General features: G+C 40.5%; 3 protein-coding genes and 2 long non-coding RNA genes across 37 annotated transcripts; 2 read left to right on the top strand and 3 right to left on the bottom strand.

Moving 5' to 3' along the window:
* The first annotated feature begins 80,721 nt into the window (after positions 1-80,721).
* LOC144377090 (uncharacterized) lies at positions 80,722-84,741 on the top strand. The gene is made up of 3 exons (XR_013437747.1): positions 80,722-81,193; positions 82,259-82,398; positions 82,729-84,741. It is a non-coding gene; the product is annotated as an uncharacterized LOC144377090 (long non-coding RNA).
* An 11,933-nt stretch (positions 84,742-96,674) lies between these two features.
* LOC144377089 (uncharacterized) lies at positions 96,675-98,172 on the bottom strand. Its single transcript, XR_013437746.1, has 2 exons — positions 97,977-98,172; positions 96,675-97,163 (listed from the first exon to the last, which is right to left on the bottom strand). It is a non-coding gene; the product is annotated as an uncharacterized LOC144377089 (long non-coding RNA).
* On the top strand, positions 97,882-196,700 carry Bmal1 (basic helix-loop-helix ARNT like 1). Of its 22 annotated transcripts, XM_078046446.1 has the most exons (23): positions 97,882-98,037; positions 125,066-125,138; positions 152,360-152,497; positions 155,792-155,958; positions 161,556-161,684; positions 164,923-165,047; positions 165,660-165,807; positions 166,338-166,358; positions 168,010-168,048; positions 168,351-168,392; positions 169,723-169,880; positions 171,495-171,574; positions 175,994-176,086; positions 177,041-177,158; positions 179,589-179,738; positions 182,586-182,832; positions 183,873-183,979; positions 185,349-185,499; positions 186,331-186,419; positions 188,254-188,377; positions 191,208-191,301; positions 195,223-195,325; positions 196,030-196,700. In XM_078046446.1, exons 7-23 carry the CDS (start codon positions 165,668-165,670, stop codon positions 196,188-196,190), a joined length of 1,917 nt encoding a protein of 638 aa, XP_077902572.1. In that variant the 5' UTR covers positions 97,882-98,037; positions 125,066-125,138; positions 152,360-152,497; positions 155,792-155,958; positions 161,556-161,684; positions 164,923-165,047; positions 165,660-165,667; the 3' UTR covers positions 196,191-196,700. The 22 variants fall into 22 exon arrangements, with proteins under 22 accessions (XP_077902572.1, XP_077902571.1, XP_077902573.1 ...); XM_078046445.1 differs by lacking the exon at positions 152,360-152,497; XM_078046447.1 differs by lacking the exon at positions 155,792-155,958.
* Positions 178,849-256,383, bottom strand: Btbd10 (BTB domain containing 10). 12 transcript variants are annotated; one of them, XR_013437745.1, is made up of 10 exons: positions 232,087-232,491; positions 217,943-218,139; positions 215,407-215,692; positions 212,911-213,013; positions 211,307-211,427; positions 206,618-206,815; positions 203,648-203,758; positions 190,859-190,946; positions 181,177-181,298; positions 178,849-179,721 (listed from the first exon to the last, which is right to left on the bottom strand). XR_013437745.1 is itself a non-coding variant. In XM_040284727.2 (10 exons), the coding sequence occupies exons 3-10, from the start codon at positions 237,459-237,461 to the stop codon at positions 198,179-198,181; spliced, it is 1,371 nt and encodes a 456-aa protein (XP_040140661.1). In that variant the 5' UTR covers positions 237,462-237,518; positions 255,793-255,880; positions 256,188-256,383; the 3' UTR covers positions 197,405-198,178. The 12 variants fall into 12 exon arrangements, 11 of the variants coding, with proteins under 11 accessions (XP_021583019.1, XP_077902588.1, XP_077902590.1 ...); XM_040284727.2 differs by lacking the exons at positions 178,849-179,721; positions 181,177-181,298; positions 190,859-190,946; positions 232,087-232,491 and adding exons at positions 197,405-198,432; positions 237,361-237,518; positions 255,793-255,880; positions 256,188-256,383; XM_078046461.1 differs by lacking the exons at positions 178,849-179,721; positions 181,177-181,298; positions 190,859-190,946; positions 232,087-232,491 and adding exons at positions 197,405-198,432; positions 237,361-237,518; positions 244,089-244,158; positions 256,188-256,383.
* A 22,900-nt stretch (positions 256,384-279,283) lies between these two features.
* Positions 279,284-280,100, bottom strand: Pth (parathyroid hormone). Its single transcript, XM_005326782.4, has 2 exons — positions 279,838-280,100; positions 279,284-279,750 (listed from the first exon to the last, which is right to left on the bottom strand). The coding sequence occupies exons 1-2, from the start codon at positions 280,017-280,019 to the stop codon at positions 279,489-279,491; spliced, it is 444 nt and encodes a 147-aa protein (XP_005326839.2). The 5' UTR covers positions 280,020-280,100; the 3' UTR covers positions 279,284-279,488.
* Between the last annotated feature and the right edge of the window lie 8,258 nt (positions 280,101-288,358).

Below are 288,358 nucleotides of genomic sequence, written 5' to 3'. Positions count from 1 at the left end.
ATTAAACCATTAACAGTGAGGGTAAAAGAATATAAAGTAAAATAAAGTAACTACATTTACTTGAACTGACAAAATCATGAGATAATATGCAGTTATAAGTTTATATATAATATAGTAGCTCAAGTAACAACTAAAAAAGCAAAACAAATAAGCACACTCAAAACCAGAATAGATAAACTAAAATGGCACTCTGAAAAATGTTCAGGAAAAGCAGAGGAAACAAAGCAGAAAAAAGAAAAAGGAAACAAAATGGCAAACTTAGGTTCTGACATATCAGTGATGTTAAATATAATAGTCTAAATACACTGACAAAAAGACAAAGATTAGCAGGGTAGATTAAAAGGCATGACTCGAGGACATACTACCTGGAAGAAACTCACTTCAAAAAGAGCAACATAGGCAGGTTGAAAGCAAAAGGATGGAGAAGATTAGAATTGGTTTTCTCCTGCTACTGTATCAAATAACTACAAATTCAGTGGCTTTGGACAACACGGATTTATTACCTTATATTTCTGTAGATCGGAAATCTGATACAGTTCTTACTAGGCTAACATTTAGGTATTAGAAGGATGCACATTTATTCCTGGAAACTAGACAGAATTTATTTTCTTGTTTTTTTTTTTTGTTGTTGTTTGTTTGTTTGTTTTCACCTTTCCAGCTTCTAGAAGTCACCCTCATTCTTTGTATGAAGACTCCCTTCTTCCATCTGCAAAAAGTCAAGTCTTTTTAATAATGCACCACTCTGACCTCCTTCTGCCTCTCCTTTTGACTTTTAAGATACTTGTGATTACATTGAGTCCACCTAGATAATCCAGAACAATCCATTTATCTCAAAGTTCTTAACTTAATCACATCTGCAAAATCTCTTTTGCTGTGTAAGGTCACACGAAAATTAGGACATGAACATCTTTGCCTACAACAAAGATATATCATGTAAACATTAATTAAAGAAAGCAGATGTGATCATATTAATATCAGATAAACTTCAGAGTAATGATTATTAGAGATAGGTTTTTGCATAAGGACAAAGGATCAATCCACCAAAAGCACATAGAAACCATGAGTGTCTATGTAATAAACCATAAAATATATGTCTTAGTCCATGTTTGTTGCTATAACAGAATACCTGAGGCTGAATATTTTATAAAGAGGTTCATTTAGCTCACAATTCTGGTGTTTAGAAAATCAAACAGCATGGCACTGATACCTGACTGATGACCCCCTCCCCCCACTGCATCACAGTATGTGTATATGCTTATGAAGCATATAGCAAGATATATCATATTCTGGGTCATAAAATAAACTAATAAATACTAATAAATAATAAAATAAACTAATAAATACTCTGTGGATAGTAGATTCAACATAGTTCAAGATTCAATCCTCCCTAAAGTAACAGACAGATTTAATTCACTTCCTACCAAAATATCAGCAAAGATGTTTTGTATACAAGATTATTCTAGAATGTATGGGGCAAAGGAATTAGAATAAATAAAGTAATTTTGAAAAAGTGGGAGGAAGCAGTCTACCTGATTTTAAGACTTATGATACAGTTAAATAATCAAGACTGCATAGTATCGACAGAGGGGTAAACACAGATCAATGTAATAGAATAATAATTTTTAAAAAAACAAACAGAAATTGACCCAACAATAATTCCAACTAGTTCTGAGGAAGGTGAAAAAGCAATTTAATAGAGGAGAAGTTGCCCTCCCAGAAACTGATGCCCTGGAGAAACTGGACACCCACAGGCAAACAGACAATAAGAACATCAGGACACACAGGGATCACGCGGTGCGATAATGATAGAAACAGAGATGGGAGCTATGCCATTGCAAGCCCAGGAATGCCAGGGGTTTCCAGTGACACAGAAGCCAGAGAGAGGCATGCCTAGAGTCTACCCCTGCTGACCCCTTGATTCTGGACTTTGGCCTCCAGAACTGTGAGAGAATCCATTTCTAGTGAGCAAAGCCACCCACTTTGTGGTAATCTGTCATGTCATCCCTAGGAAATTAGTTTGCCAGACTTCACTATTTCCTAAAAACCCTGAACTCACACTTGGCATCTTCACAGAGAAGCGCTATCCAACCACAGGGAGAAGTCAAAACTCAAACTTTCTGGGTCAAACGCAGCTTCGAGGACCTTCAACTGCCTGGGCAGGTCATCCTCATGAGCCATGCTGCTTCCAGGACTGGACACGCTCCACGAGACCCTGCTGCCTCCACAGACACACAGAGGGCACTCTTAAGTGACTGACCAGGAAAGAAGTAGCCGCCTTGTTACCCACTGAACCCCATTCACATCTGGCACACTAAAAATTGTAATGAAAGTAGTGATTGTGACATGCTGTAGATGTCACAACAAATAAATCTGAGTCCAGTTTCCCATCTGCCTTTCGTGGAGAGGCTACTGGTGGGGTAAGAAGGAAGTTTCTCATCCTACCTTTGGGTGAAGTTGCTACCTCCTCCTGTCACTAACTGCAGTGACAGGTTAAAATGAAAGTCAGAACATTGCTCATAAAGAAAGAATGCAAATCAGAGCAAAAACGAATTGCCATTGTTCATCTAGGAAATGGAAAAGTTAAATTGAAGTGTTGCTGGGGACAGAGGAGACAGGTGGCATTGGTAGTCAGTCTCATTATTAATGTTGGTGGGAGTGGAAATGTTTGCAACTGCTTTGGAGGATAATTTGGTAACGTCTATCAAAATATTTAATGTACATACATGTTGACAAAAGAGTTACCCTGCTAATAGTTTATCCTGTGGTTATGCTTGCAAACTTTGCTAATGATGTACAATAATATTAATGTAAGAATTTTAATTTAACTTATAATTCCTAATTTAATAATTTGCTAATAATGTGAAATAGTAATAATGATACATTTGCTGATAATGTGCAGCACTATTTTAAAAAGTAAAGTACAAAAATTGTAAAATTCCAAAAACCAAAACGTTTTTCAGTAGAAGACTTGATAATTTCATGATGTACGTCTATAGGGTAGATACTAAAACAGATTGTGATGTGTATTCAAGGATAGTTTTATTTTGGTTGGATTATAAGTCAATAAGTCACTTTGTAAAACTAAATCTGAATAAATGCATATCCTATACTTTCACATGTCTACTCCTGTATGTACCCATACCAAAATGCATGCATACGATTACCAAAAGCCGTCAAAAGAATTTCCCTATATTAGATGGAACTTTGAACTACCAAAATTTGCAAACATTGAATTGGATCAATAAATTGTGAAATGGGTATACTATTGGAATATCACCCACCAAAGAAAATAACAAACTACTGCTTCCTACAGCAATGTAGATGAATCTTATAAACATAACATTGAGAAAAAGAAGACAGAGAGAGAACATAATAATACATACTGTATGATTCCAAGTGTCTAAATCCCCAAAGCAGGCAAAACTAAATGAGAATGACTGTAGTCAGGGCAAGGTGACCTTTGTTGAGGTAAGTAATGACTGGGACAGGATATGAAGGAACCTATGGGGGTGGTGAGTAATGCTGCATCTCTTAATATGGGTGGTGATTATTTGAAAGTATTCACTGTGAAAATTCATCAAGTTTAAATGTTTATTGTTTCAATTGAAAATTTACTTAAAATAAATATATATAACTAAAAAAAATCAAAAACTGAAAAATGATGGAATATTAAAATTTAAATGTCCTTGAGAATTATAGTGCTGTATTAACTCAAAGTGAATCACAGACTTAAATGTAACACATTAAACTATAAAACTTATAAGAAAAAAATCTATAGGACTTATGGCTAGACAAGGAGTTCTTAGAATTGACACCAAAAACATAAAAAGCTATACAGGAAAAACTGATAAATTCAACATCATTAAAATTAAGGACTTTCACTGCCTATAATACCAGTTACTCAGGAGGCTGAGGCAGAAGGATCTCATATTCCAAGCCAGTCTCAGTAATTTAGCGAAATTCTGTTTCAGAAATAATAATAATAATAAAAAAAGGGCTTGGGGGTGATGTGGTTCAATAGTAGAACACCTTTTAACAATAACAAAATTAAGAATTTTTGTTCTGTGAAAGATCCTGAGAAGAAGATGAAAAAGACAAACTACATACATTTGCAAATCATTTATCTGACAAAGTAGTAGTATCTGGTATGTGCTGTTAAAACCAGCAAAAGTATCAGTACCCACAATAGCTTAGATGAATTCCCAAAGTTTATAATGAGTGGACAAGACAATCTAAGATAATCTCAGAACCTATACAGATTGTATAATTCTATTTATCCACAATTTTGGACCTAACAAAATTACAGAAATAGAGAATATATTAGTGGTTGATTAGGAGGGTGTAGGAGCAGGTAGCAACAGACATGACCCTGGTAGTGACAGAAACGATCTTTATTCTAACTCTATCTTGATAGTATCATGACTGTGCTATTTATTATACTGTAATCCTGCAAAATTCTGCCCCTGGGAGAAACTCAGTACATATGGAATCCCTTTATATTATTTCTTACAATGGCATGCAAATCTATAATTAGCCCAAAATAAAATGTTTAATAATTGGTAAATATTTTAAATTTTGAACATCATGGTCAAGTAAATAATAAGCCTTTATAACTGTATAATCTTTACATTTTAAGGGTGGCTTCACATCTACCGTTGTCTTGTTCACTCATGCATGCGTACGGTCATTGGAAACTTCTCTGTCAAGCATTGTGCTTGAGCTCAGATTATAGTTATAAACCCACAGCTCCTTCTCTCTAGGAGCTCTCAGGGGCTGAGGTTGCAGCTCAGTGACAGAGCGCTTGCCTAGCATGTGTGAGGCACTGGGTTTGAATTTCAGCACCACATACAAATAAATAAATAAAGATCCATTGACAACTAATATATATGTACATATATTTATATGTTTGTGTGTGTGCGTATATATATATATATATATATATATATATATATAGTGTGTGTGTGTGTGTGTGTGTGTGTGTGTGTGTGTATGTGTTTAAAGGAAGCTTCAGTTCAACCACCTGAGGTCAGCAGGGCAAATTTCATTATCCCCGTTTCATAAATAGGAAAACTGAGAACCATGGGTTCATTCGACTTGTGCAAAGTCACATAGTAGGTTCACCATGGGGTTGGCAGTGGGACTGGAGTCTTCTTATTGTCTCTGTTTTTTCACCCACAATAAAGCCCTCTGGGGTTGAGATGGGCTCACTTCCACCATTTATTAGATGTGTGCCTTTGGAGGTACCCCTTCATGGTTCTATGCCTTAGTTTCTTCCTCTGTGGAATAGATATGCTAATAGTCGACATCTTATGAACTCTGTAAGATTTCAAAGAGTTAATACATATATCACACTTACAATAATAGTTTACAACACATAATAACAGCTCAATCAAATGTTATTGACTTTAAATATTGTCCTTGCCCTAAATAATATGACATAGTGGTAATAACTCAAACAATTTCTTTCATAAGTCTCCCAGCTATCATCAAATATCAATTAATATTCATGCATTGCTATAAGGCAAACGGGTAGAAACATTTAAGATTTCTGTTGGAGGGAATGGAGAATTAGTATGAATGAGTATGCTGGGCTAGCTCAACAAGTCTCAAAGACAGAACTGAGAATAAAGTTAAAAGATCTTTTTCTTCATGAATGCCTTTAAGAAATTTTTAAAATAAGGCTCATTTCAGACCCTCTCATATTGACCCCAAAGGGCAACTGTAGTGTCTGCTCATCATCATTCACACCTTGCAATTCTCTCTCCTCTCCCCAGCCAGTGGCCATATGTCAGGATGTGCGAATGTTTTCCTGTAGCCAGTTGGGCAAGGTGTAAAGACCATAATCAGTTCCCTTCTGTAACAATACCCCATTTTTTCATCTGTCCAACAATCATGAATTAATTATAAGCCTGTCTCACCAACAGGTGGCACCTGTGATCACATGACCATATGAGACCCACCTTCAAAATCAGGCAGACAAGCAGTCCATCCAGAAGGTGTAATGTAAATGCTCATCAGCTGTGTGTACAGTGGAGTAGGGCAGGAATATTCTTTTATTTATCAGACTGTTCTTTTGAAAAGAGTGTTGACGAAGCAGCTCTAAATAGCCCCATTGTGGAATGTCAGTTTAAATCAGGCCAGAGTATGTCTTACATTCAAAGATTTGCCTGTTGGAAGTGGAAAACCAGCAGAGTCACATCAGTCCCTGATACCTTCCAGAAGCATATGGCCCTCACCAAATTTCCTGGTGGATACATCAGGGATTTTAAAGATGGTTCCAATTTCAAATGATCTCTTGTTCAACCACAAACTATCAAAGCCATTGAAACATCTCTTTCACCTGTACCTCAAAATGACACAGAAAACCTTTTTCAATCTCTGTGTTCTGATTTGAGATTCAGAAAATAAAGTCCCCATTATTTAAGGTCCAAAGGCTAGGAATGGTTGCAGTGAGATGGAAGGGAAAGCAAACTGTTTTCAGCCACGACCCTGCCAAAAGGCCAGTAGAAGGCTGCATGCTCAGGACAAGCTCACCCACATGAAAGGTGTGCCTCCATGGCTCAGCTCCCCGCTTTCTTCCGGGAGAACCACTCTCAATTGAAAAACATAGTGTGGCCATTCAGAGTTGGGTATTTGGCACACCTTTTCTTGAAAACGAATGAACCTGTCACTTCCACGAAAACAAATGACTAATTGATTTTTGTTTGTCAATATCCAAATTTGAGCTGTTAAACCAAAGAGAGTTTTAGACATAACTGTATTCCACAGTTATGTGATTTACATCAAGGCGAGAGAGGAACATTGGGATCTGAGTGTTTGTATGAGATCCCCAAGGGGATGGAAGAGAATTGGGGATGGTGGGGGAGGCAGAGAGCAAAGGAGATTCCAGATAAGCAATCAGAGAAGCAGGAGAAGAACCAGGAGGAGGTCATGGAAGGCAAGAGAGGAGAAATGGGGAATGTCAAAGACCACAGTCAGCGAGCAATTTGTCCACACAGAGGACTCAGCCGCAGCCTTGCAGTGGGAGGGTGCATCCCAAGGTGGGTAGAGACCAAAGGGAGCCTGAGAAGAAGGGAGTGAGTGTCACACACTGTATTTGAGAAGTCAGAAAGGGTCTTGGGCTGGCGGCCTGGAGAAAAAGCAGGACCCAGAGAAGAGATATGTTGCTTGTTCGCCTTTGTTGGTTAAACCTCAGGCAAGACCCAGTGCTCAGATGGGTCTTGAGGTCTTCTCATTCCCAGCCTAGGACTTCATTCTGGTTGGGTATTAGAGTTGTGCCTCTTGCTTCTAATAGTTTCCAATAAATTATGGGTAACTTCTTATTTCCAGCTTGGAAGTAAGTTAATATATTAACCATCCACTTCTTGGATGCATTTTGAGGAAAAACTACTAAATGTGATACAAAGTTGGAGCATGATGTAAACCTGGTCCTACTTCCTCCAGCAAAGGGTCACATGGAAATAAAAGACATAACTGCCTCCCAAACACCTTGATGGCTAACCCAGGCTCTACTGAAAATATTTTCTTCACTCTTGGGAAGGACCTTAGAGGGTAGTTTCACAGGTACATCTCATACCATATGGGTTGAAGGGCCAAGACTTTTACATCTCCAATCCATCATGGACTGAATATTTGTAAAATACAATAAAAAGTGAATAATTAAGGACTGTGAATGAAGCTGAGACGTAGAGTGCTTGTCTAACATGTGCAAGGCCCTGGGTTACATCCTCAATACTGCACGTGCAAGCACATGGGTATGTGCACATACACATACATACAGAGAGAAGAGTTAATAATTAAAGAAATTTAAATACTTATAATACGTCATGTTTTTATGATTAAATTCAACAAACAAAATTGAATTCCAATGATGTAATCAGAACTAAACATACAAATAAGAAAAAAAAACAGAAACTACACATGGTGGTTGACATTGTGTGGATGTGATTCATAAATAAAATGAATATTGCACTTGTAATTTTTGTCATTCAGTAATTGTAATTCTTAAATGACCAAGCAGGAATAAAATAACAATCATCCCTATAGACTCCTATATTCACAATTGAACTTTTTAGTGTAAAAAATGAGTTTGCTTCTTCCATAGTAACTTATTTAATCTAGATCAACTTGATGACACATTATTCATAAGGGATAATTTATACTTAAACTCTTCCCATATTTTATTTTAATATCATTCATAATAGAGGCATCAGTTTTCCAGAGGTATGTTGGCAGGATGGAAGATAAGATTTAAAGACATTTCAGGAAACACAGGATGATCGTTCTTTAACTTTTATACAAATGAAACTAGTGATGCTGTATTTTCAACTTTCACCTTCAATCCTTCAAAAGTTGTCCATTCCTACAAAATATCCAGGGGAGCTGTACTTAAATTATCTTTTCATTAAAAAAGAGAAAGATTCTACATGGATTGATTTCCTTTGCATGGGTCTTCACTCAGTGGAGAATAAAAATTTTAAATGTACTTTCAAATTTGATAAGTATTCAGTAATAACATTTCACATACGTGCACTAACAAGGTCCTGGCTTTGTTGATGATCACTGTTTACATTATGGGATGTGTCATAACAATCTGTAGACACTTGGTTCTTCCAAACTTCATTTTTTATGTCCTTAGATCTTATCTGCTATTGAAAAAATCCACTTCATACCCTTCTTGCATGGAAGTATCATGATATTTTAAATTATCAAAATATCAGACAAATAAGCTAGTCTGGCTATCCACTTCACATCTTTTAAAAGTTATCCCAAGCTTGTCTTGCAGAAAACAGAAAGAGCCCAAATATGTTGACAGAGTTTTTCTCCTTAAAAATCCTTTTACTTCTGCATGCAGCACAGGTTGTTTCATATAACGAGGGGAACATATTGGTCCTTACATAATTCACAATTTCTACTCCAAAACAGAGTAGAATGCTCAGTTCACCTGACTTTTTCAATAGCAAAATTTTGTCAGTGAAGGAAGTATTTTGATTTACATTCTGACACAAATCTCCTTAATCTGAGTAACTATGTCATAGTGACATTGCAAGAAACATACTTCTAACCAAAACTCAAGCTCTAAATTATATCTGTTTATAATGGGATCCTTCATAATTCTATGCAGCTCAGGGCTAGTTGTATTTTTTGAAAGATGAAGAAAAAGAATGATTCCTTCATATCATCATCACATTCTTCAGATTACTGTCCTAAACACTAAAATAATTTTCTAAGTTAGTAATGTCTGTGTATTTGTCAAACTTCAGCTAAATATGCTTTGCAAACTTTTGTGTTCAATGAGTTGGATTACCCTATCATTAGTTTCTGCACACATTGAGCAATGGTATCATTTTAAAATGTCACTTGCATCATATTCTTTGCTACAAATTGACCCAGCATTTACAAGTCTACTTCTTTGGCTCTATCTCCTAGTCATGTCTCAAAAATTGTCCAGTGAGCTAAGCATGGTAGCACATGCCTGTAAACCCAATGTCTCAGGAGGCTGAGGCAGGAAGATCAAAATTTCAAGTCCAACCTCAGAAACATAGAGAGGCCCTAAGCAACTTGGCAAGACCCTGTCTCAAAATAAAAAAGAAAAAGGACTGGGGATGTAGCTCAGTGGTAAAACACTGAGTATCCCCAGTACCAAAAGTAAATAAAATAAAAATTGTATAGGGTTTTTTAGATTTAAGAGATCTGAAATGCCATTTAATCAAAAGCCTATAAAGTACTAATGATAACATGTGAAATATTGAGCATCGCTTTTGTTGGCTTTTTAATAATCATATTTTTACATTTGTTATTTCAGCATTCTTTCAAATAATTCTTTTTTTTTTTTGCTTTGTATGTAAGACCACATAAGTTTTGATGAGTTTATTTCTTTATTAGGTGATTTCTACAAATGAAAACTCTGTTTTTAAACACTTCACCATCAATGAAGACTACAGATGTGTACTTGGTCTATGAGATATCATATTCCCAGGTCAAATGAGTATGTATGGTTTTGATCATCAGTTTTTCAGAGTAACTTCCATTATCATCATTTGGCTGACTACTGTCATATTCACAGAAGTTGTGTCTTTTCTTGATCAAGCGGCCTTGTTGGCTTGTCCTTCCATCTTGAATTACAGTTAATAAGAAGGAGTACAAATTTTACCTCTTTAACTTCACTAAAATGTAAATCTTAAGACAGACTTAAAATGTAGCATGATTATAAAATAACCATATTAATAGCTTACATTTTCTCTGATTTCTCTGATCTTTGGGGTTGCGATTGATGGACCTTAAATATTGCATGTTGTCATGTGGTCCTATGCACTAGTCTTGAGCTTACCCACACACACCCTGTTCTTCAAGTCCATGGATTGTGCAGTTGTTGGGTGTTGCAGCAATGTCAAATGGCTATAAAAGTTTCCAAATGCTTGCTTTCAGTTCTAACACGTAAGAATAGCACCCGTTTCTATATTGCTAATGTCTGGATCCTGGTTTTTCCCAAAGGCCCATGTGGTAAAGTCTTGGTTGGCACCACTGGGAGGTGGGGGAAGCTTTAGGAGGTGGGACCTAGTGGGAGGTCCTTAGGTCATGGGAGTCATGCCCTTAAAGGGAATTAGAGGAACCTGGTCTCTTCTCATTCCTTCCTCCCTCTCTCCCCATCCTTTGTCTGTCTGTCTGTCTGTCTGTCTGTCTGTCTGTCTGTCTCTCTCTCTCTCTCTCTCTCTCTCTCTCTCTCTTTCTCTCTTTCCCACCCCCTGTGCCCCCTCTTTTTCCTCTCTCCCTTCCTTCCTCCCTCCCTTCCTTCCTTCCTTCCTTTTTTTCTCTTTCCTTCTTTTTTTCTGATGCTGGGCACTGAACCCAGCGTCACTCTACTACTGAACAACATTTTTGTTTTTCATTTTGAAACAAGTTCTCCTTAAGTTGCTGAGCCTAAACTCAAACCTGACCCTCGTGCTGCCTCAATTTTCAGTACCTAGATTATAGGCATGTGTCAACTGTGCCCAATATCCTCCCCTTTCTTTCTTTTGCTCCCTGGCTATGAGATAAATTATTCTATGACGCCAAGGGCTCCCACAATATAGTGTTACCTTGCCAAGGCCCAAAGCAATGGGGCCAATCAATCATGTGCTGAAATTTCTGAAACTGTGAGCCAAAATAAATCTTTTCTCTTTATAAGTTGATTATCTCAGTATTTTGTTATAGTAAATGAAAGCTGACTAACACATCAAAACTTTATTAAGACCTTCTTGTCACTGAATCCCATTTTTTTTTCCTTCTTGAAGGGCAACTCTTTCATCTTCTTTATCTCACAACTTATTTCTCTAATATCCCTGAGCAAATCAAACTGCCTTCTTTATGAAGTAAACTGTTCCCCATATCTTCTGCCATTTATAGCGTCTTGTACTCCCCCTAGCTCAGCAAAGTAAAAGTGCCTTCTGTGGACCTACTGTCCTCAGAGAGACTAAGTGTGTGTAGAAGAGAGGAAGAGTGAGGTGATGATTATATGGCTTGGAAATTGGAATACAATTGTAAATACACATATTTATAATTTGGATTTCTGTCCTAGAGCAAAATAAAAATAAAATAACCGAGGAAGCATTAGAAAACAGGCAAATGAAAATATACCTTGATGGAACAGTTCATTTATTTAAATAAATAATTTACTTAATTAATATATTAATGAGCTTTCTTTGTTTACATATTTAATTTTTAAAATAACAAGTATCTATTTCCTTTATATTTTAAAAGCTCTATTTTTAAATATGAGATGGTTTAACAAATTATAATTTAATTAACATTTTTGATGGCTGACCGTATACTATGTGCTATGCTAAGAAACTCAGCTGATAAAACTCAGTTGTGCTCCCTCCTTCCCCATTTGGGATTTAACCCAGGGCTTCACACCTGACAAAGCAAGTACTGGGCTACATCCCAGCTGTTTTTATTTATTTTGAGATAGGGTCTTGCTAAATTGCCCAGACTTGCCTTGAACATGTGATCCCTCCAGCTTCATCCTCCTGAGTATTATAGGCTTGTGCCACCAAACCTGGCTATCACTTATGCAAACATAAGGAGGATACCAGTGATTTATTTAAAAAAAAAAAAAACCTTATCAGAGGTTAAGTAAAACATTATCAGGGTTTAAATAGAAAAATGAGCCAGAGATAGGATCCAACTATCCATAAAGAAAACAGAAAAATATTAAGGTTCACAAGAGAAAAATATTCACCTTCAGTAGCCATTAGATGCCAGTTAAGCCACTGGGGGCACCAATTTTTCATCTCTAAATTGTTGAAGGTGCCAAGCAGTGGGCACCCCGAGTGCTCCAGAGACTGGGTGAGGCTGGCTCCCCAGAGATTGCAGGTGGCAGTGTCAACTGGAAGGAACGTTTGCATTTCAGAAGCTCTTCAGAGTTCCACAAATGTTTATGAAATACCCACTTATTCTTTGGTAATGGAATGGAATTTGCCCCTACCCTTAGTTCCAGTCAGTAATTCAGATGTAACATGAGCTCCTGTCAGAGCAAGTGGATTGTTCTGGATTCCACAATGCTTCTAGTTGCTAACTTCATACTGTTCTGAAATGATACAATTAGAAATCATGTCAGGAAAATTTGGCATCTTTCATTTTCTTTACTTATCATCAAATCCATGACAGGCATAAACATGGTCAGAGAAATGTTCCATTAAGCCCCTTGTGTGGTGCTGAAAAAAAACAGTTAAACATTGCCCCATATCCTTCTTTGGAATTCTTGCCTAACAGGAAACCCTAGTTTCTATAAAGAAACAAAAACTAGTGATATAGGCATATTTTAGCCAAAGCATTTAAGAAAGTCATTTCTGAAATTCCTGTTTTCCTCTCCAGAGCCAATTTGAAAGACATTATTTCATGCATAACTTTGTAAAGTCTGCCCTCTACTGTTCTTCATAGTCAACGCAGCCAATATATGCTGAGCACCTTCAATTTGTCCTGCAATGAGTGACACAATGTGACAATATGTCAAGCATAACAAATAAAACATGCTTGACTCATACTTAATACTTACTAGAATCCCATAAGGCTAGTAAAGTGCTATTATTCCTATTTTACATTTGAGAAAACCTGTTCAGAGACATTAAGTAACCAAGGAAAATACAGAGTTGATTAAGGTCCTGGATTGTAACCCTGGTCTGTGTAATGCTAAAGCTCTGTCTTTCCTCTTGGTCACATTGTCTCCAACCTCTGCTTACATCCTGACAATTTAACAAATAGTCGTATGCATATTTTCATCAATGTCTATTATTGCAGAAGACCACACAGATGCACGCACAAATACAAAATTGGCCACGACAAACATTGAAGAAGAAACAACCATTCAAATGCAACTTGAAGACACATTCAGAGTTTTTAAACATTCTTTTAGTTGCATGTAATGCTTCCTTGTCAAATGGACATGAAGGTCATGATAGCATCTCAGGACACTGATGAGATGTGCCCGGGCTGCACCATTTCTAAATATCATCTGGCTCCACACAGTGTGAATATCTGAATACTGGGTACTGGCTTTGCTGTAGGAATTCAGCAGAGTTGTACTGAAATCTTCAGTTGGACAATGAGAACAAAGCAATCTCACCTCTAGGCAATGTGTTTCCGGAAACTACCAGGTTGTCAAAGGAAAACCAGAGCAGTCTGACAAAAAAATGTCCAGAGTCATTGGACATTTTCTATGTCCAGAGTCATCTGGACATTTCCAGAGTTACTGGCATGTCTCTGTGCTGCTGAGAAACCCATGGGTCACTTAAATCAGTCACTTCCAACCATCCTGGGCTACCAAAGAGAGCAGCTCTGGTCTCCTTAGAAGGAAGAGAGAAAGAAGGGCAGGAGCAACTTCTATGAGATGACAGATGACAAGGATCCCCCTCTGCTCCCTGAAAATTATGAGGACATATACTACCATTACTATACCCCTTTGCCCAATCAATGAGGACATTTGGTTTTCTGTGGTCTGGGTGGCTGTGTTTTTGAAACATTTCGCTGTAGAAACAGTGTTGGGTTATGGTGGGTGTTTCGGTCAGTGTTTTCACTGCTGCCCCTAAAAGACCTGATCAGAGCAGCTGTAGAGGAGGAAAAGTTTATTTGAGGGCTCACGGTTTCACAGGTATCAGTCCATAGACAGCAGGCTCCGTTCCTCGGGGCTTGAGGTGAGGCAGAACATCATGGTAGAAGAGAATGGGAGAGGGAAGCGGCCCACATGATGATCAGGGGAGAGAGAGAGAGAGAGAGAGAGAGAGAGAGAGAGAGAGAATATGAATGAATCCACTCTCTAAATACAAAGTATACACCCCAAAGCCAGGCGCCCACCTCCTCCAGCCACACCCTACCACCTTCAGTTTCCACTCAGTGAATCCCTATCAGGGGATTAATTCACTGATCAGGTTAAGACTCTCACAACCCAATCATTTCTCCTCTGAACCTTCTTGTATTATCTCAATTTACGCTTCTGGGAGACACCTCACATCCAAACCATGTTAGTGGGTGAAAAAAAAAAGGCATTTATCATTGAATGCTGTTCTTCACTCCATGTTTCTGAAATATCCAAAGGGTGATGGCAGTCAATTATAAGCAAAAATATTTCTGGGAAAAAAATCCCACTCAGGATTCCACACTCAGACCTCAGTAGGGCAGAGCCCATCCTGAGAAGAAACCAGGAGACCCCGGTGAGCTTTCCTCTTCCTGTGTCTGTTGACCAAGACAGCAGGGACTCTCCCAGCTCCAAGCCACAAGTCAGGGGCTCCCTCTGCAGGGGGAAAGGATTGCCACAATGTAGGAACAAGAGGATGAGGAAAGGGAACAGGTGCACTGAGAACAAGAACCAAGGAGCTTTGGTTTGGGGCTGCCGAAGTCTGGCTTGGCACAAATCAGGAGCCACTTGTCAAAAAGAAACTAACTTTATTTTTAGAACTACAAACGCCAAACAAAACAGCTCCAGGGAAAAACCCTCAGAGCCCAACTGCCACCACCGGCTTCCACAAGCCTCTCTCCCCCACACCAGCCTCTCAACCTCCCACAATCCTCCTCCTCTTGAGGCCGATTGGCTGGGTTGCGTGGGCAGAGCCAAAGAAGTCACCCAATGAGCAGCTCCGTGGAGGAGCCAATCAGCTAGATGTTGCTGGGGCAGCTGTGAGCCAATCATCAGCTGGCAGTCTGAAGGGCAGGGAAACAGCCCAATGAACATCACCGCAGAGGAGCCAATCAGCTAGATGTTGCTGGGGCAGTCTGAAGCTTGCTGGCAGCTGGAAGTTTGCTGGGGCCCCTTTGGCTGTGGCTCTCAACATCTCCCCCTCTCTGTTTAAACAACAAGCATGTGGCTTATGGACCGTGCCTGCCTTAGGTTGTCCAATACATATGGTCCTTACCCGTCTTCGGATGAGCTGACCTCAGGGCGTCAGCCTCCTGTCTTAGGTTGGTACCATTGTAATTGGATCTTACCCGTCATTGACTACCGGTCCAGTACAGCCACACCTGTGGAGAGGTCTCAGCGGGGGGGGGGGGGTGAGGTTCTTTGCCTCACCTCTGTTGACCCCCAAATTTTAGCTGAATGATCATGACAAGCAGAAGGGAGGAAGATATACCAAGTCAATTGACGGCTCCTTTTGGGAAAATTGTACCACCGATGATATCATCAGCAAAAATACCCCAACACTACCACAAGTCGCTGCACCAACAGATAGTTCACAATGCATACAAATGACACATAGTTCTGTAAGCAGTTCAGTGCAAGTTCTGTAAGCAGTTCAGTGATGGCTATTGCAGAAACTGTAGATTAGTTTTATCTTTGTCTTCACCGGCACAGGGATGAAGATAGGAATTCTGGCAATAATGACTAAAGAAAAAATTAGGTAACATTCCAGAAGACACTAAAAGAAAACAATTTTCTTAACAATTTATATTATCTTCATCGGCACTGGGATGAAGATAGAAATTCTGGCAATAATGGCTAAAGAAAAAATTAGGTAACATTCCAGAAGGCACTAAAAGAAAACAATTTTCTTAAAAGAAAACAATTTTCTTAACAATTTATATTATAGTGAAGAGAATTATTAAATATAATGAAAACTAAAGGTGAGAGTAAACAAACAGATCTGTTAACCTCCTTTTTGTTTACATATTAAAACAATTCTTAACAGTTATTTACCCAATTTAAATTAAACCATTTAAATCACGTGAATAAAAAAAAAATATTTGGATCCATCTTTTCATGAGCGCTCATCATATATGATATATAGAAATATGTACATTGGACATACGTACATTCAAACATATAACACAAAACACAAGTGTGCACACATAATATAATACATACAACACATAACACAATAGTAAAGGCCTTATAACTTTTTACAGGTAAAATCTCTATTGCAATGTTTAAAAACTCTATAGTCAAAAAAAAATAGAACTGATCAGCAAAACATTAACCTAGGTCTGTATGAGCTCAAAAAAATAAAATAGAACTTCATGATATGGGAAAGGGCAATAATAAAATAGATATTGAAAAAAGCATCCTGGTTCTGTCGCAGATGTAAGGATAGCCAAATTGGAGTTTTGGATATCAGCTATTATGGATTTGAGCTAAATCATCTTCTTTTTGGTCTGTAGAAATCACTTTAGTTAATCTCTCTGGAATCCAAATCAGCTGCTGTTCTCCCTGTGGAAACACAAAAACAGACCCCCGACTCCAGACAATCACTGGGTCAGGATTTTAGTTAATCTCTCTGAAATCCAAATCGGCTGCTGTTCTGGGTCAGAACCTTGGTTAATCTCTCTGGAATCCAAATCGGCTGCTGTTCTTCCTGTGGAAACACACAAACAGACCCCCGATTCCAGACAATTACTGGGTCAGGACCTTTCCATTGTCCTGTTAGAATATCTTTCCAAAGTACCTTAGGCTTATGTACATTTTTTGGACACATATGCCTTTCTGCAGCACTAAGTCCTAATGAATCCAAATTTAAAAAGTTTAGAGTAAAAAGGGTTATTTTAAGTTTATCTTTGGGGAATATATACCCCTTCCCAATTCCATCTTTTTGCTTTAATAAGTACATTTTAATAGTTTGATGAGCTCTTTCAACTATGCCTTGACCCTGTGGATTGTATGGGATTCCTGTTATATGAGTAATGCCAAATGATGAGCAAAATTGTTTAAAAGAAGTAGACGTATAACCAGGGGCATTATCTGTTTTTAACTGTTTTGGAATGCCCACAGTGGCAAAATTTTGTAAGCAATGAGCTATAACATCTTTAGTTTTTTCACCGGCATGAAGGGAGCCCATCAAAAATCCAGAAGAAGTATCAACTGTAACATGCAAATATTTTAATTTTCCAAATTCTGGCAAGTGTGTGACGTCCATCTGCCAAATATGGTTAGGCATCAATCCTCTAGGATTGACTCCAAGATTAACTTGTGGTAAAAAGGTCACACAATTTTGACATTGTTTTATTATTTGTCTAGCTTGTTCCTTAGTTATTTTAAAACGCTTTTGTAAAGTATTAGCATTGACATGGAATCTTTCATGAAAATTTATAGCTTCTTCTAGTATAGAGAAAATATGTATGTCACGTGTAGTTTTATCTGCTAAATCATTGCCCAAACTAAGGGCTCCAGGCAATCCTGTATGTGCCCTGATATGTCCTATAAAGAATGGATCTTTTCTGTCCCAGATTAAACTTTGTATAGTGGAAAACAAAGAGAAAACAGTAGAAGAAGGGGAAATTCTACCAGCATCTTCAAGGGATACTATAGCATTAACTATATACTGGCTATCAGAAAATAAATTAAATACAGAATCTTTAAACATCACAAAAGTTTGTAATACTGCATTAAGCTCTACCTTTTGAGCTGATTGTTTGGGTACTAAAAATGTAAAAGCTTGATCAGGTGTAACTATTGCTGCTGTACCATTATTTGACCCATCAGTGAATATATTTGGAGCATTCATGATAGGTGTTTTTCTTGTCATTTTTGGAAAAATTACAGGATGCAATGACCAAAAAGACAATAAAGGATTAGATGGTAAGTGGTTATCAAATGAAACATTAGATTTGCACATTATTATTGCCCAAGTATTTAACTCATTAGCTAATTCATCAATTTGATTCATAGTATATGGAGTAATAATTTTATGGGGAGAAATTCCAAACACTGCCTTTGCTGTTTTTATTCCTTTGAGTATTAATTGTCCTACAGCCTCAGGATACCTAGTAAGAATAGTGTTAGGAGAATAAGATAAATGTATCCATAATAATGGACCTTCTTGCCAAAATACTCCTGTAGGAATATATTTTGTTGGTAGTACAATAAATAATAAAGGCAAACTTATATCAATTCTATCCAAATGCATATTTTCCATATATGTTTCAATGATTTTTAATGCCTTTCTTGCTTCAGGCGTTAACATTCGGGGTGAATTTGGATCTGATGGACCTTTTAGGATATCAAATAAAGGTCCCAATTCTCCTGTTGGAATACCTAGATAAGGCCTTATCCAATTTATGTCTCCTAATAACTTTTGAAAGTCATTAAGTGATTTGAGTTGATCTACTCGTATTTGAATTTTTGGTGGACGGACCATGGTTGAGGATAATAGAACTCCTAAATAATTAATTGGAAAATTTAATTGCACTTTATCTATTGCTATCTCTAGATTATAATTTTTTAATAAGTTTGTAAGTGTGGCATAACATTCTAGCAATGTGTTTTTAGCTTTGTGTGCCAATAACACATCATCCATATAGTGAAATATTTGTAGTTCAGGATTTTGATTTCTAAGTGGCTGGATTACTTTGTTAACATAAATTTGACACATAGTTGGGCTGTTAGCCATCCCTTGAGGGAGTACTTTCCATTCATATCTCTGATCAGGACCTTCATGATTTAGTGCAGGGATAGTAAATGCAAAACGTGGACTATCCTCAGGATGAATTGGAATTGAAAAAAAACAATCTTTAATATCTATAACTAAAACATACCAAGTTTTTGGCAAAGCAGACAATTGAGGAATCCCCGATTGAGCAGGTCCCATAATGACCATTTCATTGTTAATGGCTCTTAAATCTTGCAGTAATCTCCATTTACCAGATTTCTTTTTGATGACAAAAATGGGAGTATTATGGGGAGATACAGAAGGTTGTATATGTCCTTCCGCTAATTGTTGTTTGACCAGATCATGGGCTACTTGTGTCTTTTCTTTAGTCAAGGGCCACTGAGGAACCCATACTGGTCTTTCTGATTTCCATGTAATTTTTATTGTCTCAGTGGCCCTTTGTGAAAATCCAACCCATGTCTGTCTGTTCCTTGATCTATTTGTATTGGTGCTGCTATACATTGTTCTTGTCTTTCTAATCTTTTTCCTTTCCTAAAACCTTGTCTAGCCATAATAGTGGGTGCATTTTGATTGATATTATTTGTTAATGTCAAACCTAATTGATCTAAGACATCTCGTCCCCATAAATTTACGGGAAGATAATCCAATACATATGGCTGTATAGTTCCTTCACATCCTTCAGGATCCTTCCAATCTAATAGCATTGCACTTCTATCGGGATTAGTCGCCACTCCTAGGCCTCGAAGCGATTGAGTGGCTTGTTGTAATGGCCAATGTTTTGGCCATTCTTGACGAGAGATGATGCTAAGATCTGCACCTGTATCCAGTAGCCCATTAAATTCATGTCCTTGAATATTTAGTTTTAGCATGGGTCGAGAATCTAAATTTAAAGAAAGCATAGCCCAATCTACACCTGTGGAGCCTAATCTCTTGGAACCTCTTTCTACAACATGACTGGAAAATTTATCATGTAGGCTTGGTATTATTAGTAACTGTGCTATTCTATCTCCTGGTGAAATTACTGATATACCCTTTGGAGAACTGGCTATAATTTTTATTTCACCTTCATAATTGGAATCAATTACCCCAGGACTTATCAAAAGTCCTTTTAGAGTAGAAGAGCTGCGTCCCAATAATAAGCCTACTGTTCCTTTGGGAAGAGGTCCTTTTACCCCTGTGGGAATGATTTGAACTCCCATCTCTGGAGTTAGTACTGATTTGGTGGAGGCGCAGATGTCCAACCCTGCGCTCCCTCTGGTTTGTCTGATGAGGGATCTGATGTGCTGGGCACTACCCTGATGGGGTTGCTGGGGTTGCTGGGTTCCTCCAGTGCTCCGTATATTTGTGGTTTGGGGCCCCGGAGCATTGGGGCCCCCTGTCCATTTTTTGGCAACGGAGCCCGATGCCTTTGTCCACGATATTGTGGATAAACACCTTGTCCTTGTTCGTTTTTTGATAATGGAGTACCCTCTATGGTGGTTTGAGGACGGTATTCATTAGCCCAATATAATGGAGTACCCTCTATGGTGGTTTGAGAACGGCATTCATTAGCCCAATGTCTCCCTCTACGGCATCGTGGGCAAATACCCGGTATTCTACTTGTTTGATACCTAGTTTTGTTAAACCCTCCTCCTATGGGGCAATTCCTTTTAAAATGTCCTGTTTGTTGACAATTGTAGCATGTTCTTGGCCTGGCATCTAAAGCCTGTTTTACTGCAGCTGCCACAATTTGCCCTTGTTCATTAATGTCTCTGGCATCTAAAACCTGTTTTACTGCAGCTGCCACAATTTGCCCTTGTTCATTAATGTCTCTGGCATCTAAAGCCTGTTTTACTGCAGCTGCCACAATTTGCCCTTGTTCATTAATGTCTCTGGCATCTAAAGCTTGTTTTACTGCAGCTGCCACAATTTGCCCTTGTTCATTAATGTCTCTACATAATTTAATATATGTGTTTAAATCTTCCTGTTTCCATGGTCTAATGATATCTCTACACCAACGATTCGCTTGGTCATAAGCCAGTTGTTTTATAAATGGCATTGCTTGTTCTGTATTCCCAAAAACTCTGGTAGCTGTTTGAATAAGCCTATCTACAAATTCAGCGTAAGGTTCATTAGCTCCTTGTATTATCTTAGATAATTGACCTTGTAAACCTCCAGGTTCTTGTAAAGACTTCCATGCCCTAACTGCATCTACAGCAATTTGTAAATATACACCAGGATCATATGCAAGTTGTTGCTGCCGATCCTCATAAGGTCCCTTTCCTAACAACATATCTAGATTTCTCTGAGGATAACCAGCTGCTGCATTTCGACTAGCCGTCTCCTTGCAAAATTCCTCATTGGCAACCTTCCATAACAGGTATTGTCCTCCATTTAGCACAGCTTTACACAAACTAGCCCAATCTGCTGGCGTCATGCTTAAGTTGGTAATGGATTCGACCAAGCTTACAGTGAAGGGTGCTTGAGGACCATAGGTTGCTACAGCCTCTTTTAGCTCCTTCACTGATTTGAAATTTAAACCCTGGTAAGTTCGCTGCCCTCCTACCTCAAATACAGGGCATACTTGAGATCCTGTCTCAGGATCCAAACTATCAACTGCGGGGGTTGGGAGTCTCTTAGCATATGGAGGTGGTGCTGTTGATTGGACACTTATGCCCTCTGGTGATAGAGTGCTGTTAGTAGCAGTCTCCTGTAGAGGTGGCGCTGTTGGTTGAACACTTATGCCCTCTGGTGATAGAATGCTATTAGTAGCAGTCTCCTGTAGAGGCGGTGCTGTTGGTTGGACACTTACGCTCTCTAATAAAAGGGTCTTATTAGCAGTCTCCTGTTTTAAATTTTCCCCTGATAGATTTTTCTGCTCTAAACTTTCTTCCTCTGTCTCACTATCTCGAAAGACCTTCTCTTTCACTTGAATCTTTTCCTCTTTCTGACTAACTTGAGAGACTTCCTCTTCTACTTGAATCAATATGTCTTCTTCTTCCTCTACCTCTGTCTGAACTGAAGGCTTTGGACTAAGCAAACTAGATACCAACGTCCACAATGACAATGTGCCAACTGGCAGAGTCCCTGGGTTGTTCTTTTCTATTCTTTTTAAATCTTCACCATGATGGTTCCATTGTGATATATCTAACAGCTCCTCCTTAAAAAGCCATGGGCTATATTCTTGTATTACATCAACGTATGCCTTGACTGCTCTTGATTTTACTGGGAAGCTTCCTTCCTCTAACAATTTACTTAACACTCTTTCGGTTTGTTTTTTACTAATTGCTGATCCCGTATTTCTACTATAATACAACCCAACAAGATGACGCCAAACAAAACCGAGACAGAATCCAATAAAAAGGGAACCACACAAAATCATTATAACAGCCTTTCTATCCTCCTGACATATGCATCCGTCCTTTCTCCCTATCTGTTCCTCAAACGCAAATAGTTTTTCCTCAGATGTGAGTGGTTTTTCTTCCCTCTTACTCATCTCCAGGGACAGGAAAGTTAAAACAAAAACGAAGCAAAACAAAAGAGGAGACTTAGAATGGCTCCCCATCCTCTCGCCCTGCCCTCAGGGGCGAGCAGTTTACTTACCCTCAGTTGCTCCCCGTGCGAGCCACCAAATGCCGAAGTCTGGCTTGGCACAAATCAGGAGCCACTTGTCAAAAAGAAACTAACTTTATTTTTAGAACTACAAACGCCAAACAAAACAGCTCCAGGGAAAAACCCTCAGAGCCCAACTGCCACCACCGGCTTCCACAAGCCTCTCTCCCCCACACCAGCCTCTCAACCTCCCACAATCCTCCTCCTCTTGAGGCCGATTGGCTGGGTTGCGTGGGCAGAGCCAAAGAAGTCACCCAATGAGCAGCTCCGTGGAGGAGCCAATCAGCTAGATGTTGCTGGGGCAGCTGTGAGCCAATCATCAGCTGGCAGTCTGAAGGGCAGGGAAACAGCCCAATGAACATCACCGCAGAGGAGCCAATCAGCTAGATGTTGCTGGGGCAGTCTGAAGCTTGCTGGCAGCTGGAAGTTTGCTGGGGCCCCTTTGGCTGTGGCTCTCAACATGGGGCTTTGGGCACTATGGCCCCAGTGGGTTTAATTCTCTGTCCTGGACCAGTGTCTAAGCTCTTCCTTTATTTCTTACTCTGGTTTTAAATCTGGCCCACCCCAAGCCAGTCAAACCTAATAAGCAAAGAGGCTCTAGGTTACGTTGTTCAGGGCATCAGCAAAGAACAGATGTTATGCTCCATCCAACAGGTTAAATAAAGAAAATGTAAGAACCAGGTTATTTATAAGGGTTCAGGGAAGCCAGAAGGTGAAGACTCTGAGACTTACAAAAGAAAGAAGCCATTACTACCCCCTGGGCCTATAGAAACAAAGGAAGGGAGAGGTTGCAGAACCCAAAGAGAATAGCTGCAAGAATGGGACAATGGGACCTTGGGATGGAGCTATGGCCATTCATTGAAGGGTACCCTGATCCATCCTTTGGCAGAGATTTAGAAGAACAAACACCCTGACACCCCACCGTCCCTTCTAATGTCTTACGAATGCCTCTTGCTGGCCCAACCCAGCTAGAAGCCAGAGGGCAGAGTAGCAGAGGTCCACACAGGTCAGCCTCAGATAGCACAGAGTAGGGAGAGAATGGGCTTAACCAAATCTGCTGGATCATGTGAAAAAGTCAGAGCATGGGGCTTTCTCCACCTGCACCAATAACACATGAGCTGGGACAGTGGATTGGCTAGAGATGCAGGGTTTGCACTGAAAGCAACTATTATCCAAATACTGGCTCTATCACTTTCTGTCTCTGTGACTTTGAACCAATCACATAAGCTCTGTAGGCCTCAATTTTCTCATCTATGTAATAGGTATATGGTCTCTTACTGTCTGATTTCACCCAGGTGTGTGTGCTGGGTTTTTATTTTGCAGTATCATCACTCTGCAGTTTGTCCAGAAACCCACCCTCTATCCTAAAGGGACCACAAGTATCCTGGGGGTATCCACATGGGACCCTTCAGAGAGAGTTCCATGAGGTCACCTGACAGAAACAGGCATCCCTCTCTTGGTCATTCTAAATGTGACATTCAAGAAGGTCCTTTCCTGCCTACATGAAGAACATCTGCCACAGCTTCAGCCCCTGGTGGTGATAAAAACTCATGTCAATGGCAAGGGATACAGAAGCATCTGGAAGGATTGGCTTGACTTCTACCCAACTCCCTGATGCTGGTCACAGACTCAGGCTTGGCTATTTTTTCAATGAAGAAGCCACAGTTCCCTTCCCAGCTCTGCATCTAGTCTTCTTTGTGTCTTCAACCCCACCCCTTCCAAGACATTTTTCTCTCTGCAGATCCCTGGGGGCCCGTGTGAGTGCAGGAGGAGGAATTTATTTTGTTCTCCCCTATTATTTTTATATTCTATTGCCATAAAGCAAATGAACTTTTAGATACCTGCATCTATAAGGATAGGGACAGATGCATGTTAGAAGGACTGGTTCACCATGCTACCCAATGTTTTATTTAAGGATGGATATACATAGGTCACTAGCCTCCCTCCAGAAATCACTCCTGGCTACCAGAGGAAGGAGCTAATGTCTAATACACTCCTCATCCAGCCCAATCCACAGCCTCTGGGATACCTCATGTTCCTAAGTGTTTATCCTCAGCTCAATCTCTTCACTTTGAAAGTGGTTGCTTGAGAGAGTCTCCTTTATTCTTTCATTCCCCAGAGTGCCACCAACTGAAGGCTGTGTTTGTGTATGAGGGTCTTTTCCTAGAATTGGGAGTAACAGAGTCACTTCAGGTGGGTATAAAAAACTGGGTGTCAGGAGTCACGATGCCTCAGAAGTCCTCACAGGTTTTGGGGAATCCGAGAATAGCTTTGTCCAAAGTTCAAAATCAATGGAGAGTTAGATCCAGTTGTTAGACTGACAGCTTATTAAGAAACTCCCCTTTAAAAAATGCGAATAAAGATTTGGTGCATAAACCTTTGGTGTATTAGCTAAGAGGGTCTTCAAAGCCCTTCATCCGTAGGTTGGGTATACCTACCTTGACAGTGTTGGGAAACCATGGGCCTCCATTAGAGGCTGGAGGCAGGAGACAGTCCATGAAATTAGATCATGGAGAAGCAAATAGAATATGAGCTTGTTTTTAAGGAAGCTATATCTCTGAATAGTAGAGAAAATAGATTTAGAAAATTTGCTGGGCTGCACATGACCTTTCCTTCTCCCTAACTCTCCAACAGATAATCTGCACCCTCTCTCCTCTGAGGAGGACACAGTTCAAGGCTTAGAAGATCCAAGCACGGGTTTCCTAGACCATGCCTCCCATGTGGAAACTCGAAGCCAGGAGAGACAAGTTCTGGTCTCCAATGCCCATTCAAGGTGCTTTTCACTGTGAGTCAGCTTCTCTTTGTAGTGTTGAAGCTGCTGTCCCAAGGCCAAGGTTCACAAACTCAAATTCATATACTTTTAAATTTAATGAATATTACTCAGAGCTAATTATTCAGAGGTTCTAAAAGCTAGGGGTACAACAAGGATCAAAGCAAAGTTCCTGCCTTCCTGGAACATTCCATGAGGAATACAGACATATTTACGATATAATGTCAGCTGGCTACAAATACTACAAAGAAAAATAAGTCAGGGTAAAGACGAGGCCAGGGACACAACTGAGTGAAGTCAAAGAGGAATAAGACAAAGAGATTGGCAGGGATGTGGCAAAGGGCAAGCCTCATGCTGTCTAATGGAAAGAGCTTCTCTTTGGTCCCAGCCCATTGTGAAAGTGTGGAGCCAAAGTTCCTGGCCCTCTTGTTATAGAAGAGAAGCAAGCAAGTAGATTTTATGTAAAATATTTCAGCTTTTAAATATTAGAAAATAGTTTTAAAACACTTTTTAAACATTCTACAGATTGATTATCTTGACTGAGAAAATATTTGATCATAGCTACTAGTTTATAATTTTTTTCCAAACCAATGAGAATCATTGAGGAACTTTTTTTTTTTTTTAAGTACCAATGTTTGGGCTCCTCTCTAGACTAGTCCAGACCATAGGACGCAAGGCCTAGACATTTTTTTTTAATTTAATCTCTATGTTACTTCTGTTTCTGATTAGGGGACACCAACTTGAATCAGACCAATCGTATTTCCCAAAACAACTTAAGAACTCTTTCCCCTCCCTCGTTCCCATTCCTTCTTTCAAAATGTATTTAAAGGCATCAGAGAACCAAGCCAGCAAAGCAACCAGGACTTTAGAAATCTAAACATCTAAGTTAAGCGCTTCTACAGTGAGATTGATGTTTTCCACTTGATCATTTGCTTATGTGTAAGCGGTGACTGGTCAGGATGTTGAATACATGAAGTAATCAGGGATAAATGTCAGAGAAGCTCAGAGGAGATTTCAGAGATCTTAGTATTATGAAGAGAGAAATATTGGAGTTCAAAATCAGCAAGAAGAAAGACATCAAGTTCTCAGCCGAGATACCAAGTTATCTCAGCACAGAAGTTATGGCTAATGAAAAATACACAATCCTCATGAAGACTGAAATCCAGTCTCTAGATTAAAGGTCCTCTACCTCTACTCTAATTGCCTGCCATAAGTGAAATTTTAATTTTCTTTGAAAAATAAAGCGGGATCTGGGGCCCAGAATTATCTCCAAAGCTTTTAAAACCTAATGTCTACCACAGAGTCAAAATTTCTAGGCATGTTAGAAAATAATTTTTTTAAAAAAACAAAAACTTTAAATCAAGAGAAGAAATATTCCCACAATGAGGACACATAAGTTATTAGACACATATTTTAAAATGACTGTGATTAATAAGTTAAAGGAAATAAATGACAATATGGAAAATTTTACCGAGGAATTTGAATCTATTAAAAAAAATCAAATGAAGATTCTTTAACAGAAAGATAATGCAAAATCTCAGTGTTTTAACACCATATTAGACACCACATAATGGAGACTACTCAGTGGAAAATATCTAAACTGGAGGAAATATGAGGAGAAGAGAAGGATGGAAACACAGAAAAGAGCATAAAAGACACATGAAATACAGTCAACAAGTATATCGATTAGGTATACTTGGAGTTTTAGAAGTGAGAAGAGAGTGAAGCAGAAGCAATATCTGAAGATATAATTGCCAAGAATTTTCAAAAGTTAATGAAAGAACCAATCTACAGATTTAAGCATTGCAAAGACAATGGCATATTAAAACTGCTAAAGAAAAAAAATATTTTTATGCCTGCTAGAGACATAAAAACCTATGATCTTTAGAGCAACAAGATTGACACCAGAACAAAAACAATTATGGAAGCTAAAGAGTCAATGAATAGAATAATTCCTTTAAAGCCTAGAAAGAAAAGAACTTCTCACTCTGAATTCCATACCCAGCAAAGATATCCTTTGAAAAACATTATCCAAAATAAAAGAAAAAGACATTTTCAGAATTCATCACCAGAAGCCTATAACAAAAGAAATTTTAAAGAGACTATTGAGATGGGTAAAATAACAGTTCCAGTTGAAACCCGAAAATACAGGAAGAAATAAGGAACAAGATACAGGACAAGTGGGCGATGAACCTCAGTGCATATTGACAACACGAAAAACAATAATTTCTTGTAGAGTTTGGAAATTTTGTAGAATTGCCTTGAAGGGGTAGAATAGTTTCTGGGAGGGGACATGAAAGTGGTGTTCTGAACTAGCAATATTTACTTTCTTCAGGTATGTTACTTTGTGGAATTACATCAAACTGTGCATAGACTGTGACTGGTATGATTTTCTTTATGTATGCTAGATTGCCATCTTCAAACTTTATTTATTTGTTTCTGTGATGCTGGGGATCAAACTCAGGGCCTTGTATGTGTGAGATGGATACTCTACCACTCAGTCATATCTAGCCCCCAATTTTTTTTAAGTCTTAAAAATTAGGGGCTAGGGATGTGGCTCAAGTGGTAGCGTGCTCGCCTGGCATGTGCAGGGCACTGGGTTCAATCCTCAGCACCACATAAAAATAAAATAAAGATGTTGTGTCCACCGAAAATTTAAAAATAAATATTAAAAAAATTCTCTCTCTCTTTAAAAAAAATTAATGTTTCCATGCAATTTTGATGAATAAACAAGGACTGAAGAAACATTTACTGCCTTCTCCATATCACCCATATTTTCTTGAGGATCCTGCAGAAGACAACACCAATTCCAAAAGTGTTTTCTTTTCATTCTATCATAAATTATCTCCCCCCACTCTGCATTTACAATTAGTATTAACAGCATTTACTAAACATCTTCCTGTTTGATTATGCACAGGGAAACCTCGACTTTAATAGCCAAGCAAGTCCATTAAGGGGTGTTCCTAAGAAAAGAACTGGTGCCCCCATTCTGGGAGGTCCACCAACCACTAAGCAGAAAATAAACTTATGTAACCATCTAGGGATGCTGGGTTCATTGTCTTCATTCAGCAAAGAATTGAAGGTCAGGACACAGAGATAGCAAACTAGCCCCAGGTTTATCATCGCAAAGGTGACAGAATCAAAATTCTCCAAAGAGGAGGGTCAATGGAAATCCAATGGGGGACTTTTGGCCTGTTCTTTTTATGGTCTCTGGAATTTCCTCCTTTCCTTATCTCCTCCCTGTCCATTCTCTCCTCACTATTATTGATTGGTTCCCCCTCTGTTCACACATCTGTTTTAGTTTTTCTATTGGATCTCCTGCTTAGAAGCACAAGTATGGAAGTGTCTGTCTGATTGGGGTCCCCACTTGCTCGTTAGTTGACCTCCTTAGAAGACCTTCTCCATGCTCCTTTGTCCTGGTCTGGACACCGGACCTTCTCACTTGCCATCTTGCCCTGGCTGCCTAGGCCCTTCTACATCTCTCTCACTTACTCATGTATTTAAAGGTTGATGTTGCTCTAGTTAACCCCTCCTGACTAATTAAGAGAAACGTTGTCTCTATTGCTGATCTTAGTCTCTCTCCCTGAACTCTCAGTGCCTTGTCCCCTCACAATGTCTGGTGACCCAAATCTTGTACATCTCAGTCGGCCTGACTTGAGGAGTATACCCGGATCTCTGATTACTATTCCTCTCTTACTTCTATCCCATTAAAGTAACTGCTCAAGCATAAAACTGGAGGGATTAGGTGAGACAAGAGTAGAAATCCATTCTGGAAGTGTTTATTAGGACTACTGTACTAGAAACTCCATTCATGGGAATTCATCCTGAGGAGATTAATCAACAGAAGCAAGAAGATATTCACTGAAGCATTAATCAGACTAACAAAATAATTAGAATCTGCCTGAATATTCAGCCATAGGGGATAAGGTTTGTAAATTATGATCAATTCACTCAACTAAATATTATGAAGTAGTTAACTGTGACAGTTAGAAAGTCTGTATAATAAGATAGAAAATTTATTAATGCAAAACTCAGAATAAAAAATAGAAAGTTGTGATATATAAAATTACACATGTATGTAGATAAGACAAATAAGAAACAAAAAGACACATCAAAACAACTTAATTTACTAAGATGTTTAAAATGTGGTATGCTGGGGCTGGGGATGTGGCTCAAGCGGTAGCACACTCGCCTGGCATGCATGCGGCCTGGGTCAATCCTCAGCACCACATACAAACAAAGATGTTGTGTCTGCCGAAAACTAAAAAATAAATATTAAAATTCTCTCTCTCTCTCTCTCTCTCTCTCTCTCTCTCTCTCTCTCTCTCTCTCTCTCTCTTTAAAAAAATAAAATAAAATATGGTATGCTTTTTCTTTTGTTTTGGTAACTAGTGGTGCATTTATAATATTCTTTATGTATAAAATAAAACTTTTCCCCAAAACAATATTAGTTATAGACTAGGGAGATTATCAAATTGAAGTAATTCATTGGGTATTAGTTTCCCAGTACATGTTTACATTTCAAAAGAGGAGTTTGGGGATTCAGAAGTTTCAAGTCCTTAGCATAGGTATATACCCTTGGACAGGGAGATCTGCCCTTTCTCTTTCTACTAAAGGATAATTTTGAGACATTGGGGCCAAAATAAGACTTAAGGTTTCTCAATTGCCAGGATCAGTTCAGTTAGCATTCTGTAATGCAGACGCATGGCAAAGTTCTAAGTCCTCACTTTTACCAGTAAGAGTTTTCAAGGCCAGCTATTCTTTTACTGATCAGGAAAACAGAAATAACCATTCTAGGTATTTTAAGCAGGAAGAGAGTCGATCCAGGGAATCTGATGCTTAATAAACAAGGGGCTGAAGGAATAAAAATTGGGAAAATCTCTGAGCCAGCCTTAGCAACTTAGTGAGGCCCTAAGCAACTTAACAAGACCCTGTCTCAAAATAAAAACATTAAAAAAAAAAAAAACTGCTGAGGGTATGGCTTAGGGGTTAAGTGCACCTGGGTTCAACCCCTGGTACTTCCCCCCCCCCAAAAAAAAACCAAACTCAACTATCCTGGCAATAGGCAGAACTGATCTCTACTTCTCCAACCCATGAGTAATCCAAAATAAGTTTTCTTGACACTCAGAACTCCAAATTAAAAGTCAATTGCTTTGATACAGTTCTCAGACAGGAAATGTGATGAATTCCTCCCGCTCTCTTTCCCGCCCATTAATGCAAGGGTGAATTGATTGTTAGGACTTCCGTAGGCTCTTGGGTCTTCTCATGCAAAAAAGAATGGATGTGACTGCAGTCATTCTTCTCTGGACCCACTGGCAGGCTAGCTGGTCATGTTGTGATCTCTTTTATCATCTCAGGACTTGAATGAAAAAGCAGGGTTTGGTCTAACCATTGTCTCTCAGAGACAGTACCCACAATGACCCCACTCTTGGCTTGACCCAGGAAAACTGGCTATTCTTTTGAACCTCCACTTTTTAAAATTCGAGATGGGGCAGGGGCCCATGTCAATCTAGTTGGTACATAATCTGGGTCGTGTTCAGAGATGAGTGTCACAGCCCCATATTGTCTTTGATCCCTTATTAGAAATTCTCAGAAACTATTAACAAAAGAAATCATACCATCCATCATAGCTAATATTCCTGAGAGCCTACTTTGTACCAAACATATTGCTAAGTTCTCTCTCTGTGTTTTATTTCATTCATTTTGGAAACTAGCTTGAGGTAGATCCTATCATTATACCTGTTTGATAAAACCAAGGATTTACCATTGGACCAAGGTGCTACAGCAAGTAGTGGCAAAACCACTGTCTTATTCATCCAATATGACTTTGGTTCTTTTTCCATTTCTCCACAGCTCTTTGCCTGCAGGGGACTTTCCAAAGCATAATACAAAGGGAGCTTAATGTTCACTAATGCAGTAGTACACTTGTCAAAAACATTAATGACATGATACCAATATAGACTGTTGCAGTGAGATGGATCCGTGTGTGCTGTGGGAGAGAGGTGGTTCCTAAGATCATTTTTATCCTATTCTAAACAAGGAGCTCCAAGAAATAGGAAAGACCTGGGCCTCCAGCCAGCCAATGTTAAATACGAGTTGGAGAATGATAAACTTCATGTCCTTGACTCTACCCACACTCAACAGAATTTGAGAGGGTTTCCTAGCAGAATAGAAATAGAGGTGCTGGATCATTGAGGCTGATCATTGCAGTTCTTGAGGGTAGTTCTTGAGGTACTGCCAGGAGTGTGTATATGGTGGAGAGTGTTCTTCTGTTCCCCTCCTTACTCTGCTCCCCAACACACACAAAGTAGACCTCCCAGCCCCGAAGGTGGACTGCCCCAGAGCTTGGAGTAGAGGGCCCCCCCGTTGCACAACCCCAGGAGGTGACATCCACATCCAAGTTTGTGTTCATGGTTGTTATGGTTTAGATGTGAAGTGTCCCCAAAAAGCTTGCATGCAAGACAATGCAAGAAGGTTTAGAGAAGTGATTGGGTTATGAGATCCTTAACCCAATCAGTGATTTAATCCCTTTATAGGATTAATTGAGTGAAAACTGAAAGCTAGTAGCTAGTAGGGTGGGCCTGGAGGAACTAGTGGGGTGTTAGGGGTGTGGCTTTGGGTATATATTTTGCATCTGGCAAATGGATTTTCTCTCTTTCTATCTTTCTGATCATCATATGAGCCACTTCTCACCACCACACTCTTCTGCCATGATGTTCAGCCTCACTCAAGCCCTGACAAATGGAGCCTGCTGTCTAGGGATTGAGATTTCTGAAACCAGGAGCCTGAAAATAAACTTCACTGCTCTACAATTGTTCTGGTCAAGTCTTTTAGTCACAGCAGGAAAAGAAAAAAGAAAAGTGACTAAAACAATGGTTTCCCCATGAGCTTTGCAGTCTGCGGCATGGCCCTGTTAGGATGAGGCATCCGATGGCCAGCCAGACCAGCAATCACACACAAGCATCTGTCCTCTGTTGTCTGGGACCATTCAGGAACTGCACCTACACAATGGACAACTCCAGACCAAGGAAGAACCTGAGCTGGCAAGAAGAATGCTTTGCAGTAGCAGCTGGATAAGTCTATGTTCCAGGAGAAACAATGAAAGACAACTTGGCATTCTCCTACTCATGGGTCAGGAGGGACAAAAAGGCACATCTCCACCTTCAGGCTTAGCTGCAGCCCCTTGAAATTTGCACCTGTGAGATGGCCTTTGCCTTACCTCCCAGGTCAAAGGGCGCACCTGCTCTTCCTTACCTGAGAATGAAGAGGCCTTTTCTACAACAGAAGTCCAAGTGTTGAGCTATGTCCCAAGGACACAGCCTTGGAAGGGGAACCAGTGTTATCAACACCCTTCCTGGCTACCCTGGGGGTGAGATTGATGTTCTGATGGGGACAAAATCAGAATTAGTTTCTATGACTGCTCAGTGCTGCACCTAACACCAGACCAACTGGAAATTTTAGCCCTAGAATCCAGTGGCACTGGAACATCTTTGCAAGAAGAAGATAAGGTTTGAGTACCCAGCATGCTGGAGGAAGCCAGAGAATGTAGTATAGGGTAAGAAGGCAGGGGGTGAGCAAGGTAGGGAACAGAGACAGGGAACCCTGAGGTACAGTCGTGAGCACTGTGGGGAGGGGAGGTAGTGGGGGCGCTCCTGGGAGGTGAGAGTTGTGTGGTGCAGGGCCAGGCTCCTGGGCATAGCCACTTGCCCCTTCAGCCTCTCTCCACCATTCCTGCCTGCAGCCTATACCCCAGCCTGAGGCACCTGCTTCCTCCTGCTTCCTCATCTTTCCCTGCCCACATGCCTTCTTTCCTTATCTCCCTTTTAAGACTTAGCCGATACCAGCTCTGAGAAATGATTCTTGCTAATCCCCTCTCCTCCCACCCCAGCCTGGATAAGGGCTTCCTATTCCAGGTTCCCACAACACCAGCCACAGACCTCAGCTCAGCAGCTATCACACTGCGTCATTATTTTAAATGCTTTTCCCCCCTTCTAATCTGTGAGCTTCCTGGGGCAAGGAACATGTTCTATTCATCTTTTCACCCCTTGCATGGGGCCTGACATATAAGATGCGTTCAAAAAGTCAAGTGAATGAATTAAAAAAAAAAAAAAAGAACACATTTCTTTGGATTCGGCTGAAAAGGCAACTGCAGTCATTTGAGTTGTGCAATCTCCATTGTGTCCTCTTTGAAAAACAGTTTCACTTTTCCTCCTCCTCCTGATGACTCATTTCTGGGGCGGATAACACATTTCTGAGGTGTAGAACTTCACCTCGGCAAAGCCATTGAAAATCTGTTTTTGAATGTTCCTGTCTAAAGACAAAAACATGAAGGGCGTTTGGAATCTCTCAACTGGGTGTTGAGTGATAGAATACTAAAGATGTTTTGGAACCCCTTGGTTATTGCAAAGCATCCAAAGAAGAAATGTGTGGGTGAATAATAAAAACAAAACATTCCCATTGGCTACCTGAACAGATGCTTAATAAATGATAGTCCATGCTGAGTATTTGGTTAAGTGATCGCAATCATTTTCTCACTCAATAAAAATAGCCCCTTATTGTCTCCACTCGAATGAAGATGCTGAGAATCAAAAGACAGAGATAAATTGCTGGTAAGGTGGTAGATGCATGATTTGAACCCAGGTCTGTCTGTTTCCAGAATGGTGCTGTCTTCTAGACTGAAGGCATTCATGAAGCTGGATTAATTTTTGACAAGGTAGTGTGTGGGCAAGGACACTCAGGCATTCCTGGGTACACATGGTGAACAAATGAAGAACATCTGCCCCAGATGAAACTTATATCCTCACTAGCTGCCGCTCTAGTGGACTTCTCCTGCCCCCACCTACCACCGACACCCCCACCCCCCACCCCACAAGGGCATAAAAGCTTTTCTCTACCAGGAGCAAAGATTCTAGCTCACTGCTTAATTACAACTTACTGCTCCTTGTCCCAGCAGTACCATGGCAACAAGTAGCATTGGCACAAGAATCAAAAGGGAGAAATGTTGCCTAGCAACACAGTAGTAGGAAGCACTTTAGGATTCTGCAGACCTGAGTTCTAGTTCTGATGCCAACCACCCGGAGCTCAGTGCATAAGACCCAGCTCCTCTGTGCCTCCTTTTTTTTTTTTTTTTTTTTGTTATCTGTAAAATGGAAACAATAATAACCGCCTTAGAGAACTGTGGCAAAGACTGTGTAAAAAGTAACTCATTCCATACATGTGGGATTACTCTCCAGATCATTATTTTAGGGAAAGAAAAATTACAGGGCTTAGCCAGAAGAGAAAAAGGTAAAAGATTTACTAGGATGTGACCTAGATACTCTGAGGAGTGTAAATTGATAAGGCTTCAGAGGGTCATTAAGTGTCATCAGTCAAAATCCAAATATAGATACCATTTGGTTCAGCAGTTTCATCTCTAGGAAACCGTGCTTCAGAAATACCTGCTCATATCCACAGATATACATGCAAGGTAAAAAAAACTGGAAACCACCTAAAATGTCCATCAAAGAGGGACTACAAGAGATGAGCTCACTGGAAACTGGAGAAGCTGAAAAGAATGAGGTAGCTCCTATTCACCACATGAAGAGGTTTCTAAAATTTGATGTTGAGTGAAAGAAAGCAAATCCCAGACACACACTCATTGCAAGTATACACATCAAATGCATCTCAAAAGCCGGAGAGAATCTGTAAGAGAAAATTAGTTGTTCCCAAGTTACTTCTTACTGCTCCTGGAAGAGGCTGCAAATGTTTGGCGTCTCTACTATTTTGCATATGCCATTCCACCTGCCAATCCTCTCTTCCACCTTGTGAACCCCTGCTCATCCCCTGGAGGGTCTCTTCTCTCTGAACACTCCCTATTCTCTCACCAGTGGATTTCATATCCCCTCCACATTTTGTCTTGACCATAACCTTGGTGATTTGGCCATTTGTTTATGGGTCTAACACGCCCCCTTCCCACTAGACTTCGAGTTCCTTGGGTAGCAGAATCACACCTCACTCACGTCTTTAAGCCTGGGCCCATCAAGCTCCACAGTGCACTCGTAGAAACAAGAAGTTATGACCCTGGTAGAAATAAGAACAGGTGTAAGCTCGGAGCCCCAGTTCTCCAAAAGTCACTCTGCCCAGCCATGGCTTTGTGTTTATTCAGACCTGAGAAGGGGTATTCTAAGGGGGAAAGGAGAAAAAGTCAGAAAGCCATGGATAGGGAGGGACATGGGTAGAAATCCCTCAAAACAAAATCCCCACGGAGGTTAAGGATGTCGGGAAGCCATTCACAATCTGGGCAGCAGGTGGCGGAAGTGACCTAAAGTTTTTAGGCCATCCCTGAGGGAAGCCACACAGAGATGAGAGAACCAAGAAGATGGGGGTACTGTCCTATGCCGTCTTCCATCTCCTCTGTCATGGCACAAGACAGAATGGAGGGCAGAGGTGGAGTTCTCTCTGGGATTCTCCCTGTGGCTAGTTTTGTTTTTTGAGAATCCGCCTTCCTCCAGCATTCCCACTCCAGACCAGTGGCAGTGGTGATCAGTAAAACCTCTCTGAGGGGCAACTTGGCAGTACTTCTGGAAAGAAGAACACAGAAACCGAGGAGACAAGCGACAGATTAAAAGTCAGCTAAAAGAGAGAGCTACAATCCCAGATTGGATGGTTATCATTATTTAATTTTCCTCTTCTGGGAATGATTGGTTAGTAAGTTGTTTTAAGGATAGAGAAGTAAACAGATTACTCTGTTTTTATAGTAATAGTTCAATTTATATGGAGGTAGTTATTGGGGTAGTTATTTTGGTAAGTTTAGTAGTTGCAGTTACAACTTTATATAACAGTATTTATTGTCATACTTTATGTAACAGATTTATTTATGGTGAAGACAGGCATGAAGTACATAATAGCTAAATGGGCTAATTAGATACCATCCTGTTGCTGGGGAGGTTTGTTGTTGTTATTATTGTGCAAAATATATTTATTCTTTCAAGAATTATTTATTAAACACTATTTATGTTTTTTTTTTAAACTTATGAAATGACTACCAACTGCCAGGTACTGTTTTGGGTGCTGGGAATAAAACATCAGTAACGAATTCCCTGTGCTTATGGAACTTTCAATATAATGAGGGAGATACATAAATGGCAAGTGGTTATAACTGCTGTGAGAAAAAAAAACAGAACTATAAAAATACAAAGGAGTGATGGAGGCTTTTATGTTTAATTGGGTGCTCAAGTCATTAGATGATTACTTCAAAAAGAGGCGGCAGATGTTCTGTGGGGACTGGACCGGGCAGGACTTGGAGTCGATATTGAATAGCTCAGTTAAGAAACCGTTGTAATCATCCTTGCAAATGAGAGTGTTGACTTGACCAGGGCTTCTACTAGTTGGAGTTCTAGAGAGATCAAGAGAAGTCGATAAACTTGAGAAGCTTTAAGGAGGGAAAAGCAGCAGCCCTTGGTGATGAATTGGAGATCGGATGTGCAAGATAAGGAGCTCCAAGAATGGCTCTTGAATTTCTGGCGTGGGTACCTGGATGGATGCCACCCTCTAAAAGAGAACACTGAAAGAGGAGCAAGTGGGTGGAGGAAGACTGTGGGTTTGGTTTGGAGCCTGTTGAATTGGAGCTGCTTTTGAGATTTCCCAATGGAAATCGCAAGTCAAGAGCTAGATGTAAGGGCCTGGAAATTCAGAAAAGAGGTCAGGTCTGCAGATAAAAATTTCCGAGGTCTCTATAGAATCTGTGGAGAACTGAAGCTGTGGGTGAGGCAAGAAGCACCTAGGGAAAGATATAGAATAAGAAGAGGAGAGGAACACAGTACTTGATAGTGAGAACAAGAAGGATAAGCCTGCCAAGGATACAGAAAAAAAAAAATCGAGGAAGAAACTAGGAGAATGTTTTATTTTTAAAGCCAAGGGAAGAAGGTTTCCAGAAGGAGTAAGTGGTCAATACTGTCAGTCTCTGTGAGAAGGCCAGGAAGATGAGGCCAGAACAACAGCTTGGATCCGATGAGGTCACTGGTAACAGCTGGGAGCCATTTTGGTGGCATGTGGTGGCATCTATGGCATCCTGCATATAAAGTGAGGGGAGAGCAAGGGAGGAAGGAAAATGGAATAAGCTGAGATGACTCTATGGAAGAGCTTTACCAGAAAGGAAGAGAAAGAAATGGGTGAGTCCACAATGTCGGATGAGCCATTTGTGCAGGGCCTGGAGTCCATCAGGTGGAAAGTCCATCCCTGGAGTCCATCAGGGACCATGTGTAAAGGAAGACCTTCAACCAGGGGCTCCCCTCTTCAGCGGTGCTGAGATGGAAGAGGATGCAACATGGAGGCAAGAGAGTGCAGCTGAAGAGCTTCACCCTCGAAGGGCACAGAAGCAACATGGTAGAGACAGCCCTGGGAACAAGGAGGTCAGCAACGCCTTCCAGCCCTAAGACTGCAGGTGCAGAAAGTCATCAGCCAGGCTGGGGAGGGCTGTGGGCTGCATGGGGTCCCCAAGGCCAGCCGGCCTTCCATGCCAGAAAGGAGTGGAAAGGAGCACTTGGGAGGAGAGTGGTTTGGTAGTCGGGGAACAGCAATTCCAGAGGGTTCAGTTGCAAGGTTTGGGTGGTCACAGGTCAGGTCCAAGGCACAGAGGTAGCCAAGGGCACCATGTGAAGGATGGAACATCAGGAAAGCGAAGGCCGGGAGCACTGGCACTTTGGTTCTTAACTGATTAACACAGGGATGACCAGCACGGAGGATTTTGTGTCTTGCTCTTTGAAGAGGGTGGGCACCAGGTCTGGTGGCTGCAGATGGTACTCTGTCACGCCCTGAAGCTCCAGGGACATCAAGTGAGAGGTGGATTGAAAACATCCTTGGAACTCTGACCACACGCCGTCCAGCCCCAGGATGGCAGACCCAGGGGACTGTGTCCATGACACAGAGACACTGCAGAAACCATTCAATTTTTTTAAAAGTCATCCAATCTCGAATCTCCTAAATCAGAGCTGTTCTGTCTCTTAGCTTGCCTTCCTTCCAGATTCGCAGTGACTTTTATGTACTTACATTGATCACATGGTTTGAGATTCTGCCTTTTTTTCCCTCTGAATATTACATAAAGTATTTTCCACATTGTTTCATCTTATTCATAGTTAATCTTCAATATGGTATGAATAATTGCTGCTCTCACTAGGGGTGTTTTTTGTAACATGAATATCTAAAGCACTCCCTGCCTGCCTCCTATATGTATGTGTGCACGCGTGCATGCGCGCACACACACACACACACACACACACACACAAGTAAATGCTTAATGTAGGTGTGTACCACTGCCATTAAGGATTATCTACAGCCCGCTAAGGTGTCTCAAGATCTGTGATCCCGTCTTAATCTCTTTTAACACTTTAAATAATTATCAGAAAGCCTGTTTCAACCCTTCCTCTTTCTCGCCCACTCAGGAAAACATGCAAGTGAACGAAAATGACATCATTAGAAGAATAACCTTGAATCCACCCCCAATTTAAAACACAAGCAGCTCCTTTGAAAACTTTGGGACATTTACTACTGATGGTGCAAATCACTTGCTATGCAATTGGGGCCCGAGTGGATCTTTGCCAATGCTGTGGAGGGCCCTGGCTGCTGGGGAAGACACGGTACAGGTGTGGCACGGGAGTGTGGCTGGCCCCACGGTGGGCCATGGGGCTTGCACATCCACTCAGTGGAGGTGATGTTTGACTTGCCTTCCATGGAGGAGAGAAAGCTATTTCCTGGAGAAGGAAAGGCACCTACAAAGTCTCAGTGCTGCCCAGCTGGGGACAGGTGAAGCTTTAGCAATGACTTCAACTTGATGTACCGAGGAAAGAACTGCACATTCTGCTGGCCGAGGACTCATTGAAAGACTTGACTTCTCCCAGGCAGAAATGGGAGCAGTGGAAGGTTTTGAAATTGATGATGTTATATGAATAGATCTTGGTTTGAAAATTCCAGTAGGAGTGTATAAGAGCAGAGAGCGGGGAACCGGGAGGCCAGGCTAGAAGGGCTGAGCAAGGAGGTGGGACAGTGGGGGCTGGAGGACCTACCTGATCAGTGGCTGTTCTCTGAACTTAAGGACTGGAAGAGAAGGCCATGGCCTGATCTACAGAGTTCCTTGGGGTCTCCGTTATCGGCTGCTACGCATCTTGGTGCAGCAGGTGAACACATCCCGCCTATAGCTCATAGCACTGTGTCATCACGTTGCCAAATATCATTCCTTGACAGATTAGGGTCACAGAATCTATAAGAAGCTTTCCTAAAATGAAGGACTTCTGGGAGGATTTTTTTTTCCTTTTTGGAAAAATAAATAAAAACAAGGAAGCTGTGGGTGTGGCTCAGGGGTGGATCCACTTGCGTAGCCCTGAAATCAATCCCCAGGACTGCTCAATAAATAAATAAATATAAGCAAAAACAATAGGGAGAGAGAGTCCTCCAAAGAACTCCCCTCCCAATTTGCTGGTTAACAGAATTAGGAGAGTTTAAGGAGTCATGTGGACCCCAACTTGAATCTTTAATTCACTTTGACCTGAAGCAAGTGACCTAATATGTCTGACCCTCAGTTTCTTCATCTGGAAAATGGGACAATATTTCCCACCTTGGAGGTCTATGGTGAAGACTCAACAGATAGAACCTACACACGCCCCTGATGTGGTATTTTAGGAACCTCTGTGCAGATTCTCTTCTTCCCACTCCTCCAATGTGGTCCGGTAAGAGTTAACTCACAGATCTTAGAACCACCAACCAGAGCTGAAAAAAACAAAGGGTTTGAAAGGAGTATCTAGTGGGTGTACTTCCAGGCAGAAAAGGAAGGGAGATGAGATGCTACCCATTAAAGCTGACTAATTCCACTGGAATTATGTGCAGGACAAAAGAGTTTAATTCACTGAAATCTCTGGAGTGTTTCAAAGAAACACTGTGAGTGCCTGTGAGTCCCCTTCCAAAGCTCCACACGCCTCCTTTGGCAGAGGCGGATCCCTGTGGGTGTGAAAAGGGGCTTCTTGACAAAGAAAGCCCTGAATTCTAGTCACTGGGAGCTGCTTAGCTGCCAGGCACAGAGGGGAGGGAAGCTAGGAGAAGTTGGGTTGGGACCGGCAAGCTTCCCTGTGACACCCCAGCTTAGTGCTGCAGGGCTGGGTTTGGGGAGGCACCCAAGGCTTTGTGGCCGGCTGGATTCAGGGCCGGCCAAGGCTGACTCACTGCCTAAGAGGCTGGCAGCTTGTAGCAGACCTGCCGGCGGCCCAGGCGGCCCAGGGGTGAGCTCATTAACCACAGGGATCCTAAGCAATGTTGTGTCACCAAGTTGAGCTCTGTCTGTGGGGCAGAGAAACCCCATGCCTGAGACTGGACTCCCCATCCTTAAAGATGGCTCTCTCCAGAGAGAGGGATCCAAGTGTCACTTGCCACTGTGTATCCCTGGTGGTTCTAACATCCTGCCACTTTTCCTTCCATAAGGCAATTCACAAAATGGCTAATGACAGATGATGTCATTCCTGTGCCTTGGTGAGAAGTTCACATGACTACATTCATAAAACAGAACTCAGTCCTTGGTCAGACACCGTGCCCTTATTTGGAGTTTGGAAAGTGTGGGTACCGTCAATATACTAACCAGAGACCTCCCCGTCTGTGGCAGGAAAATTCACAAGGCAAGGCTCGATTAAACTTAGGGAAAGTACTTCCAGCAGGGCTGCCTACCTGGCAAAAATTCTGCCCATTTCCAAGGCAGAAGCAATAGAGAAACACAGAAAACACTCATGCATGCACACACTCACATGCACATGCACACAATGTACATGTGCACACACATGATACCTATAATATCAAAAAACATTTCCCTGGAAGAAAAAGGAAACATTTGAGTTTTCATTCATCCTGACAACCAGTTTGAGTCACAGAATAATAGAGGAGATTAATGGTATCCTTTCCGGACAATCAAACAACAATAACAATAGCAAATGCTCTAAAGAAGGTGCCTCTTAGGTGTGGGTGATTTTGAAGCAGCAAATGTTCATTTTATAATTGGCTTCTGCAGGAAAGTGAGAGTGAGTCCGCTCCTGGCTGACTCACCTGGCTGCAAAGCACTCCCCATCAGCCAGGGTGCTCTGACATGTCCCATCAGTGAGGCTTCCCTTGATCTAAAGGTTTGAACTCAGAGTCCTCTTTCAAAATTTTTCCATAACATAACATTTACATTGTCAGCACTGACTGGGCTTAAGAGGGAGCTGGGGGCAGAGTCCTGTTGGGTTTCTTTTCCATCCTTCCTCCATTCCTCCTTTCTTTTTCCTCCCTTATTTTTGCTTGACCCCTTCTCTCCTCCCTCTGTTCCATTCATTTCTTTCTTCCACAAGTATCTAGTGAACACATGCCATACGCTGCAGGGGAGGCTGGAACAATCTTGAAGAGACTGAGGTCACAACGGATCCAGGACCTCTCTTTTATTTTTCTCCATGATTTGGGCATGACTTAAGACTGGGTTTCCTTACAAGAAAAAAAAAATGGGGACCATAAGGAGATCTACCTCCTAAGGTTATGGAAGGATTAGACGACATGGAGAACAATCTCTCCAGTTCCTGTTAACCCCAAAATGTCCTTCCTGCATCATCATTGTCATTACAACAATGTGGCTGGAGACTCAGTTTGCAGATTCTAGTTGGACAGCTCATATTCCAGTCCTGGCCCCTGCCTACTAACAATATGACTCTGGACAAGCAATTTCTCTGTGACTTAGTTTCCCCATCTATAAAATGGGGCTTATAATGATATCTACTTCACAGGGTTATTGACAGAATTTAATGAGATAATATTTATAAGGTACAGTGCCTGGCACATGATAATAAGAACTCAATAAAGAGCTGTTATTATTATGGCTGTTGTTATTGTTGTGCCAGAAATGTGAACAGAAAAAAAAATGAGAAAGACACTCCAGTGGGAAAGCCAGGCACATTATTGCCAACACGGTAGAATAAGCAGAAGACAGAAATATTCCATGCACAAGGGGAAGGCTTAACTTTTGAAAAGGGTAAAAAAGATGTCTCCAAGATGTCGAAAGGGGAAGTGAATAGCTCACCTGATGGACAGGTGATGGTAAAACCTCATCAGGAGTCACTTTCTTATTTTCCTCTTCCCAAATGGATTCATGAGTCTCATCTTAAATCCAGACATCTCTGGCATGTGCTCAAAGCTGTCTCTATCTGGTCCAACCTCTATTTGCTTGTACTCTGATAGAACCATCGTCCCCTTTGTTATCCCTCAGTCCGACCTTCTTACCTTTGACCCCCCCACCACCATTTCCATGTGCTTATATCCACCCATGGCCAGATCCTACTTGACCTTCAAAACCCAGATCTCCATCCACCTGCTCTTTGGAAACCCAATTCTGCATTGGCATGGCCTCCTCCGCCTCCTTGGCACTTCCTGGAATGCTACAACTGGCATTACAGCACCCCTCCATCTTGCTTTTCAGCCAGGATTACCATTTCCCTCCCATGACAGACTCTCCACTCACGGGGTCCCCATTTCTAGTATTTTGTACCTCCCTGCCCCTGATCTTCAACCCCCCAAGTCCTGCCCATTCCTCTTCCACAGTGACACAGTCCTACTAGCTTCCTGCCCATCTTCCCACCCTGTCCTCCCAGGCTCCTTCACCAGCCCGGGCTACTGAGTACCTGGCTCCAGGCTCTTCTTCCAAACCTCCCCCAATGTTGGTTGTATAGTTTGTCTCTCCAAAGCTCCTGTGTTCATGCAGGAATGTTCAGAGGTGAAGTGTTTAGGTGATGAGAGCTGTGACCTCATCAGTGGATTAATCCATTTGATGGAGTAATAATTTGAAAGGGCTATTGTACTGGGTGGTAACTATAGGCAGATGGGGTGTGGCCGGAGGTAGATCACCCGGGGTGTGTATTTGCAGATTATGACTTGTTACCCTAGTGTGCAATTATGTTCGTGTTCTCTCTCTCTCTCTCTCTCTCTCTCTCTCTCTCTCTCTCTCTCTCTCTCTCTCTCTCTCTCTCCATCCCTCCTTCTGTTTCCTGACTTGTGGCTAACAAGTTTTCCTCTTCAGTGTCGTCCTTCCACCATGATATTCTGCTTCATTTCAGGCCCAGACCAATGGAGTTGGCCATCTGTGGACTGAACCTCTGAAACCATCAGCCCAAAATCAACGTTTCCTCCCCTCCGTTGTTCTCGTCAGGAATCTCAGTCACAGTGACAAAGCTGACCAACACACTGGTGCAGCCGTAGAGATCCATCAGGGCTGAGAATTGGGGTTGAAACCTGCTTTCCACTCTCTACTCTTTGGGACCTTTCAAGTGTTAAACCTCATGTATGGACTTTTCACTCAAAAAAATTTAAAATAAATGAAAAACTGAGATATATTCAATATTCCTTATTTATTTGGTCCCCTCTGAGTTGGTGACTTGGGAATCTCTCCACCCTGGGGCCCAGGACTTCTTGGCTCTGCCATCTAGTGCTTCTGACCTTGTAGGGAACAGACATTGTGGCTCCTTGGCCTTCTTATAGGTCTGTGTGTTCTTCCTGGAAAGTGGCTACAGATAGCCTTGGGAGAATAGAACCAGTCATGACAACAAATCTTCTGATTGAAATCCCTTTTTGTTTAGAAATCCTGTTTGCTTAACTTTTAAGTTCTTGAGAAATAGGAAGAAACTTTCATCCTTACCTAGATAAGTAAGACAAAAGAACTTTGTGTCATTCTGAGTTTGTGATTTCAGCTCCCAAGACCAGGAAACCCTGCCAAAGACCCAGGTCCAAGACAGTGCGGGCAGCAACATGGGTAAGGCTGAGTGGCTGTTGGCATTGCCTTTGAGAGGAAATAAAGGGGGAGCAAACCCCTCTGACCCATTTGCCCCTTGGCAGTCACAATTCCTGTTTCTTTGTGATTCCAAAAGATGCCTAAGTGTCTGGACACAGCCACAGCTTTTCACAGACTTCAACTTGGTGAAAAAGTCATGTGATGGCCAGATCTTCATAAATCCTGCACAAAATTAAACACAAAGTCATTAGCAGTGCATGTCACCTCTGCTAAGCACTAATGTTGATCAGTATCCCACCAGCAGTGCCCGGTGCTGGTGTGGGGCTAAGGGGTCCCTTCCTGGTCTTAACAAGGCCCAGGTCTTCCCAGACCCCATTCCCCACCCCAGCCATGGCAGATCCCCAGGGCCACCTCTATCCCTGGAAACTGAGAGGTGCTACCACTGAACTAGAGCCAAGTGGTGGGGAGGGCACAGCATCTGATAAGTGGAGACAACAGAAACAGGGCAGAGGTGGGAGGTAGGTCTGGGGAAAAAACCCTGAGATTCAGAAGGGAGGAATCTGAACTTAATCAGCAAGAAAATGTGCTTCTAGCCACAGTCCTTCCTTCTGCCTGCCAATTTTTTTGCAGCTGCCAGTTATCTCCTATCTTTTCCCTGAGTTGCCATCTGACATTTGTCAATCCAATTCCAGGTCACGAAACTTCAGCCAATTAAAAGCAATTATCCCTGCATGGAGGGAAGCTTACACCCAATTAATGGGTCATTTGAAAGGGCTCTTTGGCTTCTAAACAAGATTTTCTTTCTCATTGTTGAATGCCCCAAATAACTTTTTTTTTTTTTTAGTAAGTGAAAGTGACATCCCCCTTAGAAATGCCAGCTGACTCAAGGCAGTGCAGGCAGTGATGGTCTTGAGCCTTTGGGAACTGTGGGTTCAAAGGCAGGAGCAGGGCTCCTTGAAGGCTTCTACCCACATATTTTTTTCCTAAGGCAAGAAATTTCAAATTAGTGTTTGTTTTCTTTCACAATCAAGGGCTTTGCATTTTCCAGCGAAGTGCCTTCTACCAGGAGGAATGTTATAATCCAATTCAAGGGGATTTTAGCTCATGAAAGAGGATTAGGAGCCATTGGGTAGATGACAAGTGGCAGCATATTTCCTATCAAGAGCCTCTTAAGATTTTTTTTCCCCTCTGACTGGGAGTTCTGCTCTCTTCACTGTAAGAAGCTCAGGAGAAACACATTAGAAACTCCGGTAGCTTCTCTGCAGAGTGCTTCTGCCACCTTGCCTTGCTATTTTGATGAACATCATTAAAAAAAAAAAAAAAAAGTCCACACTGCCTTTTCATACTTTGAGGCAAAACAAAAACCTCTGGAAAATGAAAAACAAAATTTTAACCAGCCCGCATGCTCTTGGGCATAGGTGGTAAAAGGAATAAGATCTGAATCTAATCCGTCTCCATTGCTGTATCTCCATTGAGCCAGCCACCTTGTCCCCAGAAAAGGGTAAGACAAAGGACATTCTCTGTCCCCAAACCTCAGTGATGCCCCAGACTGACTTCTCAAGCAGGAACTGTCACGTAAGAGACAGAGACAGCAGAACCCAGGCAGCCTGAGCCCAGTTCCCTGGCAGCCGTCCGCCCAAGACTGGCTCTTCCCCAGGGCTGGGGCTCCGGCGCATTCTTCTGTGGGATGCGTAACCTGGGAGGAAGGGTGAGTAGACAGCCTTTCCCAAACACCCTCTGACTCACAGGACAAAAGAGGGCTAATTGTTTTTCTCTTGGCTGCCTAGTGAATGAGAGCACAGGCTGCAGTCAGCCCCTGCTGGGTCCCAGTCCTGCTCTGCCACTTTGCAGTAGTGATGCTTCTCCAAACCTCAAATCAAAGGGAAGAGGAGTAATGCCCGCCTAAAGGTCATTGTCAAGAGTAAAGCAAATACGGTATAGGGTAGGGCGAGGCCCAGGAGATGTCTGCTAAATTTGAATTATCCACTGTATTAAATGAGCCAAAAAACACTGATTTGCACAGTTCAGAGCTGCATTCCCCCACCCCACCCCCGCCTTTTAAGGAAAAAATTATAAAGTGCTCCAAAGCACTTTATGCATTCACAATGCAATGTACTCATTCCTCTGAATTTGGCTTTGGCTGTAGCAAAATATATAGTGTTTAACTATTTGTTATTCTGCCATATGAGTTTTTATTTTGCTTTTAACCAAGAGTTACGAGATCTTACTTAACTCTAGTTCTCTTAAATTTCTAGCTTTTAAACAAAATTTATATTTTTTTCTGTTATCAATATGCAAATAGCACAAGTGGCCAGAGAACATACACACCACCTAATAAGAGGAACATCAGTGGGGGAACCTGGTGGGAATAGAAGCAGAAGCCGGGCTGCAAAGGGCCCCTTGCCCTATGCATTCCAGGGCACACACAGGGATTTAGAAGGGCAGGACTTCACAGTGAAGTGAAGTGACCACAACCCTTGACTCTGGAGCTTTTAAGCTTCATGATTAGGGAGGCATTGGCCTTCCCCTACTGTGACAAGAGCCTAGGACACATTAAGAGCTGCTTTTCTTTTCTTTTTTTTTAATCAGGGATTGAACCCAGGGAGGGTTGACCATGAGCCACATCCCCAGCCCTTTTTATTTTTTATTTTGAGACAAGGTCTCATGAGGTTGCTGACCACCTCACTAAACTGCTGAGTCTGGCTTCAAACCTGCAATCCTCCTGCCTCAGCCTCCTGTGCTGCTGGTATTACAGGCGTGCCTGGCCTCTTTTACTTTGTTTTAATGGTTTCTAGCTCTCTTCTTAAAAGGAGTTAAAAGGAGATGGACACTTCTTTCTGGTTTTCTTCACCTTCTAAATAAGGCTCCTCTTTCGTTCTCAAGGAGAAAGGCCATTGTCTAGACTATAGGCTCTTATTACCCTGGAAAAAGCTACTTTTTGCTTATGATCAATTTGTCCTCACAAGTAGATTGATTTTCTGGATCCTGAGAGGCAAGGGGATCATTTCAAACTGTCCCACTTCAGGGTTCTGGTGAATGGGTTTTTGTCTGGGTCCTTGGTCCCACTGAGCCTTTCTCTGCTGGTTCCCTGGCCCCACTCTGCACCTGAGCTCTGAGTTTAGATGCTCAGGGTGAACCACTCCTCCCCTCCAGGCACCTGCCCTGAGGTCCTGCTATCAGCAGGACCCTGAGTCTCCCTCTCCTGGTGCAGATATTCTGAAACCAGCCAGCCCCTCTGCCTGCCACTCAGGTGGAGATGGTCCCAAGGTTTCCAGCAGAATGATTACATTTCTGCTCGCATGTTTTCCTCCCTCGTGTATTTCTGCCAGCTCATTTTGAAAGGAACATTTAAAAAAAAAAAGTGCTTTTTCTCTGTAAAACCCTTACCTCATTTTTTCCCTTCTCTCTTTCAGGTTTTTGGTGTATTGATTTGATTGATTGTTACACAGCCGTGTTAACCCCAGTTACTAGTGAGGGTGTTCATGGGACATCTTTCTTGTTGCCAGGGCCAATAAAGAGTTAAAATAAAGACGCGGTTGTTTTTCACTCAAATTCCCCAAGGCATTCAGAATTTAAGAAAAAATGGGGTCAGGAGGCAGGAGTGGTCCAGAAGGAGATATCAACATGTGAAGCAAATCATTGAGAGGCAGTTTCTTGCGGTCATCCTTGACTGATTGATAGTGTCTCTTTTTTCCCACATCCAATCTGTCAGGAAGTCCTAGTGGCTTTCCCTTGAAAATGTATCATGCCTTCATCCCGGGCTCACCACCCCCACTGCCCCACCCTGCTCCACGTCACCATCTCTGCCCGAGCAACAGGCCACCTGTCACTGCACGATCCTCTCAACCCCACAGAAACCAGCCTGAGGTTTTTAAAGAACAAAGCAGATCACTTTACTCTTCTACTCAAAATGCCCCAAATGCTCTCCTGCTCAGGCAGAACAAACCCCCAAAGGCCTTATTATATTCCCGAGGCCCCACCTCCGCTGCTCCTGACCTTGCCTCTCACTCTCCCTTCTCCAGCCACATTCTCCTACATCCTGGTAATTGCCTCAGGACCATTTCCTCTGCCGACAACTCTTGCCCAGATGTCAGCTTGGCTGGTTCCCCACTCCATTCAAATCTCTGGTCAACTATCACTTGACTAAAAAATGTCTTTCAGTGGGATGTGGTGGCCCATGCCTGTAACCCCAATGACTCAGGAGGTTGAGGCAGAAGGATTGCAAGTTCAAAGGTAGCTTCAGCAACTTAACAAGACCCTAAGTAACTTAGCAAAGTCCTCTCTCAAAATTTAAAAAATTAAAAGGACTGGGGATGTGGCTCAGTGGTAAGCCACCCCCTGGGTTCAATCCTTATGTGTGTTTATAAAAACACACATTTATACAAACACACACAAAACGGAATTTCCTTGAGAGCAGGGACTTTGGCTCATTGCTTTATCCACAACACCCCTAGAATGATGCCTGACATAGCAGTTGCTCATTAAACATTTGGTAAATGAATAAGTGAATGCCTAAGTGCAAATCCAATAAGGTTAGCAATAATAGCTCTAATTACAAAACACTGCAGAAGCACTTGGAAAAAGAAGCCACCAGCAATGCTTTGGGAAAACGAAGGAGAGGAGCTGGCTAGGCAGAGGAAGCTTGCATAGGAGGTGATGTTCAAGGATACAGCCAAGCCAGGGCTGCGAGAAGGGTACACCAGAGAGTGGAAACTGCATGGAGGGCATGGAAAAGCACAGCCTGTTGGGAACCACGAGTGGCTCAATGTTCTAGAACACTTACTTACACAGGAGAAAGTCAGAGAGCAACTGGAAATGAGATGGAGCCAGGGACGGGGACCAGGTATCAAGAATGAAATATGTCTTGCTGAAGACTCTAGAGTTTATCCTGTGATAAGGGACGGAGGAAAGATTCAGCAATGTGGGGCGATGCTAAGAAAAATTGCTTTGCAGCCATGGGCAAGATGGATTAAATCTGAGATCCCTAGGCAGGAAGCTAAGTTAGCTTATTAAGGAGACCAGAACTCAGGAGAACAACAGAGATGGAGGAAAGGTGTAAGAACTAAAGAAACAAGACCCTGGAACCATGGCAGGTGAATGGTGCAAGGAAAGAGAGCTCAGGTAACACCGAGATTCAGCTAACAAACATATGGCCCTAGGGTCAACAGCCCCTTCCCATGACCATCACTAACCATTGCACACCCTTCCTCTGAGGCATGACTTGGCCTCAGAATCCTCCTCAACACATGGTTCCAGGCAGCTATTACTAAGGTGGGGTGAGAAGTCTCTCTTTCTCTGTCTCTCTTTTTGTTGTGGTGGTTGCAGTGCTGGGGATGGAACGAACCCAGGGTCTCACACTTGCTAGGGAAGTGCTCTACCTCGAGCCACACCCCCAGCCCTAACTAATTGGTTTTGTTATTCAAGTATAAATCTACTTGTCATTCCTGATATTAGATTTCTAGTTGGAGTGACAGTGTGGGACTATTGTGAGTTGAAATGACAGTATAGTAAAAGGGGATTTCTGTAGGGAGGATGTCAATTAAAATTGACCTTGGGGAATGGCGGGAATCTGTGTGGCTTGGAGAGGGACAGGGGAGGGAACAGAGGAACAGCTCCCACACACGCTATAGCCCAGCGCTCCTCAGGAACCCCTGCTGTATCTTTCACCTTCCCACCTAAGGACCAGGAGCACAGATTTACCAGCCTCCCATAGTCCTCACCCCTCTAGCCTCAGCCATTCGTGTCTGGGGTCTGCCATGGTTTGAAACTCACGGTGGAGTTCAGTCCCCCCATGAGGTGATCAGAGGATATAAAGAACCTGACTGTGGTATTTACAGTGAGGTCTCTGGGAAGCCATTAGGATTAGATAAGGTCACCGATGGAGCCTATCTTCATGGTTCTTTAAGACGAGGGAGAGAGACTCGCCTGCGTCGCCTGCTTCCATGGGATGCCCTGAGCAGCCTCGAGTCTCTGCCAGCGAGAGAGTCATCGCCAGATGCCGCCCCTCGACTTTGGACCAGAACCATGAGCCAGTTTTCTTGACAACTTATCCAGTCTGTGGTGTTATGTTATAAGCAACAGAAAACAGACTAAGGCAGGATCCTTCTCTCCTCCCAGCTCCATCAGATGTCCCCTCAAGCCTCGCTGTCATTGTTCCAGATCTGTTCTCTGTCCCTCCCGCCCCTGTCATGATGTCTACCCCTCTTCTCTGCTCCTGGCCTGGTCAGTGCCTCTTCATCTGCTGATGGATGCTAGCTCCTCCAGAAACCCCTCCCTGAGGCCCTTCAAACACTAGGCTTCCTCCTCACAGCACGGCTCTGTCCCCCGGTGCTGCGATTGCCTGACTTTGTCTATCTCCTCCCACAGCCTGTGAGCCCATGAAGGTGGAGGCCATGCATCTAGACAGGGCAGCTCTCCACACCTGTCATGTCCTTCTTTACATTCCTGGATATCACCTCCGCATGCAGCCCCAGACCTGCCAGCATCAATCTGCCTGCCTCCCACGGGCACCCTCACCTCCCCGTATCATAGCTTGATGGAGGAGGAAGGAGGTAAGGGTGGGAAATGAGAGACCTCAGGGGTCCAAAGCAGCTTCTGATTCATCAGAATTAAAGAGGGTGACACTTGGAGCTGCCTCTCCACCCCCAAAGGAAATAAAAATGTACCTGTGACTGTCCAATCCCTCAGGTTTTATTTTCATAAATTGAGTTGATACTTCACTCATCCAAGAAGCAGAATTCCAAGGGTCTAAGGGATGAATCAGAGTTTGTGATCTGATTGGTTCCTTGGGAGAGGTTTGTTTCTGCAGGGGGACTTCTCCAGACCTGAGATGATGGCTCAGGTGAGTGCAGAATAAAGATGCCTATTGGAAGACCAGATGACCAAGAAGCAGTTTCTAGAAACTGCCTAGCACCCCCCCCACCCCTCTAATTTCTGCAAGAAGGCATTTCTCTGAACAAAGCTTATTGGGAAAAAGACACCAGGGACCTCCGGGTGCCAACAACAGAGAACAGAGAAACACAGAAGGATGCAGAACAGAGAAACACAGAAGGATGCTGCTTTGGACTGGGGAGGGCATTAGGGGAGGAACTGGGGAGAGTGGAGTAGAGAAATGCCATGGAAACTAAAAACAGAAAAACTGGGTGGGGGCTAATGAGTCACTGAAATTAATGGGGGTCCTAAGCGTCTGTCCAGTAGGCCACTTTTGTATGCCTACCTTGTGTCACACACTCACTCAACAAACATTACCTGAACAACTACAATGTGCTCCACACTGATCTGGTTGGAGAGGCTTAACGTTCAGACTGAGCACAGTGTTTACTGTTTAGGGCTCAGGTTAAAGAACACAGATGATGCAATCTGACAGATGAGAGTTCAGATCCTGACTCTGCCACTTACTAGCTCTGTGGTCTTGAGCCAGTTAGTAATCCCAGGTTCAAGTTCATAAAATAGATGCGATAATACCTCAAACATTGCTGTGAAGAATAACAAGAGATAGCACATAGTAGGCCTTCTCTCTGCGCTTGCTTTTGTTATTCATTTATGTATTCATTCAGCAAATATTAATTGAGGACTCTATTTATTATCACTACTCTAGCCCACTCTCTTTCTTGTTCCCTAAACACATTTGACATCTTTGTCTTGTTTTTTTTCCAACATCTATGTGAAGACAGAATGGGACAGAAGAGTCTTCACCAATTTAGAATAACAGCTTTTACTGACTTGACTAAATAGGCATTCTACCTGCCAAATACTTTTTTTTTTCCATCAAAAAGAGAAAAATTATTTATCATTAAATCAGTGGGCAAAATGCCTTCTTCCTCAACAGACAGCAGATGCCGCTGGCGGTACTTCTGTGTGAGCGCCTGGCAGGTGACCGCTGATGGCAACCACAGAGTTGGTTGGTGCAGCCCTGAAATGCACCACAAGACAGACCTGGCCAGTACCACCTGCTTGGAATGTCCCCAGTGCTAACTGAGGTCACCAGCCCAGCCGGAATCGCACGTCTCGACAAGACTCAGGTCTGTTCCATTGTCACCCAAGGCCCAGGAAGCCAGGATACTGATCTGGCCTCAGTGAGGAAGAATGCTCAGGTGACATCCTAATACACACTTCAGGTATGTGCATGTGTGCACGCACGCACGTACACACACACACACACACACACAGAATCAGAGCCAGGATGGTTGTTTCTAAGCAATGAGCCTAGAGAAGATCCTGGCTAAAAAGTAAATAAGCTAAAAAATGATTCTTGGCAAAAGTGGAACATTTGAATACAGGTGGAAAGTAAGATGACATTACAGGATCAAGATCAGTTTTTGTAAGTATGAAAAGTATCCCAGGTGGGAGATGGGCTTAGCTGGGAGAGGTATACTGAAGTCCTAAGGGGTGAAGTATAGCCTCATGGTGTCCAGACATTAACTTTAGACACTATAATGACATAAAGCAACAGATAAGGCAAATATGCCAAAATGTTCACAATTGTTGAATCCATGTCAAGCCTTTCAACATGTCCTTATGTTTGAATTTTTCATAAGAAATAGAGACAGAAGAATTATGAAGAAGAAACTAGCCACCAACATATTTAAAAAGCTGAAGTTTTCATAACAATGTTAACTTACCTAAGATGTACGCAGATTATTAGTATGAATAAGAACAGTGAAGAAGAATGGGGGAGGAGATTCTTTCTACAGACAAAGGGAAGGGGCAGAGCCACACAAGGCAACCTGATGAGCCTCTCTGGAGGAATTCATCCTGTTCAGCTCCTCCTTTTACATATTCTCACCCAAGCTTTACAGACAGCCCCAGGAATGAGATCATGCTCTGGTTTGTGTAAATAAGGGCAGTGTAACTAGAGAGATCAGAGAAGGTTATCTAAAGGTATGTAAGTGTCAAAGCCAGGACCAAACCCAGGTCTTCTAGTCCGAAATCTTGTGCTCTTTTCTTGCATCGTGTGTCTTCCCATGAGTTCTAGAAGCAGATCTTGAGACAGGGATGCAAGTGCAATGAGTATATTTGGGAGATTCAGGGATCAGTACTAGAGGAGCAGGAAACTGACAGAGGGAGACAGCCCAGCAAGGGTGTGTAGAGAGCCACCCACCGCAGTGGGCAACCAGAGCACGATCCCCTGGGGAAAATCCAGGAACAGAATAAAACGCATGCCTCATAATTATCCCACCCAAGGGGCGAGAGAGTTGGGATATTTATGCTCCAATTACCAAGAACCATTGATGGCAGGCTGCTCCCAGGAGTGTTAATTCCCTGGCACTTGCATGTTACAGCAGTTCTGAAAAATACTGTCTTCAGACACAGAGACTCAGAGAAAAGGTTGACCCAGGCCCCCTGGGTCAGTAACGTTCAAGGGATGTGACGGGCACACTGACAGTGTCTGCCACTCCAGGCTCTAGAGACTGCTGCTTTCCTCTCCTCACCAGCCAAGCACAGGCAGGGATCATCTTGGCAGACGCAACACTGTCCAGGAAGTCTGGCCCCTGGGGAGGTGAGGTAAGACTGGAAAGCCCATTTTTGAGGTATGCAGCCTTCTATGCAGGGGGAACCATGTGAGTGAATGGTGCCCTCAGAGCGGTGGCAGCAGATCCTGCAGGGCAAACACATGCAGATACTTCAATGTGCACACGGCACTGCTGTTCCTGAAGTGGCTTTGGGCCCTACAAGGCTGAGAATAAACCAACCAGAGGAAGAAGTTCAGCAGCTGTTTACTGGCATGTAAAATCATGAATGGGAGCTCATCACACCTCCAGACACCACATCCAGCCCCTCATTAGGCTCACTTGGGGGCTGCAGACAATCCAGAGATGGGCAGCAGGCCGGAATGAGGATGGGACCCAGTGGCATGATCCGGCAGCCCTTTCACATCTCATTACTCAGTCTGACTACAGTGCTCTGCATAACCAGACGCGTCCAGCAGAAAATAGCTTACAAATGGGAAAATACTGGGCAGCGATGATTCTTTAAAATCTGTTTTTAAAATTTTACGGCCATTATAGCTCCAGTGACAGCACTGAAATGATTTCACCCACAAGACTGCAACCACCCATAAATCAGGCTGCTGTCGTTTCACCACGTTTTCTTCCAGGGAGAAAGAAGACTCTTGGGAACCAAATGGTAAAGAATGCACATGGCAGAATGGGACAGAGTGAGGCAAGTCACCCAAAGAACATGCTAGGTTCGAATGCCCTGAAGAAGGAGGGGGTCAGCCTTGGAGCTGCTGGTGAAGGAAAGTCGTGAAAGCAAATGTCAGCTGCACTGCCCTGGACCATCTCAGCCTTAGCCAGTGGGTTTTGAGTGTCTCCAGTTCTGGCAAGACAATCCCCACAATAAAATCAACTGTATTAGACACACAGTTTTCCTAGCTGCTCTATTCTGGTTCCACGTTTGCGCCCTTAGGACTCCAGGACATCTGCCTACACAGATGTTGCTTGCTCCTGTCTCCCTGACTGAGTATTTCGATTCCCCGTGTAACAAGTTTTCAAGAAAAAACAAGGAAGTAATTTTTTTTTCTTGCCAGAATGACATAGGACTTTTTATGAGCTGGATACCATTGTAAGCCTGAGTGCTTTACATAGATAGACTCATTTTCATCCTCACGATGACAAAGGAGTTAGGTACCAGCGCAGCATCCATTTCATAGGTGAGTAACTCGAGGGGAAGTAGTTTTTCCACATCTAGCTAGCAAAGCGGCAGAGGCAGAATGGGAACCCGAAAGTCCAGCTTGGAAGCCTGTGCTCTCTACCACCAGGCTACACTGCCTCCCTCGTTAGAGTTGTTTAGTTTGGGGGTAAAATGCATATGACACAAAGTTAGCACCTTCACCCTTTTTGTAGTAGATCGGTCACACCAGGGACATTCACATTGTTGTGCAACTATCTCCACCAGCTATCTCCTGAACTTCGCCATCATTCAAACTGAAACTCTATACCTATCAAGCAATATCTCCTTCTTCTCCCCTACCCCCCAGAAATATCTTTTACTTTCTTCCTCTTATTTGCCTATTCTTAAAAGTGGACCCATACAATATGTGTCCTGTCATGTCTAGATTTTCACGTTTAACATCATGTTTTCAAGGTTCACCCACATTGTAGTGTGTATCAGAATGGCATTCTTTTGTAAGACTGAAGAGGGTTTGGGTGTTTGCAGATCCACTGATGGACATCTGGCTTGTTTCTCTTCATTCATTCTGGGGCCCCCTCATCATTTTATCATAGGCCAGGGCTTCTGCTGCTGCTGCTTTGGCTCCCTCTGGTTAAGTAATTCCTCCAAGATACACAGCTGATAAGTATCAGATGGCTTCATGCTATTCCATCATGTAATCATACCATGATTTCCTTAGTTATCAATGGTGTTTACTGAGTAACAGTCTTTGATTCTTTAAGTAACATCATAAGGAACATATTTGTGTGCATAGCTTTATCTTTCTTTGGTGTTAGTTCCTTAGGTTTTCTTTTCAGCGTGCCATTACTGAATCCAATAGTATGAGTATTTTTTTTTTTTTTTGGTTCTTGGTTGCTAAAATATTTCTGAAATGCCAATAAAGAAGGCCATTTGAAGGTTTTATGCCAAGGATCTGGTGTTGGTGAGATTGTAAATCAGGAAGACTTCCCATTTTTACTCTGAATTTAGTTGGTTGGTTTTGGTTGGTTTTGGTGTTAATTCAACATTCTCAGTCTGACCCAAGAATGCCCAATGGCATGTAGTCCCATGGCATCAGGTCCTACGTTTCCCTGGTGATGTCTCCTGTCCCCCAGATATTCTGTCTCTTGTCCCACTCTTCTTCCATGTTCACTCACTCTCATACCCAACGAACCTCATTATTGTCATAAAGGAATGAGGAAGCGGTTACACTAAGCTATCTAGGAGTGATTTGTGATTTGTTTTAAGATAGGTTCCTGGGAATTTGCCCTAAGGAATTTGCTCAGAGTGGTATGTGTGAGGACATTCATTGAGGTGGTGTTGGCAACAGTAGTGGTTAGACAGCCTACAGATCCAACAACACTGGATGGCTCAGTAAATTATGATAAACCATACAATGGAATGCCATAGAACTAGCATGATAATGTAAATATATGTTTATTGATTTGAAATGGCAGTATTCAATTGGGGAAGCACATTACAGACCACTTAGTATAATTAAAATTTGGTAAATAAAGTATATATGCACACATATATGTATATATTGTGCATATAAATACACACACAAGTAGGGTGGGTGGTGTGGTGTGTAAAATATCAACAACAAAAAAGCCAGAAGGACACTGTTTTAGTCAGCTCTTTGGTGGCTGTGACTAAAATACCTGACAAGAACAACTTAGGGGATGAAAAGTTTATTCTGGCATCTGGTTTCAGAGGTTCAGTCCATGGTCAGCCATCTCCATAGATCTGGGCCTGAGGTGAGGCAGTACATCATGGCAGAGGGACATGGTGGAGGAAAGCAGTTCAGAACTTGGTCACCAGGAAGCAGACAGCTCTGCTCACCAGGAAATCCCAAAGTCACAATTCCAGTGACCTGTTTCCTCCAGCCATGTCCTACCTGGCTACAATTACAACCCAGTTAAAAAATCCATATCAGTGGATTAATCCGCTAGTTAGGTTTCAACTCTCATAATGGAATCATTTCACCTTGAACATTCTTGCCTTGTCTCACACATGAGCTTTTGGAATCTAACAAATAGATACCAAAAGTTTTCCCTTAGGATAATGAGAGTAAGGAAGATTTTTTTCCCCTTAAATCTATTTTCTAATGATCATACATTACATATGTCATCTTTTTTAAAAAAAAAATTAGGTGCATAGAGTTGGTGCTGCCTTGGAGAGAATGAGCATGTGAGTGCTTATTTCAAACAATGTGGCTGGTGGGTGGGACAGAGTGTGAGGCTGGGAGCTTGCCAGGGACCCTCCAATCCACAAGCACTGATACGGGCTACTCCACCTGCTCCTCATCCTGGCCCCCCGTCAATGTGCAATAAAGAAATAAGGGGCTCACACTGGTCTATCCCTCTGCAAATGACTATAAAAAGCAAGTTGATTTAGGATTCCATGATTCCCTACCTACTCTAACATATGCTGAACATTTCTTTTGTGTGCTTTCGTTAAAAATGCTTCTTAAATGAGCTGGTGCCCATATGCCCCAGGAACCAAAAATGTGGCTAGGTAGGCTGGCATAGCCAGGTTTCTATAATTCACTTCCGTGGGTTTCTAATGAGCTCAGTCAACTACAGCAGGAATTTCCCAGTCCAAGAAGAAAACAGACTCAGAGAAGTTAATTCATTTGCCCAAAATCACACAGTTAGTAAGTGGTGACATCACACTGCCCAAGTATAAAGAGACCCTACGTGTCTCAATATTAAGTATATGACTGCTGCATCCTGTCAGTGGTGGCCCTGCTCATTAATCTTTGATTAACAAACACAGACAGGGTTAGCCTTGGAGGGCACAAGATATGGCTGCCATCTTTAGGGAGCCCATGGAGTCCTCCCATGGACTGACAAAGAAGAAATTTTTTTTTTTTTAAAGAGAGAGTGAGAGAGAAGAGAGAGAGAGAGAGAGAGAGAGAGAGAGAGAGAGAGAGAGAGAGAGAGAGAGAGAGAGAATTTTTAATATTTATTTTTAGTTCTCGGCAGACACAACATCTTTGTTGGTATGTGGTGCTGAGGATCGAACCCAGGCCGCAGGCATGCCAGGCGAGCGCGCTACCGCTTGAGCCACATCCCCAGCCCCAGAAGAAAATTTTTTTAAAAACCCTGTTACCACACAGACTCTGGAAAATAATAAATAGAAATGCAGGAGCCCCTCACTGACCTCAAGTCTCCATGGACTTCAGGCTGAAACCTTCTGAGGGAGAGGGAAGATGTGGGTAGATGGGGAGTGGGCAGAAGGGGCAGCCTCTGTCGGTTGAAGGGTCAGGAAAAGACACGGAGTTGGTGTGATCTGGACACAGAGGCTCCCGTGTCACAAGTGGAGTGGGGATGAGATGAACAGAGTGAAAGAAGAGGCTAGAAATACAGAGCAGGGCCAGGCCAGGCCATGGGACCTCCTTCAGGAACCTGTAGGAGCCACATTAAACACTGTTGAGGAGCCAGGCACAGTGGTGCACACCTGTAATCCCAGCATCCCCGGAGGCTGAGGAAGGAGGATCACAAGTTCAAAGCCAGCGTCAGCAACTTAGCGAGGTCCTAAGCAACTCAGGGAGACCCTGTCTCTAAATAGAATACAAAAAAGGTAGGGGATGTGGCTCAGTGGTCGAGTGCCCCTGAGTTCAATCCCTGGTACCCCCTCGGAAAAAAAAAAAAAAACTGTTGAGGAAATGAGAGTCCTGATTGGTTCTCTCTGTCAGGAAGGCCAAAAAACAGAGGGCTTCAGCTCATGAATGGAATGTGGTAGAAAAGATAGTACTGAGGCACCGTGGTTAGGACATGGAATTAAAGATGGCTATGAGAGAGGAAGAGCTGAAGGAAGTTGGAGCCTCAGTAGCATCATCTGAACTTATGTGTGGTCCAGGGTGGGTGCTCAACAGCTGTAGGAGACTCTGCTCTGGATGCCAGGCAAGAGCAGCCAGGCTCAGAACGAGCAGGCGAACAGGAAGAAAGCTGCAGTGCCCTCCTGCCACCTATCTAATTCCCTGTGCTGGGTCCTGTCATCTCAGCTCCTTTTCACGCCTCACTGTGCTTAGTGCTTGTGGAACAGGGATCAGGTGGAAAGTGATTCATAATTACTATTTTCTGCCCCAGGAGCTGTTACTCCCTTTGTATTCCAAGACATATGGCAACTTTCCAGTAAATACTTTTTAATGGTTGATTAATTGATTGGTTGATGGAAGAGCTAGCAAGCAACTTAGTAAAATCCTATGAATTTTGGAGGTTCCTTACCAATTCACCCACTAATATCCTACCATGAAAACAAGTTTCCCTGATCATTGTTACAGTGGCACAGGAACAATCACACAGCATGCTGTCCTTTCCCAGGCCAACACCACCTGCTAAGGAGGAAGTTTTAATGATGCGGCCAAGACCATCAAGAGAATAAATGGACAAACCTGAAATTAAAATTCCTGTTCCCCATGCCTTGTTCCATATCCAGGGCTGCACTCCATACACTGATACCAGACAAGAAGGAAAACCCTAATTCATCCTCCAAACTGTGGTCTCCAAGATCCAAGATTCCCAGCAGAGAAGAAAATCTCATTAACCCCTTTCCTTAAAAGCCTATGAAAATATCCTTGAAACAGAATCACCTGCTCTTCTTCCACTCATTTGTTAGGTTACTGGGTCATTCTTCTGTTTTGGTTTTACATAACAGGCACCCAGAGAAGTTTCAAAACTTTCATTTCTTGACTAATTCTAACAATAGCCATCACTTCAATTCTTGAAACTGTAGTGTTTGGACCCACAGAGAGGTAGCTGACTACCTTCCTGATTTTGTTTCATGTTTGGGCCAGAGGGACAAAGCTGGATGTATGAGAAGCTTGTTAAGAAGCATGTTCTGGTTCGAAGGTCTGGGATGGTACCTGCGGGTCTCCATTTCTAACCAGCTCTCAGGTGGTGCTGATGCTGATGGTCCATAGATCACTCTTGGAGCAGCAAGGATGTAGAAGACACAGAGCAAACAATGCATTAATTTCATTCTCCTTGGAGCCCCGGGGGGAGACCCAGAGTTGGCTCCATCTGTGTGTTGGGGGAGATATGAATTTTAGAGTTGGACAGATGCAGTCTCAAATCTGTTTCTTTATTCACCAACCTCTCTAAGCCTCGACTTTAAGTGTTTGGAATTCGACAATGTATATGAAGAATGTAGTGTGATGACTTGTCAGTCATAGAAACTGCCCAATTAATGGTTGCTAGCAATATTGCTTTTAGAAATAATAGCATCAGGAAGATGTTTTAACTTTCCCATTGACTGCACTACAGATTTGGGGGGCGGGGGAATATTTGTGGTCAGAGTCCCCCAACCACCATTTTGAGTGCCTACTGTAGGCATTCTGGAATTCTCATTGATTTCTTTACCTTCACTTCCCTGAAAAATTTCTTGCTTCATGCCTTTTCTGCTCCACAGTCTACGTCCCCTTACTCTAGAGTAGCAATGTTTGTGGTCAAACACCTGTACCTCCAAACAACTTAATTATTACAGGAGAAAAATAAAAAGAGATCTGGCAGGAATTGTCACAGCCTAGGGCACCATCACTCTTTTCAAACTTGTTCAAACACCTGCTCTGGAGATGAGTACTGGTGTGATCTGAAGAGGAACAGAAACCCTGCTCCTAGCTGCCGCAGTCTTCTTCCTCCTCCCCCTACATCCATCCCACCCAATGAAGATGAATTTTTCACCAAGTGCAGAATTGGTCTGTGTGTGTGTCCACTAGAATGTAAGCTACTTAAAGGCAAATGGGGTTTTTTGCTTATTTTTCCCTCTGCTAGATCACCAGAGCCTAGCATAGTGCTGGTACATCACAGATGCACAGCAAAAAATGATTTTTAAAATGAGAGAATGTGTGTTGTTCTACAGAGAGAGCTGTGATAAAATGACAGGAACATTGAATATGAAATTAGAATGGCTTCCCTCCCCACCCCACCCTTCTCAACTGGTGTCACTTGAGTGCGGGTGTGACTTTGAGCAAGACGATCATCTTCTTGGGCCTTGGTTTCCCCTTCGGTGAACTGAGAATAATGCAAACCCATCCTGTCATCAACTAAAATATTGTTTATAAAAATGCCTGACACATGATCAGAGGCTGGAAGCTGAATATTGGGCCCTCCACTCTGTCGTTTGATATCACCATACTTTTAAATCACAAAAACATTTAAAAATAGATGAAATGCAAAGATCTCCTGGAACATCTCCAAGTTAGAAAAAAAATAGCCTTTGTTCGCCAGAGATTGAAATTATGCCTATATATGTATAGAGACCTAAGAACGTATATGAATCTGACACTGACAAATGTGGAGCGTGTGGAAATGCCAACCACTCTGCTATGAATCTGCTCTGGGGGAGGAGAGCAACGTTGCCAGGAGATTTTTATCCATTTGAAAATGTTACCATTCACCCAGGGAAAGCCGGAGAACGGCAATGGGACAGTTGGATCCAAGTGCTCTGACATTTTATCGTCGACAGACACCGTCAATGAATTTAGAAGCCGGGCTGCTTTATTCGGCGGTGAATTAAGAAAATGGCATATTACAAAGAGAAGTGGAGAAGGCTGTCAAAGCCTAGGTTTCTGATGGATTTCTTTTTTGTCACAGATTGTTCCCAAATAAAGCTTCTGTATGAAAGTGTCAGGGGGGTTAGCCATGAAGAAGTTATGGCCCACTTCTTGATCATAGATTAATATTCATTGAGTTTTATGTGTCAAGCAGTAAGCTAAGCACCCCGCTTGGAAAACTTTATTGAATCCCCATAAAATCCCTCTGAGAAATGTTTGCCAGATGAGCAAGCCAAGTTGCAAGAGGCAAAGTGACGTACCCCCATCACCCAACCTGGGAGTGGCAGAGCAAGGGCTCAATCCAACCCATGTCCATCCCCACCACATCACTGGAAGGCTGAGAGGTGTCTGAAGGGCGGGTGGAAGGAGGGTGGAAGACTGTGCTTGACTTTTCCAGCAACAAGGGACATCTACCACTTACTAACACCATGTTTTTAAGCATGTTACTTAATTTTCCTCATCAGAAACTTGAGGGATTTAATAATAATAAAAGTGGCCACTTGCTGTTCAAAAATTTTATGCACAGCATCTCTTAACGTGCTCACAAAACCTATTATAAATGAGGTTTTATTATTATTATTCCCGTTTTCCAGAGACAGAAACCAATGGTGAGGCGCAGGGCTTCCTAAGTGCTCTATAAAGGAGGGCTGTCACCACCACCTTCTCGCTTGCTCTTTGCCAGCGCTCCCCAGCAGGACCACTGCTCCACGCCTTCCTGAGAGCTGCCCAGCCCTTTCCTGAACGCCCACCTCCTCCTTCTCTTCCTCCCCATCCCTCTCCCATTGCCTGCCCAAGTGTCTAAGATAAAACTTCGCCAATACGCCCTCTAGTGGCCGTTACGACGTTTCTTTCCCAAACCTGGAACATTTTTCTATGAAGTAACAAAACTGAATCCTTAGAATGTAAGCTCTAGAGGAACAGCAAAGATGATCATAAGAATTTATCTGGAGGTACCAAAAGCATCCTCATAAAGTTTCATGGATGGCTACTGGTTATAATAGGCAACAGTTACTGGGAGGTTGCAATGTGTTGGGTGTGGAACAATTTTGACCTTTTAAACCCCATAACCAATCTGGAATTAGGCAAACTTATTGTCATCCCTTTACAGATGTGAAAATTGAGGCAAAGAGTATAAGTGACTTGCTCAAGGTCGTCATGTCAGAAGCTGCCTATCGGTTACATTTACTAGGCATTCAAAATGCAGAGCTTAGCTCTGGGACTTTGTGCTCTGAGAACTCAGTTCAGGAAGACATCTGGGATCTAGGCCTGTTTTTGCCACTCTGGACCTATATCCTTCATCTATAAAACAAGGGGTTATGTTTAATGACTTCAGAGAACCACGGCTCTTTGGAGGTGTAGACCCTCATTTATTCCTCCAGTTTCACAGATATGGAAGCCAAGGTGCAGCCCCCTAAGGTAGTAGCAGGCAGAGCCAGAACCATTTTATCTGACCCCAAGCCCATGCCCTCTCTTCTGAAGATGCCTTTCCAAGTTCAGGATCATGGCCACTGGTGACTCTAGTTATCCTTCTTTAACTTATCCATTTCTCTGCTTCTCTAGTTCTCAGATATATAAATGAAAACTGGAATCAACATTGCTATTTTTCTGAAGCATCTAGGATTCCATTCAAAAGTCTCTAAATCTCTAGAAATCCACAGAACAATTGGATAGCTTTGGATCTGCTTTCAGTATAACTGACAAGAAAAGAAAAATATGTGTATAAAAATATATATAAATATATATTTCAAAGAAAGATATTTCTTGGCAAGTGATAACATTATATCCTATTTCTTTTTCCTTCTCTATGGTTTGAGGTCAGTTAATTTGTTTAGCTGAGGCTGGGTATTGCTAAACTTTTAGATTTTGACACAGCAGAGGATGAAAGAGGAACTCTCCCATTTAGGGTGCACGGGGGGTGTAGGGAGCAGTCCTAGGGTGCTATGGCGACAGCCTTTGAAGCAATAGGATCCTGTGGAAACAGGACTGTTGGATTCTGCAGTCACCTGGATTTGGCCTAAGCCCTGGCTGCCTGGGGAAGCGCCTGCAGCCCAAACCAGGTGATGCTGGATTCCAGCCCTTGCTCTGCGACTAACTAGCTGTGAGATTGGAGGCAAATCACCTGATTCTCTGGGAGCCTTGTTTTGTTCTACTGGAGATAAAATGCATATGAAGGTGTTTAGCATAGAGCTGCCAAATAGCAAAGTCAACTTTTCAGTTTATTATGTCAGTACAGTAGTCAAAATTATCTTATTTTCTTAGTGAGTCAGGAAAGGAAGTGGTTATATATTAAACTTTTTCTTGTTAATAATATTTGGGTACATGTACCAGAAGTTAGGTAGCCCATAAAAGAGGCCCAGAAAGACCTGATGTCTGTTTAGACAAATAAAGGGATAGCTTTTGTCTTATTGCCTTGTATTGGGTTTTCACATCTAGTTGTCCTTTCATAAAGCAAACTTTTAGGGAAAACAAAGCCATTTATTCTTTCCTCTTCTTGTAAACGAAAAGTGGGGTTAAGGAAAGTGTAGTGACTTGCCCAGTGTCATACAGCAAAGCCTCAGACAACATAAGAGTAGACTCCTAGTCTGTAGTTGCAAGTTGCTTCCTTTAGATATACAGTTGCTTGAACTGGATACTCTCTGGTTCCTTCCAAATCTGGTAACATGGTTATTAAAATCTCAGACTCTGGTGTCCAAGAGACAGGGCTATGTTCAAGTTCATTTCCAGTCCTTGTAAGTTCTGTGAATCTTTATCAGTCAATGAACCTTTCTCAGCCCTCTTTTCTCATCTGTAACACAAAGCAAACAATTTTACTCAAAGTATTGGCTTTCAGCGAGGATGAAAAGAAATGGTACAAGCAAAGCACATACAGCACAGCAGCAGGCAGATGGTAAGTGCTCAAAGCCAGTCAGTCAAAACTGGACAAACTGAATAGCAACTCACAAGAGTTGGGCTTAGTGCTCTGAACTTGAATTGGAGCTAAGGAACCCAAGTTTTCCATCCATTAAGAAATACATCCAGGGGCTGGGGATGTGGCTCAAGCGGTGGCGCGCTCGCCTGGCATGTGTGCGGCCCGGGTTCGATCGTCAGCACCACATACCAACAAAGATGTTGTGTCTGCCGAAAACTTAAATAAATAAATAAATAAATATTTAAGAAATTCTCTCTCTCTCTCTCTAAAAAAAAAAAAAAGAAGAAGAAGAAGTACATCCATTTTGAGTTGAGTTTTGTGCATGGTGAGAGATAGGCATTTAATTTCATTTTGTTGCATATGGATTTCCAGTTTCCCCTGCATCATTTGTTGAAGAGGCTATCTTTTTTCCAATGCATGTTCTTGGCACCTTTGCTAATATAAGATAATTGAATTTTGTGGGTTAATCTCTGTATCCTCTATTCTGTACCATTGGTCTACCAGTCTGTTTTGGTGCCAATACCATGCTGTTTTTGTTACTATTGCTCTGAAGTTTAAGGTCTGGTATAGTGATGCCACTTGCTTCACTCTTCCTGCTAAAGATTGCTTTAGCTATTCTGGTTCTCTTATTTTTCCAGATAAATTTCATGATTGCTTTTTCTATTTCTATGAGGAATGTCTATTCCTTCCATGTTCCTTTCCCTATCCCACTATGAATCAGCCTCCTTGTATATCAAAGAAAACATTCGGCATTTGGTTATTGGGGATTGGCTAACTTCACTTAGCATTATCTTCTCTAACTCCATCCATTTACCTGCAAATGCCATAATTTTATTCTCTTTTATTGCTGAGTAATATTCCATTGTGTATATATGTCACATTTTTTTTTTACCCATTCATCTATTGAAGGGCATCTAGGTTGGCTCTACAGTTTAGCTATTGTGAATTGTGCTGCTATAAACATTGATGTGGCTGTGTCCCTGTAATATGCTGTTTTTAAGTCCTTTGGGTATAGACTGAGGAGAGGGATAGCTGGGTCAATGGTGGTTCCATTCCCAGTTTTCCAAGAAATCTCCATACTGCTTTCCATATTGGCTGCACCAGTTTGCAGTACCACCAGCAGTGTATGAGTATAGCTTTTTCCCCCATATCCTCGCCAGCACTTACTCTTGTTTGTCTTCATAAAAGCTGCCATTCTGGTTGGAGTAAGATGAAATCTTAGAGTGCTTTTGATTTGCATTTCTCTAATTGCTAGTGATGATCGAACTCTAGATAGGGCAGAGGGGTTGAAGGGAAGGGAGGGGGCATGGGGTTATAAATGATGGTGGAATGTGATGATCATTATTATCCAAAGTACATGTATGAAGACACGAATTGGTGTGAATATGCTTTATTTACAATCAGAGATATGAAAAATTGTGCTCTATATGTGTAACAAGCATTCCACTGTCATATATAAATAAAAAAAAATAAAAAGAAGTGCATCAGATCATGGAAGCTTCTGGAAGTTTTTCAGGGCTCCGTCCTTTGGTCCTCTTTGGTGCTCAGACACAAAGGGCCATTCATGCCAACTCTGAGGACTCTGAGGGCAGGGACCATATTTCTTACCTGTTTCAGCTGGAAACAGCATCATTGGCTATAACATGAGAGATACGGAAACTTTCCAGGGATGTGGAAGGTTTGGAATTTGAAAGCTTATCCAGTGCTGGCACACAGAATAGGCAGCTGCGATACCATAGAACGTCACCCTGTTGTCCTGCTCATCTCTACATTTAGCAATGACAACACACTAACCTCTCCAGCCGCTCTCACAGGTGCATTTGCCTATTTTGCCTCAGTGTACCCCTAGTGCCTTTCTCATAGAACCTGTCCCTCTGGGCTGCAATTATCTGTAGCCCAGATGTGGCTGGGGACATCACTGCTCTCACCAACTACCTTGAACCCAGACCCCATATTCCCAAAGAAAGCAGAACAACCTCAGCAACAAAGAGAGAGAAGAGATTCTACAGAGGGACTCACGGGAGAGCACAAAATAGAGGCCGGTAGCATTTTAAAAAGTTGATCAAAAGCTGTGCTTTAAAATCCCAGCTCCTTCACCAAAGCCTGTTCCCCAGGTGCTAGTTGTGCTATCCCCCCTCCTTCCTTTCCCTCAGGCTACCCATTTGTGTGTGTGTGTGTGTGTGTGTGTGTGTGTGTTCCCAACAATTTGGTTCTAGCCACAAAAACTAGAGGGCTTGCTGGTCCCAGCCCTTTAGAAAGCATTTCAGCCACCACATCTGTTCTCCGCCAATCATGCCTCTGGCATCCAAGCCTCATCCTTGAACTTCCCCTCCAGCTCTAGATTCCTGGCAAAGGCATGTGTGCAGAATTTTTAAGAAAACTGCTTTTTTCATAAGGACTCTCTCGAGCCTCACCTAATTTCAGGCTAACTTGACCATGAACTCTTCAGTAATAGCAGACATATATCACCTGCTCGCTGTGCCGGGCGCTGCCCTAAGTGCTAGACCTAGATCAATCACTAGCTCTCAAGACAACACTTTATGATGAAGGGCCATTGTGTCCCTGGCTTACAGATGAAAACCCGAGGCATGGTCAAGTAGCTTGTCCCTGGTCACCCATTGAGAGGTAGATCTGGGATCCCAACCCTGGCTGGTTGGGTGTCAAGCTCACATTCTTAGCAATATAAGGACAATGTCTGGATGGGTCCCAATACCAGCCCCTCGTACAAAACATCCCCTCACAGTAAAGAGATGCCATTTGCTGAAAAAGCCAAAATTGCTGGACCTTCTTTTCTAGTGACTATTTCAGAGACCTATTTCCCTCCTGCCTATTGCACCATTCCTTTAAAAAAAAAAAAAGAAAGAAAGAAAGAAAGAAAGAAAGAAAGAAAGAAAGAAAGAAAGAAAGAAAGAAAGAAAGAAAGAAAATAAATCACCTGTGGAGTTGCCTCTTAAGTATCAGGCACCGTCCATGGCAATGGAGCAATGGGACATATCCAGCAGAGTCCTTGACCTTGTGTGTAGAGGTCATGGCCAGTGAGGATGACTTGGGAGCCAGCTAAGCAGCACAGAATTGCAAGTTCAGGGGCGGACGTATTCTAATACAGAGGCGACCCGCGAAACAGCAAGTGGCAGGCCTCGGAGAGGGAGTCAGGGGAACGGTGGAGGGAGAAGCCATAACCTGGCAAGATTTTGAAGGAAAAAAGGATGGAAAATAATAGCTCTCCTTTTAGACCTCAACACCATTTCCCAGTTCAGTCCTACTGGATAATTCAGAGAGAGAAGACGGAGCTCAGGAGGGGCCAGCCTGGCACAGCCCTGGCTCCCAGCAAGGAGCAGGGCATTTCCCTGAGGGGTGCAGGGGTCAGAGAAGGACCGGAGCAGAGACGAGCCAGGTCCTCCTCTTCTTCTAGGAGCTGCCTGAGGACTCAGGCCTGGGAAGGTGAGGTTGCCAAACTGGCCGGCCCACTAGGAGGCTGTCAGAATGATCCATGCCTGGAAAGACGAGGGCAGAGGAGTGCTGCAGAGTATCTTGAGGAGATGGGAATCTGCACTCACAGACCCCGCTTTCTGTGTTGGTCATGGTGTGATGGTTTAACCTCACCAGTGCAGTTCTTATTATTTTTCTTGGTTCTTCTCTAGATTCCCTTGACTTGAGGTAAGGTTCTCTAACTGATGGAATAGTGGGATCCACTTTGCTCTCTGGTTGTATTTCCTGAACTCTGGTTCATGCCCATAAAACCAGAATGACAAGCATGACTCTCCCTGAGTTGTTAGAACTACATTCCTCACAGTGCAGAGGGACCTAGATCAGAGAAGCCAGAATTGCCTTCTTTAATGGGCTTATTTCTTTTCTTCTATCCTCAGGGAGATTCAAGTTCAAGGTCTCTGACCCCAGATTCAAAATGCTGTGCTGAAATTTCTTTTACAAGAGGGAGCTTGCTGACGTGTGGCACGGGTCAGTGATTTTCCGGCAGGACTCTCTTCCCAGGCCAGGTTTTCCGTTCTGTTATCCTCCCTGAGGGTCAGGGATGCATCACCCCATCGAGGTGGGCATCATGTCCCCATGTCATAGACATAGACATGGATGCCAAGAGACCAAGAGGTAAAGTAACTGTCCTCAATCCCACAACTAATGAGTAACAGGAACTCAGATTCAAAGTCAGGTTCAACTCTGTCCATGCTGCTGGGTCCTTTCTCTCACACCACGCTACTAGACATTCTCCCTAGTCTGCCACACTGTCCAGAAGCCTTCGTGGGACTCAAGCCCTTCACGAGCTGACTCCAGTCCACACTGCAGCCTCGGCTTCCTCACTCTGTGCTTCTCTCTTTCTGGGCTCCCATCATAACCAACCACAAAGCATTTCAGGAGCGCCATTTTCTCCCAGGCCGTAGAAATTTTGTAGTGCTCTCTTGTCGTTCTCTCTCATCTATATACCTTCTCCCTTTCTCCACCTGGAGAACTCTTATTTAACCTTTAAGATCCCACTCAAATATCCCCCTTCTAGCGATGAGGCAGTTACTGCCCTTAATACCTACCTTCATCACATACAATCCAAGCAGTTCTCTGGTCTCCTCTGTCTGATATTCCTTTTGGACATGATTCTATAATTTTTGCTTTGCTTTTGTTTTGGGGGATGGGGCCTTGCTCTGTTTCCCAGGCTGACCTTCAACTCCTGGGCCCAAGGGACATGCCACCATGCCTGGTTATGATTCCATATTTAAGAATCCACTGCAGGCAGATTCTGTGTGCTGCCAGCCTTTATAATTGCTAGGCAGATGCCACCCCCTCTCTGTAGAAAACACTCACAGTGTTCCTACGATGGAATCAGGCAATTGTTTTAAGACGAAATCCTTCCTGGGTAGAATTAATCATCAGGTGAGCTGTGGTTCTGTTCACAGTGCAGTACGCCGAGAGTGTGGTGGCTTTCCTCGTTTTGCACAAGGCACTACATCTCATTTTTAAAATTATGACTAAGTGGAATCTATGCAATGTATGGGCTGTGGAACCTTGACATTAAATTAGCCTCACACTGTCCCTGCTCCTCCTACTCCCTGTCTATGAATAGTAGGTTGTGCAGACAGCAGGACAAATGAATCAAAAGTGACAACACTTCACCCGGGAGGCTGAAGCTCAGGACTAGGAACAGCTGGCTGAGGGCTTGTGAGCCACTGCAGCCTCATTTTCTTCTGATCTTGTTCCTTTGGGTGGAATATTGTGTCGCTCTCTGCACACCTGATTGAGCTGGTCATGAAGGTAATTACTAGGAATGCAAATATAAAAATGAACAGTTATTATTAATTGATTACTATGTTCCAGGCAGTTTATATACTTTATCATGCTATCTTCACCATGAACTTGCAAAGTAATAGCTTTGAGGTTAAACACTGATTCTGTAACCAGACAGATGTGGCCTTATATTCTGACTCTCCACTCCCTAGCTCTGTGGCCCTGGGTCATTCAATCTCTCTGAGTCATGTACTCCTTGTGTGTAGAACTCAAGGATAATAATTACCTCTCTCCTTGAGTCGTTTTGAGAACTACATTTGTCACAATGCCAAAGAACCCTGTAAATGCTTATCACCTTACTGTCTGTCATACACCCTATCATGCAGGATGAGGAAACTAGCTCAGAGAGGTTAGATGGTATGCCCACAGCCACACAGCTATTAAGTGGTGGAGCTGAAATTGGAGCCCCATCATTCTCTTCACAATGCCCCCTTTCTCACACAGCAGGGCCGTGTTGCTGAACAGTTAAGAGCACGGTTAAAAGAAAGAAAGAAGAAACAAGAAAAGGAAAGAAAACAGAGCACAACTGCCTGGGCTCAAATCCTGGCTCTGACACTCACTGAACTTTGTGATCTTAGGCAAATTATTTACCTGTTTCTTCATCTTTCCATCTAAGAATTTTAAAAATAGGTACAATAGGTCTGTTGTGAGCACATGTTGGTGAATGTCTAGCTCTGAGAACTGTGCCTGATTTGCTACTAACACTGACTTGCCTAGTTTTCCAAACACTGGGCCTGGTTAGGTCCCTATCACAGTGGGCAAGGTGAAGAGTAGCGATACCTTGGGCAGTTGTTCCCAACAGCTCAGTTCCTGCTTTTCTAAGATTTTCTCAGGCCCCAAACATTTCCATTTTTTTTTTCCAGTTGCTCCTCATGTCGATGCTCGAGTGGCTTTATTCACTGGGGGGGCTCTCAGCTTGGAGCTTTTGACATTTGGCCTAGATAACTTCCTTGGCAAGGGGTGCGGTCACATACATTACAAGCTGGATTCTACCCCCTACATGCCACTACATCCCCACCCAGTAGTGACAACTGGAAATGTCTCTAGACGTTGCCAAAAGTCCTTGGGGATCAGAATTGCTCCCAGGTATGACTTGCAGGTCTGGAATGTCACTCTCCACACTGACAAGTTCTCAAAGTGTCGTTTGGATACTGAATGTCTTGCAAGGCAGCTGAAGCTCCTTTGACACTCAAGTGGCTCCTTTAGGTCCTTGAACTTGCTGAGTGCTTGACCCTTGGGTCTTTTTTTCACATGAACTGCTTCCTGTGCAGATGATTTGGGGCCTAAAGAGCATCTCTCACCCAGAAACCTCAGTGTGCTAGAGATGGTTCAAAGCCCCAGCCCAGGCATGATTTCAGGGGTAGTCCTCTCTCAGCAACACCTCTCACACACCCTGAGGTGGCCTTCACCCACTTCTGTTCTTTTGCTCCACCCCTTTAAGGCCTGGATTCAAATGTTACAGGCTGCAGGAAGTTCTCCACTAAAACTTTTGTCCCTCAGTTCTATTGCCACTGGGCTTTGTTGGCAACCTATCTGCTGTTTATCCCAAAAGCATGTTAGCTGTTAGAGAGAAAGAGCCTCCTTGGGGACTCCTACAGCTCCATTCATCTGCTTAGTGCAAAGCCTTTCCAAGCAGATACTCTTTGAATGGAGTTTTATTCTAACCCTGCCCATAAACCCTTTGATCTCTTCTCAAGTCCTAGAACATCTACACTCGGCAATTCTCCTTGGCATTCAATGACCTCCCCACAGGCTCCATTTATCTGGGCAACTAGTCCTTCCCCAACAACCCACTCTGACACACTGCACTTTGCTCAGCTCACTTGGCTTCCTCCAGGAGGAGGTCTCCTTGCAACCCACCCACAGCTGCCTTCTGAACCTGGAACACCAGCCTTGGCTCCGAGTCCTAGTCATCCCCAGCGTGGCTCAGCTCCTGGTTGGCTGCTTTGAATCCGTTTTGGAATGAAACAGAAATAAAACAAATCCTATGGAGCTTTCCATTTGTTCTAAAAGGCAGAAGAGTGGAGTGATTGGCAGAGGCTGATCGACCACCTAGGCGCGGGCCAAATCCCACCTCTATAGATTTGACAGCACCGTGACTTTCAGGTAGTTCCTTCCCCTTCCTACCTCAGTGTCCACATAAGTGCTGGTAGCATAGGGTAGTTGGGAAGAGTCAGAGAGTATCTGTGAAGAGTTCAGCCTGGGGCCTGGAACGGGATGAATACTGCAGGTCCATCAGCTGCTGTTAGCTCTTCCCTGACCAATCGGCTGATCTCCCTTCTGAATCCTTACAGCCTTTGGACTATGAACCATGGAATGTGTTCTTCCATTCTTTACTGTCTGACATCAGTCACTTGCAGGCTTGGGGCTTGGTTGTCCCTGTGGAGCCAGCTATTCATCCTTATTCAAAGCCTATCTGTTGCGTTCTCACTATGAGCATCGGGCTAGGCACTGTGGACAGCAGTGCACAGATATGCACAGCTTGGACCCTGACCTCTAGGAATTTACAATTTAATGAGGAAGATAAGACATGAACAATAAAGAGCGATAACTTAGGTCAAGAAAGATTGGTGTCACTGGAAAGGTATGAGTCCAAGGACAAGAAGAATCCTTCTTGCCTCGGGTGAGTAGGAAAGGAAATGTGTGCTGTACAGAGATGGAGGGTGGCAAGGCTTGATGGGAAGACATTAAGCTTGGGCGGACATGAGTTTGGTGGGAAGGCAAGAGTTTGTGTGAGAAACTGGGTCTAGTGTGACAGTGGCTTGAGGTTTGTGAAAATTGGAGGCAAGGTTAGAAGGCAAGAGGGGGACCTAAATATAGGGCTGAAGAAGTTGTGCTTCATTCACGTGGGAAGCGAGCAACCGAAGGCTTGGGCTTTGTCCCTGCTCATGAGAGCTTAAATTTGTGCAACTAGCAGATGAATCCAGTAGGAGCAGAAAGATCATTTTTGAGATCCCAATGACAATTCAGGAATGAGGAGGATGGGGTGGGTTTCAGGTAGCCACTAGGAAGATAGGAAGGGTAGATGGAGGTAGGAAAGACCTATGAATGTGAAGGACATGGATGGCTGTGCTGTGTTCATGTTATCATCTAGTCACACAGCAACCAAAGGGACCCTTTGAACTGTCTAAGAGTTCATGCCTCTTCTCTCATCAAAACCTTCCAATGAGCCAGGTATGGTGGTGCATGCCTATAATCCCAGCTACCTGGGAGGCTAATGCAAGAGGATTGCAAGTTTGAGGCCAGCCTCAGCAAAAACTAGGACCTTGTCTCAAAGTGAAATAGAGAAAAAAAGTTCTGGGGATATGGCTGAAGGACAGAGCACTTGCCTAACACAGTGAGGCTCTAGGTTCAATCCCCAGCACCACCACCCCCACCACCAAGAAAAAAAGAGGGAGAATGAAAAAGAAAACCATCAATGATTTCTCATCGCACTTAGAATTAAATTCCAAACCCCTTTCTGCTTCTGACAGCACAGTCTGTGTGTGCATCTCTGGCCTCCGCTCTTTGCTGTCAACTGTTACTCTATGCATTCTAGCTACTAACCTCTTTGCTGTTCTTCAAGCACCCTCCCACCTCTGAGTCTTGCCATCTGCTATTCCCCACCTGGTGCACTCTCCCCAAATCTCCACGCACAGCTCAGACTTTTAAAAAATTATTTATTTATTTTTTTGTACTGGGGACTGAACCCGATAGTACTTAACCACTGAGTCACATCCCCAGCCCCCTTTTATATTATTATTATTATTATTATTATTATTATTATTATTATTTTGAGACATGGTCTTACTTAATTGCTTAGGGCCTCGCTAAGTTGAGGTCACTGGCTTTGAACTTGTGATCCTCCTGCCTCAGCCTCCCAAGTTGCTGGGATTACAGGAGTGTGCCACTGTGCCAGGCATGGCTTCTTCTTAAATGTACTTCCTCAAAGACACCTTCCTGGTAAAAATAAGCAGCAGCTCCACCCCGTCACCTCCTATCTGCTTCGTCTTTATTTATAGAACTTGTAAATTGCTAACTGCCAATAAGTCATCCCTGCTAGGATGCAGGTTCTATCAGATTGGGTCCCTGCTGTATTCTCAGAATGAATGAATGAGTAAGTAAATGGGGGAGTCAAGGAGACACCAGCATCTCTAATCTGGTTAAGTGGGAGGACAGTGGAGCTGTCATGAACCAAGATGAGAAACATAAAAAGGAAGAATTTGGGGAAAAAAAAAAAAAGATTAAGTCAATTTCCAACATTTGCACTTGGGGTGCCAGCCTGATATCTCAAGACATAATCCTAGAAGGTAACCAGATCCAGGACTAAAATTCAGGGCGTTAGGATTCAGGAATCCACCATAGAGGGGTGATTACTCAGCCGTGATGCTGGATGGCCAAAAGGAGGAAGGATCAAAGGCCTATGTAGGAGATGCATCAAATAAGAAACCAGGAAGAGAAAAGAAGCTTTCAATAACTGTCCATGGCTTTGGGGAGTAAATCCCAAAGACTCTCCACATCCCCACGAGACCCTGCATGATCTGGCCCTTTCTCCGTGGTTCTGGCCACATCGCCATCTGCTCTTCCCCACCGCTATTCCCTGCCCTTCCACTTCCCTGACCCTCTCTCTGCTTCTTGAAATTGCCATGATCCTTCTCACTTCAGAAGCTTCTCCGTTTTTCTCCCTGTTCCTGGAAGCCACCTCTCCAAACTCTGCCACTCCTCACCCAGCTAACACTTATTTACCGTGCGGATCTCAGCTTAAATATCACTTCCTCAAGCTGTCCTTCCTTGACCTGACTTGCCCTCCCCTTCTTCTTCTCTCTTTGCATGTTTATCAACCCGCACGGTAGGTAGCTGATAAAATAGACATGACCGCTTGATGCGTGTCCTATGAGATCTGAAGTTGAAGGTTCCAGCGGACCAGTGACAAGGCCAGTGTTGTTCACCACTGTACCCACAGTACCCCGCGCGGTTGTGCAGACACTCAGTGAACACTTAGTGAATGGAAGACCTGAAACACTTGCAGGAGAAGTAGGAGAACAGAAAACATAGAGTGACGTGAAGTCCAAGCAGACTTTTCAAGCAGGACCAAGGCACTGGGCCCTGTCCAAAACTGCAGGTAAGGAATGGCAGGCTGAAGACCAAGGACAGCCAGGGAATTCCGGGCTCCAAGAAGCCAGTGTGAACAGGGAGAGGAAAGAGGGGCTGAGCCCTGAAGACAGCCAGTGACAGAGAGTGTGGGTGGGGGAGAAACAGAATCAGCTAATGTAGACTGCCATTTTAAGGAATTTGGCAGTAAAATTAAGAAAGGAAGGGGAAGGTTTATTCCTCCGAGATGGGGAAAAACAAGGAATGTGGTGGAGGCTCAAGAGAGTTGGCTGGTCCTCCACAGTTAAGAAGGAGACAAAGAGAGCTTCGGAAAGTGGGGTTCAGTTCTAGGAGGTAGAAAGGTTCATAAGAGATGGTGCAGGCTGTGGACAGGAAGCCAGTTAGAGGTGATGAGAGGGTGGCCGACCGCAGAATCTTCCTGAAACAAGTGACTGAAACAGAGCCAAACACCCTGGCTTCCTGAACTTGGAGGAGCAGGGAAACAGAAGGTGATTGTCCAGGACTAGAAACTGGCTGGAGGGGGCGTGGTCCTGCCTCAGCAGGAGGCAGAGAGCAGGGCTGGGAAAGAGCACCTGCGCCCAGGCTGGGCTGCTGTTGGAACGTTAAGAAGAGGAAGGACATGGGACTGTGAAAACTGAGGCATTGAGGACAGACCTTGGGATAGGTCAACAACACCTCACCACACAGGGGATCCGCAAAGGTCTCAAGAGCCAAGGAGACCTCTACCCAAAACTTCCAGGTTCTTTTTATTTGTTTGGTACTGGTGATTGGACCCCGGGGGCATTTAACCCCTGAGCCACATCCCCAGCCCTTTTTGTTTTTTATTTTGAGAAAGGGTCTCACTAAGTTGCTTAGGGCCTCTCTAAGTGGCTGAGACTGGCTTTGAACTTGCAATCCTCCTGCCTCAGCCTCCTGAGTCGCTGGGATTACAGGCACGTGCCACTGCACCTCACCCTTCCAAGTTCTTGATCACATCAAGAAAATAACTTAAGGATGCATCAGAAATGAGTGGCAGAGTGAGAGACTTATTATAAAGGGACAGTGGATGATCTCAGGGTGAGTTGCATTGTCTTGGTCTGGAGTTTTAACGGTTATAGAGGAACAGCAGCCAGGAGCCTGAATTAGAGGTGGAGTCAGGGTGAGTTATGCAATTTCTTGCCAGTTTTCCTTGGCTTGTGCTTAGCCCTCGAATGTTCTAGTCACACTACTTCCTACATAACATGTCTCATTAGCATTTTAAGTCTTCAGCCAGGAGTGTGTATCTCAGGATCATAATGAGGACAGGGTCATTTCTCAGTCACCCAAGTCTTTACTGTGCATGTTCCCTAAAGGAACATTTCCTCCAGATGTCTGAGGTTATCTTGCAGTGTTGTTGCCACTGGCAAGCCACAGACAAGGACGTGAGCACAAAGACACAGGCAGGTTGCCTACAAGTTATTTGTTTTAAGGGTTTATGGGTACCTTTTTATTTTATTTTATTTTTTTTTTTGAGACTGACTATATTCTTAAGTTCCTACTTCAATATGAGCTTGGAGACCACAAATGGGAGCTGGAGATGTGAGGGCTGTGAGCCTTGAGGAAAGAGCCTAGAAGTCAGTAGTACATCATGGCATAGAGACACTACTGCCTGGGTGGAGGGGACTCCAGCAGAGAAAGTCAATCGCAGCACAATGGCAGAGTTTGTGGTCTGTGAGAGAGAATCTGAGGCTTAAGGCTCCTCCAAGAGGGGAGAGGACAGAGGAGTGGAGGACCAGTGGCTCCACTGGAGAACTCCATGGTGAGAGCCATGTCCCCATAGGCAGTACTTACCTTGGCAGTGATGCTTGAGAAGACCCTGGCCACCACAGGTGTTCGTTCCCATTGAAAAAGCAGCAGCTCTCTGGGACTTAGAGGAAAGGTCGAGACTGAATCCATAGAAGATGGAGAATGAGGTAGGAACACTCTGCCCACATTGGCGTTGTAGAATATGAAGTTTAAGTCATAGGAATCAATTCACTCCATAGATAATTGTTGGGAACGTATTCACTAGAGTAATATAGATGAGACAGAGTCACAACCTTATGGAGCACAGAGAAAGCTGCTTGTCGTTAGTGGTTTGGACTCAAACCACAGCTTTGCCCCTCGAAGTAGACAAGTTACTTACACTCTTATCTCAATGTTGCCGTTATAAAATGGGAATGATAAAAAAAAAATAAATACAATGGGAATAATAAGAGGATCCCCCTCATGGACTTGGAATGTAGATAAATGATACAATACACAAAGATAACTTGGCATTACATCTGGCCTGAGGGTTATTACTATTAATTACGATTCAGAAGAAGTGCTGGAGTACAAGGAGGACCAGAGGACCTCTATTATGAGAAGAGACCAGGGGAACTCTTTTATTGCTTTAGGGTAAGGATGTCTTTCAAAGAAAAACATAAAACTCAAAAGCCATAAAACAATCAGTGTTCATTGATACTGATAAAAAAGAAAACGGGAAGCTTCACAGAATGTGCCCCTTCTATCTGACAAGAGACATTATTAAATAAAAAGTCAAGCTGGAAGTTTGGAAAAATATGTTCAACCTTTTTAATGGACAAGAGTTTATGTGCACACTATTTTAAAAGCCATCATAATAGTCAAATTCATAGAGATGAAAAGGGTAAGAGTAGTTACCAGGGGTGGGGAGGCGGGGAATGGGGAGTTTTTATTATTTAATGGGGACACAGTTTCCGTTTTGCAAGATGAAAAGTATTCTGGAGATGGATGGTGGTGACAGTTGCTTGACATTGCCGACGTACTTCATGCCAGAGAACAGTACACTTAAAAAATGATTAAGACTGCAAATATTATGTGTATTTTATCACAATGAAAAAAAAATTCATTACAAATGAGTAAAAATGATACTGAACATTCCGATGGAAAGTGGAAAAGTGGACATAAACAATGGTTTACAGACACGAGTGGTGATTAAATATAGAAAATTATTCAGTCTCAGTGCTTGCGAACAGGAAAGCATCTGACCAATTAGATGACGAAGATGAAATGCAATGCTAACACCCTGTCATGGCTGGGCAGCTCCAGACACTCTTAAGCGCTGTGGGTGGGAGTGTAAATGAGCACGGCTTTTTTAGAAGACAATCAGGCTGCAGCTATCAAAATACAAAATGGCATGTCATTTGATCCAGTGACTCTGCACTTAGGAATATCTCCCGGAGAAATAGCCACTCACACGTACAAGGGTCTTTATTCCAGCATTGTTTCAAGTTTTTGAAAAACTAAAAGTTACCCAAAGAGACATCAAGTTTTTTTAAATGATGGCCCAAGCACACATTGGATCAACAATCAGTCATTGAAAAATCAAAGTTGCTCTCCCTATTCTAATGGGAAAAGAAGAGAAAGTAATTGGAAAACAAGTCACTAGGCAGCAGTATTGTATGATATACATATAGGACTTTCCAAAAATAGCAACAGTTTCTTTTTCAGTTTTAAAGTGAAGACTTGGTGTATGTTTGTACATGCAGAGAAAAGAGCCCATTTGGGTTCGTGTATATTCTCATGGTCACCTGGAGCCCTGCGAATGGGAAGGGAGGATTTTACCCTTTCCTTACCCACTTTTGGAATGTTTGCTTGTGATTTTTCCTAGGGGCACTTTCTAATCTTTATCATAAAAGAAACAAACATGGGGAAATGTGGAAGAAAACTGAAGAGCTTTAGGAGCCCCAAAACTAATAACCATAGAAGGAAACAGGTGAGAGGGGATTGCAAGGTGGATGGGATTGTGTTAAGTGGAGATGAGGATGGTAACATACCCAGGTGAGGGAGGTGGGCAACTGGGAAGCAAGTCCAGGACACTTGTCAGTGGTGTGAATGGGAGTGGGACCCAGAAGCTGAGGGGGGGGCAGGGAAAAATGTCACTGAGTTGATAAAATCGACTCCCCCAAGTTCTAAGTGGAATGTTGACTTACAAGAGTAAGTATATTTACTCATTCAAAAGTATTATTGAGCATCTACTACATGATATAAAATAAACCCGAATGGATTCTTTTTCTTTCACATTGTTTTAAATCTAATGGAAGAGGCAGGGGAAAAAAATGCTGGATTTAAATGAAATAATTGGCAAGGGCTTTGGAGAAAATGCTGCAAGTAACAAAATGGAGTCTTTTCTAGGCAAGCCCCCTCTAGGGCAGTATGTCCAAGCTGAGGCCTGAAGGATAATAAGGCTCCAGCTTAATGAAAGGGTTGGTGGAAGGGCAGAGGCTTTCTTTCTTTCTTTTTTTTATAGACACAATACCTTTATTTATTTTTATGTGGTGCTGAGGATTGAACCCAGTGCCTCACACATGCTAGGCCAGCGCTCTGCCACTGAGCCACAACCCCAGCCCACAGGCAGAGGCTTTCTAAGCAAACAGAAGAACATGCACAAACACTGAGGAGAGGAAAACCTTGTTGGAGACAGAAGGGAAGTCAGTGTGACCATTTTCCAAATAATACCACAGGTTTGCCTTTTAGGTCTTGCATTAGAGCACTAGCCCTGCTGAGGACCCAGTGTGCCTTCCTGTCAGTCTTGCTGACTAATGGGCTGGCTGGATCATGCAGCACTTATAATTATTATGTACTTAATCCAGTACCCTAAGCCCCCTTCCTGTATCATTAGGACTTTGCGGGGGTGGTGGTGGGGGGAGTGACAGATGGAGGGCAATACAAATATGCTTTCTTACTCTGTCTTTAAAAAGTTGAACACAGAAATCAGTGCATTCTGAAATCATTACCCTTTTGAAACCAAATACCTTATCTCTGAATATTACTAAAACTGACACTGAAAGGCAAAAGGCTCCAAGAAAGAAGGGCAGAGAGGCTAACATTATCTGAACACCAAAGAGCACAGTGGCAGACTGTCAGCTTTCCCTGATTCAGCTCAGCACTGTAGAGTTTCCAAGAGACTAAGATGGAGTAGCCACAGCACCTGTCCTGAGGGAGCTCCCAGTCTTAAGCAGGGAAGGCTGGCGGATGCCTGGGACCAATTCCATACAAGACAAGAACTGCTGAAGGCCCAGGGAGCCAGGAACTCAGCTCCTACCAAGGAGGTCAGGCCTGGGGACCTGGCTGGAGGGAGTCCAAAGGGATGGCACTCCAGATCCAGAGAGCAGCATAACTGAGAGAGAGTGCTGTGTTCTCAGGTCATAATTACAGGCAAGTGTGGTCAAGAGCCAGGGAGTGGCTGCTGAGGAGGCAGAAAGCTAGGCAGAGTCAAGGAGTGAGGGCCTTGAATGGCATGAAGAACTGTGGAATTCCTGTAGGTGTGTGTGAGAGGAGCATCCCTCAAAGGATTTTAGGATCAGCGAGGTGACTAGAGCTATGTTTAGGAGGATCTCTCTGTTGCTGTGGGCAGAAGGAAGTCTGAGAGCAAACAAATGAGACCGAATTCATGCTTGGGATCCTCTGTGCCCCCTGCATTGTAGATGGCAGCACACCCAATAGGTGTCACACTGTCTTCTCTAGGGAAGGCAAAAGTTGTGTCTTCCCTGAGGGCCAAGCACATCCCTGAACCCCAGCCTAGGAGACGCCTGTGGGTCCTCAGCAGTCAAAGCTGACACTGGGCTTGGGGCGCCTTCCCAGAAGGAGTAAAGAGGAAGCTGATCCTTCACCAAGCCAGGAGAGAACCAGCTTGGTGCTGGGTTATTTCCTAAGCTGAACTTTCTCGATGACTTTATGTTTCAGTTTGGGAAAGCCTCTGTCATCCAGGAGCTATTTTTCTGGCTACAGATCAACAGTGGCAAACACAAACCCCCGGGAACAGGCCCAGAGTCCCCAAATGATTAATGTCCTGTATGGTGAGATGTCAAAACGCATGGCTAGCCAGAGCTTTCGGAGAGCCCGGGAGCGCCGTGTGATGGCAGTCAAGTCCCTCCGGTCACTGGAGATGGAGGGAAGGATGATAGAATTCCAGCTTCTGAGTCAAAGAAATTGATCAGAGGCTCTCAGAACTAATCTCCACTGGACATTTACTTTCGGGGAATGTTCCGAGCTCGGGGTATATCCGTGGACTCTGCCGGGAAGCCCCATCCACCCAGGTTTACTGTCCCACTTTGCTAGACCCACTCCTGGCCGTGGCCAATTGCAGCCCAGCCACTCAAACTGTCACATATCAATTGCTTTGTTTGTCTTATTGTCGGCCTGTTTTGGAAACACTGTCCTAGTCTCCTGTGTGACTCATAGGTTAAGGAGTGTGAGTAATTCCTCTGGAACTCACTTGGAACAGGAGGGAACCCTTCCCATTTGATTTCCGGTCCTAAAAAAAGACAAGATAGTTCACCCAGGAGGTTAATGAGTTTTCCTCTTCAACAGTTAGGGTGGCCTAGCCATGCTTGGAAAACCGCCTTTAGGGCCGTAGGGTTTGGAAATCTGAACACCTCTAGCTTTAATTCAGAATCACAAATTCTGACACCAGAATAACATTTTGTGGTGATTCGTTTTATGGCTGAAGCCATGGTTTTGGGGACACAGGAAACCCAAATGACATCTCTCAAGGAACCAGGGAAGTTGGGAGGAATGAGCAGCCAAGCGTCTCTTCTCTTCCTGGGTTGTTGGAGAGTGAAGGTGACCTGCCCTTGTCCTCTTCCTGCTGATTTTGGCTGTCCTTCTAAGCAGTGACGTGGGCTCAACAAAGCGTTCACCCCCGAAGGGTGTGGCTCCCTTTGTAGCCAGAACAGTTTGGCGTCCACTTCCTGTCGCAGAGATGGTAAATGGCTCCATCCCCCTTTGTTCCTAAATAGCTTCAGAGAGGACGAGCCCCTTCCTCGGACTTGGGTACCTCGCAGCTTTTCAGCATTGTTGGTATGAAGTGTCCAAGCATTGCTGAGAGGGAACCCAGTGAAAAGTCCAGTCACATCTTAGGACCACAGTTACGGGAAGTTTTGATTTTCTGCTTCACATAGTTTTGTACAGTTTTAACTTTCCACCAAGAAGTATAGTATAGAGAGAAAACGAAGTCAAAGGCTGATCATGTTTATTTGGAAATAGTTTCTTTATTTTTTTCCCCTTCATTCCTAGCAGCTGTGTGACTTTGAGCAAGTTCATTAACCTGTGAAATAAAGAGAATAGCAGACGCCCTGTAAGATTTTTGACCACTAAAACATATATGTGAATATTCAGAATGCAGGCACCTAGTCAAGCTTTGTAAGCCTTCTCGTTACTGCTGTCTGTTGACTCTGTTGATTGCCAGTGCCCAAGACCCTCTCTCTGAAACATGGCTGCCAGGTTAACTCTCACCCTTTGTTTTGTTTTTTTTTTGAGAAGTGATCTCACTATGCTGCCTATACAGGTCTCAAATTCATGAGCTCAAGGGATCCTCCTACCTCAGCCTTCCAAGCACTGAGACTGTAGGCCCACGCCACTATGCCTGGTGACTGCCTTTTGAGTACAAGAAAGACTGTCAGCCCTAATGAGGAGGCCATTCTCTCAGGAAGATGCTGGAAGATAGAGACAAGCATACGGGTTTCACCACTTTGTCTCCAATCTTTTCTCCAGAAAGAAATTGAAAGATCACTGTCCACTCCATACTTCCTCCAAGTACAAGTCAGACTGGGCCATTCCCTACTTGGATGCCTCCAAAGTCAGATTCCTTACCTGCCCTCATTATGAACCACCCTTGCTCACCTCTATCTTGGCCCTTGCACTCTCCCACGGGCTCATTCAACTCTGGCCTCCCACAAGCCCCCTCCCACATCCATGGGTATCACGGGTCTCAGCTTAAATGTGGCCGCCTCCATTATTCCTAATACAGCCCTGTTTCTTTATTTCACAGGACTTGACATATAACTAGTTTATCTGCTTGCCTGTGGCAAACTCTCCCTTACCAGTTTATAGGCTTCAGGAAGGCAAAGGGTGTATACGTGAGCTGTACAGAGGAGCGCTCAGTGGATACCACCTGGGAAGGGAGTGCAGGTGGGTAGAGAGAGGGAGACAAGGAGAGAAAGGGAAAGAGGAAGGAAAGGGAGGACAAGGGAGAGGGATGCAGGAGGGAAAGAAGAAAAGATGGATTGAGGGTCAGCAAAACACAGATGGGGTGGGGTCATGGAGAATGGAGAGGAGGAAAAGAGGTTCCAAAGCTGAGACTGACAGCGGCATAAAATGCCTCAGAAGGAATAACCTGCAGGTCACCGGGACCACTTGGCACAGTGTCCCACCAATTAAAATTAATGAACCAATGTGTAGAGTTGATGGGAAAATGACAGGAAAAACTGTGAAGTTAATGGAGTTTTTCTTTCCCTCCAGGGCTCTCTGTTTCCATCTGCCCCTTCCTAGTGGTGCTCCTTGGAGGTATGTGGTGTGAAGAGCTGACAGGCACCAGAGAGGGAGGGCCTGTAACACCAGTCACCAGCTGGGTGACTCTAGGAGCATTTCTTTTCTGAGCCTGGGATAACAATGCCTTCTTCCTGGGTCATTGTGACAATACTGAAAAGTTTTGAAAAGCCCCTAACACATAGTCAGCACTAAAAAAAAAAAAAAAAAATGTTCATTCTTTTTTCTTCCCATGACTGCTCATATTCACTCTCTCCCCATTCTGATAAAAAAAAAAAAAAATTCAATGGAATGGCATTAGCTCTCCTGGGGTTATTGGGATGTGCACCTTTCTATATCTTCATGGAGTTTTAAAAATTGTTTAAATTTTTAAATTTTTTTATTTAACAAATTCATTTCAAAATAATTAATTCACTTTAAAATAATATTTATTATTCATTCCTTCTTTCTACAAATATGTCTTGAGCTCCCACAGTGTGTCAAATATCAGGTTTGATGCTGATAGGATGAGAGAGTAGGAAATAGATGCACCACACTCAGGAGCTCATCAGGGGAACTGGCTAGTCTGTTCTGAGGCACAGGGAGGAGGGTACAGGGTAGCTTTCAAACTCCAGCTGCAACACAATCACTCAAAGGGCTCATTTAAAACAGATGTCTGTAAATCTGGAGTGGAGTCTAGGGATTTGCATTTCCCAGGTGCCGCTACTGTTTGTAGGTCAAGACCACACAGAGAATTAATTGTTGGAATTGAGTTTCAGAGGGGAAGGGGAATAGAGGATCAATAGAGGAAGTTTCTGGAGAATCTGTTTATCCTTCTCTCCAAGATATGATGTTTTTCTTAATAAGGATGAATTAGGGTTATTCTAGGTAAGTGCACAAACTTCAGAGATTTTGAAGAGACAGGAGGATCTGAAGGCTTTGTGACCACAGTTGCTGGGGCCCAGTTGCCTTGGACCGCTCCATTTCTTCTCCCTGTCCTTCAAATCTTTATTGAAATCAAAGCAATTTCCTGGCAACTTTCCTCACTTCCTGAGGCAGATTTGGCCATTCCTTTCTCTCCTAGCATATGATACACTCTTCATCGTAAGAACTCTATCACTGGACTATAAATTTACTTATTGACCTATATTCTTCATTAGACCATGAATGTTTCAGTGAGAAATGAAGAGTTGTGTCATCCCTCCCAAGATCTCATTTAAGACTTAAATGTTTATTGACTGCCAAACTAACTGGTTGGATAAATAGATGTGTGTTTAATGAGTATTAAAATATGTGGTGCCAGGAACAACTATCAAAATGGGTACTATGTGTGGATTCTGAGAGTCAGGAGCAGCAACTTTCTTGTCTAACAAAGGTGGGTTCAGCTTTTTGTTTTCCATTAGCCATATAATCTTGGATAAATTACTCATCATTCTGAGCTTCCCTCTCATTATTAGTACAATAATGATATTAATCTTTGAATGTTTGTGAGGATTAAGTGAAATAGTAAGTAAAAAGTGTTTAGCATGGTTCTTAGCATATAGAAAATATTAAATGAGATGAAATTCAGCCTTTCATAAAATAAAGCAAAAAGGCTGGGAGGTAACACGGTCAATTAAAGCTGTTTATAATGTTTGCTTAATATTTATGTCCAGTAACTAGGCAGTAAAATTTGCAGATTACTTCATATATATCATATTAATTTTGGTAATTATTTTTTCAATATTAAACTCTGTGTCAAGTCAAGGAGATAGAAGGAAAAGCTGTTTGAGTTGATGTTTAGGATATCATTGTTGATTTTTAAAAACTCTTACTCAGGAAAATGAGTAGAGCAGGATAAGGAAGGATTTCAGAGGCCACAAACAAGAACAACTTTTATTGAGAAATGTGCCCAAAGAATAATACGTCAGAAAGACAAAAGCAACTCTTTTTTGAACAACCTATGTACATTATATATAATAAAATATATTTTATATTAAATAAATAAATATATTTCCACTGATGTTAGCAACATAACTAGATTTTAAATGATTTTAATGTATAGTATCAGGTATTCTTAAAGCTGAAGTCCTATATTTTTTTCTCTACATTCCGTGAAGGAAATATTCAAATACACACACAGGTCATTTTAATGTTTCATTCCACAGGTGGTTCCATTATTGATCAATTCCCAAGTGTGCTCTTTTAAAGAGCACTTAAAATGTTTCTATTTTTAAGTGAAGCTGTTTTAAAAACAGATATTTAATATTGGGCAACACCCTTGGAGAGGAAGAGTGTTGTTAGTAAATCAAGTTCTAATGACCCGGGCAGGACAGAGCAAGCAGGACTCTGTCGTTGCTGAATTGGTCTCAAAAACAGGAATGCACAGGAAACTGGAGGACAGCAAATTTCAAAGCACAGCAAAATCCTCATTAATGCTGAACATGGCAGTCACACTTCAGCTTAAAATGTGCTGAAACAGAAATAAAAAACAAACACGAGGCCCTTTGGGTCTTCAGCTATACACGAAGATGTGAGTGATGTGTTCTTCTGTGGAGTTCCATGATGATCTCTGACAACTGTTTTTCCAAGAGCTTTTATCTTCAGTTTCATTCCAGAGACAGCTCCTCCTGAGCACCATCCTCAGTGTGTTCAAGCATGCACCAGAGACCATCCTGCAAACAGAGTCTTGGAGAGGGAAGCTGTTCAATTGAAAAGACAAAAAGAAGCAGCAGCAGCAGTTTCTGCATTGCAGTTAATGGCTTCTTACTACTTGCTTTGCAGAGGATAAGTGCAAGTTTTAGTAGCATGGTTAGTAACTCATCAAGGAAAAGATTAAAGTGGGATTTGCATTTGTTTTGTTTTTCTATTTTTTGGGGGGCGGTCATTTTATTTTAGAGAAAATGCATTTTTCTAGCATAGAATAAGAAGCCAAATGGAATGTTCATTTACTTTTTCAAAAGAATATGGTACTTAATATTTTAGAATCAAGACCCTATTTTCTAATCGTGATTAATCCATAACATTCAAATGTGATGAATTGCAAACAATTATTTATAATATATCCCTTTGGAAATTTGGAAGCACTTTTTAATGGGGGAAAATGGATATTTTCCATGACTGTATTTTCACACTAATCCAAATCTAGTTAACCCATTTATGTACCATAAAAGGAGAGTAGGAATAAAAGCCACTATATTTTCATTTCTCCTAATAAAAGTCCTTATTAGGTAGTACTATTTCAGGGACAGAAAGAGCACAAACATTAGCTTCAAAGCACCTGAAACCTGAGTTGAACCCTGGGTCAGCTTTGTGGTATTGGGCAAATAACTTTACTTATCTGAATCTCAGTGGCATCATCCATAAAATGGGGACAATGCTTACATTCCAGGAGTGTGGCTGTGAGGATGATACATGGATTGAGTACAAACTTGTGTCAGAAGTGTGGGTTTGGATTCAAGCTTTGCCATTTACTTGCTGGGATCCTTGGGCAAGTGATTTACCTTCTATATGCATTAGTTAAGCATCCAAGGTAGTTATTGTTATTATTATAATTATGAAATATGCTTCCTAACAGTCTCTCTTTTCAGAACTGGGAATTAAACCCGAGACCTCACATATGCCAGGAAAGCACTTTCTTGCTGAGTTACATCTTTGGATCCCCTGCTTCTTCTTAATAACAGTAACAAATTGTTCTAAGTTTAAAAATTAGACAGACAGACTGATAGATACTAGAATTACTTGCCTAATAAATTGATTTGGTCCATGGTAATTTACCCCTATACATGGAAAAGAAATTTCGTCCCTAGATTGGATAAATGAAGGCATGAAGAAGAAAGGGAGGTTTGTGTCTAGCCAAAACCACAATTTCAGACTCACATTTGTTTGGTTTAAAAGGAATGTCAAATGTTACCTATTTTTCACCAGAAGGCAAACAAGCAACAAGTCTCTGCAGCCAGACATAGGAAGTATTGTTTTGAAGAAATGGAAAGGCGATCTCAACATGCTTGGGCAAGATTATTATCCCACTGCCTTTTAATTGCAATTACCATACTAAAAATAGTTGCATTGTACTTCATTCATTTATCATTGTTCAATAGCCCCATTTGTGGAATATGAAAATATTTGATGCTTTGCAAATGAAGACAGCTGGAGGCTTAAAACCCTTCTGAAGTATTCAATAGAGTGAGGGCCTTAATGTATTCTTTTCCCCTGGTACAATGAAAGACTTTGTCAGCTATAACTTTAATTCCTAGAATTAGGCAGGGGTGCAGGAGGAAATTATATTTTAGTAGGGAGACTGCCAACTATTTTAGCTTCACCTTCTTGGAAAGGTTAACTCCTAAACATTGTAATAAACCAGGAGTCATGGTGACTTTCCAAGATGCCAGAATGCCTCTGTGTTAGGAGAAAGAGAAGGGGAGTGAATGAGGTGGGCATCATAGGAAGAACCAATACATCCTTATCTTCTAAAACCTGCTGTACCTTGGAAAGCATGGAGTCACCAAGACAAAGACCTCAGGGGGAAAAAATATATATACCTTATATGTAACTTTCCTCATTTGGGACTAGATTGGGTCCAAACGATGGGGTTTGGGTATGAAGTTGTGGTGTTCTAGTGTGGACGGTGCTCAGTTTCAAGATGGCACTTTTGTCTGAAGTCTGGGTTTGGATTAAAGTTCTGCCATTTATTTGCTGGAATAAGTTATTTACCTTCCTCATGCATCAATTTCCTCATCTGCAAAATAAAAATAAGATAGAAACTTGCCCTAGGGTTGTGTCAATTATACTGGGTTCAGTCAACATGTATAACATATTTAGAATAATACTTGTCATAAGGTAAGCACCATGAAAGGGTTAGTTATTTCATCTTGGAACTGTAAATTCACAATACAACTCTTGGTAATCCTCAAGTAGTCTATTGAGATAAAAACGAACTCCAAGGCCTAAAAGCAGATCACCTTGGAATTTTCCAGGGATCCCAGCCCAACCAGGGCAAGTCATCTCAAAGGCTGTCCAATTTGAGGGTGGATAACTGATGACTTTAAGGAGAGAAAACCAGAATAACATTAAATGGTGCCAGGAAACACATGAAGTGTTCTGAGACACTTGGCTCTCTTAGTTTCCTTTTAAAATTGTTTTTATTATTATGAACAACTTTGCAGAAAGTTTATCCCATAACCTATTCAGTAAAATGTAATTATTGAGTTATCTCTATGAATGCTTACAACCCTGTCCATATGTACATGTCTTATTCACAAAATTTTAGTCACTCTATATAAGACAAGGATCTTGATTTTCATGAAATATAACATTATTTTACTTGACATTCTTCTATATATTTATGGCCTAACTTTATATTTAACATTTTAAAAGACAGTATAGTGTTTTATCCAGTTGACACCACTTATTTTCTCAAACAATCAACTTGTTTTTCCTTATTGTTAAACTCCCTGATTGCTGCACTCCCAAAGAAAAAAGAAAGAAAAGAAAAAGGGAAAAAAATCAAAATACTTTAACTTGTGTAAGTTTTTGTTTCTTTTTAGGCCCTGTGAGATAATTTATTTGAACATTTTTTCAATTCACTATTGGGCCATTAAACATACAAATTTTGATAGTGACTACTCTAAAACTTGACCAACAAATGATAGAAACAATGGAATTAATGAAGAAAATAACCAGAAAACTTTTATTTATTCTTTTGTCTCCTTACACTATAGAATGTGGTAATTTTTGCTGAAAGCAAAACTATTCAGATAGCCAAAATAGTCAAATTGTGCTACCAGCTGGAATCTCATTCATTCATTTTTTTAATGCAGCTAATATTTATTGCTCACCTATTATTTGCTAGAGATTATTCTAGGTGCCCCTTCTCTTATGGACTTTTTTGGGGGAAGCATTCAATAAATAAATAAATAACATAACATAACAAAATGTCAGGAGCCTCTTTTTAAAATTTTATTTTGAGATGAGGCCTTGCTAAGTTGCTGAGGTTGGCCTTGAACTTGTGATCCTCCTGCCTCTGTCTCCCAAGGAGCTGGGATTGAAGGCCTGCACCACCACACCTAGTCTTGGGAAGTTCTTTCTGATGAATGAGTAATGAAAATGAGTGCTTGAATCCTCTGTGTCTCTGGAGGAAGATACTTTGTGTGCATCCATAGAAGAACAGCAGTTCGTTCTTAGGTTTCTTCATTGGTTTTTACTCATAGTTTCAAATATTCATTTTTGTGAATGTGTTCATGCCTTGACAGCTAGGGGAGATACAAGAGTGGACCATGTGGACATGGGGGATATCCCCCTCACAAAGTGTATGAGAAGACAAGAAATCACAAGTGTGACAAGTGCTTTGAAAGAGGAAGTGTGGGGTGCTGTTGCAGCAGATCTTTACAGCTAGGAGGTCAGGGAAGACTTCCCTGAGGAAGTGACCTTTAAGTGGTGAAGCAGGCAGGAGCCATATCAATGTGGACAAAAGGCAGCAGGACTAAAGGAAATCCATAGGCAGACAAGGTCAATGTATAACCTTGATTTTGTTGATGACTTTCAACTTTGTCACCTATCCAGTCTACCAAGAGTTAAGAAGTCACATCATTTGATAACATTTTCTTGCCACTCTCTGGCAATGCATGATTCATATGAATAAAGGAAAAGGCAGAGTGCAGGGGTTAATAATAACACAATTCAAACTAAGTGACTCTGTCCATATTCAAGATTTGCGTATCTTTATTTGCAGTAAGTTTTATTGTCAATCGATCTTTTTGATAGCTGGAGTGCCCTTTGAAACACAGAACTTGGATCATAAATTTCCCAAAGACCACTTATCAAGCTAAAGTCTTTCTGGTTTTGTATTTAACTCAAATGCATATACATTTTCTATGATTTTAAAACATAATTTATAGCAAAAGGAGAACTGGCAGCAGGATGAGAAAATATCAAAAGCTTTCAAGAAAAATATAAGTCTCATTTCCTGTCTACACTAACTGATTCTTTAAAACCCAGTAATGATGTAGAGTGGGAAAGCTGTGGTCTACTCCCATAAGCCTGTACCATAGAAAACACTCCGAGGTTCAAAAGTCCCCCAAAATGTTCTTCTCAAAACCATTTTAGTAGGGCTAGGGATGTGGCTCAAGCGGTAGCGCACTCGCCTGGCATGCGTGCGGCCCGGGTTCCATCCTTAGCATCACATACAAACAAAGATGTTGTGTCTGCCGAAAACTAAAAAATAAATATTAAAAAATTCTCTCTCTCTTAAAAGAAAACCATTTTAGTAAAGAAAAATTAGAAAAAATGTGAATTTTCAACCAGAGGGGTTTGCATAATGGTTTATAGTTCTTCATATTAGTAGAATATGTTGTAACCATTAGAAATCATGTTGTAGAAGAAGGTTTAATGGCATGAAAGAATATTCACAACAGATTAATTTTTAAAAATCAGGATGCCAAATGAAATCTCAGTGTGATAAAAATTAGATCAAAATACAATGCAATTATAAAGGAAACTTGGCGATGAACATACATCAATTTTAATGTGTTTTCCAAATTTTCTGTCACAAATATGTATTGGTTTTTCAATCTGAAAAAAATGCAATGGATATTATTGGGAGTTTTTAATTGCAATGAGAAAGCAGAGATTTATGTAGCAATTATTTTTATAATATGACAGACGTGCATGCAAAATGGGAGTTTATCAGGCTGGGGCTGGGGCTCAGTGGTAGAGTACTTGCCTAGCATGTGTGAGGCACTGGGTTGGGTTCTCAGTACCACATCTATATAAATAAAAAATAAGGGCTGGGGATATAGATCAGTTGGTAGGGTGCTTGCCTTGCATGCATAAGGCCCTAGGTTCAATCCCCCGTGCTGCAAATAAATAAATAAGTAAATAAATAAATAAATAAATATAAAGGTCTTTTGACAACTAAAAAATATTTTTTAAAAAATGGGGACAATAATGTAGATGAACCTAGAAGACATGCCAAGTAAACTAAGCTAGTCACTGAAGAATAAATACTGCATAATTCTACTTATATGAGGTATCTAAACTAAATACACAGAAGCAGGGACTAGAAGGAGGGGAAAATGGATAAAAGTTATCTACAAGATGAATAAGTTCTAGACATCTGTACAACATACAGTAGGGCCTATAGTTAAGAAAACTATATTGTGCGCTTTAAAATATGTCAAGAACCAGACACCGTGGAGCACACCTAAAATCCTAGTGACTCAGGAGGTTAAGGAAAGAAGATGGAAAGTTGAAGGCCAGCCTCAGCAACTTAGCAAGACCTTGTCTCAAAAGTAAAATTTTAAAAAGGGCTGGAGAGTGACTCAGTAGTTAAGCACTCCTGGATTCAATTCCCAGTACCACAAAATATGTTTAAATATATTATGATAGACCTCATGCTAAGTTGATTACAAAAATTTAAAAAAACACCTCACAGAAAAATACAAGGAAATTTTGGGAGGTGATGGATATGTTTACTGCCTTGTTTGTAATGATGGTATCATGAGTATGAAAACACTAAATATGTGTTACTTTTTGTACTGATATACTTTTTGTACTTATTTTATACCTCAATAATCCTTTTAAAAAGTCCAATATGAAGTACACTTACCATACATATTTCTTTTATTTCAACAATAATAATAATTCATGATCAATAAACATATTTTTCATAATATAAAAAATGGGAGTTTATCTTAGGTAGGTCTTGAATTCATGGCTTTTGTGAGTTAAATAAAGGAACCAGAATTCATTGTAGTGAATCCAAACAGGCCTTCTTGCTTGGATAGCATGTGGAGCCAATCAACTTTTATTTTACAAACACTAAAAAAGAAAGAGAGGGCCAATGAAATAAGACAACTTTATGAAGAGTAACTCTTTATAAGGAGCAGTGCTAGGAATGATGGTTTAAGTACTGCCCCATTACACCACTTAATATCCACCACCCCAATTGCAGATCTGTTCACAGGAGCATGCAAGGGGCATTCTGGATAGTGTGTTGGGGACCCTGCATGCTGGTCACCCCTTTATTTTGTTTTTATGGAGGACATGGAATGTATGTGTGCATAAAATATGCCATTGTTTTTATGGTCTCTTGATTTTGTGTTATGCTTAGAAGGGCTTTCAAGATTATAAAAATTTTACCCATATTTCTTCCATATTTTTCATAAATTCTAAATTCCTGTGGGTTATATCTGAGTGTAAGGATAGGGTTGGAAGCAGTTTTTATGCATTTCTATATAGCTAGCTAGTCGTTTCATTAGCATTTATTGATAAGTTCTTTTTCTCTCAATATTTTAAAATTTACTTTATAACTCAACTTTTGTATAATTTGGGTCTGTTTCTGGATGATACATCTTTTCATCCATCTACTGGTCTGTTTCTATACTGATACAAGATTATTACCACTGTTTTATATTTAGCTTAGATAGTGTGTTAGGTCAAATTGTCCCAGTTGATCTTGATCCCCTTTTTTCTTTTTCAAAAGCATGCTGTAATTTTGTTTGCATTGCTGCATTTCTTAAATGACTTAACACTTTGTTTTGCAATATTAATTAGAATGGATTCTTCCCTTCTTTTACATTCTCCAGAGAGAGAATTTTAGTGCACTCATGTTATCAAAATAGATCAAAATCTCTGTTGTATTTTCAAAGACAGTATCTACCTGTTCTGCAGGGCTTCTGTTGAGAAGTGATATAGCCACAGGTACTTCAGCTCCCTCTAGCCAGATGGAAAAGCCCCCTTCACACTGGAGTACCAAGATCTCTGGAGCCTTGGCCAGTTCTGTTAGATCTAATCTAAAGCCTAATTACATGATCTAGGAAACATTCCAAATGAGATGATGCTGTTCTCCCATTTTGAGGTGCTGTGGCCAACCCATTCAAGAAAGAACACCTTTTGAAAACCATCTGAAAGAGCAATTAATACTGGTTAACCAATTAATGACTGGTTTTATATTTTTAAAAAATCCTGCTTTTGTAAACCCAGATGTCAACTTAGGCTTAAGCAGCAAACCATTTATATACATATACACACTTTCAGCTGGGTCAGCTACTAAGAGATAGCTGATTCTTTTTCTAATTTCCCCTTAAATATTAGAGATCTTCCAGAGGAGATGTCTATTCCCTGGCACCATGTTGTGTTCACTTGTTTCTGGCTCTGATTCCCCCAACATCCTGTAGTAAATCTGTCTCCAGATTTTCCTACGGTCAAACCCCTTAGTTTCTCTAGCTGAAGAATTCTCCAGGGTATGTAGAAATCTGTCTCCAGATTTTCCTACGGTCAAACCCCTTAGTTTCTCTAGCTGAAGAATTCTCCAGGGTATTTTCCTTATCTTGCTTATAAAACTGTCTGTTGAATCTTTCTAAACTGGGTCCTTTCCCTTTCTTGTGTCTCCTTCTTTTGCTCTTCTGTCTTTATTTTCTCTTCTGATTCTCCTTTCACTCTTTGCAGCTTGGAAAGCTGTCTCTCTCCAGGTGGTCAAGGACATTCATGAAGGACCATATACAATGGGGTGGAGGGAAATGAGCTAGAGAAGCAATCATAAGGCAGAAAGGCAGAAAGAAGTTGAGTCCAGTGGTCACATGATGCCAGAGAGAGGAGAAAATAGGAGCTCCCTTCCTAATGGCACCTTAGTTCCAGTCCTTCATGAGGACTTGCTGTGCTTCTTACTGTAGGGTTTCACAAGATCCCCCTTGTCCCTTCACCAGGCATCTCCTGCTTTGGGCTTAAGCTAATTAAAGAGGTTTCTATTTCTTGCAGGCCCTGAGTGTGAGATGCCATGAGATCCCTGAGGCAAGGTCCTGGGTATTCTTTTCGCTACGTAAGACCCCAATAGGTTGGAGATGCTATTTTTTAATAATATCACCTGTAAAATGATGACTCCTTAATCTATACAATATCTGTTAAATATCATGTTTCTTTGTTTGCCAAACTAATTGTGAAAGAAGTAATTTAGCAAAGTAGCCAAGTGTGAACTTTGGGATCAGATTGTCCAAGGCGCCTGGGATCTCAGGACTTCTCTGTGCATCTGTAATAATAGAAGTGCCTGTGAATAACAGAAGTGCCTGCATGTATGGGGCTTGAGAATGAATGAGGTAATGCATATAAAATTCTTAGGATAGTACTTGACACACTGTGAAACTACAACAAATTTTGTTATTTGTAACAACACAATTCTACTTGGTTTTCCATAAATCTTTAACATGTTCACCTCAGGATTCCCCAACTTCCATGTAAAAAGAGGAAGTTATGACTTCATAACTTCCTTGTCCTGTCATTGGCTTCTCCATTCAATCCATCAGACAAGGAATTTGACCTTTGGTGTTGAACTTCAGACCTATGCTTACTCACTGAAATCAGCAATTCCCAAAGCCAATTGCATCTCAGATCCCAAAGATATTGAATCAGAATCTTCCATATTGGAGCTCAATGCTTTATATTTAAAAACAAAACAAAACTTCCCAGGTGATTCTATGGGATCTGGCCCTTGCATCAGGGGCCACTGCAGATTATACTACTTTACCCCTCGATATCCCTATAAAATGGGAACAATGAGTCAGTAAGTATCTATTTCATAGAATTGTTCGAAGTGATACCTAATATGTATTGAACCTTTACTGTATGCCATGTGGGCTGGAGATATAGCTCAGTTGGTAGAGCGCTTGCCTCACATTCACATGGCCCTGGGTTCAATCCCCAGCACCACCAAAATAATAATAATAATAACAACAACAACAACAAAATAACAATAATAACAACTGTATGCCAGGCACTGTACTCAGGGCTTTCCATGTATTTCTCAGTAAACTCTCACAATAAGTCTCTAAAGTACATATGTGGTTATTCTCATTTTACAGATGCAGAAACTAGGGTACAAAGATGTTAAACAATTTAATAAAGGTGACCCAGCTAGCAAGTATAGACAGTGATCATATGAACTGCAAGGGTTAATGTAATGATTATGTTAAATGTATTTAAGGCATTTGCTACATGGTAGATGCTCAATAAACATTTTATTTTCCTTTCCTTGTATTCATATGATTCTATTCATGCCCAGTGAATTTTAGATTGAGAACCATACTTTAAAAATGCTCTAGAATTGACTATTTAGTATTCTGGAAAGTAAAACAAAAAAGAGGGGCTTAGGTACCTAGAAAATGGAGGTGTTTGGGATCTCCAATAGAGAGAAATACTAAAGAACAACATAATTACAAATGGAAGAACAGGTACATATGAAAAGAAAGACAGTTTGCTACTAAGGGTAGGAAAAGACAGGGTAATAAACATTAAAAGGGAAAAAAACAATATATAAGAATCACCTTCTCAGAAGAACAGAATCCTAACGATAACTTTCCTAGCCTTCCCTCCTCAATTTGACCATCAAATTCATGCTTGGACAATTTTTTTTATGGAAAGAATTTCAATTTATCAAGCCAGAAGGGGCTCTAGTTGTTAGAAAATTCTTCATATTGATTCTTCTAGAGTTTCCACTTGCAGGTACCCCTTCCATTCCTTAAGGCCCCAAAGGAGAATAAGTCTAATTTGTCTTCTATTTGACAGCTCTCCAAATATATGAACACAGGTACCTTGTATCCCCTGAAGCTAAATCTTCTGCTTCCTTTAATCTTTCCTCATATGACATAGTTTCTAGTCTTTTTACATCCTGGTCCCTCTCCTGGTGCATGTAGATAGTTTTTCTTTGCCAAGTATTAATTGCAGATAATAGTCCATGTGGGTCTTAACCAACACCAGGCAGTACAATCACACCCATCTTGCTTTATATTAGATTTGTATTGATGCAGCCTGAGACAGTGTTCTTTTATTTGGCAGCCACAATTCACTGGGGTTTCAGATTGAGTTGTTTATCACTTAAGACCCTTATCTTGCTCTTAAATGCATCTGTTAAGACACCTCTGAGCTGGGCATGTAAAGGGGCCTGAAATCCCAACTACTCAGGAGGTTGAGGCAGCAGGACCATAAGTTCAAATCTGGCCTGGCCAAAGTAGCAAGACCACATCTCAAAAACAAAAGCAAAAATAAAACAAAACAAAACAAACAAGCCCTGTCTCTGTCCCTATCCTGCCTTTGAGCAGTTGATTTCCCAGAGTGTAGAACACCATATTTATCCCTGTTAGAGGCATATTGGATTTAGCTAATATTATATAATGGCATCTTTTCCCTTCTGGCTTTGTATCTTCTGGAAATGTGATGCAAGTCTCCTGGGTTTTCATTCAGGACACTGCTAAAATTCCTGAGGTCCAGACCTTGGAGAGTTCTGCCATCCTGATGTGAAATAGAGGCTTCATAATAATAATAATTTAAAAAATCTGGTTTGAATCATCACTCTGCCACTGACAGAGGTCAGCTAGTTAAACTCTGAGTTTCCATTTTATCATCTGTAAAATGGAATAATAATAGCTTCCTCACAAACTGGTTAGGAAGATTCAGAGAAAAATGCCAGGAAAGCACTTGGCACAGGGCCTGGCACATAGTAAATGCTGCCCAAAGGTTGGTTCTCTCCACTCTTTCTTCTGATCAACAGTAACTCATTAATCAGAATCTTTAGGTTATGGTTATTTAGCTAGTTACTTACTAGTCCAATTAATTATACCAGCATCCAGCCCATAGTTGTTTTTTTTTCTAAATCTTGTCCATAATGTATTTTCAAGTGCTTTGCTCAAGTCTCACTTACATACAGTGTCTATGATATGGGGGCAGAGACAAAGTAAACAGCAGTAAGATTACACCTACATGTAAATTTAGGAAAAATAGAAAGCTACCAGTGAAGTTGGTTGACCTTGAAAATAGTCTGCATTTAGTCTACAAGCAGGCAATAGATAAACATTGCGTGCCTGGCAATGAGCTGGGGATGGGCAATGGTTTTGCAACGATTTAAACTCAGTGTCGAGATTCCAGGAACTCATGAGTCTAGAATTCTAGAGTCACAGAGGCTAGTCCGGGTCACAGAATTGGGCTAAATGATTTAATCCCATTTGTTCGTGTTTTTCAGCCAACAATCATTCATGGAGTACTTGCTAGGTGTCGCCCCGCCTTCATCCCATTAGATGCTCAAAGGGAAGGGTCACGGATAAAAGAAGCCAATTGTTTTCAGGTAGTTTTAACATTTAGAGGGGTGGGGAGTTCTTTGTGCAAGAAGTCCTCTGCTAAGTGTTTGAGATACAAAAATAAGACAGATTCTCCGTGCTCTCAGCACTCAAGTCACATGTTGTCATGGAATTTTTTATTTTCTGTAACTCTCCTTCTGTCTAGTTCCTTAGATCTTGTTTTTGTTTTTCCTTTTCTTTTCAGTAGAGATCGCGGTCGCCGGGATGGTGTCTGCCACACAGTAAACACACAGTAGATCAGAACCTTGCTACTGGAAAGAACTGTAAAGGAATCCTTCTGCGCTTGAGTTTTCTCTTTTGAACAACGACAATGACAGCTCCGCGGGACGCCTGGAGGTCAAGAATAACGGAGGGAACGAGAGAACACTTGCAGCTCTGGGGTGGAAAAGCTTCCTAGAAAAACTAAGTATTCGATCTCTCTTTTGGACTTTGGCGAACCAGCGGTTTTTAGGACAAGTCTGACACTCTGTGTTCCTAAAATTTGGTTTCCTAGATGGAGTAGGAGCGAGGGAAGTGAGGAAAGGCTACGTTTGGGCAGGGTGTTCCGAGTAAAGAGCGCGAAGGAGAAGAGGTCAAATCCGGGAGTCGGATGCCAACCAAAGACCCAGTGAAGAGGGACGCGCCGGGCGAATGCGAGAGCGAAGCGTCCGCACCCGCAGCGGCCCCGGCCAGTGGGAGACCTGAAGGAAAAGGGAGAGGGCAGGGGCGAAGAAATCGAGAGAGAGTGTGTTGATTGGTCCCCTCTTCGGGGCGTGCGCTCTTGTGCGCCAAATGATTGGTGGCGGGAAAGTAGCAGGTAAACCGGCTCCCTGCCGCCCTACCATTGGTCAGCGGTCTCTAGAGCCGCCACGCAACTGGCCCGTGGGCCGCAGAGCCGCGCACGGATTGGCCAGAAACGGCCTCCGAGACCAGCTCCCTTCGCGCATCCGGATTGGCTGGCGGGAAGAGGCAGGTATCCGGGCTCCGCGGCTCCCCCATTGGTGGGCGGGGAAGGGGGGTTGGGCAAAGCGATTGGTGGGCGGGGGGCCGGGCCTGGGCCGGCGGGGAGCGGATTGGTCGGAAAGTAGGTTAGTGGTGCGACATTTAGGGAAGGCAGAAAGTAGGTCAGGGACGGAGGTGCCTGTTTACCCGCGCCGGACTCACCGCCGCCGCCGCCGCGGGATCCGAGTGCGGGCGCGGGCGCGGGCGCTCCGGGCGAGCCACGGTGAGTGTCGGGCCGCCTGAGGCTAGCGGCGCGGCCGGGGCACCCCGTCGGAGGCCGTTAGCACCCTGGCAGGCGCGGCGCCCCCGCCGCCGCCCGGGGCGCAGCCCGGCCGCCGGGGAACCCTGCCCGACGTGCCCGCTGCCGGCCTTAAAGGGCCCGTACTCGCTCCCTGCCCCCACCCAAGCCGCGAGGAGGCTGCGCCCCTTAAAGGCGCCGCGCCCGCCCGCCCCCATCCTCCTAGCAGGGGCCGGCGCTGCCGGCCAGGGCGGGCAGAGGTGCCGCAGGCGCCCTAAAAGGCACGAGGAAAGTGTCCACGGGAGTACCCACCTTCCCTTCGCGGACATCGCTACCTGGCGGGAGGAGGGAGCAGCCAGCTGCCACTTAAAGAGATAGCTCTGCCCTTTGGGAGTAATGATCCGGCCGAGGGCGAGTCCTAGGATGTATAGTCGGGAGCAGCAGGGACCCCCGAGGGAACCATTTTTGGCGGCTGTCTCCCGAGAGCGTTGGGGGAACGATGCCTTGCCTGCCCTTCCTCCCCTTCTTCACTTCCCTTTCGGGAGCCCGCGAGGCTGGGTGGGGGCGGGGAGGGCGTCTCCGTCGGAATGGGGAGTCCGAGTCTGCCCGCCCCTTCGGCCCTGTAACTGGGGCTGCTGCTGCACCCGGGAATCCCCGACCCGGCGTGGAGCCGACCCCAGCCTGGGAACTTTCGCCTGGCGAGCTCCGACCAGGTCCTAGGCGTCCCGGGAAGATCCCCCCGTGGGTCGACAAGGGCTACCCGACGGCGTGGGGATGTCGCCCGGCGCTCAGGTGTGGCCTGAGCTCTGGAGCTCTGGAGCCCCGCGGAGGACGCCGCGAGACTGGCTTCTGTTCGGGGGTTTGACAGATGTCGGGGAAGAAAAAGATTTCCGCTAGCGATTGCTCGGCGTTGACTGTCAAGAGAGCTCAGGTTTGCCCGGAGGAAGAAGTGAAAGGTAGAAATTAACGCCGACCTTGTGGGGCGCGTGTCAGCCACCCCGAGGGGTCGCGAGAGCAGGGAGAGCACAGGTGCTAGATGATGGGCGCAGGAAAAGGAAGGGCTGCACTGGACACTGTTGTCAAATTTGTGCTGGCCGGTGGGAGACCCGCTGAACCTCCCGCCACCCCAAGCCTTATTCCTATTTTCCTCCCGCCTTGGTCCTTTTGCGGTCACCTATCCTTGTTTGGGCACTTTAGTGCTTGCGGTCTCTTCCTGTCTTTACATCGCTGCTCAGCAAGAAATTATTAGCCAAGTTTTCTCACTCAGCTTCCAGAAATCAGATTCAGTATTTATGGAGAACTTTTTTTTTTTTTTTGACAGTATTTCCAGGATCTTCGTTTGTTTTGTCGTTGTTGTTTAATCCATAAAAGCTATCTATTAGATGAATATCATTTCCGCAACATTTGCTTGTCATTTATCCTTTTGACATGTGCTTTTCCCCCATTAATCTATTTTTATATAACAACTATTATTTTAATTCTTCAGGTCTCATTGATATCAAGATCTGTCAATTTGGGTTGGTGGAGTTTTTAATTAATGTACCCGTTGAATCATGAGCTTAAAATAATCATTGCTTCTCCTGAGCAGTTTTGAATAATCGTATGCTCTCCATGCTTGCAAGACTTAAAAAAAAAATCAGTGCTTTTAAATTTGATTTCCATATAATGAAATTCCAAAATATTTTTTGACAGTATTTAAATATTAACATACCAAATATAATCATCAGGTTAAGCATTATTGCTGAGATCACTTTATTGATCATTTTTAAAGCAATTTGTTGAGCATATTTAGAAGACTTGGAAATTTCCTAGGCAGGATTTGAAAATGGATTTGTAGAGGTATTTTGATTTTGATTGTAGACCTAGACGGAGAATAGTAAGAATATTAAAATGGTACTTAAATTTGTATCTTATTCCAAACCCTACAATTTAAAGAGAGAGCAAATGTGGTGGAAACACTAACCTGGAAGTTAGGAGCTTCTAGCCCAGATTGGGGCTCTTTGGGCTGTGCCTCTTGGGACAAGTTACTAAATCTTTCTGGGTTCTTTTTGCCTCAGATGGAAAGTAAGACAATTGATCTAGGTTATGTCAAAGGTTCCTTCTGCTCTAAAGTCCTGTGAGTCTTTAAATATTTAATACATTTGAATTCAGGTTGATATTTACCTCCTGGAATCTCCATAACATATGAGCTGAAATCCTATTTTCATAGGAAAGCTAAGCAAATCAACAGAGGGTGTTTTAAAGGATCCATTTCAAATGGTTTATAAAATGAGGACTACTGAAGAGCTTGCTATTTGCAGGAGAGAATTGCAATGCCACAGGTCAGGAAAAGGTAGTGGACATGTCAGATTTATCCATTTATACCAACAATCTTAATAGAATATATATACTAAAAGATGGACAAGCACTACTGAAAGAGTTGGTATATTAACAAAACTACATAAAGAATATGTAAAAAAAACTAAACTAAATATTTAATCTCTCTCTTTAGTATAAAGGTTGCCTTCATCTATGATCTTTATCTACTTGTAATTAAATCAACTCTCACTGTGTAGAAGAATGTCAACATTAAAGAAAGAGTTTCTGCCCCTTACAATGTTACAATTACAGACAATAATTTTAGTTAGTACTATGCCAGTTACACTAGGCACTTGCAGGGAAATAAAGTTCTTTGTAGACCTTGAGGTTTAGTTAGGAGCTCAGGGATATAAGCATGTTATCCTTTTCCACATCTTTCTTCCTTGTTACTTTTTCATAAGACTCCGACTTACCCCAAATATCCACCCTGTCTTTTCTTCTCTATCTCACAAAACAAGACCTATTCCGACTTAAGCTCCTCATTTTCTTTTTCTTCATATTAAAAAAAAATCCTTTTCCTGTTGTCTTTTCCTTCCTGTTCAAAATATCCTTTCCCTGTTGTCCCCTTCTTTCCTTCCAGTGCAGAGAAAGCAAGTGGATCCCTCCTCTGTTTCCTCTGATTGAGCCCTCAAAATGGACAGGAGCCTAAGACCTGGGACTTGGGTTCAAGCTGTGTGGCCTTGGACAAGTGCTTGATTTCTCTGACCTTAGCCTCCTCTTCTGTAGTGTAATGACAGTGCCTGCCTCTTGGAGTCTATATAAGGATCAAGGGAAATGTGCCTGTAAAATGTCTAGCAAACAGGAAGCTTTTCTTTGGTGCCAGCTACCAATCTCTCCCATCTCTGCCAGGGTCATGTCACTAGAATCATTTAGGCTATTTGTCCTCAGCCTCCCCACCAAGAGAAACCTTTGTCTTTTTTTAAAAAAGAAAGAGAGAGAGAAAGAGAGAAAATTTTTAATATTTATTTCTTAGTTTTTGGTGAACCGAACCCGGGCCACACGCATGCTACCGCTTGAGCCACATCCCCAGCCCGAAACCTTTGTCTTGATATAGAACATGAAGTACAGAAGAGGAAGATGCATACCTGCTATGAGGTTGTTGTACACCAAGCAATTTACATATATCTATACTTGGTCACCTGAGTCTCTGTCTCCCTTTCTACCAGTCTCTCACAGAACGGTGGTTATTACCTCCTCCACTGTCATCTCCTGCCCTATGGCTTCTCTCCCTACCACCCTTCTTTATTTCTTCCCAAAGTTTCCTCCAAGCCAGGTGCAATGATGCACACCTGTAATACTAGCTACTCACAAGGCTCAAGCAGGAGAATTGCAAGGGCTAGGATATAGCTCTGTAGTAGAATACCCCTGAGTTCATTCTCTGCTACTGAAAAAAAATAATTCCTCCAAAAACTTTAAACCTCCAATTCCAGGGGCCTTATCTCACTCTTAAATGATTGTTCTTGGCCCCTTTGCAGCTTTTATTTCACCTGTCTTTACCCCTTCTGAAGACCCCTCCTCATTTCCACCTTGGGTCGTGCTGCTTTCTTGAATCTCTTCCTGCACACACTGAAGGTAGGTATCTGTCCTAGCCTCTGCTATTCATACCGCCCTTCTCTTCCTATGGCTCTTCTCTAGTTCTGCCCTATCCCTCTGGCTTTAGCTGCTAGACATTATTGGCTCATAGCTAGTCTTTATGGCCTTGAAGTTGCAGGTTTGTAGACTATTTGCAAGCACTTTCCTCCAGAATCCTTATAACACTATATCCCTCCACCCGCAAAGTTGTCTTTTGAGGTAGTTTGGATGGCTTATTTTGAACACAGGTGCCAGAATTCATACCCCAACTCTTCCTTTCTTGTTTTATGATCTGTGTCATGTTGCTTTTATTCGGTATGTCTCGGTGTCCTATAAAATTGGGATCAGTCTCCACCTCTAAGAATTGTGGTATAGATTGAATGAATTCAAATACTGGAAAAGCATGTCAAGTTATTCACGACACACAGCAAATGCTCAGTGGGTGTTGGCTTTCAGTATTGCTGCTCGTCATTGCTTTGCCCAGCCTCCTTGACCAGGTGTGTAGGGTTCTCCATATCCAGCTCACCTGTCTGCCAGACTTTGCTGTGTCCAGACAAGCTGGAGGTCTATTAATCCCCTGCACCAGCCCTTGGCCCAGGTCTTCCTCACCTCCCCCAGTCTTCCCATGCCCAAATCTTCTTCTGCTTTCAAGTCTAAGCTCAGGAGCTTGATCCTGCAAGAACTGTTTCTTCATTTTGTTTTTCTCCTCACACCTGGCAGCAGTGTCCCCAGCCCTTGACCCATCTCTGACTTCCTTAGATTCTGCTATATATCATATTAGATTGTCTCTGGGAATCTCTCTCCTGCTCCCCTATGTTGACCACTTTGGAAGGAGTTATGGTTTTCCCAAAATGATAGGCAAAGGGAGCCTTCAGGACATTCATGACCAGTGCATATCCCAGTTAAAGATCTTGAGGAAGAGACAGAATAGGACGGGCATTTAGGGATGAGCAGGGGGAGGAGGGATGCATACCATAGAGAGCAGGGATATGAGATGACAGATGCAGCAGGGGCATGAGTGGATATGGCTGCAAGTGATTAGTTCTCATGGAAGGAGAGTTTGAGGTGGAGACTTAGCTTCAAGGGCAGATGAGATTGGATAAGCTTTAGTCATCTTTGCTTCTGGGGAACGTTGAGTGCTGGCATATAATGGAAAATGATTTTTACTTGAGTACATGTTGTTCTTTTAAATAGTATAAACTCATGTTTGTCCAGCTTGGGTTAAGAAGGGGATGGATGGTCTGCCTAATTTAATATTCTAGTTAATACTGTATCCACCAGCTTTTGCACATATATGAGGTAAAACATTTACATGTATTTATTCCTTCAGCTAGTGTTTGAAATGTGCAATGTGGCAAATTAGGGAGCTTCTTTGAGTCTGATTTACCTCACTTGCAAAATGAGAATAATACTAATTATGGTAATAGAAGTTAACATTTATTGAGCACTTTCTATGTGCTAGCAAATGTGTTGGTTATCTTAGATGTCTTTGGAACTACCCAATGAAATTGGCAACATTATTATCCTTATTTTACAAGTGAGAAAATTTTATAAATTGCTCAAGGTCACTCTGTTGATAGGGTTGGAGCAAGATTTGTGTCTGGTGGACTCCACAATCTATTCCAGACCACTGTAGCAGATGTCTTCTAGGAGGGGCACTGTGTTAGATCCTGTGTGGCACGTATCCAGCACTGTGCAAGAGCCCGCCAGGCCTCTGGTGATTGCAAATCATTGTTATTGTTGATAAGTGTGTGTTTACCTCCTTATAGCAGGGATGAAGGCCTCTACCATGGGATATGAGGGACACACGTTCAGCTGTTACCCCAATAGCAGTTATAAGGGCTTTTGGGTATCTTCTCACATCCCGTTGTGCATGTTGGCCTCTTGCTTTTCTGAGACATTTCTCTGATTCAGGCTCTATATGGCTCAGCCACCTCCTTCCCAGGCTGCTTTGTATGAGATGAACCTCCAGACCTAACATATTGCCTCTGAGGAGCCCTCCACAGAGCTCTTCATGCGAAGGAATCCTTTTCAGAAGTCTCTCACCTTCATCCTCCTCTCCCTAGCTCCTTACCCCTAAGACCAGCACCCTCACCTTTGGTGTATCTGCCGTTTTAGTGTATACATATTATTGTATCTTTTAAATGCCAGTTGTTCCCCGAATACATTCAGAAGTAAGGGAAACATTGTTTTATGTCAAGTACCTGTTACATAAAATGTGTTATATAATGTTCAAATATATACTGCACAGCAAAGTCAGATATCACTTTGTTTTTTCAAAGAATAAAAGGATAATAATCACCGGCTACACTGAATATAATTAATCTCTAATCAGAAAGTAGGGAAAGACATGCTCTGCCCTCAGAGTTACCGCTTTGAACCCAGCTGTCCTTCTTGGGTGTTCTGAGACTAGGATGCATGGGAGTTGTCCTGTATCTGCTAAAGGGTGCTGCAGTGAGATTCCCTGGAAGTTGCCTTTGTGGGGAGGAAGTTCCTTGACATCTTGCTCATTTCTACCCCAGCCCCTCATCTAGGCAGAGGGAAGTATCTTCTTTTGTCCCCTATACTTAGATTACCATGGTCGACCTCCTAACAGGTTTTTCCCCCACAGGATGTGATCAGCTGTGTCTTCTAAGAATATCCTGTGTCCAGTCTTCTAGGCCTCCCAAGGCCAACCCTGCTTTTCCTTGCCAGCCTGCCCCCAACCTCTATCTTGAGATCCAGCCCAGTCCTGAAGTTCCATCCTGCTTGTCATTCCCCAGCCCTCCCTTGGCCACCCAGTTTATACTCTTTTCTGCTGTACTCTTCACTCCATTGTTCCTTTTACCAGAAAGACCTCTCATCCTTGACTGCTTGCCTTGAATCTCACTTCTTCATGAAACCTCGTCTGAGGACATTTACTCCCATTATACACTAGCTCTCTTTACTTTGATTGCCAGCAATATATGCAGAAGGAATGATACTTCATAATTAGCAAATTGCCATAGCATGCCTAATTAGGAAGGCCAGTTCTCTCATTTTTTAATTGTTTCATGATGAATTACCTTGTCCTCACTTCCCACTCTCCAGCTCTCCTCATTCTTTCACTGGGTGGAATTCACTGGATCCCAACCATGTGCCTGGCACTGCTCTGGGCACTGAGGGTACAGGGGTGAACAAAACAGAGGCCAGTAGGAGAAGCAGACAATAAACAATAGGATACGTTAGCCACTGGTGGTACTGGGAAATAAATCAAGTAGAGTAAAACAGTAGTAATAATCAATGGTGGCAAGAAGGTTGCTTTAGCTATGTCATCAGAGAAGGGTTCCCTGAGGAGGTGACACTTAGCTCAGCTTCAGAAAGATCTGGGGGAAAGTATCTCAGGAAGAGGTGATAGCAAGTACCAAAGCCCTGAGATTGGAAGTAGTTTGATGTTTCTGAGTACAGTGAAGCCAGCATAACTAGATTAGGAGTTCCTTGTGTGCAGATGTTTTCTCCCTCCTCCTTCCTCCTCATAACTCCAAACCCAGTGTTAGAAGGGCCCTACAAATATTTGTATATTGAATTAGAGCAGTTGCCTTTGGTGATGTTATAACCAGCAGTTTAACTGTACCCTGCTCAGCAAGTCTTTTAATAAAACATAATGCATTGTTTGTATGCATTGTTGCATATAAACAAATTAAGGGTCTGAAGGGTTTCCTCATAAGTGTACTTGAAGCATATGTCACCAACTATTACTGTTTTAATTACGTTGAGTACAGAGCTTCAGACCTTAGAATTCTGTTTTACATGCACAACCATCTTAAAAACAGGTTTTTCTCTTAAAGTTTATTTGTAAGGTAGTTGATGGAAACTTGATATAAATTATTCTATATAAAAAAAACCCAGAACTATATTGTGGTTTAGTTTCCAGGCAAGCCCACAAAAGCTGTTTAGTGGCAACTATGGCTGAAATCATACTATTTAGTACTAAAGCATTATTATAGCATTGATTTAGCCTTCTTTGGCTTGGCCCCCTCATCCATATTGATTATAGTTATTTAATATTAGCATTAACCATTTACATTAGTCACTTCTACTGTTTTTCTGGTCTGTCAGAAAGTTTTATAAAAGGAATTTTTACCTTTGTGCCATTAAGATTTGGTCTTATGTTTTATAAATGAGAGAGTATATAGTAGGGAACAGCTGGACTGGTTAGTGGGAGAGGTCCAGTCACCAACTTGCTGAGTAACTTTTGAGTAAGTTGTCCTCATGGAACATTGATTTTTCAGGTCCTTCTCAGCTATGAAATCCTGTGTTTTCTTACCATAACAGAAAGACGTACATATACTTCATTGTTCAAATCCGCCCTCAAATGTCCACCTCTGCTTTATATGGTATGCAAATAATGAGAAACTCAAGAAGCTCCCGTGTATAATACTCAGCAGTTCAGCTTTCAATATGAACCTTGATTTCGATCTGCTATCTTTCTTGATGAGTTGAAATAAATTTTATCCTAGAACTTTTGGTCCAGATAAGATTCCTGTGTTCTTGGCCAACTTATCTTCTATATAATTATGTAAATCTTTTTTTTTCTTTTAACTCTTGGGGATAAAAATGGTGACTATGGTTTGTTTGCTTACGAAATACACTTACAAGTGCCCTTAGGGAAATGGAATGAATTTGCCGGAGAGAACAGAGCTGAAAGAGTGTGGGATTAAAAACAATTTTAAATGTTAAATGCAAAGCTATTTTCAGTATCCTGCTGGAAGAAAAGAATTTTTTCCCCCAAGGCTTTAGAAGAGATTTCTGCTTCAAAGGAGAAAGGAACCTAAGGTTTGGCAGTGGAAGAAACCACTGATCCTTTAACCAACTGCTGCCCCCTCTTCCCCACCTCTGAGTTTTGTTTTTGGCCTCATGGGCCACTTTGCCATTTGAGAGGTTTGATATTTAAATGACGCTAGTGGCAGAGCTCAACTGGCTGTGTTGAAATGATTGAAGTGCAGAGTGCTATGGTGTGGATGTCCTCAGAGGATTCTAGAGTGAGGGATGCCTCCTTGGGAGTGACAGAGCACTTTTAGCACTGCCCAGTTGGTCAGTTTTGAGTGGTATGTTCCTTTTTCTGTGTGTCTTACTTGAAAACAGCAAGGAGTTGGGCCCAGAAGTTATTGCTTCGTGGACTTCACATTGGAGCTAGAGGGTGGTATTGTACCTGGCTTTCCTCCTTAGATGCTGAAATATGAGCAGGAATTTCATCTATTTTTTGTTCCTACAATATCCCCAGCAACTAAGTGTACAGAATACTCACTCAATGGATACTTGCTTATTCATTCAGTGAGTGAATTTGGTTTGGAGAAACCTCAAATTTCCTTCACTCTCTAACAGAATAGGTTCATGAACTTGGGGTTGTGTGGGTTTCTTTTTTTTCCCCAAGTCTGAACCCAAAATCTGCGTTTCCTGTGGACCTGAATTACCATTTCCTTTGGACATTTGTGTTTTTTCTTATTCTCTGTTAGCCAGATATCAGTGCTTTTTACTGATGATGAAGAGTTAACTGGCCATGGTTGTCCTTGCCCTGTTCATGTTCATCCTTATTTTAATTTTAATTGGCTCCAAAGTGCAGCAAATCAGTAACTGAACCACATCAACTAGAAGGAAACATATTGCATGTTCATTTGGGCATAGTATTATATGTTTATTTATTCAGTCAACATATATCTAAAAGGAAATATGGCAGGCACCATGCTAGGCCCCGAGGAAGAGCAGAAATAGTTGTTAGGACCAAGGAGTCTAAAGCTTCTTTGGAAAGATCATCCAAGGCCACATGTAATGCTGATGACATAGTCTAGAGTATAAATGCTGCAGGAATTTAGAGACTAGAGAGTTCTCTTTGAGTGTTGTAGAAGGGAAATGACTTTATGAAAGTTGTCAAGTTTAATTTAGACCTTTAATCTTATCTAGGATTTAGATTCACAGACAAGGTGAAGACAGATCCTTTTGGGGTTGGATAGGTGGGACCACAACAGAATTAAAAAGCACAGGATGGGGATGACCAGTTTGCATTCAGGGACCCAGTGTTTCCTTGGAATGGAAGGTTCTCAAATAACAGTGGGAATTTAAGTTTGGAAGACATTCAGGGCCCAAACACAAATTCTACCTTTAAGATGATTATAATTACCAATGTCTATGGAGTCTTTATAATGTTCTTAGCATTTCACAATTATTAACAAAATCTTGATGAAGTAGATACTATTGTCATCATTATTTTAGAGTTGAAGAATTTGAGGCACAGGGCAATCTTAAGTTCACGTAGCTTGAAAACAAGCCATGAAGGTTATTGAACACTGGACTCTGCCACCTCCCAGAAACTTCCAGGTGCAAAATTTGGGCTTGAGGGCTTGCTTTAGAATCAGAAGCCAGAGTGGACATTTAGCCTGCATCACCATTTTGTAGAAGAGGAAATGGTGAAGTTAAGTGACAAGTCAAAGTTTACCTAGTGAGGTAGAGACTAGTGGGCAGTGGAGAACCACTGGAGTTTTTAAAAAAATTTTTTATGATATGAAATAATTCTCCCTAAAGCATGAATGTATTAATGTTCTAGTTGTATTAGAGCAGAGAGAGGGACTAACTGCAGCAGAGGTTGAACAGGAGGTTAGGAGGTGAATTCAGGCAAAGAGGGACAGAAAACCAGAACTCTGAATTAATTGACAATTATGTTAATCGGCATGGCTCTTATCAGTCTCCCTTTAGGTTTCTGGAGTGTGGTGAACATCTGCCTCTGTGAGTGGCTTTTAAGTGTGTGAATCTGCACTGTACTGTGACTTCGATGCCTAAATTAATTAATTCTTCAGAAGCAAAGCACCATTATGGAAGACAGATGTTTAAAAACAAATACCCATATTTTCTGGAAAGAACACCAGGTTAGGAGTCCAACAATCTGTACACTAGGCTGCTTCTGCTACCTAATCACCGTATACCTAAGCCAAATCACTTAGTGTCTCAAACTGAGCCTGATTTCTTGTCTGTGGAACAGATATAACAGTTCTTGTCCATCCCTTTACAGTGTGGATCTGATGCTGGAGTGAAATGAGGAAAGAATGTGGGGTTTAAAGTGGTAATGTTGATTTTGGGCTCTGGGGAGCAGTCCTGCAGTTTTGATAGTGAAGGTGTATTGTCTAGGAGGGTCCCAGGGAAATTCCCCTACCTCCAGGGCTTCTTGAGGGATGTGGCGCTGTCCGCCACATGGGTGCTGACAGGCTCCTCTCTGCTGGGTAGGGCCATGTTTTACAGACAGTTATGCATTTCCCCCCCCCAAAGAGGGAGAGCCACAAGCCTAGGCTTGGATGGAAAATAAGGCCCAGATATCCATGTGAATCTGTTCTTCTCTGGGAATACCTTTCAAGAGAGTGATGGGCAGCTATGAACCAGAAAATCAAGTGTCAGAATCTAGCCAGCTGGCTAGTCGGGCCTTCTTGGATGTTTCCCCTATCCTGAGGCATTAGGCAAAAATCCAGAAGAACCTTGATTAGCCTGAGGACTTAATGGATGAGCCAGCATGCTGTCCAGGTAATAACTGGTTATAAAGCCTGTAGCAAAGCCATGACTGGAGATCTGCCAAATCTTAATTTTTGTCAGCAATACATATGTATTTACGATTGTTAATAGTAGTACCTAACCTTTGACTGTTGACCATATGCCAAGAACATGTCTTTTCTCATTTATTCCTCACGGCAGCTTTGTGGGGTGGGTGACATAAGTTCCATTTTCTAGTTAGGGAGACTGAGAGTCGGAGGTGCCACAGATAATGCACGCTAAGTAGAAAAGCTGCAATTCAAACTCAAGATAGGCTGGCTCCAGAGCCTGCACTCTTAACAGCTGCCATTTTCCTCTTATCTTTTCCTGCACTCCAAAGTGCAGAAAAATCCCCGCTCCATTTTGAGGTTTCTGACAGTGCTGTGGGTCTTTGGAATGCGGTGTCGGTTGATAGACGTGTTGCCATGCAGTGGCCTCAGCTCACTGCAGCTCTCTTTTCTTTACAGCCCATGACTGACGTCCTGCCAGCTGCTCTGAGGCTGGTGAGCAAATGGATGCCAGTGATGAATGCAGCAGAGAGACTTAACTCTTGCCAGCTAATGCATGTGGAGGAATTTTAAAGACAGTAAAAGAGATTGCTCTTGGTTTGCTTTTCAAAGAGTGGCTGGGTAGCTTGTAGTCGGGTCTAGGATTCAGAGTGATGCTCATCGGAATCTTGCTGCTAAAGCTTTTCTAAACAATGCCATTTTACATTCCCGTGGAATATATAGTCATTTTTATATATGATGTCATATTTAATCTTCACCGCATCTCTCTGGACTAGGAAATAGCCTTGAGAGTTTATTGGCAGCTGGTTGGTGGCAGAGCTAGGACTTCCGTATTGCTTTTTTGACTATAACTTCCACACTCGACTCAAGTTTTCTCTTTGCTTTTCTGCTGAAGATGCTCTTAAATGTTCTGATTCACCATATTTAGAAGTCAGCAGGAATTATTAATGTGAACTACTTTGTGCTGTACACTGTTACTGAATCAGAGTAAATAAAAGTCATGTGATTGTTGTGTTGTGTTTAATTGATTTGCACCTCTCTCTATGGTTCAGAACACACATATATCTTTTTTGATATATTACTTGGAACAGCTACCTTTTTACCTATAAAAGTCCCAAGGATTTAAAGATAATAAAACATGGAGTTTATATAACTTCTTTTAAAAGTTGACCATCAAGTTCTTGCTCAGGAGCACAAGCTCCTATTATGACAGTTTCCATGGAGATGTTACCTTGCCTCACATTGGTTCAACTTTCAGTGCCTTTTCTAGCAGTAGAGTGAGCTGCTGAAAGAGAAGACTGGTCGCAGTTGTCACCTCAAGTTCTCTCCCCTACTGTTTCTGTAGGAGGCTGATTTGCTTTTCTGGGTCCTCTTAGTTTTTCCTGTGACCCAAGCATAGATCACCTTTGAGGTTCAGGTGATTTCATTTTTTAAAAGTTTCCTACAAAATAAAATTGAATGGAATGCTTTTTACATACATGTGAACATTCCTTTAAAGCATTTAATGAAGGGCAAGGGGCTTTGCTAGGAGAAAGTGGTCTCATTTAAGCTTCTTGGGCAAGTTCCTCTGTTAAGGAGACCTATAGTGGCTAAAACCAGGTGGAAGTTGATTTCTGTCTCCTTTGCCAGTCCAGAGTGGAGGGGGTCTTGGTATCTTGAACATTCTGTTCCTTTAAGGGGAAGACCTGGAAGTGGCCCATTCTCTTTTCCAGTGGCGGGAACATAGTCATGTGGCTGCAAAGACGCTGGGAGATATCTTTAGTTAGGATGCCACGAGTCTAGCAAAGTGTCCGTTTTTTAAGAATGGAAAGGAGGACAGCACTGGGGAAGGCTAGCAGTCTACCATTGTGGTGGCAGTGACAGGAGGTGAGTAGAGTTGGAAGCTGGTGCTAATCAGCTGGGAAGATACTTGAGTGCAAGGTCAGAATCTAGGCAGCCACATTGAAGCCAGGTGAGTGCAGTCATCTAGAGGTCAGGGTAGCTCATCGCTGAGAAATGGCCCAGCCAGGTCACACCCAGAAGCAAATCTGAACAATCCAAAAGATGTTAGATTGTCAGTAAGAGGAGAGTCACCAATGTGAGTGGTACTTTAGAAAGAACACTGGATGAGATGTCAGAGACCTAGGTTTGAGGCCAGCCCTCTCACCTCATAATCTGGGATAAAATACTCCAACGAATGTTTGTTTTATCATCTAGAAAAGGGAAATAACTGTGATGGCCACCCCCAAGGCTTAGTGTAATGCTGCTAATGAATGGGGAAGCTCTGCAAACTACAGGTCCTGGAAACATGCATAGCATCTGGTTTATTCACCCTTGTAGTCCCAGCACCCAGCCTGGTGCTTGACATGGACACATTATTGAATGACAATGTGAAATATTACAAGGAGTGAAAAAATGCATGCGCTGAAGGACGTCTTGCCTAAATAGTCTTCTCTTCCAGGCAGAAAGATTCTTGTGCTGTCTTCCATCCAAGCTCTTGGGCCCACATGTAAAAACCAGGTGTTCACCAAGGACAAGGGCAGACAACAGGGCAGCACAGGACACATATATCCTTGGCTCACTCCACTCTGTGGGTGACAGGATACAATGAAAACTGAATGAACATGAATTAATCATTAATCATTTCCACTTGCAGATTGGAAGATGAAACCTTTCCAAAGTCACTGAGACTTGATTTCTTGCTTCAAAATACTAAGATGCAATTATAAAATTCTTCTGTTGATTTGAAAAAAAAATGTCATTTGTTCAAAACAATACATATTTAGTAAAAGGGAGATACAGACAAAAGAATATAAAAATTAGCTTAATACTATAATGGGACATTTCTGTCCAAATAATGGTAACTTTTTCCTTTTGGTGGGTAATTGGGAGCTTAATTGAATAATTAGTTTTGTTGTGATTTCTTAAACTTCATGAAAGGCTTCTATTATTCATTTTGTTGTTTAATTTATTCACTAAGAGTGAACTTCTTTCCTGGAACTCTATGGAATATTTTTAGATGGACTTTACTGGGAAAAAGCAGTTACTGAAATTATATTCACAATATTCTCAGTTTTTAAAAAAAATCTCATTCATAGAAGGAAAGTGCACCAAATATTAACAGTGGTTCTCACCTGGTAGAATTTTATTCTCATCCCTTTCTCTGTAGTCAACATTGCATATATCACTTTTGTAATCATAAAAGAGTAGTAAAAAATTAATCTTATAAATTAATACTCTTAAGCCAAATCGAGAATTTCTGTTTTTTGTGACCTGGCCCTGGGCTATACACTCTTAAGTGGACTCAGACCTATGGAGACTGCTTCCTGAATGAGGCATTAAGGAGCCTGTGATGAGGAAGCTTCCCTTCCACACAGCAACTAGCAAGCTAGAGGCTTATAAGGTGTTAGAAAAGTATTCAAGTTAACAATCCTCCCATAACCTGGCCAGCCTTTAGTACAGTTATTTAAAGAAATGAATTCTTCAGGGTCCCTGTCCACTATGTGACTTTTTCTCTTTTATCATGTGCTTATGTGTATCACAGGCAGCCTGACTGCATTATACTGGCACTGGATGCCCCTGCCCCTGCTTCTCTCAGGCCCCTTTTATTTCTGATGTTCTTGTTCACAATCATGACTTTGTTCATGTAGCTTCTTCCTTCTAGCATCGTTATTGACTGAAGAGAACTCCCTGATATCCTTGTCCTTCTCCCTGTGAAGCTTCCCTCCCTCTTTGTCATTGCTCAGGTGAGTGACCTGAGAAAGTGTTCATGAGATGGTGCAAATAGAAGGGGTTAGGACTGCAGAGAAAGCCGGGAGCACTGGTTGGCTGCAGAACTTTGAGGAGGACCCTGGGCTGTCCATTCAGCGCTTGACCCACACTTGGCAGGGCCGGCTATGGTGTGGCTCTTGAAGACAACTCCTTGGTGTTTGAAGCCAGATAGCTCCCAGCTGTGCCTTCATCTCTTGAGGTCTCTTCAGTATGGTAGCTGCTGCTCTAGATGCTGGCTCTGGGGACAGTGATGAGCAGGCAGACCTAGTCTTGGCTGACTGGAGCTTTCACTGTAGTGGGAGAGAGAGAAGCAGGTAACAAGGAAAACCAATGAGAATAATTATAGGTTGTAAGAATGGCCTCAGACGAGGTGACAAGTGGAGTAGAAGGGCCAGAGTTGGGATAGGAACCCAGGTCTCCGATTCCAAAGCCTGGCTCTTTCTTAGATCCTCTAGGTTTATTGATGGGAAGGAATGAGATTGAGAAGACTTCTAGGGAGGACTGAGCTTCTCCTATTCAGACAACCTGGGCCAGACCAAGGTCTTCAGAGGGAGATTCAAAAACTGAGGGCATGAGCAGGAGATGGCTCTCTTGGTCACTCTAGTTGTTCATCCCTGAACTGTACCAGGTAAGTAGTCATCTTTCTGAAGAGTCATGGGCCAGTTTATACACAGAAGCCTAAATTTCATGCTGCAGTTTTGTCTGAAGGCACACTTTTATTTTCTCTCCTATTATTTTCAGCTCTTTTTAAAAAATTCATATAGATTTTTTATTGTGCCAAGTAGAGCCTTTAAAGACAATTGTCTTATACAATCATCTTTATTTCAAAAAAAGACAAATTAAAACTTAAAAATTGAAAGACATATTCTCAAATCAAGAGTAGATTCTGAAATTGAATGATTAAATATATTCTGCTTTACGACAATCTCTTTCTCCTTTTATTTCCAACTCTTAATGATTATTTTTTTGTACTGAGAATTGAATCTGGGATGTCTTATCACTAAGCTACATCCCCAGCCCCTTAAAAATATGTATATTTTTAAAATTTTGAGATAGAATCTCCTTAAATTGCTGGGGCTAGCTTGAAAATTATGGTCCTCCTGCCTCAGCCTCCCAAGTGTCTGGGATTACCGGCATGCACCACCATGCCTAGTGAAAGAATATTTTTATTGGTGCAATATAATTTTACATAATGGTGGAATTTATTATTATGTATTTGTACATGCATACAATATAACAGTGTAATTTTCCTCCTCCCTCCCTGGGCCCCCTTCCTTTACTGGTCCCCCTCTGTTTTCATGAGATTCCCCCCTCCTTTTTTAACTCCCATCAGGGAACTATTTTTAATTGACTCCCCCTTCCCCCTTACCCAGCCCCCCAAAGTCCCTTTCCTGATGGCTCAGACTATTGCTGTCACACATATGGAGAATATTTTGCCTTTGCTACCCTTTCTGAAGCTCTGATAAGATCAGCAACACTCACAGACCCTTCTTCATCTCTGTCTGCTAGGCTTTAGACAGTGCAGAAAAGCTGGTGGCTGACAAACCCAAGTTATTTCACTGAGCATCCTGACTGAGTCTTCTTTTGACTTCCCTGTCAGATGTTGAGGCTGGCCATTTGTCCAGCACTTCACGTTTCCCATCTCTGGAAGCCCTCAGGACCTTCAGATCTGTGGAGTCTCAGAAGCTTTCCTCCTGCAAACATGAATGATGGTGCTTTTCTGGCCCCTTTCCTCCCAGTTTCCTTCGCAAAGAGCAGAACCTTTGGAACTTGTCCGTATTTGATGCATTTGCCAAAAAATTTCCAGTTATTCATCTCCTGAAGGGGGTCTGAGGAATCATTTGGTTTTCAGAGCTTCCTCAATCTTCTCCCACCCACGAACTGGGACTTTGTACCAGAGAATAAGTCATTCATCCAGTGATCATTTAATGCTCCTCCCAGGGCCAGGAAGACTCTTTGTTCCCAAATCAAATTTCCTTGCAGGGAGGGACCTTGTTACTACTCTTCGTTTGGTTGTTGTACCTTCCTTTACAAGCATATCTGCATCCATGATATGAAGAAAGGGTGGCCTGCAGAGGGCCTGGATTCAAACCCGGGGTGGGAATGTTCCTTTGGAGAATGTACTCTTTTGTCCCCAAATATTTGCTGGCTCAGAATTGTAAAGTTTCGTTTCAGCCTTAGTCTTATGGTTTCTCCCAATTCATACAAGGGCCTTGGGGTTCACTGTATTTAGCACATGGTTGTTGAGTCTGCCCCTCATGTTCACGGTCATCCTTGGTAAAGAGGCCTTTCACTTCTTGTCTCCTGCTTATGGTTCTGTAGCCTTAAACAGCTCTGACCCCCATCTTGATCCCTATGAAAATGTTGTCAGGAGCTTTGGGGACACAGGGCTATTTGGCCTCAAGGTGTCATTGCTCCCATTTGGAACATGCCTGTCATAATCTTTATACCTCAGACACATCTGCAGACCTCCTTTTATGTGGCCACATATAAAGAGTAAAGTACATTCAGTTTTCTCTGGAGTAAGCAACTTTATTTTTAAGCTTTTATTTAACAAAAATAAATTTGTGCAATTTTATTTTATTTTTTTTTTAAGTGTAACCCATAAGTTTCTTCTTAGTGCATTGAATGATTTCCTCCCTTCACATGGCCTTGGTCTGATGGAACCTCACCTGCCTGGCAGGTATTCCCACTCCACACCCCTCAGCATGGAGGCCTCCCCTTGTGAAGGAGGAATTGCAGAAATGGTGCCTTCCCCTGTTTTGAGACAAGACAAACCTGGAGATGGTGGGAGGGTTGAGGGGTCATCCTCTGGCTCAACATCAGTTGCAATCTACTCAGCACCTGGCATAATGGGAAGGCACTAGAGCGTGAAGAGCAAGAAAATATCTGACGTGTGTCCACTGGCTGCCTATGGACTGATGTGGGGAGGACAAGAGTGAGTAGGGCCTGGGTTAGGAAGCAGTTGCCTAGTGTCCAAGCTGGCACTGCTGGTGGCTGTGGGTGTGAGAGAGGGCAAGACATAGACTGGCCTTCACTGGGTGCCCTTGCTGTTTGTCCCCAGGCCTCAGCCCTCTGATCCATGATCCTTCCCTTCCCCAAGTGGGCCAGGCCCCGCCAAGCTCCTGCTTCAGGGCAGATACTCTTCATTCCCCCTGGAGTGCTCTTCTCTCTGCTTCCCAGTCCAGCAGCCCTGCTACTGCCTTGCTCAATGACCTTGAGCAGGTTATCAGATCCCTCTTGAACCTCAGTCTAGTCTTCTGTGAAAGAGCAATTACTGAACCTACCTCTTGGAATTGTGAGGGTAACATGACATGTTGAGTGTGGTTATTGGAGTAGCCTCCAAAGCAGTCTCCTTCCAACGTTGTCCTGCTACTGAGTACTCTCTGCACAGCAATCCTGAGTTGTGGGGGTCAGATCAGGTCAGGCCTCTGCTCAGAACCCTTTCAATAGTAGCTTCCTATCTCACTCAGAGGGAAGGCCAAATTTAAGCATGGCCCACAGAGTGTCCCAGTAGTTCTCTGACCACTTCTCCAACCCCTACTCCACAAGGCCACACTACCTGTTCATCAGGCTGGGTTCTGCACAGTTCAGTGTGGTGCAGATGAGTGGTGCCACACCCCTGACGAACGAAGTCTACAACTTGTGTGACTGTCCCTTCTGGTCCTGCCTGCCCTTCTCTTGCTTCACTCCAGCCACACTGGAATCCTTCTGTCCTTCAAACATGCTAGGTGTGCTTCCTGTTCAGGCTTTACCTGCTGGCTGCTCTCCCTGGAACGTTATTCCCCAGGATGCTGGTATGGTTCCTTTACCCTCCTTCTTCAGGTCTTTTCTTAAATGTCACCCTATTGTAAATTACATCGCCTAGCCCACTGCCCCCTGGATGTTCTCTTTGTTTTTTTTCCTCTTAGCAGCTGTCATCATCTAATGTATTATATATTTTACTACTTATTTGGTTTATTGTCTGTTGCCAATAGAGTGTTAACACTGTGAGGACAGTCCCTGGTGTTTATGTTACTCACTGCTCCATTGTCAGTACCTAGAGCAGTGTCTTCAGTAGAGACTCAGGAAGTAAGTAAATGGGTTTGTGCTAAAGCAGGTGGAATGTTGGGTGCAGAGCTTAGCACGTGGGAAACACCCCGTAAATATTGGCTGGCCATTGTTTTTATTGTTGTTAATTATCCTTCAGGGATAAGTTCAAATGTGGCTTTCTCTGAGCCCTTCCCAGCCCCTCCTCAGTTAGCCACTGTTCTTGGGTCCTCTGCCCTCTGTGCTCCTCTTTCTGTTTGGCATTCATCATGCAGCATTAGTGGGACTTGTCTCACATGTTTTTCTTTTTGAATCTAAATTCTTCCAGGCAAAGGCTGGGCTCATTAGATTTGTATCTAAGGCACCTGCATCCACCTATCAGCACACAGTAGGAGCTTCATAAGCTTTTGTTACTGACAGCTGTGGCAAGTGGAATGAGCTTCTGATCTGTCTGCTTGTCTCCAGTGTCACTACCTAATGGTGTACCTCCTCACAAGGAATTTGATAAACCCTTAAAACACTTAATGACAACAATGTAAGTAATTTTGGAGAGAAGAGTACCTTGGATGATGTCTGGGTGGCCTACTTGTTGCACATGGAGAGAGTCTGGCCTTTTGGTTACTTGGGCTTTGAGGAGTTAGAGTCATTCAAAGGAGATAGGTGAGTAAGATCAGCATGCTTGGAAGAGGCTGGGGGTGGGGGGAGAGAAAAAAGCCCAATCTGTTCTGAAAGGGATTTGGAGGTGGAGAACATTGCTGCTCAGGGTGGTATCAGTAGGAGAGAGGCTCCTGCCCAGTCTGGGGAGGTGCTGAGAGCCTTGGGAAGGATGTGAGAAGTTAGGAATTTGGGGTCCTTTGAAGGGAGGACCTTAAATGCCAGGGTAATAGCTTTGCTTCTGGTATTTGGCAGGAGGGTTTCGTTGTGGATGTTTCGAGGGTATGGGGTTTGGTGCCAAGAGGAACAGGGGACATAGGAAGGAGGTCTGGAGTCATTTATTTTCTTCTAGAGTGGAGCTCTCTTGTGGGTCCTGCAAGTGGCATACAGAGGGCTTGCACTCAGAGATTAGCCTTGGCACTCTGAGGGGCAGCAGAGTTTTCAGCTGAACCAGCACAGTACAGGGGTAATTAGAGTAGATAGAGTACTGAGTAATTAGAGGTCTTGGCTAAGAAACTCAGCCTCTTGGGGTTTCACTTTCTTTATCTGACAGGTGAGCAGTAAGCAAGTCACATCCCTCATGTCTTGGGTCAGGATTAGCCTGAAACTTGGAAAAGGTTGAGCTGTCCCACAGGAGGCAAGTGGCTAAGGACAAGGCTTGACAATGCATGTCTGGAGGGTTTGAGCATTGTTCTCTCATCCAGAGAGATTCATTCTGTAAACTCTGAGAGAGTTCCCTTGCCATTCTTCTTGCCTGCTTTGGGTTGGAATTCTAGAAATGACCTTGACTCCTGGAACCTTTACTGTCTTCTGAAATGGGGTCCCTGGTTTGGATCCAGCATTCTCGTTACCTGTAGCTCTGGCCCAATTTGCTGAGAGGTCCTCTTAGCTTTCCCCTGATGTTCCTTGCATCTGACCTCAAAGCCCAGGCCTAACCTGCCCCAGTTGAGGCAGCCCTGATGGCATGAGGGCATGGATCCTGCAGTTTCCATCCTGTTCACTCTGTTTACCCTCAGCCTTTTCCCACGAGGCCCCCTAGTTTTCCCCAGCTCATTTGAGATGACTGCCTAGTATTCAGTCAAGGAAATGTCTTCAATAAGCCATGAACTTGTTATGGAGCTTTTACATGGCTTCTAATTTTTGCTCTTCCAGCTAATGCTACATTAAGCCATCTCTGTGTATTATGGAATCATTTTATTAAGTCGGCATTTATCTAGCTAATGGCAATGGCCCAAGATTCAATAGAGAATCAGATGATTTTCTTTTTGCAAGAGGAATGTTGTGAAGATGCACTAAATTTATTTCAAATGCTGGAGACCATCTTTGTTGTATTTTTCATGAATGAAGAAGCAGGGTAACAGTAATGTGAAATTGGGAATAAGTGAAAAGCTGGGTATATACAAGAAATTCATGATGTATTTGTTAAGTGGGGAAGCAAATCAATAAATCCTCTGCAGGAGCAATCTACCTGTGAAAATTGAGGAATTCGGTAATAATGAAATAATGAAATTTTTTTTAAAAAGTGATTGCTTCTTAAGGATGTTTTAAGAAATGCCCTAAAACAGTGCATAATAAATAGCATTTCTGAGGAGAAATCATATCTCCTTCAGCAAGAATGAGCTTGTCAGGTGCCATTAGTGGTGGAGGCAGTCCATAGGCTCGCTGAAAGGATTTGGCTCTTGTGACCATTAGGAAATGACTGGAGCAAAACTGACAAACAGTCGTCACTGACTAAGCCCCCAGAACTGTTTTGAGCCCGAGATCCGTGTAGGCTCTGGGATGTAGGAAACTCTCTTCTGACCTGCTCATTTGCTGTTTTTGTTGTTTCTGTTGTTTTAATCTCTGGTTATTTATGAAGTGGCTCTAGGCTTTGCATTTCAGTTTAATCTAGTAAATGTTGACTGAGTCTTTATGCCACATAAGGTTACAGGGCATAAAGATTTGGGGAGAAAGAACACAATGCCCCCTTGTTCCTGCGGTGCTCATGATCTGGGAGTGGGAAGGGCAAAACAAGTTTACAGCTGATGATTATTTAAGGAAGATTAAGAAAGGGGCCCTAGCAGACACCAGGCCCATCCTGTTAGGAAAGGGAGAAATTCTGTCTCATTTTGGGCAAGGGAATTGAGAAGAGTTTTATGGAAGTGGTTGGTTTTATTGACACCTTGAAGGACAGACTGAAATGGAGGCTGGACATTCCCTGCAAAGGTGAAAGTTCTGAGTAGAGGATATGGAGTAGGAAGGACATGGGGCTGTTGGGATTTGGTGGAAACGTTGGGCATGTGTACTAATGGCCATTGGGGTGCAACGGGTGTCGGGCATGGTTCTAAATCCTTATATGTATTAATTCATTTAATCCACATAATGACCCAAGTGAAGCACTATCATTATCTCCATTTTATAAACAGAAGCTAAGACTTGTAGAGATTAATCAACAGTCAAGATCACACTGTTAGAACCAAGATTAGACCCCATTTATGTGGCTCCAGAATCTGTGCTGTTAACCACGAAACTCTCCTGCCTCTGATGTGAGGAAGAATAGGCACTAGACCAGAAAAGTGGACATATAACCATGTTTCTAGGCTTAGAATGTCAGCATTTACGGTGTAGAGCTGAAAGAGGGGGCAGAAATGGCCATGAGAGGGATTGGAGAGGTGGGACGGGGAGGTTAGTAAGAGCCATGAGGGGGCCTGTCAGCAAGGCCCAGGCTGCGGAGTTGCAGCAGGTGAGCCCAGAGAGTTTGGGGCCAAGGAGAGAAGGGCAGGGGGCCTCTCCTGACATGGGTGCTGTTTACTCAGGGAGAAGAACAGCCATTGGGCATCACTGTCCTGTCCTCTTATCTGTGGAAAGAGGCAAGTGTGACAGAGGGGGCAGGTGAGAGCTAGCACTGCTAATTTGGCAGACCCGGTGGCTTTTCTGCAGCCTAATGACTTTTGAAAGCTGTTTTCTGTGCTGAGACACAAGTGTGACTTCCCCCATCTGAGTGCTGTGGCAATCGCTATTTTTCCTGGAAAATTGGGCCCATGTGGGCTCTGCGTGTGGTTTATTTGAGTTCCATTTTTATAGCCTTATTACCTTGTCCTCATGATGTAAGAAGCCTCTCTCTCTTCTCGAGCTTCACTGTGAAAATTGTTTCTTAAAAGGCACAAAGTGTATCTCGTCATTTGGGAGGTGCTCTCTGAGCAGCGGTGCTTTTCTGCAGACTGCACACACACTTCTCCTCGCCCCTGCTAGCACTCCTCGTTGTGTTTCTCTGATTGTTGGCAATTTACAGAGAACGTTGAGGCAGCTCTTGAATCTCACCACCTAAGTGTTGGCCAATTTTCTTCTGGAAATAGTTTATGCACGTAAATATCCATTCAACTCCTTTCTTTGAAATGTCACCCTACGGATGACCCTGCCAGGGCCTGAAACCTGGTCTGGTCCTCTGGCCTTCAGTTAATAACAATAGCCATTAGCATCCAGGGAGTCTGGGCTGTTACTAGGCACTGTGTGAAGGGATTTATGTTCATGACCTTAATTATTTCCAATCCCTATGAGGTAGCTACTATTATTTATCCAGTTTTACAGATAAAGAAAACAAGTCCTAAAGGAATAGAGAGAGACTATGCAGCAAGTAAATTCCAAAGCTGGGTCTCAACCAGGTCTTTCTGACCTTGGAGCCCATGGGCTTGTTTTATTCATTCATTTATTCAACAACAAATGATTGTCTACAATATACTGAGAACTGTTCTAGACTTAGAGCATTCAGCAAAGAAAAAAAAAGGCAAAAATTCCTGCCTTCTAGCCAAGGTATAAGTGTGTAGTTACTGGTTCCATCACTGGGAAGGATGCTACAGGATGCTACAGAAGCAGGACTTTGGAAATGGGAAATGACACTGCTAGCTGTCTTTGGGGCTTTTGCCCTTTATTCTTTGTGTGTTGGTACCAGTGAGACATGGCTGCCTATAGGCTCAGTTAGAATCCCAGTGAAGGGGAGCTCCTTTCTGTGCATCTAGCTATTAGTTTTAGAGGAAGGCTATGATTGGCCCACTTGGATGATGTGCCTATCCTTTGGGTCAGTGACTGCTGCCAGGGAGGGAAGTATTTTAATGTGGGCTGGATTGTAGGCCCATCTGTTGGGGCAAGAAATCTTTTTAGGAAAAAGGCAGAAGATATATATATTTGGGGAAGATTAAGAAGACTTTACCTTGGCTTACTGTAATAGGTTTTGAGGAATTTATCCTATAGCAATGCAGGAACTCTTTGTAGCATTTTAAATAGGGAACTTGATCAACGTTGTTGGTTTTTTTGTTTGTTTGTTTGGTTTTTAATCACTCCAGACACTATATGGGGTTTTGGTTGGAAATAAGTGACTGGAGGTAGGCAGGCTGGTTAGGAGACTGCCAGTGGGGCTCCAAGGAGAGCTTCTGAGATGTAAGCTTATAGTCCTGAGTATTTCTATTTGCATTTTACCTCTAGCTACAGCATCGGTGGTGGGGACTTGACGGGGTGAGGGTGGGGGTCTAGAGACAATTTGGAAAACATGACTTGGTTACCAGTCAGAGGCTGGAAGGAGATGGCCTTAAGAAAGGTTCTCACCTCCACCAAGAGGGTAAATAAATATTCTCTGGAAGGCTGGCCTTATCATTGAAAACTAGTTATTAGTGGTGGCAGATTCCGCATACCTTCTTTGCTGTGATTCCCTAACTGGAAAGGGAGGCTGAATGCTTGCATGTTCCTCCCTTTTAAGTTTTCATTGGTGGGGAGTGCTGGGGTTGTGGCTCAGTGGTAGTGTGCTTGCCTTGCATGTGTGAGGCACTGGGTTCCATCCTCAGCACCACATAAAAAAATAAACAAATAAAATAAAAGGTATTGTGTCCATTAAAAATTTATTTAAAAAAAAGTTTTCATTCTTTGAGAAATCAGAAAAAGGAGGTACTGTCAGGACTGCCGTGGAGAAGTGGATGGATGAGTGAAGGATACTGCCCTGGAGACCTACAGTCCCACAGCTTCTCCAGGATATAGCTCTACTTTAGGCTTTTAAGGAATTTAAGCAAAGAATGACATGATGTGACTCAGGTTTTAACAGATTTCCTCCTCTAGTAAGAATAGACTGTGGGTAGAGGTAGGAACAACACCGAGGATAGAAGCAGGGTCCTAAGTTAGGAGGCGATTGCAAAAATCTAAGCTGGTAATGGTGGAGATGGTGAGGAATGTTCATATTTTGAATGTAAAAATCAGTTTGGGTGATGATTGGATATGGACTGAGAAAGAGAGGAAACAGGAGCAATTTCTAACCTATGTCCTGGGGGATGAAAGGTATTTCAAACTGAAAAGGTATTTCAAACTAGATGCTGTGAGGAACAGGTCTGGAGGGAGGTCAGGGATCTGGGTCAAGCATGTCAAGTTTGAGGTCCCTAATGTGGTCTCAGAGTGTTCCTATTTTGTTGACTTCTGTCATTGGCACTGGCTGCTGAGTGTACAAATCAGGAGTTCAGAGAGGTCCAGATTGAGGAGAAATCTGAGTGAGCATGATCATCAGCAAGGAAGTGATATTTGAATTCATGAGCCTACGTGAGATTACTAAAGGAGTGACAGTGAGGGATGCAACCAAAACAGGAGGTGAGATGAGGAGGAACAGCCAGAGAGGTGGGTGTAAAACCAAGAGAGAAAGCTATTCTTGAAATCAAGAGAAGAGAGTGGCCAAGCAAGAGGGAACAATTAACTGGTGTCAATACCTGCAAGGTGAGGAGGATTAAGGCATGACCAATGGATCCAGCAGGCCAAGTGCATGCTTTTGGACCTAAGCTTATTATTAAAGTCATAGGTCCTGCCCTGAAGAAGAATATAATTGTGAAAAAAAAAACACATTTAGAATTCATCAAAATAAATCCAAGATGTGAAATGTGAAGATTGTACCATGGGAATTGTGCAGAAGAAGATAATACTTCTGTGGAGAGGATTGAGTCAGATTCATTTATGTATTCATTTATTCATTTATTTTACTAAAACTTATTGGGTGCCAGGGACTTATTTGGGAAAGAGTTATTATTTAATGGATATAGAGTTTCTATTTTGTAGATGAAGAATTCTGGAGGTAGATGGTGGTAGTAATGGTATAATAATACAAATTGTACTTAATGTTTCCAAACTGACCCTTAAAATGGTTATGATTATAAATTTTATGTTATGTGTATTTTGCCACAATAAAAAATTGGCAAGGAAAAATGCACTTTTCTTCCCTCCCTGCAACCACGAACTTGATTTGGGATATGATGTTTGAAATGAATGGCATCGGTAGATGGAGATAGTGTGGAGGAAAGTGGAGAAGACATCCAACTAGAGGGAATGCTGAGAGGGGACTGTGTGTTTGGAGACTGACTACCAGTTCTACCTGTCTGGTGGTAGGGTCCTCTGGGGAACCCAGGCCAGGTGAGGCTGCAAAGTCAGGGCAGGCCAGTTGGTGCAGGCCTGGTATTCCAGCTATGGAGTTGGGCTGACCTTAGATTCTGGGAGCCTCTGAAGGTTTCTGCCCAGGGGAATGTCATTAAAAAGGTGTGTGTTTAGAGTGATCTCTTTAATCCTTCCTGGTAAACTGTTGCCTATTCAAAGCAACAGGATTGAGACCTGCATGCATTTCTGTGGTGAAAATTGTGGCCTAACAGAAGCTTAGCTACCCAAGCATGTGTTAATAATGAATTGAGTAGGTTATTTTTCCACTCTTTTTTTTTTAAACAAATACTTATTGAGGACCATTTAAATGCCTTTGGTATTCTGGACAGTAGGGATAAGGGGTTGGGTGAATTAAACAGGCCTCTTGTCTTGGAAAGTCTATAATCTAGAGACCCCCATTTCTAAACAAGAAATTATGCCATGTGTTTTACCATGTGTGTTACCAAAGTTCAATGGGAATTGAGAGGAGGGGCTACTTGGCCTGCCTGGGACACTCAGGAGGCTTCCATGGAACAACTATATAATAAATTTGAAGAATAAGTAGGGATTTTCTAGGCAAAGAAACAAACATGGGCACCCTAGGAGAATGGTCATTCAAAACTTAATGCACATTGTGAATGTAAAGAAAATGTCTAAATATTTTCTTTAAAAGCTAAACTTTCTATTTCATTGGCTTTTAGGTGGTGCAGGCTAAAGTGTATGCTTTTGGATCCAACCTCGACTACTCAAATGTGGAATCCTAGGCCTTCATTGGTAAGTTTGTTGGATGCCTTCTTATCAAATTATGCTATTGAGAATTGCAATTTGGCATGAAAGGCAAGGCAGGTATCATTAGCAGGTAGGTGCTCTACAGAAGTTCCCAAGCCTGAACCCTAGAGAAACCTACAGAATAGGTGAAAAGTATACATAGGAGAAGTGGAATTTTTCTGTAGGTTTCTGTGGTAGATGCAGAGAGGGAGACTGGAGGTAAGGATAATCCAGGGTTACAAGGGACAAATACAGTTGTCATCATAGAGAGGCAGAGCTTTGGTTTTGTTTTGAAAATAAAAGTAGTTTGGAAAATTTCCAGGGAAGAGTGGGTTAAAATTTTCAGAGCTTGAGAACATGTGTGTAGGACATGAAGAAAGTGAGCTCAGCCATGGACCCAAAGGAGCAAAAGCTTCATTCAAAGGAGTCTTGGGCAAGAACTTTTTGGCAGGATCTACTGGCATATGATTACTCTAGCCCACAGTTTGTCTATCTGTCTGTCTATCTGTTTCTCTCTCTCTCTCTCTCTCTCTCTCTCTCTCTCTCTCTCTCTCTCATATATATATATATATATATATATATATATATATTTTTTTTTTTTGTAAAGAACCATATGCTAAATATTTCTGGCTTCCTGTTATAGCTATTCAGCTCTGCTTTAGTGGAATGAAAGCAGCCATAGATGATATGTAAATGAATGGGTATGAGTTCATTCCAGCAAAACTTTAGAGAATCAGATGGTGGTCTGGGTTTGGCCTGCATGCTGTAGTTTGTCAACTCCTTTCTAGACCCTGAGTGCCAGGCTAAGGCACTTAGACTTTATCCTGAAGGCAGTAGGAACCCATCTAAGTTATTTTGAGCAAAGAAGTAAAACAACTGAGGTGATGTCTTAGAAATATTCACTTGGTAGCTGGGCAAGAGGCATGGGGCTCTGTTCGAAAGCAATAGCAGCAATCCCTACATGAGGACATATGGCTAATAGTAATGAGATTAAATGAAGTATAGAAGAGATGTTGTCAAGGAGCAACCAATCGCATTTTCAATCTTTTTAAAGACAGGAGTCAAAGAAGATGAAAATTTAAATTTAGTTGGGTTCACATTGGTATCATTGACAGAAGTGTGGATGTTGGGGTTGGAAAGGGATGGTAGATGCATCTGGCTTTAGATGTGTTGAATTCAGGATATCAGGATTCATCCATAGGGAATGTCCAGTAGATAACCACAAATGCAGGATTGAAGCCTAGACTGAGAAGGTGAAGTCTGGATGTTCAGATGGAAGCCATAGTTTTAAATAAGTTGTCTCCAAGATGAGCAGAAGGCTGACTCTGGGGAAATGTGCATAACTTCAGGATGGGAGGAAGAGGGTGGAAGAGACCCAGAGGCCCTGGAGGAGAGAGTCCAAAGAATGGAAGAGATTGGGACAACACAGACCAGACAGAAGGGATCTGAAGGAAAAGTACTGAATTTGTGGCAAGGTGGCCTTGAGGACTGTCATGTCATGAGAGGGGAAGAAGCCAGCTTGCATGGGGTCAGACATCACTGAGAGATAAAGAATGGAGATATTTCTAAAATATACCACTCATGGAGATTGGGGAAGTCAAAGAAGGTAGACATGTAAGATTTAAGTGTTTGCAGGTCAGAGTGACATTTCTTCCCTTTGGAGGCAGGCAGAACATGCTGTGACCAGTTCTTATTGCCTTCTTTGGAGCCAAGCTATGTTTGGAGTTTGTGTGTACACTGGGCTTGTGATTGTGTTCTTAAGGCTCCCTTTGAGGTGTGGTGTTCATAACTCTGCAACAACTTGCACCATGGAATTTGGCCCATGTTTGGACTTTTGCCATGAGACAAGATGTGATCTGTTGGGTAAATAGTTGCATTTACACAAACTGGAGGAAACAATGGAGTGGACCAAAAATTGATATAAATCTTCTTACTGTAGAGTCCTTAAAAGTACGGGGGATTTGAGACAATTCATCAAGTCATTCAATGACGTATCAATTTGTGCTGAGTTTTTCAAGGGTACATTCTGTGGTTTGAATTCTGAGTAGTTTTTTAATTCAGCAGTTGGATACCTAACAGTAAAAGCAATGTGTTAACTGTTGGTATAGTAGGTTAACTGTTGCAGCACTGTTGATGAAACACTCATTGTGTACCAAGTACAGTGCTAAGTGCTCTGTGTGTGTCATTTTATTTCATCTTTACAATGACCTATGATGGGAGATTTAGTGTTCCCATTTCAGCAGTAAGGAAATCAAGTCATTAAGAGGTTGAATAACTGGCCCCAAGGTCACAAGGATTTGAACATAGTTCTATATGACCCCTGGTTTATGCCATTCCCTGTTTTATGTCACCTAAGTCTGGAATATCTCCTCCCACTTACGTAGAGGTAGATTGAGCTCTTCAGGTTAAAAATTGAGAGGCCATAGTGGGTGTTTCCACATCCTAAGAGTCTTTTAAAAGGGTGAAAGAAGCCAAATTGTCCTTCAGTTTGGTGAAAATGGCAGATGGGCTTGGACAGGAAATGTCATCAGAAGGCTTGAGAGGCAGATTCCAACCCTAACTCTATGGCAATTGCAATGTGGTTTTTTGTTTGTTTGTTTGTTTAAATACTTGGTGTTTTTCTAAGCTCTTCTCCAACTTCAAGCCTCAGAGGCAAGGTCTTGTTAGGTCTTCTCACTGCATCCCTCGTGCCTAGAGCAGAATTGGACATGGAGTGTGTATGTTCACTAATTTATCTGTTGCTTCTAATGAACCAGGTAACTTAGGACTCGGTGCTCAGCCTTTGTGTGCCAGGCACTGCTCTCAGTTCCGCAGTTGCAGAGGTGACACAGGACCAGGTCTGTTGTCAGGAGGCAGACACCCTAGGTAGATGAGATGTGTAATGTGACCTCGAGCCCAACCCATGGGGGCCAGAGGAGTTTGGTGTGGGGTGGAGAGCAATGAGACCTATGGAGCTGGGAGGTGGTCAGGAAAGGCCTCTCTGACCAGTGGAGCCAGACAGCAGCAAGCCTGTTGGGGGAAACAGGAAACCTCTGGAGTGACTACAGCTTTCTCAGCTGAGCCCTCAACTTTTCCTTTTTTCCCACTGTTCCCTCCAAACAGGGCTCCCCCTGAGGCCTCATCTCTGGCCTTCCTGTGTGGCTTGATCTGCTGTCTTCTGCTTCTCCTCCAGCCTCACAGACCCTGGCCTCTGAGGCTTGCTTGGCCTGTTCTGTCCTTAGCTGTGGGTTTTGCTTGGTCCCTCTTAGGTCCTCCCTGGTGTTTCCTGGGTGAACTCATCAACTGCTCTCTCTGCCCTGCAGCCTCACTGGCCTGCCTCAGAGTCGGAACCTCACCCAGGACCCGTACCTCAGACTCCTCCCTGCCCTACCCCAAGTGCCCCCTCTGCCTTGCTCCCCAAGGTGCTGGCCTTGGTCTGTGCCCCTTCAGTTGACTCTACTTCAGGAGTCATCCATGACTTGTCCTTCCCCCCGTCTGTCATATTCCACTGAGAACTATGTCCTGAAAAGTCCATCTTCTGATTTTTTTGAGTCATTTTTCTTTTCTTCCCCAACTCCTTTGTTTAGGATTCATTATTTGAAGACATATAGATATATACACACACACATACATATATATATTCATGTATTATATATATTTTTGTTGTTGTTGTTTGTTTTTTACAGTAGCTCCTCCATTGGTCATCCTGCCCCTCTTTATCCTCCTTCATTTCACCACATGCTCTTGTCAACATGTTGTTTCTAACTCACCTACCTCATCATGGTTTTCTTCTATTTAAGACTCTCCAAGGCTCCGGTACTTACAGAATAAAAGCCAAATCCCCTTCCGTGAGCTTTTTTATAACCTGGCTTTTGGCCACCTTCCTCATTCCACTTTTTCCCTAACCCACATTTCCAGCTTCAGCCCAGCCACCAACAGCCATCAGCTCTGGTGGCTTTGCCAGTGCTAGGTCCTCTCCTGGGAACCACCTGACCCCTGCTTCTCATCTAGGTGACTGAGTTCCATTTTCCTCCAGCTCTCCTGTATACTCCTCCCACAACCTGGAGATGACCTTCCTCTTGCCTCCCAGAACACCCTGCAGGGCTGTTACAAAGCACTTATCAGTGTAGTTGTTGACTTTCTTATCTGTAATGCTCAGTAAACTGAACTCCTTAAGAATGGAGAAAACACACACACACACACACACACACACACACACACACACACACAATCTCTCTGTTCCCAGTGCCAGCCTAGTGCACCTGGCTCAGGAAGTATTTGTTGAAAGAGTGAAGATAGCAAAGTCTGTTTGTACAGCCAAACAACAGATTTAAAATGAGATCAGATACACTTGGAATTGGAAGTTCAGTGGCCATTGAGTTTGATGGGGCTAAACCTCTTCTCATCTTTGAGGGCAGGGCAGGTCATTCTACATTTGTGCTTGTGAGACCTCTGGAATGTCACTTCCCTATGACTTCTTAAAATTTTATTTATTTATTTATTGCTCCTATGTTGATAGAATAATAATTGCAATTCAAAATGAAAAATAATCCATCAAGGAATTCTCAGGAATGAGATCCACCTGCCTTGGTTTTAGGCAAATACAAGATTTCTTAAAATAGCTAAAATATTAATTCTTGTCAAACTCTGACAGACCTCCCCCTCCCTGCCCCCAACATAGAATGCAGTTTGGGCTGGAGGATCAGGTTTCCTAGTTGTCCTCTGAGGTGGGGGACACCCAGGGCATCTTTTTCTTTGTTTGGAACCTTATAAAGTCCATAGTGAATGTGCACTGAGGAGCAGCATGAGTAGGAAGGAGTTCTGACCCAGGGATCCCTGGTCAGTGTCCTTATTTCCCATGGGAGCTAGCACATACACCAAGATTGTGGAAAATAAATTCACATTTTCATTGGAAGCATTCATCTTGGTTGTCTTCTTCACTTCCTGTTCTGCAACAGAACTTGTGCCAAGATCACGGCTTTTATTCAGGGGTTTATAGTAAGCTGGGAAGGCCTTCCAAAAGACTCATCTCGTATGGAGGGTCCTGCTGACCAAGAGCCCAGCTTTTCTTGCCTGGAAATTCTTCTGATGCTGCCTTCCCTTGCAAGGGACTTCCCACAGCTGTTTCCTCTGCATGGAAAGCTTTTTCCTCCTGGTTTGCCTGGCTCATGCCTGATTACCCCTCAGATGTCAGCTGATTTGGTGGGAGCCTCCCTTGACTTCCCTGATAGGAAGGCCGGGTCTCAGCCTCACCTTCCCAGCTGCTGGTGGACTACTTACTGTTAAAGTGCTTGGTGGTTAACTACTTCATATTAGGGGTTTGGTAGATGATGGTGGGTGGAGGAGTGTTGTTGTTATCACAAAGACGCCATATGAGAAGACCAGGGCCCCACCTGATGAAATCTCTGGCAAATCAGGGGCTGGTCCCAGGTGCCAGCCTACAGGTGCATGATCTTCACTCATACCCTAAAGACCCTCTGCCACACATCCCAGCAGCCTGTCCTCCTGCACATCCCTAGCGCTCATCACAAAGGTCATCTTATATTTGCATTTATTTGTGTTGTTATTAAAGAATGTTTGTTCCCTGCTGGCAGCCCTGTAAGTCCTGGGATGATAAGAGTACCCATGACTCTAAGTAGGTGCCCCACACAGGGTTGACTGACAGCCTGAGGGAACCACCCACTCACCCATGCTCTTTTACCATGGGAGTCTAGGCAATGGCCATAAAAGAGCCACTGCAGACCCCCACTTCTTGGACTCTCCTGAATGTGTGCCTGGGGATTAACCCTCAGCCTCACTTGGTTCCTGCAACAGGGCTCGCAATGGTAAGGAAACATCTGGGCCACTCTTTTCTTCTCACTCCCTTTGCCCTTTCACTACCCTGCAAGCCCCTTGTTGTCCATCTATAAGGAAATGGACCCTTTTGCCTCCCAGGACAGAGCCAGCTGCTCCTTCTCTGGTGTCTGGACCTTCACACACTCTGAGGATGACTGACAGTAGCGGGTCATAATGACCTTTGTACCTGCCATCCTTGTCCTTCCAGAGCCTGTCAAGATCAGACCAGCCCTGGCCTGTGGTCTCTGTGGCAGGGCAGTTTTCTGGACATCCAGGGCTCAGGTCTCTACAGAAGGGGTAAGGGAGAACCAGAAGTAATTTCCTTAGGAGCAGTTGCTCCATGATGCAGTGTGTAGGTGTGTGTGTGTGTTTATCTTGCATGATGTTTTTACTTGCATCATTTATCACCTTGCTGTATTTCCTTCTCTAATGTGCCACTAGGGATAATAGAAATATAATAGCTCTTGGCTAAATAAATATTTTCTCCTCTCCCAATCCAAGGACACCTTTCCCCACCCCACCCCTGACTTTGGTATCTCAGTGACCTCTTCACCAGTTTTTTGTGCCTGTCAGATCCCTGTGACTGTTTAGATCACAATGATGTGAAAACCCTCTCTAGACTCCAGACAGCTGGGCAGGGACTGGGCAGCAGGGGGAGCCAGGTTTCCCAGGGCACCTCACCAGGCCACCAGGGCCCTCTAAGGGCAGCCTGGCTGAGCTCCAAATGACTCACCCTGTTTTTGAGTGGGAAAAATAAAAACTTAAAAATGGCTTCTGACCAAGTGGGGAAAGTGGACAATGGGGGAAGGAATGTTAGCTAGGCCCTAAGGACATTTGCCAGCAACAAACTGAGATGGGCTTAAAGCACAGATGCCCCCGAGACATCTCCTTCAAAGGGCACTTGGTTGTGGAGGCAGATCCACTTCAGAACATCAGCTACATACACCAGCACAGGGCCCAAGGCACATCACGGGGCTCTCTAAGCCCTTGGGGTCCTCATCTGCAAATGAGATAGGAGGAATGACCTTTATTAAGTTTTTGTTTGAAGGAAATTAAAATGTGCTTAGCACCGTGCCTGACATGTAGAAAATACCAAATACCTAGTATCTGCTATTGTTTTTAAAAGTATTATTGTTGGTAATAATGTAAGACTGGACAAGAGATAAAGCTTAAGATGCACAGTTAAAAGGCCTGATGAGTAAGTGAGATGGCAGAAAAGGGAAGAGCTTTGTGAATCACAGATTATGTCCAGATATTATTAGCACAAATATATATCTGTTGTTGTTTTGGCTTTGGAAAAAATGCATAATCCCAATTTTATGATGTTGAGTCTAAGTTCTCTGTTGTTTTTCTTTTTTGTTGCTGAGGGAGGTTTGTCAGACAGGCCTTTGTTGGAATCTTTCCCAGTGGCTGTGTGACCCACATTGGTGATCCAGGGTGCCAAATGCCTGGACAGCACCTGGCAGAGAGGAGCACTGCAGTGGTTGATGCTATTATTTAAAGATTTTTATGATAAACATTTAATGGGTAATAGAAAGTTCTTATAGGTTCATTGTCAACAAGTTGGGAGCAGTGGCCTGAGTTACTCTTTACTCTGGAACTAAAAATCTCTGCTGTCACAGTAGGGTGCCATTTGCGTATACTTTCACCTGCTGTTGGACATTTGAATTGATTCCAGTTTTTGCCTATTACAAATAAAAATACTATGACCATCCCCACCCCCATACACACACACACACACACACACACACACACACACACACACACACTAAATACACTAAGTTGTTTTCTTCCAAATGTAACATAGATTGCTACAATTGTTTTCACAAGTATCTTTGAAATATTTTCTTAAGAACAATTGCTTGACTTTCTTCTTTTTTCTTTCCATGTAAGACTGGACATTTCCCTGCCCTACTCCATCTTTCTAAGAGTAAACTGAAACAAAATTAGTTATTTAAGAAAAAGTAGATACCCTCAGGCTCAGGTTGAGAAGGCCCCATTGATGGGATGCATCTGGCCTGCCGATGTATTTTGTTCAGTGTTCATGTGTTCTACAACCTCTGAATTAGCAGCTAACATTTAAAAAATTGGTAGGTTTTGTGTAAAAATCCAGGTTCATAGCTCTTCCTGGGAGATTGATCAGTCTGATATCTCTGGGTCTATCTTTCTGTGGCCACGTTGAAGAGTGGTTCCCTCTGCCCTTGCCTTGCACAGTCTCTTTGTGCCTTGCATGGTGGCATGGCCTGTGGGTAATTGAGTTTATAGCCCCTAAGCTACTGTGCGTAATACGTTTCACATTATTTTCATTAGCAACTTTGATCACAGATAGGAAAGTTATTTTACATGTTAAGTTATCATTCATATGATAACCCAAGTTGCCACAGTATTTTAGGCTTTCTTGGATATAGTAGGGTTACCTTTCTCCTCCATGTGGAATTTCATCATTAGGAATTCTTTAATCTTTATTAAGGCTTTTATGTCAACACAAAATGTTGTATAATGCAGAATATAAATGTTGATAGCCACTGTTTAAGGGAGGTTGTAAACAAAGTGAATTGCTTTAATCCAATGTGATTTTGAAAAATATTAGACAGTTATTTTTTTACATTCTCATTAAATTAGTTATAATTTGGCAAAATGGAAGTAGGTGAGGGGTGTGAGATTCTCTTTTCCTTCTGTAGTGTTTCCTTAGACAGACTGGAACCGCTTCCAGCCAGAGAGCAGCCTGCTGTCATGCTCAGAGGGTAGAGCAGCTTCCAACAGGCTGACTCCAGGGGAAGTTTTTTAAAATTGTCATTTTTCCATGAGCTCTTAAGAACTGATTTTTATATTTCTCATCATGACAAGCATATATGCTGTAACAATTCAAACAACTCTGAAATGTGTTAACTAAACAAGGAAGCCTTCTGTGACCCCCATTTTCAAATATTCCCCAAAGCTAACCACTTTCAAGACTTTGTTGTTTATATATTTCTGGACATGCTTCTGTTCCCCAACCTACACTCTGCCCTCATCCCTAACATACATGGTTTTACTTTTTTATAAAAATGGAATCTATGCATACTATTCTGTAATTTTCTTTTTACAACTTTAAATTTTTATATTGATATTTCCAAATTGATATGTAAATGTGTATTTTTTTTACAGTTGTACTCCAGTTATAGATGTATTTTAAGTTTATTTAATCATCCCAGTATTGGTAGACACTTAAGTTGTTTCTGATCTTTTGCCATCGCAGCCATGTCTGTTGTAGAAATTTTTGCACATACCTGTGAACTTTTTTTGCACAAGATTTTCTATGATATAGATCCTAGAAGAGGGGCTTTTGGCTTAAGCCACCTACCATTTAAAATTTGAATCAATATTGCCAAATCACCCTCCAGAAAGACTGTGCCAATTCCCAGGACTATTGTGGCTTCAACACATACACAAAAAGAAAGTTTTAAAACTCACAAATATGCCATAAAATGACATTATTTGTCTTAGAAAACCATTCAAAATATATGAATTGGTGGATTTAACTAAATGATTTCATATCTTGACATTAGTGATGGTTATCATCCTGCAAGGTGACAAAAATGTTTCATAAATGTTGTAATCAATTATTACCTAAGGATACCATTTGTGCCAAGTAGACTTTGGAAGAATAATAGCCAAATCATGGCTTCCATTTTCCTACCATCACGGATCTGACTGATCCTTCCCAACAAGGCCTGAGCCATCAGCACCTCAGCAGAGTCAGCATTGGAAGGGACCAGGGAGGGCCAGATGTTAGGCACAAGAGACCTGGAGAGCAGGGACTCACAAGCAGTGCTGTGTGGCTGGGACAAAGTCTCCTTTACTGAGCTGGTGATGGGGAAAGGAAAGGGAAGTGATGTGGCCACTTTTGTTTGCAGCTTTCTCCTAGAAAATGCTAACATTTACGTTCATGTTTTCAAAGCTTTCAGGAAGGATCTGAAAATTCTTGGTCAGAGGCCCTTACTGATCTCACATGACTGAGAGCTCCTGGCCTAGGCTTTCTGCTTTTCCACAGAAAGGACAGATATGGGAGATGGTTCCTTCATCACTAACTGCATGTGACATTTTGAATTCCATCTTCTCTGGAGACCTTCTGTCTGCTTCTCTGAGATGGTGTTTGCCCTTTGTTTAGCCACAGCTCCTCAGAACTAACCTTCTTTATGAGGCTGCAGTAGATTTGATGCCTAGATCTTCTGGGTGTTATCAGCTTTGTTCGAACCACACTGGGCATTCTGGTCTAGAGGAAAGGGATTTGGAGTCAGACCCTGGTTCAAATCCTGACTTCATCATTTTCACTAGCAGTGTGACCCTTCAGTTGGTAACCTCACCTCTCTGAGCCTCAGTGCTCCCTTCTACAAAATGGGGACGGTATTTCTACCACAGGAACAACTGGAGGAATTTTTATATTTGAAAAGGTGTGTTTCAGATGTTCACCACAGAATTAACACTCTATAGTGTGAGTCCTGTCTCATCTTCCTGAAGTACAGAGAAGGTTCTTTCTTCTCTGGGGATTCTCTAAACTGGTGGCTACTGGCGAGGTCTCTTGGAGTGAGAGGAAGGTTATCCCTTGAGTACTCAATTCATATTCTCAGGAGCTCAGTATTTCACAGAGAAAACTCAAAAGGCAGAGACAGTGTAGAGTGCACAATAATAGGAACTGATTAATAGAAAAACATTAATCCTCCAGATAGAGTAGGGTGGAAAAGATTATCAAGCAAAGAGGGGATGCTGGGCAGAGAAAATAAACCATAAATAACTAAGAGGTGGTTCTATCCATCAGTGATAAAGTAACATTGTTTTTGTTTTGTTCTTTCTGTTTTTTGTTTTGTTTTGTTTTTGTTGTTTTTTTTGTTTTGTTTTGTTTTACTGGGGATTGAAGCCAGGGGTGCTTAACCTCAGAGCCACATCTCCAGCTATTTTTTATATTTTATTTAGAGACTGGGTCTTGCTGAGTTGCTTAGGGCATTGCTAAATTGCTGAGACTGACCTTGAACTCACAATTCTCCTGCCTCAGCCTCCTGCACCACCAGCAGTAACATTGTTTTTTATATACATGTTAACTTCTTTTGACTCTTGCCAACACACTGATACATTCAAATTCAGCTCTTCTCTTTTCACTTTCCTTTTTCTCTCACTCTGCTTTTCCCTTCTCCTACCCCGCCTTAAAATACTCAGCAACTAAAAATTTCTTAAAGAATTTCTTTATGCTTCAGTAAGTCCTCAGAGGATGCTATTTTCTCCTACTAAGACTTTACAAGAGCTTGGATATAGCTCTTTTTTTCCATTCCTTTTTCTACAGTATACATAAGTTCTTTGCTTTTTCAGTGATGATTAGATGTTTGCTGCATGCCAAGCATATATGTCATCCCACTTAGTCCTCAGGACATCAGAACAGCTTTGTGAAATGGGCCGTGCGTTCTTTTGGATAGATGAGGAAACTGAGGCTTAGGTTAATATACTATTACACAGTCGTGAGTCAGGGAGCCACAGTTCAATCCAGGACTCTTTTCCTTATCCTTTGCTGCCTTGCTGAGTGTCCTGCACACAATAGGTAGGCAACAAACCTTTGGGTAAGTGCATGAGAGAACTGCCATCCACCGGTCAGTGTGATCCATGCTGTTGGTTTTGTAATCCACTAGGTGCAGTGACGGCTGCCTAGTTACCTGAATCACACAGCATCATAGTTAAAAAACAAACAAACAAACAAACCACTATTTCCCTTTCCTCTCACTTTTATTTGTAAGATATTTGTTAGCAGAAAGGTCAGACTGTTAAAATGGTATGCTTTGCTTTGTCTCTGCCCATTAAAAGAATGCAGCCAGTGTTCCAAGCATCTGTTCTTCTGGTGACATCTCAGTAACCATGGGCAAATCACAGCCCCTCACCAGAACCATGTTTCTATGGTGCAGTCTGGGACCTCATGGTCCACAGGATCTTGCATGCTAGAGGACCCTGTGTCATGGAGTGAGGCTTTGGAATGTGCTGAACGAATGCAGATGTTGGTGACTGGTGGACCTGGCTGTGAATCTGTATTTCCCAACTCTGTGACCTTGGGTGAATCACCTTCCTCTCTGGTACTCCTTGTCCTCATCTGTGAAGGAGGGCTGATAGGCCCTGCTTCCTAGATTGCTCTCCAGATTAAATGAGAAAGGATGCCGGCTTCCTTCCCTCTGCCTCTGACTCCTGGCGTGTTGGTTTTGCACTCAGTGGGTGTTTCTGTAGTTCAAACCTGAAACACCTCCATCAGGTGCAGAGCTCATGATGTCCTATCATGCCCTGAGCTATCTGTTCAACTCTTAGATTCTAAGTTCTTTTTTATTGTTAAGCAGCTCCTCCAGGGAAGATGTCATTCTACCCCATTGAGCTTCATTAGTGCCTCAGTGGGGACGGCGCCTTATTTTTTTTTTCACCTTTTTTCCCTTGCAGACAGCAGCTGCAGTGTGAGTCAGTTTGCACATATGTCATTTCTTTCGTTCCTCTTTGCAGAGAGGACGACTCCATTCATTTAGTTAACGTTGGCCTAACATGCGCAGGCTTCATGTTAGGTGACATAGGCTAGGCTTACAGCCACTGCCCTAGGCAGGAAAGGGGTAAGTGGCTCAGGTGGCACGTGGGCTGCACCATCACAGAGATATGCACTAGGCTGCTATGAGAGAAGAGAGGGGGACACTGGCTCTGTCTTGGGGAGTCAGAGAGAGCCTTATAGAGAAAAGATGATTTCTGAGTGAGTGTTAAAAGATGAGGAGCATTCTGCTAGCTGTAGAAGTCCAAGAAGAGCACTCCAAGCAGAAGGGACCATAGGACAAAGGCCAGAGTCCTGGTAAAAGGTGACAACTTGGTACATGTCTGCAGTGGGGGCCAAGCGGTGGAGCACCCAAGTTGCCACTATGGTGGTCACCCATTCACTGACAAGCCCCAGCCTGAGCCTTCTTCTTCTTGAGCCCTCAACTCACAAACCCACTGCCCACTCCACAGCTATACTAAGAGGTGTCACAGGAACGCAGACCCAACATACCTAAGCAGAACTCTTAATTTGATCTTAAAAAGAAAAAACAACCTTTCTGCTCCACAGTTTTCCCCATCTTATGTGACACCACCCAGGCCCGAAAGGAAAGCCTCATCAGTGATACTGCTCTTCCTTCATTCCCCCACGCTGCCTGAGTGCAGTTCTTGACGACACTCCCTTCACCGAACACCCCAGAAGCCACCGCTCCTCTCCACCTCATATCAACCTCTTGCTCTCGGTGGGTCTCTCCACTTCTCCCTGGCCTCATTCCCCAAAAGGCAAAGCCAGCTTTTCCAAAGAAGAGAAGTGCTTATCACTTTCTTCCTCAGAACTCTAGTGGCTTCCTGGCATCCTTGGAGTAGATTCTGAACTTCTGGCTATGGCTGCCAGCCCCCTTCACGTCTCTGTTCTCTGTCAGCACTCGCTGCTTTGCTTACACACTTCAGCCACTCTGCCTTTCTTGCTGCTTCTCTTTCTTGCCCTGGGCCTTTGCGCTTGCTCTCCTCAGCCTGCATTGCTCTTTCCCGAACATCTTTGCCTGGCTTACCCCCACTCCACTCTGGTCTGCTTAAGTGCTGTCTCTCACCTGTCTACCAGAAGCACCCCTCTGTCGCCAACCTCAGCAAACACTCCGTTCTTTTGCCGTGCTTTATTTTTCTTCACTAGCACCCATCACTACCTGACTTTATATTATATACCTGTCTTATATTATTCACTGTTTAGCTTCACTTGGATGTAAATCCACGAGGAGGGGCCTGGTCTTATCCATTGCACACACCACTCCAGAGCCTGAAACTGAGCCTGGCACATAGATGGTGATCATGAAACATTAGATGGGTGATGAACAAATGAAAGAGTTAGCGCATGGCTGCGTGCAAGCTCAGACTTTGGGATTTATTCCATAGGCTTTGCAAATCTAGTAGACATCTCTCAGGAGGTGAGTGACGTGGTCAGCACTTTTAATTTAGAAAGCCAGCTGGTGGCAGTGCGGGGGCTGGTCTGTGGGAGCGAGGCAGCAGAACTACTTGAGAGGCTGTTAAAATGGTCTAGGAAATTGATGCAGAGCCTGTGCTACAGGAGAGAAGAGGGGGAAGATGATAGGACCTGAAGACCTCTTAGTGTAACTTGGTGTAGTGATTCCTTTATAAAAACGGCAGGAGGGCTAAGCTGGCCCTACTTGGGACGCTTTTCTCACAAGCAAACATAAGCCCTGGGGTGCATGTCTGTGCAGTGCTATTGGTGCTCCAAGGAGCACTGGGAGCTGCCCTGCAGCCTCCCCCACTTGATCTTTCAAGAAGAGTGGGGTCAAGGTGGTGGAATCAATGAGTGTGGCTCTTCCTCCTGCAGATAGGCCCCTTGATCTTCACACATTACAATCCCATGAAGGAGTTCTTTGTTGTAGCGGCTACATTTCTCCTATTTGACTCCAGAGCTGACTTGCTGTAACAAATTATCCCTGTTTTCTTTTCCTCCTTTCTTTTTTTTTTTTTTTAGTCTCTGCCCAGGTTCCAGGCCAGGCTCACTGATAACCAGGGATTCAACATCTGCTTCTCTAAAACATGCCCAGAAGCAAGGCCTTGACCCCTGCAGTCCCAGGCAGTCAGGCCATGGGTGCGCACACACTCCTGGTCTGGGCGTGGCCATGCTGTCAGGTGCTGCTTTTTGAGACTTACTTTCTGGACTTGAATTATTTCTCCTTCTTATAATTTAATCCTTTCCAAGTTTTGATGAAAATCCTTTTGCCTCTAAGTAAATACATTCTTACCCACCTTGCTGAAGTGTTCCTCTGTGTGTCTAATGGGGGGTTTATCATCACAGTCTCTTAAGCCTTGGTCCAGATGCCAGTGATGTTTCCTGACTCCTGTGAAGTGAAACACTGTACCTTCTGTGTATCAGATGCTCACCTCCCACCTCTCCTCTCCCTTCCAGAGGTCCCTGTGATAGAGGGAAGACAGGAGCAGCTGTATTGGAGAGCTTCCTGTGTGCTGGGCACCCTTCACATGTGTTTTGTGTAGTTGCTACAAGTCTGCAGCAGTGAGGATTACTTTCTTTCTTTCCTTCCTTCCTCCTTCCTTCCTTCCTTCCTTCCTTCCTTCCTTCCTTCCTTCCTTCCTTCCTTCCTTCCTTCCTTCCTTCCTTCCTTCCTTCCTTCCTTCCTTCCTTCCTTCCTTCCTTCCTTCCTTCCTTCCTTCCTTCCTTCCTTCCTTCCTTCCTTCCTTCCTTCCTTCCTTCCTTCCTTCCTTCCTTCCTTCCTTCCTTCCTTCCTTCCTTCCTTCCTTCCTTCCTTCCTTCCTTCCTTCCTTCCTTCCTTCCTTCCTTCCTTCCTTCCTTCCTTCCTTCCTTCCTTCCTTCCTTCCTTCCTTCCTTCCTTCCTTCCTTCCTTCCTTCCTTCCTTCCTTCCTTCCTTCCTTCCTTCCTTCCTTCCTTCCTTCCTTCCTTCCTTCCTTCCTTCCTTCCTTCCTTCCTTCCTTCCTTCCTTCCTTCCTTCCTTCCTTCCTTCCTTCCTTCCTTCCTTCCTTCCTTCCTTCCTTCCTTCCTTCCTTCCTTCCTTCCTTCCTTCCTTCCTTCCTTCCTTCCTTCCTTCCTTCCTTCCTTCCTTCCTTCCTTCCTTCCTTCCTTCCTTCCTTCCTTCCTTCCTTCCTTCCTTCCTTCCTTCCTTCCTTCCTTCCTTCCTTCCTTCCTTCCTTCCTTCCTTCCTTCCTTCCTTCCTTCCTTCCTTCCTTCCTTCCTTCCTTCCTTCCTTCCTTCCTTCCTTCCTTCCTTCCTTCCTTCCTTCCTTCCTTCCTTCCTTCCTTCCTTCCTTCCTTCCTTCCTTCCTTCCTTCCTTCCTTCCTTCCTTCCTTCCTTCCTTCCTTCCTTCCTTCCTTCCTTCCTTCCTTCCTTCCTTCCTTCCTTCCTTCCTTGACAGACGAGGAAGCTGAAGCTGGGCAATGCAGTAGAGCTGAGTAGTTAACAGTATGGACTTGGAGCTGAGCAGACCCAGGTTGAGTCCCAACTAGCTGTGGCCCTTGGGAATGCCACTTAATCTCTTTAACTTTCTTTTTCCAGATCTAGAAAGTGGAGATAATATATAGAGAGTTTATAGAGCTGCTGTGAAAATTAAATGAAATAGCATATGCTATTTTGTAAGTACCTAAGTGCTTGATTACTGTGTGTTCGACATCATGCTGTCAGTAAATAACGGCATATTGCAGATACAGTTGTCATTGTCATTGTCGTTATCATCACCATCACTGTCTCTGGGCCACATGGCTAGGATTTAGGTGGAGCCCTGCCTGGTTCCAAAGCCTGTATGTATTCTTTTTCCTGTCTCATACTGTTGCTCACAAGTTCCTCTTGCCTAAGATTCTCTAGTCCCCAAGTTGGCTCCCTGTTCTTTTCTGATCAAGCTATTTTTCCCTCTCAAGGCTACTGGCTCAAGCTAAAGCCCAGCAGTTTCTCCGTTCCCTTTAGCTAAATGCCTCTTTTCATTCTCTGGCTGAGCAGTTTCCAGTTGCTGACTATCTGCGCAAGAGCTTTGACCATTTTCTCTGTCAACACCAACTTGTTTACAGTCAAAGCCAGGGGTCTTCCTGTGAAGCTGTGTAGCTGACACCCTAAATAAAACAGGAACAGCAGCAGAAAGGGTTGGGGTAGATGCTTCTAGTCTTTGGGGGTCACAGATCTCTGTGAGTCTGGAGAAATTTATAGACCCTCTCCCCAGGAAAAATGCACATGTCAAATACTCACAAGTCCAACCCTTGTCATGAAATATTTACCCTGAAATTCCCCCCAGGGATCACAGATGAAAATTTCTGATCCTGAAGGTTAGGTTATGTGCCCTTTTGTCCTCATGCTGCTTCTCATTCGCAATCATGCAGCACTTCACATTTCTGCAGGATGCTGGTAGCTGGCATGCTGTCGGGTATCCCAGTAGCATTTAGAAATACCCGTTTGATTGATAATATTTTCAATTTGCATTTATTTCTCATATTTGAGAAATGTATTCACACAGTAGAAGTTTCCTGGCCATTTGGATGAGATGCACCTGCTGACTCGCACATAAACTTAAGCCATAGCCTGCATCTACCAGAGAGATGGAATAGAGTTTTTTGGCCCCAAACGTCAGACTGAAAGGACTGTTATTTGGATTTATAGATTATAAAGGGGGATTAACTTAGCTTCCACAGAATTTAATGTTCTCAATTCAGGTAAATATAAATATCTGCTTTCTAATTTATACATTTTTGAAATATTAATTTTAAAAAAAGTATGCTGTTTCTTCCTCTCTCTCTCTCTCCTCTCTCTCTCTTTTGTACCAGGGATTGAACCCTGGGGGGTGCTTAACCATATTCCCAGTCCTTTTTTGTTTGTTGGTTATTTTGAGACAGTATCTTGCTAAATTGCTTAAGGCATTGCTAAGTTGCTGAAGCTGCCTTTGAACTTGCAATCCTCCTGCCTCAGCCTCCCAAGCTGCTGGGATTACAGGTGTGCTGAGAATACAGATTCCAAGCACCTTAATTCCTCAATCTCAAACTTGTTCATAGGTCTCTCCTTAGAACCTTTCCATTGAACCATGGAATACGCCTGCTTTTTCTAACAGTGACAGCAATAACAAATGTTATTGCCCCATAAAAGAAGGCCCCAGAATCCTTTCTCCTGCTCTGCTAGGGTGCCAGTGCTTTCCATAGGAGATGGGGCTGGATTTTTATTGTAGAAACTGAATATATTATATAAAATAGATCATTTGATACAAAGCTCTTTATTTCTTTATTATTATTTATTTGGTGCTGGGGGTTGAACCCAGGGATGCTTTACCACTGAGTCACCTCCTCAGCCCTTTCTATTTTTTATTTTGAAACAGGGTCTCGCTAAGTCGTTTAGGGCCTCACTAAGTTACTGAGGCTAGCCTTACTATCCTCCTGCCTCAGCCTTCTGAATTGCTGGGATTACAGACGTGTGCTACTGTATCTGACTACAAAGCTCTTCATGATGAACAAATTTTCCTCCAAAGGTTTTCTTCTTTGCCTTTTCTGAATTATAAGAGCAATGGATGCTCATTACAAAGCCAGGATTAATACTCTTAATGTCTAGTTTAAATTCCAGCTTCATCGGTTATTAGATGCCCAATGCTGGGTAAAATACACACCCTTTCCAAGCCCTGATTTTTCTCATAAGGTGGGAGTTCCAATGGTTTCACCTCATAGCACTGCAGTGAGGTGGAGGGAGCATGTCTGTACATTGCTCCAGAGGTCTGGCATGGATGAGTTTCTTCATGGGCACCTCCTGAGCACCTGCTAAGAGCCAGAGACTGTTTCAGTGGCTCTGGAAATAAGTTAAGAACAAGACAGAATTTCTGTTCTTCTGATGCTCACATTCTAATCAGAGCAGACCCAAGTGCTCGAGATCATGTCAGTAATCAAGGAATTAAAGTCCAGGGTAATATAGGAGTCATAGGAAACACCACTTTAGATTGGTAAGCCAGGAGGGACCTCTCTGAAGAGGATCAATGCTTTGTCCCCCTCCCCATTTCAAGTATTCCAGGTCTCCTGCTTTTAAAAATGCTGCCCAAGTATCTTGGTCCCAGTTTTGATTTTGGAAGATCTGACTCCACAATACACATCAGTTCTCTTTTGGGGGGGTATTTATTCACTAAGGGGCTTCCCATTCAGAGTTGAGTTCTTGAAGTGTGTTACGTCTCAGGGCCTGTGAAGATCTTGAGTGCTCCTCTTGGACTACTCATCCAGCAAGCCAACAGTGAATGAAGAGCCTCCTGTTGGGAGGGAGAGTGATTTGTTTCTAGCCAAGGCCCATTTTGCTCAATGCTGCTTTGAGCATTCTGGTTACTAAGGAGCTGGAAGTGATTTCTCTCTCAGTTCGAATGTAGCATGCTGCAATCTCCTGATTATCTGCTTGCAGTTCTTTAAGGGTTTGTTGAGGCCACACAAAAGCTGGGTGGATGGGCAGTCTCAACTTGTGCACTGGTATTTGATCCTAAGAGCTATAAACCCAACACCCAATGCCAACCACATTTCCCCTATTGAGGTGTGGTAAGGACTTTTAAACAGCCGTTTCAGCCTGCTGCTTTGAGCAGCAGTAACCCAAGCTGTTTTGTGCAGAAGCTATTTAGAAGGGCAGGCTGCATCCAACTCACCTATCATGTCGATAGTTGACCTACTTTTGTTTGACCTTGATTTGTGCAACACAATTAGAGAAGCTGGTCATAAATGCACTTCTACCAGATTTTAGTTCAACATGTGACAGCCCGAGATCTTAAACACACACATGACCCAGACAGATGGACAAGGTGGTTAGTTTTTCACTAACCTCTGAATTGTAATTCTATCACAAGGAAAAGCCTTAATTTCAAGAACGTGGGACAATTATTTGAGACTAGATACGATGCCAAAGCAGCAGGCCTTGGTTCCTTGCTACAGGGCAGCTTAATCAGGAAGTGGCCTAGATGGCTGCCTTTCAAGTAGGTCCTTGCAGTAGCTTGGCAACAGGCACAGGGTCATAATTGGAAGAATTTGGCTCTGAGTGTCTGTGGGTGTTTACAGTGCACTATAGGGCAGGGCTTCTCTTATTTATAGAATATTTTGAGCAACAAGCGGCAGAAGGCTGAAAAGCCACTAAATCTCGATTTATTTTTAACAAATTCCATTTTTCCCCTCATCCCAGAAGGAGGACTGAGTTATTAAAAAACAGTAAAAAATACATCATTGCAGAGCATGCCATATCTAATTATGGGGTTGCCAACGTCGGCCTGTAGCCACATTTTAAGGGCTTTGTAAATCAGCCATCCATTCAATCTGCGAACTTATATGACTCCTATTCTTCATTTAGATGTAGAACAAAATCATTGGCAAGTAAGGGCTGATCAGAAAAAGTTCTTCCCGTCTAAATTAGGAGATGGAAGGTATAAATATAGAATAGTGTACTTATGTTCTCAAAGGGAGATAAAATCATTCTTCATTGTCCATTATGCTTAGCTGCACAAACATGCATCCTGGAGCACTGAATACCCACTTTAGGATTCTCACTCATCGCAATGGCGGATCTGTGCCACCCACAGGAGCAGTGTTGTGCTGTCTCGCTGAGCCCAGCCCTGAGTTATTACTCCCGTAGTCAGGAAAAGGCATGAATTTGTGCATTATGCCTGTGTTCTTGTGGTGCATTAGAGCTAGATTAGACTACCGAGGCCTATGGTTCAACTCTACCTTACTAAAAGTGGGAAGCTGAGTTTCAGAGATGGGAATATTGCCCAGGGTCTCACGGGGAGTCACTGTGAGGTTGTTTTGGAACAGTGGTCTGTGTTTTCCCTGTGTCCTTGGGAAACAGTGGATTAAACAGATCTTATTTCTACACTTTAGGGGTCCATGGACTCAGAAGACACAGACACTGAGATGGTCCAATAGTGGCCATACCAAAAGTAAACCAAGTCTCATGTGTTCAACAGGTTCCTTAAGTGGTAGAGAGGGTGGGAATGGGGAGTTTTGTCATCTGTGTGTTGGATACCAAGGCAAAGGTGACATTGGTTGATCTCTGGTCCACTTGGAGAAGTTTTACAGTTGCTATTAAGGTCCCTGGTGGGAAAAGGTGCAAAATGTTTGCTGAGTTGGAGGAGGAAGGGAAGTATGGTACGGCAAGTGGTGGGTGGCAGTGAAAATGAGCTGTGGGACTGGATTGTTGAGGGGATTTCCTAGGAAATCAGAAGGGAGGAAAGAACTGGGGCTCAGGCCAGGGGCTGGCAGCCTGAGTTCTGTGGAATGCACTGCCCCTTACTGGGATAGTATGGAGGTGGCCTGAGTGATCCTGGTGGCCTTGTTTCTGACTCTGGCAGCCAGTGCTACATGTTAGAGCCGGCATATGAGGTAGAACCTATGTCCCTTTTTTGCCCTGGGCTATATGTGGTCAAGTTCCTTGGGCCAGAGGGGCTTTGGGTTCTCATTCTCCTCCTGGGGTATGGAGGGGCAGACTGATCTCAGGAAACCTTCATGGGGGAGGATGGACTGTGGAATCACCGCCTGGTGGTGCTGGAGACCAGTGGTTTTGGAGGATGTGAGTAGGCCAGGCAGGGGCAGATCTGGGCCTAAACTAAGGCTATAGCAGTCAGCCGGGAGAGGAGTCAGTGGGAGAGGAGTCAGTGGGAGAGGAATGCTTGCAGGAGAGGAAGAAACAGTGGGATTTGGCTATAGACAGCCAGACAAACCGAGTGAAGGACAGTGACATGCTGGGACATGAATTGCCACTGCAGAGTAGGTAGGAGGTGGGGATGGAGGAACTGGCACAGTGGCCGATCCAGCAGCTTGGATCCAAAGCTGGGCTTTTGGATTATTGAGTCCATTCTCTCTGAGAAGAGGTGTACTTCTTCCTCAGTGAGATCCTAGCCAGTCTGGGCAGTTGTTCTCAAACCTGTCACCAGACATTTCCAGATGGCAAATAATTAAATGAGTACACAGAATATCCCCAAGGCCATCTCCATGCATGTTTTCCTTCTAATCTTTTGATACTCACAGGCACTTTTGAATTCTCAGAGTTGAGACTGTATAATTAACAGGGAAGTATATAGGAAATAGTTGGAAAATAGCTTATGAGCTGTAGTTTGGGAATTAAAGTTTTTTCTTGGTTTCAACAAATGTTTTTCGTTGGTAAAAGAGTTTCTATTTTCAAATCTATTTTTGTTTTTTTCAGTTTATAAAAGTAACACAATTTCATGATGGAAAATGCCTGCTTGTTGTCCCACCTCTGAACCAATTTTTAGGGAGCAAATTCTCTTTCTCTCTCCCTGCCCCCTACTCCTGGCCTTTTCTCTATGCCCCACTGTCATTTCCTGTGTGCAGCTCAGCCCTAGAGACTTATGTTGGCAAGACCTAGGTCGGGGGTTGTGTCTGTGGTCTGGTGGTAAAGAGGTGGTAAAAGGCCAGAACCCTGATGCTTTGCTGGAGAGGGGTTGGGTTGCCTGTGAACTGGAATGACCCACTGGCTTCCAGCCTGGTCATTTTACACTTGGATTACTGCCATGGCACCCAGCAGGTGCTTGAGAAATGCTTTTGGTTCCTGGAGCCACCACTGCCATCAACAAATGGTATTCTGAGAACATCAAGTAAAAGTCCTGAAGGTTGTGAAGGCTAAGACTTGTCCAAAGTCCATCTTCCTCCTTCAGACTGAGCAGCCACACCCTGGCTATCAGCACTTTTTTTCTCTCTTTATCAGATCAATAGAATGGTCCACTTGGAAGGGGTATCGGGGTTACCTCTTTTGGCCAACCTCCAGTGCAAAAAAGGCCATCTGCTTGGTTCACCACAGCAGCCTCCTAACACTAGCTGGGTACCTGCACACCAGGCATCCTGCTCCCCCTTTATGGACATCTCTGACTCTTAGAAAATCTTTCTTTGTTCTAACCGTATACCTGCCTCTTGGCATATTTCCTCATTGACCTAGTTCTACCCTTTGTGGCCACACAGAGCAAAGGTCTGTAGGCATGGCCCAATTCTACTTCCAAAGTTTGAAAATTGTGCTTCTGGACCCATGTCTCTTTCTCTTCTCTACTTGCTTTATCTCCTCCACAGGGCTTATGTTCCCTAGTCCTGCCAATAATTCCTTTTTTTAAAAAAAAATTTTTTTAAGATGTTGATGGATCTTTATTTTATTCACTTATTTATATGTGGTGCTGAGAATCGAACCCAGTGCCTCACACATGCTACCAAGTGCTCTACCACTGAGCCACAATCCCAGGCCCTGCCAATCATTCATTATATGACATGGAATCAATATAATCTTAATAACAGGGGACATTTGCTGTGTGTTTGCCCTGTGCTAGGTACTATGGTAAGAAGCTCCCTACATGGATTGTCTTCTTTGCTACTCTCAGCCTCCCTATGAGGTGGCTACTGTCATGGTCCTCACTTTATGAGTCAGAACATCAAGACAGGAGCAAGAGGTCAGAGCTCATCAGGAAACACACAGGCAAGAGCAGAGACTTGGGCCCAGGCAGTGGAACCCAGAGCTTGTGCTCTTCACTCTGGTGCTTGAATATGTCACAACCTTTTCTGTGTAGTGCTAAAAATAAGCCCATGCTGCACCAGGCTTGAGCTGGCCCTGCTTTAACTCATTTTGCAAGAAATCATTTGACAGGAGCCTGAGTTGAACCATTTTCCATGAAACCTCTTCAGAGTTTATTTTGACAGAATGGACTACAGGGCAGAGGCCTCTGCACTATAACCAGCAAATGGGCTAATTCTGGCTCTGCCAGGCCCCTCGGGGCTCCTGAAGTGGTGGGATTAGATCAAGGTGACAAATGGCAGGCTATTAATATTTTCTTTTCCTGAACAAGATGCCTGATGCAATAGATTTCTTAAAGTTTCTAGTCGTGGCTTTAGGGCCTGAAAGTAGAGGGAGAGAGGTGCCTACAAATTGCAGAACTAGATTGCTTCTTCAAATACTGAATGCAGAATTCAGTCTCACAGAACCACCCCAACCATAATGGGCAGAAGGATGTGATGAACATCTGCCCTCCAAAGCTGGGATGTAGATGCCAAATGTGTTGGCTCGGGCCAGCCCCACTGAGAATAGGGAAAGATGATTCCTGACTTCTTCCAAACCAGGGATGCGTGGGCCAGAGGACTGAGAAACTGGGATTAAACCATCTTTCTCTTTGTGAATTGCTTTTCAGATATATACCCCAGTCACTATTTTCTAGAAATTTAAGTGGTAAAGTGAGGGACCTGGTCCCTGAGGTATGGAGAAAAATCACCTTGAAGTAATAGCAAAAGCCCTGGATAAAATCTGCCTCTGTCATTACTGAAATGGGGCCCTGAGCAATGACCTAACCTCCCTGAAATGTTGTGTCTTTATCTGAGAAAAAAATGGGGGTGATAATAACGCCAACCCACAAGGTCGATAGAAAGATTAGGTGAGACCCTGCATGGGTGTAAGAGAAAGCACCTGGCACAATGCCTAGTGGTGATAAACATCAATATTAATATAGCAATTTCCTTCTTCCTCCACTATTCCTTCTCCTTTCCTATTCCTGCCTGCCACTGATATACTATAAAGCTTTGGGTAAATATCTTAACCTCTCTGCCTTTTTTGCCTGTAGAAGGCTGACTAAGGCTACTGGTTCTGAGTATATAGCGCCCTCTACAGGACATCTTTAAAATGTTTGTGGGTAATTGTCACAGTGACCCAGACAGGACTTCTGTACAGGAAAGGATAAGGATGCTAGTAGATGTAATGCTTGGGGAACAAAGAACTTTCTATCTACATAATTGCCTAATGTTCAGTTGACATTCATGTTCGTAAAACCCTGTTTGTTGTGATCACAGCCTGAAATCTGACTCTATTTTACACATAAACAGTTTTTGCATGTTTTGTTGTATACTTAATTTTCCAGGTATACAACTACCAAGTATATGAGAACCTATTTGTTATAAAAAGGTACAGTATTTCACTGTATCATGAATAATGCCTTCTGGTGGACAGTGCCCCAACATTTACATATAATCTTATTTTAACCAAGTTTAATTCGTTTCCTCTTTGTATAGTTAGGACATTATATTGTTTGGTTTTGAAGTTATAAGTGTGGGCAAATTATGTTATTGACCAATTTCATTTTAAGAGAGTGAAAGGCATGTTAAAAATATTCATATGGCATCTTTTGAAAGTATGGGGGAGGGTGTGTGTGTGTGTGTGTGTGTGTGTGTGTGTGTGTGCGCGCATGTGTGTTAGTTTATAAATTAGCTGGAGGAACCTTAAATCAGACTTGAAATAAAGATAAGTGGTTTTATTTTCCTTAGAGAAATGTTCTTTTACATAAGGATATGTAGTAGATGTCAGAAATTTTAACTGCATCTATTGATTGTCAGAAAAATAAGGTATTCCCTGTCCCTTTTAAAAAACACAAACCTAGAGTCTAAAACAGTTTCATCTTCAGCTTTTTCATCTTTGCCCTCTGTTCTTTTCATCACTCTGCCTGTACATACATATATTTTAAAAACATCCATGTGTAAATTTTTTTCAGAGAGGTTACTAAACCAGATGAGTTCCCTGCTCTTTCCTAAGTTTGCTTTGGTTGTTTTGCCTGACACTTGGCCTGAGTCAGCTTGGCTCTGAAAGCTGTAAGCAAGCCTGAAAACCAGGCTGCAGTGGGCTTCTCAGGGACCCCCACACCAACTCAAAGGCCAAACCTGGGGGCTAAAGTGGGCCTCCCATAGGCTTTCTGCTCCATGCCTGGGCTTCCACCTGTCCACAAGACCCCAAGGACTCTCCAGGAAAACCAGGGGGTCTGGCTTCCAGAAGGATCCCCAGGAGGGAGCAGCTGTCACTAGGGAGCTTGTTGCCAGCATGCCTGCACCAAGCAGCAGTGCTTGGCTCCCCTTGCATGGGCATCTTGTGTAGCCAATCATCCAGAACCAATCATAGCACCTAAGGACCAACACATGTTTTGAATAGACATGAGGGTGATGGCACCAGTTGTGAAATGTGGCTTTGGTGGTAATGTGTGTGCAGTCAGTATGAAGTCCCTCAATGCTTCTTTTTTTAATATCTATTTTTTAGGTGTAGATGGACACAACACAATGCCTTTATTTTTATATGGTGCTGAGAATCGAACCCGGGTCCTGCCTGTGCTAGGCGAGCGCTCTACTGCTGAGCCACAATCCCAGCCCTCAATGCTTCTTTTATTATAAATTTGTCAAGGACTTGGTCTAGAATAGCTGGTGTTTGAAGATTTCCCTGTTCTTTGTTATTCATGTCTTTTAAACTGGTTGTCTTTTGTATGATGTTGATATGGTTACAACAAATTTCAATACTTAATAGAGAGGCTTACAGTACTGCTGAGTCCAAAAGTGATACATGCTCATTAGGAAAAGTTTGAAATGAATAGTAAAACCAAAAGATGAAAATCAATACTCATTGTCTCAGCCCTAAAGATAGCTACTGTTAACATTTTGGTTTACTTCCTTATAATCCTTTTTGTTTTTGTTAAATTTTATTACATAAAAAACTCATGTTCACTTTAGAAAAAAGATGGAAAATTGAGGCATGGTAATAAAACAACAGTGACCCATTGCACCAATTGGAGACAGTAGTCTTATTCTGGTGAATTTTCTCTTTATCTTTTTTTCCTATAGGAATATTGTTAACATAATCATGTGTCCTTTTTCACCTAACATTTTTTTTCAAGAATATCTCCCATCTTGTCATATATTCTTAAGTATAATTTGAGTGGTCATATAGTATTTCATCTTAATATACCCATAATTTATTTGTAAATCCTTTCTAGGGGAACATTTAGATGTTTTTGATTATCCCCTATTACAGCGTTATAAGAAAATTCCTGTATATTCATTGATAAGTATTTGTCAATATAGGTTAATATAGATAGATAGCTATTAAATAAATACCGTGTAACAGGTGGTAACTTTCACATAATATTTAGCTTAATTTTACCCATGAAATTACACTGACAAAAAGGATAAACATTTTTAAAGCTTTTAATAAATAATGCCAAATTTCTTTCAGGAAATTTGTATCAGTTTATGTTCTGATTTACAGTGATTGACCTACACATTTACTAGACCTTCACTAATATTGATTTTAATCTTTAAAATGTAATCTTTGCTAATATGAGCAGTGAAAGTTGCATCTCATTACTTTTTTTTTAGGGTATTAGACTCAGGGGCACTTGACCACTGAGTCACATCCCCAGCCCTATTTTGTATGTTATTTAGAGACAGGGTCTCATTGAGTTCCTTAGAGCATTACTTTTGCTGAAGCTGGCTTTGAGCTCGTGATCCTCCTGCCTCAGCCTCTTGAGCCCCTGGGATTACAGGTGTGTGCCACCACCCCTCGCTTCATTATTACATTTTGATCATGGTGAGGTTGATCCTGTTGTCGTATACTTCTTTGTCTTTGTGTTTCATCTTTTGGTGATTTCCTGTTCAAATTCTCTGCTTGTGTTCCACTGAGCATCTGCCTTGTATTGCTTCATGAGAGGTTTGGTCTGGATTTGGTTGGAGCTTGTTTTCTTGCAGAAAGGATGTCTCTCCTTCCCCTGTACAGAGCTCTGGAGTCCATCAGACCTGGGTTTCAACCCTGTCTCTCCCCATCATGGGCTGAACAATCGCATGTGGTTCCCTGATCTCTCAGAATTAATTCTTCGAGAACTAAATGAAACATCCCTCACCTGCACAAAATAAAAGCCGGATGTGTGATTTCTGCTGCTACAGTTTTGGCGTTATTTTTGTTGTGACCCTGCACTGAATATTTTTTCAGAAAAAGATTATCTCACACTGTACAACTAAGGTTTGTTCAGATCCTAAAGCCTGAAAACTTGCCTGCAGTAACCAAAGCTCAGAAAAACGAAGCGAAATCACTTAAGTTTTTATTATTATTATTTCTCATGTAGGAAAAAGATACATGAAAGGAAAACAAGCCATTTCCCTTTTATTTAAGAGGAATCTGTAGGACTGTTCCTGGAGTCAGGACACACTCAGACCAGCATCTTCGACCTGGGGCACAGGAAGACCCTGAGACACATCACAAGGTGAATCATCTTGCTCACACTGTGCTTGCCGGGGCAGGCCAGTGGACAAGTCCATTTGAGAAAGGGTTTCAGTAGTTCAGGGTGGAAACAGAAAGCATCATCTGGTTAATCTTTAAGTTATTTCCTTAAACACATCTGCCATATCACCAGTGCTCTGGATCATTCATGTGGTTTTTGCTGGTTTTGGCAGCCTGGCACTGTGGGCAGGAGGGATGGGTGTGAGCCTGCCCTGCCCTCTTTGTCCCACTGGGACAATTTTTCTTTTATTTGCTGAGTCACTGAAGCAACAAAGCATGTGTAGAGACACTCGGCTCTGGAGTTGGGCCTACCAGAGTTCCAAACCCTGTTCTGCCCCCTCCCAGCTGTGCCATCTTGGACAAGTTGCTTCACCTCCCTGACTCATGTCGTTTTCTACACAGAGTTAATAACAGTGCATTTCCCAGAAGGCCATTTAAGGATGTAATGAGATATGTCTCGGCTAGCACTGTCCTGGGCACCTGTTTGTTGCCCAGTAAGAGGGAAGTGGTCCAAGTTCTACAACTGCAAAGGGCCAAGTGTCTCCTGTCCACCTCCACTTGGCAGCAGCACAGTCTGCAGGGTGACCCAGACTTCTCACAGCCGTCTCCACCTAGCACATCCCAAACCAGGGGCTCCTGCTTGGATGGTGGAGGACAAAAAGGCCCCTCTTCCTCCAGGCATCACGTGGGCTTGCTCCCAGTGAGTGGGTGGATTTTTCACTCCCAGAGGCTGTGCAGTTCACAGACTGGGTGTCACCCCCAGGTCTAGACAGTCAGGAAATCCCCATGGTGGTTCTCTCAGCCCACCAGGGCTGCTCAGCCTGACTCCTTACCCCCACATCCCTCCATCAGCACAGCCCCTGCAGGTACATCTGGGATTCAGCACCTCTCCGCTGGTGCTGAGGCTGAGCTGCATCTCCTCATTCTTGACTGTGACAGTTGTCTCCTAACTCATCTGCCCCACCTTCATACACACACACACACACACTCTCTCTCACTGTCTCCTCTCACCACAGCAGCAGTCAGACTGAAAACCTGAGTGGGACCAGGTACTCCGCTCCGAGCCCAAGCTGGTCCTCACAGGGCTCTGCCAGGCCCTCCCTGGCCCTGTGACTGCTCCTGCCTCCTCAGCTCTCCCTCTCACCCGTTGCTGTCCCGCGCCCCGGCCCCACTGCCCTCTGTCTGCAAACACCTGCATCTTCCTCTTGCCTCCTCACACCTTGCCACTTCGGGACCTTTCTGGTTGTCCTTGTCCCTGTCGCCCAGCACTGTCGTTGGTTATTGCCTTGGCTTGCCATCCTCACCAGCATGTGTATCAAATGAGGACAAGGACTTTTGTCCCCCCACCCCATCTCCAGTGCAGCCATGGAGAACATTGCCTGGCACTTGGTTCTCTCAGCAAATATTTGTTAAGAGATTAGCGAGTGATCGTGGGCCAGCACGCTAACAGTGTCTTCATTATTACAAAATCGTCTCAAATTGAAATTTGGCTGCCACATGCAGTTTGTGGTGGAAATTTACTCAAATTACCAATCCTTTCACCACAGACCTGGCACTGGGTTGCTTTAAAACTTGGGGGTGGTGGGACACAAGGTGCCCCCAGTGCTGCTCAGCCTGTGTGGCTGTTGTCACCCCACAGCCCCCTTTCACTCTGGTGGTGCAGCCCCACCCTGGCAGCAGCTGTCAGCGCTCCCTCCTGTGGGCTCCATCTCCATAGGGAAATCACTGTCCTTTGCTTTCTCCATCTCATCTCCCTGAGCAACCCAAAATTCTGTTATTCATCACCGCTGACGTAACTTCCTCATTATCCCAGTCCAAGCTTCCCTAAAGGATATTTCTCTCTCTCTCTCTCTCTCTCTCTCTCTCTCTCTCTCAGTAAAACAAAAGGGTTGGGTTGACTAATTCCATTCACCTTTCAACTTGTTAGGCGTCCTCAGAGCTTCCTGCTGCAGAACGCCGGCCTCAGGAGTGTCCTTCAGCCCTCTCCCCAACTCCTCTCCCCAACCTGCCTTGCCAGCTCTTCAATTTTAAGTTCCTCATGCCCCCTGTGGACCCCCTGTCCTCACCATCTGTGAGCTGCTTCCTCCCTAAGTTTCAAGTCTGGATTTGCATCTTTGGCACCAACTCTCCCACAGCCTCCTGCCTCTCCTTTTTAACCAGCATGGGGGCGTCCATTTAGTGACCATGGTTGGCTAAACATGCCAAGCGCTTTTCATCATTCCATCTTCCCAACAACCCATGGAGGGAAAGGTAATTGCAGCTCCTAGAGAGTCACCTGACTTGCCCAGGACACACAGCCATTAAGTGGCAGAGCTCGGATTGGAACCCAGCTGGGATTGCACTGCTCACCACCCCATCCCACTGCTCCTCATGTACCCAGAGTCCTCGAATTCTTTTGTCCATATTGCCCCCTGGTGTTCCTGATCTGGGGCGGGGAGAATCCATTAGCCCGAGGTGCCAGGAAGGCTACACCCCTAGGCATCCAACCCTGGATCTGCACCTGGGCCTGACCTCACCTGAGGCCCTACTGCTTGGCAGTACCCTCGTATACTTCTTCCTGGCCTGTTCTCAGGGCCTGTCCCCTCTTTATAATTGACCTAGAGGTGAATGTCTTGCAGACGAGACCCTTCAGTATTCCTTTTCTCCACTGCTGAGTAGTTTTCCTACTTTCCCCATGTTCTCCGAGGTGTATGCCTTTCTTCTAAGTCTTGAACCCTCCTTGGTTCACCCACTGCTGCCCACCCTAGCTTATCCACAGCTCCCACCCAGAAACAGAGCACACTTCAGGGGCCCTCCTAACCTGCTCTCTCTCACACCAGCATCTCCCCTTTGCCACTAAACAACAGCAATGCATTCTTCTGTTTCCTTTAGAACAAGATACTGGTGTTTTTCAGAATTTTCTTCAACTTGAGGCAATAAGTTTTTGGTGAAAAGACTGCTCTTCCCAGAGTCTTTAGGACCAGGTTGTCTTTTCTTATTCTAGCATTTAAAAGCAAAAACAAACAAAAAACAGAAACAGAGTCAGGCTTATGTGTCTTCAATTAACAGGTCCTAAAGTATGACATGTCAATCCTTTTTGATGTTGAACAGGTTTGTTCCTGTGCACTCTTTGGATGCAGGGGCATGATGAAGCTGAGGGTCAGGAAAAGAGCTTTTGCCTTGTGTGGCTCCTTCCTACTAATATGGCAGGGCAGAAGGAATGTGGCAGAAATCTCAACCATCCAGCCAAGTCCTATAGCCCCAAATGCAATCATTTATCTGATTTGTTTGCTTTCAGGGTCCCCAAGCACCTCAAGCTACCAGTAGGATTGGGTATACAAGTGCCACAAATAGGGCTGTCCCCTAAGCCCCTGACAGCCTGTGCTTCGCAGCCTCCTCTGCTCAGAACACTCTTCTGACATCCCTCCAGTCCATCAAGCAAACACCTGCAACACCTGATCCCAGGTTCATCTACTCCCTGGTCCCTTTTGCTTCCACTGCTGCCCTCCCCACGCGCACACACATGCACACACACACACACACGCACACATGCTCATACACACATACACACATACGTACACGCACACACACACACGCCAGCCAGTAAGCTGATTATTTCTTCATCTGTTTGGCTCATGTGTCCTGCACACGCCCCACAGCTAGGAAAAAGCACTCCTTTCTCAAGACCCTTGACTGCCACCTACTGGAGATTTGTCATAAGGGCTCAACAGATCTCTGCCACTTACAAATGCACAGGACCCTGCTAGAGTGAGGTAGTATGTCCTCACAGTGGCACAGCCCTGCCTTGCCCGTGCTGTCACATGTTTATATAAACATCCATCTCTCCAGTGGCATTGAGGCCATCTTGAACGTATGGACTGTGGATTTCTCCCTGGGTCCTCATTGCCCTAGCATCTGCTGATCCGGGTACAAACACCTATTACCTCAGGTTCAGAACATCCATGTACTGCAAAGCAAGACAACTAAACTGCCCCATGGAGCATCAAGAGGGCCTTGCAAAGGGGACAGAACCCCGCCAGCCTCCTGCCTCTGCTCAGAGGCCACCATCATCTGAACAGATGATTGCAGCTCAGCCTTCATTCCCTTAGCAAGCTAGGGAGAATGTGACCAAGGCCTCGGCTGGCTCTCTGGTCAAGGAAAGGAAAGCAGTACTTCCAGAGCATGTCCCGCACCCAGGGTCAGTTCCTTGAAAGCTTTGGGAATGAGAGATGGCAACACATGTCCCCCTGGACAGCCTAGGGTTTGTGGAGAAGTAGACCAGACAGGGTAATCATAGTGTCGATTTACTATTAACCACATTTCTCTAAGCCATGCCCTGTTAGGAAACCACATCTCTGAAAGCTGTCAGTCACCCTAGTAACATCATGAGGTTGCACACAGTGTCTTAGCAGAACTCCATCTAACTCACACTGCAGGTGGCACTGGAGGAGAAGAGGAGTTGGGCTTCCATTGGGGTCCCATTTTAAAAAGAGAGGAACCAGGCTGAGTGAGGACTGACTATTTCCCTCTTTGCCCTGGCTGCCAGCCACCTCAGAGAGAAAATCTATTTGCTCAGTTCCTGCAGTTTTCCTGAACCTGAATTTCTTCTTCTTACAATTTCCCCTCATTTCTTCCCCAGGAATGCTTGTTTTTAGTGTTTGTATTTTACTTTTGGGGGTGGTTTTTGGAGACAGGATTGGCAGCAGTATGGTGGTTAGGAGCGTCAGCAGTGAAGCCAAGCACACCAGGGTTTCAATCCCCATGAGCCATTTTAAGCAAGATAACTCCTTCTCCAGTCCTTGCTTCCTCATCTGGAAAGTGGGGGTCAGAACACAGTAAACAGGTTATCCTGGGTACAGCCCTCTGCTTCAGTCAGCTTTTTTGCCACTGTGACTGAAAGACCTGATAGGAACAATTTTAAGAGGAAAAGTTTATTGGGGAACTCATGGTTTCAGAGGTCTCAGTCCATCGACAGCTGGCTCCATTCCTCAGGAGTCAAGGTGAGGCTAAACCTCATGGTCAAAGAGTGTGGCAGAGGAAAGTCGCTCACATGATGATCTGGAAGCAGACAGAGACAGACTCCACTCACTAGATACAAAATATATTCCCCAAAGTCACGCCCCCAAGACCCACCTCCTCCAGCCACACCTACCTTCAGTTACCACTCAATTAATCTCCATTAGGGTATTAATTCACTGACTAGATTAAGGCTCTCATCTCCTCTAAACCTTCTTGCACTGTCTCACAATGAGTTTTTGGGGGATACCTCACGTCCCAACTATAACACTTTCCTCCCAAATCAGACTTGATCTGGCCCTGGGCTCCTAGTCTTTATTTCCTTCTTTCTTTGTGTGTCAGCTACTTTCCAATGAATTGTATAGTGGTTATAACTAAGTGACCAACTATTCCAGTTTTGGTGGACAGAAGAATTTCCTGGGGCAGACTTTCAGTGCTCAAATAGGAAGGTCTGAAGCAGACAGACAAGTTGATCACTGTCTTCAACCATTTGTGATGCTATAGATAAAAATCACAGACTGGGTAATTTATAAAGAAAAGAAATTTGTTTCTCCATTGTTCTGGAAGCTGGGAAGTCTGATAGCAAGGTGCTGGCATACGGTGAGGGCCTTTGTTTTATGTCATCCCATGGTGGAAGGCAGAAGGAAAAGAGAGCAAGAGGGGGCTGAACTGAGTTTTAAAACAAGCCCACTGTTGTAGTAACTAACCCACTTGTGAAGGCAGAGCCCCCATGACCTGGTTACCTCCCACTAGCCCCCTCCTCCCCCTACTGCTGCATTGGAGATTAAATTTCCAACACATGAAGTTTGAGGAACGTATTCAAACTGTAGCAGTCACTCTCATAATAGGCAACCTCAACATCTTGGTTGCTGTCTGCCCAGGAGCTTGACTGCTGGGCAGGGGCTGGGGAGGGAGGCTCTGCCTAGGAAACTGCTAGTCTCATGAGGCTGTCACTTCTGCTTTTAATCATTGGTCAGAACAGATGGCAAGGCCAGGCCCCACCACCACCACCAGGGTGCAGCACAGAATCTTCCCACAAGATGGAGCAGCTAAACACATGAATGTGAAGGCAGTTGACCCAGGTCCCCTTTCTCTTCCTTCAGCCTATGAGGTGCTAGACCAGGAACCTAGGAAAAGAGACAGGTGTCTGCTCTGGACTGAAGGTCTTGGATGTGGTCGGCTTCTTATACACATGGTGGGGTAGGTTTCGGAAGGGACGGCAGCCTTGCCCTCCCCTGCTCAAGGGAATAGCTGAGTCTTCTTTTGGTACCTACTAGTGCCTTGAGCTTCTCAGCAGCTGTGACATCTCTGCAGGAGCAGACGGGCTGTAACTCCTCCTCTGGCTTCCTGCTCTTTAGGGAAGATCCCTGAAATCCCTTCCCTGTGCTCAGAGGAGCAGGGGCTGAGGTGAGAGAGGCTGCCCCCTGCCCCTGCGTTCTTCCCAGGCGCACTGCACAAGGCCCTCTGTGCCCTGCTTTCTGTCTGTCCAGCAGGCCTCACCACCTGCCCTCCCAGCACCTTTGGGAAGCTCTGACTAAAAGTGGGCATGCATGTGCCTCCTGACCACAGGCAGGCTCTCCCGAGAGTGTCCTCACTTGTGCCACTTGCAGTGCTGCACCAGGGTGGCCCTCTGAACCCAATTCCAGCAAGGTTCTCTCTCGCAGGCGCCTAATGCTTCTAGAGCACCCTCCTTGACTCAAATCCTTTTGAAAGTGTAGCTGGGGGTCTTTTGTTTGTTTTGTTTGCAACGCTGGGGATTGAACCCAGAGCCTCCTGTGCTAGGGAAGTACTTTGACTCTGAGCTACATCCCCAGACATTTCAAAAAGTTTTATTTTGAGACAGGATCTCACTAAGTTGCTGCCTCCAATTTGCAAGCCTACTTCCTCAGCCTCCCAATTAGCTGAGATTATAGGCGTGTGCACCATACTCAGCTTGTTTTGTTTTAATTATTGTTCTTACATCTAAGAACACCTTCTTGAAGGGAAAGAATTTTCTTAAGTGAATGTCAAGTGTCACAGCAGGTTCAGCTTCCTCTCCTTGATTAAGCTCCTAAGAAAGACCTTCTTGACTTTTTTTTTGGACGGATAGTGCCAAAACCTGTGTTAGCATTTATTCTTATAATTTCAATAAAGTAAATTTGAGTATTGAAAAACTTAATCAAAGTAAGACGTTTCAAGTGGAGTTTGGTGCTAGAGACTTAGTAGAACCTTCCTCTGAGTTTCAGGGAAATGGGCAAGGGGATGAGGTATGGGCATGTTCAGTGACTGCCCCTGGAGGGGGAGGCTTTTGTAACTAGGACCCTGCTACAAGAGGATCAGAACCCTCTGCAGGGAGAGAAGTGAAAGGAAAGCAGTTCCCCAGTGACAGGAGCTGAAGGAAGCCACACCCACAAACAGGTACAGCCTACAGAGACGGAAGCCAGTACCCCTGTGACCCTCTCAGTGTTAGTATGGCTGGGCTGGGGCAGCAAGGGGAGGTGGGCTGCAGATTGAGCAAGGCCTGAGGGTTCCTGCTGGGGAGTTTGGGAATTATCTGGAAGGCCTGAGAAGGAGCAGCGAGGCCACCAAAATGTTTTAAGTAAGGGGGAGGGTTCCTGTCTCTGAACACAGTGGGCAGAGTTGGTCCTAGAGAGGGGGCAGCCCACAGAGGCAGTGACAGGAGAGAGGGAGGTGGCTGGACCATCCCTCAGAGGGCTGTGGAGCTCTGGGTGTGGGAGGGAGAAGGAGGATGCCCAGAGAGGTGCTGAGGAGCTGATTTGGGGGCTGGGAATGGCATGCCACTCGGAGAGGGTGGAATTGCACACGTGAAGTCTGGGGACTTTTTAACTGTTTGCCACTTCTTTACCAACTGAGGCTCATGGTCTGGAAGTCCACGGTTTCATGTTGTGTTATTTGCACATGGAGTCAACAGAGTTGGACTGAAAGATTCTGAATCAGATTGCAAAGAGGACTAAATCAGGAGTGCAGCAGCAGATCTCTTCCTAGTTCTAATCCACTTGAAGATCCAGTAATGATCAAGACAGAGGTCATGCTCCGAAGACTGTAAGAATTACCTGGCAGAATGTGAAACGCCAAAATTTCTGCTTCAGAAGGTCAGGAAAGCCCCATTTAAAGTCTAAATCTTATTTTTTTCAGGCAGAGCAGGCATGGATCAGGAGGACTGGGAGGCCCTTTCTTCCTTCTAGATCAGTTCTTTCCAGATGCAGGAATCTGCCATGTAGGTCAGAGGGCAGTGAGGACCCCTTGTTCTGCAAGGGAGGGATGGAGGGCACCACTGACACTTGGCTGATCTGAGCCCTTTGCAGAATTTCTTTCTGTCTTAGCTTCATGTGTGCTGTGCCCAGACAGGCTTGGGGTTCATGAACATTTTCTTAAATGTATCAGCTGGCTTCCTGTTATTAGTTTCAGATGGCCTTGCTGGCATTTTTTTGTGGCTTAATGTTTTCTGTCATCTTCCTGGTCTTGGGTTCAGGTGACTTCCTTCTCTAATGCAAATGCTGCACAATGTCTTTACCAGTGAATATAGCTCCTGGAAGCCAACCATTCTCCAGCTGTGTGACCTTGGCTAATTTCTTTATCTCTCTGTGCCTCAATCTCTTTGTAAAATGGAGAAAACCATAGTATGTACCTCCTTGGTGATTTTCAGGTTTAAATGCATTAATCCACATAAGACAATCAGGATGGTACTCTATGCAAAAGAACACTCTAGTGTTTGCTATTATTACTTAACTCAGTAGGAGAAAAATAAAGCTCAATTACCTTCCTTTCCTTAAGAACATGTCCAAGAATCCATTTTTAGTACTTGGAAGGCATTGTTTTTCACAGAAAATGTCTCCTGCCAGGTTCCTTCATGTATTTGCAGCTTAGGTTTAACAGGGAGCTGAGGATGGCCACGAAGCTGGCCAGTGAGTGCATCTGGAGCGTGGCGATAGACGGGACAGTGAGCCTGTCCTGCAGTAGTCTCCTGACTCTCTGAGCTGATTTTCAAATTCATTTATTCCAAAGTGACCTGTCTGGGTTTTCTCTTCCTGTGGTTGTCCCTGTAGGTTTTTGGAAGAAGTTGACTGCTTGAGAGGAAATTACAAAAACATGAAAATCGCTTTGAGGTGACCGACAAGTTCAGCAGCCCCTTGCTCCTCCCAGGCTGGCTCTGAGGTTGAGAGCTGTAACTTCAGGTAATAAGTAAGTCCCTAATCCCAGCCCCGTGACTGTGATCATTGCTAGCTCACATTTGCTTGGCTGTTCAAAAATAGGGGTGGAGGACAACAGTGGCACCTGTGTCTGGCATGTGGCCTAGGAGCCAGGGCTCCGTAAGTCCCCAAGGCCTGGCGGGTGAGTGCTGTACTCATTCTGAGCCCTGCTTCTGTAAATGTTAGCAAGAGCGATGACAATAGTGGCAGCCACTCAACAGGGTCAGTGGTATTAAGTGTGGTTATCAAGTTCTTCCTGAGGGATGAATTAGAGAGAAAGGCCAAGAAGTTTCTGAAAATTAAGGTTAAAAAGAGGAAAAAGATGCATTCTACTAGATATTAAAACGTGTTCTAAAGCCTCCCTCTTAACAATGTGTTACTAAATGGAAAGAACTAAATCATAAGAACAGAGTAGAAAGTCTAGAAATACATGACAAATCAATAGAAGTAGCATTTTTCAATTATTGGTAAGACGATCTATGGTCTGATAAATAGTATACCCAGAGGGAAATAAGAAATCCTAACTTTAACTAGTATACCAAAATAATTTCCAAACAGATTAAATTTATAGATAAAAAAATAAAATTAAAAGCTTGGTATGATGGAGTACACCTGTAATCCCAGCAACTTGGGAGACTAAGGAGGATCACAAGTTCAAGGCCAGCTTCAGCAATTTAGCAAGACCCTGCCTCAAAATAAAAAAGGGGGCTGGGGCTGTAGCTCAGTGGTAGAGTGCCTGACTCGAATAATAAAGATATTATGTCCAACTACAACTAAAAATAATTTTTTAACATTATTTTTAAAAAATTATTATTTTTTTTAAAGAGAGAGAGAAAGAGAGATTTTTTTAATTTTTTTTTTTTTTTTTTTTTTTTTTTTTTAGTTTTCGGTGGACACACATCTTTATTTTATTTTATTTTTTTAATGTGGTGCTGAGGATCGAACCCAGCACCCTGTGCATGCCAGGCGAGCGTGCTACTGCTTGAGCCACATCCCCAGCCCCCATAAAAAATTATTTTTAAAAAATAAAAATAAAAAGGGCTAGAGACAAAGTTCAGCGGTACAGTGCCCCTGGGTTCAATTTCCAATGTTGCAAAAAAGGGAATAAAATTATATAAAAGTATTAGTAGAAAGAGTATTTGTATTAATTTCAGGTAAAACACGTCACTTTGAGCACTACACACAAATATCATAAACATGTTTAAAAGGAAAATAAGTATTTGCAACATCTGTGATGAACAAAGGACTAGTGTTCCTAACGTGCACACCCTAACATCACACATTGGCTGATGGGACACTGCTATGTGCTAACTCTTTGGTGTTCTAGCACCAAAGAGGCAAAGCCAGAAATCAAGCCAAAGTGCTCTCTGGGCACTTTCAGCCTAGTGGAGAGGACAGCCTGTAAAGAAAGGAAGAAAGGAATTGTTGTAGGTGAAGTCTGGATGAGGGCTGGGTTAGGGTGGGGGATAGATTTCAGCAGGGGCAGGTTGACAGGGCTCATGTTATACGGCTATTCGGGCTTCACTGATGAAGTGACTGAGCAGAAATGGAGAAGGGAAGGCAGCTGAAATCTAAGGTTCAGCAATAGGTTGTGCTGATGAACTAGATGTAGGCTGTGGAAGAAAGGAGTCAGGGAGGCCTCCAGACTTGGGGCCTGATGACCAGTGGGAAGTACCACATACTGACCCAGGAATGGCTGAAAGCTTGGCGTGGGAAGAACTGGGGTTTTGGTGGTGGATGTTTCGGTTCTCGGTCTCTGTTGCATATTCAAATGGAGATTGATTGGTTATCAAACCTGGAAGGTTGGTTAACAAACTTGAATTCGGGGCAACCTCCAGGCTGCAGATAGACATTTTTGGAGTTATCAGAGTATGTGTAGTAGTTGAAACTATGACATGAGGCAGGTGGAGCCCCTAGAGAGTGAATGCAGACAGAGAAGAAGACCCACAACCTGTGAGACTCTCATTTAGAGGTGAGGAAGTTGAGAAAAAAAGCTAAAGATAATGAAAAGGAGTGAACACTGAAGTAGAAGGAGAATCACGAGAAGTGGCATCTCCCAAGTCAAGAGACTGATGAGGAGAGAGCAGCTCTGCAGGAGGTCTCATGGCTGGAGGGTCAAGGAGGGAGGGCCATTGGATCTAGCTATCTGGAGGCACTGGGGAACCCAGATAGGGCTGTTTGAATGTGATGATAGGCACAACAGCCTGATCTGAGTTAGGTCATAAAGAGTCAAACCAAAAAAACTGGAGACATAGAAAATGGAATAATAGCTAAAGGAGGATAGTGTTCAAAAATTTGTTTTTCCCAAGATAGGAGTTATATAACATGGATATTTAACCAAATGGGAATAGTCCAGTAGTGTAGGGAAAGTGGATGATGCTGGGATTGGTCAGGGTTCTGGAATGATGGTCTTGAGTAGGTGAGAGAGGCAGCATTGGAGCAGGAGTCAGAGCAAAGGGATCCTCAACACCAGCATCTAGGTGGCTGGTGCATGTGGTCCTGGCATCTTTTCTCAGTTAAATAAGAAGCAAAATTATCAGGACTCAGGGTGTAGTTCACTGGTAGAATGCTAGCCGGTATGCATGAGGCCCTGGGCCCAGCACTGCCAAAATAAAAAAAATAAAATAAAAAAGCAAAGCTATGGACTGAGAGTGAGGACCAGGGAGATGTTAGAAGTTTGAAGAAAAGAGAAAATATGAAGTCTTTGATAGCAGAGGGGAGAATAAACGCCAAGGGAGTGAAGGCTGCCAGCAGCCCTGCAGGTATCTGAGATGTACATTTTCTCTTGTCATGTTCAGGGGCGCAGGCGAAAACGGGATGGAAGGCCATCATGGTGGAGAAGTGGAGCATGAGTAGACACAGGGGAAGACAGAAATATCTATAAACATAGGACAAGAAAAACAATGACCTCCCCCCTTTCAAGATGGCAAGAGCTTTTGGGGGATAGAAATTATTTGAGCTTTCCAGGAACTCAGGGTTTCAGTGTGTTCTGCAATGTACAATGTGGGTACCCTTTTGGCCCATCAGCCCCACTTTTATAAATTTATTCCAAGAGATAATAGCTCAGATGCACAGAGATACATGCACAGAGATGTTCACTCTGCAGTGCTTGTAAATGTGAAAAGTTGGCAAGCCCAACCAGAAGGGACAGGTTGACTAACCCTCCTCCTGCATCACAGTGATAGTGGAAGGCAAGACTCACACTTATCTTCTTGTTTTGCAGATGAGGGAACTTGGGCCTAGAGGGAAGGAGTGACAGCTCCAGTCAGATCCCCTGGAGCTGAGAGCCCTGACTGCCTGCAGGGCCCAGCCTCTTCAACTGGGTCTGGAGTTGGAGTTCCTTAGAAGGTACTTCTCATCCTCTTTTGTGGGCCAACTTACTATGTAAAATACAAATTATAAAATACAAATTCTCAAAATAATTTGCATATTTGTTTATGACACCTCTATTTCGTTATGCAAGGGAAGGGTGGGTGTGCTGAGGATAGGGAAGAACCACATTGACTCGCCCAAGTAGAATTTTCTTGTATTTTCTGCTTTCCTACAGTTTTTTTATAAGTCATAACAAAAACACAAGATAACAAGTATCATGTTCATTTGTTATATTGATCATATATTTATTGATTAGAAGGAAATAAAATAGGAGTGTCAGAGGATATACAGGACACAGGTTGTCTCCTAGTCCCTGGTTTCCGGTATAGTTCTTCCATGGCCCAGCACAGGACCTAGAGAAGTCACCCAGCTTGTCTGGGCTTTTGTCTTTACCAGAAAAATGAGAAGATGAGCCTAAATTACCTACAAAACTTTTAAAATAAATGAGATGGCCTTTCCGTTCTGCTATGTGCCTGTCCAGGGCTGACTGGGTTAGATATATTAGTGCCAGAAACCAGCCCCAGTGTCTCTCACCGCCATCCAGGACCTCCACCACTTGACATCAATGCCCCCTTGTAACTATTCCAGAGCTCCCAATGGCGGACCAGAGAATGGACATTTCCTCGACAATCAGTGACTTCATGTCCCCAGGCCCCACCGACCTGCTCTCCAGCTCCCTTGGCACCAGTGGTGTGGATTGCAACCGCAAGCGGAAAGGCAGCTCCACTGACTACCAGTAAGGCCTCTGGGCTCGTCTTCCTCTTGCTAAACTTGGCATCAGTGGATGGGTGTGGAGATTTTAGGGCCAGCCCCCATTTCTCTCGGGAGAAGGGACGGGAAGGAAAGGTCCAACTCTAGTGCCGTGCAGTTGGTTGGGGCTTTATATTCTCCTGGATTGCAAGCAAGGAGGGAGGCTCTGGCACTGCTGAGGTGTCTACATCCCCCTTCCGTCCCCAGATTATTCCACATTAAGGAAAAAAGAACAGCCTTCACGCCAAATTCTGCCTTTTACTGCTTTCCCCCTGTTTCTTTGCTCCTTCGAGCAGGAGGGCTGAGTCTATGGATGTAATCTCAGGGGTTTCAAAGAGAGCTCTCCCAAGGCCTCTCTTGAGGAAGATAGCAAGTATCAGGTGCTTAATTAATGTGTGTGGAATGGATGAGTGGAGGTCATCTCTGCAAACAGCTAGGAACATTGACATTGTCCTTAAACATTACTTTAATTAGTATGTACCTATTATGTTAAATAGTATTTCTGTTTCTTTTTAGACTTGATGACTTTTCTTTTGAGTAAGTAAATTTTCCCACTCTCCGTCCACTCTTCTGCATCTGTACGAACTCCTAGGGAGGAAGGCAGCCTACATAGAACATTCAAAGGCACATTACATTTTGCTGAGGCAACTGCGTGGGATCTTACCCAAATGTCCACTTAAGAGGTTTTCTTTTGTTTAATGAGGGAAAATCTCCAAGGAGGTATCCCCCCTACAGCAGATGTCCTTTCTGCTGAAGTTCACAGGTCGAATTTGGGGAGCACAATGGCTGGAGGTCAGATGCCCACTAGGAGATGCTATGATTAATATGTAAGTTATCCCAGATCATTAAGAGAGCCAACGCCCAGGGGATGGAGAGTGGGTGTGAGGACTGAGGGGATTCTTCCGTAGCACTAACTCCCCAACAGAGACCGGGACATTTTTCGTGAACCCTTTGTCTCAGGCAAGTGCCAATGGAGCCACTGACATGTTCTAAGACCTCTGTTACCTGGACCTGTGGTTTCCAACCTTGTCACCACCCCACACCCTTCCGGTTTTCCTCATGGACCCCCATTTGCAAACCTGCTGTCATCCGTGGAGACTCAGTCACTTAAGCAACCATATCCCTTTCCCTGCTGTTTTCCTATGCTAAGACCATGATCATCTCCTCATCTGAAACAGTCAGCCTGACCTGGGGGACACATCCAATTTCAGGGGAAAGGAGGGGGCTTGTTTTCTGATGAGGCCTGTGTGATTTCCTCTGTGTCCTAAGACCTCTGGAGTAACTTTGCCTGGAGGGACACAGGGCACTCGCTGGGATCCACTGTTCTAGAATGCCGCTGATTTTTGACCCAGCATTCCTAAGACTAGTTCACATTGTTAGGAGGGTCATAATCCCTCCTCCTTATGGGGTAAAGGAGAAAGGAGAGAAACCCAAGTGACAGTCAGTGCCCGCCTGTTAAACATATGGGTCGGAGAAGGTTCGAGCTGACCCCCAGGAGAGTTTGGAACTCTTTCCTCAGGGAATTGCAATCTATTTTTATTGAACCACAAGATGCCATGAAACTTGGATTTCTGGGGTCTGTGAAAGCGAGGCAGATCCTTGTTGTGATCCTAGGCTCCACACTCCCCTCCACCCCAACTCCGCAAGCCTCAGGGTTCCCACCTAGCTGAAAGTATAACGTTTGGTAGCAGTGCCTTTGGAACGCTGCCTGGGGCTCTGCTCAGTACTCCTTTGTCAGTGCTTCATTAGTCCCTCCTCACCTACCCCACACCAGGTAGATATATATGCACACATATCTTTGATGCTTGATATGTTTTGCAAATGAAATAAGCTCCATTTATCCAGAATGACTAGGGAATGAAGTGTTACAGGCACTTGGATACTCTGGCTAAGAGTTTCCATAAACGTGTATTCCCAATTTTGAAACAGTGAGAATATGGTAAAATATATTTAACACATAAACTCTACTGAGACTTTTGTTTGATAATGTCAAAAGCCAGACCAGGTTTTGCAGCAGGTTCAACTTAATTTTTTTTTTTTTTGGTCTTATCCATCATTCATGTATACTCTAGCTATTTGAGCTCTCAAATTGTTTGGTTTCTGGATAAATGAGAGCCTTCTGTGCTGTGATCAGAAGCCATTCTGTATGTCTTTATTAACATGCAGTCACGTCCTCTTGTTTTTGCAGAGAAAGCATGGACACAGACAAAGATGACCCTCATGGAAGGTACCATGAACCTAGTAATTTGAACTTTAGTGTCCTTATAGCCATTTTCTTTGCACGATTACATGTTCTATTACTTGGGGCATGTTCTACCTTGTCTCAATTGGAAATAAGCAGAAGGTCATAAGCCTCTGGGCTCAAGACTGTCTCCCTCCACCCCAGTCCCCAATGTGGCTAACAATCAGGAGTCCTCGTGTGTCTGTGGAGAGGTTATGGGAATCTTGCAGGAAGGAAAATGGAAAGGTGTAACTTTGCCGCATATCTGCTGGGGGTTGCATTTCCATCTTTCTCTTTCTTTTTTCCAGGTTAGAATATACAGAACATCAGGGAAGGATCAAGAATGCAAGGTGAGCTTGGGCCCTTGTTTTGTCTAGACTGCCCTGGTCCCGGCTGCATAGAGGGTGGCTGAGGAGGCTCTGTGCAGTTGCTCTCTGTCTGCAGAGTCTTCTGGGCACTGGCACATCCTTAGGGACAATGAGAGGAGGTAGTGGGCCTTGGTTGAATGTAGTCTTCTGCTGTCTATTGCCTTCAGGCTGAGCTGGACTTCACTTATTGCCATCTAAGCATATTTAACCTGCAGAAAATTAGTCTAGGCTAGTTTTTCCCACCTCCAGAAGGTTACTCCTTCCTGACCGAGGGCCCTCCAGAGGAGACATGACTCAGTGACCCATCCCATCCCTGGGCTGCGCCCTGCCTCCCACGGGAGCCCTTATGACACAGCAAATTGCATCTGAAGGCCAGACCTAGGGCACATCCTGCTCCCTTGAGTAGGTCTTAACTTGGTCCTCCCTGCCTCCAGCCATACTTATTGACCTCTTCTTCTCATTGGGCCCTCAAGCTTCCCTGCCATCAGTACCAGGGCCATCTGAGCCTGTATCATGACACAGAAGTAGGGGCCTGCAGAAAGTAGCTAACTTTTTAAGTCCACTGCGACTTCTAGCCTTTCCCTTGCAGACCAGACTTTGCAGGAGGTCCCACCCTCTGTAGCTACATATCCATTGTTGGTGTACCTCCTTAGGAGGACAATCACAAATGGCAGGGAAGTGTCTTCCTGCCAAGGTGGGTGGCCACTCCCAGGAGGGAGTAGTGTGACATCCCTCAGAGAAGCTTGGGGACTGGTGTGGGGTAGCATCTGCTGTACCTAGATGGGCCCTGGTTGATCCAAGGATGGCAGTGTTGATACAGGCCCCTCAGTCAATGATTCTCTGACAAGAAAGAAGTGAAGTGATGCCCTCTGCAGGCCACACAGCAGGCTCTGCGTAGGCCTCAGAGGCACCCACTAGGGGACGTGGGGCACTCGCTGTGGCTGTTCTGGGTGTTTAATCCTGTTAAACCTACACCTCCATTCTTCCCTCCTTCCACCCCCATCTCAAAATCCAATTTTATAGATATTGAGAGGAAAAGCAATGAGGAGAAATTAACAATTCAGTTTACTGTGAAAGGGAAATTCTTTTTCTTAATTCTAAGGATAAGATGAGCCTAAAAAAACTAATTCTGACATGACAGTGAAACCATTTTGGGGTGACTTTAGTAGAAAAGTATAATTTGAATAATTGTGCAAATTCTAAATTTACCTGTTAGATGAATAATGAAAACAGTTACAACTCATTTATTTTTGTCATCGTTTCCTTGATGCTTGCACATGTTTTATAAGAAATCATTTTTCATCTTGTTCAGGGAAGCTCACAGTCAGATTGAAAAGAGGCGTCGGGATAAAATGAACAGTTTTATTGATGAATTGGCTTCTTTGGTACCGACATGTAATGCGATGTCCAGGAAATTAGATAAACTGACCGTGCTAAGGATGGCCGTTCAGCACATGAAAACATTAAGAGGTGAGACCCTGGGCTTTATTGTCCTTTATGTCCTTGCCCACAAACGATACCTAGAAGTTCCTGAGTCCCTCAAGAAAATGGTGATTACTTGCAAATGTGTAGCCCTGTGTAATGTGCCTTTGCTTTTTGGCAATAGATAATGATGCCAAAGAGGCAATTATTGAGTATATGTGGGTACTGAGATGCAGTTTTGCAATCAGACATCCTCCGAGGTCTTCAGCTGTGAGCTTTGCGTACCTCTCTGAATGCACACGTTGCTGAGCTGCTGTGTATCAGAGGGCACCACTGATATCCCATCTTACATATGCATGTATTGGGTCCCACCTTTGCACTTAATAAAGATCAGAAATGTGGGTGCACACAGTGACGCAGAAAAGTCAGTTTCAGTTCTTAAGAGAAACATTGAACATGACTTCTTTGAAGAGTGAGTCATTGGTTGATAGATAGTTCTTGCTAAGTTTTATTGTCAGGAATGAACACTGATGATATTTTCATCTTCCTGGAATTTTCCCGAACTAGATTGACTCTTGATGAGGGAGGCAGTATTTTCCTTCTTTGCCGAGTGTGGGGAGGGTGAGAAAACAGAGGCAGAAAAGTGGAAGTGACTTATCCAAACCACAGGAGAATCTGAAATATATCAGGCATTTTAGTGAATGCTGTTCCTGGAATTTTCCATAGTTAGACTTGGACTATTAAATGAAATTGGAAAGTGGGTACTCAGTCATATCTGACATGTGTGGTAAAAGAGTCCCATCTAATATTTGATAAGGCCACCAGAAATAAGAAGTAGTTGTTTTTTTTTTTGTTTGTTTGTTTATTTGTTTCTGATTTTTTATCGTTATTCCAAAAGAGATGAATGTTGTATCTTAGGCTTGAAGAATGCATTCAAAAATTCATTTTAGCAAAGATGATATGGGTTATTACAAACTAAATTAAATTGAAAGGGAAAAACGAAGAAAAGTTCAAGGTATAATAGGTATAATAGAGCTGCTTCATTTTATTCCTTTGCTATCCTACACCTGGTTCTGAAGCTTCCAAGTCATTTACTGCTGGCATTTTTCTGTTATTTTTCTCCTGAAAAATACCAGATTAACAGCCTTTTAAACACAGTCTTGTCCCCTTTCAGTCCTGGGCGCTGGAGCTGCACTGTGATAGCAGCTAAGCTCATTAACTACCCCCACCAAGAGGAGCACATGCTCAGGGCCTGGGTGACTGGACTGTCTCTCGGGAAGGAACATTTAGAGCAGTGACTTGACGGACTGATAGACAACCCCCCAATATGGAGCTTGGGAGGTGGGAACCCTCCCAGGAGCCTCTACCAGTTTGCAAAATTTTAACTTCCTCCTGTTATCTCTTGGTGTTCCCCATAAGAAAAGCATGCTTGTTAAAGCTCATGCCGGCCACAGTGTTCTCTTTCCATTGGAGTTCTCTTTGGCATGGTAAGCTTCTGCCTAAAACCAGATCTAGCCCTGTCTCATGGAAGTAAAAAGAAGACAAAATGTAAATCCTAGGTAATAGGGTCTAGGCTTCATCCAGAAGGTTTGAGGTAGTGAAGTAGAGTGAGATACTGTCTGAACGTAAAGTCTACCAACTCTTCCTCTTTCTTCCTCCTAGGTGCCACCAATCCATATACAGAAGCAAACTATAAACCAACTTTTCTATCAGATGATGAATTGAAACACCTCATTCTCAGGGTAGGTCATAGCTATGGAATTTTTTTCCACAACATTGATTTTTATAAATTTAGAGTGAGTGCCTGCATGTGGGGAGTTGGTGTCAACATTGAGTTCTTTAGGATCCTAGTCCTCAGGTCTCTACTGCCATCTTATTGTTTGGGCAGACTTCATGTTCCTTCCCCAGAACCTTTCGCCTCTGTTCTGACATTGCTTAAGCAAAAATGGAAGGTCTGTGCTATTGTGATTTTAACCCAGGAGAGGCCAGATTTTGTTAAAAATAGGAGAGAATGAGAGTCACATTTCTGCATCAAGGTTTTAGAAAGGGGACTAAAACTGATGACAGTTGAAACTTTCTCTTGTCTTGATATAACCACTGGCACAAAAATGTCCACCTAAATCTTTATACCAAAATCCATCAAAACAATAAAACACCCAAGAGGAAAATGAAAGAGGCACATGCTTTCCTCTGCTTGACTTTGGTGCTCTGTCTTGCTCAGTCTCTGCACACAGATGATTGAGATGGTGCTATGGGGACTTGCTGGCTTTCAGGGTGAGGTCTGCACAAAGCTCCAAGGCATGTTGCTGGATAGAGTAAGATCAACTTGAAAATGAAGGGAAAGAAATGAAAAGACATGTCCTCTTGCATACTGTAAAATGGGAAATAGAAAAAATGTTAACTGAAAGGAAGGATGTCTGCCTCCTCCTTACACACAGCCAGGGCCAGCCTTCCCCATCCAGCCACCTACAGCATCTGGCCCCCATCTTTCAGATGCCATCAGGTGCATTCTGGGTGGTATGGCAGTAGACTATCTCCCATCGTTCAGTAGAAGTTTACAAAACCCCTGGATAGAGGGTAACCCAGCTGGATCTTTGGATCACTGCTATCCATTTTCAACTCAAGCTAGCTTCAGATACTCTGTAAGTCATCATAGAACATAACACATCATAGAATTCTTTCTTCATTCCCTCTTGATGTGCTCTATTAAGCGGGAAAGCTTTCAGCTGCAAGGAACCATGGATATGATAAATAAATGCAGATGTTTTTCTCAAATGTAAGTGGTTCCACATAGGTTCTGTGGAGGTTATTGAGGTCAGCAGGAACCAGGCTCTTTTATGGGGTTGGAGAGGCTTTAGACTGTCTTTCCTTTTTATCAGGAAAGGATATGCCTTCCCAGACATTTTCATGTCTAGAAATATGTCACTTGGTCACCCCTAGCTGTAGGGCAGGGTGCAGACAGAAGCAAGTACACAGATTTCCTACCATACATGATGAAGCTAAGCAGAGAGAAGGACATGGGAGCGGGAACTGACCCCCCAAAAGTATCTGCCATAACACTGTCCAAAGCCACATCTATTTGTTAGATTTCCCTGCACGAGTGGCTCACATGACCCAGCTCATCACTTAGGCTGATGTCTGGTTGGCCTGAGGTTGAGTGGTGTCATAGAAGTCACCTTATTACTGCCACATTTTGGGCAGCTTCGATACTGCTCCTTCCTAGGTCTCTTATACGTGAAATAATGTTAGGTGAGGCTTTTTACATCTTGTACAGATGCAGTTTGTGTCTGAACTTAGGACTTCTCTTTTATTTCTGTTGCATTCTATTTTTTTGGATGGCTATACTATACTATCCAGCTTGTCATTAACAACGCTTTGAATCTTTATGTGACATGTGGTCTGCTAGGCATGCCTCTGTGCCCTTAATGCTCTTTTATTCACCAATTCGGCATTTTTTTTTTTTTTTGTATCTTTGCTGGTTATATGGTACCGTGGGCAAGCATTTTTATTCACCAATTGGGCAAGCATTTTTGTATCTTTGCTGGTTATATGGTCCCGTGCCAGGAACATCCAAATCAGTGGGGCTTCAGGTGGGGCTCAGGTTTCCTGGCAAGTGAGTGATGGTCCTTTGGCTACTACTCCCAGGACAGTTATTCAGATATCCAACTCGCCCCTACCTCTTCGTCCTTTCCATAAAGCTTTGTTCTCAGGGAGGTTCTCACTGAAGTAAAAGTTAAACTAGGTCTGAGCATCTCTGGAGCTGCTGTCCAGGCTGCCTTCATAGACATATGACCTGTGCAGTCACCTAGGACCCCTGCTTGCTTGAATGCTCTGTTGTCCACCTTGAAAAGCTTGATTTTTGAACAAGGATATCTGCATTTTCATTTTGTATTGGACCCCTCAAATTACATCACTGGCTCCGATTAGCATATTAAGAATTTGAAAATTTTTAGGGCAAAAAAAAAAAGTGTGTGTGTGTGTGTGTGTGTGTGTGTGTGTGTGTGTAATGTTCCTTTTGAAATGTCACGTTTAATAATTTTTTTGTTGCTGCTTTTAAAAATAATTTCCTATCAGATGCCTGCATTGATCAGGGTCTAGAACAAGGATTATACTCCTATTCAAGCTGAGCTCCTCCTTGGACTTGTTCTTCTACTCCTCTGTTTCGTACAGCTCATGGGCTCTGTCTTCCCTGGTGAAGCTTGTTTCACCTCGATGGCACATATCAGTGGCTGTGAAATACTGTCCAACCCCCTAACACTTAACACTTCCAGGTGTCCAGTAGCCAGAAATTTACTCCATAGAAAGCAGACTCCACTCAAGTGATCTCAGACCAGGCCGTTAGCCACGAGTGCCAATCTGACTATCCACTCTCTTTATCTAGTGCTTTCAAAATATCTTTTAAAAACTGTGTCATGGTCAGTCAGTCTGACCAGCTTATAATGTCTAGATACTCTACGAAAATGAGGCAGACGCTACCAGGACCTCTGTGCCACTTACTCACTAGTATCATGTTCCCCAAGGAGGAGCCTGCCCTGACTGTCCTTGTGGACTTTGGTGCTAATAGTGTTCTCCCAATCCCTGCTCTTCAGCTCTCCCCTAGAGCTCAGCTCCTGCACCTGGGGTCTGTTTGCTAGAGTGCCGCAGAGTGGGACTGCGTGGAGCCTCCCCTGCATGGACTGCCGTCACTGGCCTTCACAACCCACTCACTCTCCCCTGGATATGTTGAAATCCTCTTTGCTGGTGCCTTAGTTCAGGCCTGACTGCCCAGTATTCCCACCAGGATGTCTCAGTCACCTTTTTCCCAGACCTCTTTTGTACCAAATAACCACATCCGTGAAAGCCCTTTTCCTATGAGATATCAGATTGTCTGCAAGATGAATAAGGAAGTTATGAGGGCCCTATTTTTTGACAGAATGAGGCTTCCAGCAGATGGTGCTTGGAAAGTTACTTCCCCTTTACTATCCTCCTTTGCCCCTGGGTCAGCTTAGGGACCTGACTTAGGGAAGGATCCTCCCCAAAGTCCTCTGGCTGGGTGGCCTGCCAGGCTCTCCTGGCAGTAATGATTCTGTTTCCCTTTCACTCCCTCCTTCTAGCCCACACCGTTCTTTTACCTTCTGGAGCATGAATTCATTTCCTAGTTCTTTGAATTAAACTACATCCCAAAGGCCCTTTTGTAGAAAAGAGAACAGCATTTCTCTAGATTCTTGTAAAGAACTGAAGACTTGTGAATAACGTAAGCAAGGAACCCACTGTGCATTAGGAGAGCAGAGTCTTAAGGGCAAGGGTGTGACAGAGTAGGAAGCACTCTCCTTGTCACCAGAAGACCCTTGCACACACAGACGGAATAGCCTATGCTCTCGGGCACTATAGCTTTGGCATCCACCTGCATTAATCACTCTGCCAAACATCCCATCTCCGTACCTGTCTTTGTTGGCATCAAAGATTTTTACCTGCATTTAAGCTGAAGAAAGAGTAAGAAGAATCTAATAGGAATTTTTTTCTTTTTTTGTCTCACTTAGAATACAAAAGGCCCATCTCTGGCTTGAGGAATAATATTTGAGGGCAGTAGTTTCCAACCCTGTGTACATTTGAATCATGGGATGAGGGTTAAAAAAATACCAGTGACCTAGTCTTTTGCCAGAACATCAGCCTAAAAATGAAAACAAAACCACTACTCCCAATGTTGAGAACCACAGTTCTGGAGAGCTCCCAGTCACTAAAGATGTTTAAGTTGAGGGCAGATGGTAGCTGAGCCACTGGAGAGGGGATTCTGATCTCAGAGAGTCCTTGCAATCTCAGGTTCTATAGTTCTCCATAGAGTTGTTATAATTGGAGCAATGGAACATAATTTATCTGAACATAATTTATCGTTCAATAAAGAGGAAATTCTTAAGCCGTGTTCTGTTTTGAAACATAATTTAGTTTAATTGAATTTTTCCTTAAAATCATTAGATGACAATATATTCGACTTGCAGAGAATCATATTATCCTCATAAAGTCTTAATTTTTAAGCATCCTGTTCTTAGGATACCAGTGACACAATCAGTGAGAGTTCCTGTGTTTTGGACAGTTAGAAAATAAATCCTTGATTTGCGATCAAAGTGAGTACAAAATGTGTATCCTAAAGTATGATAAATTGATTATCCATTTCTCCTGATTAGGCAGCAGATGGATTTTTGTTTGTCGTAGGATGTGACCGAGGGAAGATACTCTTTGTCTCAGAGTCTGTCTTCAAGATCCTCAACTATAGCCAGGTATTGTTCACACTTCTTCCAGAAATTTCTCAAATTCTTAACAGAAAAATAGATTTAAACTTATTTACCCCAGCAGAAGGGCTGACACTGATCTGATCAACAGCTTTATAGCTTTCTTATTATAGCAAAATAAATATCCCACAACTGTATACTAGGGTGGGGAGCAAGGCTATCTGTCAAGAGAGAAAGGCAGTTCATTTGATACCTAAGAATAAGAAACTACCCCATGTGTGTTTTCGATGATGTAAAGCTCTGCCAAGCTTCAGCTTCCTCTAAAAATTAACTATAATAAACCATACTTTTTACGGTTGTTTGTATGATCAAATAAGAGTAACATATGGAAGCTTCTAGAACCAAGCTTTTCACCTGTTATGTCCTCAGAACTTCTGTTCATTCATCCATTCACTCATTCACCACTGGTAATTGTATGGAATCTCCATAGGCAGAATTGAATAAAAATGGCATTTAAATATATTTAGATTTATGTAAATTCACTTTTTCCAAGATGTTTTGTTCTTTCTAGTCTTAGAGCACAGGTATGGAGGAAGTTTTATTATTTCTGTTAATACATAAGGTGACTGAGGCATAAGGTGACCTGACTTGCTTAAAAACAGAGACTTAATATCAGAGCTGGTATCAGAGCCCACAGCCTCCATTCTTCCTTCTGACATTTTACAGGGAACTTGAAAATAAGTGAAAAGAATATACACAGCCAGAAGATTCTTGCCTCAGAGGAGCATGAATTGTTTATATAATTGAACCTTTTCCCTCGTAGGTTATCAAAATCAGCCTCCTGATGCTAATATATTTTCATGCTCATATAGGAAATATTTGAGATTCTCATGCTTAAAAATACAAAATAAAGACAGAAGATGTACAGACGCTGAGTACGTGCTGCTTCACTTATATTCCACCTGCAGTTGACTTGTTATTTTTAATATTTCATCCCCACAGAACGATCTGATTGGTCAGAGTTTGTTTGACTACCTGCACCCTAAAGATATCGCCAAAGTCAAGGAGCAGCTCTCCTCCTCTGACACAGCACCCCGGGAGCGGCTCATAGATGCAAAAAGTGAGTCGAGGGGAGTAGGTGAGGCCTCAGCAGCGGCTCCTGGGACCACCGAGTCCCCAGCAAGCAGGGAGATGTGTGTGGTGGCCTCCCCATACCCTTCCTACCTTGATGCCCTTTTCCTCAGTTACAGCTGCCATCTGCAGCTAAATGGAATTATCTATGTTCTTTTGGGGGTTTTTTTTTGGTGGTGTTTTTTTTTTAATTTTACATAAAGAAGAAAAAAGTTCAATGTCCAAATTCTTTGGAAGAGCTTTGTCTTGATTCTTTTAGTCTTTCCCCTCCCCCTACAGTCTAGAAGTTCCCAATTACATGCTCCTGAATTTAAAGTGCTCACAACACTTTCATTTGTTCTCCCAGAACAAATTGCCTCTGTATATCTGAATTGCACACATGCAGTCTCAGAAGATACAAGTAAGAAAACTCCCAATGTAAATGTGATGTTTCTTTGGCCCAAATGATTCCTCACAGGGTTGGCTCCTCCTCCTGATTTTCTTTCCGCAGCAGGAGAACCATCACTCACATTGTCTCCTGTTTCCCACTCCTGTACCCTGTCCTGCCCCAGGAGCTCTTTCCTACTGATCCCACTACAGTTAAAGAATGTGGACTCTGAAAGCTGGCTTACTGCTAGGTGCACATCCTGGCTCTGCTACTCACTGGCTTTGAGAAAGCTACTTAACTTCTCTATGCCTGTTTCCTCATCTGCAAAATAGTACCTATTTCAATAATTGAATTGTTGCAAGAAGTCCATATGTTGATATGCTCCATAAAGAATGTGGGTCAATCCACAGCACACAGCAAGTATGATAACAGTACTGGATTCACCATGGTCCACTGAAGTCATGGTGTAACTAGGTTCCTGCTTCCAAGTTCTTCACATTAATCCCTGAGGGAAATACCACCAGAGGAATTACCTTTAAAACATTCTTTTCATTAAGGCACACTTTTTCCTGAAAGTAAAATATAGTCCCTGGTACCCATTGCCCTTTATAGTCTGGCCTTGGCCTCTTTTTAGTGACCTAAGGAGAACAAGATGGTGTTTTGTCCTAGCCTTTGAGGCTTTTACCATATAGTCAGCATACAGCACCCTGTGTCATAGGTGCAGCCATAGAAATAGCACCAGGTGTCAAGAGCAGGATGAGTCATGCTCATGTGGGTGTGAGGACAGGCATCACTGAGTAGATGACAGCTGAGGTAGATCTGTAAAGATTTAGTATTTGCCAGGTGATGAAGGAGGAAAAGAGTAGAGAAAACCATCTGTGGACAGGTTCAGAGGTGTAGTCTTGTGGCTTGCTCAGTGCCTCTGGATGAAATGTGGAGGAAGGGGACACAGTGAAGGACTTGAGCTGGGTGGGACAGATCAGGGAGGGAGCAATATGGGGATAAGAGAGGAAAGAAGAATTGCCCGGAGGAGTCTGGGCAGCAGCCACTCCTCCCTCTGATTGCTCCTATGCTGGCTATGGGATGCTCTTCCTGCCTATGAGATTTGTAGCCCCCACCTTCTGTATTGCTCAGCCCTTTGCATTGTAAGGAGGCTGTACATCAGAGCACCCCAGGAGCACCCAACATGGTCAGACCAATTGAATTTGTTTGGTCTGGAAGAGTCCGGCCCAATAGAAGCAAAATGCAATTACAAACAGAAACTGCATGTGATTTTATATTTCTTGGTAGCTACATTTAAAAAAAGTAAAACTGAATTTAAAATTAATTTTAATAATGTATTTCATATAACCCAACAAATCCAAAATGTCACTTTGACATGCAATAATTACAAAAAATTAATAAGTTCTTTTACTTTTTTGGGGTATTTTTTTTGTGTGTTTCACACTCATAGTACTTCTTTCCTCAGTTCTGAAAAGCCATAAGGACATGCTCAACAGCCACATACAGCTAGTGGCTACAGCACAGGACAGCACAGGTCTAGAATGGGATCCAAGAATCTATGTCAAAAGAGCATCTAAGGGATTGTGGCCTACAGCCAGGTCGAGAATTTTAGGGAACCCCATTTCTTCCTTTCCATGCTGATATCTAAACCTTGCCCACCCTTTAGGTCCCAGCTGGAGTTCTTCCTCTGGGAAACACAGGCTGTCCTTGCCATTTAATATGCTGTTGTCACTGTTCTCTTCTTGGTGCACTTCCATTTCCCCTTCTCATTTGTGAGCTGCTGTTGGAGAGGAATGCTATGCAGTATTTCTTTTTATCCTCCAGAGCATCTAAGCCATTTGCCCACTAGTGCTTTCTACATGATCTTTGAATATTTCCCGATTAATAACACAGGGATCTTTACTGCATTTTTTGGAGGTCTGAGCTGGGAGAAGTGTTCTTTTTGCCTTACAGGGAGACAGTAAAGAAACAGATTGTTCAAGGTCACGTTCCCCCTCCTGACAGGCAGCACCACTCTCAGTTCATCACATTTTGTGTGTTGATTTGCAGCTGGACTTCCAGTTAAAACAGATATAACCCCTGGGCCGTCTCGATTATGTTCTGGAGCACGACGTTCTTTCTTCTGTAGGATGAAGTGTAACAGGCCTTCAGTGAAGGTCGAAGACAAGGACTTCCCCTCCACCTGTTCAAAGAAAAAAGGTACAATTTGACAGTTCTTTAAGATCCTGGGAGGAGGTTTGCTTTCTGCAGGGAGCCCTCTGCAGAGTGCTAGTTCAGTGGTTCCTCATAGCCAAGTCTGCAGCCAGGCCCTGCTGTCCCTCCACAGCATAAGGGATGTGGGGAGCAGGGGACAGAGCCACAAGGCCCCCACATGTTGCCACAGTGACAAAGATTTGTGGAGAGGCTTCCTCTGTTGAAATTCTGTTTATTATAATGTGGTTGGGAAAGAATATTATAAGCCACAATTATAACTGCCTTCTAAGCAATCCACGAACTTCACTAGTGACCTCTATGCTGCTAAATGCAGTGAACACTTTTATTTATTTTTTTTATTTTTTATTTTTTGCAATCACACAAGAGTCTTTATTGCAAGCTCGAGCCTGGACTCACAACCGTTTACTATGCAGCGGTCCCAGGGAGTGAGTCCTGGTCCTTTGTTCAGTGAGGATTTATAGGTTTTTTTGGGGGGATACTCTATGTGTCATAACATCACACAGCAAATCCTTCACACCGCAGGAAAATCAAACAACAACTCTTAACATTGATTAGCACATTCACTGGGGGAACAAGTTGGGTAGGGGTGATTGGTAGTGAATACTTTTAATTGCTCTTCCTTGTTGCCAGGAGTTCTCTTCCCCAGCATTCCATGAAACTACTTTCTTCTCAACCCCATCCTCTGCCACTCCAGCTCTCTTCCTGGCTCCTCCCCTCTAACCTGGGGCTTCTTTCCTCAGTCTACACTGATCCACCAGTAATATCGCCCACTCCCTTAGGTTTGTTTTTTTTGTTTTGTTTTGTTTTTTGGTTTTGGTCTGGCACTGAGGATTGAACCCAGGAGTGTTCTATCACTGGGCTATACCCCCAGCCCTTTTTAATTTGAGACATGCTTTCAATAAGTTGCCCAGGCTGGCCTTTAACTTGTGATCCTCCTGCCTAGTTTCCCAAGTAGGTGGTATTACAGGCCTGCACCACTGCACCCAGCCCCTCCCTTAGCTTTAAGTGCCATTTACATGCCAGTGTTTTCCAAGTTTACATTTCTAGCCCAGGCTTTTCTTTTTAACTCCAGATTTTTAAAAAAATGATTTTTAGTAGTGGATGGATATTTATTTATTTATATGCAGTGCTGAGAATCAAACCCAGAGCCTCACGCATACCCAGCGCTCTACCCCTGGGCTACAACCCCAGCCCTGAACTCCAGATTTATAAATTAATGGTGGAGTGAATGTATCTGCTTTGATATCTCAGGGGCTTTTCAAACATGATACATGTCAAAGTAGCCACTGAGCTGCCTCCTTTAATGTAAATGGCACCAGCCAGCTATTCAGGCTAGAGGCTGGGAAGAAGCCTTACTCCTCCCACCACCTACTCCTCATTAGTTACAAGGTCCTGCCACAATGGTCTCATCTGCAGAAGTTACCTGCAGTGTTTAGCCATCTCCATGCACCACTATCGCTCAGGTCAGGCTACCCTTAGCTGTCACCAACATGATGCGGTAGGCTCTGTGGGTTTTCCGCACCTCCATATAGCCACCAGGATGACCTATTTTAAATAAAACGTTTTTATCGGTTACCTGCTTAAAACCCTTTATTGTTTCCCTGGCTTTTAAAGAAAATTTCAAAATATTTAACATGAGCACACAACCCTGCCACTATTGCCTGCATTTAAGCCCTGATGCCTGGTTTTGATGCCTCAGCTCCTTTCTGGACAAGGCCTCTGCCCATGCTGTCACTTGGATTGAAATTCCTTTCCCTTCACCCCCGACAGTCCCCTTCACCTTCTTACTCTGGCCTCAGTCCACCTTCTGCCTTCTCATGGCCTCCCACAGGCTTTCTTTCTAGTGCTTTCTTAGAGTTTCAGTTCTATAGCTACTTGTATGATTATGTGTTTAAAAGTCTGCCTCCCCAATTCAACTGTCAGCTCCACTGGGTGTTTCTTGTGGGTTTTCCACTCTGTTCTAGTAGCCAGCACACATGCTTGTTGAACTCTCCTTGTCAGTTTGTTTGGTGTTGAAGTCCACGGGTGCTTCAACTGAATCAACGAATGACATCAGCAACAACCCAATCCAGAAAAGTGGGAGCCAGTCTTATTTTCTTTTATGCTTGATATTCATGCCAAATCCTACAGCTCTCAGAAACTCTCCTGCTTCCCCCATGCTGCCATCATTCAGTTCTTGTCATCTCTTGCCACTGGCTTCTGAACCAGCTGTCCATACTTCTGGTTTCCACGCTGTTCCCATTCATCCATCACCCTCTAAGTATCCAAGCCATAATTTGACTTTGCTATTTTCCTACTTTAACACCTTTGGAAGTTCACCATTCACTGTCTGAAAAATAAATAACACATTTATTTGTTAGCAAACAATCCAAGACCCTTATAATCTTCTCCCAACTGCTTCTCAGCTTTACCCCCAAGAACCTTCCTTTTCATTTCAGCCACCTGGAAATCTTGGCCATTTCTTATATAGGGTATGTCTCTGTGCCTTTGTACATTCTCTAAACTTTGCACATTCCAGTCCCTTAGCCACTGCTATTTCTTCAGTAGCCTCCTATATTGATTTTTCTGGGAGCTTTCCTCTCCTCACATAGATTGAGGTATTGCTTCCTCCATATATGGAAAGCCCTTGGTGATAACTGGCTCTACTAAACACATATGACACTGGGTGACTTTAGTCTATTGGCCTCATTCACCAGAGACTCACTTCTGAAGGATGAGGCCTTTTTTTAAACTTTTGGATTCCTTAACTACATCCTACCTCACCCTCCACTGCTTGTGTGCCTCCATGACCCAGACCCAGCACTGATGCTAACCAAGGATTTTGCTTTCCAGCAGATCGAAAAAGCTTCTGTACAATCCACAGCACAGGCTATTTGAAAAGCTGGCCACCCACAAAGATGGGGTTGGATGAAGACAATGAACCAGACAACGAGGGCTGTAACCTCAGCTGCCTTGTCGCAATTGGACGACTGCATTCTCATGTGGTTCCCCAAACAGTGAACGGGGAAATCAGGGTGAAATCCATGGAGTACGTTTCTCGGCATGCAATAGATGGGAAATTTGTCTTTGTAGACCAGAGGTAAGGGTCTGCATATCACCCTTGAGCAATGATGGCAAAGGATTATGAACCCTGAGTTGAAAAGCAAAGAAGACTGGGCTGTCAGCTAGCTTTCCCAAGAATAACACTAAAATTGAGATTCATTAAGATATTAAAAATAGAGATTTTCTTTGTCATTCTTTGATAAACAGTTTAGTGGGGAGATTTGACATCCAAAGCCAAAGAAAAATAGTAGACCTACTATCTAAATCTGTGAAATACTCCAGGATCATTACTTTGATTGAAATGTAAAGCCTGGAAACAATTATGTAGTCCTGAGCTCTCTATTACAGTAGTCATTAGACATGGTAGCCCCATATGGCTATTTAAATTTGAACCTAATCAATTAAAATGAAAAATTCAGTTCCTCAGGCTCACTAGTCACGTAAGTACTTGATAGCCACATGTGGCTAATGGCACATAGAACGTGTCTATCATCACAGAAAGTCCTATTGAACAACATTGAAATAATCCAGCCTCCTTGTTTTATAAGTAAAGAACTGAGTCCAGACTGAGAATCAGCCTGCTGCCAGACTCAGCTAAGAACCCGAAGTACTATAATTCCCTGCTCCTTACTGCCTCCCTTAAGAATATTTGCAAGGTAATAATTTTTCTGACCACTAGAGATAGCCACAAAATGCTTGAAAAGGCTCTTATGGGCCCAGCTGCTAGAGCTTTTGGAGTTTGGACTCCTGATTTTTAAAAATAGGCAGTAAAAATGAGAAGTTTGCACTTGTGTTTAGATTTCTACCACATTTTTACCTAATTAATATGGTCACCATCTAAAATATATCCTAAAATTTCATTTCTTGCGATGCTAGTCCCCTTGAAAGACTTCTTTGCTTGGTTCGGATTAAATCCAGAAGCAAGAGGACACACATCAGCCCTCGGAAACCCACTTGGCTTTTTTGGTTCCAGCTTTGACCTTGCTCCCACAGGCAGGGTTCATTCATTGAAAACTTGCTATAAGCTGTCTAAATGGCTTTTTATTCTTAAAAAAAAAATCCCTAATTCTCTTTTAGGGCAACAGCTATTCTGGCATATTTACCACAAGAACTCCTAGGCACATCATGTTATGAATATTTTCATCAAGATGACATAGGACATCTTGCAGAATGTCATAGGCAAGGTAAGCTAGGCTATAAAAAGGCCATAAGTGTCCCACTACTTCAAGCTTAGTCCATATGATCTCCCAGAGAACTCTGCCCCCAATGATGTGGGAGTCAGCCTCCCAGCCCAGAGGAGCCCAGGACTCTTTAGGCCTAAGCATCTCTAAGGACAGGAGACTGATGTCCCAGGTACCATTTTTCCCCTTGCAGAATCCCTGTCCCTGATGGTATGACACTTTCCTCTACATAGGCCATGGCAGTCTCTGGAAGGGTTTACACAGATCCAGAAGAGATTTAATATGCCCTGACGGATCTGGTTCATTTCCATGCAGGCCTGCATAGTGTCCGGTGTTTTCCCTCTTGTCTAATGGCTTGTCCATATGTGTGGCCTTCTGAGAAACCAACATTGACTCCTTCCTTTACTGTCTCCACCAGATCTGTCCATTCAGTTCAGACATGCATTTCCAAAGACTACTTTTTACCACCCCCACTGCTGTGACTCTGGTTCAAGCACTTGTGCCCACCTAAGGACCTGTGATAGACTCCTAACACATCTCCTCTTCCTTCTCACCTCCAATCCATTTTCCATAGTTGTCCCAACTTATCCTCAGATAGTTTGAGCCCAATAATGTCACACATTGCTGCTTAAAATCCTCTTGCCTTTAAACTCAGGCTCAAAAGCCTTTGTTAGGCATTTGAAGTTAAAACTTCCCACCTTCTGGCCTCCACACAGCTCCCCAGCTCCACTCCCCATCCATGCCTGTGGGGGGCATACCTCAGCTACATTTCCCGTCTTGAAGGTGCCCACCAGACCCTGACACTTCAGAGGCCCTGCTGTGTTTTTCCTCCTTCCTCGTCTTGGCAACCGGGTTCACCCTTCAAGACTCTGATTTCAATTCCTCTGTGTAGCCTTTGCTCACCTCCTCTCTTGAGGGCAGAAGTCATAGCCTCTGCTCTCTAGTGCCTATGTAGGAAAGGTACTCATGACATAGTTGTTACATAAAAGAAAGAGGTTTGACTAGGTTAGTGGCCTCTATCAAGTAAGGTTTTCCTAAAATTGAGCTAAGTGCTGTACTCCCTAGGGCTTTATGATGAGAATGGATCTTTTGGATGGTGCGTTCTCACTTGTTGATGTTCATATTAGAGTTGATTCCAGTATGCCCTAGAGCCTTAATTTCAGAGATTCTGGGAAAAGAGTGATAGATGAGCAAGTTGAAAGGCTCTGAGACTCTCAGAAACAACCTGTTCTCTGAAGTGTTGACCACTGGCCCTCTTGGCTTATTAAAGTGATGGTGTCAAGCCCGAGTCCCTTTTTTAATTTGGTATTGGGTGTCCTGTTTAATATGCTGGGTTGAAAAAAATATTATTTATGGCTTTTTGCATTTTTAGTTTTACAGACGAGAGACAAGATTACAACTAATTGCTATAAGTTTAAAATCAAAGATGGTTCTTTCATCACACTACGAAGTCGATGGTTCAGTTTCATGAACCCCTGGACCAAGGAAGTAGAATACATCGTCTCAACCAACACTGTTGTTTTGTAAGTGTTTTTCTATGTCAAAAGCTCCTTGCTTCCAAGGGAGGTGCCTTGAGATTCTTACCTGGGTAAAGGGGTGCAGGCAGCAGCCAGTATCATATCCTTTAAATGCCACCTTGCTAATGTTTTGTGAAGCCTCAGGATGGGCAGATTGCAGAAAGGTTTGTTAACAAAGGACAAGCTTCAGTCCTCACACCATGCAGGGCCTGACTTGTGGAAAATGTTCTAGGAAGCAGCAATCTCTCCTTCCAGATAAAGCAGTCAATCTTTGAATTCCACAGGTCCTGCATGCTGGGTATCCACTTATACTGCTTTGAAGGTAGGGGCTGACCATGCCTGAAATGCTCACATAGGTACTAGCTTACACTGGGGTGTGACTCTGGATAGCAGAGTCCATGCCTCTCAAGCTGGAGGCCTGAGCACTGGCAGCTGGAGGGCCCTCTCAGAAACTGCTCCATTTGCTAGATGAGCAAGAGATAGGAGGAGCTCTCTTTTGGCAAGGCCTGCTCACCATACCTCCTTCCCTGAGTTATCCCCCCATGGTTAGAGGTGAGGAAGGGCTGGGCTGGCAGGAGAGGTGGCACTGTTACAGTTGCCACTTGCTGGACTGCATCACACAGCTTAGGAAGGGCCAGGCAGTAGTGAGGCCAAAGGCCGGGATGCTATCCATTATGTTATCAAACAGTGAGGAGACCTGTTCAGCTACTCAGACACACACTTCATTTTCTGGCCTGTCCAGGTCCAGAGTGGACACCGGACACCTTGGCCAAGGTGAAAGGTGCACGGTTCTGAGCAGGCCTGACTCATGTTTCCTTATTGCTGGGATGTTCACAGAGCCAACGTCCTGGAAGGCGGGGATCCAACCTTCCCGCAGCTCACAACGTCCCCTCACAGCATGGACAGCATGCTGCCCTCTGGAGAAGGTAACTATGTACTGCCAGGGCATTGGGGTTTCCTGTGAGAAGCTGCTTGTGGCCATATATCTTCCCTACAAGTACTCAAGGTCCTCTGCTGTCACTTCTGTGGAACCAGGGAGGCCTTGAGGGGATGAGGTGCTGATTTCCCTCAGTACTAAGGATGCTGTCATCTCACTTTCTGTGTTGATTCTGGAATACTGGGAACTCACTGTTGCACTTCCTAAGGCTACCTGGACCCTGGAAACCTTTGAAATAGCAATCTTCTTGCTCTTCTTGAGCTTTCCTCCTGTTTTGTTGCCCAGTGGCAGTGGTGTGAAGGGCTCTTTGGTAACTGTCACTGGTTCCTGTGGTTGGGAAGAAGGTGTCTATTGGTACTGGGGTGTTGTCATACCCAGTGGGTCCTCCCTCAGGGCTCAGCCCTGGCACCTGCTCTCCACGCTGGACTTGCCCTTCCTGGGACCATTCTGCTTTACCACCCCCACTGACAACTCCCACCCACAGCTCTGGCCCCAGTTTCTTCCCTGAAATTCACACACTCTCTCCAACTGGCTCCCAGACAAATCTACTCAGAGTTGCTGAGGCAGCTGAATTCAGAATATCCTGAACTGATTCTCTGCACTCCCCACAAAGGTTGTTTAAGCCAGAACCCTGAGTCTTGCCTCTTCCCCTTGGTATCCAAACAGTGAAGTTCTGTCCTTTTTTTCACCTCATCTGCTGCCTGGTTTACTGCCGATAACTTCCTAACTCCAACTTCACTGTCCCCATACCTCATCCTCCACTCTACAGTCACATGCAGAGTAACAACATTTTTGATCAACATCAGACCACATATACAACAGTGGTCCCATAAGATCATAATGGAAGTGAAAAAAATTCTAACCACCTAGTGAGGTCATGACCATTGTAATGTCTAGAGCAACACATTACTCACAACCCTGTTTGGATATACAAATTCCACTGTGTTAGAATTGCCTACAGTATTCAGCAGGGACATGCTGTACAGGTGTATGGCCTACCAGGAACAGCCTGTGTATGCCATGTAGCCTCAGCTTTTGGTAGACTAGTCTAGGTTTTGTATAAGTCTGGACATTGAACTGCCTCAAGATGCATTTCTCAGAATGTATCCCTGTTTTAAAGCAACACCTAACTCTAGTTCACCCTCTGTATGGTAGACTTATAATACTCCAAATATAACTTTTGTGCCTTTTTTGTGAAAGCCCATTGGTACTCCTATGGACACTGTCCTCTGCCAGGGTCCTCATTCATCAGTACAGCCTCAAGGCCTCTCGTGATCTGAGTACCTGCTGGACCAGTTTCATCCCACACCCTTGTTGTCATCCACGAGTCCTTGGAGTAGACTCAAAAATTCTGTCCTGCCTCAGGGTGCCTGCACATGCTGCTATGCCTAGAATAACTTCTCCTCACTTCTCTGCCAAGCTAACTTAACAGAAGATTCAGCTCAGAGCTAGCCTCTTCTGGAAAGCTCCACATGGCCTGGTTGGGTTGGGTACCTCCCTCATGCTTACTTGCCAGTTAACTCACTTTGCTCTAGTTCCATTAGACTGGGAACTCCTTGAGGGTGGGGATGCTGTCTGCAAACCTGGCACAAAGCATACTGGTATTTGGTAAACATTGGGCACATGAAGAGAATAAGCTACTTCACCATATCAACCCTTAGTCCTCTGGTCCTGGATGGAAGTTGAAGCCTTTCTTGCTAAAGTACCTATTCCTGACAAAGCACCACCCTGATATTGAACTTTGAGTGCATCATGAGATGAACTGATTTTAATTTAATTCATAGTGGTACTTCTTCCTCAGTTTTCCCCTTTCCCACTCTCAGATTCCTTTGTTGTAGGTGGCCCAAAGAGGACTCATCCTACTGTTCCAGGAATTCCAGGGGGAACCAGGGCTGGGGCAGGAAAAATAGGTCGAATGATTGCTGAGGAAATCATGGAAATCCACAGGCAAGTAAACACTGTCGGGTTGCTCCCCCAAACAAGTGGTTTTCAACCCAGGGAATCTCCCCCACAAGGAATGTCTTATAATGTCTGAAGACATTTTTGGTTGTCATAATTGGGTGGGAAGTTACTGCTAAATATCCTATAGTACACAGGCTATTTCTCCCAACCCTGACTGACCCTCAATGAAAATGAATCCAGACCAAAATATCAATAGTGCCAAGATTTAGAAATCTTGGTATTTCTTAGAAATAAATAAGCTAAACCCAAACAGGACAGAACCCAAGGGGATTTTTTTTTAAATTGTACATGTTGATGGACCTTTATTCATTTATTTATATGTGGTGCTCAGAATCAAACCCAGTGCCTCACACATCCTAGGCAAGCACTCTACCACTGAGCGACAATCCCAGCTCCCCAAAAGGGATTCTTGAGGAGGCTCCATTTCTAATACTTTGATATGACTCAAGGAACTTCCTAATAAGGATGATATACATTATTAAGACAGAAGCAGAGCTGTGCACTGGCAGAGTGAGCTGGGCTGCAATAAAACATCCATTTCTTCAAGCTACCTGCAGGGTAAGCCAGAACCTTGACTCTTTAACAGCTCCCCATGACATCCAGACACAAATCTGCTTGGTCAAACAGATCAGCTAGTGATCAAGAAGTCTCTTAGTGGAGACTTCCTATCTATATGAAGAGCTTGGAAGCAGACCACTAGGGGTTGTGTCCTGGGTCTGCCTCTCTACCTGACTGAGCTTAGGGTAGTCACTTAACCACCTGGCATCTGTTGACTTAAACCATAAAAGGAAGGCACAGTCTGTCTCCCATGAATTGCTTTAGTATTGTGAAGGAACTCGGGAGTCTCTGGGACACAGCCTGACATATAGTAACTACACTACAACTGTGGATTAAAACTGTTTTTAAAGGCAGATAAATAGTTCCTGTTAAGTCCATCTGATCTGGGGAGTCAAGAGGGTGGTAACCAGTTAGGAATGTAAGCTTAATGGAACATCATCATAGGAAAAAGGGGAAAAAGATTAATATTTTCTGTTGCCACTGGATTCTCTCTTAGACTGGTCTGGTTTTCCTGTTGACCATAGAGGGGCTCTATCCTTGTGGGTAGCTCAGTTCTATTCCAGCCTCACAGAATTGATGGGTTTGGTTTCTTGCCTCAGGAAGTAATGAATGGGTAGTATGCATTATAATCGGGTTCAGACCAGTTACTACACATTCTATGCTTTGTGTGAGATTATTTAAAAATAGTATCAGAATCCTTAACCTCAAGGACCTTTGAGGTTAATCTTTGAGAAGTCTATTTTCTTTATAACAGGAAAAGCAGAGAATGCAAGGGCTGAAGCAATCAAGGGAGGAAAGGTCTGAACAAGGTCTTAGTCTGGTTTTGCAATGAGGGTGGGTATTCCCTCTAGAAAACCATGCACACTCCTTAGTGGGTTCAGGGTCAAGGACCAGGCAACCTAACTGGGCAGCATTGTGTAGGAGGAGCCACAGATTATGACGAGAGACTGTTAAGAACCCTAAGAAATAATGCCAAGAAGTTTTGTGGGGGAAAAAACAATGGGAGACCCCACTCACCATTGGATGTCCAAAGTGTTGTGGAAGTACCCCTAGAATAGGGAGAGATGAAGGTGGGTATGTCTGTGAACCTAAGGATGAGGCCTCCCCTACAATGATGATGCAGTCAATAAAGAAATCAACACTCTAAGGACTCGAAGCTGAAGATGAAATAAAAATGGTGAAAAGGCAATTCTAAGATGGGGAATCTGGGAAAATAGTGGTTTCATAGACATAAGCATGCAAAGTTGCGAGACACCCAGCAATTTTTCGGTAAGCAATCAGTAGCCTTCTGTGTGTGCTGAGAGAACATATGTAGTTGTATCCTGCCTTCTAATCCAGGAGAGAAAGAAAACTTGTCACTCACAAATCTAGAGAAGTAGGCAGTGCAGGCTAAGAGTCACAAGACTTCTGGCAGTGGAGAGTGGTCCTTTTGTGACCCAAAAGCTGCATCTATCCAAGGATGAATTGGGAGCCTGGTGGTGGTAACACAGCTGCCACGACATTCCCTACTCTCCAGCTCTAGTGTCAAGCCCTGGCTCCCTTTCGTGAGGTCCTTCAGCCTGACAAGTTTATGTAGATTTATAGTTCTAAGTCTTTCCTTCTATAATAAACCTGCTCTGATGAGATATTCCAAGAAAGGCCCTTATCTACTTTCCCTAACCTGCTACTTTAGGGGCTGCTGTTACTATTTCTACTACTGGGTTATTTTCTAGGTCTGGCTGAGCAATCCTGATACCTTCCATTTCCTAAGCACATGCACTAGCTAAACAATATTTATAGGAAAGAGAGTAAATCATTTGTTATGGATTCTCATTCATAATATCAAAGTGGGAAGTTAAACTTCTAAGATCTTCAACTCATCTGGACTCTGAGGAAATAAAATGGGCCACTAACTAGAAATTCACCAACCTGAATCCAAGGGCTTTGTCACTGAGATCCTTGATTTTGGAGTCTCCCTTCTGAATCAGGTGCCTGCAGAACAAATCCAGTTCATCACCTGTTTTTGTAAATAAAGTTTTATTGGAATATAGCTGTGCTCATTTATATTTTGTCTGAGGCTTTCAAGTCACAATGGCAGAGTGGAGTAGCATGACAGACCATGTGGCCCACAGATCCGAAAAGTTACTCTTTGGCTCTTACAGAAAAAGTTTGCCAATCTCTAGTCTATATCCTCATCTTCCTTCTCATCCTTACCCACTGAAAAACACTCCTCCCCTGGAAAGAGAAAAGGAAATGTAATTCAACTCTTCTCTGACAGGATAAGAGGGTCATCGCCTTCCAGCTGTGGCTCCAGCCCATTGAACATTACAAGTACGCCTCCCCCTGATGCCTCCTCTCCAGGAGGCAAGAAGGTAAGGTTGGGCTACAGGGCCTCCTATGCAAGTTCTGAAATGTTGGGGTGAAAGTATAGAATCGCAGTTGATTATTTTTGAAGCAAGTTTAACTCTTTCCCCCACCCCGAGGAAGTGCATGCATCTGTGTAGCTGGCTTCAAAGCAGGCTGGTGGAGCTAGGGAGACTTGCTGGTATCCTCCAAGGCTTTACTCTATGTGAATATGGGAATACAGAAGGAACATTCTAAGGAAAGAGGGGTTTTCAGTCCATTTTGCTGAGGGGACAATTCAAAAGTTTCCATGAGGAAAGGAGGATTATTAAGTAGCACAGATAGGAAAGTATCTCATTGTCTTCCAGGAGTTTTCAAAAGAGAAAAAAGTACTAGCATCTAGGGAAGTGACTGGAAATAGCAGCAGCAACACTTTGGAAATCAAGCCAGGGTTTATAGCTGCAGCATATTTGGGGATCTGCCACCTAGGTTTCCTGTGTTGTGACAGCATTGGGCATAGATAGTTTATCAGTCACCAATGCTCATAAAAAGCTGGCTTTGAAGTCAGCACTATGAAGAGGTTTGGAAACCACTCATCTGTTTTCATTGTTGCCAGAGAATTTACAAACCAGGGCCATATTGTTAAGTCATAAATCTATTCATAGTGCCCTATGTCCGTATAGGTTATCCTAGAGGCCAGCATCTTTGGACATAAAGTCTTATTTCCCCATTTCACTACTAAATCAGGAGTTCACTTAGGTAGAACCTATATGTAAATTAAATATGAAAAGCAAGGCAGGGGTTTTTACAACTGGGCTCCTCAGAGGCTCAGGATACTACCAAGTGGGATCAGTGTGGCGGTAGACGGTAAGGAGAAAGGGCAAGGGCAGGACTCCTGCATCTACCAGGACAGCTTTACTTCTATTTTATATGTGAACCTTATGCAAGAATATACATTTGAAAAGGAATTTCACTCTCGTCCTAGGGTTGAAAGTCAACAAATAAATGAGTAAAAGCATTGTTAAAGTATACCAGGGTTTGAAGCCTGGATTTGCCACATGCTAGTTGCAACCGTATACAACTTTTAGCTTTAATTTTCTTTGTAGTGAACTATTATTGATTAGAATATTTAGCATTTTTGTACATGAAGTTCTATTATGAGAAAATATATGCAAAAGTGCCTGGTCCTTGGGAATGACTCAGAAAATATCATCAATAAATGAAGTCTGGGCTAGATCCTCCCACCTATTGTTTGCCAGTTGAACTCTTCGCACTATTCTCCTATTGTTTCCCTAGTCCTTCTCCCCTAACTCCTTAGAGTGGTCTCATGGTCCCTGCTTCTCAATTCAACTTTTCAGCCCTTGACTCTTAGAATGACCAAGAATTCTACTACTTGTATTTGAAAGCTTATCATTCTAGTATATGCTTAAATGTTACTCAGAGAACTTTTCACTCTCTCATCCTCTCCTCACAACTTTACAGAGGACAAAACTCAGGATCTATGGTATTTGTTTAATAAGTAGGGCCGCAAACTACAATTCAGGTTTTGTCACTTTTGGTTCTTTTCACCAACTACCAGTAATCCAAAGCTGTATTTTGTACCATAAAGCCCAGAGCATTTTTCAGGCATTTATAAAAATTTCCCCTTGTCTTCGGGCTTATAAAAATGGGTCTGGGAGAAGAAAGTTTGAATGTTTTCTCTTGAGATGAGTCCTCAGCAATAGGACCTGGAAGAAAAGCAGCTTAAACAAGATGAAGTAAAAAATGACAGCAGCATTAAATGGTGCAGCAGATCCAGAAAAGTAAAAGTGGCCCTTCCTAGCCACTTTCAAGGGACTGTAGGGCCAAAGTGATTTCCATAATAATGCTAAAACATTACCCTTTTTTCCTGCACTGTATTCATATGTACACTATAGTGCCAAAGTGATCCTGAGTGAAGCTGCTGGTGCTTTTGCAAAGAGCAGAGCAGTGGCTCCAAACTACAGAAGTCCTTGTATTCTTCACCATCAAACACTTCTAATAATAATTTAAAGCCAGTTTCATTTAAGAAAGTCCTTTAATGAGGCAGTACTCAGAGAAATGGAAAACCATTACTTTAGAGCACTTGTGCTACAAACTGAGTGTGACACTTGTCTCAAGAAAAAGATTTGTGGAATTAAGTTGTGAACTAAACTAGCTGTTTGTTTCACAGGACACCAGTTCTACTCCAGCAGACTCTGGTTATGTGGACTTTAATATTTAGCGCACATTTTTCAATTCAAGAAAAACAACAGTATTTATTAGTACTGATAAAATTCGAGCTTTCAAACAAAAACTGGAATGTTAGAAAGCATGTATCTGCTACTTTGATACAAAAACTTCATAATTTATGGGATGGTGTTAACAATGGTGATGTTTTCATTTTGTGTGATGAAATGTGTCAACATTAGGAAGATCTGCATAACTGTAAACCAATATCCTATAAACGACCAATGCAAGCTATTTCAAAATTATTCAAGATAAGTGCCCAGATGCATCAATGGACCTTAACATAACTGAGTACAAAAAAACTGATAATGTTTCAGATTCCATAGTGCAACTATAATGTTTAAAAAACTTATACTTTATGTCAAGTGTTGCTATAATTTCAAAGAATACTACTTGAAATCCCTTTTCCAATTATCTGGTGAGATCATATATTTCAATCAAATAACATTTACAAATAGACTGAATGGAGAAGCAGATATGAAAATCCAGTTAAAATCTCAAGTCAGACATTAGATTTGCAAAAATGAAAAATAATAACACTCTTTTTCACTGATTATTTTGGAAAAGTCATTTTTCATTCAATTAACATTAATTATTCATGTAACAGGTTTGCCATATTTAAAAATGTTAGTCTTAATTGCAAATATAGTAAATATTGGTAAATACAGCCGACAGAAGCAAAACTTCTTTGGAGTCCTCAATAAATTTTATGAGTATAAAGGTGCTGTGTGTGGTGGTGCACGGCTATAATCCCAGTCACTCTGGAGGAAGAGCTTAAGTTTGAGGCCAGCCTGGGCAATGTAGGGAGACCCTGTCTCAAAATAAAATTTAAAAGGGGCTGGGGGTTAGCTCAGTGCTTGCTAGTATGTGCAAGGTCATGAGTTCATCCCTAGTAAGGCGGGGGGGGGGGGGGGTAGATAAAAAGAGCATGGTAAAGTGGTCCCTAGGCCAAAGTTGAACTGTGGCAATAGCTGTAATGCCCCCTACTGGCAAGGCTTGAAGTCACTGCTTCTCCTGAAATCCAGCAGCTAACAAATTGTTCCCTCACTCCTGTCCAAATAATTCTCAAGGAGAAAGAGGTGGGAGGGGAGAGGGATTTTGAGACAGAATTAGGAGTTCTACTATTGGGGAGTAATATAGTGTTCCTCAGTGGCCTATCTTAAGAACATAAACCAGAGGTTACTGGAGTTGGCCTTTGTAGTATACTGGATGATCAAAGGATTACTTCTAGTATTTTGTTCATTTGTGGCTCTTTAGAGCTGTTTCTTCATAACTTGTTAATAACCCCTATTTCTTCTTCAATAACACTTGTTCCCCTTACAGGGGAACTACACTGCTGGGCTCACTGATGTTTAGGCCTTGGCCTTAAAGTAGTATTGTGGACAGCATGATCCTTGATAATTGGGATTTTGTTCAGCTTAAGTCACCTGTGAGGGGCTAAATCAAATGCAGATCAAAGAATACTGTGAGGGAGAGCTTTTTTCTCACTAGGACTATTCCTCATAGTTCCTTGTTTGAAATCAGTTTCCTACAGGAAACTGAACCAATTGGAAGCTCTCTCTCCTCACCTGCCTTCCTCTTTCCAACACGTTTCGTTTTCTTAATGATATCAACACATGATACTTACTGAAATTTTAAGATTATTAAATAAACTTAAGATTGGAAAATCTCACCCTGTCCCCCCCTCACCCTTTTGTTTGTAGATTTTAAACGGAGGGACTCCAGACATTCCTTCCAGTGGCCTACTGCCAGGGCAGGCTCAAGAGAACCCAAGTTATCCATATTCTGATAGTTCTTCTATTCTTGGTAAGTGGCATTATTATTCACTTCTATTGCAATGAGCTTGCAATACACCTGACATAATGTTTTAAGAACTGATTGTACAAGAGAAGCTAGTTCTAGATAAATTTGACAGGAACAAAATAAATGTTTAAAATTTGTTTAAAATAGTTCAAAGTAGACTTTAATGATTGTATTTTGGTGGGGATCTATATATGTCTGCAACAGCCTAGATATATTTTTTTCTCATATGTGGGGCACAATCTTCAGAGGAAGAGGTTCAGAGGTAAAGCCCTAAAGAGTGATCAATAAGAACCAGGGTGATAAGTCATTAAGTAATAACAATTATTTCTCCCAATGCATCCTCTTCTTGATCTCTTTTTTCTTACGTTCTCCTTTCCTATTTGCTATTCAGTCTGTAAACTTTCCCTTCTCCTCTCTTAAATAGTTATCAGAATATTAAAATGAGGTGAATGCAAACATCTTTAACATTTATGTAATTTTAAGCACTTTGCTTTCATTTCTAAAAAGTTGGTCCTTTCCTCTGATAAACAGCAAAGCTGAATAAATGTATGAATGTATATATGCTTATGGCAATAGAGCCCCAAAGCAGCCTCTCACCCCTTACTTTTAAATATAATTTTCTAATTAAATGTTGCTTAGAAATTGCTTACTAAGTCTAAACACACTTTGGAATTTATAAAATCACTGACTAGTGTTTATCTCCACAGGTGAAAACCCCCACATAGGCATAGACATGATAGACAACGACCAAGGATCAAGTAGTCCCAGTAATGATGAAGCAGCAATGGCTGTCATCATGAGCCTGTTGGAAGCAGATGCTGGGCTGGGTGGCCCTGTTGACTTTAGCGACTTGCCATGGCCGCTGTAAACACTACATGTTGCTTTGGCAACAGATACAGTATCAAAGTGCATTACTGGTGGAGTTTTACAGTCTGTGAAGCTTACTGGATAGGGAGAGAACAGCTTTTATGTACTGATCTCATAAAAGCCATCTCAGAGCCATTGATACAAGTCAATCTTACTATGTGTAACTTCAGACAAAGTGGAACTAAGCCTGCGCCAGTGTTTCCTCATCATTGATTATTGGGCTAGCTGTGGATAGCTTGCATTAATTGTATATTTTGGATTCTGTTTGTGTTGAATTTTTTAATCATTGTGCACAGAAGCATCATTGGTAGCTTTTATATGCAAATGGTCATTTCAGATGTATGGTGTTTTTACACTACAAAGAAGTCCCCCATGTGGATATTTCTTATACTAATTGTATCATAAAGCTGTTTATTCTTCCTTGTAAGAATCCTTTACTATAAATATGGGTTAAAGTATAATGTATTAGACAGTTAAATATTTTTAATAAATGTTTCCCTTGTTCTATAAATACTGTTCCCACTTCAAATATTAAGAAAAAAAATTCCTACATGCTGCAGATCTGTATCATTAATTCCAATAGTGGATATTTAAAAACTATCATTTGCAATGCCTTTCTAATCTTCATAACAACTCTGGGACTTACACAATTCCCCCTTGCTATTATCTTAGATGTATTATGAAAATAATTTCCAAACTGTGGCCATTTCTATTTAGTGAGAACAAAGGTGTAACTGCTTACACACAAATCAAATCCTGTCTGAATTTCAGGATCACATGTAAACAAACTAGCTTCTCCACTGCTGCCTCTACTTGCAGTAATATGGCTTCAAACATTTAAGTGATTCTAGAACCAAACCACCTAAATAGTTCTGATTCCTTCTTGAACAGAGCAGCACAGCATAAAGGAAAAAGCATTTAACTAGTATCAGAAACTGGCTCTGAAATCCAGTTACCACACGCCTTACTAAGTCATCCACCTTTCATACCAGGTTGGATGAGAAAATGCTCTCTTTTCAGCTCTAACATTGCTTTGGATTTATAGTATATTTTATAATTAGTAGGAAATTTAAGTACCTCATCACACATATACCAAATTTAATTCCTTGCGCTACTATTTGATTTCTAGTTGTACTTTTACAGTAATAAGACAGACAAACATGAATTATGAGACTAAAAATCTGGTCAAGGTGTTTATAAATTTGGTCAGAAACATTAAAACAATGGAATTTTATTTTGATGAAAAACTTGAGTTTACAATCATTTAGTAAATGAAGAGCAAACACTTCATTTTCCTATCCCATAACTCTTAAGAAAAGAAAGCATTAGTAAATAAATATCTGTGAACAGATTAAGGGTAAGGCAGACCGGATAATAAACCACCTCTGATGTTCACACTCCCTGCATGTGACTCACTCTAAACAGGTGAAACGGCACTGGAGGTAAGTGAACTGGTAAGATATGAGCATTGAATCTCATCCTAATCATTCAAATAAGCCCATCATCCAGGGCAACAAATTATACACATTTTACTGAAGGAATACTCTGATAGAAGCACTTATTTACGTTACACTGTGCATCGTAACTATAAAATGGCTTGAACGGTTCCATTTAACCACCATTTATAAAGTGCAACCATATAATATTCTGCATTTTATCTGGGGTGTGATGAACATCAATTTAGACTGAAAGTACCCCAGCTGCCAATTTCCACCACTTCTGAAAAGATCTAGATGTGTGAAAAAGGACTGTCCCCCATACAAAGAACCAATTTCACAAACCTACTGGTAAACAAATACATTTATATAACTGGAACCTCAGGATGCTAGAGTTGTACTCATTTAAAAAACCATTCAGCTACCTTTGGTCTTTAAAAAAGCCTACACTGCAATGTCCTAAAACGTTATGTGCATCTCACAATGAAGAGTAGCCTTGCAGTGCAGAATGAGGAGAGTACAACGTCACTGTGAAGAGTAGCATGCTATGGTTTTAAGGAAGGATATCCAACTCATCCACTTGCGGAGTTGGGTGCATGACAACCAGCTGATCCTGGGGAATGTCTGCGGCAGCTGCTGCCAAGTTGGTGATAGATTTACTCTTTACACACTGAAAGTCTACATGTCGGCTCTTTCCTTCTTCCTTCTCCCATGACATTCGGATAAAGGGTCTTTGGACATAGTTGTAAATAACTTCTGGGCGGCCCCCAGGTCTTGTCTTTACTTTTTCTTTGTAGGTAGGATAACCTGGAGGAAAGAAAGGTTTTAAAACTGAGGACACACACACACACACACACACACACACGCACACACAATTTCTCATCCAGTATAGCCTATGAGAGCTTATTTGGCACAGATTCTGAACAAATGGAAATTAAAACAAGGGAAACCAATATTCCATCCATCTAGCCATTTGATTCAACAGCCAGAAACTAAAGTCCTATTGATGTAATTCCCAAAGCTTTCTACCATTCTTTCAGGTATTCAATAAATCAACCACCAAAAACATTGTTAAAGTGGACTATGAAGGAGATGGATCTCTAGTACAATGGTATATAATCTGGAGCAGATCTTGGGCTCTAGCAGTAAATGTCAAGAGTTATATTTCAGACATGTTTTCCATTGAAACTGCTCAACTCTATGAAGTAAAATCAGCATAAAGAATACACAAATGGTTCCAATAAAACTTTTAAAAATTACAAACAGGTAATGGGTTACATTTGGCCCATGGATCAAAGTCAGACTATAGTTAGTATCAGAGAGAAAAGAAAAAGAAAAAGGCCTTATATAGCAGAGTAGTAAATAAAGCTAAAAACCTCCTAAAGATCTGCAGAATGTCTTCTTTGTTTCATGCTTTCATTCTACCATCATTTAAAGCATAGATCAGAAATGTTTCCAACTCCAGTCCCTTGTCCTTGATTTCTCCTGGACTATTAGAAATAAATTCCAATCTCATTGTATTCACTGTCCTGCACACAGAATCACCTCTACACACAAATGTAATCACATTGCATTCTTGCTTAAAATCTACCAATGGTTTCCTTATGTTTCAAGGGGAATTCCACACTCCTTAGCATAGTATACAAGGTTTTTACAACCTGATTCCAACCTATTTAATTTCACCCTAGAACTCTTAAATGCACTGGCCATATTAAACTCTACACTTTTCCCTGAATATACTTTGGTGCTTTTACACATAATTTACTGTAGCTGGTTCCCTCTTAGCCCCCAAGCGCTATACTACTGTTCTACACACCCACCCCTCATATACTTTTTATTGAACAAAGAGAAGATTTTTATTCAGGGTTTTATTAGTTTGTTAAATCTTTCATTGTTGTTGATGATGGACCTTTATTTTATTCATTTATTCATATATGGTGCTCAGAATTAAATCCAGTGCCTCACACATGCAAGGGAAGTGCTCTATTACAAAGCCACAACCCCGGCCCAGTTTGTTAAATCTTATAGAGAACAAATTTCTGCTCCAGAACAAGACTAGGAAACCAGGGCTTCTATATATAGCTGAACTTTCAGTGAGATGAGCCAAGCCTACTTGTGTCTTGCTATTCCTGCTCAGAATGCAGAAGGTAGAATAATTCATAATCTCATCTAAGTATAGACTTCATTACTCAGTCATGAACTTCCTATATTCTAAAGTAACTATACTTCAATAATATTACTTTATAGAGTTTTTTTCTTTAAATTTCAGACCCTGTTCAAAGTCTCCGTTGAGTACTCTGATGAAAGAAAGCTTTCCTGAGTTCAGGAAAGATTCTTAATGATGGAAGTAAGGCCATATCTAATAGGTCTGCTGGAGGGAGCAGCAGCCCATGCAGCCCTAAACTGCCTTTAGATTCTACCCTCTGAGGCTCACAGATATTCCATTAAGGGATGGGTGAAACAAAACAAATTCCTAAGATGTGCCTTTCACTAAACTGTAATGTGAAGAGTGCACTAGGCAGGGTTATTTATACTTTTCCACCCTCACTCCAGATACTTTGTTTAACAATATCCACCAAACCCCAAATCCTGCTTATAATTAAGCAGGTCTTAGAAAACATTGACTATTGCAATATCTGAACATAAATATGAATATGGTTATTATGGAATAAGAACATTTAAAAACATCCTTTCAGCATTATATTCCATTATCCCTTCTTAGGTACGAAAGTTCTACCTTCCCCACGTGTCTCATACACCAATCCAATATGCTCCCATGAAAGTCAATACATATAATATTCTAAAATCAGACTTCTTTTGAGTGAAGGACTTGTCATTAGGAAGGCGGGTAGGTAAATTGGGAGGGTGGTAACAAAATAGCTAACTTACAAAGAATCTGCATTTTTTTCTTTGGTACCAGAAATATCTTATTTCTTCAGATGAAAAAGAGACTTGATGGAAAAATATGGCTGGTAGTCTACACATTAATTTGGGAAAGAAAAGAATGTTTTGGATCTAAAAACAGTTATGAAAGGAAGCCTGCTTAATTACTGTTTTGGCACAGTAAAGGCCAATTTATCCAAGGTTATAGTACACAGGCAAAAAGAGTTGCACACTGATTTTTTTTTAAATTCAATCTCACAAAGTATTTCAAAACCATTCACAGATTCCAAATCACAGAGGCCTGGATTCAAGTCCCAGCTCTATTATTTATTTTCAATGAACCTTTAATAGATCATTTAACCTTTCAAACATCAGTTTCTTCCTCTTAGAAACAAAGATAATGGTTGTGTAACCAAACAGCCTAATTCGAGAGGGGAAAGTTCTACAAAAGAATACCATTCTAACAAACATAAAAGGAACAACAGAATTAGAAAATGATCATTTTGCAATCTCTAATAAAATAATAAAATTATTCAGGCATGAATTATCAAGTAGTATTTAAACCTTTAGATAATAGCAGGAGCTGAATATTCTTATAGTCTCAAAATAATATCACACCAGGGATCAATTTAATCTTATAATAGAAGGCACAGACTGTCACTTTACTGATCACTTAATAAAGATTTAAGGTATGCCTTTAAATCTAATGTACAGTTTATAGGAATTATAGAAGAGGGAGAAATAAATGGAGGACACCAAAGGAAGAAGTAGGACAGATACAAAAGTGGGACAATTGTCTAAGACTCTTCAATAGAGCAGTGCCATAAATAACTAAGATTGAGAGATTTAACAAGCAGTTAGTTATAAGATGTGGTCCTGGATGAGATCCTGGTTTGGAGAGACCAGCTGTAAAAGATATTCTGGGGAACCAATGGGGAACTATAATGTAGACTGGTTCTAAGGAATTATTATTCATTTTGTTGGGTGAAATAAATTATTTTTAGAAAAAAATACTAATATTTTTTATAAGTGGAATATCTTCACATATAATGTACTATTAAATTTATTTTAATAAGACTAATGATAAGTTATACTTGCAACTAAGTCCTTATAACTACATGAAAATTCACTTAAGGGGGCTGGAGATGTGGCTCAGCGGTAGCACGCTCGCCTGGTATGCGTGCGGCCCGGGGTTCGATCCTCAGCACCACATACAAATAAAGATGTTGTGTCTGCCGATAACTAAAAAATAAAATATTAAAATTCTCTCTCTCTCTCTCCCCCTCTCTTTAAAAAAAAGAAAAAAAAGTAAGAAAATTCACTTAAGGGTTTAGCACCTCAGATACATTATGCTCACTCCTATCTCAACACTTTTGCACTTGCTATTTTCTTTGCCTACAACTATCCAGCTATCACAGTGGAAATTCACTCTTAAGTGAATTTCCACTGTGATAGAAAAAAGAAGTCCTCATTCTCAATATCTAAGTTACATGTAGCTATTATATAAATTATTCACTATCTGAGACCCTCCTACACACTAAGCACTAGCCCACATGATAGGTGTGCAATATGCAACTAGACTTCTCTTGTGGAGCTCATAGCCCATGACTAAACACTATTATATGGTACATTGTTCTAAGGAGCACTTTCATCACTATGAAAGCATCAAAGCTTCCAAGAAGGTTTCAGTGGTTCTAAATTATAAATATTAGTAGTCAAAAAGTAAAAGTAAAGTGGGAAGAAGGTCATTTCTAATAAACCTCATTTGATCATCACAACAGTCCTCTAAAATACACAGGATACCCATTACACTGATACAGAAAATGATACTCAGAAAAGCTGAGAGCCTTGCCTTAAGACACTTACTATGACCCACAAGACCTGTATCCTCTGACCACCTTATCTCTTCAAAGCTCTTCCTCACTATTTGAGTCATATTTGTGGGTTTTGCACCTCAGATACATTATACTCATTCCTACCTCAACACTTTTGCACTTGCTGTTTTCTTTGCCTACAACTATGCTTGTCACAGGCCTCAGCTCAAATATCTCCTCCTCAGAGAGGCATTCCCTATTCCTCCTAAGCTGAATCAAGTAGCTCTAAGTTGTCTTCTCTCCAGCTCTGACACCAGGCAGCTAAGTGCAAAATGACAGATGAAGACAAGCATGAGTGAATCACTTTCAGCAATTCTACTGCTTTTTAAGCCCAAGTATCCTCCCCTTCCCACAAAATTCCTGTTTCTCATCATTCTTTCCACATATCTCAGCATCCCATTACTGTGATTTCCAGCAGCTCAATCAGGTCAAACACATTGTGAAACACACTGTGAACTTACCTCATTCCAGTTACTGTTTTAGGTACTTCTTGTATTAACTCATTTCACCCTTACAATAACCTTAAGGGTATATACTAATGCTCCCAATTTAGATGAAGAAATTGAGACACAGAGTTTAATGCATTAGCCAAGATCATACAGCAATTAAATCATGGGATTTGAACATAAGTTATCTTATTCTGGAGTACTTTTTTCTATTTAGATTACATCTTGTTATGACAAGAAAGATATTTGTTCTTAATAAGGATATTTTAAATAAAAGCAGTATCTGATAAGGCAGATGGAAAAATTCATTTAAACCATAAAATAAAAAGATATATAAACACATTTAAATAAAATGAAAGAACTTTTGTAATTTGCATTTAACTTAAAAATAAGCTATTATACCTTAAGATGACAGTAAGCTACTAGTATTACTGTTTCTAAATAAATTTTCAAAAGTGGTTTTTAATTCTATTTGGCTTCAAGGATCACCACTAGATAAGCAACCCTATTGATGTTATGGGAATGTACACACATGCATGCCCACACACACCACACGGATTTGTCAAATTCACTTTTTCAAAAGTGAATTAGAACACACTGTGGCAGAAAAGAAAAATCATATCACTCTATTCACTATATGAATAATATCTAATGGCCTTCTATTGGTCTTCTTAGAAGAAAGTTATGTAGTTCTGTTATTTATCTCTTTCCATAGCAATCTGTAATTATTTGCTAAATTTTTTCTTAAACTATTCAGACTATATTCTAAACAGGATAAAATTTTAAAAAAATTAATATGAAATAATAAAAATGACTTACCTTCAATTCCCAATCTAATCTTCTTAAGACCCCTCTCCTTTAAAACTGATTTGGCCACATCTCTGTTTTCAATGTACTTGAAAAATCTATATAATTTTGTGCTATAAATAACTGGAAACAAAAAAAAAGACAAATATTTTATGTTAAAAATCAATATACTTAGAAATGAACTTAAATTTATCTTAATCATCAAACAGGCCTGATAGCCCTAAAAACTCAAAGACTGGATGCACTAATGCCAAAGCATGACTAGCCAACATGACAGAACAATATTCAGTACAGTTAATGTAGAAGCAAATGTCTACATAAGTGAAACAAGAAAAGCTTTGATAACCAATCAGATAACCCAATCCATAGGAAGAATCTCCTTCTGAAAGATACATCACATACACAGTTATTGGTATGGGATCTGCCCTAAGTTTCAAATAAGAGAACCAAAAGAAGATATCAATACATACATCATTATTGAGTAGGCAAAGTAAAGGACTTTGCTAGATGCCTTCAAGGGCTAGTCTGAAGAGGGAAAAAAATGCCTAGTCAAAGAGTACAAAACAGATAAATTTCACATTTCATGGATTGAGCAACTATTAATAATTCCCCAAAAGACAAAGACCCTCCCCACAAACTGTTTTCCATTCAGGCGAATAGCCCCACTTAATACTGATGTTAAAAGTGGCAGATTCGAGCATGTTCTGCCAAGGTTAGTCTGTTTAGAGCAAACTGGTTTTGCAAAGGACAGACATTCCACTGACAACATGTTGAGTCTTCCAAATGGGCTGGGAACTTCAGGGAGTTAGACTGATGGACCTTCCTCGCCTTCTCTCTTTCAGGTGGAGTTATCTCCCTTAAAAGGTGAACTGCAAAGGTTTTATCAAAAGAAGAAAGACACACTCACAAACCAAACATGCTGGTTTAAGAGCTAATAAAGGAAAATACATACATGAATTCTATTCATGGGACAAACCTTAAATTCTTAAGATTACTGTTATTTTTAGATAAAGATTTTTTGACATCTCACAAAGGATAAAATTACATTTAGGAATCAGGCTGGAAAGGCTATCTCTATCTCCTCAAATGTATCTTCTTCAGGGTAGAACACAGGTGGCACAAAATCAAATATACTTAGACAAAGTAAGTAAAAATGTTTTCAGTCCTTGTGAGCTTCAAAGCTTAAAAAAATACAGGAAAACAAAAAAAAATGTTGAAATAGAAAGTTTAACAATGGAAAAGAAAAGGCCAGTTCTATTTTAATTTCTTTATCTATATAATGTCATTTATGTGTTCTATAGCTGGCTCTACTCTTCTTAGAGTCAATTTCTTGAAAACTAAAACTATAAATAAGTTTGTTCATACCTCTTTTCTAATAGCAATAATTTTGCATATTTCTTTGATTTCTGGTAATCTTTCATTTTTCATCTGTTATGTTCAATTTTTTGTTCCACATATTATTTAGAGAAAACCACTGTCAGGAAAGCACCTAAGACTGAGGAAGCAGCAACAGAAATGCCTATTATACCTATCCACAAAAGAATCAAAACACTCATTTAAATTCATCATGTAAAGAAACTATGTCAACTCAAAAGTATGTTAAAAACATCTTTAGAAAAATCTTTTTAAGATGTTAACAGGGCTGGGGATGTGGCATGCGCGGGGCGCTGGGTTCGATCCTCAGCACCACATACAAATAAAATAAAGATGTGTGTCCACTGAAAACTAAAAAATAAATATTAAAAAAATTCTCTCCCTCTCTCTTAAAAAAAAAAAACTCAACAAAGGAGCTGGGGTTGTGGCTCAGTGGTAGAGCACTTGCCTCGAATGTATGGGGCACACTGGGTTCAATACTTAGCACCACATAAATAAATAAAGTAAAGGTAGTGTATCCAACTAAAAAAAAAAAGTAGTAGTAGTAGTAGTAATCAACAAAGCCCCGCACAGTGGCATACACTGTAATACTGTCTGAGCCGAGGAGGCCCAGACAGGAAGACTACAGGTTCAAGTTCAGCCTTAGCAATTTAATGAGGCCCTAAACAACTTAGTGAAACCCTGTTTCAAAATGAAAATAAAAAGGGCTAGGGATGTAGTTCAAAGGTGAATTCCCCCTGGGTTAAATTTCTAGTAGCCCTTCAGCCCCCATAAAAAAAGAAGTAAGTAAGAATGCCATTTGGAGTCAGCTTGTTTTGTTTTTAGAAAAGGGTATGTACAATGGAAAAATCTGACATTAAGGATTTTGGTACTTTCTATAATCTTGTACTTTTTACTTAAACTAATCCTTACTGAGTTAACAGACTAGAGAATAAGGAGCTGGGCCATTTTACTAAGCTTCTTGAAGGTTAGCCATTTCTTCAACTCTTCTCCATCTATACATACTCAAAAAAACTAATACTAAGCTTATCAAAACAAACAAACAAACAACAACAACAAAAACTTACAAAAAAAAAAAAACCTGAATGACTCTAACCACAAACTTTATAAGTAAAATAAGAAAAAAAGTCAATGTTGATCAAGATATGCTGTTTTGGTTAGAAACACCTGAAGAACTCAGTTTCACAAAATCTTCTGAAGGGCCACTGTATCTTCCAGGAACACAGAATATTTAAAACAGAATATCTGGAATTTAGTTACCCTCAGATGATCCACAAAGAGCAAACTACTTCTGTCCAGGACAGATAGGCACAGTTTTCTCTATAGGGCCAGATAGTAAATACTTTGGGCTTTGCGAGCCATGCAGTCTCTGTTGCAGCTACTCAACTCTACCATGATAGCATGAAAGCAGCCATAGGCAACACATATAAACTTTATTTATAAAAACAGGCAACAGGCTGAATTTGACCCACAGGCTAGTTTGCTGATCCCTGGTATATGGTAAGAGTTCAATGTATTTGCTTTACAAAACCTGCCCTTGGATTAATATTATAAAAGATAAAGATATAATGCTGACTTAGGAGAAAGAAAACATACCACAATACTTACTTTGTGAATATTCTTCTCCCATCTGTGGTGGATACTCCTCATCCCAATCAACTACATCGTCATCTGTAAGCACCACTATATGGCATTCTCGTTCCCCACTCTGAGCACTAGCTACCATGAGAGGGAGGATCATTTCTTCCAAATAAAATTCAAATTGTCTACGAGCACCATCATTTGATAACTCATGCATCAGGGCACCTGAAATGAAACCCACAATAGTATCTTGATTTTTTGGATGACTGATAAGAAAAAGAAGAAAACACAAATAAAACACCAGATTAGATCAGCAAGTACTTTGGAACCCTTCAGATAATATATTAGTTTTTAAAAAGTTTTTTAAAAGTTCATATAGAAAATGGAAGAAAAGGTAGCTAACAAGAAAACAACCACATTCATCAGATGAAGGATGAGGGTGCAAGTGAGAGAATGATAAGCAGAAAGCTAAAAAGCCATCTAAGAGCCAAAAGAAGGGTCAAAAAGAAATGGATGACTAATCAGTACAACTTAGAGGAAATGTTTTAAAGACAGGGATAAAAGAAATACCAATAAACTCAATATTGTTCCACATCTTCTAGCCAATTCAACATGACAAAAACAAAAAACTGTTACTTATGACAGGGTCAATTACTAAGAATACATGAGATCAACTCAAAGACTATTAGCAACTAACTGAGTGGCTCAATACAAATGTATGAAATTTAGTAACTTTCATATATGTTAGTGTTTTAAAAATGTAAATGTATTTTACATATAACAAAAATATAAAACATCAAAGAATAAACTTAATAAAATTATAGCATAAACTATATGAAGAAAATAACAAAACTATCAAAAGGACCTAAAAGTATAAATAAATGAACAGAGATCATTTGGAATAGGAGTTAATACAGTAAATATATTAGTTCTTTAAAAAAATTAACTCCAGAGAATTCTAAAGGAAAACACAATTTTTAAAATATCCAGAATAGACATGAGTATGTTTGAGCCTGACAATTATAATATAGATAAAGGGAAAGACTAAAGATACCATAATAGGGTTCTGAAAAATGCAAGAGAGGGGCTGGGGTAATGGCTTAGCGGTAGAGTGCTTGCTTAGCATATTTAACGCCCTGGGATCAATCCTCAGCACCCTGTAAAAATAAATAAAATAAAGGTACTGTATTAAACTACAACTAAAAAATAAATATTTTTTTTAAAAATGCAAGAGAGGGGTTGGGGTTTTGGCTCAGTGGTAGCTTGCCTAGCATGTGTGAGGCACTGGGTTCTATTCTCAGCACTGCATATAAATAAATAAAGTCTATTAACAACTTAAAAAAATGCAAGAGATGATAAAACCCTTATGAATTCAGCAAATAAGTTTATTAAGTCCTCACAATGTTCCAAGCACTATGGACACGAAGTCAAAAAGGTGCAGGCTCTGTTCTCAAATTCAAACTAGTCTATTGCCACAAATGAAAAACAGAGAGTGAAGGCTGCAGAGAAAGGGAGCAAGATAAGGAGAGAAAGGATAAGTAAATCCCATCTCTGCATCTCAGTGACTCAAGATAGTCTCTGCTTCTGATCTCCCTTTTGCAATAGGCTCGGACAGGACTAGGTATGTAGTTTGGTGATGATAGAGTGCACATGCACACATACACAAAGGGTTTGGATGTAACTTCAGTGTTTTAGTCTTTGGTTGAAATCCCATTGCCTTCTACATGATAATAATGCCTTTCTCCTTGCGCTTACTGAATTGGTACCTTATTCAGACTTTAAATTTCATTTTACATCTTTTTATCAACCAAGGACATGGTATTTTAAAATTTCTTTTAGCCCTACGTCTTCAACACTTTTCCTAACAAGTTCATATAGAGTTCAACTCTGGTTCTTAAAGCTTCTGGATGATAGTGCTTGCCGAGAAAGAGAATATGAACTCTGATGCCCGGTCAGGAGCTACTAATTACCATAGATTTCCTATGGTCTATGGTTAGTTCTAAGACAGAAGACTAAGAAGTCAGCTCCTCTCTGTACCAACTTTCTTGCCTCTCAATATGCCATTTCTTCTGCCTAGAACAAACTTCCTCTCCTTTATTCTCCGACAAGCTTCTCTAATCACCATTATTTGAGTTAGGTACAGCCCCCATGGACTCACTTAGCACCCTATTTTTTCTCTAACATCAATTGATTTGTTGGTCTCCTACACTACACTATAAGCAGGCATTTTTTTTTAATTGTTGCCTCTTATATACCTAATACCTGGTGTAAAGTGAGTACTCAATAAAAACAAAGAATGAATAACTGATTACTATATAAGCATTAAACAAGTTATTAAAGGATATTTACTAATATTGACATTCACAATAAGTTCCATGTGGAAATATTACAGTATGTACAATATAATCTGTTAATATTTCTTCTCCTTATTTTCTATTCTTGATGTCCTTTTCCTTAAAAAACAAACTCTTACTTAATATTGTATTTCAGGACTATTCATTTAATCTTCCCAGCAACTCTGTGTGTCAATTCAAATGTTTCCATTTAAAGAAGAGAGAACTAAGAAAGAAAATTTTAAGTAACTTCTTAAGAAACCCAAGTCTCTCTATTCAATGAACATCCAGTACCTGTATAAATTCTTAAGAGACAAGCCTAGATATTTTAGTGCAAAGTACTATCCTAAATATTCAGCAAAGACACATATTTGCAGAAAAATTTTTACACTCAGATCTACATCTGCAGTATTCTTTTACATTTTTACAAGACCACTTCTAATCTCTTCAAGTCCTGTAGTTTTATTTTTAAAATAAGGTCTTTGAGGACCTCTAAATTTTTAGTAACATGTTAAAGTGATCTAGAAACAACTATATTATTTAAAAGCTATAAGTCTAGGAGAAACACATTACATATTTTTTATTAAAAAAATCAAAAAAAATTTTTTTTGCAGGGGTACCAGGGATTGAACCCAAGGGCACTTAACCACTGAGCCATATCCCCAGCCTGTTTTATTTTTTATTTAAACAGGGTCTTGCTAACTTGCTCAGAGCCTCTCTAAGTTTCTGAGGCTGGTCTTAAACTTGTGATCTTCCTCTGACCGCTGGGATAATAGGCGTGCACCACAACACCTGGCTTACAAAAAGATTCCTATCTTTAATTTCATAACAAATAAAAAGATACTTGATGGTGATGATAAAATAAACTATGTCCAACAGACTGCATAATTAAAATTCATACAATCTCTAAGAAATTCTAATGCTTATTTTTTACTCAGATGTTACCAAGATTCAACATTTAATCATGAAGGTTAATTAAAATGATCTCATGAATAATAAAAGACATAATCTTGAAATCAAGGAATTATAATGCTCATGGTTTCAACTAAAACCATTTTTTGAGACATGAAGAAATAGTAACTTTGTTCAAATTTACAGCTGTATGCTCTAACTATCCAACTACTTGAGTTTAAATTTTCAAGTATCATTTGTAGAGAAATGGATTCAGAGACAGACCTATTTCTTTATCCTACTTATCAATATTTTTATGGAGACTAAAGAAAGTTTGGCAAAAATAATACCATAGTTAGGGACATATTTAAGTATATAAATATATAAACATAAATATTTAAAGTCGGTGCTTTGAAAGTTTATCCTTCACAGAGGTCTAGACACATGAGTCTCTGAGAAGGTATAATAATACCACCCTGCCAAGTAGGGCTGAGCTTAGGTAATGAAATAAAGAGAATCGTATATATGGGGCTAGTACAAGGCTATAAACCACATGCACAAAGCTTTTTAAATATCTCCCCAACTGCATACAGAAGTTAACAGCATTAGTTTGGTATTTAAAGACCTTCCAAAATCTGGCTCATCTATTTACTCCCCCATCTCCTGGTCCTAATATAAAGTTTTCCTTCAACTAGGTTATTCCCAAAATACACTTGTTACATCTTTACTTAAAAAACTCAAGCTCTTGGATAAACTTCCTGACTCTAAACTATTCCTATTCATTCCTGTCTCCTCTGAACCCTTCCCAAGCCCCTCTAACCCATGACTTCCCCCTTCTGAAATTTCTCTAACCACTTAAAATCCAAGAAAAAATTGATACTTCTATACACTATTTAAATTTTTTAATGTATAATCACCTCTTTTCTCAGGCACAATGCAACAACAGGTGATACAGAGATGATCACCAATCAAGAGTTGGGATCCCAAGTTCTAAGGCCCTGCTCGGAGACTGTTTGAAGTTCCTCAATAAATTTACTTTAACATTATATATATATGAAGTATAGGGATTCAATCTATGATTTGTAGTAACAAATACTGTTTATGCAAATTATTCATAATTTCCACAGTACTCAGGATATTATCTCATATAGTAATACAAAAAATTATAAACTTAGATAATGTGATCTGAGGAATGAAGCCACATCACAGTTCACCAAATCAAGGCTCCCAAACTATCAAGGGGGAAATCTAGGAAAGTTCATTTTTAAAAAAATTAAATTATTAAAGTTGAAAAAAAATTCTGGAAAGTTATAAAGATATTATCCAGAACTCTGAAGACTTCCATAAATAATCTTCCTTTGAAGCCAAAATGCTTTATAATTCAATTAAACAAATACTTAAAGTGTAACTAAGTAAACCGCAAACTTTCAGACTTTGCATGTCAATCTAAAATAATTCTACAAATCACTTACACAGAAAGCATCATACTTACTGAGATCTCTACATTTAATAGTACTATATTCAAAAGAAATACAAAGATAATCACAAGCTTCTCTCAGCTCAGGAATAGATATGCCATCAGGACAACGGATTATTCCTGTCTTATAGTAATCCTGAAAAAAAGTAAAAAAAAAAAAAAAATGAATAAAATACATGGAGCACAAAGTAGCCAAAACTTGTTAAGGGTGGGCTATTGGTAGCATTTTCAAAAACAGTGGAGTCTGGTATTTCTTTATTATGGAATTTTTAAAGCCATGTGGGACCTTGGTTCACCTCACAACATTTTCTATTTTACCCATTTTAGGTAAAAATTATCTAGTCATACAATTATCCAATAGCAGATGTCAGATATTAGAACCTAGGTCTCACCATTATCTTATTCATCTCTACTTTTTACTATATCATACCAGTTCATATGTATTTTCCTCTTGGAACTTACTTTTTTATATACAACTATCATAAAATTTTAAACTCTTTGTAAAAAGTAAGGAAATTACCTTAAATAATTACTAGAAAATTGAACAAAATTTAGGGTTTTTAGTTAAGAACTGCAAGGTCATATCCAAGTATTAATGTATATAAAACAAAGTGCACAATTACAGAGTCTTCTAAATAGTATCCTTTGGTGTTTCCATATTATTACAAACAATACCAATTATCTCCAAAATCTACTTTAAAAGTTGTTAGGTGTTAGGCACTGGCCCAGAATAATAGATAAGTTATTCTACAGCTCTGTTAAAAAAAATTCTTAATGCCAACTTTATAATAGATCAAATGTAAGTGTAGGGAGCTGAAAATGAACCTCCCCTCCAAATTAAGACTTATCTCAAGATTTTTGAGGTTCAGAAGCACAATAACTAGTAACAATTCGTAAAGTTGCTGTGTCAATAGAAGCAAAATATCTTCTGGTACTTGTCCAAGTACCAATAACCTGATCAAGAATGTTAGCATTTTATCACAGGATCCTCCCATCCCTTTTTCCCCAAAATTATGTAAGGAAATTATATTTTACAAAATGTTACACTTTTATAAATCAAATCTTTATCAATAAATTGAAATTATGAGTAGGACTCTGTTAAATTTAAATATTCCCCAAACAAAGGTTAAAACATAAAAAAAGAAAAAAAGGTTTAAAACAAAGATGCTAACAAATACATTTTGGAGATAATATTTATATATATGTATGTTTACACATTGTTAGTTTGGGGCAATAAATATATTTCAAATGCCATACTCATTCTCAGCAAAATAACTGACTTGCCATATTTAATTTAAGAAGGAATAAATAGTGTGACTACAGAAACATCAGTACTGAATACTTAAAAAACTGCCTATGTACACCTAAAAGATAAATCTTCCTATTTTTATCCTCCTATGGTCATAAAATTTTTTACATTCTGTTCATATGCTAAAGAAAACTTGAATTAGGTAGTATTTAAGAAAAACAATATATAAGAAAAACAATATATACTTTCAAAGAGATATCTAAATAGAACTTTATTTCCAATCTAAATACCTGCTGAGGAGGGGTCTTATGATGAAGTAAATACATAAAGTAAATACATATTAAAAACAAAAACAAAAACAAATACTCACCAGAATAGCTCGAAATACAGTGGAACCAATTCCTTCTGCCACTTCATATTCTCCCTTCTCATTGGGACGTGTAAAGTTATGTTCTCGGCCAGATCCAAACATCCTATCATAGTGAATAATTAAAATGTGTGCCAATAGGAAACTTAATTCATAAAGGAAAATCAATTTCATGAACAAAAATGAAATGACATTATAACTTAAGCATTAAATTATTCAACAATTTTTTATCAGCAATTTATTCTGGCAAACTTTATATGAAGGTAATATGAAAACTATTTTGACGTGGGGTGCTGGGGACATAGCTCAGTGGTAGAGTGCTTATACAAAGTGCTGGGTTCAATCCTTGGCCACACACACACACACACACCCACACATACACACACAAATGACAGGAATCAATAGTAAAAAAAATTCCCTATAAAAATAAAATTCCATGATAAAATTCAAAAGCTAAAGAACTTTCCAACTCCTTCTCAGAAAAATCTCCAAAAAATCATTCTATGAGAAAAGGTAATTTTTATGCCCCAGAAAGAAAAAAGAAACAATGTCATCTGTGTTTTGCCTTATACAGCTGTTTTCATTGTAAAGTTGGTGCTATAATGTAGCACATACAACAAGCTAAACTGGGAAAAGTGAATGTGAAGGCAAGCTGGGTTATTGTATGTTTATCAATCTTTTTTAAGAGATCCAACTCATTCTTAGACTAGCATCTACAATAGAAAAGTAAGCAATCAAATGCTAGGATAGGCAAGAATGGAGAAATGAGGAAGAGAATGGAAAGTTTAAATGAGTATAAGGCTCTTAGTATTGTTTTTATAAAGAAAAATAGAATGGATTTATGTTTTTTCAAGTCACATTGTTCACCTGTTAACAGTATCTATTTAGAAAAGACAATTTGCAAAATATGTCCTTTGTGATGAAAAATTTAATGCAGTACTCTTAAGAAAACTTTAAAATCATGATTAAAGAAAAGTCGAACCTCTGAATTCAATGGTACCACTATCCCCAATGTAAACATGGTTGATCTAAGTGTTTTTATTCAATAGTCTCCTAATTTAAGTGGTTTCCTCTTTTGTTGTAACATAGAAATCCAGGGAGAACAAAGCTTTTTATTTCAAAGTTTCCAAAAGAATGCCAACTGCTTTCCAGTTCCCATGAATATTAATTTTCATCCCCAAAGAAATGCTTTAGTCAACTGACATGAAAAGAAGCTTTCACTGATTAAAAAAAAAAAAAAAGTCTTTCAAGAATCAAATGTCATAGAATTTTCTCAAATGCTGGAACTTTTTACAAAACAGGAAAGCTATTCTTTTCAGATCAGTATGAACACTTAAAATCTTAAACCTGCTAAAGCAAAATTTTAAATATCTTTTTTTACTGTTTTACATTTTATGTAAAAATAAAAGTTTAATTAATAACGTCATCTTCCTCATAGCTTCCATTAATGGTGTTTCCCTAGAATATTAAAAATACATAAAGGTATTTTTTCCTCATGGGTATAAAGTCTACTGTCAATAAAGAGAAAACATTTAGCTACTCAAATGTACACAATGTCACAATGCCAGCATTTATTCTATATTCTGAGACACTAACAGATCACATAAGTAGAATAGAAAAATACAAGGTTTTAGCACATGTAAACTTCTATTTCACTCATATACCCCTTTATTTTAATTTTTGACAATATAACTGATTTTACTTCAGAAAGCATTTGATGCTCACTTTGGACATCTCCAAAATGAAGTCCATATTATTTATATCTTAGGTTAAGGTTCTCATAATTACAAACTTTAATCTGTTATTCTGTACCAGCACAAATTAGAAGATAACTATTAAGTCCTTCATTCTACTAAGAATACTTTTTAATAGAATTCCCCACCACCAACCACCCGCCAAGTACCTACATCAAATTGACAATTCATGCTGACATCTCCTCTACTTGGTAGTTGAATCCGGGAACTTAGTGCAGGAAGCACTGCTAAAATCACCTGGTTAGATTCAATCCGTGGTCTTAATCTGTAACAGTCTTTTAGTATCCTCACTTTAATAATTAATATGTTTACTATTTTTATTGGTACTACAAAGAACTTTAGAAATAAAGCCAAATTCAAGCTTTACTCTAACATGTTCTGGCTGCTTTAACTTGGACAATAAAAAAAATACATAGAAAGCCAAGGATCCAATATTCTTAAGTCAATAAGCACACACTGAAAGTTAGTAAAAAATTAATAAGAATACCAATTTAAGCTGTTGTAATTACTGAAAGAGACAACACTATTCTGAGAACATAAAGCATAAACTTTGAAATCTCACTATTAATAAGGGTACTATAAAACCAACAATATATGTCACAACCTCCAAATTTACAGTTCTTCCATCCATAAAATGGGAATGCTACACTCCAACAGAGAATTATTGTAAAATTTAAATGGAAAACTAAAATAATGGCTATGAAAGAACTTTATAATTAGTAATATAAAGAACAAAAATACAAACCTGCCCAACATTGTATTTGGCTGTGCAGTAAAAATGGATGGGTCTACAACAAATCTAGTGTTATCCACTATTAGTGTCACTCGTTCTGATGTCCTTAAATTCCGAGCTCCTTCTTTTGCATTTTCATATACAAACACCATCTCCCCAGATGTCTTACAGCTACCATCTGAACTTGACTGACTACTGTTTCTGCTGCTATTCCCAGCACTGCTAATGGAACCATTTGGGGATGCTTTTTGAGAACGAGGACTGCTTGGACGAGAGGAACTATGATCTTTTTCTCGTTCTGAAATAAAGAAATTAAACAGAGTTATACCAATTGTCTACAAAAAATTCAAGAGCTGTACAAATCTTTTTAAAGTGTTTTATAAGTTGTTTTAAATCACAACATTTTTTAAATTTCAAATAACATTTTCAAAGGATATAATAAACATTCATTTACTTCACAGGAGTAAAAACAAACCATCAAAATGTTTTCTAAAATCGTTATTTACAGACCTTTAAAAAGGTATGGATTACTGACTAATGTTGACCCAGAAAAATATCAAAATTAAGGTAAATTTCATATTATTATTCCTCCACTTAAAAATACATAGAAAGCTTGGGCTGGGGATGTGGCTCAAATGGTAGCGCGCTCGCCTGGCATGCACGCGGCCCGGGTTCGATCCTCAGCACTACATACAAAGAATGTTGTGTCCGCCGAAAACTAAAAAAAATAATAAATATTAAAATTCTCTCTCTCTCTCTCTCTCTCTAAAAAAATACATAGAAAGCCAAGGATCCAATATTCTTACAAGTCAATAAGCACACACACTGAAAGTTAGTAAAGAATTAAGAATACTAACTTAAGCTGTTGTAATTACTGAAAGAGATAACACTATTCTGAGAACATAATGCATAAACTTTGAAATCTCAGTGTTAATAAGGGCACTCTAAAACCAACAATTTATGTCACAAAACAAGAATATAAAAGAATATTTTATATGAAATGTAAAAAGAACCACTAAGGACAGCATGAAGCATTTATTTTTTCAAAGGATTTTCAATGTCTATCAAATAAAGTGGCCTTAGCAGCTGATGATATAGGGCTTTCTTCTCATTTGTACTTTTGTTGAATAAAGCAGTACTACAAATTTTATAAGATGCATAAATATCATCTATTGTTAATAGAAAATATTACTAAAATTCAGGAAATTTTCTTTAGATGCTCCAATATTATATAAGGGAAAATAAAAACTAAGATTTTATTAGAAATTCTATTTAGAGGCTACATCACTAAACTTTAAAGGTGACCTAAAAATGTACCTCCATCTCGTCAGTTTCATCAGCTTTTGCCAAATTCCTCTATGACTCAGGCTACTTAGAACACTCTGTACAGCAGCACTGCTGATTATATAATTAGGTTTGCTATATCTCTAGAGATACTCTCACACCTCCCTTTTATTGTCTGTTTCCTCAATGCTGGCAGCATCCCAAAAGCAAAATTTGTTAAAGTAATAAAACAATTTATTATAGTCTGCTATCCTGCTCTCATACATAAAATTCTGCATGCAACAAACTGTCAATTCATATTTATATTTGTTAATTTTAGCTTATAAGTAATAGCCTGTCTCCAAGGACCCATTTAGATACTAATAATTTCCCTGCATAATTAGACACCAACATAAATTATTTGATTTTAAACAGACTGTCACAAACTATTTCATATAGTTACAATATTTTCTGCATGTGTGCTGGGGAAAGAACCTAGGACCTTGCACATTCTGAGCTGGTGCTCTACTCAAATTTGTTTCTCCACTTCAGGTACTAGGAATTGAACTTAGGGCCCCATGATGAAAGCCCATTCTTTAGGCTATATCCCCAATCCATAGTCAAAATATTTGATTTGTCCCTTCCCTAGGGGAAAATGAAAACCAGCAAGCTCCTGTTGCTTAAGTACACCTGCTTCAGACTGGTCAGGCCTTACAATCACACAAAATTATATTTACCTGTAAGAATAATGTTAATTTATAGTAATGAGTGGGAAGGATGAAAAAGACTTGAACTAGTTACTAGAAATGTAAAACACTTCACACTTTCCTTGCATCTTCTATTTTTATTACTAAATTTGAAACACTGTCAAAAGTCAGAAAAAAATAACTCAATCAGAATTATTCTTTCCCTTTATTTGTAAGCATGATTAATCAGATATTCTTGTCAATAATTTACAACTATTTTATTGTAAACCACCGCTGTTTCTTGTAAGATAAAAATTAACTTGAATTTTCGCAAAATCTACATCTCAGTTTCAGAGTCTTTTAAATTACTTTTTATAAGACTGTCCCAGACTCTGAAAACAAACTCACCTTTAAGTTACATCTAATAAGCTATTTTCTCATAGCAAGAATCAAGCTCAGCTAAAATAGAAACAAATGAATAGAAGCAGCTAGTTAATTTTACTCTTACATATTAGGCACAATTCAATGTCACTGCTACTTTAAAAAGGTAAATACATGTTTTTAAGAACTGCTAAGAAGATTGGATGATTTTTACATACCAACATGATGCTGCCGTGTTGGAGAAGTAACATTTCTAATACAAGGAGTGAGCTGAGACTCTGCTCTTTCATGAGATGAATCTCGTGATCTGTCACTTGACCTTCGTCTATCTCTTGATCTCTCATGTCCACCACTAGCACCATGCAGACTCATTTTGGTGTGGTCAACTCCTCCTTTAGCCACACGTGAGGGAGTACTGATAAGTTAGAAAAGAAAATTACCCATAAAAGCAAAAAAAAAAAATTGCAGAAAATGCTTAAGAGAATATAATTTACAAGTAGTCATTAATATTTTAAATGCAAAAATCAAAAGCTATTTTCCAATTGTGAAATCTAATTTAACCTCAAACCTGCAGGATGTATAAACTCCAGAATATTGTGTGCAGTGATCACATAATTAAACTTAATTTTTTTATAGATGAGAAAACTACTTAGAGGAGTCAACTGACTTTTGAGTTAGAAGTAGAACTAGTAATAATAGTAAGTCTCCCAGATAATTTAAATATTATTCTCACGTTCTCTTGATTTATTTGTGAGAAAAAGGGATGAAGAGCATCAGCTTCTGACAACTCTTTAAAAAAACCAAAGGTGTGGGGCAAAGTAACTACCTGCCAAATAAAATAAGTCATCAAATACTAATTTCAAGTAACCCACTTTGAGAACTCTTTCAAATAGTATGATTAGAAAAACATTTTGAAAAGCATTTCTCTGAAAAATTTAACTATATTAATTATATATAATCATAGAATTTTTAAAATTTTAAAACCTCTTTATACAGAAGTACATCTATACCAGACAAAAACAGAAACTGTTAACTAAAATAGTTATCAGAGTTCATTCACACAATCAATCATCTGTTAAGTTATATGTACCACAGGCACAATCCTATGTTAAATGCCAATAGAAACAATAGCTTCCTCTGGGGCTTACAATCTAAGTTTAATGGTAATATGTAAATATGTAAAATTTAATCAATTCAAAAGTTACCCCAACTTCTAAATGTAAATGTACCATATAAATCCCAAATATAAAACTACTAGAGGAAAGACAATAAATGCTTTAGGGTCTGGAAGGAATAAGTCATTGCTGTAGATTAGAGTTAGTCACTAGGTATACCAGGCCCTGATAAACAGATAATATTTTAATAATCAGAATGTAATATGGGTAATAAAAATGAAAGAACCAGACATTTGGAAATTTGTCATATTAGGATATATGACAGTTCATAGTTTTAAAATATTGAAGTATATTTAAGAAATAGAAGTAATTTCATGGTTTTAGAGTAATACTTAGAATTAAAATTGTCCTTTAATTCTATAGTTGCTTGACATTGAGTATTACTTAATACTCTTCAAAACTTAGGTTCCTCATCTATAAAATGTAGATCCTATTCACTTTCTAATGCTAATAGGAAGATCAAAGTGTAGTGAGTAGACCAGCAAGGTACCTGCCATGATATAATCACCTCTCAAATGCTAATTTGTTTGGTTATAAAAGATGAGCAAAATAAAGTTCAAAATTGCAAGATTTCTTAGGTCACAACAGTATTCAGTAAATACTAATAGCACTATAACCTAAGCCTTTGATTTGTTCCAGCACCCCTCTCCATATTATACTATTTCTTCCACACCAAAATCACACTAGTTAAACTTTAATCTTCTTATATATTCAGAAACAGTTTTTTAAATACTTCAGTGTTTCAGGGTCATCTCTTGTTGATTTGTGAACTACAACATTTTTCATTATTTTAGTGGTTTGTAGTATGAAAAACAATTATCATCCTGTTATAACACTGATTACAAGCACAGGAGATAGGGCTCACTTATTTACTGTGCAGGTTACTTCTAGGCAATTCTATGGAGTTCTCTCTCATAGATCTAAAGGAAAAAAAAAATCCACTCCTCCTTTCTTTCTAGAGAAAACAAAAATACCAGGAAAAAATGTTTTTCTTCAAATGGAACAAACCAAAAGATTCTGCAATATTTGTGTTTAACACTGGAATTTCCAGCTCACTTTCTAAAGTACGAAAAAGAAATGAAATCAATAGCAACAGAAGCGAATTGTATATTTAAAAAAAAAAAACTCTTCAAATTATTCTAACTGCTAAGTTTTAATCACTTTCAACTAAGAAAGCATATTTCCTAAATGTGAGTCTTGACTATCAAGATACACAGATAATTATGGCTAAGGCAAATGTAGGCTAAATGTTCAGAATAAGTAAAGGTCAAGTAAACTAATTAATTGAAGAACACTTCCACCAGACATCTTTGTAGCTAAAAAATGCTGCTAAGCCTTCTGCTGAAATATTGACTTCTTTCAACTGCTTATATCTTAGATGAATGCAAACGTTGTCATAATACACTTCCATCTTTTGTTTTCATTCCCAAATAGAATATACTCTGAACTAGTCCTTCAAAACCAGATGTCACAGAAGACTAATTATGCCCTCCTCTAATTAAATAATTTTAGATCGGGAGAGTACTCTAAAGGCAAAACAATTAATATGTGAAAAAAGAAAAATGAGGACAAGCAAGTTTAAAGGGGACAGCTCTGCTTCAGGCTGCATTTAAGAGAGTTTGAGATACGTGAATTGAGTACAGGTAAGGAAATGAAAAGTGATTCATCACCAACATCTGCTTCTAGCCAAGACAGAACAACAAGATAATACTGACTCTTCTGTCTGAGACAACTCCAACAGAGAGAACATATTAAACAATGATTTGCAAAACAGTACATCAGGCAATGAAGGGTGGTAATCCCCTGAAAGAAAGCAAATGAAATAAAACTAGCAATTATCCACACTTAGTATCTTAGAGTTTCCAGAGTAAACTGATAGAAAAGCTAAGCAAAACCAGGGAAACTCTGAGTTAAAGATATGGAACTAAGCTGTTGAGATAATAATAGGTAGCTAGAAATCCCCCAAAAAACAAATGCCGAATGTCTTCTCTGATATAAAGGGAGTGACTCAAGATGGTGCAGGAAGGAAGAGCATGAGAAGATGATTACTTCTAGATAGGGAAGAGAGATGGGAGGGAATGGGAGGGAGAACAGGAATTGCATGGAAGATGGAAGGAGACCCTCATCGTTATACAAAATACATGTATAACAATGTGAGGGGGAAAAAAAGAAGTGTGTCACATTAGATTGGGTAGAGAGAAGTGATGGGATGGGAGGGAAGGGGGGGAAAAGGAAGGACAGCAGAATAGACATTATTATTGCTGTATGTATACAGGTGACTGCATGACCACTGTGATTCTGCAACCTGTACACTCAGAAAAATGAGAAATTATATCCCATCTGATTCAAATGTATGAATGTCAAGGTCATTGTACTGTCATGTGTAACTAATTAAAACAAATTTAAAAATTAAAAAAAAATAGTGGCTAGAGTTCTCAAAAAAGAATACTAGAGAGGGGAGAGCAGAAGAGAGGGAAAACCTTGGAGGATCTACAGAATTCTCCTTGAGTTTTGAGTTGAATACTAGTCAGAACATACATGTGAGAAAAGGACCAGAGGCTAGGAAAAGATAAAGAATTAGAAGAAAAAATGTCCAGCACTCATGAAGGACCAGGACTTGTCCCCACAAATCAGACTTAAGAACCTCATAATTTGTAAGGAATTAAAGAAAGAATCAGTAAAGTCTTACTTCTGAAACGAGAAATAATTAAACCTAGACTGAGCACTGCTCCAGTCACCCTTCAAGTTAACAGCAAGACTAGAAGAACCCAACTGCTTCCAAACAAATGAATACTAAACAAAGCTCAAGAATATTTATAAAAATAAGAAATATCAAACACCCAAAGAAGGTAAAATTCACAATGTACAGCATCCAAACAAAAATTAGAAGTCATGCAAAGAAGCTAGAATACATAACCGATAATTAAGAGAGATAAGAGAAATCAAACTAGAACTGACATGTTAGAATTAGAAATAAAGGCATTGAAAGTGTCATTCTAACCATATTTTTCCAAAAAGTTAAGAAAAATCGAAGATTTTTTTCAGACACAAATATCAAACTTCCAGTGATAAAAATGACAAAATCTGAGATGAAAAATACACCTAATAGAATTCATGGCAGACACACATTATAAAAGAAAGGTAATAGGAAACACCCAAAATGAAACAAAGAGAAAACAGAAAAGTAAATAAACAGATTGTGAGTATGCTGTGGGTCAACTTCAAGTGGCCTACAGATCTAAATGGAATTCACAGAAGAACAGAAGTGGGAAAAGAAAAGGGAGAAGAAATAATATCTGAACTTTTCCCAAATGAAATGAAAATTTAACAACCATAGAAGCAATATGCACAACAAATTCCACCCATACTTTGAAGACAAAATAATAAGAATAACAATATTCTGTCAATCTAATTTGCTACACTGAGCAAATTATTTTACTCCTTTTCAAAAATAAAAGGGAAATAGACTTTCAGTTAAAAGAGACAAATTCATCATGAGTAGACTTGAACTATAAGAACAGTTAAAAGGAAAATTTTCTTAGAATAAAAATATTTGTAGATCTAATAATATGTATCTACACAGGAATGGAGAACAATGGAAATAATTGTGTGGGAAAATAAAACTTTTTCCTTACTGTTTAAATCTTAGAAGATTAGTCTAAACAATAATTGTAACTATATAATGTGGGGTTTATAGCATATAATTACAAGAGAACAAATTTTGGGAAAGAAGAAATGGAAAACACTATTGGAAGCCTTGTGTACTACACTACAAATAGTACAATATTACCTGAATGCAGACTGACTAAATGATGTATACTATAAACTAAAGCAACCAGTAGTAATAAAACAAAACAAAGAAATACAGTTAACATGCCAACAATGGAGATAAAATAAAATCCTTTTTAAAAAGATTCAGTTATTCCAAAAGAAGACAAAGAAAGAAAACAAAAACAGAATACCAAGGAAAGAAGAGGAAGAGAGGAGTACAACAGGGAAAAACAGCAAACAAATATCAAGATAGCAGACTTAACTATGTTAATAATCATATAATACACAAAGTAAGCCATGTAAATATAACTGGTCTAAGCCATAAAAGCTTATCTGAATGGAAAAAAAAAAGCCAGACCCAACTATATACTGCCTACAGGAAATATACTTTAAATATAAAGGTACCAAAAGGTTCAGTATGAAAGGTATGCTATGCTAGCACTAATCCAAAGAGAGCAAAACTAGCCATACAATAGCAAAATAGAGTTCAGAGCAAAGATCAATATCAAGGTATTTCATAAGAATAAAAAAGTTAATTCATTAAGAACATGTACCAATTCAAATGTTTTTCTGAATCATAAGAGAATCTGAAAATATCTGAAACAAAAAGTGATAAAATTATGAGAACTGGATAACTCCACAATTTTGGTTAGAAATTTTTAACACTCCCTTTTTAAAATTATTTTATTTTTTTGAACACCCTTTTTGATTGACTGACACGTAGATAGATATTGGTGATGGAGATTGAACTCATGGCCTGGAACCTGATATAAGAATGCATCCTACCACTGAGATATGTCCCAGTCCTCTAATAATATTTAATTGAGCAAATAAATAGAAATCACTACACCAAGCAATACTATCAACTAACTTGACCTAACTGACAATTATGTAACACTTCACCCAACATAAAACTCACTCTTTTCGGGAAAATATCTCAACTTAAAAGAACTTTAATCATACCAAGTATATCAAGTATTCTCTGATTACAACAGAATTAAATTAAAATTCAGTAACATATCTGGGAAATTTCTAAAGATTTAGAAATTAAAGAACACCTTTATCTAAATAGCTCATGGGACAAAGAAGAAATCAGAAGGGAAATCAGAAAACTTTGAAGTGAAAGTGTTTTAGTCAGCTTTTTTGATGCTGTGACCACAACATGGCAAGAATAATTAGAGGAGGAAAAGTTTGTCATGTGGCTTCAGAGGTCTCAGTCCACAGACTGCTAACTTCAATATCTCTGGGTCCAAACTGAAGCAGTACGTCATGAGGAAAGGGTGAGGCAGAGGAAAGCAGTTCAGGACATGACAATCAGGAAGCAGAAATTGACTAACCTCTGGACTCCAGGGCCCAAATATATACTTGTAAGGCATGCCCCCAATGACCTACCTCCTCCAGCCATACCCTACCTGCCTACCTATCACCCAGTTAATCCATTCAAGTGTATTAAAAGTATTTATTAGGTTAAGATTCTCCTTAAGACTCTTCCAATCATTTTACCTCTAAACTCTCTTGCATTGTTTCACACATGAGCGTTTGGGGGATACCTCACATCTAAGCCATAATAGAAAGAAACAAACAAAAAAATCAAAAAGTGTGAGGCAAGACACAAGTATTTAGAGGGCAAACTACAGCATTAAATTCTTATATTAGTAAAGAAGACAAGTCTAAGGCAAATGACCTAGTTTCTACCTTAAGAAAACAGGGCCTGGAGTTGTGGCTCAGCAGTATAGCGCTCACCTAGCATGTGCGAGGTCCAAGTTCCATCCTCAGCACCACATAAAAATAAATAAGTAGGGCTGGGGATGTGGCTCAAGCAGTAACTGGCATGCATGGGGCGCTGGGTTCGATCCTCAGCACCACATAAAATAAAATAAAGGTGTCCACCAAAAACTGAAAAATAAATATTTAAAAATTTCTCTAAATAAATAAATAAATGAAAACAGACAAAGAAGTCAGGCATGGTTGTGCATGCCTATAATCCCAGAAACTCAGAAAGCTAAGGCAGTAGAATCCCAAGTTTGAGGCCAGTCTCAGCAATTTAGAGAGACCCTTACCCCCCAAAAAAGGAAAAAAGAAAAAAGAATAAGATCATAGCATTTGCAGGGGAATGGATGGCATTAGAGAAGATTATGCTAAGTGAAGTTAGCCAATCCCCCCCCCAAAATGCCAAATTTCTTCTCTGATAAAAGGGGGTGGGGGTTGACTCAAAATGGGGTTGGGAGGGAGAGCAAGGGAGGAAGATTACCTCTAGATAGGGAAAGGGGGTGGAAGGGAAAGGAAGGGAGAAGGGAATAGCATGTATGGTGAAAGGATACCCTCATCATTATATAAAATACATGTATGAAGATGTGAATTTGGTGTCAACATACCTTATATATAATCAGAGATATGATAAATTATTGTATAATGGTGCATTAAGAATTGTAATCCAAAAATAAATAAATGAAGGAAGGAAGGAGAAAATAGACAATGAACAAAATGAACCCAAAGAAAGTAGAAAACAATAATAAAGATCAGAGTGAAAAATCAATATAATTAGAAGCAGAAAAATAATGGATAAAAACCAATGGAGGGGGGCTGGGGATGTGGCTCAAGCGGTAGCATGCTCACCTGGCATGCACGGGGCGGCGCTGGGTTCGATCCTCAGCACCACATAAAAATAAAGATGTTGTGTCCACTGAAAACTAAAAAATAAATATTAAAAAAAAAAAAAACCAATGGAGGGCTGGGGATACAGCTCAGTTGGTAGAGTGCTTGCCTTGCATGCACCAAGGCCCTGGGTTCAATCCCCAGCACCACATTTTTTAAAAAAGGCAACAAAAGCTGGCACTTTAAAAAAAAAAATCAATAAAACTGATAAACGTCTAGCCAGACCTCTAGGGAAAATACTGAGAAGATATAAATTGCTAATATCAGATGATAGAGTCCATATTTTACAAAGTCTACAGAACAGATATTAAAAGAATAATGAGAATATTATAAGCAACTTTATGCCAATAAATTCAACAACTTAGAAGGGATAAATTCAAACTTACCAAAGCTCACTTAAGACATAGATAAGTTTAATAGCACTGTATGTATTAAAGAAGTTAAACATAGATACAACATAATTCCATTAAAAAACCAAGTGGATTACTTTATCAAAAGTGGTAAAATAATTCTAAAATTTATAAGAAGGGGGATGAGGTAAAGGTCAGCAGTAAAGTGTGTGCTTAGCATATGCAAGGACACACAAACACATACAGACATACACGCACAGAAATGCAAAGTTCCTAGAATAGCCTAAGTCACTGTAAAACAGAAAAGCCAAAAATTCATATAAATTGATTTCAAGACTTATTTTAAAATTGTAGTAATGAACACAATGTGTTCTTGATACCACGACACACAAGTAGAATAGACCAGAATAAAGACACCAGGAAGGTACCATGTACATGTATGTGGACAACTGATTTTCAAAAAGGATTCAAAAGCAATTCAGGGAAGAATTTTTCATCAAATGTGCTGGAACAAGCAGATATACAATGGATGTTTCACTTCCAGCACTTCAAGGTAAAAAACAAAACAGATCTCTCTGGTCAATAGTTCATATCACACACAAAAGTTAACTCAAAATAGATCAGAGACCTAAAACTATAAAACTTCTAGAAATAAAAAGCACAATTCATAAAGAGATAAACTGAAAATTGAACTTCTTCAAAATTAAAAACTTCATCTTTTCAAAAAATGCTGTGGAGAGATTAATAAAACTATATAGAGAATATTTGCACATCATGTCAGGCTATGTAAAGAGCTCTCCAAAAAAAAAAAAAAAACACCTCAAGGGGCCGGGGTTGTAACTCAAGCCATAGAGTGCTCACCTAGGATGTGCAGGGCACTGGGTTTGATCCTCAGCATAAAAATAAAACAAAGGTATTGTGTCCAACTACAACTAAAAAACAAAACAGTAAAATAAAAAAAAACTCAAAATAATGGACAAAAAGTTTGAGATAAAAAAGTACAAGAAATGCTGCTGAACCATTAATCATTAAAAAAATGAAAACTAAAACCACAATGTTACACAATTATACAGTTATCAGAATGGCTAAATAAAAATTACTATATCAAGTACTACTGAGGAATATGTATGAAATGGAACTCATATACACTTGTAGATGGACTATATATTAGAGGGACTATATATTGGTATAACCACTTTGGATATCATTTTAAAAAACAGCTTGTTTCTTTTGAAGTAAATCATATGCTAGCCATCTAATCCAGCCACTCAGTTCTACATTTATCAAAAAGAAAAGAAAACACACGTCCCTAAAAAGTACTTACAGACACTACTCTACTATTATGTACACCTAAAAACAACAAATTAAAAAAAAAAAAAAAAAGAGCCAGAGGGCCTGGGGTTGGGTTCAGTGGTACAGCGATTCTCAGTACCACATATAAATAAATAAAATAAAGGTTCATTGACAACTAAACATATTTTTAAAAAAAAGAGCAAGAGAAAAAACATTACATATCTGGAGGGGGAAAAAAACAGAAAAAAATGTTAAAAAATATATAGATATAAACATTGTTAGTAGCATTATTTGTAACAGCTTAAAAATAGAAACTACTTAACTAAATATCTATGAGCAGATGAAAGGCTAAACCATTTGTGGTATATCCACACAATGGAATGAAACTTTAACAATGAAAAGAGAATGAGACTCAACATTGACTCAAATTACAACATGAATCAACCTCAAAATAATTATGAGTGAAAGAAGACAAAAATTACATAAAATTCTAGGAAATAAAGACTAGTGTACAGTGTTGGAAAACAGACTGGTGGTTGCATGGCATGAAGTATGGGAACTGGAAGGTAGGAGTTACAAAGGCCCCAAGGAAACTTTTGATGTGATGTATATGTTTGTTATCCTGACTGAGGTGAGATTTCATGGGTGTATTACAAATATCAAAAATAGAGTTATATACAAAAACTGGCTTTTTAGCCAAAATATAACCTGCTTGACAATACCCTATCAGGATGCTGCAACTTACACTTAAATAATAAAAAGACTTTCTTTCCTAACAGTCTTTTCCTCTTATGCTTTTCTCACCAGAGTTCCCTAAATTCTACTTATCAATCTGCATAGACTCTGGCATACCATTCTAATGGTTCATGGTCCCAAGAAACCAGAAGCATATATTTCAACAGTCATATTAAAGACAATTAACATCAACATTGAACACCATTTAAAAGCATACTTACAGACTAACAAATATTACCAAATAAGGTTATGATAAAAATTCAAATCAGCACTCTTAATCAAGAATCCTCTGAGAGGACAATTTTCATCAACTAAGGAATTTTATGTCTGTCGTCTCTAGTTATGTAAATAAATCCACCTTAAACATAAACCCAATTACTAAAAACCTCCATTATAAAATTTTACAACTTTATGGATGTTTTTGATTTTTATATATAATGCCAACTTTTCACTTCATTTCAAAATCATGCTTCGAAGCATATGGTAAATGAACAGGCAGCAGTCTCTAAAAATGTTTAAATCTTAGTAACATGGTCACTGTTAGGAACAAATATCTATTTACATTAAATTTTCCTACTAATCTTGTATGGATTTCTACATATAAATTTAGAACTTAATTTGTTTAAAAATTCTAATTGTGGCAAGTTTTCAATAGTAAACCTGTTCCTAAAGATTGAAGAGAAACTTAAAGGCTTTGTTTTATTAAAAATCCAACTCTACTGCAAAGTTTATAACCTAAACCATGCTACTCTCTAAATGAATTACTGAAGTGTGGTATAGAACACTAGTCATTAATTTTTAAAAATTGATATGTGCAACTCTGAGAATGGAACTTATGATAAAATGCCATAGAACTAACTATGTATCAGAATTAAAAAAGAGTGCATATAAAAACTGATAAAATCCAAAAAAAGGTCAACACTTAATAAAATGTCAATTTTCTAGTTTTTGATAATGTACTTCATTAGTTAAATTAAGTATTTAAGATGTTACCTTTGGGAGAATCTGGGTAGAGTAGATAGGAACTCACTGCATAATTTTGTGACTTTATAAGTCTAAAATTATCTCACAATGAAAAAGTTTGACACTTAGAACAAAAAAGGTAGCAGGCACTGCGGAGACAATAAAAAAAGCAAAGCTATAACCAATAAATTCAGTAATATAAGATACTATATACGTAAAACAAAGACTGACTGCTATTTTTAAAAATTTAAAGAAAGAATTCTTAGAAATTCCAAACTGGGGCTGGGGTTGTAGCTCAGTGGTAGAGTGCTTGCCTCACATGTATGTAGGCACTAGGTTTGATTCTCAGCACCACATAAAAATAAACAAATAAATTAAAGATATTGTGTCCATCTACAACCAACAAAATAAAGAAAGAATTTCAAACACAGTAATTTCAATTTTTTTTTTTCTGGTGGAGCTGGGGATTGAACCGAGGGCCTTGTACATGTGAGGCCCCAGTAAAGATTACTAAACTAAGAAGGTTGAAAAAAAAATACTCAAAAGTATAAAAAAAAAAAAAAAAGAAAGAGAAAAAGAAATGGGTGAAAGTGAAAGAATAAGAAAATTATACAACTAATTAAAACAGGTCAACATGCAACTAATACATATGCTCTAAAGAGAATATAGAAAATGAATGGGAATAAATTATCAAAGAAAAATTTCCAGAATTAACTGATATAAGCAGCACTCCTATCAGAAAATTGTTGACAAATACATAACACTACAATATCTACAATGTGAATGGTATACATTTACAGATGACCCCTTTTTTGCAATATGCACCTAATAAGACCATACATGATAGGCCCAACTCCTGGTTAAAGGAATTATTTTCTTTAACTTTAAATACTCCCACCAATTAACATCATAACCTATTATATCATTATTCATGTTTTTAAATATAGCTGAAGTTTCACAGTATATATAGTAAGTTAGCACTTTCTTTTGTCAAATACTACTTTATGTGTGTCCTTGTGTAGGAATATAGATATGAAGATTGACAAGGTTCTTAAAACTTTCAATCGCACTTTTAAAAACATTTTTTCTTAAAAATGAAGTGAGCCTCCTTGTAAATTTCTGATCAGATGTTCCTATTCATTTGAATTAGTTTGTCCTTAATAAAGAAGCACTATTTTCAATTCTAAATTTTTATTTTTAAGTGAAAATAACCTGATTTTATTACTCTAACAAATATCATGACCTTAGTATTTTAAACTAAAGGTTTTATACTAAATATATTTTTGAAGCAACTGATTCATGCATGCTATTATAAGCATTTTTAATGTGTTAAGACAGGTTGGCAAACTATGGCTCGTGGGTCAAGTTTAACCCATCACCTGATTTTGTTAACACAGTTTTCTTGGTAAACACGTGTGTCCATTCATTACAGGTTAAGCATCCATAATTCAAAATGCTCGAAAATCCTCTTGGGCACTTCAAGTGAGAAATTCCAAGCCTGACCTTATGTGATAAGTCACAGTCAAAACACAAGTGCATCAAAATTACTACATAAAATCACCTTCAGGTTATATATATAAAGTATATATGAAACACACGACTTTCTTGTTTAGACTTAGGTCTCCTCCTTAACATACTTCCCTGTTGATATGCAAGTATTCCAAATTTTTTTTAAAAAAATGGAAATCTGAAATATTTCCCAAGCATTTTGGATAAGAGATACTCAACATATATTACTGCTTATAGTTTCGTTCACATTACAATACCAACATTCAGTGGTTGGGACAAAGACCTTGTAGATCGATATTTAAAAGTAGTGTGCAGATCTTTAAAGAGCTCACTTTTGAAATCATGCTAAGGATCTTTTATTGTCAGAAGAATATCAAAATTATATTTTTACCTAACTCCCTTAGATAGTCTTCCTTTCTTAAGAAATTTATGCTATGGAATCATGCTGTTTCTCTGATGAAGTATCAAAACTCAGACTGGTGAAATAAATTGCAAGGCATGCATACATAAAACAATGTAATTCAATTATAATGTAGAAGATAATTTCATGATCCAGGGTATGTTCAGAATTTCCTTTTTCTAAAAGGAGAGGTTATATAATAGTTCATACAGTAATATCTAGAAATCATTTTTAAGTATACATGTGTGATTTTTATACATTAAATGTATATCCAGGGAAAAAATAGGCTATAAATACCAAAATACCTAAAAGTATTATTTTGATAGGATATTTTTATTTTCTTTTATAGGCCTTCCAGTGTTTGCCAAATTTATGAAATGAAAATGTACTACTTTTCCAATGACAGGCATTATTATCTTAAAAGAATCAGCAGAACCACAGGAAAGTGTTCTAAAAAGTTAACATAAAAAGGTCTAGCTTGAGATTCTGCTCTTATAACTCTATTACTATATCAAGCTTAGAAAAACATCTCTGGACCCAAAACCACAAATTTATATATGTATAATGTGATTAATTCAACTATATACATAAATAAGCCTTGACAACCAGCAAGATGACCAAAGTTTTAGATATTAAACGGGGGAAATCACAAGAACTTCACTGTTATTTCATGGAAAGGATGCAAAGAACTATACACACACACACACACACACACACACACACACAATAAAGTAATTTTAAAATATTGAATATCCCAAAATTCCTTAGAAAATAAATGATCAGTAGGATGGTGGTAATGATGGCAGAAGGAATAAAACATAGTTAAAATGCTTTAAATTGTGCTAACATTTAGGTAAACAATGCCACCTGCCTAGATTTAAAACCTCACATAAGAACAATTATCTTTATTTATAAATTTTATCTGGTTGAAAATCAATTTTCACTAACCCAAAAACTTATCTGGTTTATTCTCTGTTTCAGTGGCAGCTGTAGATTTTTCTATTCAGAGTGCATGTTCTATAAAACTAGAAAGTAAGTCATTTTAAACATTAGGCTTTATCTTCCAAATACATTTAGTCCTGTAAAATACCACTACTTATAAGTAATTAAACTAATTCTTAATTCATCCAATATAAAAATATATCCAATTCCATCTTTAGAAAATTATTTCAATTATTTCATTTCTATCTTGAATTTTATTTTCAAATATATCAAAAATATCTCAAAATTAATCTTTCCTTAATTAAGTTTCTATATTCATAAAATACAGTATCAAATGGAATGCATTCCCAAGTTACATTAAGTAAAAAACATCAAAGTCATGAAAACAACAAAAATATACTTCATTTATTTTAAATAACTTGCCATTAAACTGAAAGATATATGATCATTTTCATCTAGAAATGTAAATGATCACAATCAAACAAAGGCCAACATATCCCTCTCAATCTTTCCCTCATATTCGTATATAATTATAAAACAAAGATATCATGTAATAAATACATACACACCTTCCTTTAGCATATGCCAAGGTAGACACACAAAAACAAGAAAAAAATGTTGAAATCAGAGTATAAAGGGACTCTGCTCTTTCAAACAATGCAGCACTGAAAGACAGGTCAGCATCCTTGGGCATTACTAGGAAACTTTAGCACATCTGATATTTCCATCATCTTCAAGATTCTTCTGAACATTCAGAAAATTTCCCCCACCTCACCTCTCCACAGACTTCCTTTAGCTTTCCTCCCTCTACTGTGTAATAATGCTGTTGCAGATATATAGGCTTTAAATGTTCAGAGATTCAACCCCCTCTCTATATTAATTCAGTTCATTTTCTCACAGACACTGACTCAGCCGTGGGTTGTGCAGCACTGACGTTTCTAACCAAACAGCATCGTGTGAGCTGTGATCATCCCATTTCTCCATCTCTGAACAGTGATTGGATATTGTAACTGATAGACAGGTGAAGAAAACGCAGGGGATGAGGGCTTAGAGATATGTAGATATGTTGCCAATGCCATCTGTAAAGCTAATTCTAGCTCTGACAGCTTGCCAGGTTTTAGAAAACTAGGATGCAGATAACTTTCCTTTTTCCTTTCAATATTTGTGTATACATTCTGGTCAATAATGCTTTTCTTTAAAATCAAAGGGAAAATATCGTCTGCACTTTAAGAATTCACTCAAGAACTATTCTTTTAAGCAACCAAACTTTTCCCTTTTAGACTGCTGCTGAAGTGATTTAAAAGGGAAAATGGAAAGCTCAGAAGAAATGAGCATGCGTACTTCTGGGGAATGAAACCTTGCAGCAAAGTCTGATATTGAATGTACGATGCATTTATCTTTAGCAACCTGAGCAGACTGCAGATCAGAGTTTTATATAGTCATTCTGCCCAACTCAAATATTCAAAAGCCTTCAGCATATATTCTTGCTATACACATTATACAGAAGAGGTACTCATTTTCTTTTTTAAAATAGCAAAACCTCCTCTAATTCAGGTGCACACGCCTGTAATCCCAGCTACTTTGAAGGCTGAGGAAGGAGAATCACAACTTGGAGGCCAATCTAGCAACTTAACAACACTTTGCCTCAAAATAAAATAAAAAGGGCTGGGGATGTAGCTCAATGGTAGAAACTTGCCTACCATACCCAAGACCCTGGGTTCAATCCCCAGGATCCCACCCCCTACTCACCACTCCTCCAACACAAAGATTCCTCTAACTCATAAATAAAAGGGAAAAATGTCATAATTAGACCAAATATACCTCAACAAAAATGACTTTTTAACATCTTTAGCTATTACCAAACCCTTCTATGTAGATATTAACTATACAACTACTCACACAGAAACAAAGTTCACTGATTTTTAAGTAATATACTTCTATACCACCTGAAGAGAGACCCCAGCACCTGAAGTCTATCTATGTCCAGAACAGCTTTCTCTATCTTTTATATCAGAGTGCTAGACAAATCTATATTCAAGTTGGGTGCAGTAGTGCACACCTGTAATCCTAGCAGCTCAGGATGCTGAGACAGGAGGATGGCAAGTTCAAAGTCAGCCTCAGCAACTCAGCAAGGCCCTAAGCAACTTAGCTGTCTCAAAATAAAAAAGGATAAGAATGTAGCTTAGTGGTTAAGCATTCCTGGGTTCAATCCTAAACACACACACATACACAAATCTATGGTCAAAAGGAAGTTCAGAAAATAAAGTACCTTAAAATTGTATTAGATGGAAATTATAAAGTCAATACCTACAAACCTCAGACGGCAACAGTCAGAACAGAAAAGACTGCAACCATTACTATTATTTTGTAAATCAGAAAGTTTATTTTTATCACACCCAGCAAGGAAAGAGGGGAAAAATTCAAAACTAAGACACTGAAAAAATAAGGCTATTCAGAAATACATATAAATGAAATACATATTTAAACAAGATGACTTTTAGATTATCTACAATATTGAGACAATAAAGAAAACTATGCTCACTTATTTGTAAATTTAAATCCCCAATTGTTTGAGATAGCAATAAGTCCAGCTTAAAAACTAACATTCTCAGTCTCCCTGATCCAGAAATGACCACAGGACATAGCTCTAGGAAATGATTAAGTAGATAACTGCTAGAAAATCTCAAGAAATTTAATTTCCTGATATAAATGAATCCCTTTCCAACTGCTCCTTTTCCCTTTTTTCTTGTCTAGAAGGTAGACATGATGGCTAGAGCTATAATATCCACCTTGTGACTATAAGAGAAAAGCCAATCAAAGCAGAGATTTTTAATCCTGATATATCCTAAAGCAATTAAAAATACTCAGCCATCACCTACCTCTAGATTTCTTAGGTACAAAAAACTAAAATCCCCAACTTAGGCCAACGTTTAGTCTGGTTTTCTTTTACAAACATCCCTAAATAAAATCCATAATATTCAAAAAAGTAGGTAGATGCACAAATAAAACAAAATCGGCCACAAATTGGTACCTTCAAGCTGGGTAATGGGTAACAGGGATTCATTATACCTAGTAGATTATGATAAATTATTTAAAAATTGAGAAAGAAGCTTTTTTATAAATTCCAGCTATGCCATTTATAAGTTCAGTGGCCTTGGTCAAGGATATTAGCCTAACTGTTTTTATCTGCCAAATGGAGACAATAATAATATCCAGAGCTCTACTTTCAGATCTGGTCAAAGTAATCTCCTGAAGGTCCCTGGCAGAAATTTCCTCTATCTACCTTAATAATTAATACTTTAATCACCTTAGGATTTTCTCAAGCCTTATTTTTTTAAATTTATTTTAGATGTTGATGGACCTTTATTTTATTCATTTATTTATATGTAGTGCTGAGATTCGAACCCAGGGCCTCACACTAGGCAAGCCCTCTACCACTGAGCCACAACCCCAGCCCTCAAGCCTTATTTTTGATACTGATTCATTCTCTGAACTTTACAACTCAATACCACTATTTAATTAGTTTGAGTACTCTAATTGTTCTGTATGTGAATATTAAAGCATTTCCAAGCAGTACCCTCATATTCTTTAAAATTTCTCCTAAACTAAGGGAAGATTCTCAACAAAATTTGCTAATGTTTGTTTTTTAAAACCTCTTAGTCAATCAGTTTATTATCAACTCCCAGCAGGTAGGTAGTGCACACCTGAAATCCCAGCAACTCTGAAGGCTGAGGCAGGAGGATCAAAAGTTTGAGGTCAGCCTCAGCAACTTTTTAGCAAGACCCTGTCTCCATAGATAGATAGATAGATAGATAGATAGATAGATAGATAGATAGATAAGGAGTTGATCAATGGGAGAGTGCCCCCAGGATTCTTCTATTACAGGTATAGAAGGAGGGAGAGAGAGGGAAGGAATAAATAAATACACAAGTAAGTAAGTAAATATTCTGGGGACTGGGGATGTAGCTCAGTGGTAAGAGTGTATTGTATGCAGGAGGCCCTGGGCTTGTTCCCCAGCACCATAAAAATAAATTAGTAACTAAATAAACTCCCAAAGTAAAATTTTTTTAAAAGTCAAACAATACTTCCAAGTATCCTATGTTTCTAAATGCATAGGGACAAGAGGTCTCTAAAAATAAGCTGTTCTTTTGGGGCAGATTTTTTACAAATTAGGTTTAAAGTAATCTCAAAGAACTTCATGGTTTTTACATAAGATAATTTTTAAAATCAATTTACTGATATGTTTAATTTCCCTTTAATGTTTTTCATTCAAACAACCCTAAATATTAATGCAGCCCACCTTACGAAAGGATGGAAAAAGGATGGATGTAGCTCAGTGGTAGACAACCTGCCTAGCATATACAAGGCCCTGGGTTCAATCCCTAGCACTGTACGGGAGGGAGGGAGAGGGAGCGAGGGAAGAAATTGATTAATTAATTTACCAATGCTACAACTACCAAGAAGAGCTGTATTTGTTACTGAAATCAAACAGCAATGGAAAAAGCACTGAAAGTTTTAAAACATTTTTCCCACTGTATGCATGTAGCTTTTATAAAGCAAACAATGGCTTACTTCCACCCTCATCACCTCTTCAGTATATAATGTAGCACTGTATACATGAGAAGAAAAATATTGTGAATTAGGAAGGATAATATACAATTCACCTGTATAACAAACACACAAGAGTAGATAAAAATATAACCTCACACAATCCAATGCCTCTTTAATCTCAAAGACTAAGTAATTATCCATGAAACAGAGAAAAAGAACTAATGCCCCATTTGGAGAACACACGTATACTCACTAACTATAAACAAAACAAAAAACATTGACATCATTTGGCATGTAATTATAAGTTAATAAAGTCAACTTCACATTAACATTTTACGATCTTATCCCATTAAAAGTCTGCAATGTCAGTGAACTTCTTGTCAGGGGACTTAAAAGCATCAATCACTCATGTTGCTTAGCTGTAATACACAGTTTAAAAGTACCTAAAGTATTTCTTAAAAATTACAAAAAAGATTTCAATATCATGGCATGTTTTTTTCAAGAAAGCTAGTATTTGTTATCAGTCATCAGGAGAATTTTATATTCTAGTTATTTAAATATTCAATAATATCCTCTAAGCAATATTCACCCAGCAAAATCCTCTATGAAAACATGCTTACATACCTGTAATATGTGAGGTTTATAAGCTGTCAATTAATATCCTAAAATTTCAGATCACAAAGTATTGTAAATGAGGTATTCCTCATTTAGTCTCACAGCACAAAATGATAGTTTAAAAAAAACATATAGATAAGCAGAAACTTTTGAAATGAATTTCATTTCATGCATCAAACTTTAAATGAACCAGTATGGTCACTCCAAAAAAGACCGATTTTCCCATTAGGATCAGTATGGCAGCATAATATAAATTCATACAGTTACAAATGTATTGAGGAAAACACTGACATAAATCTATAAATTATCATGTGTAATCTGAACATATAATAAACTTAGAATACAAAATAAATTCCTATAGATTTTAAAATACAAAGAACTAACTGGTTTTGCCAGAGATTCCAATTAAGCCAATTATAATACTCGATCATGGAGTCAACTAAGATTTTAACATAATTTAGAGATAGAAATAAATCTTAAAACAAATATGAATATAAAAACTTAAAAAGAAAGAACTGTTTCTCTGTAAGCTAATTAAGGAGAAATATAAACATGCACAATATTTTGTAAACCATCCCCCATACTCTGACAGGACTTGCCACAACCAAATGCAGTAGTAGTCTTTATAATCAGTTTTAGCAGAGCTTTGATATGTGAAATACATATTTTCTACCTACCTTGAATGTTTATAAAGTTTACGAGGTCTACTATGCAATTTCCGATCCCAAATCTCTGGATCACTGGAGTTACTGTCATAGGGATGAGGCCGTCCTGCCATCCCACTTCAAGCTTCCTCACACTACTGCTTTGAAAGCACACATGTAGCACCCATAACCTACATAAGAGAGTAGTGTTGACCTTTAAATCTATTCCACTCAGAATAAAATAGCCATAGAATTTTATATACTTGATATTATTGTGACATATTTTAAAAGTGATGAATGGATCATAAAACACTAAATATACAAAGTGCCAAAAATCAGATTACCATAAGCCCCAGGAGTCTTTTTAGGTACTTTTCATATGACTTATCTATTAAATTTGCTACTCCTATGTAACAGTGTACCATTCATATCTAGTATATATATTTAACTCCTATTTAGATAGTCATGTTTCCAAACATGAATATAATACCAAAAGGCAAAAACAATTCCATAGAATGATTTATTTATATAAATTTCACTTGGAACACATTTCTTAATGACTAAAAAATAAGATGCTTAACAAAGCAACTAGTAAGACCAAACAACAATGTTAACCAAGTTAAAGAAGCCAAATAGAAATTTAATTTCTGCTCAAAAAATAAATCTATGTAAACATCCTTGTGTTCACTTACAGTGCAATTACCACAAAAAGGTGCTTTATCAATACAACTCATACACTTAACATCTTTTCATATGTTAGGCTTGTGACTGTTAAATCTACCTAGTCATATAAAATTGTAAGAAAACTCAATAGTGTTATAGAAAACCTGGACTATACATTGTTAAAGTATATTCACATCTAATTTAATTTTCACATTCACCTTGCAAGGTAGACATTATAATTTCCATATAAAAAACAGCAAACATCTTTAGAATTTCAGTAACATTATCAAAGTTCACAATATCACTATTCAATAGTAAATACTACTATTTACTCTTTATACTAAAAAGCAATAAAAATTTAGTATACAGAATAGTCTTGACCTTGAAAAGTGCTCAGACTGAAGTATTTGGTTGAAAATAGATCAGCCTGGGGCAGCAGCACCTGACTTTAATTCCGGCAGCTTGGGAGGCTGAGGCAGGAGGATCAAAAGTTCAAAGTTAGCCTCAGCAAAAGCGAGGTGCTAAGCAACTCTAAGCAACTCAGTGAGACCCTGTCTCTAAATAAAATACAAAATAGGGCTAGGGATGTGGTTCAGTGGTTGAGTGCTCCTGCTCAATCCCCAGTACCAAAAGAAAGTAGATCAGATTTGACTTTCAGAGACTGTGAACACCAAAAGAAACCAAATGATAAACTTTGTTCAAATTTTTCTGACCAAATAAACAATTTGAACAAAGTTATATAAACTGGTCTAGAACCCAGGTGTCCTGATGCCTGCTCTTATATACTTACTTTTTCTATACTTTTGTTAAGTTGAATTTGATGGAGAAAAGTAAGGAGAATCATACATAAAAGTCAAAGGGAAGTCCCCAAATCAGGAAAAGACCTTCCTAAATTTTATGTGATATTCCAGTATAATTTCACAGAGAATGCCAAAGACAACTCATTGAAATTTTGAATTTTATATCAAAAACAGTAAAATAAATGGTTTTATTTTAGATAAACTATTTTTCTATGAATTTTCCTCATGGTTACTTCATACCTTCTTTCCAAAAAGTTGAAAATCATAATAAATTAATATTTCAATAATATATAAATATTTCAATGAATGAAATAAAAATAATGGGAAAGGGGAAAAGGAAGAATTGCACAATGGCTGGTTCAAATCCCTATGCAAATGCTACATGATTTATTTTTTGAATGCTCCCATAAAAGGAAATCCATTTCCTGAAGGATCACTGAATCACCAAAAATCAGTTATTAAATGAACATAAAAACTATGAAATTACTTTGAACATAAAGATGTCAATCTCAATTGAGTTTTTAACTATGAAAATATATTTACTCTAAATAAAACTAAAAAACTTCAACTTTATATTATAGCTAATTATCCATACTGAAGAGAGAAAAAGAGAACAAATCAGAGAAATAAAGGGAAAAAGTGGTCATCAATAGAAACACAAAAGGTATAAAGAATAGTAGAAAAAAATCAATAAGGAGGGATAAGTAAGATGAAGAGATTTAGCATGTTCTGTAGAATGAGATTTAGAACACTTTTCTCCTGACTTTACAGGTCTTCCAATAAATTATTCCAGGGATTAACATTTCATTCTTTACAAAGCATTTTTCCCTCTGCATCCTCACCAGCATACAAGACCATTTTTTCTCTTCCTTGCACTTAACTATCAGAGACATTCCTCTGACTAGGATGGCAACAAATGCCCACTGAGAGAACAATCCCAAATCATGAGAGGCAGTGGCAAATAGGCATGGAATAAGGTAGATTCAGATCCACTGTAACACACAAAACATAAGGGAAATGCCAAAGTTTTCCTAATTTGATCCTACTGAAAATAGTGAGCATATATTTATTGAAAGTAGTGAGCAAGCAAAAAGAAAAGAAACGTTTAATGTTCAGATAAAAGCTTTTTAAAAGTCAATTTAAAAAAAGCATATTCACATTTGATTTGTCAAAAAAAAAAACCCTGAAGTATTTATTACCAGGTGAAAGATTTCTCCCACCCCTCACACCCAATATTTATGGGAGTATAAGCAGACTAAAAAGTGAAATTCAAGTTGAGATATCCCAAAAAAACATGTGTCTACACATGTTAGTGTATTTTTAAATTTTATAACTAACCTAAAGATAAAACTAAATGGTTAAAAGGTAACTGATATACAATATATACTATTTTATGCCATACTCTGTGACTTATATTTGTCTGACTTCATTCATTCACTCATTCAAGCACTTGGGGAGCATCTATTACAATACACCAAGCCATCTGCAATATGCTGTCAGACATTATTTCTCAAAAAACAAACAAAAACCTCATTCAAGTAAGAGAAAAATGACAATTCTCATGACCTGCTCTTGAGTCTCTCGTCTACCTACAGCCCCTCTACTCAAGTCTTTGCACTATTGACCTACCATTTCTCCCCATTAAGTCTTGGTATTCTTTAGGATTTTATCTTCCTCAGTGGTTGCTTGGGTCCAAGGAATCAAAAGACAAAAAAATGAAGATAAAATCCTCGAGAACATCAGAATTAGTTTTCACATCTCTATTTTCACAATCTCTATTTCCATTATCACCATCTGAATTCTTCAACAGGCTTCCCAAATTGCAAAACCAGTCTTGTTGTTTTGGCCTCCCACATCAGCTGGAATCATCTCTATTCACCAAGTAAGAAAGTTTGAAATCAACCCTGACTTCTTATTTCCCTACCTCAAGTCTACTTTTAAAAAAATTTCTTTTTTGACTCTGTTCTCCCTTTCATTCATAAGTCTGCTGCTGACTTCATTTAAACCTCTGCCATCTATCAATAAACCTCTTGGCCGACTTCCTTACCACCATTCAGTTGCACATTTGCTCCACTGTAATCCAGACTTTCTTTCTATCTAAAAATTCTTAATGACTCTCCATTTCCTATACCTAAATTCCTTAACATAAAATGTTCCTTCAAAATATGGCACTTGAACGCCATATTAGGCAAACTAAAATATGCTCTTTGGCTCTTATAATCATCAAAAAAAAAATGCTGGACTACTGGAAACAACATCTCTAGAAAGAATGTCACTGTTCATTTTATTTTTAAGACAATGAAAATCATGCAGAAATCACCTGTACAGAAGCTGAAAAAACTGGGCTTGTTGATTAGGGACATGTGTTCCTCCAGATTACCAAAATTTAACTGAGAAAAGGTGATTCAATTACTTTTACTTATCTTGGATATTACTATCTCAACAAGGAGGGACAGGAGTTATAAAAATCTTTAAAACAAAGGTAACATAAGTGTTCCCTGGGACACTATTTACAGATATTATTAATGACAATGATCTATAGAAGGATTTTTTTTTTAAAGTAACAATGTGAGACAGGAATTTAGGAACACAGAGAGCAATGAATCTCAAAAGGGGAACCGCCCTTGAATCACTGTAATACAAAACAACCTGTAAGCAACCCAGACTTCTTCCTAGATAGTAGCTTGCCTACTGATGAAAAAAAGAACAAAACAAGATAACTACAAGGCATCTGGAGGAACTAAGTAGCAGGATTAAAACATGCAAGGGAAGGGTGAAGTACAAAGAAAAATGGCACAAACTGGGTAACCTCACCCTGACTTCGGTTCTAGTCCCAGCCCCTTAGCTACCCTATAAATATAAGAACTCCAAACTAAAGCAAACAACATACTTTCTCAGTAATCACCCATATTCCCATTCTCAAATGTGTGCTATCCCTTTATAATAAATCTCTTACCCTGCTACTCGTCCTAAGGCGTCCTTGACTTCCTTATGTAATATGTCAGGAGCCTGGAATGTTCAAGTAAGTACACAAGATCTCTTCTGCCTGTGGAGAGACCTCTTTGGATCCCCTTATGTTGACATAAGGAAACAATTCATTCTGTTCATACTAGGTATCAATGAGCTAAGAAGTTTATATACGTCTATTTTAAAGCTTAAAACAACCCTATATTAGTCTCCTGTTTCATATATGAACAAATAGTGGAATTAAGATTTATATCCTATTTTAACAAAAGTCCACATTCTTCCCAATGTAACCAAGCTAAGTAAAAGAAACTCATATTTTTGTTCCTCATTACCAACAGATGTCTTTTTTAAACTAAGCCATCATGTGGCATTGTCCATCCCAATGAGATCTTGATCTACTGTCATTACACAAGAGCATTTCTATTAACATGAAATGATTGGAAAATAATTCAAGTATGGTAACTGGAGAGAAAGACCCGATGACAATAAGGGACAAAGAGTTCAGACTCAAACACTGTCATAAGCTAAACAGAAAGCCAAATATCCATTAGTGTGGGTAGTAGAGCTATGGAGAAGGTAAACCAAGACAACTGAGAGGGATAAATGTCCTAAGTTAACCTTCCTTACATAGAAAAAGAACCAAAAGGAGGAGAGAGAACCCCATAGAGTAAATGAATTACTTAAGACTGGCAGACAACAGAATGAACACATGAATGTTCACACAGTTAATTCTACCTATATACCAAACCTTCATAGGGATCTAAATAAAAGAATACTGAAAGATCAGAAACTGAAAATCATTTGATAAGCCTCGACCCTTAGGAATGCAAGAGGGATGATACTACGCAGAAAGCCAGAAAACAGATATAACCACCATGAAAGCCTGAAACATTTCTAGAAAATATTTATAATTTCCTCATGATACTTAACCCATTTTAAATTTTCCCATGAAGTGTGACATAAATCCATAAATAGACAAGAAACTGAACACTCATTTTCAGAAGCATTAAGAACTGGAAAATTTGGAGGACTAAATACTACACAAATAATCATGAAGGACAAAAACCACCACATAGAAACATTTTTAAAAGAAATGGAAATCAAAGGGATGTAAAAGAACAACCTCCTGCAAATGCAATCAGGTGAACTGATCATGAAAGCTTAATTCCAAAAAACAACTATTTAAATTTTTTAAAAATTGTTTTAAAGCTATTTAGAGACAAACAGTGAAAGAATTTACTCCTGAAAAACTACAACTTCAAGGGACAGAATCGCAAGTTCAGTTCCAAATTTTTTTGCTGTTCCCTATCCCTCAAAATATGATGAAGGCAACTAGTGAGTCATACAAGATCAAAGTGGTAAAGAAAACTTCAGTGCTAGAAGTACAGATAGAAATTTCAGACAGACATACTGGAAATGAAAGAACCACAGAGAGGGGAGACACAAATTCTGAGCATAAACTCCTCTTAAATCCCTAGACGACAAATGATTACACATGCATGCGGGGAGACCTCAGGTAGCCTGCAAAAACAAAACCAGAGACCATAGATTATACTCTTGAACACTGGTGGCATGAAATCGGAGTTTGCTATGTTTTTAACTGAGTGTATTTCCCAAACACATAAAATTCAACCATCAGAAAAGTGAAGTCTTTACTGGTATCTGAGAACAGAGATCACCACAAGCCGACAAGCTAGAAATAAGGAAAGAATTCCCAGAAATAAAGAACCAACAGAGAGGGTAAATTCCAAAATCTTGAGTAAAATCTCTGTTTAGACTCTTGGCTGACCACCAAATTACATAGGTGTTAGAGGGACTCTCCTCTACCCTGTCCCCCAGGAGACCAAGCTAATAAGTAGCTAAAAGAAGGAAAAAAATGAGCACAGATAGAACTGCTATAACTGCAAGAGAAACAAGTTTGCAATTTGAGTACAGGCAAAGATGGTTGGTTACTTCACCTATGTGAAGTTTTTGTTCTTCATGATTATCAGGAGGCAAATCAGCAGTCACTAGAAAGAAATCCATATAAGAACACTACAATGCCCAGGTTTCAACAATTATGAGACATGCAAAGAAGAGACAGTAAAAGGTTATCAACAAAAACTGACTCCAACTAAGCCCAGATGTTGGATTTAGCAAAGACTTCAAAATACTCATTATAAATATATTTAAACATTTCATTATAATTATGTTCAAACAAATATCGAACAATTAAAGTTCTACAAGAAGAAAACAATCTTGAATAACAAAGGATTCTCAATAGAAAAGTAAAAACTGTCAAAAAATTCAGCTTTGGGGCTGGGGATGTAGCTCAAGAGGTAGCGCACTTGCCTGGCATGCGTGCGGCCCGAGTTCAATCCTCAGCACCACATACAAACAAAGATGTTGTGTCCACCGAAAACTAAAAAAAAATAAATATTAAAAAAATTCTCAAAAAAACAAAATTTCAGCTTTAGCTACAAAGAACAATAAAATGAAAAACTATATGGTCATAATAGCAGATAGAGAAGAAAAATGAACATTGCTGCAGAGACAGGTAAGATATCTAATGACACAATATCTAAATACTTGGAATCACTAATGAGACACACAACACGAATCAATGAATCTTAAAAGTACTGGGTAAATAAAATAATCCAAATTTAAGATGTCTAGAAATACCACATAAAAATGACTAGTTGCCTCTGAGGAAACACTAAAATAAAAGGGGAATTACTTTTCATTGTTTTTCCTTTTATCCTATTCGAATTTTTTACATATTGTTTTTATGATATTGGGGGACACTGTAAGAAAATATATGGACTTGCTCCACTAAAGAAATTTCCTTCTTGTTAAATTTTACTGCTTAAGTATAGCTTGGGGGTATTATTTTTACTGCTTACATATGGTCAATATGTATGCACTGGCAAAATATTTATTCCATGTGTTCCCCATTATATAAGATTCTGAGGACAAGAACAAAATATAACTCATGTTTATGTTCCCATAGCTTAATATATGTATATAAATCTTATAAAATGTTTTAACTAAGACTAAAGAAACTGGGGAGCATTTCATGTAATATAATCCAACAATGCAGAGAAAATATAAAGTAGGAAGATTTATAAGCAGTTTTTAGTTTCCAGTTGCTTCTCTTCAAAGAATATTATCTTAGCTGGGTGTGGTGGTACACACCTATAATCCCAGCAGCTCTAAAGGCCAAGGTAGGAGGATTGCAAGTTCAAAGCTAGGCTCAGAAACTTAGCCAGGCCTGGGGCTGGGGATGTGGCTCAAGCCATAGCGCGCTTGCCTGGCATGCGTGCCGCCCAGGTTCGATCCTCAGCACCACATACAAACAAAGATGTTGTGTCCACCAGTAACTTAAAATTAAATATTAAAATTTTCTCTCTCTCTCTCTCTCTCTCTCTTTTAAAAAAAAAAGAAAGAAAGAAACTTAGCCAGGCCTAAGCAACTTAGTGAGACCCTGTCTCAAAATAAAAAATAAAAAGGGCTGAGGATGTGCTCAGTAATTAAGCACCCTCAGGGTCCAATTCCTGGTACCAAAAATAAAAATAAAAAATAAAGAATATTATATAACTATACCCAAGTTTTAGTCAAGGCATAAAGCACCAATCATCTTACTCTCAAATGATCACAAATTATAATTCAATTTCTAAATTGCTCTCAGGACATATATTTATTTAAAAAGTAGGAAAAAAGGAGGGAAAGTATAACATCCCTGGAAACATTTTTTTAAGATTACCAAATGAGCCCTAAATTTTCCCAAACTAATCCTCAAAATGCTTGGTTGCTTCACACAGAAACCCTTTCAACTGTCAAGGTTTATACTTTTCTGATCTGTTACAGTGAAAATAATACTTTTATGTAATTTCTGTTCAAATTTTGTTGACTTCTTAAGGTATTAATACATATTTTTTTTTCTTTTCTCATCTCAAACAACCCAATAAATAAGAGTGGTGGTGTAGTCCAGTGGAAGAACACCTGTCTAACATGGGTGAGACCCTGGGTTTCTTTCACAGTACTGAGGGAAAAAGAAAAAATGTATGAAGTTTGAAACTCATTTTAAATCTTAAGCATTTATGAAATACCTACATTACATGATTAGCATTTTAAACAACTAGCTACTGTTAAGAGTCCTAATTCTTAAAAACTTATTAAAAAGCTATATGATTTTTAGTAGTCTAAAAAATTTATTATCATTTTGCTTTCTGCTTATGACTCTATTTTTCCTTTTCTACTATAACCAAACAGTTTTGCCTTCAAAACCTGAAATGCCTTAACTGAAGCAAATCACCTTGACATATTATTTAACATAGGCAAAGCTGTAAGCTGCTGAAGTGCCTAATTAAAGAGGATTACATTCAGCTCCTAAGAAGGCAACACTCTTTAAAAAGGCACATTTTTAAATGTTAAAATCCTTAAAATTCTTTTTTTTACATGACAATTTTTTGTAAGTTATGTATTTTTTCTACATATAATCTTTACTATGCTGCTACATTTTGACCAATTTATTATTTCCCTTACTTGTATTTCTTTCAGATTTAACTGTTTATCTACCATCAACTCAACAGGCTAGAAAAAGCTCTAAATATGATTCAATTTCCAGATTGTATGCTATCCTATAGAACTCTACATGATAATGGAAATCTCCTATATCTGCATTATCCAAAAAGTAGCTCCTAGTCACATGTAGTTTAATATTATGCACACGCAATGTGTATACTACCAGTGAAGAACTGAATTTTCAATTTTCCTTTTTAATTAATTTAAATAGCCACAAGTGGCTGGTAGCTACCATATTTATTAGCACAATTAGAAGCAGAACTTCCTCCACCAAAGAAGTTCTTTTCCTCCAAATGTTTCATTTTAAGAAACCTAAAATTTGCTCTGAGACAAAATACTAGTTCACAATGAGATATTCTAGATATCTTTGTGACTTAGTATTCCAGGCAGTATTCCATTTTAATTAACTAAAATTATTTCCTTATATTGAAATATTCTTTAATTAAGGCTTATTAAAATAACTTGCTTTAATACCACATAGCCAATTATCACACCAAATTGTCTCTCAAATTTAATACACAACCCTTAAAATGTCACACCCAGAAAATGAATTCTAAAATTTCAATTGGTTAACTATTTGAGCAGAAGATCCTATCCTTCCTCATATCATATCCCCCACAAATTCCAAACTGCTAAAGAGTTCAAGTACAACAAAAAAACCCATAAAAAGTCAAAAAGAAAATATATAGGAAGATAATTAACTGATTCTCAGAATAGAGAAAGAATTGCTAAGCCAAAAATAAAAATAAAAACAGCTTCAAGCCAAAGACTGAAATGGAAATGTGCAATCAATCATTTTATGCCATCATTTTCAATAAAGATGAAGGAAAACATCAGGGATTAGAATCAGAACTACAGAATAGCTTTCAAAAAGTATCAGATTATATCACATAAGAATTTAAAAGTAAAAGATGACAAACTAGAGAAATGTTTATAAATCTATACTTTAAAATCTGAATACTGTAAAGGAAAAATGGACAAAGTTTCATGAACTTGCAATTTACAAATACTAATGATTAAAAAGAAGAAATAGGGCTGGAGATATAGCTCAGCTGGCAGAGTGCTTGCCTTGCATGCACAAGGCCCTGGATTCAATCACTAGCACCACAAAAAAAAAAAAAAAGAAAGATTTCAACTCACTCATAATATAAGAAAACCAAGTTAAATCAGATGTTTAACCAATCAAAGTTTTGTTTTAATGTTAACTAGGCAAGGGCTAAAGTATTGGGGAAACTGTCATTCAAGTTCATGGGAGTATAAATTGATTTTAAAAGTATATACCTTGACACCAGAACTCCTACTTTTAAATTTTTAACCTAAGAAATACATTTATCAAAGAATTTATGATAGAAGAGGGTAAGGGAGACTAATTTCCAAAAGCAGGGAACTAATTAATATACAGTACATTCTCATAGTGTTGAAGAATATAACATGGAAAATTATTACCAATAAATGCTTAAAAAAGAGCATAGGTTATACAATAAATAAATTGACATGTTTAATAAAATTTTAACTTTTAAATATAGTTATGTGTTTCTTTGAAAGTAACTGTCATTGACTTGGATTATCATGCCATTTTCTATTTTGCCCTTTGCTGAATGTTCCAAATTGCATCTAATACACCTTACTTAGATTGATAATCAAAAAGAAATCACTCCAAAGAAATGTAATTTCATAAGATGTTTTACAAGGTACTCATCATAAAAAAATTTCAAGGTTAACAAATGTTTAAAGCTACTGTTAAATGTTACCATAATATTATTCACTATGGAAGCAAAGATGATTAGCAATGCCACAGCATTTTTCTTCTAAAATATGACAACTGTTCTCTTTCTTAATGTTGTGAGCTTGACTAACACAAAGAGTTGCATATATTTACAAATAATTCATATGTACTATCAGACCAGTATTATGTATATAGTATATACACACAAAAATGGAAATGAAAAAAAAGAGAAATAAAAACTAAAGATTAAGTTCTATTGTTTTATTCACACTATAGCATAATGAACAAGTTTTTCATAACACCCCTAGAGAGAAGTGCATGCAACCCACTAGAGAAAGCAATGGAATAAAACACTCAGAAGACTTGTAGATCTCTATTCTAGTCTCAACCTTCCTAATAACAGTATTTATTACCTACAACCTTTTTATCAAAATCAGTTGAAAGGGCTTGACCTATGTTTCACTTTTCTCTTCCAAAAATGGAGAGCATTAATGATTTTAAAGTACTTTCAGTATTAATATTCCCACTAGTCTCTAAATATTCCTTTATAGGAAAGACTTAAGCAATTTGGAAAATTCAACAATAAGAAAACAAAAACGTCTCAGTTAACAATTTAAGGGAATTTCATAATTTTTTAAAGAAAACTACATGGGTTGGGGGTATATATAGCACAAGTGGTAGAGCAACTGCCTAGCATGTGGAAGGCCCTGGGTTTGATCCCTGCCACTGCAAAATAAACAAACAATAAAAAATCCTCTAAATGAATAAATGAAGAGCTGAAAGGAGCAGATTGCATTGCTTGCTTTCCAGATGTGAAAAAAATAAAATTCAAGCCCAGAGTGTATAAAACAAACTGCCCAAAATGAAATAATTACCTTTAAAATAATGCAGCACTTTGTGTATCCCTCTAAAAATAAGAAAATCATAAAAATGTTTGTTGCACAATTTTGTAGCTGAGATTCTTTCTTAGGTAACTGAGCTTTAAAATTTTTTTTTAAGAGAGAGAGAGAGAGAATTTTTTTTTAATATTTATTTTTTAGTTTTCGGCGGACACAACATCTTTGTTTGAATGTGGTGCTGAGGATTGAACCCGGGCAGCACACATGCCAGGCGAGCGCGCTACCACTTGAGCCACCGCTTGAGCCACATCCCCAGCCCTAAAATTTATTTTTAAGTTGACATTTAATGTAGTTAAAGCAGAAAACTCACGATAACTTTTTACTCATTTGCTATAAGCAATAATAATCAAAGATCTTAAGGGAAATAATGCAAATTAAAAATGATAAAATGTTTTTACTTTTTAGAAGTAGATAATTGTATTACAATAGACGATTTCTTTTTAATGCCATATCGTCTCTCTCTTCAATCTATTTTCTCTTTCCTTGGTCCATTTTTCTACCTGGCATTCAAATTAGGTACAATACTAAATTATCAGTCAGTGAACACCAATGTACAAAGTAAGAAAAAGAGCTTCCCATTGTTCAATGCTTATTAAAATAAAGAGAAAATAAAAATCTTTTAATTTCCAGTGGAAGAATCATACTGGCAATGCTGTAAATAATCATTTGAACTTTTCCTCTCCAAATGAGACAGGCAAATGTGAATAATTTGCAAATTGATAGATGTGTTTCAAGATCACTAAGGGTAGAAAGGGTGGGAAAAAGGAGGCAATAATGCCAGGATATTATTTTCTGGGCATAAACACAAAGCAAAATGCTAATAACTTAAATTCATACATCATTTTATTATTTACATAGAATTTTATATGCTTTATTTCATTTCATCCTTAAATTCCTGGCAATTATGTTCTATGTTGTGTTAGAAGAAACAAAAGGGTCAGAGAGGCTAAGTAACTTTTAGGTCATAGAGCTAACAGTTGTCTTTAAACTCAGACCAAAATGATCCCGAATAAGGTATTCCAAGCAGAAAAATATGATTGCAACTTAAAATGACCTCAGAAAAGTATTATTCATAGTTTGTAATCAAGTAGAATTTCAAACAGTGAGTATCATAATAGACTCATCCCAGCTAAACACTAAATATTAACTTCAGTTTGTGACCAAAAATTCTAATAGATTACTCATTTAAACTACAAAAATGAAAATAAGTGCTCAACTATCTGTATTCTCTGTTCCACGTTCACGGATTCAACCAAGAATCACATACTAGACTTTTTTGGATCATTATTCCCAAAACAATATAGTACAGCAACTATTTGTACAGCATTTATATTATATTAATTATTATGAGTAATCTAGAGACAATTTAAAGAACATGGGAGGGCTGGGGATATGGCTCAAGCGGTAGCGCGCTCGCCTGGCTTGCGTGCGGCCCAGGTTCAATCCTCAGCACCACATACAAACAAAGATGTTGTGTCTGCTAAAAACTAAAAAATAAATATTAAAGATTCTCTCTCTCTAAAAAAAATAAAATAAAATAAAATAAAGAACATGGGAGAATTTACTATAGTACGTTATATGCAAATACTATTCCATTTTATAAAAGGAACTTGACCATATGAGGATTTTATATGAGGGAAGGGGGACAGGGTCCAAAGCACCAATCCTCAGATAACCAGGGATGATTATGCCATATAATGAGAGACCTTACACCTTTAACTAAATAATATAATTAAACTGCTAATCAGGTGAAGAAAGATATTTTATCAGCAAAGATATCTTACAACCCAGAAATCTATGACATAAGGTTGCATATTTAGTGTAAAATCCTTCCTCTTTATGTTCTATTTCAAGTACAGGCTAAATATCTTTTATCCAAAATGCTTGCAAACAGATATGTTTCAGATTTGAGTTTTTCAGATTTTGAAATATTTGTACCGACTCTGTTAAGCATCCATAATCCAAAAATCTGAAGTACAAAATGCTGTGAAAATTGTACTCAATTTATTATATTCCCATATTTAACATTTATCAACCTCTTCATCCTCTCCCAGTGAGCATCTCTTTGAATTCTAATTGTTCACCTTCCATCTCTAAGTTCTTCTTTACTACCTTCTTAGTAAGGTAGGTGTCAGTTTCAAGGATCCCCAAACAAACCCTAGTAGGCCATATTAAGGGAAATGAACCCTGTACTTGTAGCCTGAACCCTAGTAAAGATTTTAATAAAGAGATTTAAAAAATTTTGAATATAGATTGAGTACCTCTTCTCGGGAAATGCTTGCAACCAGAATTGTTAAAGATTTTAAATTTGAGGGGAAGGGGGCTAATTTTGGAATCTGGGGGGGGGAGGTACGTACATACATACATATAAACATATACACACACACATATAATATTCAATATCTTGGGACTATCCAAGTCTAAACACAAAATACATAAACACTTTATATATGGGCTGAAGGTAATTTTATACAATATTTTAATATTTCATGCAATATTTAATATTTCATGCATAAAATATTTTATACATGAAACAAAATCTGTTTACATTTAACAATCAGACTTGTGGCATCACGTTACTGCTCAAAGCATTTAGATTCTGGAGATGTAGGACTCTGGATTTTCTGATTAGGGATGCTCAATTGCAATTCTTCCTCTATTAATAAACATCTGCAACTACCTCTTCCTCCCACCCCTTAGTTTTAGTTCAGGACCAAAGAAACTAAATAAAGAAGTTAGATAAAAAAAAAATATATAAGAGAAACTAATGGCCAAAAAAAGTTTCTTATTCCTTCAACTATAAATTAAATACTCAGAATCATAGGTATTCCATTTCCTCCTCCCTCACAGAGGTCCACTCTGCTCAGATGAACCTACCATACACATGAACAGAAAATGTATATCCTAAAAATTGGGAGTTTCAAAACGAACCAGAGGGCACCTTTCTCCTAGCTTCTTCAAATGCTCATTTGGGAAAGAATTTCAGAGGCTTTTTGGAGCATAGAGGGGAGGGGGACAGGACTATTTCAAAAAGAAAATTTCCTACTTTATGACTCACAGTAGAAACATGGGGAAAGGAAAACAACGCTCCCTCCAACAAGCACAATTTTCACCAAAAAAAAAAAAAAAAAAAAACCTCAGAAATGGCAAAACTCTCAGACAATAACACCTCACAAACATAATAAATATCTCCTACTCTTTTGAATTCTATTCCAGATAGATAGAGATTGGAGCTTGATGTGTGAAGACAGGATTAAATCGAAGAAAATCAAGTCTGCAAACTCCCTAAGCAGTTCTGATTAAAAACCAAATTCCATGTAGTCTTTACATAAGTTATTACAAATTTAGTTGTAAAAAGCAGTATTCTTTGTAAAACTGAACAATAGAAAAAAAGGGTTCTTAACCATTTTGTCTTCATTTTCAAAACTCTGTCCCCTCACTTAGCTTTCTCTTACCTTACTCTCCAGTGAGGACTCTCACTTTGCCCTCCAAATATCTAAGATCCACCTCATACTTAGACCTGACATCTAAAGCTCCCACTCCCCACTACCCAACTAGGTATGAATCAGATTAAAGTACTTCTCATTAATGGGTAAATGAGTTTTAATCCACAAGGTTACTAAGCTCTACAATGCGTAAGGCACAAAATAATCAAAGTACCTATTCCTAGAAAAACTAATTAATCAAAATCAATCTTGCAATGGACAATGTATGAAAGAGACATAAGAGTGCCTGCTTTACAACACACTTTCTTCATCCCATTTGAAAACGCCCCCTCCCCATCTGCCAGGGGATCAATATTTTTTCCAGTAAAAATGAATGTCTTGGGCTGGGGTTGTGGCTCAGCGGTAGAGCTCTCATCTAGCATGTGCAAGGCCCTGGGTTTGATCCTCAGCACCACGTAAAAATAAATAAAATAAAGGTATTGTGTTCAACTACAACTAAAAAGCAAATATTAAAAACAAAAGAATAAGTTAGAAAATTTTTTTAAAAAGTGAATGTCTAGGAAAGCAACATAGAATGGCACAGCCAATAATAAACATTCAAATTCTGAAATGGACTATAGAAAGACTCCAAAATTTAAACATTAGTTGCAAGTACATAAAAGAGTTTTTAAATCAACCAATTTCCTTACAAGATACCTATATTTAAATTTTGCTCAGAACTCTGAATAATAATAATTATATTAATAAAAATATTATTATTTCTTTTTGGCACTGGGGATTAAACTCAGGGGCACTTAACCACTAAGCCATGTCCCCAGCCTGTTTTATTTTGAGACAGGTTCTTAAGTTGCTTGGGGCCTTGCTAAATTGCTGAGGCTAGCCTCAAACTTATAATCCTCCTGCCTCAGCCTCCCAAATCACTGGAATTACAAGTGTGTGCCACCATGCATAGCTAGAACCCGGAAAAGCCATAAATACTGACAGCCTTTCCTTCAGTTATTTCTACAGTTAAAATGTTAATATAGTAGTCCCTCCTTAGACTCAAAGTATAGTTCCATGTTCCCCAGTGGATGTCTGAAACTACATATTGTACAGAATAAACCCTATATATAACTACATTTTTTCCTATACATACATAATATGATAAAGTTTAATTTATAAATTAAACTCAATGTGAGATTAAGAACAATAGTAAACTGAGCATGGTGGCTCACACCTATAATTCCAGTGGTTTGGGAGATTGAGGCAGGAGAATTGCAAGTTCAAAGCCAGTCTCTGCAACTTAATAAGGTCCTAAGCAACTCAAAGAGACCCTGTCTCAAAAAAAAAAAAAAAAAGTGGCTTGGTGGCTAAGAAAGAGAGAGAGAGAACAATAAAACAGGAAAACTATAACAATATACTGTAATAAAAGTTATAGGAACACAGTCTCTCTTAAAATGTGTAGATCTTAGCAACCTCAGCATACAATTTTTTCTCTTAAGTCAAGAACTTTCACTTTTTTTTTTTTTTAACTTAAAAAAGCCCTAAAGGGCTTCTTGTTGGCACATTTGATTGCCAACATCATTACCCCTGGGTTTAATAAAAGAAAAAGGAAAAAAAAACAAACTATCTACTGGTTTCAATTAGACTTTACATGTTCCCTCCCTAAGTCCTCCTAAAGACTGAAATTTTAAAGCGTGAACTACTTGCTTTAAACCTCTTTTTTTTTTCAGTTATAAAATACATTAATTCTGACCTATAAAACAGTTCCTAGAGAACAGAATACAACTATAAACAAGTGTGGGTTTGATTGGGCCACATGCAATTATTTTCAATTGTTTTAATTAGCCATCAATATTTTTAACAATCTAGAGACTGGGCTGGGGATATGCGTGCGGCCTGGGTTCGATCCCCAGCACGACATACAAACAAAGATGTTGTGTCCGGTGAAAACTAAAAAATAAATATAAAAAAAAAATTCTCTCTCTCTCTCTCTCTTTAAAAAAAAAATCAAGAGACTGCATGTAAAAATTGAGTTTTCCTGTATTCTCTTGAGAAGGCTTAAGACTGGGCCCATATTCACATACAGAACTAATCAAGTGGACCTGAAAACTTGACGTCCCTCCTAGATAAGGCATAAACTCTCCATTGGACTTCACATTTTTATTACATAACTATTACCAGAAGACATGTGAGTTTGTTACCCATAATCTCTTTTGAAAAGTGCATATATTCCAGTTTGCTTCCAAACTTCAAAGTATCCTAAATGTAAAAAATCACAAAGCAAACCACTGTTGTTTATAATTTCATGGTTAATAACTTAAAATTTTCACACAGCTTAGAAGAAAGGATGAGATAGAACAAAATTCAAACTGGTAGAAGAATTACAGCAGGTTAAAAGCCCATCTGAAAGCATTTTGGGGAATGAGGGAAAAAATGATATAAGAACTTAAAAACACTACTGAAACACTAGAAGACCTTCCTGATTAACAATGTTCCTTACCACACTCCATACTTCAGAATCTCCTTTCTCTCTACTTATATACAATAGCAGCTATTAAGTCATAAACTCTTGAAAAATATTAGAAAAAATTCTGAAACACATTGGCACCTTCAAAAATAACTCCTCAAACACTTTTTTTTTACCAGTTTCAATTCATCATCAAATTCTTTCCCAAGTATTTTTTTATTGCTTTCTGCTTTATATTCAAATGATAACCACAGTCTCGTTCTTTCCGTTGGTCCTGGATGGGCTCTCCAATATGAAAACTTGGCCCTTGTGCTTTCCATTCTTTGTTATATCTTTTACTACAATTTCTAGTCTCTTTCATTCTAAATTTATCCCTCAACTCTTCTCTAAAAAAATGTTATCATATTTGCATAGTCGGAGTAGGGGAAGAGGTGAGCAGGTCGGGAGTGGGAAGCAACGTCCAAATAAAATCAATAAACATTGTGCCGCCTTATTCAGATTGTTAATTTAAATAAAAATCATGAAAACTCCTGAAGTCAAAATATACTTGTAAAATAAATTCATTTGCTAAGGGCGCAAAGTAACAAGCGAATGAAACTCTTAACGTGTCTGGACTAGTGACTTTTCATCATGGACTCCAAATAAGAGAAAAGAGAAGTAGGAAATTTGTTCGGTCCAAGGATGGTCACATTGGCCCAGTCACACTAACAAAATACCAAGGGAGGTCTTCCCTCCCTCAACCCTATTCCCAATTACAAGGCGTGTTAGGGCACTTGCATCTGAAGGAAGGAAAGAAAGAATCAGAACCTTTTCTATGCAAGTTTTGAAAAAGCAAAGCTTTACCATACACGATACTGTCACAGTATAAAAACGTTATTGGGGTCTCACCCTTCTTCACCTGAAGGGAGACCGCCCACCATCTTATCCCCTAAAAGGGAGACGGACAACTCACCACCCTATTGTGATGCGCCCTCCTCAGGATGTCGCTGCCTTAAGCCCAGAGATGACAGGAAAGGGGCGGGGCACCGGGTTACTCTGCCCTGGGAAGGAGGGATGAAGGAATAGCCTTCATCCCTGGGGGAAAGGCCTCCGGACTGCCAACCAAACAGCAGCACCCCCGGAAACCCAAGTCCCAACTCTGCTCCTCGGAGCTGGGTGCCGGTGGCCCGAGTCCAGAACGCCACCCACGCTCCCCTCGCCGTGTCCCGCCGCCTAGACCACTGCCACAGCAGCCCGGCTCTCCAGCCCAGATTTCGCCCTCCGCCCCCTTCCTCCTACGCCCCCGCCAAGCCCAGCCTCCCACGCCGCCCCCACTGCGCTCCACAGCTATGCCCATTCACCCCGAACCTGTAGGCCCCGTCGAGCGTCCACGGAGGATCAAGGCGAAGGCCGAGGTCGGCGACTCCTCCGCTTCCTCCTCAACCGGATCCCTCCAGAGCTGGCTGTGAGACGGCCACTCCGGCGGCTGCGCCTACCAGAACCGCCGGGCAGGTTGCAGGCCGGCTCCTCAGCCGCTTCTCGCGAGAGCCCGCAATCAGAAGAGGCGAGGCTAGCCGCGATCTCGCGAGAACAATGACTCTCCGCCCAGGGTGGGCGGGACGCCGAGTGCGAGCGCACTTGACGGAGCTGCACCCTCGTACGGGACGCTTACCCTAGGTTCTGACGAGGTTGGGGGAAAGACACAGTGAGTGCGACCCTTCACAGACGTCAGCTCGGGTTCAGCCGCGAGCAGTTACCCCAGACCTTTGAATCCACATTTTCCCCTTGACTGCATGTCACCGTTAGAAAAAGCGGACAGCGTCTCCAGTCCAGAGTTAGAGAAGCCTCTGGGGCTCAGTTTGTTCAAAGAAAGCGTCGCCCTAACTGAGCAAACTCCAGAATCGCCCCTGCCGGAGCAGCAAGCAAACGTAGCCCCAATGGGGCTGATGAACAGGCAGTCCTTGAGATGGGTACCCTCTATTCCTAGTGTCCGCGGCTGCTTGTTTTTAAATGCTTAGTTGGCGGGAACCGGTGTGCCGGCTGAAACTATGGGACACTGCGAGCAATCTGGATGAAGTATGCTTCTTGTAGGCAGAAGTCGCTAAGTAATAGGACTTCAGTCGTCCGGCATCACTGAGCCCAACTTTAGACTATAAAAGATTGAGAATTAACGAAACGCGGTCTTCACCCTAGAAGCGCACACCCCGGAGGCGAGACCCGCAGAATAGGTAATCCCATTCGGCTGTGCTAAAGGCTGAGCTGCTCCCAGTGAGCCAGGGGAGCTGAGCTGAGAATAACCCGCTAGCTCCACCTGCCAGGTTGAGAAAGCCTGCACCTGGGATGACATTTGAGCTGAATCTTAAAGATGAGTAAGAGTTATCCAGTTTTGAGAAGAGTGGGAAGGGCGTTGCAAAGAGGATGCAACAAGGAAGAGGACCTGGTTTGAGTAATTTAGTATGAAAACAGATTTTGCGGAAAGAACTTTGCTGAAATCCTTTAATCACTGTTTAGTTCAGAAACTCCCTGGCTCCCACGTTTGATAACCAACGTGCTTTCCAAATCAATGTTTATGCTAAGGAAAAGAGCAGTTGAGGTGGACCATTATAGGATAGTGAGCAAGACCTTTAGATATCAGAGACCAAATGAAAACAAATTATTGTCATAGTATATTGTTATTAAAGTCTCAACATTCTGCTGAATTGAAAATTGCCAATAATATTTGAAGAAGTATAGTTTAAAAAAGCAATATAATAGGATCTTTTTATATAGGTAATCTCGTAGAGAAACTTAACAGAAAATTCTCAGCCCCCCCAAAAAAAACTAGCCAATCTTGATTTATTATCAAAATATCCTGTAAACTATGCTCAAAAGAGATAAATCTAGGGCAAAATTTATATAGTTAATGAGGTCTGTCAAACAGGAATCACTTTTTTTATCAAAATAAAAGCTATGATTTTCTAAAAAGAAGTTCTGGTATTTCACTATAGAGCTTTCACCAATATCCCTTTAGACATTCATATTATTATATATATTTATGTATAGATAGTTCCAATTGACTCACCCTATTCTCCTTACAAAAAAACCTAGCATGCATTAAGAAGTCAACAAAAAATCGTCCTAATCATTCTATGAGTCAGTTGTACTATTTAATATAATTCAAAAACAGGGATTTTTCCAGGAAACATTAAAGAATCATAATAATGAAAGGTTTCTTGGGAAACGTGGAAGCTTTGTTTCATGCTAGACTCGGTTCAAAGTATACTTTGGTGAGGGAACTGGGGTTATGACCCATTGGTAGAGCACTTGCCTAGCATGTGTGAGGTACTGGGTTTGATTCTCAGCACTATGTATAAATAAATGAATAAAATAAAAGTTCATCAACAACTAAAGACATATTTAAAAATACTTTCGTGAAGTCTGAAACATTTCATGCTCTTATTCTTCAAGAAACAGAAAAACTAATAAAGTTCCATTGTCCTTTGCTTAATTAACCTTTCAAATATTAATTTGGCAATAACTATACATATAGTAGATAATACTATTGATTAAGATCATCACAAATTTGTCCTGACAATAATTTATCAATGCTAGCTGGCTGACTGCATAGACTTAGGTTCAGATTCTTGATGCAAGTCTTTCTCTACCAATATCAGTGTGCACACCAAAGAGGTCAATACAGAAAGAGAAGTTTCATATAGAAGCAATGAATATACTCCTTTGTTTACCTTATTACTATATTATAGCATTTGAAATCAAGATTCTTTGAAAGCAGAACATAAAGTAGGATAAGTTTGAACACTTGCTTGGTAAATTCATAATAAACCACAGACCAAGAATCCTGTTTATTTTTTCTTTTTGGTGGTAGTAAGGATTGAACCCAGGGGTGCTTAACCACTGAACTACCTCCCCAACCAACCCTCCTCTTTTTTTTTTCTTTTCTTTTTTTCTTTTATTTATTTTTGTTGTTGTTGTTGTTTTGTTTTGTTTTGTTTTTGAGACCAGATCTCACTAAATTGCTAAGGGCCCCGCTAAGTTGCTGAAACTGAACTTGTGATTCTCTTGCCTCAGCCTCCCAAGCTATTGGGATTACAGGTGTGTGCCAGATAAGAGGAGTTTAGAGAAAGCCTCTTCCTCATTTTTTGATTTTCAAATATGTTCAGCTCAAAAAATAATCTTTATGCTAGATTGGCTCTATTTTAATTTTTAAAGCCTGACTGAGGGTGTAGCTTACTTGTAGATCTCCTCCTGCCTTGCATTTGTGGAGCCCTGGGTTTTCTTTGTACTACAAAGTTTATGCATTGCCACCTAATGGCAGGTATGGGGAAAATATGGTACACAAGGAATTCTATCCCTGTTCAGCACATGTTGTGTATTTATTGGCCAAGACCCTTATAAGAGAAGGCTGGGAATGTTGCGAATGTCCCTCAGTGGGGTCTTGGATTCAATCCCCAGCATACACACACACACACACACACACACACACACACACACACACACACACTCTCTCTCTCTCTCTCTCTCTCTCTCCCTCTCTCCTAGGAGAAATACAGACATTACTAATATTCTAGTGATGAAAATGAGATATAAGCAAAAAAGGAAAACAAGTTGGGTTTTATGGAGAAGTAATGTGCTGTCATGAGGTCACAGAAAAGAAAGATTACTTTGAGGGTTGAGGGTGTTGCTTAGTAATAGAACACTTTCCTAGCATACTCAAGACTCTGGATTCTATCCCTAGCAGAGCAAGAAAAAAAGGAAAGGAGGAAAGTAAGATTACTCTTTACTGAAGAGATGAAGGTAAAGGAAAGGAAGAGAAGAGGAATGAAGTTTGATTTCAGCCCTAATTGACAGAATTTATGCATAGGAGAAAATAGAAAAGGCATTCCTATGGAAAGACCAATTGTAAGAGGGGTCCGGCGGAGCATCGGAGGGAGAGACCACACAAGAGACTTACTCCATGCAATTGGCAAAAGGGGATTTATTGGGGATCCATTCCAGCACGCTGGGGCTCCGTGCTTACTCAAGAAGGGAGAGCAGCCCAGAGCCCAGAGCAAAGGTCAAGCAGAGCTTAAGTACACTTTTTGGAGAGGGCGGTGGGCTTTGCATACATCAGAACAAATCATCATGAGGCGCGGGAAAATTGAACAACAACTCTGAGACGTGATTGGCACATTCATTGGCGGAAACAGGTCGGGCGGGGGTGATTGGTCATTCCTAAGCGGGTTACACATTCAAACTGATTGGTTCGTGCCCTGTGACAAACTGCACAGGGCCCTAGGCTAAATGGCCAGTAGGGCATTGTTTTAACTATCTCAGGAATTCCAGGTTCTGGGTGTAACAGAGGAACTTAACAATACCTAATCTTTTACATTCAAGCTTTCCAGCTCAGAAACTTTACCCTTTCACAATAAAAGCATATAAATGACAAATATCTTATAAGGAACTGAAAAACCAGCCTCTACCTCAGAGCAAAGCCTGTCCAAGGAAGGGGGCGTGGCCCTTGACCTTGGAAAGACCCACAGAGCACTCCAAGGCACTATAGCCACCCTGATGAGTTTTTTATATACAAATAACAGAAGAGATCTGTAGCACTAGGTGTCCCTGACTCAGGTTTGGTGAGGACCCATAGCAAACCCATAGCCATCAAGCAGCATGAGACAGGGAAATACCTGGGATGCCAGATGACCCTCCCAGTAGTTTATGGTGGTTGATAACATGTTGGGAAATCATGTAGTTCAACATGTACACCCTTCGTGGCTTAAACCAATCAGTTCAAACAAATCCCCCTCTTGTACTAACCAATCACCCTTACCCAACTTGTTCCTGCCAGTGAATGTGCTAATCATGTTTTAGAGTTGTTTTATGATTTTCCCGAGGTGTGTGATGATTTGCTAAGAGATGTTATGATGTACGTGAAGTCCCTGCCTTCCCCAAAGAGTGTATAAAACTGCTGCAAACCCTAGACTAGGGGCCTCTCAGCATCACCAGTTGCTGTGAGTGCGTGCAGAGGACCGAGCTAGCTCACATTAAACACATCTTTGCTGCTTACATGGATCTTGGTCTCTGGTGGTCTTTTGGGGTCCCAAATTCAAGCATAACATAATCATATATGAAGAATTATTGAGTGAATTTAAAGATACTTTTAATAATTGGAGACTTCAATATCTATGAAGATATGAATTCTTTAAAAATATAGAGGGAGGATCAATAAAAAAACTATAGGTTTTATTTGAATGCAAGGTGTGTGTGTATATGTTAAGGTAGAAATTTAGCAACTGGATTTAAACTGGAAATTTTCTATGAAAATGGAAAGGGTAAAGAATAACCTAAACACTTTTGTAACAATGGTCCACTATGCTTTGAATGTAATACTTGCTGCTCTGCCACTGCAATTTATTTTTTAAATGCCCTGCTCCTCCTTAATCTCTCCCTATCCCTAATCTCAGGGAAAATAGTATTACCTTTCTTCCCCATTTTAGGCAGAGTTATCTGTCCCTGAACACACACCTTCAATAGACTTTGGGATGGTACCAGAATATCTCAGAAATGACTATCTCAAAGTAACTAGTGAATTACAACACCAGACAGTGAATATGTGAAATGTAGACTTTAAAAGCCCCCTGTTCCTGCTGATGGGCAGAAATACAGCCTTTAGGACAGGCATTCCCTTTGCTTCTCCTTTGCTAGCAAAGCAATAAGACTTCTTTTTCCTTTTTCTCAAAACTGTGTCCTTGTTATTGGATTGGCATGGGGGATAAGGACCAAGCTTTTGGCAACACTTTGTTAAAGAAAAGAACAATGTATGATGAAGTGTTTTGCCAAAACAACAGTTTAGCTGTCCGAGATTTTATTAGCAGGACCTAGCAGGACCATAGCAGCCAGTCGCAGAGGAGAAGGGAGGAGAGAGAGAGAGAAGAGAGGGGGAGAGAGAGAAGAGAGGGGGGAGAGAGAGAGAAAGGAGGAGAGAGAGAAGAGAGGGGGGAGAGAGAGAAGAGAGGGGGGAGAGAGAGAGGAGAGGGGAGGAGAGGGGAGGAGAGGGGGGAGGGGGAGATAGGGGAGGGGGAGGGCAGGGGGGACAGGGAGGGGAGGGGAGGGGGGAGGGGGGGAGAGAGGGAGAAAGAGGGAGAAAGAGTAAGAGAACGAACAGGGTATTGATATTTATGGGCTTAACACAGGATGAGATGGAGCAAGGCGAGTGGGCTGTTACTTCTTCATTGGCTGAGAGTTCATGCCACTTCAGGGATTGGAGGTGCGCCATTCAAAGTTCGCGCCATTCACAGGGATTGGAGGTGATTGTTCACGCGCTTTCAGTGCGTCATGGACCTGAGCTCCCGGAAGAGAAGCACTCCGGGCGCCATCTTTACCAACGGTTAATATTTGCACAAGAAAAGACAAAAAGATCAATTGATTAATATAAAAACCCAGAAGTAGTGTCAAGCATACATGTACTCTTGGTTTATAACAAAGGAAGCATTACAGAAAGATAGACCAAAAAGTATGTCTTTTTTTATAAAAAGAGAAACAATAACTGAGAAAATTAATATTCTTGTGAGTGAAGCCAAAATTAGGCAGTCAGTGTAGATAGATAAATGGAGTCAGGTCAGATCTAGAAGGCCAATTTTGAGCAAGTCTGGGAAGTTGGAGACTGTCCCCTGAGGGATCTTATCAAGAATCTGCCCTACTCCACCCTATTGCCAAGGTAACCTGTCCCAGGAATTTCCCCTCCCTACAGGTGAAGCCAGATTTAAAATTAGGTAGTCAGTGTAGTTAGGTAAATCGGGTCTAAGATCATATTGAGTGAAATCTAAAATGGAGGCCATGCTGGTAATGATACCAGAAAACGCAGTCCCGGAAAGGCCTTAGGCCAAAGTCCACCCCAAAGAAATGTTAATGGAACCCAGGAAACAGCCCCCAACAGATTTGGAGATAGCCCATCTCAAAGAAGAGATAATCAAGTCCTTCCTACCCAGATTACTTGTTTGGCCCACTTGTGTCCCAACCCTTCCCCCTTACATTCCATCACCAAAACTATAAAAAGGGGAGACAACTGCACTTCCACGGATTCCATCTCTTGGGTCCCCTTCTTCCTCCAGAAGAAGTCTTTTCTGCTGTCCTTTAATAAACTTCTAATTTCTACTCTGACCTTGCCTTGGCGTGCTTCTCTGGTGTTATTCTTCAACATTGGGGAAGCAAGGACTCTCACCGGTCAACAGCGGTAACACAGGGAGCTATAAGGTTGTTATTGAAAGAATCTTCCACGCAAGACAATTCGCTGGGGAGAATTCCAATTTTATTGCAAAAGGCTGTGTGCTTATATAGATTTAAGGAGAGATGGCAGGGCTTAGATAAATGGCAAGCCACCCGTTTATTGGCAAATTCTTCCAGATATCAGTTCCGGAGCCCAGGAATTAGTTCTTATTGGGGCTAAGGTTCCCCACCAGCGAGATTTGAAATTGGCGCCGGTGGGAGAGTTCACACCCGCCACTGCAGAAAAAGGGGAAAGTAGGAAGAGAAGGTCCTTAGGCACCATGTTGGGGTTTTTCTCTGGGGTGCGGCTGCCGTTATACTTTTCCCAACAGTTATTGTGTCCTTGTCTACTGCATCCTGCCCTCCCCCCTTCAGCCCACCTATTTCCCACCTTTTGGCCACATCACCAAGCATTCCTGGGCCTAGTCAAATCTACAGGAAGGAGAAAGATAAGGGGGGAAAGGCTGGAGAACAAAGGAAGCCTAGGACACATAAAAAGGGCAGAACACCTTGCTTCTTGGAATACCACAGTACCAGCTATGGCCCCCTTCTTCCTTGCAGGAGAAGTCTATATTACCCCTTTTTAAATAAACCCTGCTTCTTATGCTTGCCTCGGTGTGCTTCTCTAATGTTCAAACTTCAACATATAGGAAGGTAGGACTTGTCATAACCAGCGGTATCATGGGGAAAAAAAAACTTGGTCTCTACCTTGCACCTATACAAAAATCAATTTCAGTTGGATTATATATATAAATGTAAAAGGCAAAAAAAAAAAATAGTGTTCCTAGAAGATAACATAGAAGAATATCTATTACGTAAAGGTAACTCTTGAGTTCTTAAATTGAACACAAAAACACAATTATAAAAGGTTGAGAATTTTGACTACATTAAGAATCTTACTAGCCAAAGGATAAGTGAAAAGACAAGACCCAAAGTGAGACAATATATTAACAATTCAGATGTACTACTGTTTTCTTTTACTTTTTTTTTTAACACTTTTGAATTGTCACATGCTAGGCAAACACTCTCCCCCTGAGCCATAACCCAGCCCCTGTTTTCTTTTAACATAACAAAACATATGAGGCCAGATACTTTATAAAGAAAAGATGTTTATTAACTCCCGGTTCTAATAGTTTAAGAGCATGGCACAGGCAGTGGTCTGGCCCTGGGGGAGTCCTCATGGAAGGTGGCATCACAATGACAGTGTAAAAGAGAGGGTTCATGTAGCAACACAAGAAACCAGAGAGAGGTGGAGTCCAGGATTGCTGTTTAACAACAATCCTGTGAGAACTAATCAAGGTTTTAGAAGAACTAAGTTGATTCCTTCCAAGAACAGGGCCCTCAATGGCCTAATTATTTCTCACTAAGCCTTAGTTCTTAAAGGTCCTACCACCTCATAACAGTGGCATACTGGGGACCAACCTTCCAAACCAAAACTTTGGGGGACAAACCACATCTAAACCACAGAAATAGATAACTTACAAAAGTGGGTGAGGGATGAGTCAGGAGGATTTCAATTTCAAAGCCAGCCTTGGCAACTTAAGGAGACTCTGTATTCAAAATGAAAAATAAAAAAGGGCTGGGGATTGCTCAGTGGTTGAGCACCTCTGGGTTCAATTCCTGGTACAACAAACAAAAGAGTCAGTATTCAGAATACATAAAGGATGTTTATATCAATATCAAAAGACAAAGAGCATAAGAAAATGAAAATGAAAATTTAATAGGCAATACACTGAAGAAAATAATGTTCAATAAATATATGAAAAGATGTTGGGCTGGGGATATGGCTCAACTGGTAGTGCACTCGCCTGGCATGTGCGGGGTACTGGGTTTGATCCTCAACACCACATTAAAAAAAATAAAAAATAAAGATATTGTGTCCACCTAAAACTAAAAAATAAATATTAAAAAAAGAAAAAAAGAAAAGATGTTAAATTTGCATGAGTAACCCAGGAAATAAAATTAAGAGAACAAGGTAGATACCCCCATCAGACTGGCACAATTTTTTAAGTCTCATGATATTTGGTATTGGTAAAAAATGTGAAACAAAAGGAACTTTCATATAGTACTATAGGCAGGAAATATAAACTGCTACTGAGAAACTGATATGACTCCATTTTTGAAAATAAATAAATAACAGCAGCTTCTACCTCAAGGCCTGTCCTAAGGAAGGGGGCGTGACCCTTGTCCTTGGAAAAACCCACAGAGCCTTTCTAGGCACATACTCACCCTGCTGAATTCTTTGTCAGGAGAGATCTGCGGTGCCAGGTGTCCTTGACTCAGTTAGGCTAAGTGAGGACCCATAGGAACCCTCTAGCAACCACCAATCCACATGAGACAGGGAAAATACCTGGGATGCCAGAAGACCCTCCAGTAGTTTATGGTGGTTGATAACATGTGGGAAACCATGTAGTTTAGCCTGTACACCCCTCGAGGCTTAAACCAATCAGTTCAAAGGAATCCTCCTCTTGTACTAACCAATCACCCCTACCCAACTTGTTCCTGGCAGTAAATGTGCTAATCAATGTTAAGAGTTGTTGTTTGATTTTCCCATGGTATGGAATGATTTGCTGTGTGATGTTGTGACGCATAGAGTATCCCCCAAAACCTATAAAATCTCACTGAACAAAGGACCAGGACTCACTCCCTGGGACTGCTGCGTCGGAAACAGTTGTGAGTCCAGGCTCAAGCTTGCAATAAAGACTCTTGTGTGATTGCATCGGATTTGGCTCCTGGAAGTCTACTGGGGTCCCAGGAATCTGGCATTACAGTATCTCCTAGCAAAGGTGAATATACATACACTATAAGAATCATCAATTCTATTCTTAGTCACATATTCATTTTTTAAAAATCCTCATAGGTATAAGAGATAAGTGAAAGAATGTACAGTGGGAATAATATAAAAAATATTAAAACAACCCCCAAATCCATCAAGAATAAATGCATAGATAAGCTGAATTCTACAATGAAAACAATGCAATTGAAAAATCTAACTATGCATACCTGCATCAACAGGGATGAATCTCACAATATTAAGTGGAAAGTACAAAGTAATAATTTGAATTTTACACACACACAAACACACACACACACATTCACATATAGTTTAAAAGTTGTGGCAAAGATGGATGACTCACTGGGGCTGGGAATGTGGCTCAGGCGGTAGCGCGCTCCTCTGGCATGCGTACGGCCCGGGTTCGATCCTCAGCACCACGTACCAACAAAGATGTTGTGTCCGCCTAGAACTAAAAAATAAATATTAAAAATTCTCTCTCTCTCTCTCCTCTCTCACTCTCTCTTTAAAAAAAAAGAAAAAGAAAAAAAAAGATGGATGACTCACTGCACAAAACTTGTGCTTTCCTAGTGTAGAGTTGTCATGTGGAAGTATCTAGTACATAACCTGAGTAGTGAGTAATGGCTGTTCATTTTATTTCCTTCTTTTAAAACTATATATATAGTTTTAAAACTTGTATTATATACAAGTTTCAAGTATACAATAAATTTTGCTATTTTAAAAAGAAAATCATGTCAGTACCAAGTAGATTATATCACAACTATATAAAAATATTTAATTTATGGCACTAAAGGACTCAATTAAAAAGTAAATATGTCTGGAGAAAAAGCATTTATAACCCTTTGAAAACTAGTTAAGGAAGGGAATATCATCAGTGTTAAGGGTTTTTCCCTTCTTGAGAGATTAAAGACACATTAAGATCAAGATACAATAAGAAAGCCAAAAACCATCACTCATCAACATACAATTATAGCTTCTGGATAATGTTCTGAGAAATTCTTTAAAAAGATGTTTAATCAGGTGGCGTTTGACCTCATATATAATCATCTACAAAGAAAAACAAACTTAATGAAAATATGAGAATTCATAAAATAGTCCAGCAATATTATTGGATCTAAGTGATCATTAGAAAAATGAACAATGTTTCTCTATGGCAAAAAAAGAACACCAACTAGAAAATATAGTGAAAACTTAGATAACCTTTAAGAATAGCCACAAAACTATGTAGCATTTAGCAATTAACAAAGGAAACATAAGATGTTTGCAGAGAAGAGATTAAAATAAATTAGAATCCTTGCAATGTTAATACATAGGATAATTTAGTAAAGATGATAATTCGTCCTAAAACTAAGATGAGAATAATTCTAACATTCCCAATGAAATTGCAGCTGGACGTTTTGAAGACAAGAACTCAACAAAGTCATTAAATTCATATGGTAATAGAAAGGTCTTTAAAGAAGGGCTTGTTCATGCTGTATACTTCATGTTGCAGGATCAGACAAATATCTCAGTAGAATAGAACACACTAACACAACTCAAAAATAAGCCTATATTAGTGACATCAGCAAGTGACACAGGAAGTCTCAGGCTACCTGCGTCAAAGAACTATTGATTTAACTATGATATAGGAAGCAAAATATCTTCACAAGAAGTCCAGAATTCTTGTTAAGAAAGAGTATCCCAAATGAACACAAAGATGAGAATAGTCACACCGAAATGTTAGTCCTGGCAGAAAAATTCAGAAAAGAATAAACATGTTCCATCTACCCAAACTTCAGTCATGTGGTGCTTAAAGACAGGGATATGATCTTTTAAAAGTGCAGTTAGGCCAGGTGCAGTGGTATATGCCTATAATCCCAGCTAGTCAGGAGGCTGAAGCAGGAGGATTGCAAGTTGGAGGCAGAGTAGGCTACTTAGCAAGAGCTGTCTCAAAATTAAAATTAAAAAAACAAAAAAGGCTGAGGAAGTAGCTCAGCAGTATAGTGTTTGCCTCACACACACAAGGTTCTGGGTTCAATCCCTTGTACTGCAAAGAAAAAAAAGAAAGGGCTATTAAATGAAATCCTTGTCATGTGAACATCATATAGTGTGCTTACACAAACCTAGATAATATAGCCTACTATTCATAGGCTATATAGAATAGCCTATTGCCCCTAGATTATTAATCTGTGCCATGTTATGATCCTGAATATTGTAGACAATTGTAGGAGCTATGTACTTTTTTTTACACATGAGTGATTGTATTTTGATTTCAAAAAATATAAAAACATTTTAAGAATTTTGACTTAGAACTAATTTAAAGATTGATAACCTAATGCAAATAGATTGAAAAAGCAAAATTATATCAGGGAGTTCAAAAATTTGGATCATTAAAGTAATATAATGATTTAAATTTCCTGCATGGTTATTAGACACGGGTAGTTATAAATGTTTTTTTCTTTTTCTTTTTAAATTTTTATTATTGGTTGTTCAAAAAATTACATAGTTCTTGACATATCATATTTCATACATTTGATTCAAGTGGGTTATGAACTCCCATTTTTACCCCATATACAGATTGCAGAATCACATCGGTTACACATCCACTGTTTTACATATTGCCATACTAGTGTCTGATGTGTTCTGCTGCCTTTCCTATCCTCTACTATCCCCCCTCCCCTCCCCTCCCCTTCCATCTTCTCTCTCTACCCCATCTACTATAATTCATTTCTCCTCCTTGTTTTTTTTCCCTTTCCCCTCACTTCCTCTTATATGTAATTTTGTATAACAATGAGGGTCTCCTTCCATTTCCATGCAATTTCCCTTCTCTCTCCCTTTCCCTCCCACCTCTCGTCCCTGTTTAATGTTAATCTTCTTCTCATGCTCTTCCTCCCTGCTCTGTTCTTAGTTGTTCTCCTTATATCAAAGAAGACATTTGGCATTTGTTTTTTAGGGATTGGCTAACTTCACTTAGCATAATCTGCTCTAATGCCATCCATTTCCCTGCAAATTCCATGATTTTGTCATTTTTTAGTGCAGAGTAATACACCATTGTGTATAAATGCCACATTTTTTTTAATCCATTCATCTATTGAAGGGCATCTAGGTTGGTTCCACAATCTAGCTATTGTGAATTGTGCTGCTATGAACATTGATACAGCAGTATCCATGTAGTATGCTCTTTTTAGGTCTTTAGGGAATAGACTGAGAAGGGGAATACCTGGGTCAAATGGTGGTTCCATTCCCAGCTTTCCCAGGAATTTCCATACTGCTTTCCAAATTGGCCGCACCAGTTTGCAGTCCCACTAACAATGTACAAGTGTACCCTTTTCCCCACATCCTCACCAGCACTTGTTGTTGTTTGACTTCATAATGGCTACCAATCTTACTGGAGTGAGATGGTATCTTAGGGTGGTTTTGATTTGCATTTCTCTGACTGCTAGAGATGGTGAGGAGTTTTTCATGTACTTGTTGATTGATTGTATGTCCTCCTCTGAGAAGTGTCTGTTCAGGTCCTTGGCCCATTTGTTGAGTGGGTTATTTGTTTTCTTACTGTTTAATTTTTTGAGTTCTTTGTATACTCTGGTTATTAGGGCTCTATCTGAAGTGTGAGGAGTAAAGATTTGTTCCCAGGATATAGGCTCCCTATTTACCTCTCTTACTGTTTCTCTTGCTGAGAATAAACTTTTTAGTTTGAGTAAGTCCCATTTGTTGATTCTTGTTATTAACTCTTGTGCTATGGGTGTCCTATTAAGGAATTTGGAGCCTGACCCCACAATATGTAGATTGGAGTCAACTTTTTCTTCTATCAGATGCAGAGTCTCTGATTTGATATCAAGCTCTTTGATCCATTTTGAGTTAACTTTTGTGCATGGTGCGAGAAAGGGATTCAGTTTCATTTTGTTGCATATGGATTTCCAGTTTTCCCAACACCATTTGTTGAAGATGCTATCTTTCCTCCATTGCATGCTTTTAGCATCTTTATCAAATATAAGATAGTTGTAATTTTGTGGATTGGTTTCTGTGTCCTCTATTCTATACCATTGGTCCACCCGCCTGTTTTGGTACCAGTACCATGCTGTTTTTGTTACTATTGCTCTGTAGTATAGTTTGAAGTCTGGTATCGCTATACCGCCTGATTCACACTTCCTGCTTAGAATTGTTTTTGCTATTCTGGGTCTTTTATTTTTTCCATATGAATTTCATGATTGCTTTATCTATTTCTACAAGAAATGCCGTTGGGATTTTGATTGGCATTGCATTGAACCTATAGAGAACATTTGGTAATATCGCCATTTTGATGATGTTAGTTCTGCCTATCCATGAACATGGTATATTTTTCCATCTTCTAAGATCTTCTTCTATTTCTCTCTTTAGGGTTCTGTAGTTTTCATTGTATAAGTCTTTCACCTCTTTTGTTAGGCTGATTCCCAAGTATTTTATTTTTTTTGAGGATATTGTGAATGGGGTGGTGGTCCCTATTTCCATTTCAGAAGATTTGTCGCTGATATACAGGAATGCCTTTGATTTATGCATGTTGATTTTATATCCTGCCACTTTGCTGAATTCATTTATTAGCTCTAGTAGTTTCTTTGTAGACCCTTTTGGGTCTGCTAGGTATAGAATCATGTCAACTTCAAATAGTGATAATTTAAGTTCTTCTTTTCCTATTTTTATGCCTTTAATTTCTTTCGTCTGTCTAATTGCTATGTTGAACAGAAGTGGTGATAGAGGGCATCCCTGTCTTGTTCCAGATTTTAGAGGGAATGCCTTCAATTTTTCTCCGTTCAGAATGATACTAGCCTGAGGCTTAGCATAGATAGCTTTTACAATATTGAGGTATGTTCCTGTTATCCCTAGTTTTTCTAGAGTTTTCAACATAAAGGGATGCTGTACTTTGTCGAATGCTTTTTCTGCATCTATCGAGATGATCATATAGTTCTTATCTTTAAGTCTATTGATGTGGTGAATAACGTTTATTGATTTCCGTATATTGAACCAGCCTTACATCCCAGGGATGAATCCTACTTGATCATGATGCACAATCTTTTGGATATGTTTCTGTATCCGATTTGCCAGAATTTTATTGAGGATTTTTACATCTATGTTCATTAGAGACATTGGTCTGTAGTTTTCTTTCTTTGAAGTGTCTTTGTCTGGTTTAGGAATCAGGGTGATGTTGGCCTCGTAGAATGAATTTGGAAGTTCTCCCTCTTTTTCTATTTCCTGAAATAGCTTGAAAGGTATTGGTATTAGTTCTTCTTTAAAGGTTTTGTAAAACTCTGCTGTATAACCATCCAGTCCTGGGCTTTTCTTAGTTGATAGTCTTTTGATGGTTTCTTCTATTTCCTCAATTGATATTGGCCTATGTAGGTTGTGTACATCCTCCTGACTCAATCTGGGAAGATCATATGACTTAAGAAATTTATCAATGCCTTCACTATCTTCTATTTTATTGGAGTATAAGGATTCAAAATAATTTCTAATTATCTTCTGTATTTCCGAAGTGTCTGTTGTAATATTGCCTTTTTCATCCCGTATGCTAGTAATTTGAGTTCTCTCTCTTCTTCTCTTTGTTAGCATGGCTAAGGGTCTGTCAATCTTATTTAATTTTTCAAAGAACCAACTTTTAGTTTTGTCAATTTTTTCAATTGTTTCTTTTGTTTCAATTTCATTGATTTCAGCTCAGATTTTAATTATTTCTTGCATTGTACTACTTTTGCTGTTGTTTTGCTCTTCTTTTTCTAGGGTTTTGAGATGAAGTCTGAGATCATTTATTTGTTGGTTTTTTCTTTTTTTAAGAAATGAACTCCAAGCAATGAATTTTCCTCTTAGAACTGCTTTCATTGTGTCCCATAGATTCCAATATGTTGTGTCTGTGTTTTCATTTATCTCTAAGAATTTTTTAATTTCCTCCTTGATGTCTTCTGTAACCCATTGATCATTCAGTAACCTATTGTTCATTCTCCAAGTGATGCATGATTTTTCCTTCCTCCTTTTATCTTGATTTCCAGTTTCATTCCATTATGATCAGATAGGATGCATGGTATTATCTCTACTCCTTTATAATTTCTAAGAGTTGACCTGTGACATAATATATGATCTATTTTTGAGAATGATCCATGTGCTGCTGAGCAAAAAGTGTAACTGTTTGATGTTGGGTGGTATATTCTATATATGTCAATTAAGTCTAGGTTATTAATTATATTATTGAGTTCTATAGTTTTTTTATTCAACTTTTGTTTGGAAGATCTGTCCAGTGGTGAGAGAGGTGTGTTGAAGTCTCCCATAATTATTGTATGGTGGTCTATTAGACTCTTAAACCTGAGACGAGTTTGTTTGATGAACATAGCTGCACCATTGTTTGGGGCATATATATTTATGATTGTTATGTCTTGTTGGTGTATGGTTCCTTTGAGCAGTATGTAGTGTCCTTCTTTATTCCTTTTGATTAACTTTGGCTTGAAGTCTATTTTATTTGATATGAGTATGGACACTCCTGCTTGTTTCCGAGGTCCATATGAGTGATATGATTTTTCCCAACCTTTCACCTTCAGTCTATGTACGTCTTTTCCTATCAAATGCGTCTCCTGTAGGCAGCATATTGTTGGATCTTTTTTTTTTTTTTGATCCATTCTATTAGCCTGTGTCTCTTGATTGGTGAGTTTAAGCCATTAACATTTAGGGTTATTATTGAGATATGGATTGTACTTCCAGCCATATTTGTTTATTTATGTTACTGAACATGGTTTGTTTTTCCTCTTTGATTATTTTTTCCCTTTACTGTAATACCTCCCGCTGTTGGTTTTCATTGTCATTTTCCATTTCCTCTTCCTGTAATGTTTTGCCAAGGATGTTTTGAAGAGCTGGTTTTCTAGCTGTAAATTCTTTTAACTTCTGTTTATCGTGGAAGGTTTTAATTTCATCTTCCATCCTGAAACTTAATTTTGCTGGATACACAATTCTTGGTTGGAACCCATTTTCTTCCAGCGTTTGAAATATGTTGTTCCAGGATCTTCTAGCTTTCAGAGTCTGTGTTGAAAGATCAGCTGTTATCCTGATTGGTTTTCCCCTAAATGTAATCTGCTTCCTTTCTCTTGTAGCTTTTAAAATTCTCTCCTTATTCTGTATGTTGGGCATTTTCATTATAATGTGTCTAGGTGTGGATCTCTTATGATTTTGCACATTTGGCATCTTGTAGGCTTCTAGGATTTGGGATTCTGTTTCATTCTTCAAGTCTAGGAAGTTTTCTTGTATTATTTCGTTGAACAGATTGCTCATTCCTTTGGTTTGGACCTCTATACCTTCCTGTATCCCTATAACTCTTAAGTTTGTTCTCTTTATGTTATCCCATATTTCTTGGATGTTCTGCTCATGGTTTCTTAAGAGTCTCACTGAGCTGTCTATGTTCTTTTCAAGTTGAAATACTTTGTCTTCATTGACTGATGTTCTATCTTCTAAGTGTTCTACTCTGCTGGTAGAACTCTCATTTGAGTTTTTAATTTGGTTTATTGCTTCCTGCATTTCTAGGATTTCTGTTTGTTTTTTAAAACCTCTATCTCCCTGTATAGTTGATCTTTTGCTTCTTGGATTTGTTTATGTAATTCATTGTCAAAGTGATCTTTCATTGTCTGATTTTGCTGTCTAATGTCTTCCTTGAGACTCCAGATCATCTGAAGTATGTATATCCTGAATTCTTTATCTGACATTCCATCTGCTGCAGATATTACCTCTTCTAAAGTTGAGTTAACCTGCATTGCTTGTGGTCCTTTCTTTCCTTGTCTTTTCATACTGCTCACGTTTCTTTCTGCTTTGTGAAACTGTTGTGTTATTGAATTTTCCCCCTATATATTTATATTGCTCTTGTATAGTTGCAATGTGTCCCTTTTGTGGAGAAAGACAAAACAGTTGTCAATATCAGTTCTCAATATCAATAGTACATCATCTAAGCACACGTTTTCCTTATTACTACATTTATAGCTAGACTCTATGTCTACAAATGTTGGTTTCGATTATAGTTTACAAATATAGTCATTAGTTTCATGAAAGGCATACCGTTTCTAGTAGCTTGAAGAAAACTGAATTTCAGGTGTAGGATGTTATGTTTAGGGGGAAAGGAGTGAAGGTATGGGGTTAATCTAACTTAGTAACTTTGGAAAGCTCTAACCATTAGATGGGTAATTTATGGAAGAATGCATAGATTCAAATTCCTATCTGTATTTATAAGATTACCCTTCTTATGAATAGTAAAATTTAGGGGGTTGCAAGTGGGATAGAGGGAGTAACAGGGAGGAAAACAAATAACAAGGAAAGGAAGAGAAAAAAGAGAGTGGAAAAAGAAAATAAGAGAAAAAAGAAAAGAAAAAAGGGGGGGAGGGAGGTGGGGCATATGCAATTCCTCTATAGTATATTATTCTGGTGTTTAATTTGTTAAAGACCTTTTTCATGCACAATTTTTGGTTTCACATATGTTGAGGTTGCGAGGAACAGAGGGGGAAGGGTAGAGGAGACTGGATGAATGGATGAAAAGAGAGAGAGAAGAGAAAAAAAGAAAGAAAAAAAATGTCTCTCAGAACTCTGTTTTCATTTCTTCCAGTTGGTGGCTTTGTCTATTCCTAGCTTAAGTCTCTGGGTTCAGGATGGTGGTGGTAATCAGTGTGAGAGGACTTGAGCTTCCACCTGTGGCCTCTCTATTCTTATTCTCTGAGATGTAAACCAGGTGCCTGATCCGCTGCAGAACTGTGCTGGTAGCCATGCCAACCAGTTGGTGTGTTTTAAGGGTTGGTGGGATTTTCCAAGATGAGTTCCATCAGTTTTTCTCATAAGGTGTTTGATGAGGTGGGGGTGTTGGGGAAACCTTATGTTTGTCAAGAGCTCAGTCAGGTGACCGCACGGGCGGGAGGCAGGGCCCCTCCTCCAGTTGGGGTGATCTGTCTACTGCACAGGCAGGAGGCTGGGCTCCTCCAACTGGGGAGATGTGTCTACCACGCAGGCGGGCCGCTGAGCCCCTTCTCTGGGTCGCATGGTCTGTCTACCATGCTGGCGGGTGCTGAGCCCTTTCTCCGGGTCTCATGGTCTGCCTACCGTGCAGGCGGTGGCTGGGCCCCTCCTCCACTTGGGGTGGTGTGTCTACCGCCAGTGCTATGTACTTATACATAATGTAAAAAGCAACACTGAGTGGTAACAATTATTTTTAGCTGTGTTATACTCTTATGGAACCACTACTATAAATGCTCTTCATCCCTGAATGAAACATCCTTATACATCTATTACCTCATTCAGAGATTACTGTTTGACACAACTTCCATTTCATCTGCCCCATGCCATTTGGAGATGAAGAAGCAGGAAGGTCCTTTTGCTTGTCTTCAGAATCTTGAAATAGCTTGCATCCAGAGGATCCAGACCAACATGGCCCTGGGGAAGCTAGTAGCTGAGATCAAAGTGGGAATGCCCAAGCTGAAGATGTGCCGCTACATGCTGAGGTTCTATGTGAATATGGCTCTGGATACTGAAACACAACCAATGAATTCTTTATATTCTCTAATGACCTGCACAGTTATATTCTCACCTCCACAAGAGACACCAGAGAATGCTGAGATATTTATTATCTTAGGGTCTCTTACTTCACATGTGGATGGCACAATTGAAAGACGAAAGGGGAAGGAAAATCATATTAGTCCCTGTATATTTTCAGGGAATTTACAAGTCATGAAGAACCCTTCCTAGTCTCTTCAAACCTGTGGGTCTGGTTTCTGAGCCTCAATTAAGTAAATGAATTTTCTAGCTAGTATAGGAACCTGAATTGTGCTGCCTATAAACCTAAACATGCACAAGGTCAGGATTTTTCCAGACTGTGACCTGAAAACATGTAATTTCTCAACAACTCTGATGGTTACCATGTATACACCTTCACAATGAGACTACCTCAGAGCTTCTGTACCCACTCTTCTGACCTGGAATACCAACGGAGGGCGACATCATATAAGCCAGGAAGTTACAGGCGGTACAGTTTATGATGTCTACCCAGAAAGAAGAGCTTATGAGATAAAACTGCTGAGACATATACTCTCCAAGTATTCTGACATAACCAGGAGTATATAGGTTAAGGAAATATCCATTTGTTTATTTAAGTGGAAGTTCTATCTAAGATTAGAATTGCAATAATAAATAATTGTTTTTAAGACCTGACTTAATTCTGAACACTACCTTTGCCTGGAGGAAGTTGAGCCACTCAAGAGGCCCACAGTGTAAGGTGTTTTCTTCCTTCCTCTTGAATGTTTCCCAGGGGCCACCTATGAGTTGTTGCTTCAGGATACACCCAAGAACTTGTTCCTGGTGTGCCTGGATTGGGTATTCATGAGCTCAACCCCTGAGGACTGGGTAAGGAAGTTTTCCTGTGCATATGCCCCAGGGATAGGAGAATCATGAGGCTGGAGATACTCAAAGAGATAGTGTTTCTAAGGATTAATTCAGGAGATGGAAGGAGAGTCAGGACTGCCCTTGCATGGACTGGAAGTTGACTCAAAAGGCACAGTGAAGTACTTTTTCAGCCCCCAGTCCCCCCAAATTACATAAAATTTAAATAAACCTATGTTGACCTGGGAACTGAAGATGATTTTTAATGACTCTATAAAACTATAGCAAAATAGTAGATTATTTGATAGATGGTATTTGGAACACTGATTGTTCTTATAAAACTAAGAACATAAATAAAACCTGAACATAACATTTTGCCATACACAAAATCAATACCTGAAAGTAAATATAAAACAGATATAAGAGATAATTTTGTACCCAGTATCTAAAAAAAGACTTCTTCTAGAAGAAATCCCAAAATATAAACAATAAAGTAAATAAATTATGTAATTAATTCTATGAAAATTAGCCATAAAACCTGGGCACAGTGGTGCATGCCTCTAGCCCCAGCACTAAGGAGACTGAGGCAAGAGGATTACTTGACAGCAGTATTAGCAGCCAGCCTCGACCAGAAAATGAGACTCTGTCTCAAAATAATAATAATAATAATAATAATAACAACAACAACAACAACATTTAAAACTTTCTGGGGCACTTAGAGAAAAATATTCGTGATGTTTATATGCAAACAGAAATTGTCTTAGGAGACACAAACTCAAATTTAACAGAGCTAGAAAGCCGATACAAAAACTGACAAAGGATTAAAAAATAAGAAATTCAGAATGAAGCCCAAATGGCCAACATGCAGACAGAAATTCATCCCACCAGTAATCAGAGATAGGCAAAAAAACGAACAAATGAAAACTACCACTTACATCCATAGGGTGACACATTTTATAAAGACATAATTTTAAACTGGAAGAGGGAATAAGAATCAGGAACATTTAGCTCTGGTGTAAGCAGAACCTCTGCTTCTGTTTCCATAAGTGATCTAGTGAAATTTAGATTCATTCACCCAATCAACAAATCAAAGTGACCTGAACAGACACTTCTCAGAAGAGGATATTCAAACAATCAACACATACTCGGAAAAAATGCTCACCATCTCTAGCAATCAGAGAAATGCGAATTAAAACTACTCTAAGATACCATCTCACTCCAGTAAGAATGGCAGCCATTATGAAGTCAAACAACAACAAGTGCTGGCGAGGATGCGGGGAAAAGGGTTCTCTTGTACACTGCTGGTGGAATTGCAAATTGGTGCAGCCAATTTGGAAAGCAGTATGGAGATTCCTTGGAAAGCTGGGAATGGATCCACCATTTGACCTAGCTATTCCTCTTCTGGGTCTATACCCCAAAGACCTAAAAACAGCATACTACAGGGACACAGCCACATCAATATTTATAGCAGCACAATTCACAATAGCTAGACTGCGGAACCAACCTAGATGCCCTTCAATGGATGAGTGGATAAAAAAAAATGTGGCACATATACACAATGGAATATTACTCAGCACTAAAAAATAACAAGATCATGACATTTGCAGGGAAATGGATGGCATTAGAGCAGATTATGCTAAGTGAAGTTAGCCAATCCCTAAAAAACAAATGCCGAATGTCTTATAAGGGGGGTGACTCAAAATGGGGTAGGGAAGAAGAGCATGAGAAGAAGATTATCACTAAATAGGAAAGAGAGGTGGGAGGGAAAAGGAGGGAGAAGGGGAATTGCATGAACGATGGAAGGAGACACTCATCGTTATACAGAATACATGTATGATGAAGTGAGGAAAAAGGAAAAAAAGTGTGTCACATTAGATTGGGTAGAGAGAAGTGATGAGAGGGAAGGGGAGGGGAAGGGGGCAATGGAAGGACAGCAGAATAAAATAGACATTATGATTGCTGTGGGTATATACATGACTTCATGACCAATGTGATTCTGCAACCTGTACACTCAGAAAAATGAGAAATCATACCCCATCTGATTCAAATGTATGATATGTCAAGTTCATTGTGCTGTCATATGTAACTAATTAAAACAAATTTTAAAAAAGAAACTTAAAAAAAAGAAAAGAAAAAGAAAATGCCCAGTTTTTTAAAAAAAGAAATTTAGATCCATCATTGGTCACACTAGCCACATTTTAGGTAAATGCACATGTGGCTACCACGATGGACAGCGCAGACTGTGGACTATATCATCATAGAAAATTCTACCAGGCAGCACTGATCTAAAAAGAGTAGCTCTTTTTTTTATATTTTATTTATTTTTTAGGTGTAGATGGACACACCACAATGCCTTTATTTTTATGTGGTGCTGAAGATCGAACCCGGGTCCCGACCGTGCTAGGTGAGCGCTCTACAGCTGAGCCACAATCCCAGCCCAAGGGTAGCTCTTTATTGTACACTCCTTTAGTATTTTGTATTTTTCATACACAGGATTGACCAAAGTTAATAATGAATTAATGACTAAATTATAGGCTTCATGAACACTTTGTCTACTATTGTATGCATACTACAGGACTGACAAGTACATCACAAGTAATGGACATTAAATAGGCACTTGTCAAAATAAAAAAATATTACAATTGTCTCTCTTGAAATTTGGAGTTTGGAATACAGACATGGATTTAGAGAGGAACAAATGCTTTTGCACTCAAGTTTTAAAGTATTTTTTGCTCTTTTTCTCAGGAGAGCATTTCATTATCTTTCCTGAAATGAAGAGGACAACAGTATCCAGTGAGAATTTGGAAACCTAGAACTTTGATATGAGAAATGGATTATGTTCAAAATATCAAATATGATTGAATTTTTTTGAAAAAATTTTTTCATTTTGTTCTTCCTACCCGTGTCAATATAAACATTGAGGTGTTCACTATAACCCAAAAGACTTACTTTTAGCAAGAGAGAAACATTTCAGTACTTTTGATTCAAGATTAAATTTTTATTTTGCATTATGAGGGAGACATGTGAAAATGTGCAATTTATTTCACAAGTTATGCACTACATACTTTAAAAAAATAGTAGAGAAAGAATGATCAAAAGAGCTCTTTAACGAATAACAGTTAGATTAAAATAATCAATTAATATTGCAGCCATCAGGTCTAGCAATGGATTATATGCAAAGTTTGGTAACAGTAGAAATATTGGCATTTGGTAGTCTTCATGGAGTTTAGAAAAGTGAACAGTGTGTAATATTGTTGCCCTAGCTGTTCACAGCAGTGCTTTGGTCACATCTGTATTCACTGGGATTTAGCTTTAATTAATACATCTACATCAGCTTTGTCTCCCTCCCCAAGACTTTTTGGGTGGTGATCAACAAGGATATTTTCCTCCTTTGGGGGGGATCTCTGGGAACCACCTTCTCCAGCACCTAGTGGAGCTCCAAGGCTAGGAAATCTGTGCACATCCTGCAGTTTCTTTCGAAGCCATTCTATCCTCTCCAGGGAGGCCAAGTATTTCCCCAGGTTGTGCATAAACTGTATTTCACTCACAGCTCTCTTCCTGGAAGAACAGAAATAGAGAGGACCACTCCATTAGCTTCCCACTTATTCCATGCCTTCATCATGCAAAAGAGGTTGTAGTACTTACTTAATAGCTTTCCCATCCGTTCTTGTAAGAAAAACAATTGCAAATATGACGATCATCACTTTTGCCATGTCTTTTGCAGACATCATCTTTACTAAAAGGAAAAGCAAAACTGAGTTATTTAAAAATATTCTAGTGTTCCAAACCATATAATAATATTGATAGTAGTTTCCAATTATAACCATATAATCAATCACAGAGTGTATAGTAATTAATTGGGTTGGTTTTTAGGAGAAGCTTTTGGAATCAGCCTCTTTATATAGGGAATACTTTAGTAACATCAGATATACACACACATACTCTGAGAAATTAGACTAATTTTCTTAAGTATTTTTTTTGAGATTGCTTGTGCAGGTTTAAATATATGAATTTTAAGCCACATGATGAATAGAAGAGTTTTGTTTTAAGGATTCCCACACATTTTATGTTGGCTATGCATAAATGCTTGAACAGGCTTGAAATTGCCTAGTCTTAAAATTAGGTAAATTGTTATCAATATTTACTTAGCAAATGTCATTTTCGTGATTAAACTTCATTTCAGGCACTGGCATAACAACCATAAATGCCAAATAGTAAAGTCTCATTTTGAGGGTCTTACTGAATGAATGCACACTTCTGGCATTAAAAAGTACATATTAAAGCACTTAAAAATCACAATATTACTTATATGTGCATTTTGAGCTCTGACTCTTAATAAAATGCTTATCTACATCTTATTTCTTCTACCTACTTCACTAACAAGTATGTTTGAGTATAACTTTTAGCTCTTTCCTCATTTAATCATAAAAATTTTCATATTAATGAAAAAGATTTTTGCCTTAATCTGCATTTCAATATTTGCAAAGGCATATTTACCAGTGCTTTTTTCTAAATGTTCACTGTTCTGTCTTTTAACAGACATGTTCAATGGCTATGTACTTCTTTTTTTTTTTTTTTCAGTGTTGGGGATGGAACCCAAGGCCTTGCTATGTAAGCACTCTTCCAGTGAGCTGCATCCCCACCCCATAGGTACTCCTATTTTAAAGGTAGCATAAGAAAAAATATAGCCATCAACATATCTATGCATGGAGCAACAAAAGACCATCTCTTTTTTGGGTTATGTTGGAAATATTCATTGCAAGTAGAGGATGAGTGGATCAAGTGTCTAATCCTAGCTTTGTTCCACTTCACCTAGTGACCTATAAATCTCTGCTTTGTTTCCTTGTTCTTAAAAGGGAAATAGACTTCTTATAGAAATACCATTAATAAAAGCTTTAAATGATGTTAAATATCTTTAAAATTCTTGTACTATTTAAAGTCCAGAAAAGTTTAAAAATTTGTCATTTATATAAAAGGAAAATAACATTCAGCCATTAATGGTAGTTTTTTCAATCTGAGCTCTCTCAAAGTCATAAAATAAGCCATCTAGGTAAGGGTAGTCTGAAAGAAAAGTGAAATTTTACTCCACTTAACAAATATTCCTTTTTTAAAAAAATTTTAGTTGTAGATGGATACAATACGTTTATTTTATTTATCTTTGTGTGCTGCTGAGGATCGAACCCAGTGCCTCATGCATGCTAGGCAGGTGCACTACCACTGAGCTATAGCCCCAGCCCTTCCACTTAACAAAAATATATTATTTACATCTGAACTATTCATTCATTACCAGCCTGTTTATTTCAAAATTTTTATAGACTACTAAAGCATATAATGCAGAATATTCATTAATTTTCTATAATTTCAGAAGTTTTTAAAAAAGTTATCCCAAAAGGCTTTCATCACAAAAATAAATGACTTATATGCTTAGCATAAATTTATTCTATTGTTATATTTAATATTTAATATAATTTAACCTCTTTAAAATTTAATCATGAACAAATAGCATATTTGTAGAAAACATGATTATCAAAAGTGTCATGTAATTTAAAGTGACAATTAAAAGAGGACTTACCAGACAACTTTAGAGAAGCCCTTCCTTCAGGTGAAATAGCAGCTGATGCTGTATTGATGTTCAGTGAACTTGAGGAAGCTGATGAAATGGGCTGCAGATCCTCAAGTGTGACTTTCATATATGGTTCTTCTGCTCACCAAGAAGAGCTTATTTATTGTTGCAGATGATGTCACTCTCAATTCTTGGGATCTCAACTTTAGTCCAAACAGCCACACACCCCCATTGGGTGGTGCCCAGTCCTCTTAAGTTTTTGATAATTGGATAATAGAACAAAAACAACAGCGTGCTAGGGAAAAGGGCTTATGCAAACTGTTCTGACAAATGTTGAGTTGTACCACCTAGAAAAATTCTGGCTCAATTGATGATATTGAGTTTATACTTTACAAAAATTCTCATTCTGAAGATTTATGACAAAGTTATCTTACTTATGAATAAAATTTGAAGTATAACCACATTATCAGTACAATTGTTATGATAATTAATCATATATGTTATGCTTATTTACAAGTCCTTTTCAACCACTCCATATTACCTTGATTATTTTCCCCCCAAAATTACAGTGCTTTTCTTACAGGAAATGTTAAAAATGTTTGAAATGGCTTTTTATGCAAAGTTTTAAAAGCTTCAAAAGTAAATAATTCTAAAATTCATTTTATTCATGCATGTTAAGGTGTAGTAATAACTTTTGATAAGCACTATGTTCCCTTCTTTACATACATTATCCTACTAAATCTTTACAGCAGTCCTTAAGTGTGTTGCATTATCCCCATTTTCACACTAGGAAACTCAGGCTTGGAAAGCAAAGTTGATGGAGTTCAACATCAGCAAGTACCAGGGATTGAACCAAGGGATGTTTAACCACTGAACCACATCCCCAGCCTCCCTCCCCCCCCTTTTTTTTTTAAAGATTCCAGCCCTTTTTATATCTTATCTTGAGACAGGGTCTCACTAGGTTACTTAGGCCTCACTAAATTGCTGAGGCTGGCTTTGAACTTGTAATCCTGCCTTAACCTCCTGAGCCACTCTGAGCCATACAGGCGTTTGCCACCATGCTCGAAGAAAGAACAAAGGTCTTTATTACTCCAGAGTCACTTTGATTCTGATACTACCTCAGTTTTTCCTTTAAAATGTAGCCCTTCTTTGAACCTTATTCTCTTTTACTTTAATTGCCTAGCATTTTGCAACTTCTTTCTCCATGGGTTGGGTCCCCATCTCGTGTCCCTCAAACTAATGATTGAGAGTCTCCTCCAAAACCAAATGGAAATATGATTCTACTATTTGTCTAATTTCAAATACTGCTATAGCATGCTCATCACCATCAAAGCCCTTTAAATGTCTCTATTAGGGACATTTTTTAAAACACTTAAGAAAAGTACTGTAACATAGCTAGGTTCCTTTAGGCAGCTCTCCTCTCAACTAAAGAGCCATTTTCAGTGTTGGATCAGTTCTTTTAGTTCTGGTTGCACCCAAGCTTTATGTCATTTTATTTTCTGCTAAGCATTGCCAAGGTATGACTCTACCTCAAGTAAAAGTCCAAGTTTCAGCAGTAACTGTATGGAGTCTACAATGAAAGATATGTGTTAGTTCTATTCTGCTTAAATCTCACTTGGAGTGAGCTCCAGTCTCCATTTTAGAAGTGTTTAAGACAAACTGGAATATATTCTAAGGATATAAATTAGTTTGGTGAAAATATGGCAAATGAGAAGTACTGGAATGAAACTGGAAAGGCCTGAAAAAAAAGACTAGGAATGATTATATAACTGAATTTCATTATTGATAGGGTTGCCTAAGCATAAGGAGTACTCTCTGTGGTTTAAGAAAGAAGTAAAGCTGGGCAGGTGGTGCACATTTGTAATCCCAACTACTTGAGAGGCTAAGACAAGAGCCTCAGCAACTTATGGACCCGTCTCAAAATAAAATAAATAAATAAATGAAAGGGATGGAGATGTGGCTCTGTGGTAGATCAATCCTAGGTTCAGTCAAGAAGAAGGAGGAGGAAGACATGGAAGAGGAAGAGGAGGACAAGGATGAAGATGAGAAAGAGGAAAGGGAAGAAGAATAAAACTGAGTCAATGGCTGAAGATTACATGGAAGCAGATTTGAACATTAAAATTGTCAAAGTAAGGGATCAAACAGCATCTTAAATAATGAGTTACTCATCCCTGAAAGTGTTTAAGTAAAAAGCTAGATTAGTAATTATCAGGGATATCATAGAGACTCATACAGTACAGGATTGAAATAGATAATCAAGAGATCCCTTTCAACTGTAAAAATCTATTGTTTTGACTTTTTTTCTTCTTTTTTCCCCTGTCCTGGAGAACAAACCCAGAGCCTTGTGTATGCTAGGCAAGCATTCTATCACTACACCCCATTATTGTTTTAATCTTTTAAAAGACTTCTTCTGGTGCAAAGTCTACACATGATATCTGTGTGGTATTTTTCTGTTATTTTATGTTGAGGGAAAAGAGAATTAGAAATGCAAATGATTTTATAAACATATTTCCATTGTTATTGTAAAGCTATGATTAGCATTCTGATTTTGATATTTTTTCCCACCTTTTTTGATAAGTTTGACTTAACCTATAACCTCTAAGAATGTTGCAATTAGTGCTTTCATTCTCTTCCTTCTGTTATACTTATTATAAAGCACATTGTCACACTGAAAGCAATGATATTATTTAGCTAGTTTTGCAGAAAAGTGAAGCAACTTGGACAATGATGGTTTGTTCATTCATTCGTTCATCCATGCAAAAACAGCATAGAATATATACTTTCTGCCAGGGGCTGTCTTAATTACTGGATGATTGAGACAGGATCACTGCCCTCAGATTCAACACATGACTACAACCTAATGTGATAAGTGTTCTAATGGAGATATGAACAAAGGCTTATAAAAGCACAGAGAAGGGAATGACCAAACTGCCCTGGAGTTATTGGAAGTTTTTTTTTAAATTGAGAAGCTGCAGTATCCTCAAGGGTGATAATAGATTTTCCATTAAAGAAAATGAGAAGGGACAGAGGAAACAGCACATGCAAAGGCATGGAGGCCATGAAGACTGTATGTTGAGTACACAGTAGTAAAAGGAGAGAGGAGCTGCCTGCTGACTCTAAAGAAGTAAGTTGGGGACAATTGTGGAGGGCTATTGTGTGTATCCATATTGTGTTGTCTTGCAGTCCTTTCCCAACTCTAAACAAGTGCATTAGTATTGTTTCTGTGTCCTTCAAATTTTTCAAAGGACTACTTGACCTTCCCACAAAGAGATGACATAGCTGCCAAGATTTGACATGCAGTTTATCTGTACCATCAGACTTGGAACTGCAGACATTAATTAGATAGAAGGAAATCATTTAGGAACAAGAAGGCTGAGGGCCATGTGGGCACAGAAGACTGATAACACTGACAGAGAAGATCTGAGCACAGCTTTTTGCTTTGAACAGCTAAAATTCTCTGAAGCTGGAATATTCATGTAGTCTTTACATTTGGGGAAGATAAAGAACCATGTGTTGTTCTTTGTTATCTTGTTGGAAGTTTAATTTGAGAGTGATTTATTTTCTGTTTGCTCAGTAGGAATTAGTATGACTTTAGGGATCTAGAATAAAGAAGATTTCAGGGCTGGAAATTCCAACTGCATTTCTACTAATCCCATGGTCTGTATACAATCTGAAACGAGTCTATCATTTTAAAAAACCGATTTGTTGAGGTATAATCAATATACAAAGAACTGTATATATTTAGTGTGTACAACTTGACAAGTTTGGACACATGCAGACATCCAAGATGCCCTCACACAAATACAGTACTGAAGATATCCAACACCTCAATTCACTTCTTTTTGGAAGAACATTTTACACGAGACCTACCCTCTTAACATATTTCAAAGTGCACACCATTTTATCTTTAAGCACATGTAGAGAAGATCTCTAGAACTTATTTTGGATATTGTTTATCTTAACAGTTGACTCAAATGTTTGCTTTAAGCACTTCTGTGGGATATTGAATAACTTGCCACCAGCTCCCAAACTTTTTTGAAGTTAGAGACAATGATCAAAATACTTAAAAATATTTAGCACAGAACTTCCGGATCTGGGGGCTGGATCCAGGGGCTTGATCCAGGGGCTTAAACAGAGAAGTGCTCCTGAGGAACTTCAGGATCTGAGGGCATAAACATGGATGCCTGAGGCACTTCTGGATCCTGGGGCCTAAACATAGATGCCTGAGGCACTTCTGGATCCCAGAGCCTAAACTTGGATGCTTGAGGAACTTCCGGACCTGAGGGCTTAAACATGGACATGTGCCTGAAGAATTTCCCATTGCTATGGCCTAAATATGGAGGACTGAGGAACTTCTGGATCCTAAAGCCTAAACATAGACAGGCACCTGAGGAACTTCCAGACCCGGGGGCCTAAACATGGACACCTAAGGAACTTCCAGATCCTAGAGTCTCAAAATGGACGTGCACCAAAGAAACTTCCGGGTCCTAAACATGGACGTGCACCTGAGGAACTTCGGGATGCTAAGGCCTAAACATGGAGAACTGAGGAACTTCTGGATCCAAGAGCCCAAAGATGGACATGCACCTGAGGAACTTCTGGATCCAGGGGCCTAAACATGGACGTGCACTTGAGGAACCTCTGGATCCGTGGGCCTAAATATGGACGCCTGAGGAACTTCTGGTCCTAGAGCCTAAACATAGATGTGCACCTGAGGTACTTCTGGATGCTAAGGCCTAAACATGGACGTGTGCCCGAGGAACTTCTGGATCTGGGTGCCTAAACATGGATGTGCACCTTTGGAACTTCCAGGTCCAAGGGCCTAAACATGGACGTGTCTCTGGAACTTCTGGGTCCTTGTGCCTATAAAAGGCAGGGTGTGACTCTCAGAAGGGGAGGGTGTGCCTATAAAGGGCAGGGTGTGACTCTCAGAAGGCCCATGAAGGGGAGCAGAGTATGGGTCCTGTTGGGAAGCAGACTGAGCTGTCGCACCCTGAACTTGAATGTGATGGTGGCCTCACTTCCCGGCCTTCCCCTGGGTGTCACTTCCTCCCCTTCCAGGCGGTGCCAGGGAGGAAGTGAGACCAGGTGCGTGGGCCAGGCCCTGAGGAGGGACACCGTTTTTCTCCTTGCTTAGCCAGGTACTAAGGAAAGAAGTAAACTCAACTAAGAGTCATTATTTTTTTTTTTTTATCCATAGGAAGAGAGACAGCCATAGCAACAGACCAACAGGCAAGCCCCAGAAGCTGTGTTCTCATACTCACCTTGCAGCACTGTGCATTGGAGATGCTCAAGACCTGGGTACAGAAGATGCAGATAGTGCCGGCACTTATTAGAACAGTTTAATCAAGGAGAGAAATCAGAGATTCTTGGTGTCCTTTTCCAATAAGCTGACCACACCACTGATGTCAGCTTATTGATCCTAAATATTCTCTTTTATTTTCCTGGTAATGTAATTTGCAGAGCAAGGGTTTCAATTTGGAGTTTAAATAACACAGCCTCTTCAGATAATGTGCATCTTCCTATGGATTACATAGATAGCTTTGTGTCACACATCTTTGACAGAAATTATGATGCAATTTATGGCACTATAAAAATACATTAAAAAATGTGTTTCATGTTCTTTTTCCAATGGTCAACTGTAGTTAATAAGTCATGTACTCTGAGTTTTCCCTTTATTTATGTGAGAAAAGTGCAAGGCAGAAAATATTAGATTCCTATCAGTGAAGCTCTAAAACAATCTGGCTCAGAATGCCAATGCTGCAATCTAAATTATGGTTTCAATTCAGGCAAAGATTTTTGAACACTTATAATCAACCAGGTAATGACATTTGTAATCATCCAGGAAGGCAACAGTAGCAATTTCCCTGCTCATAAACTTCTTCCTGAATTTTATTTTCATGTGATTAAAACAAAAGCAAAAACATATGGCACCTGAACCTTTCAGAGTTTAAATTCCACATCTCAAATTGAACACTACCTTCTCTCCTTTGAGTTAAGAGCTTTCAGATATAGTCATTATATGTGAAAGTGCTCTATTATAATGGGCATTCAAAAATGCATGCTGAATCTAAATCTGAGTAGAAAGAATCCCCCATCACTAGGGGTCCCCAGTAATAAATATACTCATTTGTAGATGAACTGAATTATTTCTCATCAAACTATAAATATCTAAACTATATACTTTGTATTTTCCTGATGATGTAGCTTTTCTTAACAGTACCCATTTTGCAGAATTTGCTTAAATTTCTTGCAGTTAAAGTCTATGTTACAATTATGTCGTAATATAGTTTCTACAGTGATCAAATGCAACTTATCTCCCTAATGTGCATTAAACAATCACTAATGAGAAAACATGGACAACATTATCATTATAAACTGAGTTCCCAAATGGGTGCTGATACAAAATAAAAATTAAAAATTCTGAAAACCACTTTTCGAAACTGATTTGTTGAAGCACATACATACCATCTTTCATGGCGTGAACTGCTTTTCTATTTTTCAGGATTGCATTTCATCTCTCTCTTTTTCTTTTAGAGAAATGAAAAGAAGTCAAAGATTTTTTCAGGTAAGTTATCGGGACAGAAAAATACATACCCACAC

The sequence above is a fragment of the Ictidomys tridecemlineatus genome, chromosome 4 (assembly GCF_052094955.1).
Source record: "Ictidomys tridecemlineatus isolate mIctTri1 chromosome 4, mIctTri1.hap1, whole genome shotgun sequence".
NCBI lineage: Eukaryota > Metazoa > Chordata > Mammalia > Rodentia > Sciuridae > Ictidomys > Ictidomys tridecemlineatus.
This window is presented reverse-complemented; position numbering and strand designations above follow the sequence as displayed.

What these genes read in the sequence shown, in the direction of transcription:
- Btbd10 (XM_013359296.4), bottom strand. Translation starts at nt 232,211, where the DNA reads ATGCCCAAGGATGCTGACCTGTCTTTCAGTGCTGCATTGTTTGAAAGA. An exon ending in CTGTATTTCGAGCTATTCTG is followed by an intron (nt 211,428 to 212,910) that starts GTGAGTATTTGT and finishes ACTTTTTTTCAG; the next exon opens with GATTACTATAAGACAGGAAT. An exon ending in GATTAGATTGGGAATTGAAG is followed by an intron (nt 198,433 to 203,647) that starts GTAAGTCATTTT and finishes TCTTTCCTCCAG; the next exon opens with GTTATCCTACCTACAAAGAA.
- Bmal1 (XM_078046443.1), top strand. Translation starts at nt 165,668, where the DNA reads ATGGCGGACCAGAGAATGGACATTTCCTCGACAATCAGTGACTTCATG. An exon ending in GGAAGGATCAAGAATGCAAG is followed by an intron (nt 168,393 to 169,722) that starts GTGAGCTTGGGC and finishes CATCTTGTTCAG; the next exon opens with GGAAGCTCACAGTCAGATTG. An exon ending in CATGCTGCCCTCTGGAGAAG is followed by an intron (nt 186,420 to 188,253) that starts GTAACTATGTAC and finishes TCCCACTCTCAG; the next exon opens with ATTCCTTTGTTGTAGGTGGC.
- Pth (XM_005326782.4), bottom strand. Translation starts at nt 280,019, where the DNA reads ATGGTTATAATTGGAAACTACTATCAATATTATTATATGGTTTGGAAC. An exon ending in ACGGATGGGAAAGCTATTAA is followed by an intron (nt 279,751 to 279,837) that starts GTAAGTACTACA and finishes CTGTTCTTCCAG; the next exon opens with GAAGAGAGCTGTGAGTGAAA.